The 288,358-nt window shown below is 45.9% G+C and overlaps 5 protein-coding genes and 1 long non-coding RNA gene across 11 annotated transcripts; 2 read left to right on the top strand and 4 right to left on the bottom strand.

The window, feature by feature from the left end:
- Positions 1 to 32,682: 32,682 nt before the first annotated feature.
- On the bottom strand, positions 32,683 to 82,224 carry LOC116976307 (interferon-inducible GTPase 5-like). Of its 2 annotated transcripts, none has more exons than XM_033026079.1 (2): positions 82,146 to 82,224; positions 32,683 to 35,634 (listed from the first exon to the last, which is right to left on the bottom strand). In XM_033026079.1, the coding sequence occupies exon 2, from the start codon at positions 35,626 to 35,628 to the stop codon at positions 34,411 to 34,413; it is 1,218 nt and encodes a 405-aa protein (XP_032881970.1). In that variant the 5' UTR covers positions 35,629 to 35,634; positions 82,146 to 82,224; the 3' UTR covers positions 32,683 to 34,410. The 2 variants fall into 2 exon arrangements, with proteins under 2 accessions (XP_032881970.1, XP_032881969.1); XM_033026078.1 differs by lacking the exon at positions 82,146 to 82,224 and adding an exon at positions 43,684 to 43,817.
- LOC116976510 (interferon-inducible GTPase 5-like) lies at positions 75,229 to 76,446 on the bottom strand. The gene has a single exon (XM_033026402.1). The coding sequence runs from the start codon at positions 76,444 to 76,446 to the stop codon at positions 75,229 to 75,231; it is 1,218 nt and encodes a 405-aa protein (XP_032882293.1).
- A 51,741-nt stretch (positions 82,225 to 133,965) lies between the features above and the next one.
- On the bottom strand, positions 133,966 to 147,829 carry LOC116976306 (tripartite motif-containing protein 16-like). The gene is made up of 8 exons (XM_033026076.1): positions 147,816 to 147,829; positions 147,157 to 147,163; positions 146,118 to 146,893; positions 143,989 to 144,084; positions 142,600 to 142,833; positions 138,603 to 138,774; positions 136,581 to 136,673; positions 133,966 to 134,947 (listed from the first exon to the last, which is right to left on the bottom strand). Exons 3-8 carry the CDS (start codon positions 146,691 to 146,693, stop codon positions 134,415 to 134,417), a joined length of 1,704 nt encoding a protein of 567 aa, XP_032881967.1. The 5' UTR covers positions 146,694 to 146,893; positions 147,157 to 147,163; positions 147,816 to 147,829; the 3' UTR covers positions 133,966 to 134,414.
- A 23,909-nt stretch (positions 147,830 to 171,738) lies between these two features.
- On the bottom strand, positions 171,739 to 213,281 carry LOC116976304 (butyrophilin-like protein 8). Of its 2 annotated transcripts, none has more exons than XM_033026074.1 (6): positions 213,077 to 213,281; positions 200,178 to 200,254; positions 184,909 to 185,238; positions 179,446 to 179,730; positions 176,493 to 176,597; positions 171,739 to 173,203 (listed from the first exon to the last, which is right to left on the bottom strand). In XM_033026074.1, exons 1-5 carry the CDS (start codon positions 213,082 to 213,084, stop codon positions 176,506 to 176,508), a joined length of 792 nt encoding a protein of 263 aa, XP_032881965.1. In that variant the 5' UTR covers positions 213,085 to 213,281; the 3' UTR covers positions 171,739 to 173,203; positions 176,493 to 176,505. The 2 variants fall into 2 exon arrangements, with proteins under 2 accessions (XP_032881965.1, XP_032881966.1); XM_033026075.1 differs by lacking the exon at positions 213,077 to 213,281 and adding an exon at positions 202,583 to 202,737.
- Positions 200,226 to 219,000, top strand: LOC116976305. The gene is made up of 3 exons (XR_004412924.1): positions 200,226 to 200,256; positions 207,501 to 207,505; positions 218,986 to 219,000. It is a non-coding gene; the product is annotated as an uncharacterized LOC116976305 (long non-coding RNA).
- A 2,374-nt stretch (positions 219,001 to 221,374) lies between these two features.
- Positions 221,375 to 266,151, top strand: LOC116976303 (CD276 antigen-like). Of its 4 annotated transcripts, XR_004412923.1 has the most exons (8): positions 221,387 to 221,534; positions 229,156 to 229,218; positions 246,566 to 246,627; positions 254,755 to 255,102; positions 255,331 to 255,544; positions 257,364 to 258,435; positions 258,772 to 258,892; positions 263,243 to 266,151. XR_004412923.1 is itself a non-coding variant. In XM_033026072.1 (7 exons), exons 2-6 carry the CDS (start codon positions 229,211 to 229,213, stop codon positions 258,864 to 258,866), a joined length of 795 nt encoding a protein of 264 aa, XP_032881963.1. In that variant the 5' UTR covers positions 221,375 to 221,534; positions 229,156 to 229,210; the 3' UTR covers positions 258,867 to 258,892; positions 263,243 to 266,151. The 4 variants fall into 4 exon arrangements, 2 of the variants coding, with proteins under 2 accessions (XP_032881963.1, XP_032881964.1); XM_033026072.1 differs by lacking the exon at positions 255,331 to 255,544 and having other exon boundaries at positions 221,375 to 221,534; positions 258,154 to 258,435; XR_004412922.1 differs by having other exon boundaries at positions 221,386 to 221,534; positions 255,331 to 258,435.
- The last annotated feature ends 22,207 nt before the right edge of the window (positions 266,152 to 288,358 follow it).

The following is a 288,358-nucleotide window of genomic DNA, read 5'->3' as shown; positions in this document are numbered from 1 at the left end:
TGCCTGGACACACCTTAGCAATGGTGCCAATTGCATGAGGAGTGCTGACGGTTGTTTTGAAGCCAGTCCCAGTTGTTTCAACACACCTTCTGTCTCCCTGGCTGACTCTGCAAGTCCCTCCCATCACTGAAACATGTGCTAGTTTCCTGGTTAATTCTCCAGTGGCTGGAAGAGTACAGACTATTGCCATGGAGCCTTTTGAGATCGTCTTCCCGCGTTCTAAGTTGGAGGGGAAAAGTTATTCTGGGGGAAGTTCACATAGGAGCCCCCAGGGTCAGGAACCAGGATGGCAATGGGGGATTAACCCTCCAGCACTGTTTTTCAACGATCTAGTGAGTTAGGGGATTAAAGAACTGTGCATTAAACAATGGTAGATGCCTTAAATTGCCAAGTTTAGACAGGAGAGTCCATGGAAAGCACTGGAGCTGTACAGGGGCAGATCACTAACCCCATGTCTTCATCTACTCACCAAGTCCTTTGAATATTTGCAAAGACCCTTCACCAATTTCCGCAGCTGCCACATCTACCAACAATTAGAGAGCAGTCCCGAGCTAATATCTCCCTCATTGGAGACCCTCGGGCTGCCTTTCATTGGACTTTAGTGGACTTTACCTTGCACTAAATGTTATTCCCTTTGTCATGTATCTGTACACTGTAGGTAGCTCGATTGTAATCATGTACTGTCTTTCCACTGACTGTACCATCGAGGCTTACACTGTCCTTCCCCTCCATGCTGACTTGAACAATCTGCCCAGCATGCACCTGAAGTCCCGCAAACCCTTCTGGTCTTCAATCAAATCCCTAAAAGACTTCGACTCCAAGACTGAGTGGTGCAGAGCCCTGAGCAGAGTGAGGGTACTACAGCAGAGATCCCAGAAAGAATGGCGGGGAGGGGGTTCCCAGGCCAGACAGTGGGGACTGCAGGAGAAATTCCAGCACAAAGAGAAGGATGTACACAGGAGGTCCCAAAACTGGAAGGGGGGGGGGGGGGGGGGGGGGGGGGGGAGGGGGAGCGGTTTTACAGGAGTTGTCCCAGAACAGGGAGAGGAGCTAGAGCAGGATGGAATACCTGAGAAGTCCCAGCACAGTGAGTGGAGTCTACAGGAAGGTCCCAGAACAGGGAGACTGCAAGAGGTCCTTGAATTGTGTGGGAAGGGGGTGGTAGTCCAGGAGAAATTGCAGAACAGAGAGATGTGGACGTCCCAGAACAAAGTCCCTGAAATGTGAGAAGGGACTAAAAGAGAGGTTCCAGCACCAAGAGCGGATTTACAGGAGGTCCCAGAACAGAGTGGACTACAGGGGAGGTCCCGGGAAGGAGAGAGGGAACTAGAGCAGAGGTCCCAGAACAGGAGACATCCCGGCAAACACACAGAGGGGAACAACACAAGAAGTTCCAGAACAGGGAAAAGAAACATCTCAGCATATGATAAGGTGGGGCATGCAAAATAGATCCCAGAACAGGGAGAAGGCTCCAATGGAGGGGTCCCAGCAGAGAGAGAGAGATGTGTCTATGAAGTTATTCCAGAACAAAAAAGGCAAAACCAATCTTGTAAAACATGATACACATTGAGATTTATTTGTCACTGGCAGTACAGACCAAAATAAATGCTGGATGATCCTTCGATACATATTGAAATCTGTGTAGTATACAGCTCCTCCAATATCAAAATGAAGTCAGAGCAACCACTTGATATTATTGAAACGACAAGGCTTTCCACACTGTGATACAGTGTGGAAACAGACCCTTCGGCCCAACTTGCCCTCACTGGCCGACAATGTCCCAGCTACACTAGTCACACTTGCCTGCACTTGGTCCACATTCCTCCAAACCTATCTTATCCATGTACCTGTCTAATTATATCTTAAATGATGGGATAGTCCCAGCCTCAAATACCTCCTCTGACAGCTTGTTCCATACACCAACACCTGTGTGATAATGTACCCCTCGGATTCCTATTAAATCTTTTCCTCTTCACCTTGAACCTATGTCCTCTGGTTCTCCGTTCCCCTACTCTGGACAAAAGACTGTATGCATCTACCAGATCTATTCCTCTCATGATTTTGTACACCTCTATAAGATCTCTCATCATCCTGCGCTCCATGGAATAAAGACCCAGTCTACTAAACCTCTCCCTATAGCTCACACCCTCTAGTCCTGGCAACATCCTCATAAATATTCTCTGAACCCTTTCAAGCTTGACAATATCAATATCAAGCTTGTCGTGGATGTCGTGTCGTGCGGCTCGCGTGTCCCCTGAGATTGGTACAGAGACATCTAAAGAGTGAAGTGGTCAGGAATGGACCATGTGAAGGTGTCAGCATGGTGGTCAAGAATGGACCATGTGAAGGTGTCAGCATGGTGGTCAGGAATGGACCATGTGAAGGTGTCAGCATGGTGGTCAGGAATGGACCATGTGAAGGTGTCAGCATGGTGGGCATTGGCTCCAAAGATGATGAAATTTGAGCTCTGAAAGCAGCACCAATGCATATACCTGAGATGCAGCTGGTGGAATGGGCTTGGGTAAGACAGAACCAAGAACTGTTCCACATATCCAACTAGAAAGCGTAGTTTGGAGCCATGCAAGTGTCTGTAGGCTTTACTTTAGAAATACAGTGTGCAAACAGGCTCTCTGGCCCAATGAGTCCGTGCTGACCAACGTTCACCCCGTACACTAGCACTTGTCTACATGTTAAGGACAATTTACAATTTACAGCAGCCAATTAGCAATCTATTGGTCTATTGAAACCAGAGCACCCGGAGAAAACCCACGCGGTCACAGGGAGAACGTATAGACTCCATACAGACAGCACCTGTAGTTATGATCGATCCATGGTCTATGGTGCTGTAAGGCAGCAACCTTACCGCTGCGCCACTGTGCCTGCCCCCTGATCTTCCATCTGGAGGGAATGAGTGGAATTGAAGAAATTGTTCAATACGAGGACGAGTCCAGCAGGATGAATGAGGCTGCAGATGGTTGGCTTCTGTTCGAGGATGAGGTGCAGGGCCCTTCGATCATGCTGATGTAGGATGGAGATGCAGAAGGATCATAAGTTCACCCTGAAGATGATCCAGTTACGGCTTTGGAATTGGAAACTGTTGAGTTGGCCGAGTGTCACGTATGTTTGTAGAAAGGACTGCACCAGGGAGGTAAATAGAGTTAAGACAGAAAGAATGGAATACTGTGTAGAACATACTGTAGATGAGCACAGTATGGAACAGTCCCTTGGGCCAATGATGTCTGTGGCACACATACCAGTAATGCCCATTACTTCGTTGGTCTGATAGCTTCCTACATAAATCTCAAGAATTTGCCTCTTCAGAGCCTTTTAAACTGAGAGATTATTCCCAGTTAATGTTTGGGACATTGAATTTAATTTGGTGCGACAAATATTTCTCACATGACAACCTCGTCTCCCATTTTCTCAAACACCGATGACCCAAGAACTCTAATGGGCTCTAAGAAACCACAGCTACTTTCCTCGTTCGGCTGGAGGCCACATTGGGTCACTACACAGAAATAAACGTAAGTATATCTGAGCTCGAACCAGCAGAGGGAGGCAGAGAGCGGCTGCACAGAGCATAAACAAACTGGTTTCCCGGAATACAGATGGGTTCCGAGCATCTGTCATGCAGAATAACAGGAAACGTATAAGTGAGCCAAGAGGCGAGGTGAGACGAGACGGGAAGGAGTCCTGTCCATAAAGGAGGCCCCCAGCATCGCCAGAAGCGTCCCAGCACAGAGAATCTGCAGAAAAGTCTCAAGGGGAGGGGGTGGCGGGAGGGGGGGGGGGGGGGGGGGGGGGGGGGGGGGGGGGGAGGGGGTGGAGGTTGCAGGTGAAGTTACAGCATATGAAGATAGTGTGATCTGCAAAAGAGAACCCTGAGCAGAGAGAGGGTTCTACAGCAGAGATCCCATAAAGAGTGGCGGGGAGGGGGTTCTTCAGAAGAGTTTCCAGATCAGACAGCGGGGACAGCAGGAGTCGAGTCAAGTTAAATCAAGAGAGTTTATTGTCATGTGTCCCAGGTAGAACAATTAAATTCTTGCTTGCTGCAGCACAATAGAATATTGTAAACAAAAATACAGTTCAGTTCAATATAAGCAGATAAAATGCAATAGGCTGTTACAGTTCAGAGTCTGTTTGTTGGCGAGTTTAATAGCCTGATGGCTGTTGGGAAGAACCTGGTTGTAACAGATTTCAGACTCCTGTACCTTCTGCCCGATGGTAGCAGAGAGATGAGTGCTTGGCCATGATGGTGTGGGTCCTCGATGATGTTGGCTGCCTTTTTGAGGCAGTGACTGCGATAGATCCCTTCGATGGTGGGGAGGTCAGAGCCGAAGACTGGGCAGTGGTTACAACTTTCTGCATCCTTTTCCGCTCCTGGACGCTCAAGTGGCAGAACCAAGCCACGATGCAACCAGTCAGCATGCTCTCTACTGTGCACCTGTAGAGGTTCGAGAGAGTCCTCTTTGACATACCGACTCTGTAGTCTTCTCAGGAAGTAGAGTGTTTTCTTTATAATTGCATCAGTGTGCTGGGACCAGGAAAGATCTTCGGAAATGTGCACGCCCAGGAATTTGAAGTTCTTGACCCTTTCCATCATTGTCCCATTGATATAAACGGGATTGTGGATCCCTATCCTACCCCTTCCAAAGTCCATAATCAGTTCTTTGGTTTTGCTGGTGTTGAGAGCCAGGTTATAGGGTGGGGCACACAAGAGAGATTTTTTTGATTTTTTTTTTTGATTTGATTCAATTTATTGTCATTGCACTTTTCAGTGCAACGAAATGGTTTAGCCTGCAGTCATAACATAGAATAAATAACAAACACTCAACACAGTTTAAAGTCCCAAAGTCATTATCTCTTCCCTCCTTGCTCTCCCTCTGCGCTGAGGCAATCCAAGCCTCCGATGTTGTGACCCCGCCGGGTGATGGTAGGTAAGTCCCACGGCTGAATCCGTGCTCCGCAAACGGGCCGGTTCAAACTCCGCGGCCCGGGGCGGTCGAAGCTGCCGCCCTCCAGTCCAGCGGACGCAGCTGTAGTTGCGAGAGCTCCGGAAAACAGAACCCGAGCTCCCGATGATGTCGTCCACTGGCCCGCGGCCGAACCTCCAAGGCTCCAAGGCTCCCCAGAACAGGGAGAGGGCTCCAAAGGAGAGGTCCCTCCAGAGAGAGTTGTGTCTATAAAGTTGTTCCAGAACAAAAAAGGCAACGTTCCAGCACAGAGAGGGATGAAAACAGGAGTTCCCAGAAAAGGGGGTAGGGGGTGCACTATAGGTGAGAATTCCCAGCACAGTGGTCCCAGAAGAGGGAGAGGAGGGGCTAGAACAGGGAGGGTGGAATACCTGAGAAGTCCCAGCACAGAGTGTGGGTTCTACAGGAAGGGCACAAAACAGGAAGAGGGGACTGCAAGAGGTCCCAGATGGGAGAGAGGGGCGTGAGGAAACCCTGGCATTGTGAGGGAAAACGGGATGGGAGTCCATGAGAAATTGCAGAACCGAGAGATGGGACTACAGGGGATGTCCCAGCACAAAGAAGTCCCAGAAATATTAGAAGGGGCTAAAGGAGAGGTTCCAGCACAGAGGGAATAACAGGAGAGGTCACAAAACAAAGAGGACTACAGGAGAGGTCCCAGGAAAGCGAGAGGTAACTATAGCAGAGGTCCCAGAACCGGAGACGTCCCTGCACACAGAGAGAGGAGAACTACACGAGAAACCCCAGAACAGGGAAAAGAAACATCCCAGCATATGATAGGGTGGGGCACACAAGAGAGATCCCAGAACAGGGAGAGGGCTCCAGAGGTCCCAGCAGAGGGAGATATGTCTACAAAGTTGCTCCAGAACAAAAAAGGCAAAACCAATCTTGCAAAACATGATACACATTGAGATTTATTTGTCACTGGCAGTACAGACCAAAACAAATGCTGGATGATCCTTCGATATATATTGAAATCCGTGTAGTATACGGCCCCTCGAATATCAAAATGAAGTCAGAGCAAACACTTGATACTATTGAAATGACAAGGCTACAACACCAATAGATAGTGAATATTCAGGATCTAATACCTATAGTTAGTGAATATGAAATTCAAAAAACCCTGCATAGAATCATAGAGTGATACAGTGTGGAAACAGGCCCTTTGGCCCAACTCGCCCTCATTGGCCGACAATGTCCCAGCTACACTAGTCACACTTGTGTGCGCTTAGAAACATAGAAACATAGAAATTAGGTGCAGGAGTAGGCCATTCGGCCCTTCAAGCCTGCACCGCCATTCAATATGATCATGGCTGATCATCCAACTCAGTATCCCGTACCTGCCTTCTCTCCATACCCTCTGATCCCCTTAGCCACAAGGGCCACATCTAACTCCCTCTTAAATATAGCCAATGAACTGGCCTCGAATACCCTCTGTGGCAGAGAGTTCCAGAGATTCACCACTCTCTGTGTGAAAAAAGTTCTTCTCATCTCGGTTTTAAAGGATTTCCCCCTTATCCTTAAGCTGTGACCCCTTGTCCTGGACTTCCCCAACATCGGGAGCAATCTTCCTGCATCTAGCCTGTCCAACCCCTTAAGAATTTTATAAGTTTCTATAAGATCCCCTCTCAATCTCCTAAATTCTAGAGAGTATAAACCAAGTCTATCCAGTCTTTCTTCATAAGACAGTCCTGACATCCCAGGAATCAGTCTGGTGAACCTTCTCTGCACTCCCTCTATGGCAATAATGTCCTTCCTCAGATTTGGAGACCAAAACTGTACGCAATACTCCAGGTGTGGTCTCACCAAGACCCTGTACAACTGCAGTAGAACCTCCGTGCTCCTATACTCCAATCCTTTTGCTATGAAAGCTAACATACCATTCGCTTTCTTCACTGCCTGCTGCACCTGCATGCCTACTTTCAATGACTGGTGTACCATGACACCCAGGTCTCGCTGCATCTCCCCTTTTCCTAGTCGGCCACCATTTAGATAATAGTCTGCTTTCCTGTTTTTGCCACCAAAATGGATAACCTCACATTTATCCACATTATACTGCATCTGCCAAACATTTGCCCACTCACCCAGCCTATCCAAGTCACCTTGCAGTCTCCTAGCATCCTCCTCACAGCTAACACTGCCCCCCAGCTTAGTGTCATCCGCAAACTTGGAGATATTGCCTTCAATTCCCTCATCCAGATCATTAATATATATTGTAAATAGCTGGGGTCCCAGCACTGAGCCTTGCAGTACCCCACTAGTCACTGCCTACCATTGTGAAAATGGCTTGGTCCATATCCCTCCAAACCTGTCTTATCCATGTACTTATCTAATTGTTTATTAAACGATGGGGTAGTCCCAGCCACAACTACCTCCTCTGGCAGCTTGTTCCATACACCCACCACCCTCTGTGTGAAAAGGTACCCCTCGGATTCCTATTAAATCTTTTCCTCTTCACCTTGATCCTATGTCCTCTGGTCTTCCATTCCCCTACTCTGGGCAAAAGACTGTATGCATCTACCCGATCTATTCCTCTCATGATTTTGTACATTTCTATAAGATCACATCTCATCCTCCTGCGCTCCATGGAATAAAGACCCAGTCTACTCAACATCTCCCTACAGCTCACACCCTCTAGTCCTGACAACATCCTCATAAATCTTCTCTGAACCCTTTCAAGCTTGACAATATCTTTCCTATAACATGGTGCCCAGAACTGAACACAATATTCTAAATGCGTTATCACCAACGTTTCAAACTGCAACATGACCTCTCAATTTCTATACTCAATACTCTGACTGATGAAGACCAAAGTGCCAAAAGTATTTTTGACCACCTTATCTACCTGCGACTCGACCTTCAAGGAACCATGCACCTGTACTCCTAGATTCTTCTGCTCTACAACACTACCCAGAGGCCTACCATTTACAGTGTAGGTCCCGCCCTTGTTCAACGTCCCAAAATGCTACAGCTCACACTTCTCTGTATAAAATTCCATCAACCATCATCCGTCCACCTGGCCAATCGATCCACATCCTGCTGCAATCTTTCACAACCATCTTCACTATCTGCAAAACCACTAACTTATGTATCATAGCAAACCTCCTAATCTTGCCCTGTATGTTCTTATCCAAATCATTGATGTAGATGACAAACAGTAACGGGCCCAGCATCAAACGGCGAGGCACACAACTAGTCACAGGCATCCAGTCCGAGATGCAACCTTCCACCATTACCCTCTGCTTCCTTCCATGGAGCCAATTTGCTATCCATTCAGCTATCTCTCCTTGGATGCCATGAGATCTAACCATAAAGAGCAGCCTACCATGCAGAAACTTGAAGAACGCCTTACTGAGGTACATGTACACAACATCTACAACTCTGCCCTCATCAACCTTTTTGGTCATGTCTTAAAAAAAATCAATCAGATTTGTGAGACACGACTTCCCACGACTATCCCTAATCAGCCCTGGCCTAACCAAATGCCTGTATATCCTACCCTCAGAATACTCTCCAGTAACTTACCAACCACAGATGTTAAGCTCATCGGCATATAGTTCCCAGCATTTTCCCTGCAGCCTTTCTTGAATAGAGGCACAACATTTGCCACCCTCCAGTTTTCCAGCATCTCTCCTGTATTTAAGGACGACTCATAAATTTCAACCAGGGTTCCTGCAGATGTTAAAATTCTGAAATAAAACAGTAAATTATGTTTAAAAAATGCAGGTCAGACAGAGTCCATGGAGAGACAAACAAAGTTAATGTTGGAGGTTGAAGCCTCTTTGTCAATACTGGGAAAGAGAGCAAACATGTTACAATTCAGGGGCAGAGAATATGGGGAGGAATAGGTAAAAGAAGGGAATAACTCTGATTCAGAAGGTCAGGCCATACTGATGGCAAGAGAAAATGTGACCCCAAATGACAGATGGATAAAAGGTTGAAATGTTAATTTTCGATAGTTAGAGTTCCGGACACTGCAATCAGTGGCGGACTGGCCAGGGCGTCAGCTTGCCCGATGGCAAGTGGGCCCCTGATGAAGTGGGCCCCCTATATCAAGTAGGCCCCTGATGGTGGGCCCCCTTTGTCTCCTGGCAACCAATATTTTTAGACCGAATCCAGAAAGACAGGGTGTTGTTATTTGAGCTTGCATTGAAAAATGCAGTTGTGGTCACTGTCTCCAATATGCTTCCCAAATCACACTCCCGCCACCTGACCAGCTGTATCGCTCAAAGTAAGGTCTAGTAATGCCCATTACTCCGTTGGTCTGAAGGCTTCCTACGTAAATCTCAATAATCTGCCTCCTCTGAGCCTTTTAAACTGAGGGATTAGTCCCAGTTAATGTTTGGGACATAGAAATTAATTTGGTGCGACAAATATTTCTCACATGACAACCTCTTCTCCCATTTCCTCAAACACTGATGACCCAAGAACTCTAATGGGCTCTAAGAAACCACAGCTACTTTCCTCGTTCGGCTGGAGGCCACATTGGGTCACTACACAGAAATAAACGTAAGTATATCTGAGCTCGGACCAGCAGAGGGAGGCAGAGAGCGGCTGCACGGAGCATAAACAAACTGGTTTCCCGGGGGGGGGGGGGGGGGGGGGGGGGGGGAACCGGTGATGCGTTGGGCAATTTTCACCACCCTCTGCAGTGCTTTCTGGTCGGAGACAGAGCAGTTGCCATACCATACTGTGATACAGTTGGTAAGGATGCTCTCGATGTGCAGCAGTAAAAGTTCACCAGGATCTGAGGAGACAGATGGACCTTCTTCAGTCTCCTCAGTCTCCTCAGGAAGAAGAGACGCTGGTGAGCCTTCTTGACCAGAGTTGAGGTATCGGCCCAATAGGCGGACTCATCGTTGTTGCTGATGAGGCCAATCACCGTTGTATCGTCTGCATACTTGATGATGGTGTTAGTACCATGTACAGGTGTGCAGTAGTAGGTGAAGAGGGAGTAGAGGAGGGGGCTCAGCACACAGCCCTGTGGAACCATCCCTCCATCCCTCCCCCACCCTAGTTCTCCGACTCGTTTCACTGTCCTCCTACTTAACTTTACTGAGTGTTATGCCTCGTTGTCACCTTCCCCTCCTCTAACAATGAACTATTCTACATTGCCTTGCACAAAGACTGAAGAAAGGTCTCGACCCGAAACGTCGCCCACTCCTTTTCTCCATAGATGCTGCCTCGCCCGCTAAGTTTCTCCAGCATTTTTGTCAATGGCAAAATCTATTTTTCCAGCATCTGCAGTTCCTTCTTAAACATCAAAATGTTCAATGTAGCTGTACCCCCACCATGCTGGCGGGTATGACAATGAACTCAACTCAACTTGATGTCAACCAGTCTGAAGAAAGGACTCGACCCGAAACGTCACCCATTCCTGCTCTCCAGAAATGCTGCCTGTCCCGCTGAGCTACTCCAGCTTTTTGTGTCTATCTTCAACTCAACTTGATCCAGAAGCTGAATCCAGTGGTGGAAACTGGGGCTTGTAGGTTGAATGGAAAAGGAAGAATGGGACTGATATAATGTGAACACTGTGCTGTAAAAATCGTGTGGCACCATTGTTGTTCAGACAGTATTGAGAGTGGCCACATTGTGCTCTTACCTCCCACCGTGACTCTGATGTCCTTAAAGCCTTGTCCTGAGGACGCGCTGACGTTAACCCTGTACATCCCTGCATCCAACAGACTCACGTTCCTCAACTTCAGAGACACGTTCCCATCCGCAATCTCATTCTCGAACATTTGGGTCCGGTTTCGGTAGCTGGGGTCCTGGTTTTGCCAGAGACTCTGGTTGATCTGGTAACTGTACACCACTCTCTGAGGATCAAACCTCTCCCACAGGACGGTAATAAGCCGTGCCTCGGACTGGGAATAGAAGTAACAGGATGTGATCAGATCTTCTGTCACCCTCAGTGTCATGCTTTCACTGTCACACCCCACAAGGAAGACTCCTGGAAATGAAAAAAACGCATGGGAGGTCAGGGTGAAACACAGACACCAGACAGATAATTATTACAGACCAGGCACAGAAATATTACACATCAGACACAGAGATATTACAAACCAGGCACAGAAATATTACACATCATACACAAAAATATTACACATCAGACACAGAAATATTACAAACCAGGCACAGACATATTACACATCATACACAAAAATATTACACAATAAAAATATTACACACTAAATACAGAAATATTACAAGCCAGACACTGATACAGAAAGATAACAAAGCAGGCACAGAAATATTGCACAACAGATACAGAAATGTTGCACAACAGACCCAGAAGTTCCCCGAGCCGAAATGTCACCTATCTATTTTTCCAGTCAGAAGAAGGGTTTCGACCCGAAACGGTGCCTATTTCCTTCACTCCATAGATGCTGCCTCACCCGCTGAGTTTCTCCAGCACTTTTGACAGCCTTCGATTTTGCAGCATCTGCAGTTCCTTCTTAAATATTTTTCCAGGGATGCTGTCTGACCCCACTGAATTACTCCAGCACTGTGTGCCTTTTTTTGTAAACCTGCATCTGCAGTTCCTCTTTTCTCCAGAAATATTACACACCAGGCAGCCAGATGCAGGGGCACATACAGCAGGCAAAGAAATATGGCACACCAGATGCCAGAAACAGAGGACACACACCAACAAGAAGGATTACACACCAGACACCAAACACATACTGTAACTGTTAAGGCAGGTTGGGGAGTTTACATTCTGAGAAAAAGATCTATATCGCTATTTTGCATAATACAAAGCCTAATTTTCTGCAGGTACATCAATGTGTGATTTTTTTTAAGTGTTTTAAGTTTTAAGTTTATTTTTCACACAAAATTCGTAAGAATTAACTTCTGTTTCCAGATATTATTTCCAGGATTGTTTGGTAATGATTTATAAATGCCATTAATGCCTATTCCTGTCACCCGAACCTCCACAAGGCGGGAGTCGCCTGCATTACACAACAGACACCAAAACACAGAGACACCAAACACAGACCACAGACCACAGACACCAGACGCAGAAATATTTCACACCAGATCCTAGGGTCAGGGGCACACACACCAGAAACGCCAATAGGAAAGATTTAGATGGATATGGGGCAAACGTGGATCAAGAGGACTGGCATAGATGGGGCATCCTGGATGGCATGGTGAGTTGGGCCAAATGGCCTGTTTCCATGTTGTGCAACTCTTTAACTGACAGAAAAGTATTGCACACCAGGCACCGAGAGGTCAGACAGCAGCCAATGGTGAGAGGCAGCAGTCACCAAACATGGAGACACAAAACAATGACATACTAGAAAAAGAGAACTGTAGGTTCTGGCTAATGCACAAAAGGACACAAAATGCTGGAGTAACACAGCAGGTCAGGCAGCATCTCTGGAGAACATAAGTGGGTAACGCTTTGGGTCAAGACCCTTCTTCAGATCTTCATACTGATTGTAAGGGGGGGAGGGGGGTGAAGAAGGTCGGCCGACCTACTTCATACTCAAGCTGGGAGTCTGCATGGGGAGACTTTGTCACAGATTATCAACTCCTCGCTGATGTAGATGGAGAGCTGCTAGTGACTACGGGTTTGTCTCTGTGCTCAGTGCTGCATCGAGATCTGCTCAGCCTGTTTCCACACTGTGTGACTCCTGCTACATTTTCCTCCCGGGCTACACAATCTGCAACTCTTCCTCACAACTTCTGTTCTTATCTCTGGCCTTTGTTCCAATCATTTGGCTGTAAAACACTCCTTCAGCTGTGTCTACCGATTACCTGCCATGTTCTGTCCGACCTCTCCCCTCACTCTCCCATTCTCCAAAGAAAACAATACGTATGTCCAACCTTTCCTTAAACTAGTGCATTCTAGCCCAGGCCTCACTCTGGTGAGATCCTTCAGCACCCTCACCAAAGCTCCACATCCTCCCTGTAATATTGTAACTGTGCTTTTATTGTCTAAGTGCTCCAGTGTAGAGTGGAGAGCCAGCTGGATCGCATCCTCCACTGACCTGCTGTGACTCACGTAAATTGTAATGGGTCCGAGTTCTTGTTGAGGTTTAAGTTGATATGCGCCATAACCAACCTCTCAAAGCACTTCATCACAAGGGACATTAGTGCCACCAAAGAAGCCAACATGCAATACACATTCTGATCTGTGCTGATCTGCCATCTAGTGTGTATGTTGCAAATGCAATAGGGACAGAGGAGCTGGAAGAATGGTGTGAGATTCTTATGTGAAGATGGGAGGATCCAGCACATAAACTGTTAGGACATGACGAACCTCGCTGGGGTTTGTTTGTGCAATTCAGGAGAATGGCAGGGTGTGGGAAGCAGAGCAGCAGCTCAGCACGTGGAGGGATTGGGGGGAAGATCTCTCTGTAAGGAGCGACACAAGCAGATTGAGCGGTATACATTTGCCTGCAGTGGCTGGCAGCTTTTAAGGTAAGGGGTAAATTTACAGAGACATGTTTATTGCAAAGAGAATGGTAGGTACCTGGATCACACTACTAGAGGTGGTGGTGGAAGCACATACAATAGTTATGTTTCAGACAGGCACGTGAATAGACAGGGAATGGTACAATGTGGATCATGTGAATGCAGATAGGATCAGCCTAATTTAGAATCATGGTTCCTCATTTACTCTGTGTGGTTAAGGCAGCATGACAATCTCTGTACTCACATTTGTTTACAATCACATTCTTCCATGCCCCTGTCACACCTACACACTGCATTCTCTCACCTGCTTTCGAGCTGTAACCTTGGTACACAGTGACCAAGATGGCAAGCAGACGGAAGAAGGGAATCATCCTACCGCCGGGACTTGGCTCTTGTTGGGTGAATCCCTTTCCAGAGCCGACAACGTGTAAATCATCCCACCCGTGCGATGCAGCTTGCTTTCAAAATCCATTTTGACTTCTTAGTTACACACAGGGAGCCTGTGCACGGAGCATAATAATGTGCTGATGCTGATGTCAGCAGGCAATTGTTGACAGCCGGTGATGTCAGCAACTGCAAGGTGGTGAAATTAGCATCTATCTGCTGTTGGTAATGTTGCTCAAAGATTATAGAGGAACGTTCCTCTATAATCTTTGATGTTGCTTGGCATTGCCATCTGGGAACACTTGCTAGAGAACACAGAACATAGAAAGGTACTGCACAGGAACTGGCCCTTTGGCCACACCGTCTATGCTGAACACAATCCCAAATATATACAAATCTCATCCATCTGAACATGATCCATATCTTTCCCTTCTCTGCATATCCAGGTCCATCTAAAAGCCTCTTAATCACCAATGAGGCATTATAATGTGGTTTCCACCCCGTTACTATTGTGAAGTACAGGCTGTTTGTGGTGCTCAACATTTCCCTATTTTCTGGTTATTTCATAATTTCAGATTGCCTGAAGATGTTATTCTTTTTTTAAATTTATATTACAATTGTATTGTCAATCATAGTTTCTCATTGAGAACAGTTCAGCTATCAACACATTATTCTTGTCACATAGTTATGATGAACCTGGCAGTTATGTTCCAGGATTAGTCATCCGGGGTTCTGGGCTGATCATCCAATCAAATTAAAATCCACATCCCAAGGAGAGAAGTTCAAGAATTCAAATTGTTTTGAATCTAATATTGGGAATACATTGTATTCATTTACAAGCATTGTTGTCAAGACCATCCCTACATTCCTTTGGAAAGATAGTTGAAGTTCATCTCCTTGAACCACTGCAGTCCTCCAGTGAAGGTGCTCCCACTGGTCTGTTAGTGATGGGGGGGGGGGTCCAGAATTTAGGCCCAGTGATGATGACGAGTGATTTCCAAGTCATAATGGAATGAGACTCAGAGAAAAACCTATTGTGTTTCTTAGTGGTGGAGGTCATGGGTTTGGGAGGTATGGTGGGGTAACCCAGGTGAGGTACTGTAGTGCACTTTGTAGATGGAGTAAAATGCAAGCATTGTGTGCTGGTCGCAGAAGGAGGGAGCCCTTTAGGGGTGCCAAATCAGCGGGCTATTTGCATTGGATACTGTTAAAATCCTTGAGATTTCTTGGACCTGTGCTCATCTTGAATTGTATGTTGCACATGGAACAAAGGGCCTTGGGATGTCAAGAGAATACAAGCAACTGCATTTGCTGGTTTATTTTTTTTTAAGTGTCAAAGTGCTTGAGTAAATCAGGTCGGGCAGGATAGGTTACAAATTGAGTTGGGACCCTTCTTCAGACGGATTGTAGGGACGGCAAGAAAGTTGGAAGAGAGAAGGGGCAAGGCAATGCTTGGCAGGTAAAATATTAGGTGAGGGTGCAGATCAGGTGAGGGGGCAGATGCTGGACAAAGGCCAGAGGTGAAAAGACAGAAGGTGTAAGACAAAACGATTTAAGAATTGCGAATTTTGAATCTAGAAGAAGGAATGTAAGTGGAAGAGGAGGGAGAGGGGAGAAATAGATATGTCCAGGTGAGAGAGGGGGCATAGGGGGAAAAAGTGGGATTTTGGGGTATGAAATTACAGTAAAGGGGTTGGTTAGTGTTGTCACCTATAATTGAAGAATTCAATGTTCATAACATTGGTTTTCAAGCCACCCAGGTGAAATATGATGTGTTGTTCCTCCAGTTTGCATGTAGCCTCACTCCAGCAATGGAGGAGGCCCAGGAGAGAAAGTTCAGTATAGGAATCTTAAGAGATTCCATAAGTATATTAAGAGCAAGATAGACACAAGGGGAAGAATAGTCACCTGAAGCCTCAATATTGTTGTCATTCTGTGAAGCCAGGAGATGGCTAGGTCTAAATGGACATTTCTCATTTACATTTACCTTGGAGAAGATCATGGAAGCCAGGGAATTTAGGGAAGGGAATAGTGATGTCTTGAAGGATATCCCATATTACGAAAGAGAAAGAGTTGGAGGTATTAGAGGTATTGGAGGAAGGCAGCGAGTGGTCAAAGTCAGCATGGATTTATGAAAGAGAAATCATGCTTGACCAACCTTCTGGACTTTTTTGAGGATGTTACAAGTACAATGGATAAGAGAGCCAGTGGATGTGGTGTATCTGGACTTTCAAAAAGCTTTTGACAAGGTCCCACACAAGAGATTAGTGTGCAAAATTAGAGCACATGGTATTGGTGGTGGGGTATTGACACAAGAATTAGTTGGCAGAGAGGAACCAAAGAGTAAGAATTAACAGGTCCTTTTCAGAATGGCAGGCAGTGACTAGTGGGGTGCCGCAAGGCTTGGTGCTGGGATCCCAGTTATTTACAATATATATTAATGATTTAGATGAGGGAATTAAATGTGATATCTCCAAGTTTGCGGATGACACAAAGCTGGGTGGCAGTGTGAGCTGCAATCAGAATGCTACGAGGCTGCACGGTGACGGATAGATTGGGTGAGTATGCAGATGCTTGGCAGATGCAGTATAATGTGGATAAATGTGAGGTTATCCACTTTGGTGGCAAGAACAGGAAGGCAGATTATTATCTGAATGGTGTCAGATTAGGAAGAGAGGAGGTGCAACGAGACCTGGGTGTGCTTGTACATCAGTCACTGAAAGTAAGCATGCAGGTACAGCAGGCAGTGAAGAAAGCTAATGACATGTTGGCCTTCATTGCAATAGGATTTGAGTTTAGGAGCAAGGAGGTCCTACTGCAGTTGTACAGTGCCCTGGTGAGACCACCTGGAGTATTGTGGGCAATTTTGGTGTCCTATTTTGAGGAAGGATATTATTGCTATTGAGGGAATGCAGCACAGATTCACCAGGTTAATTCCCGGGATGGCGGGACTGACATATGATGAAAGAATGGGTCGACTGGGCTTGTATTCACTGGAATTTAGAAGGATGAGGGGGCATCTAATAGAAACATACACAATTCTTAAAGGATTGGACAGGCAAGATGCAGGAAAAAATTTCCGATGTTGGGGGAAGTCCAGAACCAGGGGTCACAGTTTAAGAATAAGGGGTAGGCCATTTAGGACTGAGATGAGGAAAAACTTCTTCACCCAGAGGATTGTGAATCTGTGGAATTCTCTGCCACAGAAGGCAGTGATGGACAATTCACCGGATGGTTTCAAAAGAGAGTTTGATTTAGCTCTTAGGACTAAATGAATCAAGGGATTTGGGGGAAAAGCATCCATGCTGATTTTAGATGATCAGACATGATCAAATAGAATGGAGGTGCTGGATCAAAGGGCCAAATGGCCTGCTCCTGCATCTATTTTTCTATGTTTCTATGTTTAAAGCATAATGCAGTAGATATATCCCTAAGGCCTGATCCAGTGTATCCTAGCTAAATATATCTGGCAGCGATATTTGGACAATCATTGCCATAAAGTCATATGGTCACAAGGAATTGAAGTAGAATTAGGCCATTCAGCCCATCAATTCTACCCCGCTGGTAGACACAAGATGCTCAGCGGGACAGGCATCATCTCTGGAGAGAAGGAATAGGTGACCTTTTCGGGTTGAGTGATGTCAGGGGAGTTCTCCAGCATTTTGTGCCCACCTTCGATTTAAAGCACCACCTACACAAGTCTTTCCTACACAAGTCTACTCTGCCATTTAATCGTGGCAGATCTATCTCTCCCTCCTAACCCCATTCTCCTGCCTTCTCCCCATAACCTCTGACTCCTGTACTTTGGCTGTCACGAATGGATGAGGTGACGGAAGACTGAAGGGTACCTTAAATAAAAGGCTGCATGGACAAATGAGGGAATGACAGCTCGTTGAGCTTAACATTAGTGATGGGAACGTTACTGAAGAGGAATCTGAGACATATGTTCTACCTGCATTTGGAACGGCAATGATTGATTAGAGATACTCAACGTTACCTTGTGCAATGGAAATTGTGACTTCTTCTTCTTGCGTATGGCGTGCACAACCTAAAGTTGTAGCGCAACTTGTTCTTATTTGATCTTATATGATTGTGCACACCAGGTTGATTGCATTCGTCGAAACAGGGCAGACCACGTGAAGGTTGCAATCTCCACCCCGGAAATTGTGACTAATGAATTTGATGGAGTCCTTTGAAGAGGTGAACAAGAAGATTGATGAGGGCATGGCGGTAGACAATGTCTACATTAAATTTAGCATGGTCTTTGACAAGGTCGTGCTTGCAGGCCAGCCTGGAAGGTGAGATCACATGCAGTGCAGGGTGAGGTGATCCAATGGATATTAAATTCCCTTGCTGGTAGGAATCAGAGGGTGGTGGTCAAAGGTTGAACTTCAAATTGGAGGCCTGTGATCTGTGGTGTGTTTCAGGGATCGGTGTTGCATCCTCTGTTGTGGGTGGCACCAATGTTGTTGGGGGGTAGACAGTGAAGAAGTTTGTCTTAGCTTCTAAAAGGATCTAAAAGGTTCATTAGTGTGTGTGGGATAATGTTAGTGTGCAGGGGTTGCTGATAAAATGCGGTGTATGGTAGGGCAGGGGATATTACACCTGGGGTAACAGACGCTGATGGTTGGCATATACGAGGAACATTTGGGGTCCAGCCAACAGGCATTGGGTACAGGTATGCAAATGCGATTAGATCAGAGGGTATAGCCATCGCTAAAGCGGGTGGTGGAAAGATGGTGGGGGAAATTGGCAAATGAGGTGTTGCAGACTTTAGAATGTGGTAGATTAGAGAATGCGGTTGGACGGGATCCTGCCACTAATTGGAAGGGAAATTACTGTTGCCCCGTGAAACGCAGGAGTAGCAGGGAACAGATCAATGGGATTCCTACAGGCATTATGCACACCTTATGGAAAGAAAACGGAGGAGGAAAAAAGCAGCAGGTTAAGCCCTCGGCCCCATCGCCAGAGGAAAGGCGTCAGGGGTGATGTGGTTGAGAGGTAAAGATAGATCAACCACGATTGAATGTGTGAGTTGACGATGAGCCGAATGGCCCAATTCTGCTCCAAAGGTTTATGGAGGGAAGGACTATATCCTCAGTTCAAAGATGCGGAGAAGATGGTCAGAAGGGCCAAAGGGGATGGCGTAGTCAGATAGACGCCTCCGTCTGGTCCTTGGCGAGTATGATGATGATGATGATGATGATAATGATGATGATAAATACTTTATTGATCCCCTCAGGGAAATTCAGATGTCCAATAGCCAACACAGTCAGAACGAAAGCAGACCAAAGATACATAAAATAAAATATGGACAATACATGAAAGCAATAAATACTTAAAAAGATCCAATAAATAACTATTAGAAGTGCAAAGCATCCCCATAGAGTATTATAAAATCTAATGGCTGCAGGGGAGTATGGACATGCACTCTATCCGCGGCCAGGGACTCGAGCCCTTTGACCCGATTACCTTACGTGCAACCCCCCCCCTATTCTGGGAATAAATGTATTGTGAGGATTGACTGTTAAAACGAGTGTAGGCAAGTTTACTTTGGAGATAGGACAGTGCAGATACGGTCAGTTGACTGCGTGAACATTTGGCCTCTTTACCAATGATGATGCAAGAACAGGTTCCTGTTCCAGACCCAGGTGAATCATTTGTCAGAGCACGGTGGCGCAGCGGTAGTGTTGCTGCCTTACAGCTCCAGAGACCTGGGTTCGTTCGATCCTGCCTATGGGTGCTGTCTGTACGGAGTTTGTCCATTCTCCCACCTGTGTGTGTTTTCTCCGGGATCTCCGGTTTTCTCCCATACTCCAAATATGTACAAATTTGTAGGTTAACGTGAGCTTAGCATTAGCGGGTGGGCCGAAGGGCCTGTTTCTAAACTAGAACTAAAGGTAAGAACCCCGAGCCATCACACTCTGCCCTCCCCCCCCCCCCCCCCCCCCCCCCCTCCCCCCACTCATTCCTCGGGCTGGAGGCACACATGCACAGGGGGGAAGGGGGCGGCCAGGGTCTGGCAAGTTGATTATATAAACCCTCCTTGCAGAAACATAGAAACATAGAAAATAAGTGCAGGAGTAGGCCATTCGGCCCTTCGAGCCTGCACCGCCATTCAATATGATTATGGCTGATCATCCAACTCAGAAATGGTGGAGATGGCCATGGTGGAGACCTTAACATGCCTGTTGATGACTTGAACACGCGGATTAACACCATACATTGGAGCAACTGGGGAAAGTGACATCGGCCTACTCAGGAAACAGGAAACCTGTTGAAATAAGTGAGTTCGGTATTCCGACTTCTTCCAACTACACATGCCCAGGTCACTATGCATAAACAGTCCTGGAAAACAGTGGAGCAGTGAACCTTCATTTCTTCTTTTTTTTGCAGCTTTGATTCTTCCCCATCCCCGCCCCCTCCAGGGCGTCTCGTCACTGCTGGGGCTGCTGGTGTCGTCGGTCACAGCTAGAGCGGAGGAATGCGACACCCTGGAGGGGACGGGGATGGCCCAACAGCAACCCCCTCCCCCCCCCCCCAATATCCAAAAGTATCCCGGGAGCTAATACTGATATCTGCATTTTACCTTGAAGAAATTCGGCTCCTGAGAAACTGGCACAATAGTGGAATGGAGATGGAATCTACAGGGAGAACATAAAAGGAACCCCAGCTATACAAGATCGGGTGAGGATCGGAGAGGGCAGACAGTAACATTCTCGATTTGGGAAATATCATGCTACTTTGAAATTAGAAAACCATAGGTAGAGAAGAGAGACCAATAAGAACTCACTAACCACTTTAATGGCAATACCTTTAAGTATGGAAAACATATATATAAATTTGAATAAATGAAGTCATTCACCCTTCATTCACCCCTCTAATTTAATTCACCTCAAAATAATTTCATTCGCCCTTGGGTGAACCATTCACCTGTTTAAGAAGCACTGCTCTAAGGTAATCTGCCTTTTTATGCTGAATATTTTGTGCCGAATATTGCCAAGATTTCCCGTGTTTTGTAACAAACGTGTCACCCACGGACAACACATGTAAGCCCACTCCCAGTTCTGGGAGTCAACTATGGACCGTTTTGTTTCTGTGCTGAACACCCTGTACAAACCCTCTCTCGGGGACGGAACCTCCCCAGTAGACCTCTGGCGAGAACATTGTTGTCCGTGAGTAACTCGACAGATCTCGGGTTTGCAGCTATCGGGCAGGCTACGCACTCTGGACCGCCTCCGTGCACCGGGCCGCTTCTGGACTCACAGTTCACTGACTCATGACTTCTGGACTCACACTTCATTCACTCACGGCTTCTGGACTCACAGTTCACTGACTCACGGCTTCTGGACTCACAGTCCACTCACTCACGGCTTCTGGACTAACAGTTCACTCACTCACGGCTTCTGGACTCACAGTCCACTCACTCAGGCACGGAAATCTCTATCAAAATATGGGGGGGGGGGGTACCGGGGAACAGGGGGAACACAATTTATTGGCTGCCACGTGCGCATGCGCACACTCACACACACACACACACACACGCGAGGCTTCGGAAGCTTCAGCCATGGGCCCTGTGAACGGTAATTACAGCTCAATCCAGTGCTAAATGCAGCTCAACTCTGCCTGTCTCGCCGGGTTAACCTACAACCCTGCCTGGACTGACGGGACACCAGCCTGGAGTCGTGGAGCTAGCACTGCTTCTCTGCGCTGGCTGTATGTCTGGGCCATATTTCCTGTAAGTCCTGGCAGGGCTGTAGGTTAACCTGGCGGGACAGGCAGCGTTGAGTTGGGTTTAGCGCTGCTTCTCTGCGCTGGCTGTGGGCCTGGGGGCACAATGCCCATCTGGCTCCAAACATCTCTGGCCACCCCCGGGCGTGGTGGGGGGGGGGCACTCGGGTGGGTACGGTGGAGGTCCAGTGGCGGTTCGGCAGCGATTGCAGCGGCGGAGAGCCGGGATCGATCCTGGCTGCGGATGATGCGCAGGTCTGTGTCCAAGGCTCAGCAGTCCCAACCCCACTGTCTAGCGGAAAGCGGAGATTTCACCGGTTTTAAAATCCGGATTACAAAAAATGGGGGGGTGGGGGGGAATGTGCGTCCCCTGCCCCCCCCCCCCCCCCCCCCCCCCCCTGGGATTTTTGCCCTGCACTCACTCACGGCTTCGGGAGGGAGGGAGGGAGGGAGGGAGGGAGGGAGGGAGGGAGGGAGGGAGGGAGGGAGGGAGGGAGGGAGGGAGGGAGGCCGTTATTTCTGGTCAGTCCCTATCTTTATCCATCACGACATTGAAATATGCAGTTTTGGTCACTGTCTCCAAGATGCTCCCTCACAGACATTCCCTCCACATGACCAGCTGTATCGCTCAAAGCATGGTCTAGTAATGCCTCATTGGTCTCAACCGGGGTTCCCTGGAACACTAGGGTTCCCCGAGAGGTCGCTATGGGGGTTCGCGAGAAATAGTGATAAATAGGCTCATCATATGTAAATGTATTTTTTGAGTCATTTTTGTGTTAGCGAAATCTCATGATGTTAACAGAGCTTATGTCATCCTTTGGTAATTATAAGAGTAAGCAAGGCGCTTATCCATTCCACATACAATACATGAAACTGATTGCAGCAAAACTGCCTTGGAATTTTATATTTTTAAAATGCTCTCAGGATTAATGAGTACTGCAAAATGATTTGAGTCGTTTATCACTTGATTCCTCTGAGACAAAATTGATTTGTTAACTGCCACTATTAACGCTGGCGAATGGGAATGGGTATCGGACGGTCGAGCATGGGCTTGCTGGCATGCAGGAACAGTTCCTCATTCACCCACATTATTTAGTAATTTTTGCCCATCATTTAGGAATGTTATATGAATTTAATAAAAGTTAATCTGTTTTATTTATTTTGTTAGTTTATCAAAATTTATTTATGTATGTTTTTGTTAGTTTGTGAAAAGTTTGTTTGTGTTTTTTTCTCTCTCTGTCTCTCTCTCTCTCTCTCTCTCTCCTCCAAGGTTAGTTCTTCTGCTTGCCTTAATTTGCTTCAGTTTTTAAGTGTTATTTGCTCATATGACATATGACATATTGCCTTGGGTACACAAAATTGCTGGGGAAACTCAGCGGGTGCAGCAGCATCTATGGAGCGAAGGAAATAGGCGACGTTTCGGGCCGAAACCCTTCTTCAGGCTGATAGGGGGTGGGGAAAGAAAGAAGGACAAAGGGAGGAGGAGGAGGAGCCCGAGGGCGGGCGGATGGGAGGGTGGGAGGAGACAGCTAGAGGGTGAAGGAAGGGGAGGAGACAGCACGGGCTAGCCAAATTGGGAGAATTCAATGTTGATGCCATAGGGACGCAAGGACCCCAGACGGAATATGAGGTGCTGTTCCTCCAATTTCCGCTGTTGCTCACTCTGGCAATGGAGGAGACCCAGGACAGAGAGGTCGGATTGGGAATGGGAGGGGGAGTTGAAGTGCTGAGCCACCGGGAGGTCAGGTAGGTTATTGCGGACTGAGCGGAGGTGTTCGGCGAAACGGTCGCCCAACCTACGCTTGGTCTCACCGATGTAAATCAGCTGACATCTAGAGCAGCGGATGCAGTAGATGAGGTTGGAGGACATATTGCCTTGATTTATCTTATGCCTTTTCAACATTGTCAATAAACGATTAAGTTATTGTGGTAGTTAGTATCTGTTTTTGTCTGTTTCTTTGTGTTATTTATGATGTTGGTTATTTATGTTTATATTATGTGTTTACAGATATGGTTGTTTTTTTGTGTGAATGAAAACCTCCTTGTGAGGTCTCTTGAACAAGCAGTTTGATTTCAGTTTTTTTTGGCATTGTCAATAAACTTGAGAAAAACGTGTTATTTTTTTTACTTAAACCAATTATCAGAAAATTATATTATGTTTGCCTTATGAACTTTGTTTATGAAAGAAAGAAAGAGATCAATAAAGATAAATAATATTTTTTATGTAGAGGTTCCCTGAGACATGAGAATTATTTCAAGGGGTCCACAAGGGTCAAAAGGTTGAGAAACTGGTCTAAAAGCTTCCAACGTACATCTCAAAAATCTGCCTCATCGGAGCATTTTAAACGGAGAGATTCTCAGTTATTGTTTGGGACATTTAAATTCATCTGGTGCGACAAACATTTCTCATGTGACAACCTCTTCTCCCCTCAAACACCGATACCCCAAGAATTCCACTGGGCTCTAAGAAACCACAGCTTCCCATGTTCCGTTCGGCTGACGGCCACGTTCGGCTGGTGACCACACTGGGTCATGAGCAGGGCCGGTTTTAAGCCGATTTGACCGATTGCCCCCAATTGGGCCCCGCGCCTAATGGGGGCCCCGCACTAATGTTCCGTATTTCGTACGGAAATACGAATTCTCTTTGTTAAATAAAGATTATATTTTTTAATTCGCCATGCGGATTTTTTTTTTAAACGACCATGTATAACACGGCCATCAGACACAAACGATTTGTTAACTAGTACTCTTAGCACTTCTTAACATGAAGTTGTTAAACAAGTTGTTATATCAATCTGCATCCATCCACATTCCTCAGTAAATGTTATTGTGTTTTGAATGAGTATTAATGACGCCGTGTTCCTTTGTATAAAATTCACGCGGTGTCATAAATACTTGTTTAAAACACAATTACATTTACTGAGGAATGTAGATCGATGACACATTGAGAATTTCTTTAAACTCACCATCATGAGTGAGGGCCCCGGACCGCGAGAAGGGGCTTCTTCCTGGTGGGCAGGTTAGTCATTCACCTACCGACCCACGTTCTGTCTCCCTGTGCTTTGCTCTCTCTCTCCCTCCTTCTCTCTCTCCCGCTCACCATCTCGTCTCTCTCTAGCTCTCCCACTCCCTCTCTATCACCCTGTCTCTTCAGCATTCCCGGAATCATTGACGTTTAGCGGTAGACAAAAATGCTGGAGAAACCCAGCGGGTGAGGCAACCGCCTTGACCGCTGAGTTCCTCCAGCACTCTGTGTTTTTTGTTTGGCTCTGAAGTTGAAGGTGGCTCAGCGGGACGGGCATGGGCTCTGGGGAGAGGGTTGCGTTTCTGGTCGAGACCCGTCTTCAGACAATCACAAGTACTCTCACCGACGAGAGTTCAATTCAGTCTGAAGAAGGGTCTTCTCTCCAGAGTCGCTGCGCTGCCTGTCCTGCTGAGTTACTCCAGCTTTATGTCTATCTTCAATTTCAGAGAAATACAATTTCTCACGGGGGGCTTATAACGTCTCTAAACCCCTCTGGGACCCTCTGAACACCTCTAAACCCCGTTCTATCCCCCCCCCCCCCCCCTATTTCCCTCTACAACACTTTTGAACACTTCTAAACCTATCTGAAGCCCTCTAAACATCTCTAAACCGTTTAAACCCCTCTAAACTAGGAGGCTACAAGGTGACTTGTATAGGCTGGGTGAGTGGGCAAATGCATGGCAGATGCAGTATAATGTGGATAAATGTGAGGTTACCCACTTTGGTGGCAAAAACAGGAAAGTAGACTTTTATCTGAATGGTGGCCGATTAGGCAAAGGGGAGATGCAACGAGACCTGGGTGTCATGGTACACCAGTCATTGAAAGTAGGCATGCAGGTGCAGCAGGCAGTGAAGAAAGCGAATGGTATGTTAGCATTCATAGCAAAATGATTTGAGTATAGGAGCAAGGAGGTTCTACTGCAGTTGTACAGGGTCTTGGTGAGACCACACCAGGAGTATTGCGTAGAGTTTTGGTCTCCTAATCTGAGGAAAGACATTCTTGCCATAGAGGGAGTACAGAGAAGGTTCACCAGACTGATTCCTGGGATGTCAGGACTTTCATATGAAGAAAGACTGGATAGACTCGGCTTGCACTCGCTAAAATTTAGAAGATTGAGGGGGATCTTATAGAAACTTACAAAATTCTTAAGGAGTTGGACAGGCTAGATGCAGGAAGATTGTTCCCGATGTTGGGGAAGTCCAGAACAAGGGGTCACAGTTTAAGGATAAAGGGGAAATCTTTTAGGACTGAGATGAGAAAAACATTTTTTACACAGAGAGTGGTGAATCTCTGGAATTCTCTGGCACAGAATGTAGTTGAGGCCAGTTCGTTGGCTATATTTAAGAGGGAGTTAGATGTGGCCCTTGTGGCTAAAGGAATCAGGGGGTACGGAGAGAAGGCAGGTACAGGAAACTGAGTTGGATGATCAGGCGGTGCAGGCTCGAAGGGCCGAATGGTCTACTCCCGCACCTATTGTCTATGGTTCTATGACTGCGTCCAACTGCTGTCTGGTTCGTTGATCGGTTTGCTAGATGTGAACTATTTTGGGAGAGAAAAATGCTCACGGCAGACCAAACGTGTTAAACAGAAATTGGTCAGATATTGAGCTTTACACAGTGAGAAATCATGTGAAATAATCACTGAATTTTAAATGAATGTACCTGCATGTTATACTGTTTAGTTTGGAGATACAACCAGATAGTCTGGTTGATACAACCAGATTAGTTTGGAGATACAACCAGATAGTCTGGTTGATACAACCAGTTTAGTTTGGAGATACAACCAGATAGTCTGCTTGATACAACCAGTTTAGTTTGGAGATACAACCAGATAGTCTGCTTGATACAACCAGTTTAGTTTGGAGATACAACCAGATAGTCTGGTTGATACAACCAGATTAGTTTGGAGATACAACCAGATCCACTGAGTTCGCACCGACCCGCGATTTTTGTTACAGATTTGACAATTTTGTTTGGCGGCCAATCAATCGTTGTCTCTAAGGGGGTTGCATCCAATCACCAACCAGCTTGCTTTAAAATTCCCGTCCAATCACAAATAGATCTCTTCCCGTCCAATCAGCCGCTGTCTCCAAGGGCATTGTGTCCAATCACATAATGCAGTTTAATGGTAATTAGCTGCTACGGTAAAGGTTGGAAGCAGCGGAGCTACTGACAGTCAAACGGGAGGGAGCGGGAGAGATTCACACAGTGTAGAATCCATCACACCCTAGTGTACAATTTCATAATATATACTAAATAACTGGGCTGACACACCTTGGCTGGGAATCTGGGGTTCACCAAAATTGTTCCCAATTGGGCCCCGCACCCCCTAAGGCCGGCCCTGAGAGTAGGGGCCCCGCCATCAGTTTTCTAATTGGGCCCCGCAATTCCTAGCACCGGCCCTGGTCATGAGGAGTCACGCACTGCCAAGAAAGAAATGTAAATATATCTGAGCTCTGACCAGTAGTGGGAGGCAGAGACTGACTGCACTAAGCAAAACGAAACTGGCGTTTGGTTTCCCGGAACGCAGAGGGGTTTTGAGCAACTGTCGTGCAGAATAACAGGAAACTATAAGTGAGCTAGGAGGCGAGGTGCGACCAGAGGGGAAGGGGTCCATAAGGAGGTCCCAGCATCGTCATTGGAGTCCCAGCACAGAGAGAGAAGTTTCTGCAGAAATGTCTCAGGGGGAGGGGATGGCAGCGGGGGTGGGGTTACAGGATATAAAGCATATAAAAATAGAGGAATCAGCAAAAGAGATCCTAGAGCAGAGACAGGGTACCATAGCAGAGTTCCCAGAAAGAGTGGCGGGGAGGGGGTTCTTCAGAAGGGGTCCCAGATCAGACAGGTGTGAACTTCCGACACAAAGAGTAGGATGTACACAAAAAGTCCCAGAACAGGAAGGGGGGGGGGGGGGGGTCTCGACAGGAAAGTCTCAGAACAAGGATAGGGGCTAGACGAGATCCCAGCAAGGAGAACAGGAGTGGACCCAGAAAAGGGACGAGGCTTACATTAGGGGGTAGAACAGGGTGGGTGGAATACCTGAGAAGTCCCAGCACACAGTGTAGGGTCTACACAAAGGTCTCAGAACAGGAAGAGGGGACTGCAGGAGGTCCCAAATCAGGGAGAGGCATGTGAGATGGCCCTGGTATTGCAAGGGAATGGGGTGGAAGTCCAGGAGAAATTGCAGAACAGAGAGATGGGGAGGTCCCAAACAAAAGTGTCTCAGAACGTGAGAATGGACTAAAGGAGAGGATCCAGCACCGAGAGGGGGAGGTTCCTGAACAAGAAGAGTATACTCCAGGGAAGGTCCCAGGAAAGAGAGGTGCAACTATAGCAGAGATCCCAGAACAGGAGACGTTCCAGCACACAGAGAGAGGGGAACTACACAAGAAGCCCCAGAACAGGTAAAGGAGTCTAGAAGCAACATCCTAGCATATGATTGGGAGGGTGAGGGGGGAGGACACAAGAGAGATCCCGGAACAGAGAGAGGGCACCAAATCAGAGGTCCCAGCAGAGAGAGATGGGATCAACAGGAGAGATCCCAAGAGATGGGTCTACAAAGTTGTTCCAGAATAAAAAAAGGCAAAACAATTATTTCAAAACATGATATACATCAATATTTATTCGTCACTGGCAGTACAGACCAAAACTATTGCTAATTTAATCAAAATTAAGTCAGAGAAAACACTATATTAATAAAATGACAAGGCTACAACATCAATAGATAGGGAATATTCAGGATATAATACCTCTAGTTTGAATATGAAAATCAAAAAAACCCTGCGGATGTTAAAAATCTGAAATAAAACTGAAAATGCTGGAAACACAATGCAGATCAGGCAGAGTCCATGGAGAGATAAACAGAGTTAATGATGGAGGTTGAAGCCCCTTTCAAAACTGGCAAAGAGAATAAACCTGTTACGTTTCAAGGGGAAAGAATATGGGGAGGAATAGGTAAAACAAAGGGAATAGCTCTAATTGGGCGAGATAAAATGAGTGAATGGGGCTAGATGCGGACTGCCTGAGTCATGCAGTGTTCATAGTCATGCGGTGGGACATGCCCAGAAGATCAGGCGATGGGAATGTGACCCCAAATGACAGATGGATGAGAGGTTGAAATATTGATTTCCAAGAGAGATTTCAGGAGTCTGCAATGTTCCCAGAAGAAAGACAATGTGTTATTACTTGAGGTTGCATTGGGCCTCATAACACTGTAGGAGGCCAAGGGCAGATAGTTCAGAATGGCAGATGGATGGGGAGTTCAAACGGTTGGCAACAGGAAGCTCAGGGCCAACACCCTCCGCCAACTGAATGCAGGTACTCTGCAATGTGACCCGCCCATCTGTGCCGTGTTTCTCCAAGGTAGGGGAGGCCACACAGTGAGCATCAAATACATTGAGGAGGGGAGGAGGGGGTGTGGCACAGTGGCAGAGTTGCTGCATTACAGCGTCAGAGACCAGGGTTCGACCCTAACTATGGGTGCTGTCTGCATGGAGTTAACATAAAAAATAGGTGCAGGAGTAGGCCATTCGGCCCATCGAGCCAGCACCGCCATTCATTATGATCATGGCTGATCATCCAAAATCAGTATCCCATTCCTGCTTTTTATGCATATCCCTTGATTCCTTTAGCTCTAATAACTTCTTCTTATCGAGTGCACATTACAAGATTAGATATTGTTCAGCCACACTTCTTGAAATCTGCAATGAAATGCTGTGCGCTTCTGCTGCTTCTTGTGCGTGGTGGTGGAAACAGTGCCGCGACGTGAACGATCTTTCCTTGACCCCACCCTACGATCTAAATCTATCTCTCTCTTGAAAACATCCAGTGAATTGTTCTCCACTGCTTTCTGTAGCAGAGAATTCCACAGATTCACAACACTCTGGATTTGTAATTTCTCCCTGCGACCTCATGGATTTTCTCTGGGTGCATTGGTTTACTCCCATATTCCAAAGACATACAGATTTGTAGGCTAATTGGCTTCGGTAAAAATTTTGCTAGTGTGCAGGATACTGCCCGTGTCTGAGGATCACTGGTCGATGCAGACTCAGTGGGCCGAAGGGCCTGATTGTGCGCCTATCTCTAAGCTAAACTAAACCACATTAGATCAGAGGAAGTGCAAGTGAACCACTCTCTTTCATTGAAGATGAGTTTGGGTTGCCAGGACTAGAGGGTGTGAACTATAGGGAGAGGTTGAGTAGGCTGGGTCTCTATTCCATGGAATGCAATCAGAACAAGGAGAGGGGCTAGACGAGATCCCAGCAAGGAGAACAGGAGTGGACCCAGAAAAGGGACGAGGCTTACATTAGGGGGTAGAACAGGGTGGGTGGAATACCTGAGAAGTCCCAGCACACAGTGTAGGGTCTACACAAAGGTCTCAGAACAGGAAGAGGGGACTGCAGGAGGTCCCAGATCAGGGAGAGGCATGTGAGATGGCCCTGGTATTGCAAGGGAATGGGGTGGAAGTCCAGAAGAAATTGCAGAACAGAGAGATGGGGAGGTCCCAGAACAAAAGTGTCTCAGAACGTGAGAATGGACTAAAGGAGAGGATCCAGCACCGAGAGGGGGAGGTTCCTGAACAAGGAGAGTAGACTCCAGGGAAGGTCCCAGGAAAGAGAGGTGCAACTATAGCAGAGATCCCAGAACAGGAGACGTTCCAGCACACAGAGAGAGGGGAACTACACAAGAAGCCCCAGAACAGGTAAAGGAGTCTAGAAGCAACATCCTAGCATATGATTGGGAGGGTGAGGGGGGACGACACAAGAGAGATCCCGGAACAGAGAGAGGGCACCAAATCAGAGGTCCCAGCAGAGAGAGATGGGATCAACAGGAGAGATCCCAAGAGATGGGTCTACAAAGTTGTTCCAGAATAAAAAAAGGCAAAACAATTATTTCAAAACATGATATACATCAATATTTATTCGTCACTGGCAGTACAGACCAAAACTATTGCTAATTTAATCAAAATTAAGTCAGAGAAAACACTAAATTAATAAAATGACAAGGCTACAACATCAATAGATAGGGAATATTCAGGATATAATACCTATAGTTTGAATATGAAAATCAAAAAAACCCTGCGGATGTTAAAAATCTGAAATAAAACTGAAAATGCTGGAAACACAATGCAGATCAGGCAGAGTCCATGGAGAGATAAACAGAGTTAATGATTGAGGTTGAAGCCCCTTTCAAAACTGACAAAGAGGAAAGAATATGGGGAGGAATAGGTAAAACAAAGGGAATAGCTCTAATTGGGTGAGATAAAATGAGTGAATGGGGCTAGATGCGGACTGCCTGAGTCGTGCAGTGTTCATAGTCATGCGGTGGGACATGCCCAGAAGATCAGGCCACACTGATGGCGAGAGGAAATGTGACCCCAAATGACAGATGGATGAGAGGTTGAAATATTGATTTCCAAGAGAGATTTCAGGAGTCTGCAATGTTCCCAGAAGAAAGACAATGTGTTATTACTTGAGGTTGCATTGGTCCTCATAACACTGTAGGAGGCCAAGGGCAGATAATTCAGAATGGCAGATGGATGGGGAGTTCAAACGGTTGGCAACAGGAAGCTCAGGGCCAACACCCTCCGCAAACTGAATGCAGGTACTCTGCAATGCGACCCGCCCATCTGTGCCGTGTTTCTCCAAGGTAGGGGAGGCCACACAGTGAGCATCAAATACATTGAGGAGGGGGGGAGGGGGTGTGGCACAGTGGCAGAGTTGCTGCATTACAGCGCCAGAGACCAGGGTTTGACCCTAACTATGGGATCTGTCTGCATGGAGTTAACATAAAAAATAGGTGCAGTAGACCATTCGGCCCATGGAGCCAGCACCGCCATTCATTATGATCATGGCTGATCATCCAAAATCAGTATCCCGTTCCTGCTTTTTATGCATATCCCTTGATTCCTTTAGCTCTAAGAACCTCTTCTTATCGAGTGCACATTACAAGATTAGGTATTGTTCAGCCACACTTCTTGACATCTGCATACAATGGTGTCGTGCGCTTCTGCTTCTTGTGCGTGGTGGTGGAAAGATTGGTGGAAACAGTGCCGCGACGTGAACGATCTTTCCTTGACCCCACCCTACGAACTAAATCTATCTCTCTCTTGAAAACATCCAGTGAATTGGTCTCCACTGCTTTCTGTAGCAGAGAATTCCACAGATTCACAACACTCTGGATTTGTAATTTCTCCCTGCGACCTCATGGATTTTCTCTGGGTGCACTGGTTTCCTCCCATATTCCAAAGATATACAGGTTTGTAGGTTAATTGGCTTTGGTAAAATTTTCGCTAGTGTGCAGGATACTGCCCCTGTCTGAGGATCACTGGTCGATGCAGACTCAGTGGGCCGAAGGGCCTGATTCTGCGCCTATCTCTAAGCTAAACTAAACCACATTAGATCAGAGGAAGTGCAAGTGAACCCCTCTCTTTCCTTGAAGAAGAGTTTGGGTCGCTGGATGGTGGGAAAGGAAGAGGTGAAAGGAAAGGTGTTGCAAATCCTGTAACTGAGGATAACAGGCAGTGGTTAGTGGGGCTGCAAGGGTAGACAAGGGAGGTGGCATCCCCTTGAAATGTTGAAAGGGGATGGGACAGGAACGTGTGTCCGGTGGTGGAACATTGGAGCAGGCAGAATTGCAAAGGATATTCTAATATATGCGGATGGAAGGTGAGGTCACGAAAGATATACAAGATGATACAAAAGTTAGTGGTTTTGTGAAAAGGGAAGATGGTTGTGAAGGATTGCTGCAGGAACTGGATCGATTGGCCAGGTGGGCGGAGGGTGGTTGATAGATTTTAATACAGAGAAGTGTGAGGGGTTGCATTTTAGGACGTCGAACAAGGGCAGGACCTACACAGTAAATGGTAGGCCTCTGGATAGTGTTGTAGAGCAGAGCGATCTAGGAGTATGGGTGCATGGTTCCTTGAAGGTCGAGTCGCAGGTAGATAAGGTGGTCAAAAAGGCTTTTGGCACTTTGGCCTTCATCATTCAGAGTATTGAGTATAGAAGTTGGGAGGTCATGTTGCAGTTGTATAAAACGTTTGTGAGACCACATTGAATATTGTGTTCAGTTCTGGGCACCATGTTATAGGAAAGCTATTGTCAAGCTTGAAAGGGTTCAGAAAAGATTTTCAAGGATGTTGCAAGGACTAGAGGGTGTGAGCTATAGGGAGAGGTTGAGTAGGCTGGGTCTCTATTCCATGGAACGCAAGAGGATGAGGGAAGATCTTATATCGGTGTACAAAATCATGAGAGGAATAGATTGGGTAGATGCACAGTCTTTTGCTCAGAGTAGGTGAATCGAGGACCGGAGGACGTAGGATCAAGGTGAAGGGAAAACGATTTAATAGGAATCCGAGGGGTAACTTTTTCACACAAAGGGTGGTGGGTATATGGAACAAGATGCCAGTTGAGGATGGGACTATCCCATCGTTTAGGATACAGTTGGACAGGTACATGGATAGGACAGGTTTGGAGAGATATGGATCAAGCGCAGGCAAGCGGGACGAGGATAGCTGGGACATTGTTGGCCGGTGTGGGCGAGTTGGATCAAAGGGCCTGTTTCCACACTGTATAACTCTATGACTATGAAGATGGGGTGAGAGTAGAGGTGCAGGAAATAGATGATGCGGTCAACTGTGGTACACAGGAAGCCATGGTTCAGGAAGAACGGAGATATTGATGAGGTATCTGTGCAGTGAAAATGTGACAAAGATGGAAGAACTGGGAGGATGGCACAGAGTCCATTCGGGTGGTAAGGTGGGACGAAGTATGATCAATGTAGCTGAGAGAGACTGCTGGCTTGTATTGGATGTGTGTGGCGGCTTGCCTATCCACCGAGATAGGCACAGAAACATCTAAAGAGGGAAGTGGTCAGGAATAGAACATGTGAAGGTGTCAGCATGGCGACCATTGGCTCCAAAGTGACTCCCAGTGTACCAAGTCAGAATCTTTCACTCAGGGTGGAAATTAACTATTCTGGAGGTAATAGATGCAAGGCAGGTGGGATGTTACAAAATAAAATTTTCGGGCAAATTTGAACGGATCGCACAGAGAGGTGGTGAAAGGAAATACAATAGTGGTGTTTAAGAGGCATTTACGCCTGGCAAATTGGCGAGCAGGGAATGAAGGGATTCGGGGCATGAGCAATTCCTGAGGATAAAGAAGAAGAATTCCCGGAGATGGGCATAAGCGACAAGGTTCCGCACGGTAAGCTACTCTGGAAAATCTCGCAAAGGATCCAAGGAGAGATAGCTGAATGTATATCAAATTGGCTTCATGGAAGGAAGCAGAGGATGATGGTGGAAGGTTGTTTCTTGGACTGGATGCCTTTGACGAGTGGTGTGCCTCAGGGTTCTGTGCTGGGCCTGTTACTGTTTGTCATTAACATCAAGATTTGGATGAGAATATGCATGGCAAGATTAGCAAGTTTGCAGATGATATGAAAGTGGATGGTTTTGTACATAGCGAAAATAGTGTGAAAAATTGCAGCAGGACCTTGATAGATTGGTCAGGTGGGCTGAGGAATGGTTGATACAGAGAAATATGAGGTGTTGCATTTTGGTATGTCATCATGTGTAGGACCTACACAGTGAGTGGTCGGGCTCTGGGGAGTGTTGTAGAGCAGAGGGATCTAGTACGGGTGCACCACGAAGGTGGAATCGCAGGTAGATAAGGTGGTGAAAAAGGCTTTTGGCACATTGGCTTTCATCAGTCAGAGTATTGAAGTTGGGAGATCTTGTTACAGATATTTAAGACGTTGGAAAGACCGCATTGAGATGTTATAGGAAAGATGTTGTCAAACTGGAGAGAGTCCAGAGAAGATTCACGAGGAAGTTGCCAGGACTGGGTAACTTGCGTCGCATTGTCAAGCCCGTCAATAACCCGCGGCTCTACCATGAGTTGCCGAAGCTGCTGCCTCGGCGTTTCTCAGGACTATTTTAGCTGTTTCCACCATTTCTTCCAGTGAATTAGTCAGCATTCTGCGAGTCACCCAATACGACGTTGTCGCCCCGAAGCCAGAGCTCAGAATTGGGACAAAGTCGAGGACGAGCTCGGCGACTGTCAGCACCGCCGCCACCGTGCTTCTCTTCAGTAACAGCACCACCTGCTCCTGGTTGATCTCCCCGAACACCCAGGCGTGCTTGGTGTCTCTCCGCAGCTCATACTTACGTTTGCCCACTCTTTTGGCCAATTTCCCCAGAGACTCATTGTCCAGGCCCAGGATCTTCCGCATGGCCAGGATATTGGAGGCAATGAGCACCAGGTCACAAGCCAAAGACAAACCCGGTACGGGAATGACAGCGATTGCCGCCGAGATGGCCGCCATACATTCGATGCTCATTCGCAGAGCCTCGCGTTTCTCATTTATCGAATCTTCGCTTGTGTTGGGAAGCGACAGCAGGAATAGCTGCTTCTGTGTCTCCGATAGATCAGACACCACGGTCTTCTGTAGCTCGGGGAAGTCGTACGCATTCAAATCAAAGCTGGAATATAAGAAAACACGAGTCTTCCCTATCCCTGCTTTCTCCAGCGAGGAACAGCAATTTTTCCACACACTCTGTAACATCACGTCTTCATTGTAACCCTTCTTGCCCCTCTCTGATTTGACAATTTGGTCGATCTTGGAGCGAACCACATAGAGGCTTTTGCCTGCCTTCTTCAGCGCCTTGGCCAGTAACTGGTCATTATCCGTCCACCGCTCAATCACAATGATGCCCAGATCATACTCGGCAAATTTAGTTTTCTTCATGAACGCTTTCACTGGGAAATTGGGCGTGTTGAGCCCGGGAAAGTCATAGCAGTGGACGTTAGGAAGGCTGGGGTGGGAGTACGGTGTTATTTCGGTGGTGGTCTCGTTAAACCCGGTTGAGGCAGCCTCTTCATCATCCAAGTCGAGCAGAGCGTTGATCAAGGACGACTTGCCACTTCCAGACTCCCCCATCACCGCAATCCGAACATGCACGTTGCTCATCTGTTTGTTTTTATCATCGATGGCCAATTGAAGGCCTTGCACACCTCCACGGCGATAAGCTGCGACCACGTCCAACACATCTCTGCGGTTGTAACACAGGTTGGGTACAGCACCGGCCATCGTTCACTGAAAGAGGAAAGCGTCTTTATTGTGAGGGAGGGGGAGTTGCCGATAATGCCCCGTGTCCGGATGGCCAGATGGTGGATGGACATCGAACATTCACGGCAAACTCTCTTTTCTCTCTCTCCTTCTCTCTCTCTCTCTCTCTTCTCCACTCTTCATCTCTCTCTCTGTTTTATTTCTGTCTCTGTCTTTGTCTCTCTCTGCTTCTCTCGCATATCCCCTGGTTTCTCTTCTTCCCCCAGCCCCCCTCTTTCTCTCCAACCCCGCCTCCCCCCCCCCCCCCCCCCCCCCCCAGCACACACACTCTCTCTATCTATCTATCTCTCTCTCTCTATTTATCCATTTCTTGCTCGCTTAGCCAAAGGACAAAGCTCACTGAACTATAATTAATCATCTACCTTGGAAATATGTTAACAATGAATGCCGTGCTTTCCTAAGTTTCATCTCAGCTCTCACTCTCTCTCCCTCTCTCTCGGTGTATCTGTGTGTGCGCATGGAGTAGTAAGCTGAAATTGTGCACAGCAGTATTGAAGTTGGGAGGTCAAGTCACAGTTATATAATGCATTGGTGAGGCCACATTTAGAGTATTGTGTTCACATTTTGGTCACATGTAATAGGAAACGAATTGTCAAGCTTGAAAGAATGTTACCAGGGCTCGAGGGCCTCAGGTATGGGAAGAGGATGAGCAGGTTAGGGCTTTATTTCTTGTAGCGCAGGAGGATGAGGGGTTATCATATAGAGGTGTACTCGAGACTGCAGAGGAGGTCCTAGCACAGGGAGATGGGTGTAGGGGGGGGGGGGGGTGGGGGGAGGAGTGGTGTTGGAGGGTGTACCAGCACTGAAAGAGGGGTCTAAGCTTGAGGTCATGGTGCATGGAAGAGTTCAGCACAGGAACATGTATAATGCACGTAGCGAACAGGATGCCAATGTAAACAATATCTCCTGCCCGCACGTGATCCATAATCCCTCCATTCCGGCCTATCCAAAAACTTTATACGCCCTGCGGTATCTGTTACCACCACCAACCCTGGCAGCGAATTCCAGTTACCCATCCATGTCTATGTAAAGATCTTGCCCTACACTTTCCCATCTTTAAACTTTGCCCCATTTCATTTTAAAGCTATTAGCACCTTCTTTCATACTTCCACAACGTGATAAAATATTCTGATTTCCTGTCTATGTCTTGGGCAGGTTTATAAATGTCAATCAGGTCTTGGATTCCAAGATCCTTCTGTCCGTCGATGCTGTTAAGGGATCATCCATTAACTGTGTCTTGGCCGCTTACTTTTGACATCAAAGTGCAACGCCCCACTCTTGTTCAGATTAAACTTAATTTGCAATTTAACCATATAACCATATAACAATTACAGCACGGAAACAGGCCATCTCGGCCCTACAAGTCCGCGCCGAACAATTTTTTTTTTCCCTTAGTCCCACCTGCCTGCACTCATACCATAACCCTCCATTCCCTTCTCATCCATATGCCTATCCAATTTATTCTTAAATGATACCAACGAACCTGCCGCCACCACTTCCACTGGAAGCTCATTCCACACCGCTACCACTCTCTGAGTAAAGAAGTTCCCCTCATGTTACCCCTAAACTTCTGTCCCTTAATTCTGAAGTCATGTCCTCTGGTTTGAATCTTCCCTATTCTCAAAGGGAAAAGCTTGATCACATCAACTCTGTCTATCCCTCTCATCATTTTAAAGACCTCTATCAAGTCCCCCCTTAACCTTCTGCGCTCCAGAGAATAAAGACCTAACTTATTCAACCTATCTCTGTAACTTAGTTGTTGAAACCCAGGCAACATTCTAGTAAATCTCCTCTGTACTCTCTCTATTTTGTTGACATCCTTCCTATAATTGGGCGACCAAAATTGTACACCATACTCCAGATTTGGTCTCACCAATGCCTTGTACAATTTTAACATTACATCCCAGCTTCTATACTCAATGCTCTGATTTATAAAGGCTAGCATACCAAAAGCTTTCTTTACCACCCTATCTATATGAGATTCCACCTTCAAGGAACTATGCACGGTTATTCCCAGATCCCTCTGTTCAACTGTATTCTTCAATTCCCTACCATTTATCATGTACGTCCTATTTTGATTTGTCCTGCCAAGGTGTAACACCTCACATTTATCAGCATTAAACTCCATCTGCCATCTTTCAGCCCATTTTTCCAAATGGCCTAAATCACTCTGTAGACTTTGGAAATCCTCTTCATTATCCACAACACCCCCTATCTTGGTATCATCTGCATACTTACTAATCCAATTTACCAGCCCTTCATCCAGATCATTGATGTACATGACAAACAACAAAGGACCCAACACTGATCCCTGAGGCACCCCACTAGTCACCTGCCTCCAACCCGACAAACAGCCATCCACCATTACCCTCTGGCTTCTCCCATTCAGCCACTGCTGAATCCATCTTGCTATTCCTGCATTTATACCCAACAGTTTAACCTTCTTAACCAACCTTCCATGAGGAACCTTGTCAAAGGCCTTACTAAAGTCCATATAGACAACATCCACTGCTTTACCCTCGTCAATTTCCCTAGTAACCTCTTCAAAAAATTCAAGAAGATTAGTCAAACATGACCTTCCAGGCACAAATCCATGTTGACTGTTCCTAATCAGACCCTGATTATCCAGATGCTTATATATATTATCTTTAAGTATCTTTTCCATTAATTTGCCCACCACTGAAGTCAAACTAACAGGTCTATAATTGCTAGGTTTACTCTTAGAACCCTTTTTAAACAATGGAACAACATGCGCAGTACGCCAATCCTCGGGGACTATTCCCGTTTCTAATGACATTTGAAATATTTCTGTCATAGCCCCGGCTATTTCTACACTAACTTCCCTCAATGTCCTAGGGAATATCCTGTCAGGACCTGGAGACTTATCCACTTTTATATTTTTCAAAAGTGTCAGTACTTCTTTTACTTTGAAACTCATAGTATCCATAACTACTCTACTAGTTTCCCTTACCTCACATAATTCAATATCCTTCTCCTTGGTGAATACCGAAGAAAAGAAATTGTTCAATATCTCCCCCATCTCTTTTGGCTCTGCAGATAGCTGCCCACTCTGTTTCTCCAATGGACCAATTTTATCCCTCGTTATCCTTTTGCTATTAATATAGCTGTAGAAACCCTTTGGATTTACTTTCACCTTACTTGCCAAAGCAACCTCATATCTTCTTTTAGCTTTTCTAATTTCTTTCTTAAGATTCTTTTTACATTCCTTAGACTCCTCAAGCACCTCATTTACTTCATGCTGCCTATAATTATTGTAGATCTCCCTCTTTTTCCGAACAAGATGTCCAATTTCCCTTGAAAACCAGGGCTCTTTCCAATTTTTACTGTTTCCTTTCAACCGAACAGGAACATAAAGATTCTGTACTCTTAAAATTTCCCCTTTAAATGTCCACCATTTCTCTTCTACATCTTTCCCATAAAACAAAATGTCCCAGTCCACTCCTTTTAAATCATCTCGCATCTCATCAAAGTTAGCCTTTCTCCAATCAAAAATCTCAACCCTAGGTCCAGTTCTGACCTTCTCCATAATTATATTGAAACTAATGGTATTGTGATCACTGGACCCGAAGTGCTCCCCAACGCATACCTCCGCCACCTGTCCCAGTCTCATTTCCTAACAGGAGGTCCAGCACTGCCCCTCCTCTAGTAGGTACCTCTATGTATTGCTGCAAAAAACTATCCTGCACACATTTTACAAACTCCAAACCATCCAGCCCATTTACAGAATGTGTTTCCCAGTCTATGTGTGGAAAGTTGAAATCTCCCACAATCACTACCTTGTGCTTACTACTAATATCTGCTATCTCCTTACATATTTGCTCTTCCAATCTCGTTCCCCATTTGGCGGTCTATAATACACCCCTATAAGTGTTGCTACACCTTTCCCACTTCTCAGTTCCACCCAAATAGCCTCCCTAGATGAGCCCTCCAATCTATCCTTCCAAAGCACTGCTGTAATATCTTCCCTGACTAGCAATGCAACACCACCACCTCTTGCCCCTCCAATTCAATCACACCTGAAGCAACGAAATCCTGGAATATTTAGTTTCCAATCACAGCCCTCCTGCAACCATGTTTCACTGATCGCCACAACATCATACTTCCAGGTGTCTATCCAGACTCTAAGCTCATCCACCTTTCTTACAATGCTCCTAGCATTAAAATATGCACATTTAAGAAACCCCCCGTCTCTTCTTCTCTGTTTATTTCCTTTTTTTTCTTTCTCCTCTTGTGTCCGAGTGCTTCCCTTTTCTGCTTCCTGCCTCCCATTCGGTCTACTAGCTTTCTCTATTTGAGTCCCTCGCCCCAACCATTCTAGTTTAAAGTCTCCCCAGTGACCTTTGCAAATTTCCCCGCCAGGATGTTGGTCCCCCTCGGGTTCAAGTGCAACCCATCCTTTCTGTACAGGTCCCACCTTCCCCAAAAGAAGTCCCAATGATCCAGAAACTTGAATCCCTGCCCTCTGCACCAGTCTTTCAGCCACGCATTTATCCTCCACCTCGCTCCATTCTTACTCTCGCTGTCGCGTGGTACAGGCAGTAATCCTGAGATTGTTACCTTTTTGGTCCTTTTCCTTAACTCTCCTCCCAACACCCTAAATCCTCCCTTCAAGACCTCTTCACTTTTTTTACCTATGTCATTTGTACCAATATGTACCACGACCTCAGGCTCCTCTCCCTCTGATTTCAGGATATCTTGGATGCGTTGAGACACGTCCGAGACCTTGGCACCAGGGAGGCAGACCACCATCCTGGTCTCCCGACTGCGTCCACAGAAACGCCTATCCGACCCCCTAACAATAGAGTCCCCAATTACTATTGCCCTCTTCTTTTTTTCCCTACATTTCGGAGCAACAGGGCCGGTCTCTGTGCTGGAGGCCCAACCGCTGTTGCTACTCCCGGGTAGGCTGTCATCCTCATCCGTACTCAAACAGGAGTACTTATTTGCAAGGTGTACCGACATTGGAGTACTCCCTCGTTCCTGCCTCTGCCCCTTGCCCTTCCTTAGCGTGACCCACATGTCTCTCTCCTGTGGTTTTGGAGTGACCACCTCCCTATAACTCCCCTCTATGACCTCGTCACTCTCCCTGACCAGACAGAGGTCATTGAGCTGCTGCTCCAGGAACCTAATACGGTCCCTTAGGAGCCCCATCTCTCTGCACCTGGTGCAGATGTGGACGTCTGGAGGGCCATCCGACACCATGACCTCCCACATCTGACATCCAGAACAGTACACTGCTCTGACTGTCATTCTCTCGCCTTACCCTGGATCCGATACCAGTACAATACAATAGAAACTGCTGGGAGAAATCAGCAGGTATCTGACTCACAACAACTGCTCCCTCTTGCCCTTTATACTGCAACTTTATTATATAAACAAAAAGCACTGTACCTTTAGCTCACTGTACCTTTACTAAAGCACTGTACCTTTAACCAGAAAGCAGAAATGCTAACCTGAGGTTGCACCCAATCAGCTGCTTCCTCTAGTCTGCTTCCACCAATCAGCGGCTTCCACCAGAAACCCTCCCTATGGAGTGTGGAACGTTACGGGATTTGGTAAGCCCTGACCCTCCTCCGCTGTCTCCAACGGTCCTGGGCCTCTGTGAAAACAAGCCCCGTGCCCGATTTAAGTACTCACCGCCCTGACCCTCTCTGCCCTTATCTGTAATTGCAGCCATCTTCACTGTCTGCACCTCCTCCACTTCATCTATTGTCCACAGATGATGTACCAACCTATCTACATTCATATCCAAGTCACATAGAAACATAGAAACATAGAAATTAGGTGCAGGAGTAGACCATGCGGCCCTTCAAGCCTGCACCGCCATTCAATATGATCATGGCTGATCATCCAACTCAGTATCCCGTACCTGCCTTCTCTCCATACCCTCTGATCCCCTTAGCCACAAGGGCCACATCTAACTCCCTCTTACATATAGCCAATGAACTGGCCTCGACTACCCTCTGTGGCAGAGAATTCCAGAGATTCACCACTTTCTGTGTGAAAAAAGTTCTTCTCATCTCGGTTTTAAAGGATTTCCCCCTTATCCTTAAGCTGTGACCCCTTGTCCTGGACTTCCCCAACATCGGGAGCAATCTTCCTGCATCTAGCCTGTCCAACCCCTTAAGAATTTTGTAAGTTTCTATAAGATCCCCTCTCAATCTCCTAAATTCTAGAGAGTATAAACCAAGTCTATCCAGTCTTTCTTCATAAGACAGTCCTGACATCCCAGGAATCAGTCTGGTGAACCTTCTCTGCACTCCCTCTATGGCAATAATGTCCTTCCTCAGATTTGGAGACCAAAACTGTACGCAATACTCCAGGTGTGGTCTCACCAAGACCCTGTACAACTGCAGTAGAACCTCCCTGCTCCTATACTCAAATCCTTTTGCTATGAAAGCTAACATACCTATTCGCTTTCTTCACTGCCTGCTGCACCTGCATGCCTACTTTCAATGACTGGTGTACCATGACACCCAGGTCTCGCTGCATCTCCCCTTTTCCTAGTCGGCCACCATTTAGATAATAGTCTGCTTTCCTGTTTTTGCCACCAAAATGGATAACCTCACATTTATCCACATTATACTGCATCTGCCAAACATTTGCCCACTCACCCAGCCTATCCAAGTCACCTTGCAGTCTCCTAGCATCCTCCTCACAGCTAACACTGCCCCCCAGCTTAGTGTCATCCGCAAACTTGGAGATATTGCCTTCAATTCCCTCATCCAGATCATTAATATATATTGTAAATAGCTGGGGTCCCAGAACTGAGCCTTGTGGTACCCCACTAGTCACTGCCTGCCATTGTGAAAAGGATCCGTTTACTCCTACTCTTTGCTTCCTGTTTGCCAGCCAGTTCTCTATCCACATCAATACTGAACCCCCAATGCCGTGTGCTTTAACGTCACGGCTGATCCATGCAGAACACTACTAGTCACAGACCTTCAGCAAGAATAAAACCCTTCACCACCATGTGTAAGAGAGTTCTGAATCCAAACAATCAAGTCATCGTGAATCACCGGTCTTTTAATCTTCTGGGTCAGCCTACCATGTGGAACTTTAGCAAATGACATCCTATAATCCATAGAGAAACATACACTGCACTACCCTCATCGACCACCTTCATCGCCTCCTCAAAATATTAAATGGTTTGTAAGACATGACCTGCCCCGCTCACTTGTCAGGTTGAATGTTTTCTTAATTTCCACATTTCTTCCAAGCAGTTGCAACTCCTATCCCCGTGATCCCTCTCTAATTGCTTCCCTGCCACTGACGTGATGTTCGCCGGTTTATAATTCCCTGGATTACTTCTACTTTCCTCAAACAAAGAAACACTTTGAAAACTCCCCAGCCGGACGGGGCCTCGCTGTGACCAGGGTGGATGCAAAGATATTCAGAGAGAGAGGGGTCAATGAGGGGGTTCACAGCACAGGAATGAGGGCCTTGGAGGGAGGGCCCAGCACAGAGAGAGAGGGAGAGAAGTCTACGAGGGGGTTTCCAGGAAGAGGAGATGGGGTGATGGTCAAAGATATCTCGTCGCTTTCAAAACTCAGGCAAACCAGTTAGTGAGAATATCCAAAAGTATTCCGGGAACTAGAAAGTGTCACAATAGAGTGACGGAGATGGGATCTACAGGGAGGATCCCAGAATTGGAAGCGGCGTCCACAAACGAGCGGCTGCACCGAGTAAAGTTGAACTTGGTCATTATTTTGTTAAATCTAAAAGGAACCCCGGTTATACAAGATGCGGTGGTGACTGGGAAGAACAGTTAGTAACAAAGCCGGCAGGAGAGCTACCAGTTCTCTCCGGAGGTCCACTGGGGAGGTTCCGACACGCATAGAGGGTTTGTACAGGAAGTGCCTGCATGGAAATAAAAAGGTCTAAAGTGGATTTCCAGTACTGGGAGTGGGTCTACATGCGTAGTTCGCAGGTAACCCGTTGGATTTAATACACAGGAAAATTTGACAACATTCGGAATAACAATGCACAGCTTACCTTAGAGGATACTTAATTTCCCCGAGGGCGTCACCTCTGTTTAAAGGGCTGCTTGGAGGTGTTGCACCGTCTCTCTAAGACTGCAATGAAAACAATTCTGGGCACTCGTTGAACAAGAGTTCAATGATCCCAGGGCACGCCCCTCACTTTGATCGGGGCGGTCACTCTCAGCATGTGACTCTCCCCAAACGCCAAAGACTTGGTCCCCGACCAGATGAGCCAGGGAAGCGGCTGCACTGAGCAAAGTGAATTAAGGATATCAAGTTAAGTCAAGAGAGTTTAGTGTCATGTGTCCCAGATAGGACAAAGACATTCTTGCTTTGCTTCAGCACAACAGAATATAGTAGGCATGAATACAGAACATATCAGTGTGTCCATATCAGGCCCGTACGAAGCTTTTCAAAAAGGGGGGTGGCATGACAGGATAACAAGAAATTTAATGTGAAATAATGTGCGCGCTGCACACATCACGAGCGCGAAGCGTGAAGTCCCTTGATGTGGGGGTCCAGGGCCCTTAAACGGGCTCAGGGGTTTTAGATGTTCTCTGATGCATTCTGAGCCTTATTTTGGAGCATTATTGCGTCAAATTTATGACCAATATTTCAGAAATTAACAGGAGAGGTAGCTTTTTCACACAAAGGGTGGTGGGTGTATGGAACAAGCTGCCAGAAGAGGTAGTTAAGGCTGGGACAATCCCTCTGTTCGAGAGACATTTGGACACGTACATAGATAGGACAGATTTAAATGGATATGGGCCAAACGCGTGTGAGTGGGACTAGTTTACATGGGACATGTTGGTCGGTGTGGGCAAGTTGGGCTGAACGGCCTGTTTCCACACTGCATCATTCTATGACTAAAAAGTGAAGAAGAAAAATGCATGTAGATAAGTAGAGCAGATTTGAAAGAGGAGTGAAATGTAAAGGCAGAGAGAGGTTTATGGGTGGAAAGAAACATAGGAAACATAGAAACATAGAAACATAGAAATTAGGTGCAGGAGTAGGCCATTCGGCCCTTCGAGCCTGCACCGCCATTCAATATGATCATGGCTGATCATTCAACTCAGTATCCCGTACCTGCCTTCTCTCCATACCCTCTGATCCCCTTAGCCACAAGGGCCACATCTAACTCCCTCTTAAATATAGCCAATGAACTGGCCTCGACTACCCTCTGTGGCAGAGAATTCCAGAGATTCACCACTTTCTGTGTGAAAAAAGTTCTTCTCATCTCGGTTTTAAAGGATTTCCCCCTTATCCTTAAGCTGTGACCCCTTGTCCTGGACTTCCCCAACATCGGGAGCAATCTTCCTGCATCTAGCCTGTCCAACCCCTTATGAATTTTATAAGTTTCTATAAGATCCCCTCTCAATCTCCTAAATTCTAGAGAGTATAAACCAAGTCTATCCAGTCTTTCTTCATAAGACAGTCCTGACATCCCAGGAATCAGTCTGGTGAACCTTCTCTGCACTCCCTCTATGGCAATAATGTCCTTCCTCAGATTTGGAGACCAAAACTGTACGCAATACTCCAGGTGTGGTCTCACCAAGACCCTGTACAACTGCAGTAGAACCTCCCTGCTCCTATACTCAAACCCTTTTGCTATGAAAGCTAACATACCATTCGCTTTCTTCACTGCCTGCTGCACCTGCATGCCTACTTTCAATGACTGGTGTACCATGACACCCAGGTCTCGCTGCATCTCCCCTTTTCCTAGTCGGCCACCATTTAGATAATAGTCTGCTTTCCTGTTTTTGCCACCAAAATGGATAACCTCACATTTATCCACATTATACTGCATCTGCCAAACATTTGCCCACTCACCCAGCCTATCCAAGTCACCTTGCAGTCTCCTAGCATCCTCCTCACAGCTAACACTGCCCCCCAGCTTAGTGTCATCCGCAAACTTGGAGATATTGCCTTCAATTCCCTCATCCCGATCATTAATATATATTGTAAATAGCTGGGGTCCCAGCACTGAGCCTTGCGGTACCCCACTAGTCACTGCCTGCCATTGTGAAAAGGACCCGTTTACTCCTACTCTTTGCTTCCTGTTTGCCAGACAGTTCTCTATCCACATCAATACTGAACCCCCAATGCCGTGTGCTTTAAGTTTTTATACTAATCTCTTATGTGGGACCTTGTCGAAAGCCTTCTGGAAGTCCAGATACACCACATCCACTGGTTCTCCCCTATCCACGCTACTAGTTACATCCTCGAAAAATTCTATAAGATTCGTCAGACATGATTTACCTTTTGTAAATCCATGCTGACTTTGTCCAATGATTTCACCACTTTCCAAATGTGCTGCTATCCCATCTTTAATAACTGACTCTAGCAGTTTCCCCACTACCGATGTTAGACTAACTGGTCTGTAATTCCCCGTTTTCTCTCTCCCTCCCTTCTTAAAAAGTGGGGTTACGTTTGCTACCCGCCAATCCTCAGGAACTACTCCAGAATCTAAAGCGTTTTGAAAGATTATTACTAATGCATCCACTATTTCTGGAGCTACTTCCTTAAGTACTCTGGGATGCAGCCTATCTGGCCCTGGGGATTTATCGGCCTTTAATCCATTCAATTTACCCAACACCACTTTCCGGCTAACCTGGATTTCACTCAATTCCTCCAACTCCTTTGACCCGCGGTCCCCTGCTATTTCCGGCAGATTATTTATGTCTTCCTTAGTGAAGACGGAACCAAAGTAGTTATTCAATTGGTCCACCATATCCTTGTTCCCCATGATCAACTCACCTGTTTCTGACTGCAAGGGACCTACATTTGTTTTAACTAATCTCTTTCTTTTCACATATCTATAAAAACTTTTGCAGTCAGTTTTTATGTTCCCTGCCAGTTTTCTTTCATAATCTATTTTTCCTTTCCTAATTAAGCCCTTTGTCCTCCTCTGCTGGTCTCTGAATTTCTCCCAGTCCTCCGGTATGCTGCTTTTTCTGGCTAATTTGTACGCATCATCCTTCGCTTTGATACTATCCCTGATTTCCCTTGTTATCCACGGATGCACTACCTTCCCTGATTTATTCTTTTGCCAAACTGGGATGAACAATTTTTGTAGTTCATCCATGCAGTCTTTAAATGTCTTCCATTGCATATCCACCGTCAACCCTTTTAGAATTAATTGCCAGTCAATCTTGGCCAATTCACGTCTCATACCCTCAAAGTTACCTTTCTTTAAGTTCAGAACCATTGTTTCTGAATTAACAATGTCACTCTCCATCCTAATGAAGAACTCAACCATATTATGGTCACTCTTGCCCAAGGGGGCACGTACAACAAGACTGCTAACTAACCCTTCCTCGTTACTCGATACCCAGTCTAAAATAGCCTGCTCTCTCGTTGGTTCCTCTACATGTTGATTTAGATAACTATCCCGCATACATTCCAAGAAATCCTCTTCCTCAGCACCCCTGCCAATTTGATTCACCCAAACTATATGTAGATTGAAGTCACCCATTATAACGGTTTTGCCTTTGTCGCACGCATTTCTAATTTCCTGTTTGATACCATCTCCAACTTCACTACTACTGTTAGGTGGCCTGTACACAACACCCACCAGCGTTTTCTGCCCCTTAGTGTTTCGCAGCTCTACCCATACCGATTCCACATCCTCCAAACTAATGTCCTTCCTTTCCATTGCGTTAATCTCCTCTCTAACCAGCAACGCTACCCCACCTCCTTTTCCTTTCTCTCTATCCCTCCTGAATATTGAATATCCCTGGATGTTCAGCTCCCAGCCTTGGTCACCCTGGAGCCATGTCTCCGTGATCCCAACTATATCATAGTCATTAATAGCTATCTGCACATTCAACTCATCCACCTTATTACGAATGCTCCTTGCATTGAGACACAAAGCCTTCAGACTTGTTTTTACAACACTCTTACCCCTTATACAATTATGTTCAAAAGTGGCCCTTTTTGATTTTTGCCCTGGTTTTGTCTGCCTGCCACTTTTACTTTTCACCTTGCTACCTATTGCTTCTACCCTCATTTTACACCCCTCTGTCTCTACGCTCACACATTTAAGAAACCCTTTCCCTTTAACTCCATCCTCCACTATCCCATTCGACACCCCACCCCCCTTATTCAGTTTAGAACCACCCGTGTAGCAGTGACAAACCTGCCTGCCAGAATGCTGGTCCCACACCTGTTAAGATGCAATCCGTCCCTTTTGTACATTTCCCCCTTACCCCAAAACAGATCCCAGTGATCTAAGAATCTAAATACCTGCCCCGTGCACCAGTTCCTCAGCCACACGTTCAGGTCCCGTATCTCCCTGTTCCTGCTCTCGCCAGCACGAGGAACTGGAAGCAAACCGGAGATAACAACCCTGGAGGTCCTGCTTTTCAGCATTTTTCCGAGCTCTCTAAAGTCACGCTGCAGAATATTCATCCCCTTCTTTCCGACATCGTTTGTGCCGACATGCACTACCACTTCGGGATGTTCACCTTCGCCCTTGAGGATTTTCTGCACTCTGTCCGTGACATCTTGGATCCTGGCACCAGGAAGGCAGCACACCATCCTCGCATCCCGTCTGTTGCCGCAGAAACCCCTGTCCGTACCTCTCACAATGGAGTCTCCCACCACAATGGCGTTGCCTGCCTTAGGCCTTTTTGGTTTTGGCTCAACAGCCCTATTCGCATCACAAGCCAGTCCGCCGCCCAGTGTAAACACCTCTTCTGTCCCGACAGCTTCTAAGTGGGTGAAAGGAGGGGGGAGAGTGGGCTTCGGCAGATGGGTGAAGGGAAAATAGACACAAAGTGCTGGAGTAACTCAGTGGGTCAGGCAGCATCTGCGGAGAATATAAATAGGCGACGTTTCACAGAGTGCTGAAGTAACTCAGCGGGTCAGTCAGCATCTCTGGAGAACATGGATAGATGACGTCACAGAGTGCTGGAGTAACTCATTGGGTGCGGCAGAGCATCTCTGGAGAAAAGGTATAGATTATATTTCGGGTCAAGACCCTTCTTCAGTAATATTCATGATGTGACATGCATAGACATTCCTGAATGTTACCCAAACCATCGTGAGCTACATCGTGAGGTGCTTGCCCTCTCCTATAACATCTCTGCTGCCTTGGGTGATGCAGGACAGGACACGAGCTTTCGGACACGGTTTGAAGCTGCTACCGTCTGTCCCAGCCTGGTAAAAACGTGGATGGAGTGGATGTGGATGTTTCCTGTTGAGTACTGTTGGGGGGGACAGCCTACCTGGAGGTAGCGACAGCGTCTGGGCCTCCGGTACAGAGACCGGTCCTGTTGCTCAGAAGGGTAAGGAAAAGAAGAGGAAGGCAGTAGTAATAGGGGACTCTATAGTTAGGGGGTCAGACAGGCGATTCTGTGGACGCAGTCGGGAGACCCGATTGTAGTTTGCCTCCCTGGTGCCAGCATCTGGGATGTGTCTGAACATGTCCAAGATATCCTGAAATGGGAGGGAGAGGAGCACGAGGTCGTGGTATATATAGGTACCAATGACATAGGTAGAAAAAGGGAAGAGGTCCTGAAAGGAGAATTTAGGGAGTTAGGAAGAGAGTTAAGGAAAAGGACTGCAAAGGTAACAATCTCAGGATTACTGCCTGTGCCACGCGATAGTGAGAGTAGGAATGGAACGAGGTGGAGGATAAAGGCGTGGCTGAAGGACTGGTGCAGTGGGCAGGGATTCAAGTTTCTGGATCATTGGAACCTCTTTTGGGGAAGGTGTGACCTTAACATAAAGGACAGGTTGCATTTGAACCCGAGGGGGACCAATATCCTGGCGGGGAGATTTGCAAAGGCTACTGGGGAGACTTTAAACTAGAACGGTTGGGGGGAGGGACACAAATAGAGAAAACTAGTAGACAGTGTGTGAGGCAGGAGGCAGAGAAGGGAAGCACTCAGACCCAACATGTAGGGGGGAAAGAAGAAAAAGATAATAAACAGAAAATAAGAGGTGGTGGGTTTCTTAAATGTGTGAGCAGAGAGACAGAGGGGTGTAAAATGAGGGCAGAAGCAATAGGTAGCAAGGTGAAAAGTAAAAAGTGGCAGGCAGACAAATCCAAGGCAAAAATCAACAAGGGCCACTTTTCAACATAATTGTATAAGGGGTAAGAGTGTTGCGAAAACAAGCCTGAAGGCTTTGTGTCTCAATGCAAGGAGCATTCGTAATAAGGTGGATGAGTTGAATGCAGATAGCTATTAATGACTATGATATAGTTGGGATCACGGAGACATGGCTCCAGGGTGACCAAGGCTGGAAGCTCACAATCCAGGGATATTCAATATTCAGGAGGGATAGACAGAAAGGAAAAGGAGGTGGGGTAGCGTTGCTGGTTAGAGAGGAGATTAACTCAATAGAAAGGAAGGACATTAGCTTGGAGGATGTGTAATCGATATGGGTAGAGCTGCGAAACACTAAGGGGCAGAAAACGCTAGTGGGAGTTGTGTACGGGCCACCTAACAGTAGTAGTAGAGTTGGGGATGGCATCAAACAGGAAATTAGAAATGCGTGCAACAAAGGTAAAGCAGTTATAATGGGTGACTTCAATCTACATATAGATTGGGTGAATCAAATTGGCAAGGGTGCTGAGGAAGAGGATTTCTTGGAATGTATGCGGGATAGTTTTCTAAACCAACATGTAGAGGAACTAATGAGAGAGCAGGCTATTCTAGACTGGGTATTGAGTAATGAGGCAGGTAAGAAGGGGTTCGGCCCGAAACGTCGCCTATTTCCTTCGCTCCATAGATGCTGCTGCACCCGCTGAGTTCCTCCAGCAATTTTGTGTACCTTAGTTAGCAGTCTTGTTGTGCGTGGCCCCTTGGGCAAGAGTGACCATAATACGGTTGAGTTCTTCATTAGGATGGAGAGTGACATTATTAATTCAGAAACAAGGGTCCTGAACTTAAAGAAAGGTAACTTTGATGGTATGAGACGTGAATTGGCCAAGATAGACTGGCAATTGATTCTTAAAGGGTTGACGGTGGATATGCAATGGAAGGCATTTAAAGACTGCATGGATGAACTACAACAATTGTTCATCCCAGTTTGGCAAAAGAATAAATCAGGGGAGGTAGTGCATCCGTGGATAACAAGGGAAATCAAGGATAGTATCGAACCAAAAGATGAAGCATACAAATTAGCCAGAAAAAGCAGCATACCAGAGGACTGGGAGAAATTTAGAGTCCAGCAGAGGAGGACAAAGGGGTTTATTAGGAAAGGGAAAATAGATTATGAAAGAAAACTGGCAGGGAACATAAAAACTGACTGCAAAAGTTTTTATAGATATGTGAAGAGAAAAAGATTAGTTAAAACAAATGTAGGTCCCTTGCAGTCAGAAACAGGTGAATTGATCATGGGGAACAAGGACATGGTAGACCAATTGAATAACTACTTTGGTTCTGTCTTCATTAAGGGAGACTTAATTAATCTGCCGGAAATAGCAGGGGACCGGGGGTCAATTGAGATGGAGGAACTGAGTGAAATCCAGGTTAGCCGGGAAGTGGTGTTAGGTAAATTGAATGGATTAAAGGCCGATAAATCCTCAGGGCCAGATAGGCTGCATCCCAGACTATTTAAGGAATTAGCCCCAGAAATAGTGGATGCATTAGTGATAATATTTCAAAACTCTTTAGATTCTGGAGCAGTTCCTGAGGATTGGAGGGTAGCTAATGTAACCCCACTTTAAAAAAAAGGAGGGAGAGAGAAAATGGGGAATTACAGACCAGTTAGTCTAACATCGGTAGTGGGGAAACTGCTAGAGTCAGTTATTAAAGATGGGATAGCAGCACATTTGGAAAGTGGTGAAATCACTGGACAAAGTCAGCATGGATTTATGAATCCATGTCTGACGAATCTTATAGAATTTTTCGAGGATGTAACTAGTAGAGTGGATAAGGGAGAACCAGTGGATGTGTTATATCTGGACTTTCAGAAGGCTTTCGACAAGGTCCCACATAAGAGATTAGTATACAAACTTAAAGCACATGGTATTGGGGGTTCAGTATTGATGTGGATAGAGAACTGGCTGGCAGACAGGAAGCAAAGAGTAGGAGTTAACTGGTCCTTTTCAGAATGGCAGGCAGTGACTAGTGGGGTACCGCAAGGCTCAGTGCTGGGACCCCAGCTATTTACAATATAAAATAGTGATTTGGACGAGGGAATTGAATGCAACATCTCCCAGTTTGCGGATGACACGAAGCTGGGAGGCAGTGTTAGCTGTGAGGATGCTAGGAAGCTGCAAGATGACTTGGATAAGCTGGGTGAGTATGGTGAGTAAAGGGGAGAGGCAACGAGACCTGGGTGTTATGGTACACCAGTCATTGAAAGTAGGCATGCAGGTGCAGCAGGCAGTGAAGAAAGCGAATGGTATGTTCGCATTCATAGCAGAAGGATTTGAGTATAGGAGCAGGGAGGTTCTACTGCAGCTGTAAAGGGTCTTGGTGAGACCTCACCTGGAGTATTGCGTACAGTTTTGGTCTCCTAATCTGAGGAAGGACATTCTTGCCATAGAGGGAGTACAGAGAAGGTTCACCAGACTGATTCCTGGGATGTCAGGACTTTAATATGAAGAAAGACTGGATAGACTCGGCTTGTACTCGCTAGAATTTAGAAGATTGAGGGGGGATCTTATTGAAACTTACAAAATTCTTAAGGGGTTGGACAGGCTAGATGCAGGAAGATTGTTCCCGATGTTGGGGAAGTCCAAAACAAGGGGTCACAGTTTAAGGATAAAGGGGAAATCTTTTAGGACTGAGATGAGAAAAACATTTTTTACGCAGAGAGTTGTGAATCTCTGGAATTCTCTGCCACAGAATGAAGTTGAGGCCAGTTAATTGGCTATATTTAAGAGGGAGTTAGATGTGGCCCTTGTGGCTAAAGGGAGCAGGGGTATGGAGGGAAAGCAGGTACAGGATACTGAGTTGGATGATCAGCCATGATCATATTGAATGGCTGTGCAGTCTCGAAGGGCCGAATGACCTACTCCTGAACCTATGCTCTATGTTTCTATGTTTCCACTAGTGGGAGAGTCTAGGAACAGTGGCCACAGCCTCAGAATTAAAAGACATTCCTTTAGGAAGGAGATGAGCAGGAATTTCTTAAGTCAGAGGGTGGTGAACTGTGGAATTCATTGCCACACACAGCTGTGGAGGTCAAGTCAATGGACATTTTTGATAAATACATTTTTGATTGATACGGTTGTCAAAGGTAATGGGGAGAAGGCAGGAGAATGGGTTTGAGAGGGAAAGATAGATTGAGTCATAGAGTGATGCAGTGTGGAAACAGGCCCTTCGGCCCAGCATGTCCCATCTACACTAATCCCACCTGCCCACGTTTGATCCATATCCCTCCAAACCTGTCCTTCCATGTACCTGTCTAACTGTTTCTTAAATTTTGCGATAGTCCCCGCCTCAAGTAACCGCCCCAGGCAGCTTGTTCCATACACATACCATCCTTTGTGAAAAACATACTCCTCAGATTCCTATTAAATATTTTGCCCTTCACAAACTTATGTCCTCTGATCTTCGATTCACCTACTCTGGGTAAAAGACTCAAACATATCTATTCAAATCATGATTTTATACACCTCTATTAGATCATCCCTCATCCTCCTGTGCTTCATGAAATAGAGTCCCAGCCTACTCAAGCTCTCCCTATAGCGCTGGCCCTCCAGTCCTGGCAACATCCTCGTAAATCTTCACTGTACACCTTTCCAGTTAGATGACATCTTTCCTATAACATGGTGCCCAGAACTGAATACAATACTCTGAATGCGGCCTCACCAATGTTTTATGCAACTGCAACAGGACCTCCTATGCTGAGCGTTTGTGGGTCCGAGATATGCTTTCCCGCCTCACATGCTGCTTCCTGTCTGTCAGAAAGCTGGTGATCCACCGACAGAGGGGTTACACCGCACACCCTCCCCCCCCCCCCCCCCCCCCCCCCCCCCCTCCAACAGGCCCATAGAAATGGGTTTCTAAATCATCCCATGGGCTGGATTAGACCCCATCACAGACTCCCCCTCACAGACTCCCCCTCCTGCAACGCAATATTCCACTACTTACCTGGAGTAGACAAAGGTTCAAAAGGTTCAAAGGTTATTTATTGGTCACATACACCTAGGTGTAGTGAAATGCTTCTTGCCAATGCAGCACATAAAGAAAGAATACAGACATAACATTAATAAGAGATTTAAACATAAAGAACATCCCCCCACAATGGCTCCCACCATGAGGGAAGGCATAATGTCCAGTCCCCAACCCCAGTTCACCCATAGGCGGGCCCATTGAGGCCTCCACAGTTGCCTCTACGGAGGCCCGATGTTCCTGGCCGTTCTCGCCGGGTGATGTTGCTCCGGCGTCGGAAGAATCCTCGCAGCGGCCTGGGAACCCTGGAACGGCCGCTTCCGTACTTGAGGCCGCGGCTTCCGAAGCCAACAAGGCCGCGCCGGTTGGAGCTCCACAACTGGCAATCTCATCTAGAGATCCCAGGCTCCCGGTATACAGTTCGGCGCCGCCGCCCGCAGCTGGCCGCTCCTCAAACCCGCAGCTCCGCGATGTTTTACTCGGCGGTCTTCAGCTCACCGGAGCTCCAGCGCGGCGACCCAGGCAAGGCATCGCCCGCTCCACGATAGCGCTCCAGCGCTGTGCCGCTGCCGAAGCCGTGGTTCTGGGCAGTGCCCGACATGAAACGCTGCTCCAGGCCCGCTGGTAGGCCGCGAGGACGGGTCGAAACTGCAGCCCGGAGAAAAGCTGCCTCTCCGACACGAGGCATCGAGCTGAATGGGTGCAGTACAAATGGCAGTCTGATCCTGCCCGGGCCCACTACGCACGCGCGGAGAGACGGCATCATTTTGCAGGCGACGATGGTCACATTTTTTTCTCCCAAATCATCCAGCAGCCGGAACCAGAATTTCGGGCGATTTCCGACAAAGTGGAACGTTGATTGCGCTTTTAAAAAAAATGTATCTGGATTTTTTCTTACTCTGGGGGAAAAAGGGGGGGGGGGGGGTGCGGTCGCACCCAACGCACCCCCCCTTCGGACGGCCTTGCATATACCATTATATAAATATATACACACATCAATAAATAAGCAGATAATGTGCAAATAAACAGATAATGGTCTATTAATGTTCAGAGATTTGTTTCAGTTGTTTAATAGCCTGATGGCTGAGAGAAAGCAGCTATTTCTGAACCTGGACGTTGCAGTCTTCAGCCTCCTGTACCATCAACCTGAAGGCAGCAGGGAGATGAGTGTGTGGCCAGGATGATGTGGGTCCTTGATGATGCTGCCAGCCTTTTTGAGGCAACGACTACGATAGATCCCCTGGATGGTAGGGAGGTCAGAGCCAATGATGGACTGGGCAGTGTTTACTGCTTTTTGAAGTATTTTCCTCTCCTGGGCCCTCAAATTGCCGAACCAAGCCACGATGCAACCGGTCAGCATGCTCTCTATTGTACACCTGTAGAAGTTAGAGAGAGTCCTCCTTGACATACCAACTCTCCGTAATCTTCTTAGGAAGTAGAGTCGCTGATGTGCTTTCTTAATAAGTATCAGTGTTCTCGGACCAGGAGAGATCTTCAGAAATATGCACACCCAGGAATTGGAATACAGAGGGGAATTCCCAGAACTACGGGGAAGAAAGGAACAGGGCAGGTGTTCCAAGAACTCGGAGAGGTTCTAGAGTGGACTTCCCTGACCAGAACTGGGTGAAGGTCCAGGGGGGACGTCCCAGTAATGGGAGAGAATCTACCGTGCAAGTCGCAGTAACTCAAGAACGGTCAACAGCGTAGACCCCCTACCGCAATGGTTCTTACCTGGGGGATCATGACCCCCATGGGGGTCATTTGGGATTTCTCTGGGGGTCGTGAAAGGGTTGTAAATAACATCAATTTGTTGAGCCCATTTTTAGGAACCTAACAAAGGTACATCCCACCCACAGTATTTTGTTTGTGTATTCGCGTACGTATACACAGAGCCTTTGAGAGGGGGGTGCAGGGGGTACATCGTACCCGGGACCAGAGTCCAAAAGGGGGCCCGGGAGCCGAATGAGGGGGGTGGGGGGTGGGAATTTCCTGTATGGGTCTTTTTTGTAGGAGGAGGGGGGGGGGGGGGCACTGGGACCCAGCAGAGTCAGACCACATGCTGGTGGAGTTTGTGGGCCTAGTGCTGCGCCTGGATCTCTGCTGGAGTGACTGCTCTTGCCCGCTGGTGGCTGGTGGAGAGGCGAGGGTCGGCGGAGTCACAGGTGGAGGCCCGTGGGGGGCTGGAGTAGATACGGGATACGGGCAGCGGCATCGGTGGCCCTGGAGAGACAGTGAGGGTCGGCAACAGTGGCCGCGGTGGCCCCACCCGGTCCTGGGCCTGGGCTTGGGTGTGACGGTGTGTGTGAGTGGGTGGGTGTGAGTGGGTGTGAGTGGGTGGGTGTGAGTGGGTGGGTGTGTGTGGGTGTGAGTGGGTGTGAGTGGGTGGGTGTGTGTGGGTGAGTGTGTGTGGGTGGCGGTGTGTGGGTGGCTGTGTGTGCGTGTGTGTGGGTGCATATGTGAGTAGGTATGTGTGTGTGTGTGGGTGGGTGTGTGTGAGTGGGTGTGGGTGGGTGTGGGTAAGTAGGTGTGGGTGAGTAGGTGTGGGTGAGTAGGTGTGGGTGAGTAGGTGTGGGTGAGTGGGTGTTGGTGAGTGGGTGTTGGTGAGTGTGCATATGAGTGGGTTGGTGGGTGTGTGTGAGTGAGTGTGTGTGGGTGGGTGTGTGTGGGTGGGTGTGTGTGAGTGGGTGTGTGTGAGTGGGTGTGTGTGAGTGGGTGTGTGTGGGTGAGTGTGGGTGTTGGTGAGTGTGCATATGTGTGGGTTGGTGGGTGTGTGTGAGTGGGTGTGTGTGAGTGGGTGTGTGTGGGTGAGTGTGGGTGTTGGTGAGTGTGCATATGTGTGGGTTGGTGGGTGTGTGTGAGTGGGTGTGTGTGAGTGGGTGTGTGTGAGTGGGTGTGTGTGGGTGAGTGGGTGTGGGTGAGTGGGTGTCTGTGTGTATGTGAGTGGGTGAGTGAGTGTGTGTCTGAGTGTGTGTCTGAGTGTGTGTGTTAGTGGGAGGATGAATTTTGTAAATGCAGTTAAAACCATTCGATCTGTTGAACTTTAACAGAGTATAGATCTGGTGACCTGTTTCCAAATGTTTGTGTTAGCTTAAGAATACTATTTACAATTCCTGCAACAGTAGCTTCTGCAGAGAGGTCATTTAGCAAACTCAAGCTGATTAAGAATGATTTAAGGTCTACAATGTCTCAGGAACGTCTTGTGGATTTGGCCAGGATAAGTATTCAAAGTCAAAGTCAATTTTATTCGTCACATATACCCGAAGGTGCAGTGAAATGAATTTCCCAGCAGCGATGCACTTAAAAAGAACACACAATACACAATAAAATTTATCAAAAACATCCACCACAGCATTCTTCACTGTGGTGGAAGGCAACACGGTTCAGCCAGTCCTCTTCCTTTAAAAAGCCAGAGAAGAGCTCCTTCGTGAAGATGCGCAGCTCAAGAATAATTTAATGGAACAAGAGCTCGCCACGTTTTGGCTGAAAGTGAAGGACTGTCCTGTTCTTTTGAAGAGGGCCCTGACCTTATTGGTCCAGTCCCCCTCAAATTATCGCTTTGAGGCTGGAATGTGAGCCATGGTAACTCTAAAAACGAAGGTACGCCATAGGCTTGTTATCGACGCTGACATGAAGTGCTGCCTGTCACGCATTCGTCCTCGTTTTGATTGCCTGATGGCTGTGAAGCAATTTCAGCCATCCCATTGACTGAGCATTGGCAGACATGTTTTAATAAATCGGGCTGGGTTTTTTTCAATTCTTGTTTCGGGGGTCACGGTACTGACCAAGAATGTCTGAAGGGGTCGTGGGACCAAAAAGATTAAGAACCATTGCCCTACCGGCAGGGGCGGGAAACCCGGGGTGGCCAGAGGGGACACGTCCCCTCCATGTTTTGAGAGGTGGGGGACATCCCCCCCAAAATTTTTGTAATCCGGATTTTAAAATCCGGTGAAATCTCCGCTTTCCGCAAGACAGTGGGGGTGGGACTGAAGATCTATGGCGCCGATTGGACGAGAGAGACGTTGGTCAGCAGGTAATGGGGGCAGGATATGATGATTCAGCGCGATGATTGGAGGAGGGAGGAGTGGGGGTGGGACTGAGGATAGAGTGCGGTGTTTGGAGGAAGGAGACGTGGCACAGAGCTGCGCCTCATCCGCTGCCAGGATCGATCCCGGCCGGGTCTCCAGCGCTGTCCTGTCCCCACCCGAGTGCCCCCCCCCCCCGCGGGTGGCCAGAGAGGTCGGCAGCAGAGATCCTCCGCTATAGGATCTTTGGTCAGGAATCAGACGGGCCAGCGCTAAACCCAGCTAACTCTGCCTGTCCCGCCAGGTGTATCTACAGCCTTCCTGGACTTGCGGGAAATATGGGCAGCGCAGAGAAGCAGCGCTGGTATCCCGTCAGTCCAGGCAGGGCTGTAGTTAACCAGGTGAGACAGGCAGAGTTGAGCTGCATTTAGCGCTAGATTGAGCCTCCCACTAACTAACGCGTGTGTGAGTGTGCGCATGCGCGCGTGGCCGCCAAACATATTGTGTCCCGTCCCCTCCATGTTTTGATAGCGAGTTCCGCTCTTGCCTACCGGGAGATCGAGGATAGAGCCAGAGATGTAGACTGCACAGAAACGACCATGTCTGTGACGTCCACTAAGTATCTGCCACACGGACCCTTATTTTGAAAACTCAGCGCCTGGCCTTCTATCCATTATCATTTTAAGTCCGGATCTGAATACATATTGTTCTTCCTACTGGAAAACGAGTCTCGACAAGTGTCTGTTATGTCACTGGACGCATTTTGGGGCCATTGCCTAGCATGTTCCTGTTAGCAGGAGGGCCAGTCTGGCTGGATGAGGGAACCTGAGGAAATATCTCATGGGTCGATATTGATATTGAGCACCTGGTCAGGATAAAGGTGGAGGCATATATCTGGTGTAGGCAGCAGGGATCAAGCAATTCTCTTGAGGAGTATAATAGTTGTAGAAATACACTTAAGAAGGAAGTTAGGGTGGCAAAAACTGTACATGAGATATCGCTGATGGAAAAGCAAAATGTGTGAGGTCTTATATAAATAATTCTCATCTTTATTTATCATGGAGATGCCATGGAAGTTAGAGAGTTTGTGAAGCAGAAGAATAATGCACTCAACACATTGACATTGTAGAAGATGATGTGTTGGCGGTATTTGTGCATAAAGGTGGCTAAATCCCCACGTCATTGCAATCTGTGTCCTCAGATGTTGTGGGCATCAAGGAAGTAGATTACTGAGGCACAGGCAGAAATGTTGTACCTTAGTCCCAAGAATAATTGAAAAGCATCTAATTAAAGAGTTTAGTTTGTTAATGTCACGTGTACCAAGGTATGGCAAAACGGTTTCTGTTTGTGTGCGAGCCAGGCAAAGAAAAGAATATACATGAATACAATCAAGCCATCCACAGTGCACAGTTAAAGAATACATTTAGCCAAAGATAAAGTCCGATAAAATCCAATTAAAGATCGTTCAAAGGTCATCAATGAGGTAGATGGGACCAAGGACCACATCCAATATCGTGAGAGGACTGTTCAGTTGCCAGAAAACAGCTGGGAAGAAACTCTCCCTGAATCTGGACAAATGTGTTCTCAAACTTCCGTACCTCTTTCCCAGGGCCGGATTTAGATGAAGAGAGGCCCTAAGCACTTCCACGTGAGGCCCCTCCAAATCCCCCACCCCCACGACTAGAGGAAGATGGTCCACCAGATTGACACCGATTTGCAGCCAAGCGTGGCCAATGAGATAAGGGGCTGGAAAGCTGCGCTTTTTAAAATTTATTTATTTATTGCCAGTGCTAGTGGCGAGTTATCGGCTTAAAACACTATTATTCTGAAATGGAGGGCAAGGAAAATTACTGAAGGGTTGTTTAGAGACTACAGTGCGTTGTGACAGCATATGTAAGAAAGGCCTATGACAGTCAAAAATATTATACACCTTGCAGTGCTCTCACTTAATTTCTTTCCTCTGTTGTCAGCCGGGAAACCTTGGCAGCTTTTTAAGTTGCCAAATGACAGTTTAGGTGGTCATTTAAGGCTGCTTGCATGACACGTGCAATAATGTGCTCGGACGAAGTGTGTAGTTACCAGTCGGATTTATGCTCAATGAAACATTCACATATTATTTCTGCTTCAAATAAAGTCACAACCTAAACATATTCACCAATCAAGAGATGATATACACCACAGTGCATGCAGCAAAATTATAATAGTATCTTAACTCTTTTTACACGTTGCAATGAATGCAATTTCTATTATTTCTTTCCACTTCCAAACAAAAATGTGGTTGGATTATTCAGTGTATGATCAACCTCGGTGAGACCAAGCGCAGGCTTGGCGATCGCTTCGCACAACACCTCCACTCAGTTCGCAATAACCAACCTGATCTCCCGGTGGCTCAACACTTCAACTCACATTCCCATTCCAAATCCGTCCTTTCTGTCCTGGGCCTCCTCCATGGCCAGAGTGGGGCCCACCGCATATTGGAGGAGCAGCACCTCATATTTGCTTGAGTAGTTTACGCCCCAGCGGTATGAATGTTGGCTTCTCTAATGTCCATTCCTTCGCTCCATAGATGCTGCCTTTCCCACTGATTTTCTCCAGCTTTTTTGTCTACCAATGGGATCCCACCACTGGCCATATTTTCCCATCTCCTCCCCTGTTGGCTTTCCGCAGACACCGCTCCCTCCATAACTCCCTGGTCAATATGTCCCTTCCCACCCAAACCACCCCTTCTCCTGGCACTTTCCCTTGCAACCGCAAGAAATGCTACACTTGTCGCTTTACTTCCCCCCTTGACTCCATTCAAGGACCCAAGCAGTCTTTCCAGGTGCGCCACAAACGTTCCCCTGCACCTCCTCCAACCTCATCTATTGCATCCACTGCTCTAGGTGTCAGCTACTCTACATCGGTGAGACCAAGCGTAGGCTTGGCAATCGCTTCGCCCAACACCTCTGCTCGGTCCGCAATAACCAACCTGATCTCCCGGTGGCTCGGCACTTCAACTCCCCCTCCCATTCCGAATCCGACCTTTCTGTCCTGGGCCTCTTCCATGGTATATATATTATATACACACACATACACATATATATATTTATATAGTTATATATTCATATATAAATATACACCGTTTTGTTTTCTCATTTATAACATTGTTTACAGAGTACTATGTTTACATATTCTGTTGTGCTGCTGCAAGTAAGGATTTCATTGTTCTAACTGGGACGTGAGAGAATAAAACACTCTTAACTCTTGACTTACTCCACTAATGTGTGGGATAGAACTAGTCCATCGGTGATCAGTGGTCGGCGTGGACTCGGTGGGCCGAAGGGCCTGTTTCCACGCTGTATCTTTAAATTAAACAAAAAACACTAAAACCAGAGGGAGTCTAAAGAAGGGTCTCTACCCGAAATGTCACCCAATTTCTTCTATCCAGAGTTGCTGGCTGCTCCATGTAGTTCCCCCGCACAATGAAAGCATGGAATAGTTTTCACCCTACCATAGCTACCCAACCAGACGCAACTAAATTTAAGGTACCTCTTTTTTCCCCAAGAACCCTTTTTTGCTTAAGTCCAAGTCAAGAGTCAAGCGAGTTTTATTGTCATGTGTCCCAGATAGGACAATTAAATTCTTGCTTGCTGCAGCACAACAGAATATGTAAACGTAATACAGAACAGGAGATAAAAGTTCAGTGTGTTTATATACCATAGACCATATATATACACAATAAATAAACAGATAAAATGCAATAGGCTGTTATAGTTCAACCCTCCACCACCTCCAGTTTAAATTCAATTTAGAATATTTACGGAGGATCAGGAAACCAGAAGCAAGAGTTACTCCAGGGAGTTACTCCAGATCCAGGGTCAGGGAGTGATTCATCGTTGGTTTTCAGCTACCAGTTGCCGTGGCAGTGCGCATGCGCAGGGCGGCAGATGATGTGCTGGCCGTGGTTGTGCGCATGTGCAGGGGGGAGGATGTGCTGGCCGTAGCAGTGCGCATGTGCAAGGCGGCCTGCCGTGCCGGCGGATGAGGAGCGAGCGGAGAGCGGAGCCCGGCGGCCCGGCAGTGAGTGACAGAGAGAGAAGGAGAGATAGAGAGGGAGGCCGCCCAGAGAAGCACGGCAGGTGACCTGCCTTGGCCGGAGGCCCCCTAGATGTCAAGGCCCTAGGCTTCAGCCTATGAAGCCTAGTGGTAAATCCGGCTCTGAGAGGCCCTGCTAGATCTCAAGGCCCTAAGGTTAAGCTTGTCAAGCTTATATGTACATCCGGCCCTGCTCTTTCCTGATGGGAGAGAGGAGAAGAGGCGGTCATTGGGGTGAGACTTCCATTCTAGATGTCAAAGCTGGTCACATCACAGCTCTGGTTTGGGCACATCAAGCTGCAGTATTGGACAATGATGTTTCAGCCAGTGCCCAGAATTAAATACAAACACATCTCAACTCAGGGCTACGATGAGCAGAAGAAGGCAGAGAGTGGCTGCATGGAACAAATCAAAACCAGTTTGGAGTCGAAAGGGAACTGAAGATATGGGAATTCGCTGTAAAGAGTGAACTCAACTGATGGAGTGGCATCTGAGCAGCAAAAGGTGGTCTTCTTCTTCTTGCATATGGCGTGCACAGCCTAAGGTTGTAGGCCAACTTGTTCTATTTGATCTTAGTGGGCTGCCGCAAGGCTTGGTGCTGGGATCCCAGTTATTTACAATATATATTAATGATTTAGATGAGGGAGTTAAATGTGATATCTCCAAGTTTGCAGATGACACACAGCTGGATGGCAGTGTGAGCTGCCATCAGAATGCTATGAGGCTGCACGGTGACGGATAGATTAGGTGAGTGGGCAGATGCTTGGCAGATGCAGTATAATGTAGATAAATGTGAGGTTATCCACTTTGGTGGAAAGAACAGGAAGGCAGATTATTATCTGAATGGTGTCAGATTAAGAAGAGGAGGTGCAATGAGACCTGCGTGTGCTTGTACATCAGTCACTGAAAGTAAACATGCAGGTACAGCAGGCAGTGAAGAAAGCTAATGACATGTTGGCCTTCATTGTAATAGGATTTGAGTTTAGGAGCAAGGAGGTCCTACTGCAGTTGTACAGTGCCCTGGTGAGACTATTGTGGGCAATTTTGGTGTCCTATTTTGAGGAAGGATATTATTGCTATTGAGAGAATGCAGCACAGATTCACCAGGTTAATTCCCGGGATGGCGGGACTGACATATGATGAAAGAATGGGTCGACTGGGCTTGTATTCACTGGAATTTAGAAGGATGAGGGGGTTCTAATAGAAACATACACAATTCTTAAAGGATTGGACAGGCTAGATGTAGGAAAAATGTTCCGATGTTGGGGGAGTCCAGAACCAGGGGTCACAGTTTAAGAATAAGGGGTAGGCTATTTAGGACTGAGATGAGGAAAAACTTCTTCACCCAGCGAATTGTGAATCTGTGGAATTCCCTGCCACAGAAGGCAGTGGTGGTCAATTCACCAAATGTTTTCAAAAGAGAGTTTGATTTAGCTCTTAGGACTAAATGAATCAAGGGATATGGGGAAAAAGCATCCATGCTGATTTTAGATGATCAGACATGATCATATTGAATGTCGGTGCTGGATCAAAGGGCCGAATGGCCTGCTCCTGCATCTATTTTTCTATGTTTCTATGTTTAAAGCATATGACAGTAGATATATCCCTAAGGCCTGATCCAGTGTATCCTAGCTAAATATATCTGGCAGCGATATTTGGACAATCATTGTCATAAAGTCATATGGTCACAAGGAATTGAAGTAGAATTAGGCCATTCAGCCCATCAAGTCTATTCCGCCAGTAGACACAAAATGCTCAGCGGGACAGGCATCATCTCTGGAGAGAAGGAATAGGTGACCTTTTCGGGTTGAGTGATGCCAGGAGAGTACTCCAGCATTTTGTACCCATCTTCGATTTAAACCACCACCTGCAGTTCTTTCCTACACAAGTCTACTCTGCCATTCAATTGTGTCAGATCTATCTCTCCCTCCTAACCCCATTCTCCTGCCTTCTCCCCATAACCTCTGACTCCTGTACATTGGCTGTAACGAATGGATGAGGTGACGGAAGACTGAAGGGTACCTTAAATAAAAGGCTGCATGGACAAATGAGGGAATGACAGCTCGTTGAGCTTAACATTAGTGATGGGAACGTTACTGAAGAGGAATCTGAGACACATGTTCTACCTGCATTTGGAACGGCAATGATTGATTAGAGATAATCAACGTTACCTTGTGCAACGGAAATTGTGACTTCTTCTTCTTGCGTCTGGCGTGCACAGCCTAAAGTTGTAGGGCAACTTGTTTTATTTGATCTTATATGATTGTGCACACCAGGTTGATTGCATTCGTCGAAACAGGGCGGACGACGTGAAGGTTGCAATCTCCACCCCGGAAATTGTGACTAATGAATTTGATGGAGTCCTTTGAAGAGGTGAACAAGAAGATTGATGAGGGCATGGCGGTAGACAATGTCTACATGAAATTTAGCATGGTCTTTGACAAGGTCGTGCTTGCAGGCCAGCCTGGAAGGTGAGATCACATGCAGTGCAGGGTGAGGTGATCCAATGGATATTAAATTCCCTTGCTGGTAGGAATCGAAGGTTGTACTTGAAATTGGAGGCCTGTGATCTGTGGTGTGTTCCAGGGATCGGTGTTGAATCCTCTGTTATTTATCATGCATATTAATGATTTGGATAAGATTGCGGGTGGCACCAATGTTGTTGGGGGGTAGACAGTGAAGAAGTTTGTCTTAGCTTCTAAAAGGATCTAAAAGGTTCATTAGTGTGTGTGGGATAATGTTAGTGTGCAGGGGTTGCTGATAAAATGCGGTGTATGGTACGGCAGGGGATATAACACCTGGGGTAACAGACGCTGTTGGTTGGCATAAACGAGGAACATTTGGGGTCCAGCCAACGGGTATTGGGTACAGGTATGCAAATGTGATTAGATCAGAGGGTATAGCCATCGCTAAAGTGGGTGGTGGAAAGATGGTGGGGGAAATTGGCAAATGAGGTGTTGCAGACTTTAGAATGTGGTAGATTAGAGAATGCGGTTGGACGGGATCCTGCCACTAATTGGAAGGGAAATTACTGTTGCCCCGTGAAGCGCAGGAGTAGCAGGGAACAGATCAATGGGATTCCTACAGGCATTATGCACACCTTATGGAAAGAAAACGGAGGAGGAAAAAAGCAGCAGGTTTAGCCCTCGGCCCCATCGCCAGAGGAAAGGCGTCAGGGGTGATGTGGTTGAGAGGTAAAGATAGATCAACCACGATTAATGTGTGAGTAGACGATGAGCCGAATGGCCCAATTCTGCTCCAAAGGTTTATGGAGGGAAGGACTGTATCCTCAGTTCAAAGATGCGGAGAAGATGGTCAGAAGGGCCAAAGGGGATGGGGTAGTCAGTTAGACGCTTCCGTCTGGTCCTTGGTGAGTATGATGATGATGATGATAATGATAATGATGATGATAAATACTTTATTGATCCCCTCAGGGAAATTCAGATGTCCAATAGCCAACACAGTCAGAACGAAAGCAGACCAAAGATACATAAAATAAAATATGGACAATACATGAAAGCAATAAATACTTAAAAAGATCCAATAAATAACTATTAAAAGTGCAAAGCATCCCCACACAGCTTAGCGGTCAGTATTATAAAATCTAATGGCTACATGGGAGTATGGACATGCACTCTATCCGCGGCCAGGGACTCGAGCCCTTTGACCCGATTACCTTACGTGCAACCCCCCCCCCTATTCTGGGAATAAATGTATTGTGAGGATTGACTGTTAAAACGAGTGTAGGCAAGTTTACTTTGGAGATAGGACAGTGCAGAGAGGGTCAGTTGGCTGCGTGAACATATGGTCTCTTTACCAATGATGATGCAAGAACAGGTTCCTGTTCCAGACCCAGGTGAATCATTTGTCAGAGCACGGTGGCGCAGCGGTAGTGTTGCTGCCTTACAGCTCCAGAGACCTGGGTTTGTTCGATCCTGCCTATGGGTGCTGTCTGTACGGAGTTTGTCCGTTCTCCCACCTATGTGTGGCATTCCTCGGCTGGAGGCACACATGCACAGGGGGGGAAGGGGGAAAGAGGCGGCCAGGGGCTGGCAATTCGATTAATCAGATTACATAAACCCTACTTGCAGAAACATAGAAACATAGAAAATAAGTGCAGGAGTAGGCCATTCGGCCCTTCGAGCCTGCACCGCCTTTCAATATGATCATGGCTGATCATCCAACTCAGAAATGGTGGAGATGGCCATGATGGAGACCTTAACATGCCTGTTGATGACTTGAACACGCGGATTAACACCATACATTGGAGCAACTGGGGAAAGTGACATCGGCCTACTCAGGAAACAGGAAAAGCTGTTGAAATAAGTGAGTTCGGTATTCCGACTTCTTCCAACTGCACATGCCCAGGTCACTATGCATAAACAGTCCTGGAAAACAGTGGAGCAGTGAACCTTCATTTCTTCTGTTTTTTCCAGCTTTGATTCATCCCCATCCCCGTCCCCTCCAGGGCGTCTCGTCCCTGCTGGGGCCGCTGGTGTCATCGGTCACAGCTGGAGCTGACAGGAATGCGACACCCTGGAGGGGGCGGAGATGGCCCAACATCAACCCCCCCCCCCCCAATATCCAAAAGTATCCCAGGAACTAATACTGATATCGGCATTTTACCTTGAAGAAATTCGGCTCCTTAGAATCTGGCACAATAGAGGGATGGAGATGGGATCTACACGGAGAATATAAAAGGAACCCCAGTCATACAAGATCGGGTGAGGATCGGAGAGGGCAGACAGTAATATTCTCGATTTGGGAAATATCATGCTACTTTGAAATTAGAAAACCATAGGTAGAGAAGACCAATAAGAACTCACTAACCACTTTAATGGCAATGCCTTTAAGTATGGAAAACATATATATAAATCTGAATAAATGAAGTAATTCACCCTTCATTCACCCCTCTAATTTCATTCACCCCAAAATAATTTAATTCGCCCTTGGGTGAACCATTCACCAGTTTAAGAAGCACTGCTCTAAGGTAATCTGCCTTTTTATGCTGAATATTTTGTGCCGAATATTGCCAAGATTTCCCGTGTTTTGTAACCAACGTGTCACCCACGGACAACACATGTAAACCCACTCCCAGTTCTGGGAGTCAACTATGGACCGTTTTCTTTCTGTGCTGGAACACCCTGTACAAACCCTCTCTCGGGGGCGGAACCTCCCCAGTAGACCTCTGGCGAGAACATTGTTGTCCGTGGGTAACTCGACAGATCTCGGGTTTGCAGCTATCGGGCAGGCTACGCACTCTGGACCGCCTCTGTGCATCGGGCCGCTTCTACAATACAATACAATACTGGACTCACAGTTCACTGACTCACGACTTCTGGACTCACAGTTCACTGACTCACGGTTTCTGGACTCACGGTTCATTCACTCACGGCTTCTGGACTCACAGTTCACTGACTCACGGCTTCTGGACTCACAGGTCATTCACTCACGGCTTCTGGACTCACAGGTCATTCACTCAGGCACGGAAATCTCTATCAAAATATGGGGGGGGACCGGGGAACAGGGGGGACACAATTTATTGGCTGCCGCGCACACGCAAGGCTTCGGGAGCTTCAGCCGTGGGCCCTGTGAACGGTAATTACAGCTCAATCCAATGCTAAAAGCAGCTCAACTCTGCCTGTCTCGCCGGGTTAACCTACAGCCCTGCCTGGACTGACGGGACACCAGCCTGGAGTCGTGGAGCCAGCACTGCTTCTCTGCGCTGGCTGTAAATCTGGGCCATATTTCCTGTAAGTCCTGGCAGGGCTGTAGGTTAACCTGGCGGGAAGCGCTGCTTCTCTGCGCTGGCTGTGGGCCTGAGGGCACAGCGCCCATCTGGCTCCCAACATCTCTGGCCACCCCCGGGAGGGGGGAGGGGGGGGAGGGCACTTGGGTGGGTACGGGGAAGGTCCAGTGGCGGTTCGACAGCGATTGCAGCGCCGGAGAGCCGGGTTCGATCCTGGCTGCGGATCCAGGTCTGTGTCCAAGGCTGCTGAGAGCGTTTTGGCATGTCTCCCTCAACCAATCACCGCGCCCTATCCTCAGTCCCACCCCCCTACTTCTGCCTCTGACCGACACCTCCCTCCTCCAATGATCGCGCTGAATCATCATGTCCGCCCCCCATTGCCTGCTGAACAATGTCTCTCTCGTCCATCTGCGCCCTCGCTCAGCAGTCACACCCCCACTCACGGAAAGCGGAGATTTCACCGGGTTTTAAAATCTGGATTACAAAAAATGGGGGGGTGGGGGGGGGAATGTGTGCCCTGGGATTTTTGCCCTGCACTCACTCACGGCTTCTGGACGGCTTGCAGACGGTTTACAGACTCAGCCCGGCCTCTGGGGATTAATTCTCCTGGCCCCGTTGAGTGACAGTGAGCGCCGGAAGAGGAGTTACCGTCCCGGTGACAGACAGGAGAGAAGACCAATCTGCTGATCTTGATGCCAAATTAAACTAATCCCCTCTGCCTGCATGTGCTCTGTCCCACCATTCCCAGCATAACCATGTGCCTATCTAAAGCCTCTTCAACGCCATTATCATATCTTCAGCCAAGCCCAGCAGTGAAGGTCAATAAAAGGAGAATGTGCAGGAAAGGCTCAGCAGGTCAGGAATGCTCTATGACAGTGCATCTTAAACTGGTGAATGAAATTATTATCGGGTGAATTAAACTAGAGGGTTGAATGAAGAGAATGATGAAACCTTCATGACTTTTGTAATATTTCACCGATCGGAACAAAGCTTGGTGCACTTGGAATTGAGGGGAACGGTGAGTAAGGAAGCTAAAAAAATCGGAGGGGATGGATGGATGGATGGATAGATGGATGCCTTGATGCCTTTATTTCTGGTCAGTCCTTATCTTTATCCATGACAACATTGAAATATGTAATTTTGGTCACTGTCTCCAAGATGCTCCCTCACAGACATTCCCTCCACATGACCAGCTGTATCGCTCAAAGCATGGTCTAGTAATGCCTCATTGGTCTAAAACAGCGTTTCTCAACCAGGGTTCCCCGGAACACTAGGGTTCCCCGAGAGGTCGCTATACGGGTTCGCGAGAAATAGTGATAAATAGGCTCATCATACGTAAATGTATTTTTTGAGTCATTTTTGTGTTAGCGAAATCTCATGATGTTAACAGAGCTTATGTCATCCTTTGGTAATTATAAGTGTAAGCAAGGCGCTTATCCATTCCACAAATAATACATGAAACTGATTGCAGCAAAGCTGCCTTGGAATTTTACATCTTTAAAAAGCTCTCGGGTTTAATGAGTACTGCAAAATGATTTGAGTCGTTTATCACTTGATTCCTCTGAGACAAAATTGATTTGTTAACTGCCACTATTAACGCTGGTGGATGGGAAAGATTTAAATGGGTATCGGACGGTCATTGAGGGCCCCGCTGGTCGAGCATGGGCTTGCTGGCATGCAGGAACAGTTCCTCATTCACCCACGTTATTTAGTAATTTTTGCCCATAATTTAGGAATGTTATATGAATTTTAAAAAGTTAGTCTGTTTTGTTTATTTTGTTAGTTTATCAAAATTTATTTATGTATGTTTTTGTTAGTTTGTGAAAGTTTGTTTGTGTTTTTTTCTTTCTCTGTCTCTCTCTCCTCCAAGGTTAGTACTTCTGCTTGCCGCAATTTGCTCCAGTTTTTTAAGTGTTATTTGCTCATATGACAATTGACTTGATTTATCTCATGCCTTTTCAACATTGTCAATAAACGATTAAGTTATTGTGGTAGTTATTATCTGTTTATATGTGTTATTTATGATGTTGGTTATTTATGTTTATATTATGTGTTTACAGATATGGTTGTTTTTTTGTGTGAATGAAAACCTCCTTGTGAGGTCTCTTGAACAAGCAGTTTGATTTCAGTTTTTTTTGGCATTGTCAATAAACTTGAGAAAAACGTGTTATTTTTTTATTTAACCAGTTATCAGAAAATTATATTATGTTTGCCTTTTGAACTTTGTTTATGAAAATGAAAGAAAGAGATTAATAAAGATAAATAATATTTTTTATGTAGAGGTTCCCTGAGACATGAGAATTATTTCAAGGGGTCCACAAGGGTCAAAAGGTTGAGAAACACTGGTCTAAAAGCTTCTGACATACATCTCAAAAATCTGCCTCATCTGAGCCTTTTAAACAGAGAGATTCTCAGTTAATGTTCAAAAGTCTGAAGAAGGGTTTCGGCCCGAAACGTCGCCTATTTCCTTCGCTCCATAGATGCTGCTGCACCTGCTGAGTTTCCCCAGCAATTTTGTGTACCTTTGATTCTCAGTTAATGTTTGGGACATTTAAATGTATCTGGAGCGACAAACATTTCTCACGTGACAACCTCTTCTCCCCTCAAACACCGATACCCCAAGAATTCCACTGGGCTCTAAGAAACCACAGCTTCCCATGTTCCGTTCAGCTGACAGCCACGTTCAGCTGGTGACCACACTGGGTCATGAGGAGTCACGCACTGCCAAGAAAGAAATGTAAATATATCTGAGCTCTGACCAGTAGTGGGAGGCAGAGACTGACTGCACTAAGCAAAATGAAACTGGCTTTTGGTTTCCCGGAACGCAGAGGGGTTTCGAACAACTGTCGTGTAGAATAACAGGAAACTATAAGTGAGCTAGGAGGCGAGGTGCGACCAGAGGGGAAGGGGTCCATAAGGAGGTCCCAGCATCGTCATTGGAGTCCCAGCACAGAGAGAGAAGCTTCTGCAGAAATGTCTCAGGGGGAGGGGATGGCAGGGGGGTGGGGTTACAGGATATAAAGCATATAAAGATAGAGGAATCAGCAAAAGAGATCCTAGAGCAGAGAGAGGGTGCCATAGCGGAGTTCCCAGAAAAAGTGGCGGGGAGGGGGTTCTTCAGAAGGGGTCCCAGATCAGATAGGTGTGAACTTCCAACACAAAGAGTAGGATGTACACAAAAAGTCCCAGAACAGGAAGGGGGGGGGGGGGGCTCTACAGGAAAGTCTCAGAACAAGGAGAGGGGCTAGACGAGATCCCAACAAGGAGAACAGGAGTGGACCCAGAAAAGGGACGAGGCTTACATTAGGGGGTAGAACAGGGTGGGTGGAATACCTGAGAAGTCCCAGCACACAGTGTAGGGTCTACACAAAGGTCTCAGAACAGGAAGAGGGGACTGCAGGAGGTCCCAGATCAGGGAGAGGCATGTGAGATGGCCCTGGTATTGCAAGGGAATGGGGTGGAAGTCCAGAAGAAATTGCAGAACAGAGAGATGGGGAGGTCCCAGAACAAAAGTGTCTCAGAACGTGAGAATGGACTAAAGGAGAGGATCCAGCACCGAGAGGGGGAGGTTCCTGAACAAGGAGAGTAGACTCCAGGGAAGGTCCCAGGAAAGAGAGGTGCAACTATAGCAGAGATCCCAGAACAGGAGACGTTCCAGCACACAGAGAGAGGTCACTACACAAGAAGCCCCAGAACAGGTAAAGGAGTCTAGAAGCAACATCCTAGCATATGATTGGGAGGGTGAGGGGGGAGGACACAAGAGAGATCCCGGAACAGAGAGAGGGCACCAAATCAGAGGTCCCAGCAGAGAGAGATGGGATCAACAGGAGAGATCCCAAGAGATGGGTCTACAAAGTTGTTCCAGAATAAAAAAAGGCAAAACAATTATTTCAAAACATGATACACATCAATATTTATTCGTCACTGGCAGTACAGACCAAAACTATTGCTAATTTAATCAAAATTAAGTCAGAGAAAACACTTTATATTAATAAAATGACAAGGCTACAACATCAATAGATAGGGAATATTCAGGATATAATACCTATAGTTTGAATATGAAAATCAAAAAAACCCTGCGGATGTTAAAAATCTGAAATAAAACTGAAAATGCTGGAAACACAATGCAGATCAGGCAGAGTCCATGGAGAGATAAACAGAGTTAATGATTGAGGTTGAAGCCCCTTTCAAAACTGGCAAAGAGAACAAGCACGTTACGTTTCAAGGGGAAAGAATATGGGGAGGAATAGGTAAAACAAAGGGAATAGCTCTAATTGGGCGAGATAAAATGAGTGAATGGGGCTAGATGCGGACTGCCTGAGTCATGCAGTGTTCATAGTCATGCGGTGGGACATGCCCAGATCAGGCCATACTGATGGCGAGAGGAAATGTGACCCCAAATGACAGGTGGATGAGAGGTTGAAATATTGATTTCCAAGAGAGATTTCAGGAGTCTGCAATGTTCCCAGAAGAAAGACAATGTGTTATTACTTGAGGTTGCATTGGGCCTCATAACACTGCAGGAGGCCAAGGGCAGATAGTTCAGAATGGCAGATGGATGGGGAGTTCAAACAGTGGGCAACAGGAAGCTCAGGGCCAACACCCTCCGCAAACTGAATGCAGGTACTCTGCAATGTGACCCGCCCATCTGTGCCGTGTTTCTCCAAGGTAGGGGAGGCCACACAGTGAGCATCAAATACATTGAGGAGGGGAGGAGGGGGTGTGGCACAGTGGCAGAGTTGCTGCATTACAGCGTCAGAAACCAGGGTTTGACCCTAACTATGGGTGCTGTCTGCATGGAGTTAACATAGAAAATAGGTGCAGGAGTAGGCCATTCGGCCTATCGAGCCAGCACCGCCATTCATTATGATCATGGCTGATCATCCAAAATCAGTATCCCGTTCCTGCTTTTTATGCATATCCCTTGATTCCTTTAGCTCTAAGAACTTCTTCTTATCGAGTGCACATTACAAGATTAGATATTGTTCAGCCACACTTCTTGACATCTGCATACAATGGTGTCGTGCGCTTCTGCTGCTTCTTGTGCGTGGTGGTGGAAAGATTGGTGGAAACAGTGCCACGGCGTGAATGATATTTCCTTGACCCCACCCTACGAACTAAATCTATATCTCTCTTGAAAACATCCAGTGAATTGTTCTCCACTGCTTTCTGTAGCAGAGAATTCCACAGATTCACAACACTCTGGGTTTGTAATTTCTCCCTGTGACCTCATGGATTTTCTCTGGGTGCACTGGTTTACTCCCATATTCCAAAGACATACAGGTTTGTAGGCTAATTGGCTTCGGTAAATGTTTTGCTAGTGTGCAGGATACTGCCCGGGTCTGAGGATCACTGGTCGATGCAGACTCAGTGGGCCGAAGGGCCTGATTCTGCGCCTATCTCTAAGCTAAGCTAAACTACATTAGATCAGAGGAAGTGCAAGTGAACCACTCTCATTGAAGATGAGTTTGGGTCGCTGGATGGTGGGAAAGGAAGAGGTGTAGGGAAAGGTGTTGCAAATCCTGTAACTGAGGATGACAGGCAGTGGTTAGTGGGGCTGCAAGGGTAGACAAGGGAATTGGCATCCCCTTGAAATGTTGAAAGGGGATGGGACAGGAACGTGTGTCTGGTGGTGGAACATTGGAGCTGGCAGAATTGCAAAGGATATTCTAATAAATGCGGATGGAAGGTGAGGTCATGAAAGATGATACAAGATGATACAAAAGATAGTGGCTTTGCGAAAAGGGAAGATGGTTGTGAAGGATTGCTGCAGGATCTGGATCGATTGGCCTGGTGGGCGGAGGGTGGTTGATAGATTTTAATACAGAGAAGTGTGACGGGTTGTATTTTAGGACGTCGAACTGGGCAGGACCTACACAGTAAATGATAGGCCTCTGGATAGTGTTGTAGAGCAGAGCGATCTAGGAGTACGAGTGCATGGTTCCTCGAAGGTCGAGTCGCATGTAGATAAGGTGGTCAAAAAGGCTTTTGGCACTTTGGCCTTCATCAGTCAGAGTATTGAGTATAGAAGTTGGGACGTCATGTTGCAGTTGTATAAAACGTTTGTGAAACCGCATTGAATATTGTGTTTAGTTCTGGGCGCCATGTTATAGGAAAGATATTGTCAAGTTTGAAAGGGTTCAGAAAAGATTTTCAAGGATGTTGCAAGGACTAGAGGGTGTGAGCTATAGGGAGAGGTTGAGTAGGCTGGGTCTCTATTCCATCGAACGCAAGAGGATGAGGGAAGATCTTATATCGGTGTACAAAATCATGAGAGGAATAGATGGGGTAGGTGCACAGTCCTTTGCTCAGAGTAGGTGAATCGAGGACCGGAAGACATAGGATCAAGGTGAAGGGAAAACGATTTAATAGGAATCCGAGGGGTAACATTTTCACACAAAGGGTGGTGGGTATATGGAAGGAGATGCCAAAGGAGCTAGTTGAGGATGGGACTATCCCATCGTTTAGGATACAGTTGGACAGGTACATGGATAGGACAGGTTTGGAGAGATATGGACCAAGCGCAGGCAAGTGGGACGAGGGTAGCTGGGACATTGTTGGCCGGTGTGGGCGAGTTGGGTCAAAGGGCCTGTTTCCACACTGTATAACTCTATGACTATGAAGATGGGGTGAGAGTTGAGGTGCTGGAAATAGATGATGCGGTCAACTGTGGTACACAGGAAGCCATGGTTCAGGAAGAACGGAGATATTGATGAGGTATCTGTGCAGTGAAAATGTGACAAAGATGGAAGAACTGGGAGGATGGCACAGAGTCCACACAAGTTGTAGGGTGGGACGAAGTATGATCAAGGTAGCTGAGACTGCTGGCTTGTATTGGATGTGTGTGGCGGCTGGCCTATCCCCGGAGATAGGCACAGATACATCTAATGAGGGAAGTGGTCAGGAATAGAACATGTGAAGGTGTCAGCATGGCGACCATTGGCTCCAAAGTGACTCCCAGTGTACCAAGTCAGAATCTTTCACTCAGGGTGGAAATTAAATAATGTGGAGGTAATAGATGTAAGGCGGGTGGGATGTTACGAAATAAAAATTTCGGGCAAATCTGAACGGACCGCACCAAGAGGTGGTGAAAGGAGATACAATAGTGGTGTTTAAGAGGCATTTACGCCCGGCAAATGGGCGAGCAGGGAATGAAGGGATTCGGGGCACTAGCAATTCCTGAGGGTAAAGAAGAAGAATTCCCAGAGATGGGCATAAGCGACAAGGTTCCGCAAGTAAGCTGCTCTGCAAAATCTCGCAAAGGATCCAAGGAGAGATAGCTGAATGTATATAAAATTGGCTTCATGGAAGGAAGCAGAGGATGATGGTGGAAGGTTGTTTCTTGGACTGGATGCCTTTGACGAGTGGTGTGCCTCAGAGTTCGATGCTGGGCCTGTTACTGTTTGTCATTAACATCAATGATTTGGATGAGAATATGCATGGCAAGATTAGCAAGTTTGCAGATGATATGAAAGTGGGTGGGTTTGCACATAGTGAAGATGGTTGTGAAAAATTGAGAACTTGAAAAACCGCATTGAGATGTTATAGGAAAGATGTTGTCAAACTGGAGAGAGTCCAGAGAAGATTCACGAGGAAGTTGCCAGGACTGGGTAACTTGCGCCGCATTGTCAAGCCCGTCAATAACCCGCGGCTCTGCCAGGAGTTGCCGAAGCTGCTGCCTCGGCGTTTCTCAGGACTATTTTAGCTGTTTCCACCATTTCTTCCAGTGAATTTGTCAGCATTCTGCGAGTCACCCAATACGACGTTGTCGCCCCGAAGACAGAGCCCAGAATTGGGACAAAGTCGAGGACGACCTCGGCGACTGTCAGTGCCACCGCCACCGTGCTTCTCTGCAGTAACAGCAGCACCTGCTCCCGTTTGATCTCCCCGAACACCCAGGTGTGCTCGGTGTCTCTCCGCAGCTCATCCTTACTTTTGCCCACTCTTTTGGACAATTTCCGGAGAGACCCATCGTCCAGGCCCAGGATCTTGCGCATGGCCAGGATATTGGAGCCAATGAGCACCAGGTCACAGGCCAAAGACAAACCCGGTATGGGAACGGCACCGATTGCTGCCGAGATGGCTGCCATAAATTCAATGCTCACTCGCAGAACCTCACGTTTCTCATTTATCGAATCTTCGCTTGTGTTGGGGAGCGACAGCAGGAATAGCTGCTTCTGTGTCTCCGACAGATCAGACTCCATGGCCTTCTGTAGCTCGGGGAAGTCGTACGCTTTCAATTTGCAGCTGGAATATAAGAAAACACGAGTCTTCCCCATCCCTGCTTTCTCCAGCGAGGAACAGCAATTTTCCCTCACACTCCGTAACATCACGTCTTCATTGTAACCCTTCTTGTCGCTCTCTGATGTGACAATGTGGTCGATCTTGGAGCGAACCACATGGAAGGGTTTGCCCGCCTTCTTCAGCGCATTGGCCAGTAACTGGTCACTCTCCGTCCACTGCTGAATCACAATGATGCCCAGATCATACTCTGCAAATTTAGTTTTCTTCATGAACGCTTTCACTGGGAATTTAACCATGTTGAACCCAGGAAAGTCATAATAGCAGACGTTAGGAAGACTGAGGCGGGAGTAAGGTGCTATTTTGGTGGTGGTCTCGTTATACCCGGTTGGGGCAGCCTCATCATCATCCAAGTCGAGCAGAGCGTTGATCAGGGTCGACTTGCCACTTCCGCACTCCCCCATCACCGCAATCCGAACATGCACGTTGCTCATCTGTTTGTTTTTGTCATCGATGGCCGATTGAAGGCCTTGCTCACCTCCACGGCGAGAAGCTGCCACCATGTCCAACACATCTTGGCGGCTGTAACACAGGTTGGGTACAGCACCGGCCATCGTTCACTGAAAGAGGAAAGTGTCTTTATTGTGAGGGAGGGGAAGTTGCCGATGATGCCCGTGTCCGGATGGCCAGATGGTGGATGGACATCAAACATTCACCGCAAACTCTCTTTTCTCTCTCTCCTTCTCTCTCTCTCCCTGTCCCCCATCGTGTGCATCTTGTTTTGTTTTGCTCTCTCTCTCCCTCTCTCTCTATTCCACTCTGTTTCTCTCTGTTTTATTTCTCTCTCTTTCTGTCTCTGTATTTGTCACTCTGCTTCTCTCACACATCCCCTGATTTCTCTGTCCCTCCCACCTACCCACCCCCACCCCACCCCCTCTCTATCTATGCCTATCACCCTCTTTATCCATCTCTTGCTCGCTTAGCCAAATGACCAAGCTCACTGGCCTATAACTGTTTGATACCATCTCCAACTTCACTACTACTATAACTGGCTCTGCTCGAGTTGGATGAAACACTAAGGGGCAGAAAACGCTGGTGGGTGTTGTGTACAGGCCACCTAACAGTAGTAGTGAAGTTGGAGATGGTATCAAACAGGAAATTAGAAATGCATGCGACAAAGGCAAAACCGTTATAATGGGTGACTTCAATCTACATATAGATTGGGTGAATCAAATTGGCAGGGGTGCTGAGGAAGAGGATTTTTTGGAATGTATGCGGGATAGTTATCTAAATCAACATGTAGAGGAACCAACGAGAGAGCAGGCTATTTTAGACTGGGTATTGAGTAATGAGGAAGGGTTAGTTAGCAGTCTTGTTGTACGTGCCCCCTTGGGCAAGAGTGACCATAATATGGTTGAGTTCTTCATTAGGATGGAGAGTGACATTGTTAATTCAGAAACAATGGTTCTGAACTTAAAGAAAGGTAACTTTGAGGGTATGAGACGTGATTTGGCCAAGATTGACTGGCAATTAATTCTAAAAGGGTTGACGGTGGATATGCAATGGAAGACATTTAAAGACTGCATGGATGAACTACAAAAATTGTTCATCCCAGTTTGGCAAAAGAATAAATCAGGGAAGGTAGTGCATCCGTGGATAACAAGGGAAATCAGGGATAGTATCAAAGCGAAGGATGATGCGTACAAATTAGCCAGAAAAAGCAGCATACCGGAGGACTGGGAGAAATTCAGAGACCAGCAGAGGAGGACAAAGGGCTTAATTAGGAAAGGAAAAATAGATTATGAAAGAAAACTGGCAGGGAACATAAAAACTGACTGCAAAAGTTTTTATAGATATGTGAAAAGAAAGAGATTAGTTAAAACAAATGTAGGTCCCTTGCAGTCAGAAACAGGTGAGTTGATCATGGGGAACAAGGATATGGCGGACCAATTGAATAACTACTTTGGTTCCGTCTTCACTAAGGAAGACATAAATAATCTGCCGGAAATAGCAGGGGACCGCGGGTCAAAGGAGTTGGAGGAATTGAGTGAAATCCAGGTTAGCCGGGAAGTGGTGTTGAGTAAATTAAATGGATTAAAGGCCGATAAATCCCCAGGGCCAGATAGGCTGCATCCCAGAGTACTTAAGGAAGTAGCTCCAGAAATAGTGGATGCATTAGTAATAATCTTTCAAAACACTTTGGATTCCGGTGTAGTTCCTGAGGATTGGCAGGTAGCAAACATAACCCCACTTTTTAAGAAGGGAGGGAGAGAGAAAACGGGGAATTACAGACCAGTTAGTCTAACATCGGTAGTGGGAAAACTGCTAGAGTCAGTTATTAAAGATGGGATAGCAACACATTTGGAAAGTGGTGAAATCATTGGACAAAGTCAGCATGGATTTACAAAAAGGTAAATCATGTCTGACGAATCTTATAGACTTTTTCGAGGATGTAACTAGTAGCGTGGATAGGGGAGAACCAGTGGATGTGGTGTATCTGGACTTCCAGAAGGCTTTCGACAAGGTCCCACATAAGAGATTAGTTTACAAACTTAAAGCACACGGCATTGGGGGTTCAGTATTGATGTGGATAGAGAACTGGCTGGCAAACAGGAAGCAAAGAGTAGGAGTAAACGGGTCCTTTTCACAATGGCAGGCAGTGACTAGTGGGGTACCGCAAGGCTCAGTGCTGGGACCCCAGCTATTTACAATATATATTAATGATCTGGATGAGGGAATTGAAGGCAATATCTCCAAGTTTGCAGATGACACTAAGCTGGGGGGCAGTGTTAGCTGTGAGGAGGATGCTAGGAGACTGCAAGGTGACTTGGATAGGCTGGGTGAGTGGGCAAATGTTTGGCAGATGCAGTATAATGTGGATAAATGTGAGGTTATCCATTTTGGTGGCAAAAACAGGAAAGCAGACTATTATCTAAATGGTGGCCGACTAGGAAAAGGGGAGATGCAGCGAGACCTGGGTGTCATGGTACACCAGTCATTGAAAGTGGGCATGCAGGTGCAGCAGGCAGTGAAGAAAGCGAATGGTATGTTAGCTTTCATAGCAAAAGGATTTGAGTATAGGAGCAGGGAGGTTCTACTGCAGTTGTATAGGGTCTTGGTGAGACCACACCTGGAGTATTGCGTACAGTTATGGTCTCCAAATCTGAGGAAGGACATTATTGCCATAGAGGGAGTGCAGAGAAGGTTCACCAGACTGATTACTGGGATGTCAGGACTGTCTTATGAAGAAAGACTGGATAGACTTGGTTTATACTCTAGAATTTAGGAGATTGAGAGGGGATTTTATAGAAACTTACAAAATTCTTAAGGGGTTGGACAGGCTAGATGCAGGAAGATTGCTCCCGATGTTGGGGAAGTCCAGGACAAGGGGTCACAGCTTAAGGATAAGGGGAAAATCCTTTAAAACCGAGATGAGAAGAACGTTTTTCACACAGAGAGTGGTGAATCTCTGGAACTCCCTGCCACAGAGGGTAGTTGAGGCCAGTTCATTGGCTATATTTAAGAGGGAGTTAGATGTGGCCCTTGTGGCTAAGGGGATCAGAGGGTATGGAGAGAAGGCAGGTACGGGATACTGAGTTGGATGATCAGCCATGATCATATTGAATGGCGGTGCAGGCTCGAAGGGCCGAATGGCCTACTCCTGCACCTAATTTCTATGTTTCTATGTTTCTATAATTAATCATCTACCTTGGAAATCTGTTCACAATGAATGCCGTGTATGTGACAGTAATATAAACTTAATATAATTTGAAGTATGAGCAATGCCCACCATTTTCTGCTACTACACTTGGACTCAACTTTATGCTTTCCTAAGTTTCATCTCAGTTCTCTCTCTCTCTCTCTCTCTCTGTGTCCCTCTCCCTCTCTGTCCCCATTGTGTGCATCTTATTTTCCTCTCTATCCCCCTCTGTATCTTTCTCTTACCATGTTATTTCTCTCTCTTTGTCTCTGCTCTTCCACATCCCCTAATTTCCTTCCCACTCCCCCCCCCCCCCCTCCTTCTCTCTCCCTCTCACCCTTTCTCTCGCATCTATCTCTCATTCTCTCTATCCATCTATTGCTCGCTTACCCGAACAACAAGCTCACTTGCCAATAATTAATCATCTACCTTGGAAATCTGTTAACAATGAATGCCATGTGTGTCAAATTAATATAAATTTCTCCATCTCTGGCTTTGCAGCTTTCTGGAGAAGAAAGGGAATTAAATTGATTAAATCTAAGTTCTGAACTGAAATAATGAAATTCTTACTTGCTGCAGGCAAGGTTTAAACTCACATTAGAAGCAACAACAAAGATAAATACATGATAAATTATTAGTTATTCCAAGTAAACTGGATAATGATTGTGCACAAATAAAAGTGTGTAGTGCAATTATAATAGTGCAAAGTCGGTAATGGTTCCATGCTGATGTAGGATTGTGATTAGGATTGAACAAGGTGGTTCAAGAACTTGATGGTTGATGGGAAGAAGCTGTTCTTGAACCTGAAAGTTCAGGGTTCTTCCCGATGGCAGCAGTGAGAAGAGAGCGTGGTCAGGGTGTGTGGGTCTTTGATGATGTTAACTGCCTTCTTGAAGTTCCCTTCCTGTAGATCCCTTCGATGGCAGTGCGTGTGCGTGTGTCTGTGCGTGTGTGGTCCCAGTGCTGAAAGATCAGTATTGAAGTTGGGAGGTCATGTCATCAATATATAATGCCTTGGTGAGGCCACATTTAGAGTATTGTCTTCACATTTTGGTCACAGTGTAATGGGAAAGACATTGTCAAGCTTGAAAAGATACTTGAACCAGGATGTTACCAGGGCTCAAGGGCCTGAGGTATGGGAAGAGGTTGAGCAGGTTAGGGCTTTATTTCTTGTAGCGCAGGAGGATCAGGGGTTATCATATAGAGGTGTACTCGAGTCCGCAGAGGAGGTCCCAGTACAGGGAGATGGGTGTAGGGTGGGGGGGGGGGGAGGAGTGGTGTTGGAGGGTGTACCAGCACTAAAAGAGGGGTGTAAGCTTGAGGTCATGGAGCATGGAAGAACAGGATGCCAATGTGAACAATATCTCCGTCCCACACGTGATCCATAAGCCCTCAATTCCGGCCTATCAAAAAACTTTATACACCCTGCGATATCTGTTACCACCACCAACCCTGGCAGCGAATTCCAGTTACCCATCCATGTCTATGTAAAGATCTTGCCCTACACTTTCCCATCTTTAAACTTTGCCCCATTTCGTACTTCCACAACGTGATAGAATATCCTGATTTCCTGTCTATGTCTTCGGCAGGTTTATAAACTTCTATTAGGTCTTGGATCCCAAGATCCTTCTGTCCGTCAATGCTGTTAAAGGATCATCCATTATCTGTATCCTGGCCGCTTACATCACAAACTGCGACGCCCCACTCTTGTTCAGGTTAAACTTAATTTGCAATTTCTCAACCCTTATCTGTTGTCCACAGAATTATGTACCAACCTATCTACGTTCATGTCCAAGTCACCGCTGGTCCATTTCCAAATTAATCCAAACGCTTGTAAATCCTATCCCCGTGATCCCTCTCTAATTGCTTCCCTGCCACTGACGTGATGTTCGCCGGTTTATAATTCCCTGGGTTACTTCTACTCTCCTCAAACAAAGAAACAATTTGGAAACTCCCAGCCGTGCGGGACCTCGCTGTGGCCAGGGGTGGATGCAAAGATATTCACAGAGGGATGCGTCAATGAGGGGGTTCACAGCACACGAAGCCTTGGAGGGAGGTCCCAGCACAGAGAGAGAGAGAGAGAGAGAGAGAAGAGTCTACGAGGGGGTTTCCAGGAAGAGGTGATGGGGTGGTGGTGGTGGTCAAAGATATCTCGTCGCTTTCAAAACTCAGGCAAACCAGCCAGTGAGAATATCCAAAAGTATCCCGGGAACTAGAAAGTGTCACAATAGAGTGACGGAGATGGGGTCTACAGGGTGGATCCCAGAATTGGAAGCGGCGTCCACAAACGAGCGGCTGCACCGAGTAAACTTGAACTAGGTCATTATTTTGATAAATCTAAAAGGAACCCCGGTTATACAAGATGCGGTGGTGACTGGGGAAAACAGATGTAACAAAGCCGGCAGGAGAGCTACCAGTTCTCTCCGGAGGTCCACTGGGGAGGTTCCGACACGCATAGAGGGTTTGTACAGGAGGTGCCTGCACGGAAATAAAAAGGTCTAAAGTGGATTTCAAGTACTGTGAGTGGTTCTACATGCGTTGTTCGCAGGTAACCCGTTGGATTTAATACACGGGAAAATTTGTCAACATTCGGAATAAAAATGCACAGCTTACCTTAGAGGACACTTAATTTCCCCGAGGGCGTCACCTCTGTTTAAAGGGCCGCCTGGAGGTGTTGTATCGTCTCTCTCAGACTGCAATGAAACTAATTCTGGGCACTCGCTTCACAAGAGTACAATGATCCCAGGGCACGCCCCCCACTTTCTGCATGTGACACTCCCCAAACGCTGTCTGTTGCGCTAGTATGGGTGTAGCGGGCCGAAGGTACTGGTTTCCAGAGGGCTAGTATAGACATTGGGGGACGTATGGATGCTTGGGCAGGCATCCAACTGTTGCAACGATTTTAAAAGCCAAGCCAAGGCAAACAATTGGGCTGCAGCCACCCGACAACCAAAATTCATTTTGTGAACACAAACTTGTTAAAAAAGGCGAGGCAAACAATTGGGCTGCAGACACCCGACAACCAAAATTCATTTTGTGAACACAAACTTTAAAAAAAGAGCTGCAGCCTCTTTGCAGCCGCATCGAGGGGACTCACCGTGGAGTAGACGTGCGTTCAGTGTTATTCACAGCTCAGTCTCTGCCAGATCCTCTCGCTTCCTGTGTCTGGCAGAGATTGAGTGAGGCACGACACTTCCTGGTTTTATAGTCCCTCCCCCTGGCGCCAGCGGGGGCAGCAGAGAGAATGGGGAATTTTGTAAAAACATTAATATATCTGTCAATTTTAATCGACGGAAAAAATCCTCCACACTCATACGGCGGAGGGGGGCTCTGAGCGAGGTGGCCAAAAATGACGGCCGTCGGTGGCGGCGTTCTCTCGGAAATCGCAGCAAAGTCGGCCAAAAGTGGTCAAGATCAGAGATTTAGTAATATAGATATACACACATATCAGTGTGTCCATATACCATTATATAAATATATATACACATCAATAAATAAGCAGATCATGTGCAAATAAACAGATAATGGTCTATTAATGTTCAGAGATTTGTTTCAGTTGTTTAATAGCCTGATGGCTGTGAGGAAGCAGCTATTTCTGAACCTGGATTGTTGCAGTCTTCAGGCTCCTGTACCTTCTACCTGAAGGCAGCAGGGAGATGAGTGAGTGGCCAGGATGGTGTGGGTCCTTGATGATGCTGCCTGCCTTTTGAGGCAGCAACTACGATAGATCCCCTCAATGGTAGGGAGGTCAGAGCCGATGATGGACTGGGCAGTGTTTACTACTTTTTGTAGTCTTTTCTGCTCCTGGGCGCTCAAGTTGCCGAACCAAGCCATGATGCAACCTATCAGCATGCTCTCTACTGTGCACCTGTAGACGTTAGAGAGAGTCCTCCTTGATATACTGACTCTCCGTTCTCAGGAATCTTCTCAGGAAGTAGAGTTGCTGATGTGCTTTCTTAATAATTGCATCCGTGTTCTCGGACCAGGAGAGATCTTCATAAATATGCACGCCCAGGAATTGGAATACAAAGGGGGATTCCCAGAACTACGAAAGGATCAGGGCGGGTGTTTCAAGAACTGGGAGAGGTTCTAGAGTGGACTTCCCTGAACAGAACTGGGTGAAGGTCCACGGGGGATGTCCCAGTAATGGGAGAGGGTCTGTAATGGACCTCCCAGCAGAGGGAGATAATCTACCGTGCAAGTAACAGTGACTCAAGAACGGTCAACAGCGTAGATCCCCTACCGCAGTGGTTCTTAACCTGGGGGGTCATTTGGGATTTCTCCGGGGGTCATGAAGGGGTTGTAAACAACATCAACTTGTTGAGCCCATTTTTAGGAACCTAACAAAAGTGCATACTACACGCAGTGTTTTGTTCGTGTATTCGCGTACGTATACACACAGCCTTTGACACATGATATATACCACAATGCATGCAGCAAAATTATAATACAGTTTCTCAACTCTTTTTACACGTTGCAATGAATGCAATTTCTATTATTTCTTTCCACGTCCAAACAAAAATGTGGTTGGATTATTCAGCGTATGATCAACCTCGGTGAGACTAAGCGCAGGCTTGGCGATCGCTTCGCACAACACCTTCACTCAGTTCGCAATAACCAACCTGATCTCCCCCAGCGGTAGGAACGTTGGCTTCTCTAATTTCAGGTAGTCCTTGCTTTCTCCCTCCTTCCCCTCCCATTCCCAGCTCTCCCACAGCCCACTGTCAACGCCTCTTCCTTTCTTTTTCGTGTCCGTCCGTCCCCCCCCCCCCCCCCCGACATCAATCTGAAGAAGTGTCTCGACTCGAAAGGTCGTCTATTCCTTCGCTCCGTAGATGCTGCCTTACCCGCTGATTTTTTGGGGGGGAGAAAGGGGGGGGGGGGGGAGGGAGAGAGGGGGGGGGGGGAGAGTGGGGGGGGAGAGAGGGAGAGGGAGAGGGGAGAGAGAGAGGGGAGAGAGAGGGAGAGTTAGAGGAGAGAGAGAGAGGGGGAGAGAGAGGGAGAGAGAGAGGGGAGAGAGAGAGGGGAGAGAGAGAGGGAGAGAGAGGGGACAGGGAGGGTGGAATACCTGAGAAGTCCCAGCACAGAGTGTGGGTTCTACAGGAAGGGCACAAAACAGGAAGAGGGGACTGCAAGAGGTCCCAGATGGGAGAGAGGGGCGTGAGGAAATCCTGGCATTGTGAGGGAAAACGGGATGGGAGTCCATGAGAAATTGCAGAACCGAGAGATGGGACTACAGGGGAGGTCCCAGCACAAAGAAGTCCCAGAAATATTAGAAGGGGCTAAAGGAGAGGTTCCAGCACAGAGGGAATTACAGGAGAGGTCGCAAAACAAAGAGGACTACAGGAGAGGTCCCATGAAAGCGAGAGGTAACTATAGCAGAGGTCCCAGAACCGGAGACGTCCCTGCACACAGAGAGAGGAGAACTACACGAGAAACCCCAGAACAGGGAAAAGAAACATCCCAGCATATGATAGGGTGGGGCACACAAGAGAGATCCCAGAACAGGGAGAGGGCTCCAGAGGTCCCAGCAGAGGGAGATATGTCTACAAAGTTGCTCCAGAACAAAAAAAGGCAAAACCAATCTTGCAAAACATGATACACATTGAGATTTATTTGTCACTGGCAGTACAGACCAAAACAAATGCTGGATGATCCTTCGATATATATAGAAATCCGTGTAGTATACGGCCCCTCGAATATCAAAATGAAGTCAGAGCAAACACTTGATACTATTGAAATGACAAGGCTACAACACCAATAGATAGTGAATATTCAGGATATAATACCTATAGTTAGTGAATATGAAATTCAAAAAACCCTGCATAGAATCATAGAGTGATACAGTGTGGAAACAGGCCCTTTGGCCCAACTCGCCCTCATTGGCCGACAATGTCCCAGCTACACTAGTCACACTTGTGTGCGCTTAGAAACATAGAAACATAGAAATTAGGTGCAGGAGTAGGCCATTCGGTCCATTGAGCCTGCACCGCCATTCAATATGATCATGGCTGATCATCCAACTCTGTATCCTGTACCTGCCTTCTCTCCATACCCTCTGATCCCCTTAGCCACAAGGGCCACATCTAACTCCCTCTTAAATATAGCCAATGAACTAGCCTCGACTACCCTCTGTGGCAGAGAGTTCCAGAGATTCACCACTCTCTGTGTGAAAAAAGTTCTTCTCATCTCGGTTTTAAAGGATTTCCCCCTTATCCTTAAGCTGTGACCCCTTGTCCTGGACTTCCCCAACATCGGGAGCAATCTTCCTGCATCTAGCCTGTCCAACCCCTTAAGAATTTTATAAGTTTCTATAAGATCCCCTCTCAATCTCCTAAATTCTAGAGAGTATAAACCAAGTCTATCCAGTCTTTCTTCATAAGACAGTCCTGACATCCCAGGAATCAGTCTGGTGAACCTTCTCTGCACTCCCTCTATGGCAATAATGTCCTTCCTCAGATTTGGAGACCAAAACTGTACGCAATACTCCAGGTGTGGTCTCACCAAGACCCTGTACAACTGCAGTAGAACCTCCCTGCTCCTATACTCAAATCCTTTTGCTATGAAAGCTAACATACCATTCGCTTTCTTCACTGCCTGCTGCACCTGCATGCCCACTTTCAATGACTGGTGTACCATGACACCCAGGTCTCGCTGCATCTCCCCTTTTCCTAGTCGGCCACCATTTAGATAATAGTCTGCTTTCCTGTTTTTGCCACCAAAATGGATAACCTCACATTTATCCACATTATACTGCATCTGCCAAACATTTGCCCACTCACCCAGCCTATCCAAGTCACCTTGCAGTCTCCTAGCATCCTCCTCACAGCTAACACTGCCCCCCAGCTTAGTGTCATCCGCAAACTTGGAGATATTGCCTTCAATTCCCTCATCCAGATCATTAATATATATTGTAAATAGCTGGGGTCCCAGCACTGAGCCTTGCGGTACCCCACTAGTCACTGCCTGCCATTGTGAAAAGGACCCGTTTACTCCTACTCTTTGCTTCCTGTTTGCCAGCCAGTTCTCTATCCACATCAATACTGAACCCCCAATGCCGTGTGCTTTAAGTTTGTAAACTAATCTCTTATGTGGGACCTTGTCGAAAGCCTTCTGGAAGTCCAGATACACCACATCCACTGGTTCTCCCCTATCCACGCTACTAGTTACATCCTCGAAAAATTCTATAAGATTCGTCAGACATGATTTACCTTTTGTAAATCCATGCTGACTTTGTCCAATGATTTCACCACTTTCCAAATGTGCTGCTATCCCATCTTTAATAACTGACTCTAGCAGTTTCCCCACTACCGATGTTAGACTAACTGGTCTGTAATTCCCCGTTTTCTCTCTCCCTCCCTTCTTAAAAAGTGGGGTTACGTTTGCTACCCGCCAATCCTCAGGAACTACTCCAGAATCTAAAGAGTTTTGAAAGATTATTACTAATGCATCCACTATTTCTGGAGCTACTTCCTTAAGTACTCTGGGATGCAGCCTATCTGGCCCTGGGGATTTATCGGCCTTTAATCCATTTAATTTACCCAACACCACTTCCCGGCTAACCTGGATTTCACTCAATTCCTCCAACTCCTTTGACCCACGGTCCCCTGCTATTTCCGGCAGATTATTTATGTCTTCCTTAGTGAAGACGGAACCAAAGTAGTTATTCAATTGGTCCGCCATATCCTTGTTCCCCATGATCAACTCACCCGTTTCTGACTGCAAGGGACCTACATTTGTTTTAACTAATCTCTTTCTTTTCACATATCTATAAAAACTTTTGCAGTCAGTTTTTATGTTCCCTGCCAGTTTTCTTTCATAATCTATTTTTCCTTTCCTAATTAAGCCCTTTGTCCTCCTCTGCTGGTCTCTGAATTTCTCCCAGTCCTCCGGTATGCTGCTTTTTCTGGCTAATTTGTACGCATCATCCTTCGCTTTGATACTATCCCTGATTTCCCTTGTTATCCACGGATGCACTACCTTCCCTGATTTATTCTTTTGCCAAACTGGGATGAACAATTTTTGTAGTTCATCCATGCAGTCTTTAAATGTCTTCCATTGTATATCCACCGTCAACCCTTTTAGAATTAATTGCCAGTCAATCTTGGCCAATTCACGTCTCATACCCTCAAAGTTACCTTTCTTTAAGTTCAGAACCATTGTTTCTGAATTAACAATGTCACTCTCCATCCTAATGAAGAACTCAACCATATTATGGTCACTCTTGCCCAAGGGGGCACGTACAACAAGACTGCTAACTAACCCTTCCTCAATACTCAATACCCAGTCTAAAATAGCCTGCTCTCTCGTTGGTTCCTCTACATGTTGATTTAGATAACTATCCCGCATACATTCCAAAAAATCCTCTTCCTCAGCACCCCTGCCAATTTGATTCACCCAATCTATATGTAGATTGAAGTCACCCATTATAACGGTTTTGCCTTTGTCGCACGCATTTCTAATTTCCTGTTTGATACCATCTCCAACTTCACTACTACTGTTAGGTGGCATGTACACAACACCCACCAGCGTTTTCTGCCCCTTAGTGTTTCGCAGCTCTACCCATACCGATTCCACATCCTGCAAACTAATGTCCTTCCTTTCCATTGCGTTAATCTCCTCTCTAATCAGCAACGCTACCCCACCTCATTTTCCTTTCTCTCTATCCCTCCTGAATATTGAATATCCCTGGATGTTCAGCTCCCAGCCTTGGTCACCCTGGAGCCATGTCTCCGTGATCCCAACTATATCATAGTCATTAATAGCTATCTGCACATTCAACTCATCCACCTTATTACGAATGATCCTTGCATTGAGACACAAAGCATTCAGGCTTGTTTTTACAACACTCTTACCCCTTATACAATTATGTTGAAAAGTGGCCCTTTTTGATTTTTGCCCTGGTTTTGTCTTCCTGCCATTTTACTTTTCACCTTGCTACCTATTGCTTCTACCCTCATTTTACACCCCTCTGTCTCTACGCTCACACATTTAAGAAACCCTTTCCCTTTAACTCCATCCTCCACTATCCCATTCGACACCCCACCCCCCTTATTCGGTTTAAAACCACCCGTGTAGCAGTGGCAAACCTGCCTGCCAGAATGCTGGTCCCACACCTGTTAAGATGCAATCCGTCCCTTTTGTACAGTTCCCCGTTACCCCAAAACAGATCCCAGTGATCTAAGAATCTAAATCCCTGCCCGTGCACCAGTTCCTCAGCCACACGTGCAGGTCCCGTATCTCCCTGTTCCTGCTCTCGCCAGCACGGGGAACTGAAAGCAAACCGGTGATAACAACCCTGGAGGTCCTGCTTTTCAGCATTTTTCCGAGCTATCTAAAGTCACGCTGCAGAATATTCATCCCCTTCTTTCCGACATCATTTGTGCCGACATGCACTACCACTTCCGGATGTTCACCTTCGCCCTTGAGGATTTTCTGCACTCTGTCCGTGACATCCTGGATCCTAGCACCAGGAAGGCAGCACACCATCCTCGCATCCCGTCTGTTGCCGCAGAAACCCCTGTCCGTACCTCTCACAATGGAGTCTCCTACTACAATGGCGTTGCCTGCCTTAGGCCTTTTTGGTTTTGGCTCAACAGCCCTATTCGCATCACAAGCCAGTCCGCCGCCCAGTGTAAACACCTCTTCTGTCCCGACAGCTTCTAAGTGGGTGAACCTGTTCACAAGAGGTACAACCCCCGGGGACGTTGGCATTCCATGCTTCCCTCCCGTTCTCACTGTCTCCCACCTTCTCTCTTCCAGTACCTTAGGTGTAACAATCGTACTGTAGGACTTGTCGAGGAACGACTCAGTTTCTCGGACGAACCGGAGGTCATCCACTTGCTTCTCCAGTTCCCCAACACGGCCCTTCAGGAGCTCTACCTGGATGCACTTTTCGCATTTGTAGTAGCCAGAGGCACCAGCGGTGTCCTTGACCTCCCACATACTGCAAGCATCACACTGAATCAGCTTGCCTGACATCTCCTTCTTTCGTCTCTCCCTCTGCAGTGTTTTGCGTAGTCTCCTCTCCTCAGCCTCCTCTCCGAAGACTCTCGAGCCAAAGACTCACACTTTTCTCACAGGGCACTTCACTCACAAGGCCGCTCACTCACTGCTGCTCCCTAAGAGCAGTCTTACTTAAATTGACTGATAAATTGCCTGATTTACCAATTTACAAACCAAATTCCTCCGTTTTCAACTGTTTTCCCAGCACTGACTCACTTCTCTCCTCCCACTTGGGCTAGAGCCAATCAGTCGTATCTCTTGCTAATCTCCTCCTGCTGCTGCTGTTGTTGCTCCCAAAGATGTTGTAAAAACATTAATATCTCTGTCAATTTTCATCGACGGGAAAAATCCTCGGCACACACGCGGCGGAGGGGGGCACTGAGAGAGGTGGCCAAAAATGACGGCCGTAGGTGGCGGCGCACTCTCGGAAACCGCAGCACAGAAAGCCGAAACCGGTCAAGAACAGAGTTTTAGTAATATAAATATTCATATATAAATATACACTGTTTTGTTTTCTCGTTTATAACATTGTTTACAGAGTACTATGTTTACATATTCTGTTGTGCTGCTGCAAGTAAGGATTTCATTGTTCTAATGAATGAATGAATTAATCTCTTTTTTGTCATTGCACATGGTACAACGAAATTTGAAAGTCAATCCCATGGTGCGATTCACAAGAACAATTTTAAATATATAAGAAAAGGTAAAAATAGATACATATAAAAAAATTACAGATAAATAACAATAGCAGCTGAGGTATTCGGTGTTGTACAGTTATATACGGTTATATAGTAGTGCAAATGGTTAAGTACATTCAGGATGTTTTTAAGGTGCTTTTGAGTAAGAACCATTCAGTTGAATGTGAGTGTTATTTCTTATTTTGCATTGTTAAGTTCACATATGGCTATGGGGTAGAAGCTGTCTCTGAGTCTGTTTGTGCGAGTTTTGAAAGACCTGTACCGTCTGCCAGAGGGCAGCAGGTGGAACAGGTTGTGTCCAGGGTGGGAAGGGTCCTTCAGGATGTTGGCTGCCCTGCCAAGGCAGCGAAAGCTGAAGATGTCCTTCAGGGAGGGCAGTGGGCAGCCAGTGATTTTTTGTGCGGTGTTGATGACCCTTTGAAGGACTCTCTTTCCGCTGCAGAGCAGCTGGCATACCATGTGGTTATACAGTACGCCAGCACACTCTCGATGGAGCAGCGGTAGAAGGACACCAGCAGCTTCTCCTCCAGGTTGTTTTTCCTGATGATCCTCAGAAAGTAGAGTCGCTGCTGGGCCTTCTTACATAGAAACATAGAAATTAGGTGCAGGAGTAGGCCATTCGGCCCTTCGAGCTAACTTGACTGCTGTGGTGGTGTTTGTAGTCCAGGAGAGATCCTCCATAATTTGTGTGCCCAGGAATCTGAAGTCTGAGACCCTTTCCACACAGTCCCCATTGATGAATAGGGGTTTGGCGGCTGCACTGTTCTTACGGAAGTCTATGATAATTTCCTTTGTTTTTGTGGTGTTTAGGATGAGGTTGTTGTCTGAACACCACGCTGCCAGTCTTTGGACTTCCTCCCTGTAGGCTGTCTCATCTCCTCCTGAGATACGTCCAACCACAGTCGTGTCGTCCGCAAACTTGACGATGGTGTTGGTGGTACACAAAATTGCTGGGGAAACTCAGCGGGTGCAGCAGCATCTATGGAGCGAAGGAAATAGGCGACGTTTCGGGCCGAAACCCTTCTTCAGACTGATGGGGGGTGGGAGAAAGAAGGAAAAGGGGAGGAGGGGGAGGAGTCCGAGGGCGGGCGGATGGGAGGGTGGGAGGAGACAGCTAGAGGGTTAAGGAAGGGGAGGAGACAGCAAGGGCTAGCAAAATTGGGAGAATTACTTCATGCTCCTGCACAGTGAGGGTGTAGTTGTTGTTGTTAGGGGCTGGTGGGAGAATGGTGACGAGCTCTTCTGGTTCTGCCTCGAAGCGAGCAAAGAAGCAGTTCAGCTCCTCTGCCAGTGAGGCGTCGCCGTCGGCCATCGTGCTGTTGCTGGGCTTGTAGTTGGTGATGTGCTGGATGCCCTGCCACACCCGCCGTGGATCGTTGTTGTTAAAGTGGTCCTCTATCTTCCTCTTGTGGGCCGCTTTGGCATCCCTGATGCCTTTCTTCAGGTTGGCTCTAGCAGCGCTGTACAGGGCTCTGTCGCCAGACCTGAAGGCGGTGTTGCGGTCCTTGAGGAGAGTTTGGACCTCTTTTGTCATCCACGGCTTCTGGTTGTGGTACACCCGGATAAGTTGTCGACGGTGACGTTGTCAACACAGTTCTGGATGTAAAAGAGTACCGTGGATGTGTACTCCTCCAAGTCCTGATTTCCAAAAAATGTCCCAGTTTGTCCTTTCAAAGCAGTCCTGTAGCTGTGAGAAAGCTCCTTCAGGCCAAGTTTTAACAGTCCTGGTGGTGGGTTGAGCTTTTCTCCTGAGGGGGGTGTATGCTGGTGCTAAGTGAATGGATAGGTGATCCGACTTGCCTAAGTGTGGTAGTGGTGTGGCTCTAAACCCCTTCTTGATGTTTGAGTAGGCCTTGTCTAATGTATTTTCTACCCTGGTTGCACATTTGATGTGTTGTTCAAACTTGGGGAGAACTGATTTTAAGTCTGCGTGATTGAAATCACCAACTATGATATGGGCTGCTTTGGGGTAGGTGTTCTCTTGTTTGCTGATAGCGCTATGGAGGTAGCCTAGGGCTATGCTAGCATTAGCATCCGGTGGGATATACACAGCTGTAACTATGACCACGGTAAACTCACGTGGAAGGTAGAAAGGCCTGCATCTAACTATCAGGTACTCCAAATCAGCAGAACAGTGTCTGTCTATGATTGTGGTATTTGTGCACCAGTTGTTGTGAACGTAGATGCATAATCCCCCTCCTTTGCTCTTACTGGTCCTCCATAAATGTCTTTGTTTCTATCCCAGCGAAATGCTGTGCGGCCTGCTAGCTCAATGGCTCCGTCCGGTACAAGTGCGTGTAGCCACGTCTCTGTTATTAGCAGAATGCAACTGTCCGCGATGAATTTGTTTGCGGCGACCTGTAGTCTTAGTTCGTTCATTTTGTTGGTGATGGATCTGGCGTTGGTGAGAATGATGCTGGGTAGCGGTGGTTTATGTGGTTGTTGCCTTAGCCTAGCGAGTAGTCCGGACCGGCGACCACGCTTTTGCTTCCTGTGCCTCCTCCTTCTCCGGCGTTTGCTGGGGCCGACAACAATCCATGGAGAGCCCGGTGTCCTGGCTATCTCCTCCGGTATGTTGCGTGAATGCGGAAAAACACTCTTAACTACCTGTTTACACTGTAATCCGATAATCAGAAAATCCTGTCAGCTGAAGGTGAGATTCTCACGACAAAACGTAACATTGTCAAACAGACATACAAACAAAAACACACAAAAAAAGCACCGAAAGGGAGAGCTGCGAGCCGCTGCGAGTGTGCGCGCCGCCATGGGACGTGAGAGAATAAAACACTCTTGACTCTTGACTTACTCTGCTAATGTGTGGGATAGAATTAGTCCATCGGTGATCGGTGGTCGGCGTGGACTCGGTGGGCCGAAGGGCCTGTTTCCACGCTGTATCTTTAAATTAAATTAAAGACACTAAAACCAGTCTAAAGAAGGGTCTCGATCCAGAGTTGCTGGCTGCTCCATGGAGTTCCCCCGCACAATTAAAGCATGGAATAGTTTTCACCCTACCATAGTTACCCAACCAGACGCAACTAAATTTAAGGTACCTCTTTTTTCCCCAAGAACCCTTTTTTGCTTAAGTCCAAGTCAAGAGTCAAGAGAGTTTTATTGTCATGTGTCCCAGATAGGGCAATTAAATTCTTGCTTGCTGCAGCACAACAGAATATGTAAACATAATACAGAACAGGAGATACAAGTTCAGTGTGATTATATACTATAGACCATATATATTTATATATACACAATAAATAAACAGATAAAATGCAATTGGCTGTTATTGTTCAGCCCTCCACCACCTCCAGTTTAAATTCCATTTAGAATATTTATGGAGGACCAGGAAACCAGAAGCAAGAGTTACTCCAGGGAGTTACTCCAGATCCAGGGTCGGGGAATGATTCTGCGTTGGTTTTCAGCAGTCGCGGCGAGGCAGCGACCGGACAGCAATGGCGGCCAGATCTCCCACAATTCAAAGCATGGGAGAAAGTGCCCAGCGCCGACCAGTTGCCGTGGCAGTGCGCATGTGCAGGGTGGAGGATGATGTGCTGGCCGTGGCAGTGCGCATGTGCAGGGGGGAGGATGTGCTGGCCGTAGCTGTGCGCATGTGCAAGGCGGCCTGCCGTGCCGGCGGATGAGGAGCGAGCGGAGAGCGGAGCCCGGAGCCCAGCAGCCCGGCAGTGAGTGACAGAGAGAGAGAGAGAGAGAGAGAGAGAGAGAGAGAGTTAGTTAGAGAGTGGGCCCACCCAGAGTAGAACAGCAAGTATCCTGCCTTGGCCGGAGGCCCCCTAGTTATCGAGGCCCTAGGCTTCAGCCTATGAAGCCTAGTGGTAAATCCAGCTCTGCGAGGCCCCCCTAGATCTCAAGGCCCTAAGCTTAAGCTTGTCAAGCCGGCCCTGCTCTTTTCTGATGGGAGAGAGGAGAAGAGGGGGTCATTGGGGTGAGACTGGTCCTTAATTATGCTAGTGGCCTTGCCGAGGCACGTGAGATGTAGATGGAGTCAATGGACGGGAGGGTGGTTTATGAGCTGGTCTGGGCAACATCCACAACTCTTTCATTTCTCCCAGTCTTGGATGGAGCTTTTGCCAAACCATGCTGTGAAGCCTCCTGATAAAATTCTTTCTTCAGCGCATCTGTATAAGTTGGTGAGGGTTGTTTGTTGTGAACATACCAAACTTTCCAAGCCTTGGAGACTGGTCCCACAATAGAGGACACTGCAGGGGAGTGAGAAAAAGGTCTACAGCGGAGGTCACAGCACTGTGAGAAGGCCTATAGGAGAAGTTCCAGTGCAGGGAGTCTATAGTAGAGGTGCCAGAACAGAAAGAGAAATGGGGCTAATAGGGAAGTCATCGACAGGGATTTTGCAGAGGTGTTGTGAGTCGGATTGCAATCATGGAATGCAGACACTTCTGGGAAGCTCCACATTGCAGCCAGATGCTCCTTCTGGGCTAGATGTCAAAGCTGGTCACATCACAGCTCTGGTATGGGCACATCAGGTGGCAGTATTGGACAATGAGGTTTCAGCCAGTGCCCAGAATTAAATACAAACACATCTCAACTCAGGGCTACGATGAGCAGAAGAAGGCAGAGAGTGGCTGCATGGAAAAATGAAAACTAGTTTGGAGTCGAAAGGGAACTGAAGATATTGGAATCTGCTGCAAAGAGTGAACTCAACTGATGGAGTGGCATCTGTGCAGCAAAAGGCAGTCTTCTTCTTCTTGCGTATGGCGTGCACAGCCTAAAGTTGTAGACCAACTTGTTCTATTTGATCTTAATTGATTGTGCACGCAAGGTTGACTGCATTCATCAAAACTGGGCAGACCACATGAAGATTGCAATCTCGCACCCCAGCAAAAGATGGTTATCTCACTGATGGAGGGAGTCGCTCTAAAACATTGCCTTGCCCTTTCCATCTACAAATGCTGTCTTGCACACTGAGTTCCGTAGGCAGGTGGTTTTTCTTGCCTGAATATGAAACTAGACTAAAAAATCTCTGACCACAGAAGGATTTCCGCCCATTTTCAGACATAACAACAGGAAATGAAAACCGAGCCAGTAGACATGGTCCCACCACAGGGAGAGGGGTCCACGAGGGAGATACCAGCAGTGAGAGGGGTCTATAAGGGGTATCCCAACAGAGAATGAGAGATATATAAAGGATCCTGGCAGACAGAAGGATAACTAAGGGTCTGAGCAGAGAGAAAGGTCCATATGGAAGGTCCCAGCAGAGGGTAGGGTTCACAGAGATCCTAGCAAAGAGAAGAAAGAAGGGTCTATATGGGGTCTCAGCAGAGGGAGGTGTAAATAAGGTAGAGTAGGATCCAAGCAGAGAAGGGTCCATAGGGGTTCCATGTCCCACATCTCCTTTAAACATTCTTAATCTGATCTTAAAACTATGATCACTAGTATTTGATGTTTACATTCTGGGAGAAAAGAGTTGTGAATGTCTACCATAACTATGCCTCACATAATTTTACATAATTTTCTCAGATTACCACAGCCTTTCTTTTTATCAGAGAAAACAATTCAAGTTTGTCTGTCCGCTCTGTATAAATAATGCACTACAATGCAGGCGGCACTCCAATGCATGCAGACAGCTGTGATTGGACAAGCTTGTGTATGGTGGCATGCATTGACATTGTTCCCACAACAGTGCTGGGTAGGGGGAATGATGTAAGAAACCTGGGTAAGGTGGTTTCTGCTGTCTCCACTTCAGCCTGTTGAGATGACTGTGGAACTATATCTGCTGTTCCTAGATTTGGCATGTCTGGCCACTGAATTTCAAGGGGGAAACTATCTAGGACATGATGATTCATTGTCATAGTTGTGGACATAGCCAAGGCCATCACGCAAACCAACCTCGCTTCCATTGACTCAATCTCCATTTCACGCTGCCTTGCCAAAGCCACATCATAATCAAGGACCAGTCTCACCCCACTCACACCCACTTCTCCTCTCTCCGGCAAGAGGTACCGAAGTTTGAAAACACATACCTGTAGAATCAGACACAGTTTCTTCCCAACTGTTATCAGACATCTGATCCACACTCTAGCCAGCAAGAGTAATCAGATACCATTGCTTCTTCAGGCCACATCCTGTCAGTTTCATTAGATGAGAACTTTGAAATTGACAAACAATCTCTTCTACTGATACTAGTAAAATGATACTCTAATAAGCAATTAAACTTCATTGAACTGGAACTAATAAGCAATTCAATCAATCAATCAGATTTATTCATCACATACACAATAAAGTGCAGTGAAATGAACTTGCCAGCAGCGGTACAATCAAAAAGAACACACAATACACAATAAAAAATGAACACAAACATCCACCACAGCATTCTTCACTGTTGTGGAAGGCACAAAGTGCAGTCAGTCCTCCTCCATTGTTCCCCCATGGTCGGGACCATAACCTCCGCAGTCGCCGCTGCGGGCGGCCAAATGTACAGGCCCTCTCGTCTCGAAGGTAAGTCCCGAATCGGTGCTTCCCTACCGGAGACCGCAGCTTCAAGATGACGTAGGCCGCAGGCCGGCGGTCAGATCTCTTCTTCAGGGATCCCCGGCGGGGGAACCCGTTCCGGATGGTAAGTAAGTCTCCACCACATCTGCAGCTAGAAGCTCCACAACCTGCGGCTTCAGAATGTTATCGGCCGCGGGCCGACGGTCGGAGCTCTTCTCCAGGGATCCCCGGCAAGGGATCCCGCTCCGGAAGGTAAGTAAACTTAATTTAACGTAATGAACCAGATTTGTTGTGTAATGAACCGGTTTTGATGTGTAATGAACCGGATTTGATAAGGGAACGAGGTTAAGGAGCCATTAGGAGGTAGTAACCATCTATATAATTAAAAGTCTCATATTGACCACTTCCTGTTTGCACTGCATACTGATTTTAGAAAAAAAACACTACCACTTACGGCTGTGATTTATGGCCATGTTACTCAGAGTCTCCCTCCGCTGTGCAGGACAAGAGGGTTTTTCCCATCGAGGAAATATAAAAGAGTTATTAGTGCTTAAAAAATGTTGAGATTCTCTCTCCTGATAATCACCGCCATGAAGGCCACTTCTGGTGGGAGGGGGAGGGAATATAAAACCCGGAAGTGTGGGCGTGGCTCAGTCTCTGCAAGATGGGGGAGGGAGAGGTCACCTTGCACCCTGCTTCAAATGGTAGGAAACTGCTTTTGAATTTGGTGGCCTTGCACCCTGCTTGAAATGGTAGGAAACTGCATTTGAATGTGGTGGCCTTGCTCCTTGCTTGAAATGGTAGGAAACTGCATTTGAATTTGGTGGCCTTGCTCCTTGCTTGAAATGGTAGGAAACTTCATTTGAATTTGGGGGCCTGCACTCTGCTTGAAATGGAATTTCAAGGAATAGCCGTGAGTCAACTGCCAGCCCAGCAGCCGTGAGTGAGTTAGTTGCCAGTACACCAGGCTTGAGTGACTGAGCTGCCACCCCAAGAATCCATTCAGCCCACAATGTCCATACTAGCCCTCTGGAAACCAGTCCTTTCAGCCCACAACATCGATACTAGCGCTCCAGAAAGCTCCCCCCCCCTCCCCCTCCACAATGACCACCAATATTGGAGTTGGTGGAGAGGTGGAGTATTGTGTTGGGGGACCAGCACTCCCGTGTGATCATGGGACCCAACGGGTCCCACTTTGTCTAGTAATATGATAGGTTTTAATCTATAATTTGAGAGGGAGAAGGGTAAATCGGAGGTGTCAGTATTACTGTTGAACAAATGGGACTATGGAGCCATGAGGGAAGAGCTGGCCAAAGTTGACTTGAAAGATACCCAAGCAGGGATGACAGTGGAACAACAATGGCAGGTATTTCTGGGAATAATACAGAAGGTGCAGGATCAGTTCATTCCAAAGATGAAGAAACATTCCAACGGGAGTAAGGGGCAACCGTGGCTGACAAGGGACGTCAGGGACAGTAGAAAAATAAAAGAGAAGAAATACAACGTAGCAAAGATGAGCGGGAAGCCAGAGGATTGGGTAACATTTAAAGAGCAACAAAAGATAACTTAAAAGGCAATATGGGGAGAAAAGATGAGGTACAAAGGTAAGCTAGCCAAGAATATAAAGGAGGATAGTAAAAGCTTCTTTAGTTATGTGAAGAGGAAAACATTAGTTAACCCCGAAGTTGGATCCATAGGTACTTTGGATCCGTCTTTACTAAGGAGGACACAAACAATCTTCCTGATATAGTAGTGGCCAGAGGACCTCGGGTGATGGACAAACTGAATGTGTCACCAAACTTCTGAATTCTCTGGGGTGGAACCCACTCCAAGACAGACGTGAAGCTCACCGTTTGACCTGTTTTTACAAAATGTTAAATGGTCAGCTCGACATAGACTACAAGACCTACACCAAACCCAAACCAATTAGGAGCAGACGAGGGCATTCGATCCAATTTGTGATCCCAGCTACAAAGACAGATGTGTACAGCAATTCATTCTTCCCACGCACAATTAAAGCATGGAATAATCTCCACCCATCTATAGTTACCCAACCAGATGCAACTAAATTTAAAGTAGCTCTTTCTTCCCAATAACCCTTTCTGGCTTAAGCCCTCCCTTCACCACCTCCAATTTAAATTCCATTTGGAATATTTTGGAGGACCAAGAAACCAAGAACCAAGAAGAAATCCACATTAGACAGGGAATGGTATTGGGTAGACTGATGGGACTGAAGGCTGATAAATCCCCACGGCCTGATGGTCTGTATCCCAGGGTACTTAAGGAAGTGGCTCTAGAAATCATGGATGCATTGGTGATAATTTTCCAATGTTCTATAGATTCAGGATCAGTTCCTGTGGATTGGAGGGTAGCTAATGTTATCCCACTTTTTATGAAAGGCAGGAGAGAGAAAACAGGGAATTATAGACCAGTTAGCCTGACGTCGGTGGTGGGGAAGATGCTGGCGTCAATCATAAAAGATGAAATAGCTGCACATTTGGATAGCAGTAACAGGATCTGTCTGAGTCAGCATGGATTTACGAAGGAGAAATCATGCTTGACTAATCTTCTGGAATTTTTTGAGGATGTAACTAGGAAAATGGACAAGGGGGAGCCAGTGGATGTAGTGTACCTGGACTTTCAGAAAGCATTTGATAAGGTCCCACATAGGAGATTAGTGGACAAAATTAGGGCATGTGGTATTGGGGGTAGAGTGCTGACATGGATAGAAAATTGGTTGGCAGACAGGAAACAAAGAGTAGGCATTAACGGGTCCCTTTCAGAATGGCAGGCAGTGACTAGTGGGGTACCGCAAGGCTCGGTGCTGGGACCGCAGCTATTTGTAATGTACATCAATGATTTAGATGAAGGGATTCAAAGTAACATTAGCAAATTTGCAGATTACACAAAGGTGGGTGGCAGTGTGAACTGTGAGGAGGATGCTATGATAAGGCAGGGTGACTTGGACAGGTTGGGTGAGTGGGCAGATGCATGGCAGGTGCAGTTTAATGTGGATAGATGTGAGGTTATCCACTTTAGTAGCAAAAACAGGAAGACAGATTATTATCTAAATGGTGTTAAGTTGGGAAAATGGGAAGTACAACGGGATCTGGAGGGTCCTTGATCATCAGTCTATGAAAGTAAGTGTGCAGGTATGGCAGGCAGTGAAGAAAGCAAATGGCATGTTAGCCTTTATAACAAGAGGAGTTGAGTATAGGAGCAAAAAGATCCTTCTGCATTTGTACAGTGCCCTAGTGAGACCATACATGGAGTATTGTGTGCAGTTTTGCTCTCCAAATTTGAGGAAGGATATTCTTGCTATTGAGGGAGTGCAGCATAGGTTCACAAGGTTAATTCCCAGGATGGCGGGACTGTCATATGCTGAGAGACTGGAGTGGCTGGGCTTGTATACTCTGGTATTTAGAAGGATGAGAGGCAATCTTATTGAAACATATAAAATTATTAAGGATTTGGACATGCTAGAAGCAAGAAACGTGTTCCTGATGTTGGGGGAGTCCAGAACCAGGGGCCACAGTTTAAAAATAAGGGGTAAGCCATTTAGAACAGAGTTGAGGAAATGCTTTTTCCCACAGAGAGTTGTGAGTGTGGAACTCTCTGCCTCAGAGGGTTGTGCAAGCCGGTTCTCTGGAAACTTTCAAGAGAGAGCTAGATAGGGGTCTTGAACATTGCGGAGTCAGGGAATACGGGGAGAAGGCAGGAACGGGGTACTGATTGGGGATGATCAGCCATGATCACATTGAATGGCGGTGCTGGCTCGAAGAGCCGAATGGCCTACTCCTGCAGCTATTGTCTATTGCGGTAAAAATAATGTGTTGCTATTAAAACAACCTCAAAAGAGTGCAGCTAGAGAGGGCCCTTGTTCACTATGGACACCTGCCTGGACACACCTTAGCAATGGTGCCAATTGCATGAGGAGGCCTCCTCCTATGCTGACGGTTGTTTTGAAGCCAGTCCCAGTTGTTTCAACACACCTTCTGTCTCCCTGGCTGATTCTCCAAATCCCTCCCATCACTGAAACATGTGCTAGTTTCCTGATTCACTCTCCAGTGGCTGGAAGAGTACAGACTTTTGCCATGGAGCCTTTTGAGATCGTCTTCCTGAGTTCCAAGCTGGAGGGGAAAAGTTATTCTGGGGGAAGTTCACATAGGAGCCCCCAGGGTCAGGGACCAGGATGGCAATGGGGGATTAACCTTCCAGCATTGTTTTTCAACTTGATCTAGTGAGTTAGGGGATTAAAGAACTGTGCATTAAACAATGTTAGATATCTTAAATTGCCAAGTTTAGACAGGAGAGTCCATGGAAAGCACTGGAGCTGTACAGGGGCAGATCACTAACCCCATGTCTTCATCTACTCACCAAGTCCTTTGAATATTTGTGAAGATCATTCACCAATTTCCGCAGCTGCCACATCTACCAACAACCAAAGAGCAGTCCCGAGCTAATATCTCCCTCATTGGAGACCCTCGGGCTGCCTTTGATTGGACTTCAGTGGACTTTACCTTGCACTAAACGCTATTCACGTTATTCCCTTTGTCGTGTATCTGTACAGTGTAGATAGCTTGATTGTAATCATGTACTGTCTTTCCACTGACTGTACCATCGAGGCTTACACTGTCCATCCCCTCCATGCTGACTTGAATAATCTGCCCAACATGCGCCTGAAGTCCCGCAAACCCTTCTGGTCTTCAGTCAAATCCCCGGAAGACATCGACTCCAAGACTGAGTGGTGCAGAGCCTGGATAGATGCCAACACCAACAACGGAGAGGTCATCACAGACCCCTACAGTGAACCATAGAAACATAGAAATTAGGTGCAGGAGAAGGCCATTCGGCCCTTCGAGCCTGCACCGCCATTCAATATGATCATGGCTGATCATCCAACTCAGTATCCCGTACCTGCCTTCTCTCCATACCCTCTGATCACTTTAGCCACAAGGGCCACATCTAACTCCCTCTTAAATATAGCCAATGAACTGGCCTCAACTACCCTCTGTGGCAGAGAGTTCCAGAGATTCACCACTCTCTGTGTGAAAAAAGTTTTTCTCATCTCGGTTTTAAAGGATTACCCCCTCATCCTTAAGCTGTGACCCCTTGTCCTGGACTTCCCCAACATCGGGAACAATGTTCTGGGATTTGATCTCCATCGCAAGCAATGGCTAACCCTGAACAGAATCTGCACCCTCCATGCAAGAACAGCCCATCACTTGCACGTGGGGATGACAAACAGCCCTGCTTGCGACTGCGGACATCCAGACCAGACCAGACCATCCCCCACATCGTGAATGACTGCTCACTGAGGCTTCTCCCTGGTGGCATGAAAGCCATCCACCCACAAACTGATGCTGTCCTGGCCTGGATATCTACCCTTAACCTACAACTTTAGGCTGTGCACGCCATACGCAAGAAGAGGAAGACTGACAGGTTAGCATGCAACAAAATCTTTTCACTGTGCCTCGGTACACATGACGATAAACTAAACTCAAATTCAAACTCAGTCCACACATATTAATTCACTGCTTTTCACACAGTGGCCATGTGTCTGGGGAAGGAGCTATCTCTGCATGGCCCTCTGTGGGTGGACCAAACTAGCTAAGAACCCACTGCTGCAGCAAACACATTGCTACTATCTCCACAATGTGGTGAGTGGCTGGGCAGCAGATCTTGCATGATAAGGGGCCCTACACCTTGTCCATCACTGAGCAATTTCATTCACATCCACTCAGATCATTGGCACTTCACCTGGAGCTCCTGGAAATAGTCATAGAGTATTACAGCATGTAACCATGCCATTTGGCCCACATATCCATGCTAACCAATGGACAATCTTTTCTATATTCATCTTACCACTCAGCACTTCAGCCTTTTGTGTTTATGTGTTGGCCTGCATAATGTAAATAGTGTTCCCCAATTCATTTTTCACATTTTATCCAATTGATGTTGTGGAACCACATGTTAGAAACAAAAAAATAGGTGCAAGGACATTTGGCCCTTTGAGCCAGCACTGCTATTCGATATGATCAGGACTGATCATCTAAAATTAGTACCCCATTCCAGCTTTGTCCCCATTTTCCATGAATCCCTTAGCCCTAAGAGCTTGTAGAAGAAAAAATAAAATCTCCAGATACTTAATTATGGTTGGAATTAAATAAGGTAACAAAAGGGTGTGCAGATGTGGCAATTGGCATCTCTTGTCGACCAGCTGTAGAGATCATGACAATCGTGTGAAACAATTTCTCCAAGAATTGACCTCGTACCTGTTTTTTCTGTCTTGGTCTACGTAGCATTGGTAAACAAAACACAACACAACAGAAATAGTTGGGTAGACCACCCACTCCCCCAGCCGCTAGTAGCCCAGAAGCGTTGCATACAATTGGGGCTTATGATTGGCTTGGAGAAGGGGTAATGACACGGTCTGCTTGAAAGATGGGATAGAATAATGTCAAGATGCCCTTGTATTCACCATCCGTTGTCGAATAAGGTAAACATAAACAAAAAGTAAATCATGAATAATTAAATAATTAATACCCAAGTAGTAGATAGGAATAACAGGAAAACATAGCCAAGGACGAAGTATATTTTTGTATCATTGTATCTAACAGAGAAAAAAGTTGTTTACTGCACTGCATAATTGTCGGCTAATTCTGCTGCAAAGACAGAGAGAGACCTGGTGAGGAGTTAACTGCCCCCATCTCTCCATCTTGGTCCATCGGGTGGTGCCACGAGCCGGCAGCCTCGTCAGCAGCTGTTCGTCCTTTCAACTTTTTTTTTGCTTTTAGTATGCCTAAAAGTGTTTTTAGTGTGTTTTAGTGTAGGGGGGTGGTGGCGGGGAATAGGGGGGAAATGTTTTTCAGTCACTTACCTCGGTGGAATGCGACTTTTCTAGTCGCATTGTCACCTTCCCTCATGGCCTAACAGCTTGGATTGGTGCGGCCTCTCCCGGAGTCGGGCCCAGAGCTTCAGCAAAGTAAGCGTGGAATTTCCATCATGGAGCCGGGTGATCCCTTGCTGGGGATCGCCAGAAGAAGTGCTCCGATCGCTGTCTCGCGGACTATAACAGCTTGAAGCCGCGGTCTGCGGAGCTTCTAACCGTGGGCACGGAGTGGAGCTTCTATCGCGGAATCTGGGATCGTTGTGTGTGTGGGAGAGCCACTAAGAGTGTATTGTGGGGAGATGCCACTAAGGTGGTTGTGGGGAGATGAGTGTGCTTTTTGAATGAGACTGCCGCTTTGGTCTGAACCAGCCTAATTACAATACAATACAATACAATACAAAAAACGAAATTTGGTATCTGCAGTCATACACACAAGAAAAAGAACCAAGACACAACACAATTACACAAACAGTCAGTCTTATCTCTCCCCTGCACTCCTCCCGATGTCAGAGTCAAAGTCCCCGGCGGGTGATGGTAAGTGTCCCGCGGCCATTAAAGCCGCGCCGGGCGATGCAAGGCCGCGCTCCGGGTCTTGGTGTTGGAGCCACCGGCGGGTGATGGTAAGTGTCCCACGGCCGTTAAAGCCGCACCGGGCGATGTAAGGCCCTGTCCAGGTAATCTTCAACCCCGCAACTCGGGCGGGAAAGTCGCCGTTGCGGAAGCCCCAAAAAGTGGTCTCCCACCAGGGACCCGCGGGCTCCCAGTGTTACCGTCCACCAGACCTGCGGTTGGAGCCTCCGAATCTCCGGGTCGGGCTGCAGCAGCGCGCCACCACCGCTCCTCCCGCTCCGAACTCGGCCAACTCCGCGATGGTAAGTAAGTCCGCAGGCTCCGCGACTGGAGCCCCAGGTCGTTCCGGTTGGAGGCCGCCCACGGTGCTAGTCCCCAACGACAACGGAGACCCGACAGAGAAAAGGTTGGGTTCTCCGTGCAGGGGAAAGATTTAAAAGTATCCCCCACCCTCCGCCCCCCACACACATACTCAGTTAAAAAAAACCCCACTATAACCCCCCATTAGAAACGGGAATAGTCCCCGAGGATTGGCGTACTGCGCATGTTGTTCCATTGTTTAAAAAGGGTTCTAAGAGTAAACCTAGCAATTATAGACCTGTTAGTTTGACTTCAGTGGTGGGCAAATTAATGGAAAAGATACTTAAAGATAATATATATAAGCATCTGGATAATCAGGGTCTGATTAGGAACAATCAACATGGATTTGTGCCTGGAAGGTCATGTTTGACTAATCTTCTTGAATTTTTTGAAGAGGTTACTAGGGAAATTGACGAGGGTAAAGCAGTGGATGTTGTCTATATGGACTTTAGTAAGGCCTTTGACAAGGTTCCTCATGGAAGGTTGGTTAAGAAGGTTAAACTGTTGGGTATAAATGCAGGAATAGCAAGATGGATTCAGCAGTGGCTGAATGGGAGAAGCCAGAGGGTAATGGTGGATGGCTGTTTGTCGGGTTGGAGGCAGGTGACTAGTGGGGTGCCTCAGGGATCTGTGTTGGGTCCTTTGTTGTTTGTCATGTACATCAATGATCTGGATGAAGGGGTGGTAAATTGGATTAGTAAGTATGCAGATGATACCAAGATAGGGGGTGTTGTGGATAATGAAGATGATTTCCAAAGTCTACAGAGTGATTTAGGCCATTTGGAAAAATGGGCTGAAAGATGGCAGATGGAGTTTAATGCTGATAAATGTGAGGTGTTACACCTTGGCAGGACAAATCAAAATAGGACGTACATGATAAATGGTAGGGAATTGAAGAATACAGTTGAACAGAGGGATCTGGGAATAACCGTGCATAGTTCCTTGAAGGTGGAATCTCATATAGATAGGGTGGTAAAGAAAGCTTTTGGTATGCTAGCCTTTATAAATCAGAGCATTGAGTATAGAAGCTGGGATGTAATGTTAAAATTGTACAAGGCATTGGTGAGACCAAATCTGGAGTATGGTGTACAATTTTGGTCGCCCAATTATAGGAAGGATGTCTATGAAAGTAAGTGTGCAGGTATGGCAGGCAGTGAAGAAAGCAAATGGCATGTTAGCCTTTATAACAAGAGGAGTTGAGTATAGGAGCAAAAAGATCCTTCTGCATTTGTACAGTGCCCTAGTGAGACCATACATGGAGTATTGTGTGCAGTTTTGCTCTCCAAATTTGAGGAAGGATATTCTTGCTATTGAGGGAGTGCAGCATAGGTTCACAAGGTTAATCCCCAGGATGGCGGGACTGTCATATGCTGAGAGACTGGAGTGGCTGGGCTTGTATACTCTGGTATTTAGAAGGATGAGAGGCAATCTTATTGAAACATATAAAATTATTAAGGATTTGGACATGCTAGAGGCAAGAAACATGTTCCTGATGTTGGGGGAGTCCAGAACCAGGGGCCACAGTTTAAAAATAAGGGGTAAGCCATTTAGAACAGAGTTGAGGAAATGCTTTTTCCCACAGAGAGTTGTGAGTGTGGAACTCTCTGCCTCAGAGGGTTGTGCAAGCCGGTTCTCTGGAAACTTTCAAGAGAGAGCTAGATAGGGGTCTTGAAGATTGCGGAGTCAGGGAATACGGGGAGAAGGCAGGAATGGGGTACTGATTGGGAATGATCAGCCATGATCACATTGAATGGCGGTGCTGGCTCGAAGAGCCGAATGGCCTACTCCTGCAGCTATTGTCTATTGCGGTAAAAATAATGTGTTGCTATTAAAACAACCTCAAAAGAGTGCAGCTAGAGAGGGCCCTTGTTCACTATGGACACCTGCCTGGACACACCTTAGCAATGGTGCCAATTGCATGAGGAGGCCTCCTCCTATGCTGACGGTTGTTTTGAAGCCAGTCCCAGTTGTTTCAACACACCTTCTGTCTCCCTGGCTGATTCTCCAAATCCCTCCCATCACTGAAACATGTGCTAGTTTGCTGATTCACTCTCCAGTGGCTGGAAGAGTACAGACTTTTGCCATGGAGCCTTTTGAGATCGTCTTCCTGAGTTCCAAGCTGGAGGGGAAAAGTTATTCTGGGGGAAGTTCACATAGGAGCCCCCAAGGTCAGGGACCAGGATGGCAAAGGGGGATTAACCTTCCAGCATTGTTTTTCAACTTGATCTAGTGAGTTAGGGGATTAAAGAACTGTGCATTAAACAATGTTAGATATCTTAAATTGCCAAGTTTAGACAGGAGAATCCATGGAAAGCACTGGAGCTGTACAGGGGCAGATCACTAACCCCATGTCTTCATCTACTCACCAAGTCCTTTGAATATTTGTGAAGATCATTCACCAATTTCCGCAGCTGCCACGTCTACCAACAACCAGAGAACAGTCCCGAGCTAATATCTCCCTCATTGGAGACCCTCGGGCTGACTTTGATTGGACTTCAGTGGACCTTACCTTGCACTAAACGCTATTCACATTATTCCCTTTGTCGTGTATCTGTACAGTGTAGATAGCTTGATTGTAATCATGTACTGTCTTTCCACTGACTGTACCATCGAGGCTTACACTGTCCATCCCCTCCATGCTGACTTGAATAATCTGCCCAACATGCGCCTGAAGTCCCACAAACCCTTCTGGCCTTCAGTCAAATCCCCGGAAGATATCGACTCCAAGACTGAGTGGTGCAGAGCCTGGATAGATGCCAACACCAACAACGGAGAAGTCATCACAGACCCCCACAGTGAACCATAGAAACATAGAAATTAGGTGCAGGAGTAGGCCATTCAGCCATTCGAGCCTGTGCCGCCATTCAATATGATCATGGCTGATCATCCAACTCAGTATCCCGTACCTGCCTTCTCTCCATACCCTCTGATCCCTTTAGCCACAAGGGCCACATCTAACTCCCTCTTAAATATAGCCAATGAACTGGCTTCAACTACCCTCTGTGGCAGAGAGTTCCAGAGATTCACCACTCTCTGTGTGAAAAAAGTTTTTCTCATCTCGGTTTTAAAGGATTTCCCCCTTATCCTTAATCTGTGACCCCTTGTCCTGGACTTCCCCAACATCGGGAACAATGTTCTGGGATTTGATCTCCATCGCAAGCAATGGCTAACCCTGAACAGAATCTGCACCGTCCATGCAAGAACAGCCCATCACTTGCATGTGGGGATGACAAACAGCCCTGCTTGCGACTGCGGACATCCAGACCAGACCAGACCATCCCCCACATCGTGAATGACTGCTCACTGAGGCTTCTCCCTGGTGGCATGAAAGCCATCCACCCACAAACTGATGCTGTCCTGGCCTGGATATCTACCCTTGACCTACAACTTTAGGCTGTGCACGCCATACGCAAGAAGAGGAAGACTGACAGGTTAGCAAGCAACAAAATCTTTTCACTGTGCCTCGGTACACATGACGATAAACTAAACTCAAATTCAAACTCAGTCCACACATATTCATTCACTGCTTTTCACACAGTGGCCATGTGTCTGGGGAAGGAGCTATCTCTGCATGGCCCTCTGTGGGTGGACCAAACTAGCTAAGAACCCACTGCTGCAGCAAACACATTGCTACTATCTCCACAATGTGGTGAGTGGCTGGGCAGCAGATCTTGCATGATAAGGGGCCATACACCTTGTCCATCACTGAGCAACTTCATTCACATCCACTCAGATCATTGGCACTTCACCTGGAGCTCCTGGAAATAGTCATAGAGTATTACAGCATGTAACCATGCCATTTGGCCCACATATCCATGCTAACCAATGGACAATCTTTTCTATATTCATCTTACCACTCAGCACTTCAGCCTTTTGTGTTTATGTGTTGGCCTGCATAATGTAAATAGTGTTCCCCAATTCATTATTCACATTTTAACCAATTGATGTTGTGGAACCACATATTAGAAACAGAAAAATAGGTGCAAGGACATTTGGCCCTTTGAGCCAGCACTGCTATTCGATATGATCAGGACTGATCATCTAAAAATAGTACCCCATTCCAGCTTTGTCCCCATTTTCCTTGAATCCCTTAGCCCTAAGAGCTTGTAGAAGAAAAAATAAAATCTCCAGATACTTAATTATGGTTGGAATTAAATAAGGTAACAAAAGGGTGTGCAGATGTGGCAATTGGCATCTCTTGTCGACCAGCTGTAGAGATCATGACAATCGTGTGAAACAATTTCTCCAAGAATTGACCTCGTACCTGTTTTTTCTGTCTTGGTCTACGTAGCATTGGTAAACAAAACACAACACAACAGAAATAGTTGGGTAGACCACCCACTCCCCCAGTCGCTAGTAGCCCAGAAGCGTTGCATACAATTGGGGCTTATGATTGGCTTGGAGAAGGGGTAATGACACGGTCTGCTTGAAAGATGGGATAGAATAATGTCAAGATGCCCTTGTATTCACCATCCGTTGTCGAATAAGGTAAACATAAACAAAAAGTAAATCATGAATAATTAAATAATTAATACCCAAGTAGTAGATAGGAATAACAGGAAAACATAGCCAAGGACGAAGTATATTTTTGTATCATTGTATCTAACAGAGAAAAAAGTTGTTTACTGCACTGCATAATTGTCGGCTAATTCTGCTGCAAAGACAGAGAGAGACCTGGTGAGGAGTTAACTGCCCCCATCTCTCCATCTTGGTCCATCGGGTGGTGCCACGAGCCGGCAGCCTCGTCAGCAGCTGTTCGTCCTTTCAACTTTTTTTTTGCTTTTAGTATGCCTAAAAGTGTTTTTAGTGTGTTTTAGTGTAGGGTGGTGGTGGCGGGGAATAGGGGGGAAATGTTTTTCAGTCACTTACCTCGGTGGAATGCGACTTTTCTAGTCGCATTGTCACCTTCCCTCATGGCCTAACAGCTTGGATTGGTGCGGCCTCTCCCGGAGTCGGGCCCAGTGCTTCAGCAAAGGGCGCAGCGTGGAATTTCCATCATGGAGCCGGGTGATCCCTTGCTATGGGATCGCCAGAAGAAGTGCTCCGATCGCTGGCTCGCGGACTATAACATCTTGAAGCCGCGGTCTGCGGAGCTTCTAGCCGTGGGCACGGAGTGGAGCTTCTATCGCGGAATCTGGGATCCATCGCCGTAGAAGAGCTCCAACCGCTGACCTGCGAACTATAACTTCGTGAAGCAGCGGTCTCCGGTAGGAAGCGGCCAATTTGGGATCTCCAAGTGTCCCTCCGTCCCGATGTCGGAGTTTCGTACATCCCGCAAGAGGGCCTGTACATCGGGCCGTCCGTAGTGGCGACTGCAGAGGTTTCATGGCCCCGACCACGGATAAACAAAGTAGGTCATAGACAAAGAAACAGACATAGCGGGTGGTGAAAATTGCCCAACGCATCACCGGTTCCTCGCTCCCTCCATTGAGTCTGTCCAAAGCAAGCGTTGTCTGCGGAGGGCGCTCAGCATCGCCAAGGACTGCTCTCACCCCAACCATGGACTGTTTACCCTCCTACCATCCGGGAGGCGCTACAGGTCTCTCCGTTGCCGAACCAGCAGGTCCAGGAACAGCTTCTTCCCGGCGGCTGTCACTCTACTCAACAACGTACCTCGGTGACTGCCAATCACCCCCCCCCACCCCCTGGACACTTACTATCACTTATTATTATTTATTCAAATAATTTGCTATGTCGCTCTTCCAGGGAGATGCTAAATGCATTTCGTTGTCTCTGTACTGTACACTGACAATGACAATTAAAATTGAACCTGAATCTGAATCTGAATCTGACATAGAAACATAGAAAATAAGTGCAGGAGTAGGCCATTCGGCCTTTCGAGCCTGCACCACCATTTGATGTGATCATGGCTGATCATCCAACTCAGTATCCTGTACCCGCCTTCTCTCCATACCCCCTGATCCCTTTAGCCACAAGGGCCACATCTAACTCCCTCTTAAATATAGCCAATGAACTGGCCTCAACTACCTTCTGTGACAGAGAATTCCACAGATTCACCACTCTCTGTGTAAAAAATGATTTCCTCATCTCGGTCCTAAAAGTCTTCCCTCTTATCCTTAAACTGTGACCCCTAGTTCTGGACTTCCCCAACATCGGGAATAATCTTCCTGCATCTAGCCTGTCCAACCCCTTAAGAATTTTGTAAGTTTCTATAAGAGGATGACTGACTTAACGTTATTACCTTCCACCACAGTGAAGAATGTTGATTCCGCTGTGGTGGATGTTCATGTTGTACTCTATTGTGTATTATGCTCTTTTTCATTGTGGCTGCATGGTAAATCAAATTCCACTGTGTGTGTGTCTGTGTGTGTGGGAGAGCCACTAAGAGTGTATTGTGGGGAGAATCCACTAAGGTGGTTGTGGGGAGATGAGTGTGCTTTTTGAATGAGACTGCCGCTTTGGTCTGAACCAGCCTAATTACAATACAATACAATTTATTTGTTATCATTTGAACCTCTTGAGGTTCAAACGAAATTTGGTATCTGCAGTCATACACACAAGAAAAAAGAACCAAGACACAACACAATTTACACAAACATCCATCACAGTGAATCTCCTCCTCACTGTGATGGAAGGCAAAGTCTTATCTCTCCCCTGCACTCCTCCCGATGTCAGAGTCAAAGTCCCCGGCGGGTGATGGTAAGTGTCCCGCGGCCATTAAAGCCGCGCCGGGCGATGCAAGGCCGCGCTCCGGGTCTTGGTGTTGGAGCCCCCGGCGGGTGATGGTAAGTGTCCCACGGCCGTTAAAGCCACGCCGGGCGATGTAAGGCCCTGTCCAGGTACTCTTCAACCCCGCAACTCGGGCGGGAAAGTCGCCGTTGCGGAAGCCCCAAAAAGTGGTCTCCCCACCCTCCGCCCCCCCACACACATACTCAGTTAAAACCCCCCCACTATAACTACATTTAAACGAGACAAAAAAAAAAGACAGGTGGACTGCAGAGGCCGCTGCGACGTGAGTCGCGCCGCCCACCCACGTTAATGGGTGAGGGCAGTTCCTGTGGGTTATATGTGATTACAGTCATATATATATAGATATGGTATAATAATATATGGTTAAAATAGACTGCCACAGGGAAATAGGCTCCCCATGATGTAATATGGGCATTGTACGCTAGATGGCGCTTACATTTTGATCTCATTTTCTAATTAGTTTAATTAATTAATGTGCAACTTTTGCACTGACAAGTTATGACTTCCGTCTCAATAATATTTTATCTAAATCTGTGCAAAATTTAATGTAGTTCTGAGACATGGGTTACGAAAGTTGATTTCTGGACACATTTTTGATGCTCGGCACACAGCCTATATGCAGTTGTGGTCACTGTCTCCAAATGCTCCCCCACTGACACTCTCTCCACCTGACCAATTGTATTACTCAAATCAAGGTCTAGGAATGCCTCTTATCTGAAAGCTTCAGACGTACATCTCAAAAATCTGCCTCAGCGGAACCGTTTAAACTGAGGGATTCCCAGTTAATGTTTGGGACATTGAAATTCCTCTGGTGCAACAAACGTTTCTCACATGACAACCTCTTTTCCCAAACACGGATGCCCCAAGAACTCTTCTGGGCTATCGGAAATTACAGCCACTGGGCCATGAGCAATCACGCACTGCTCAGAAACAAATGTAAATATATCCGGCCTCTGACCAGCAGAGGGAGGCAGAAAGACTGGCTGCACGAAGCAAAACCAAACTGGTTACCCGGAATACAGAGGGATTCCGAGCATCTGTCGTGCAGAATAACAGGAAAAGTGAGCCAGGAGGAGAGATGCGACGAGAGGGGAAGGGGCCCCATAATGGAGGTCCACGCCAAAGATGCTAGCAGAGGAGACCCAGCATAGAGAGGGAAGGGTCTGCAGAAATGTCTCATGGGGAGGAGGCAGTGGGGGTTACACATGAGGTTGCAGCATATGAAGATAGTGGAATCTGCAAAAGAGACCCCTGAGCAGAGTGAGGGTATTACAGCAGGGATCCCAGAAAGAATGGCGGGGAGGGGGTTCCCAGGCCAGACAGAGGGGACTGCAGGAGAAATTCCAGCACAAAGAGAAGGATGTACACAGGAGGTCCCAAAACTGGAGGGGGGGGGGAGAAGGAAAGGTTTTACAGGAGTTGTCCCAGAACAGGGAGAGGAGCTAGAGCAGGGTGGAATACCTGAGAAGTCCCAGCACAGTGAGTGGAGTCTACAGGAATGTCCCAGAACAGGGAGACTGCAAGAGGTCCTTGAATTGTGTGGGAAGGGGGTGGTAGTCCAGGAGAAATGGCAGAACAGAGAGGTGGGGACGTCCCAGAACAAAGTCCCTGAAATGTGAGAAGGGACTAAAAGAGAGGTTCCAGCACCAAGAGTGGAATTACAGAAGTCCCAGAACAGAGTGGACTACAGGGGAGGTCCCGGGAAGGAGAGAGGGAACTAGAGCAGAGGTCCCAGAACAGGAGACATCCCGGCAAACACACAGAGGGGAACAACACAAGAAGTTCCAGAACAGGGAAAAGAAACATCTCAGCATATGATAAGGTGGGGCACGCAAAATAGATCCCAGAACAGGGAGAAGGCTCCAATGGAGGGGTCCCAGCAGAGAGAGATGTGTCTATGAAGTTATTCCAGAACAAAAAAGGCAAAACCAATCTTGTAAAACATGATACACATTGAGATTTATTTGTCACTGGCAGTACAGCCCAAAATAAATGCTGGATGATCCTTCGATACATATTGAAATCTGTGTAATATACGGCTCCTCCAATATCAAAATGAAGTCAGAGCAAACACGTGATATTATTGAAATGACAAGGCTTTCCACACTGTGATACAGTGTTTAAACAGGCCCTTCGGCCCAACTCGCCCTCACTGGCCAACAATGTCCCAGCTACACTAGTCACACTTGCCTGCGTATGGTCCACATTCCTCCAAACCTGTCTTATCCATGTACCTGTCTAATTGTATCTTAAATGATGGGATAGTCCCAGCCTCAAATACCTCCTCTGACAGCTTGTTCCATACACCACCACCCTCTGTGTGATAAGGTACCCCTCGGATTCCTATTAAATCTTTTCCTCTTCACCTTGAAGCTATGTTGTTCTCCGTTCCCCTACTCTGGACAAAAGACTGTATGCATCTACCAGATCTATTCCTCTCATGATTTTGTTTACCTCTATAAGATCTCCTCTCATCATCTGTAGCTTTGGGAGCAACAACAGCAGCAGCAGGAGGAGATTAGCAAGAGATACGACTGATTGGCTCTAGCCCAAGTGGGAGGAGAGAAGTGAAAACAGTTTAAGTACAGGTCAAGGACAGGCAGACTTGACTCAGAACTGCTGTAGCTTTGGGAGCAACAACAGCAGCAGCAGTAGGAGATTAGCAAGAGATACGACTGATTGGCTCTAGCCCAAGTGGGAGGAGAGAAGTGAAAACAGTTTAAGTACAGGTCAAGGACAGGCAGACTTGACTCAGAACTGCTGTAGCTTTGGGAGCAACAACAGCAGCAGCAGTAGGAGATAAGCAAGAGATACGACTGATTGGCTCTAGCCCAAGTGGGAGGAGAGAAGTGAGTCAGTGCTGGGAAAACAGTTGAAAACTGAGGAATTTGGTTTGTAAATTGGTAAATCAGGCAATTTATCAGTCAATTTAAGCAAGACTGCTCTTAGCGAGCGGCAGTGAGTGAAGTGCCCTGTGAGTAAAGTGTGAGTCTTTGGCTCGAGAGTCTTCGGAGAGGAGGCTGAGGAGAGGAGACTACGCAAAACACTGCAGAGGGAGAGACGAAAGAAGGAGATGTCAGGCAAGCTGATTCAGTGTGATGCTTGCAGTATGTGGGAGGTCAAGGACACCGCTGGTGCCTCTGGCTGCTACAAATGCGAAAAGTGCACCCAGGTAGAGCTCCTGAAGGGCCGTGTTGGGGAACTGGAGAAGCAAGTGGATGACCTCCGGTTCGTCCGAGAAACGGAGTCGTTCCTCGACAAGTCTTACAGTACGATTGTTACACCTAAGGTACTGGAAGAGAGAAGGTGGGAGACAGTGAGAACGGGAGGGAAGCATGGAATGCCAACGTCCCCGGGGGTTGTACCTCTTGTGAACAGGTTCACCCACTTAGAAGCTGTCGGGACAGAAGAGGTGTTTACACTGGGCGGCGGACTGGCTTGTGATGCGAATAGGGCTGTTGAGCCAAAACCAAAAAGGCCTAAGGCAGGCAACGCCATTGTAGTAGGAGACTCCATTGTGAGAGGTACGGACAGGGGTTTCTGCGACAACAGACGGGATGCGAGGATGGTGTGCTGCCTTCCTGGTGCCAGGATCCAGGATGTCACGGACAGAGTGCAGAAAATCCTCAAGGGCGAAGGTGAACATCCGGAAGTGGTAGTGCATGTCGGCACAAACGATGTCGGAAAGAAGGGGATGAATATTCTGCAGCGTGACTTTAGAGAGCTCGGAAAAATGCTGAAAAGCAGGACCTCCAGGGTTGTTATCTCCGGTTTGCTTCCAGTTCCTCGTGCTGGCGAGAGCAGGAACAGGGAGATACGGGACCTGAACGTGTGGCTGAGGAACTGGTGCACGGGGCAGGGATTTAGATTCTTAGATCACTGGGATCTGTTTTGGGGTAAGGGGGAACTGTACAAAAGGGACGGATTGCATCTTAACAGGTGTGGGACCAGCATTCTGGCAGGCAGGTTTGCCACTGCTACACGGGTGGTTTTAAACTGAATAAGGGGGGTGGGGTGTCGAATGGGCTAGTGGAGGATGGAGTTAAAGGGAAAGGGTTTCTTAAATGTGTGAGCGTAGAGACAGAGGGGTGTAAAATGAGGGTAGAAGCAATAGGTAGCAAGGTGAAAAGTAAAAGTGGCAGGCCGGAAAATCCAGGGCAAAAATCAAAAAGGGCCACTTTTCAACAAAATTGTATTAGGATGTAAGAGTGTTGTAAAAACAAGCCTGAAGGCTTTGTGTCTCAATGCAAGGAGCATTCGTAATAAGGTGGATGAGTTGAATGTGCAGATAGCTATTAATGATTATGATATAGTTGGGATCACGGAGACATGGCTCCAGGGTGACCAAGGCTGGGAGCTGAACATCCAGGGATATTCAATATTCAGGAGGGATAGAGAGAAAGGAAAAGGAGGTGGGGTAGCGTTGCTGATTAGAGAGGAGATTAACGCAATGGAAAGGAAGGACATTAGTTTGCAGGATGTGGAATCGGTATGGGTAGAGCTGCGAAACACTAAGGGGCAGAAAACGCTGGTGGGTGTTGTGTACAGGCCACCTAACAGTAGTAGTGAAGTTGGAGATGGTATCAAACAGGAAATTAGAAATGCGTGCGACAAAGGCAAAACCGTTATAATGGGTGACTTCAATCTACATATAGATTGGGTGAATCAAATTGGCAGGGGTGCTGAGGAAGAGGATTTCTTGGAATGTATGCGGGATAGTTATCTAAATCAACATGTAGAGGAACCAACGAGAGAGCAGGCTATTTTAGACTGGGTATTGAGTAATGAGGAAGGGTTAGTTAGCAGTCTTGTTGTACGTGCCCCCTTGGGCAAGAGTGACCATAATATGGTTGAGTTCTTCATTAGGATGGAGAGTGACATTGTTAATTCAGAAACAATGGTTCTGAACTTAAAGAAAGGTAACTTTGAGGGTATGAGACGTGAATTGCCCAAGATTGACTGGCAATTAATTCTAAAAGGGTTGACGGTGGATATGCAATGGAAGACATTTAAAGACTGCATGGATGAACTACAAAAATTGTTCATCCCAGTTTGGCAAAAGAATAAATCAGGGAAGGTAGTGCATCCGTGGATAACAAGGGAAATCAGTGATAGTATCAAAGCGAAGGATGATGCGTACAAATTAGCCAGAAAAAGCAGCATACCGGAGGACTGGGAGAAATTCAGAGACCAGCAGAGGAGGACAAAGGGCTTAATTAGGAAAGGAAAAATAGATTATGAAAGAAAACTGGCAGGGAACATAAAAACTGACTGCAAAAGTTTTTATAGATATGTGAAAAGAAAGAGATTAGTTAAAACAAATGTAGGTCCCTTGCAGTCAGAAACGGGTGAGTTGATCATGGGGAACAAGGATATGGCGGACCAATTGAATAACTACTTTGGTTCCGTCTTCACTAAGGAAGACATAAATAATCTGCCGGAAATAGCAGGGGACCGCGGGTCAAAGGAGTTGGAGGAATTGAGTGAAATCCAGGTTAGCCGGGAAGTGGTGTTGGGTAAATTAAATGGATTAAAGGCCGATAAATCCCCAGGGCCAGATAGGCTGCATCCCAGAGTATTTAAGGAAGTAGCTCCAGAAATAGTGGATGCATTAGTAATAATCTTTCAAAACTCTTTAGATTCTGGAGTAGTTCCTGAGGATTGGCGGGTAGCAAACGTAACCCCACTTTTTAGGAAGGGAGGGAGAGAGAAAACGGGGAATTACAGACCAGTTAGTCTAACATCGGTAGTGGGGAAACTGCTAGAGTCAGTTATTAAAGATGAGATAGCAGCACATTTGGAAAGTGGTGAAATCATTGGACAAAGTCAGCATGGATTTACAAAAGGTAAATCATGTCTGACGAATCTTATAGAATTTTTCGAGGATGTAACTAGTAGCGTGGATAGGGGAGAACCAGTGGATGTGGTGTATCTGGACTTCCAGAAGGCTTTCGACAAGGTCCCACATAAGAGATTAGTTTACAAACTTAAAGCACACGGCATTGGGGGTTCAGTATTGATGTGGATAGAGAACTGGCTGGCAAACAGGAAGCAAAGAGTAGGAGTAAACGGGTCCTTTTCACAATGGCAGGCAGTGACTAGTGGGGTACCGCAAGGCTCAGTGCTGGGACCCCAGCTATTTACAATATATATTAATGATCTGGATGAGGGAATTGAAGGCAATATCTCCAAGTTTGCGGATGACACTAAGCTGGGGGGCAGTGTTAGCTGTGAGGAGGATGCTAGGAGACTGCAAGGTGACTTGGATAGGCTGGGTGAGTGGGCAAATGTTTGGCAGATGCAGTATAATGTGGATAAATGTGAGGTTATCCATTTTGGTGGCAAAAACAGGAAAGCAGACTATTATCTAAATGGTGGCCGACTAGGAAAAGGGGAGATGCAGCGAGACCTGGGTGTCATGGTACACCAGTCATTGAAAGTGGGCATGCAGGTGCAGCAGGCAGTGAAGAAAGCGAATGGTATGTTAGCTTTCATAGCAAAAGGATTTGAGTATAGGAGCAGGGAGGTTCTACTACAGTTGTACAGGGTCTTGGTGAGACCACACCTGGAGTATTGCGTACAGTTTTGGTCTCCAAATCTGAGGAAGGACATTATTGCCATAGAGGGAGTGCAGAGAAGGTTCACCAGACTGATTCCTGGGATGTTAGGACTGTCTTATGAAGAAAGACTGGATAGACTTGGTTTATACTCTCTAGAATTTAGGAGATTGAGAGGGGATCTTATAGAAACTTACAAAATTCTTAAGGGGTTGGACAGGCTAGATGCAGGAAGATTGCTCCCGATGTTGGGGAAGTCCAGGACAAGGGGTCACAGCTTAAGGATAAGGGGGAAATCCTTTAAAACCGAGATGAGAAGAACTTTTTTCACACAGAGAGTGGTGAATCTCTGGAACTCCCTGCCACAGAGGGTAGTCGAGGCCAGTTCATTGGCTATATTTAAGAGGGAGTTAGATGTGGCCCTTGTGGCTAAGGGGATCAGAGGGTATGGAGAGAAGGCAGGTACGGGATACTGAGTTGGATGATCAGCCATGATCATATTGAATGGCGGTGCAGGCTCGAAGGGCCGAATGGCCTACTCCTGCACCTAATTTCTATGTTTCTATGTTTCTATCCTGCGCTCCATGGAATAAAGACCCAGTCTACTAAACCTCTCCGTATAGCTCACACCCTCTAGTCCTGGCAACATCCTCATAAATATTCTCTGAACCCTTTCAAGCTTGACAATATCTTTCCTATAACATGGTGCCCGGAACTGAACACAATATTCTAAATGCGGTATCACCAACGTCTTATACAACTGCAATATGACCTCCCAACTTCTATACTCAATACTCTGGCTGATGAAGGCCAAAGTGCCAAAAGTTTTTGACCACCTTATCTACCTGCAACTCGACCTTCAAGGAACCATGCACCTGTACTCCTACATCCCTCTGCTCTACAACACTACCCAGAGGCCTACGATTTACAATGTAGGTCCTGCCCTTGTTCAACGTCCCAAAATGCAACACCTCACACTTCTCTGTATAAAATTCCATCAACCATCCTCCGCCCACCTGGCCAGTCGATCCAGATCCTGCTGCAATGGTTCACAACCATCATCACTATCTGCAAAACCACTAACTTTTGTATCATCAGCAAACTTGCTAATCTTGACCTGTATATTCTCATCCAAATCATTGATGTAGATGATAAAAGTAACATGCCCAGCACTGAACTCTGAGGCACACCACTAGTCACAGGCATCCAGTCCGAGATGCAACCTTCCACCATTACCCTCTGCTTCCTTCCATGGAGCCAATTTGCTATCCATTCAGCTATGTCTCCTTGGATTCCATGAGATTTAACCATCCAGAGCAGCCTACCATGCGGAACATTGTCTAACGCCTTACTGAAGTCCATGTACACATCATCTACAGCTCTGCCCTCATTGACCTTTTTGCTCACGTCTTCAAAATAATCAATCAGATTTGTGAGGCAGGATCTCCCATGTACAAAACCATGATGACTATCCCTAATCAGCACTTGCCCATCCAAATGCCTGTACAACCTATCCCTCAGAATACACTCCAGTAACTTTCCAACTACAGATGTTAAGCTCATCGGCCTATAGTTCCCAGCATTTTCCCTGCAGCCCTTCTTGAAAAGAGGCACAACATTTGCCACCCTCCAGTTTCCCGGCACCTCTCCTGTATTTAAGGACCACTCGTAAATTTCAACCAGGGTTCCTGCAGATGTTAAAATTCTGAAATAGAACAGAAAATGATAGAAACACAATGCAGGTCAGGCAGAGTCCGTGGAGAGAGAAACAAAGTTAAGGTTTGAGGTTGAAGCCCCTTTGTCAAAATTTGGAAAGAGAGCAAACACATTACAATTTAGGGGCAAACAAGGGAATAATTCAGAAGGCCAGGCCACACTGATGGCGAGAGAAAATGGAACCCCAAATGACAAATGGATGAGAGGTTGAAATGTTAATTTCCGATAGAGAGGCTTAGAGTTCAGGAGACTGCAATGTTCCCAGAAGAAAGACATGGCGTTATTACTTGAGCTTGCATTGGGCCTCGTAACACTGTAGGAGGCCAAGAACAGATAGTTCAGATTGGGGAAGGGAAGGGGAATTCAAATGAGAGGCAACAGTAAGCTCAGGGCCAACACCCTCCCAGGCTGAATGCACGGTGGCACAGTGGTAGTTGCTGCATTACAGCGACAGAGACCAGGGTACTATCCTGATTATGGTTGCTGTCTGTACGGAGTTAACATGGAAAATAGGTGCAGGAGTAGGCCATTCGGACATTCGAGCCAGCACCGGCATTCAATATGATCATGGCTGATCATCCAAAATCAATATCACGATCCTGCTTTTTCCCCATATCCCTAGATTCCTTTGGCAGAGAATTCGATAGATTCAAAACTCTCCAGGTTTGTATGTTCTCCCTGTGACCTCATGGTGCTGCAAATCCTGTAACAGTAGATGACAGGCAGTGGTTAGAAGGGCTGGAAAAGTAGACAAGGGAGCTGGCATCCCCTTAAAATGCTAAAAGGGAAGGGAACAGGAACATGTGTCCAGTGGCGGAACATTGGAGCTGGCAGAATTGCAAAGGATATTCCAATGTATGGGGGTGGAAGGCGAGATCACGGAAGATGGGGTGAGAGTTGAGGTGCAGGACATAGATGATGCGGTCATGGACTCTGTCCACGGTGGTAAAGGGGAAGCCACGGTTCAGGAAGAAGGGAGATATTTTGGAGGTATCTGTGCAGAGAATATGCGCCAAAGACAGAAGAACTGGGATTATGGCATGGAAGCCACATGGGCAGTGTGGGAGGAAGTATGATCAAGGTAGCTGAGAGAGACTTCTGGCTTGTCGTGGATGTCGTGGATGTCGTGTCGTGTGGCTCGCGTGTCCCCTGAGATTGGTACAGAGACATCTAAAGAGTGAAGTGGTCAGGAATGGACCATGTGAAGGTGTCAGCATGGTGGTCAGGAGTGGACCATGTGAAGATGTCAGCATGGTGGTCAGGAATGGACCATGTGAAGGTGTCAGCATGGTGGGCATTGGCTCCAAAGATGATGAAATTTGAGCTCTGAAAGCAGCACCAATGCATATACCTGAGGTGCAGCTGGTGGAGTGGGCTTGGGTAAGACAGAACCAAGAACTGTTCCACATATCCAACTAGAAAGCGTAGTTTGGAGCCATGCAAGTGTCTGTAGGCTTTACTTTAGAAATACAGTGTGTAAACAGGCCCTCTGGCCCAATGAGTCCGTGCTGACCAGCGTTCACCCCGTACACTAGCACTTGTCTACATGTTAAGGACAATTTACAATTTACAGCAGCCAATTAGCAATCTATTGGTCTATTGAAACCAGAGCACCCGGAGAAAACCCACGCGGTCACAGGGAGAACGTATAGACTCCATACAGACAGCACCTGTAGTTATGATCGATCCATGGTCTATGGTGCTGTAAGGCAGCAACCTTACCGCTGCGCCACTGTGCCTGCCCCCTGATCTTCCATCTGGAGGGAATGAGTGGAATTGAAGAAATTGTTCAATACGAGGACGAGTCCAGCAGGATGAATGAGGCTGCAGATGGTTGGCTTCTGTTCGAGGATGAGGTGCAGGGCCCTTCGATCATGCTGATGTAGGATGGAGATGCAGAAGGATCGTAAGTTCACCCTGAAGATGATCCAGTTACGGCTCTGGAATTGGAAACTGTTGATTTGGCAGAGTGTCACGTATGTTTGTAGAAAGGACTGCACCAGGGAGTTAAATAGAGTTAAGATAGAAAGAATGGAATACTGTGTAGAACATACTGTAGATGAGCACAGTATGGAACAGTCCCTTGGGCCAATGATGTCTGTGGCACACATATTAGTAATGCCCATTACTTCGTTGGTCTGATAGCTTCCTACATAAATCTCAAGAATTTGCCTCTTCAGAGCCTTTTAAACTGAGGGATTATTCCCAGTTAATGTTTGGGACATTGAATTTAATTTGGTGCGACAAATATTTCTCACATGACAACCTCTTCTCCCATTTTCTCAAACACCGATGACCCAAGAACTCTAATGGGGTCTAAGTAACCACAGCTACTTTCCTCGTTCGGCTGGAGGCCACATTGGGTCACTACACAGAAATAAACATAAGTATATCTGAGCTCGAACCAGCAGAGGGAGGCAGAGAGCGGCTGCACAGAACAAAACCAAACTGGTTTCCCGGAATACAGATGGGTTCCGAGCATCTGTCATGCAGAATAACAGGAAACGTATAAGTGAGCCAAGAGGCGAGGTGAGACGAGACGGGAAGGAGTCCTGTCCATAAAGGAGGCCCCCAGCATCGCCAGAAGCGTCCCAGCACAGAGAATCTGCAGAAAAGTCTCAAGGGGAGGGGGGTGGCGGGAGGGGGAGGGGGAGGGGGAGGGGGGGGGGGAGGGGGGGGGGGAGGGGGTGGAGGTTGCAGGTGAAGTTACAGCATATGAAGATAGTGTGATCTGCAAAAGAGAACCCTGAGCAGAGAGAGGGTTCTACAGCAGAGATCCCATAAAGAGTGGCGGGGAGGGGGTTCTTCAGAAGAGTTTCCAGATCAGACAGCGGGGACAGCAGGAGTCGAGTCAAGTTAAATCAAGAGAGTTTATTGTCATGTGTCCCAGGTAGGACAATTAAATTCTTGCTTGCTGCAGCACAATAGAATATTGTAAACAAAAATACAGTTCAGTTCAATATAAGCAGATAAAGTGCAATAGGCTGTTACAGTTCAGAGTCTGTTTGTTGGCGAGTTTAATAGCCTGATGGCTGTTGGGAAGAACCTGGTTGTAACAGATTTCAGACTCCTGTACCTTCTGCCCGATGGTAGCAGAGAGATGAGTGCTTGGCCATGATGGTGTGGGTCCTTGATGATGTTGGCTGCCTTTTTGAGGCAGTGACTGCGATAGATCCCTTCGATGGTGGGGAGGTCAGAGCCGAAGACTGGGCAGTGGTTACAACTTTCTGCATCCTTTTCCGCTCCTGGATGCTCAAGTGGCAGAACCAAGCCACGATGCAACCAGTCAGCATGCTCTCTACTGTGCACCTGTAGAGGTTCGAGAGAGTCCTCTTTGACATACCGACTCTGTAGTCTTCTCAGGAAGTAGAGTGCTTTCTTTATAATTGCATCAGTGTGCTGGGACCAGGAAAGATCTTCGGAAATGTGCACGCCCAGGAATTTGAAGTTCTTGACCCTTTCCATCATTGTCCCATTGATATAAACGGGATTGTGGATCCCTATCCTACCCCTTCCAAAGTCCATAATCAGTTCTTTGGTTTTGCTGGTGTTGAGAGCCAGGTTATAGGGTGGGGCACACAAGAGAGATTTTTTTGATTTTTTTTTTGATTTGATTCAATTTATTGTCATTGCACTTTTCAGTGCAACGAAATGGTTTAGCCTGCAGTCATAACATAAAATAAATAACAAACACTCAACACAGTTTAAAGTCCCAAAGTCATTATCTCTTCCCTCCTTGCTCTCCCTCTGCGCTGAGGCAATCCAAGCCTCCGATGTTGTGACCCCGCCGGGTGATGGTAGGTAAGTCCCGCGGCTGAATCCGTGCTCCGCAAACGGGCCGGTTCAAACTCCGCGGCCCGGGGCGGTCGAAGCTGCCGCCCTCCAGTCCAGCGGACGCAGCTGTAGTTGCGAGAGCTCCGGAAAACAGAACCCGAGCTCCCGATGATGTCGTCCACTGGCCCGCGGTCGAACCTCCAAGGCTCCAAAGGAGAGGTCCCTCCAGAGAGAGATGTGTCTATATAGTTGTTCCAGAACAAAAAAGGCAACGTTCCAGCACAGAGAGGGATGAAAACAGGAGTTCCCAGAAAAGGGGGTAGCGGGTACACTATAGGTGAGAATTCCCAGCACAGTGGTCCCAGAAGAGGGAGAGGAGGGGCTAGAACAGGGAGGGTGGAATACCTGAGAAGTCCCAGCACAGAGTGTGGGTTCTACAGGAAGGGCACAAAACAGGAAGAGGGGACTGCAAGAGGTCCCAGATGGGAGAGAGGGGCGTGAGGAAACCCTGGCATTGTGAGGGAAAACGGGATGGGAGTCCATGAGAAATTGCAGAACCGAGAGATGGGACTACAGGGGATGTCCCAGCACAATGAAGTCCCAGAAATATTAGAAGGGGCTAAAGGAGAGGTTCCAGCACAGAGGGAATTACAGGAGAGGTCACAAAACAAAGAGGACTACAGGAGAGGTCCCAGGAAAGCGAGAGGTAACTATAGCAGAGGTCCCAGAACCGGAGACGTCCCTGCACACAGAGAGAGGAGAACTACACGAGAAACCCCAGAACAGGGAAAAGAAACATCCCAGCATATGATAGGGTGGGGCACACAAGAGAGATCCCAGAACAGGGAGAGGGCTCCAGAGGTCCCAGCAGAGGGAGATATGTCTACAAAGTTGCTCCAGAACAAAAAAGGCAAAACCAATCTTGCAAAACATGATACACATTGAGATTTATTTGTCACTGGCAGTACAGACCAAAACAAATGCTGGATGATCCTTCGATATATATTGAAATCCGTGTAGTATACGGCCCCTCGAATATCAAAATGAAGTCAGAGCAAACACTTGATACTATTGAAATGACAAGGCTACAACACCAATAGATAGTGAATATTCAGGATCTAATACCTATAGTTAGTGAATATGAAATTCAAAAAACCCTGCATAGAATCATAGAGTGATACAGTGTGGAAACAGGCCCTTTGGCCCAACTCGCCCTCTTTGGCCGACAATGTCCCAGCTACACTAGTCACACTTGTGTGTGCTTAGAAACATAGAAACATAGAAATTAGGTGCAGGAGTAGGCCATTCGGCCCTTCAAGCCTGCACCGCCATTCAATATGATCATGGCTGATCATCCAACTCAGTATCCCGTACCTGCCTTCTCTCCATACCCTCTGATCCCCTTAGCCACAAGGGCCACATCTAACTCCCTCTTAAATATAGCCAATGAACTGGCCTCGAATACCCTCTGTGGCAGAGAGTTCCAGAGATTCACCACTCTCTGTGTGAAAAAAGTTCTTCTCATCTCGGTTTTAAAGGATTTCCCCCTTATCCTTAAGCTGTGACCCCTTGTCCTGGACTTCCCCAACATCGGGAGCAATCTTCCTGCATCTAGCCTGTCCAACCCCTTAAGAATTTTATAAGTTTCTATAAGATCCCCTCTCAATCTCCTAAATTCTAGAGAGTATAAACCAAGTCTATCCAGTCTTTCTTCATAAGACAGTCCTGACATCCCAGGAATCAGTCTGGTGAACCTTCTCTGCACTCCCTCTATGGCAATAATGTCCTTCCTCAGATTTGGAGACCAAAACTGTACGCAATACTCCAGGTGTGGTCTCACCAAGACCCTGTACAACTGCAGTAGAACCTCCGTGCTCCTATACTCCAATCCTTTTGCTATGAAAGCTAACATACCATTCGCTTTCTTCACTGCCTGCTGCACCTGCATGCCTACTTTCAATGACTGGTGTACCATGACACCCAGGTCTCGCTGCATCTCCCCTTTTCCTAGTCGGCCACCATTTAGATAATAGTCTGCTTTCCTGTTTTTGCCACCAAAATGGATAACCTCACATTTATCCACATTATACTGCATCTGCCAAACATTTGCCCACTCACCCAGCCTATCCAAGTCACCTTGCAGTCTCCTAGCATCCTCCTCACAGCTAACACTGCCCCCCAGCTTAGTGTCATCCGCAAACTTGGAGATATTGCCTTCAATTCCCTCATCCAGATCATTAATATATATTGTAAATAGCTGGGGTCCCAGCACTGAGCCTTGCAGTACCCCACTAGTCACTGCCTGCCATTGTGAAAATGGCTTGGTCCATATCCCTCCAAACCTGTCTTATCCATGTACTTGTCTAATTGTTTATTAAACGATGGGGTAGTCCCAGCCACAACTACCTCCTCTGGCAGCTTGTTCCATACACCCACCACCCTCTGTGTGAAAAGGTACCCCTCGGATTCCTATTAAATCTTTTCCTCTTCACCTTGATCCTATGTCCTCTGGTCTTCCATTCCCCTACTCTGGGCAAAAGACTGTATGCATCTACCCGATCTATTCCTCTCATGATTTTGTACATTTCTATAAGATCACGTCTCATCCTCCTGCGCTCCATGGAATAAAGACCCAGTCTACTCAACATCTCCCTACAGCTCACACCCTCTAGTCCTGACAACATCCTCGTAAATCTTCTCTGAACCCTTTCAAGCTTGACAATATCTTTCCTATAACATGGTGCCCAGAACTGAACACAATATTCTAAATGCGTTATCACCAACGTTTCAAACTGCAACATGACCTCTCAATTTCTATACTCAATACTCTGACTGATGAAGACCAAAGTGCCAAAAGTATTTTTGACCACCTTATCTACCTGCGACTCGACCTTCAAGGAACCATGCACCTGTACTCCTAGATTCTTCTGCTCTACAACACTACCCAGAGGCCTACCATTTACAGTGTAGGTCCCGCCCTTGTTCAACGTCCCAAAATGCTACAGCTCACACTTCTCTGTATAAAATTCCATCAACCATCATCCGTCCACCTGGCCAATCGATCCACATCCTGCTGCAATCTTTCACAACCATCTTCACTATCTGCAAAACCACTAACTTATGTATCATAGCAAACCTCCTAATCTTGCTCTGTATGTTCTTATCCAAATCATTGATGTAGATAACAAACAGTAACGGGCCCAGCATCAAACCCCGAGGAACACAACTAGTCACAGGCATCCAGTCCGAGACGCAACCTTCCACCATTACCCTCTGCTTCCTTCCATGGAGCCAATTTGCTATCCATTCAGCTATCTCTCCTTGGATGCCATGAGATCTAACCATAAAGAGCAGCCTACCATGCAGAAACTTGAAGAACGCCTTACTGAGGTACATGTACACAACATCTACAACTCTGCCCTCATCAACCTTTTTGGTCATGTCTTAAAAAAAATCAATCAGATTTGTGAGACACGACTTCCCACGACTATCCCTAATCAGCCCTGGCCTAACCAAATGCCTGTATATCCTACCCTCAGAATACTCTCCAGTAACTTACCAACCACAGATGTTAAGCTCATCGGCCTATAGTTCCCAGCATTTTCCCTGCAGCCTTTCTTGAATAGAGGCACAACATTTGCCACCCTCCAGTTTTCCAGCATCTCTCCTGTATTTAAGGACGACTCATAAATTTCAACCAGGGTTCCTGCAGATGTTAAAATTCTGAAATAAAACAGTAAATTATGTTTAAAAAATGCAGGTCAGACAGAGTCCATGGAGAGACAAACAAAGTTAATGTTGGAGGTTGAAGCCTCTTTGTCAATACTGGGAAAGAGAGCACATTACAATTCAGGGGCAGAGAATATGGGGAGGAATAGGTAAAAGCAGGGAATAACTCTGATTCAGAAGGTCAGGCCATACTGATGGCAAGAGAAAATGTGACCCCAAATGACAGATGGATAAAAGGTTGAAATGTTAATTTTCGATAGTTAGAGTTCCGGACACTGCAATCAGTGGCGGACTGGCCAGGGCGTCAGCTTGCCCGATGGCAAGTGGGCCCCTGATGAAGTGGGCCTCCTATATCAAGTGGGCCCCTGAAGATGTGCCCCCTTTGTCTCCTGGCAACCAATATTTTTAGACCGAATCCAGAAAGACAGGGTGTTATTATTGCATTGCATTGAAAAATGCAGTTGTGGTCACTGTCTCCAATATGCTTCCCAAATCACACTCCCTCCACCTGACCAGCTGTATCGCTCAAAGCAAGGTCTAGTAATGCCCATTACTCCATTGGTCTGAAGGCTTCCTACGTAAATCTCAATAATCTGCCTCCTCTGAGCCTTTTAAACTGAGGGATTATTCCCAGTTAATGTTTGGGACATAGAAATTAATTTGGTGCGACAAATATTTCTCACATGACAACCTCTTCTCCCATTTCCTCAAACACCGATGACCCAAGAACTCTAATGGGCTCTAAGAAACCACAGCTGCTTTCCTCGTTCGGCTGGAGGCCACATTGGGTCACTGCACAGAAATAAACATAAGTATATCTGAGCTCGGACCAGCAGAGGGAGGCAGAGAGCGGCTGCACAGAGCATAAACAAACTGGTTTCCCGGAATACAGATGGGTTCCGAGCATCTATTGTGCAGAATAACAGGAAACGTATAAGTGAGCCAAGAGGCGAGGTGAGAAGAGGGGGGAAGGGGTCCATAAAGGAGGTCCCAGCAGCATGAGAGGAGCCTACAATAGAGGTCCTAGCACAGAGAGAGAACGATCTGCAGAAAAGACTCAGGGGGCTGGGACGGCAGGGGATACAGGAGAGGTTGCAGCATATAAAGATAGAGGGACTGGTAAAAGAGATCCCTGAGCAGAGAGACAGTACTACAGCAGAGATTCCAGAAAGAGTGCTAGGGAGGGGGTTCTTCAGAAGAGTTTCCAGATCAGACAGAGGGGACTGCAGTAGAAGTTCCAGCACAGAGAAGGATGAAAACAGGAGGTCCCAGAACAAGGGGGGGGGGGGGGGGTGGAGGGGGGACTACAGGTGAGAGGTCCCAGCACAGAGAATGTGGTTTACAGGAAGGTGGCATGAGAGAAGCTAGAGGAGGTCCCAGCAAAGGGAGAGGAGAAAATAGGAGTGGCCCCAGAAGAGGGAGAGGGGCTAAAGCAGGGACTAGAACAGGGAAGGTAAAATACCTGAGAAGTCCCAGCACACAGAGTGGGGTCTACAGGAAGGGCTCAGAAGGGAAGAGGGGATTGCAGGAGGTCCCAGAGAGAGGGGCGTGAGAAAGCTCTGGCATTTTATAGTCCTTCGTTTTACGGTTTTTAATGGTCTTTAATTGTTTGTAATAGCTTTTTGTTCATGAGTTCTCATGTACAGCACTTTGTGGCAACTGTAGTTGTTTAAAGTGCTTTATAAATAAAGTTATTATTATTATTATTATTATTATGAGGGAACGGGATGGGAGTCCATGAGAAATTGCAGAACAGAGAGATGGGACTACAGGGGAGGTCCTAGCACAAAGAGGTCCCAGAAATGTTAGAAGGGAGTAAAGGAAGGTACAGGAGCCTGAAGACTGCAACGTCCAGGTTCAGGAATAGCTACTTCCCCACAGCCATCAGGCTATTAAACTCAACTCAAACAAAACTCTGAACATTAAAAGCCCATTATCTGTTTATTTGCACTTTATTTGTTTATTTATTCATGGGTGTATATATTTATATAATGGTATATGGACACACTGATCTGTTCTGTATTCATGCCTACCATATTCTGTTGTGCTGAAGCAAAGCAAGAATTTCATTGTCCTATCTGGGACACATGACACTAAACTCTCTTGAATCTTGAATCTTGAGGAGAGGTTCCAGCCCTGAGAGGGTAAGTACAGGAGAGGTCCCAGAACAGAGAGGACTCCAAGGGAGGTCCCAGGAAAGAGAGAGGGAACTATAGCAGAAGTCCCAGAACCGTAGGCATCCCAGCACACATATAGAGGGGAACTTTATAAGAAGCCCCAGAACAGGGAAAAAAGTCTAGAGGAAATATCCCAGCGGATGGGGGCACACAAGAGAGATCCCAGAACAGAGAGAGGGCTCCAAATGAAAGGTCCTAGCAGAGAGAGATGGGATCAACAGTTGAGATCTCGGCAGAAAGAGATGGTTCGATAAAGTTATTCCAGAACAAAAAAGGCAAAACAATTCTTGCAAAACATGATACACATTGAGGTTTATTCGTCACTGGCAGTACAGACCAAAACAAATGCTGGACAGTCCTTCAATACATATTGAAATCTGTGTAGTATACGGCTCCTCGAATATGTAAAATTAAATCAGAGCAAACACTTGATATTATTGAAATGACATGGCTACAACACCAATAGATAGTGAATATTCAGGATAAAATACCGATAGTTAGTGAATATGAAATTCAAAAAATCCTGCAGATGTGTGCAGTTCTGGTCCCCTAATTTGAGGAAGGACATTCTTGCTATTGAGGGAGTGCAGCATAGATTTACAAGGTTAATTCCTGGGATGGCTGGACAGTCATATGCTGAGAGAATGGAGCGGCTGGGCTTGTAAACTCTGGAATTTAGAAGGATGAGACGGGATCTTATTGAAACATGTAAGATTATTAAGGGTTTGGACACGCTGGAGGCAGGAAACATGTACCCGATGTTGGGGGAGTCCAGAACCAGGGGCCACAGTTTAAGAATAAGGGGTAAGCCATTTAGAACGGAGATGAGGAAACACTTTTTCACACAGAGAGTTGTGAGTCTGTGGAATTATCTGCCTCAGAGGGCAGTGGAGGCCAGTTCTCTGGATACTTTCAAGAGAGAGTTAGATAGGGCTCTTAAACATAGCGGAGTCAGGGGATACGGGGAGAAGGCAGAATTGGGGTACTGATTGTGGATGATCAGCCATGAACGGTGTTGGCTCGAAGGGCCGAATGGCCTACTCCTGCACCTATTGTCTTTAAAAATCTGAAATAAAACTGAAAATTCTGGAAACACAATGCAGTTCAGGCAGAGTCCATGGAGAGAGAAACAAAGTTAATGTCTGAGGTTGAAGTCCCTTTGTCAAAAGTGGGAAAGAGAGCAAATACGTTACATTTCAGGGGCAGAGAGTATGGGGAGGAATAGGTAAAATATAGGGAATAGCTCTGATGAGGTGAGACTAATGAGTTCATGGGGAAGTTATAGAGGCACACTGCCTGTATTGTGCATGGTTGATAGTCAGGCTGTGGTAAATGCCGAGAAGGCCACACCGATGGCGAGAGAAAATGTGACCTCAAATGACAGATGGATGAGAGGTTGAAATGTTAATTTCCGAAAGAGAGGGTTAGAGTTCAGGAGACTGCAATGTTCCCAGTAGAAAGACAAGGTGTTATTACTTGAGATTGCATTGGGCGCCGTGACACTGTAGGAGGCCGAGAACAGATAGTTCAGAATGGAAGAGGGAATGGGAGTTCAAATGGTGGGCAACAGCAAGCTCAGGGCCTCCAGGCTGAATGCAGGTACTCTATGAAGCGACCCGCCTATCTGTGCCGTGTTTCTCCAAGATAGGGAATGCCACACAGGGAGGGAGGGGGGGGGGGCACGGTGGCGCAGTGGTAGAGTTGCTGCGTTACAGCGCGAGACCAGGGTTCGATCCTGATTATGGGTGCTGTCTGTACGGAGTTAACATGGAAAATAGGTGCAGGAGTAGGCCATTCGGCCCTTCCAGCCAGCACCACCTTTCAATATGATCATGGCTGATCATCCAAAACCAATACGCCGATACTGCTCTTTCCCCATATCTCTTGATTCCTTTAACCCTAAGAGCTAAATCTAACTCTCTCTTGAAAACATCCAGTGAATTGGCATCCACTGCCTTCTGTGGCAGAAAATTCCACAGATTCAAAACTCTCCGGGTTTGTACATTCTCCCTGTGACCTCATGGATTTACTCTGGGTGCACTGGTTTCCTCCCACATTCCAAAGACATACAGGTGGGTAGGTTAATTGGCTTCGTTAAAATTGTCGCTAATGTGCAGGATGCTGCTAGTGTATGAGAATCTATGGTCAATGTGGACTCAGTGGGCCAAAGTGCCTGTTTCTGCGCCTATCTCGAAACTGAACTAAACTAAACTACATTAGATCAGGGGAAGTGCAAGTGAACCACTCTCTTTCCTGGAAAGTTTGGGTCGCTGGATGGTGGGAAAGGTTAGGAGGCCCGGGAAAGTAGACAAGGCAATTGGAATCCCCTTGAAATGTTGAAAGGGGACGGACAGGGACGTGTGTCCAGTGGCGGAACATTGGAGCTGGCAGAATTGCAAAGGATATTCCAATGTATGGGGGTGGAAGGTGAGATCACGGAAGATGGGGTGAGAGTAGAGGTGCAGGACATAGATGATGCGGTCAAGGACTCTGTCCACGGTGTTAGAGAGGAAGCCATGGTTCAGGAAGAAGGGAGATATTTCGGAGGTATCTGTGCAGAGAAAATGCGACAAAGACGGAAGAACTGGGATGATGGGACGGAATCCACACATGGGCAGGTTGGGAGGAAGTAAGATCAAAGTAGCTGAGAGAGACTGCTGGCTTGTCGTGGATGTGTGCGGCCAGCCTATCCCCCGAGATAGGTACAGAGACATCTAAAGAGGGAAGTGGTCAGGAAAGGGCTACGTGAAGGTGTCAGCATGGTAGGCCTTGGCTCCAAAGATGATGAAAGTTGAGTTCAGGAAGCATCACGAATGGATATACCTGAGATGCAGTTGGTGGAGTGGGCCTGGGTAGGACAGAACCAAGGGTTATTGCACATATCCCACTGGAAAACGTAGTTTGGAGCCATGTGAGTGCCTGTAGGCTTTAAACTTTAGAGATACAGTGTATAAACAGGCCCTTTAGCCCGCCGAGTCCGTGCTAACCAACGTTCACCCGGTACATTAGCACTTGTCGATACGCTAAGGACAATTTATGATTTACAGAAGCCAATTAACAATCTATATGTCTATTGATTGTGAGAGGAAACCAGAGCACCCGGAGAAAACCCACCCTGTCACGGAGAACGTACAAACTCCGTACAAAGAGCACACATATTCAGGATCGATTCGGAGTCTCTGGTGCTGTAAGGCAGCAACCTTACCACTGGTCCACTGTACCTGCCCTCAGCTATATTTTCCATCTGGAGGGCATGAGTGGAGTTGAAGGAGAAGTTGTTCAATACGAGGACAAGTTCAGCGTGATGAGTTTGCAGATGGTTGGCTCCTGTTCCAGGAAGAGGCAGAGGGCCATCACATCATGCTGATGTAGGATGGAGATGCAGAGAGATCGTATGTCCACCCTGAAGATGATCCGGTTAGGGTTTTGGAATTATAAACTGTAGATTTGGCAGAGGGCAGGCAAAGTGTCACGTATGTTTGTGGAAATGGACTGTACCAGGGAGAAAAGAGAGAGTTAAGATAGAAAGAATTATGTTTGTACAGAAGAACATAAACGAGCATAGTATGGAACAGTCCCTCAGGCCAAAGATGTCTGTGCCACATATAACGTCAAGTCAATGACCTCTGCTTGCACGTGTTACATACGCTTCTATCCCCTGCATATACGAGTACCAACATAAAACCCTCTTAAACACCACTATCGTATCTGCTTCCACCACCATCCCTGGCAGTGCATTCCAGAAACTCACCACCATCTGGTAAAACATCTTGCCTCACACATCTTCTTTCAACTTTGCTCCCCTCATCTGAAAGCAATGCCTTCTAGTTTTTGTAATTTTCACCCACGAAAAACTACCTGACTACTCTGTTTATACTGCTCATGATTTTACTTCTATCAGGCCTTCCCTCAGCCTCCGACACTTCAAATAATACAATTCAACGTTGTCCAATCTCTCCTTATAGCTAATGCCCTCTAATCCAGGCAGCAGCAGGCAAACTTCTTCTGCACGCTCTATAAAACCTCCACATCCATCTCATAATGAGGTGGTTAGAAATGCACACAGTACTCCAAATGCAGCCATACCAAACATTTATACAGTTGCTACGTGACTTTGTGATTCCTGATGGGGCAAGAGCAGGCTGAAACAATGGGTCTGTCCTGATAGTTCTGCTTGCTAGCATTGAAGATGCAGGAGCACTCCCTTGCAACAATTATGTGGTGTGTGTGAATGGACCCCAATTAGGAAAATCCTGCATTTTCTATAGCTATCTCTGCAATCTCCAGATTTTAATGTCAGATAATTGTGCTCTTGCATCCCAGGAAACCTCCGTCTCGTCAATGCCCCAGTAACAGAATGAAGCACTTAGCCAATATTCACAGGCAGCCTCATGTACTGTCGCAACAAAGCCCAACACAACACCCAATTGTAGATTAACCCTTATTAATTCATGCCATTTATAACCTTCACCACACATATGTGCATGCCACCCGTTACATGGTAATATGATACACATTAGTTAGTGAAGCCAGACGCAAGCAGCTGGCTGTTGAAATGTTCCTGTGTATTTAACGGAATAAAGTTGGATTTCACCATGAGTGTGTTTTTCTTATTGGGCAGCCGATGAACACCTCTCCCCTCTCTGGTCTCACCACAGCCTACAAGGATACCATATCCAATTGTCCAACTTTAGGGAACTCACTATCTCTGTCTGTATGAGAACTGTGCCTTTCCACATATCATCTAGTTGTAATTCTGCCTGTTTTCCTCTCCACTACAGTTTGACCAGTTGGGCATGTCCACTGTTGTGCAACCAGCAACTCATAACATACAGACAAAGCAGCATAATCTGCTTCTAGTCACCACATCAACCCATTTGGTCTCATTCTACCACAGATATTCTCTTTGTCATATCCATCTAAACAATCCCCCCTGCAACTCAACTCTCTGTCTCTCCGCACGGATGCTGCCTGACCTGCTGAGCATTTCCAGTACTGTCTGTATTTATTCTCAGGGCAGTCCAGAGGGAATCCCCCGCTGCTGGAGGTGGCATTTCTCAGAGGAATACCTGCCTTCCACCTCAAGTAGGCCCAGGAGAAGTCCTTCCTGGTATTTGGGCCAGTTTTTATATCTCGACAAAGATGGCAGAAAAAAAATAGATGATCATCTCCTAGGTTCTTTATGAACACACTAAAAGTAAGTGCTTGATTGACTGTGTAGCCCCTGGCAGATACTAAGGGCACTGGCAGATGCCAAGTGTGGTGTCGCAGTAGACCCAGAAGGCTGGGTGCATGGGTTTGTTGAAAGTGGCATGAAACTGGTGGATGATGACCACCTGCTCCGTGACTCCATAGAAGGTCAGCGTGCCGGCTGGGCAGTTCAGGCACACTCCGATACGGCCGTATCTGCCCACCTGCAGCCTGGTCTCCTCGTTGTTGTGCCAAGCCGACACGTTGTTGTACCAGAACTCCACACACCAAGAGAACAGGTTGCGGCCCAGGATGCAGCAGCTGTCCGAGCCTTTCCTGCGGATCTGCCCGTGGGTGATGCCGATCATGGCGTCGCCATCGTTCAGCTCCACCTCCCAGTAAAACTGCCCGCCGCCCAGCGGCTCCCGGCACAGCACCTGGGAGCACAGGTCGAATCTCTCGGGGCCGTGCTCATAATCCTCCGACCTCGGGTAGATGTTGGTCACTCGCTGGTTTCCATCACTCAGGTACAGCTCCTTCTGTACCGTGCTGGGATCCAACGTAAGCTGGCAGCGATCTGTAACACACACAACTGCTCAGGCGCAAGAAACAACTCAGACAAAGAGAGTCAAAGAGGCATGCAGCACCACGACAGGCCCTTCAGCCCAACTAGTCCAAACTGAGCTCGAAAGAGGGAGCACATTACGCCAATTTTGGCCTCCCTTCACTGGCTCCCAGTGCACTTTCGAGTTCATTTCAAAATTCTTTTATTTGTTTTTAAATCGTTGAATGGGCTCGCCCCGCCTTACCTCTCTGAGCTGCTCCACCTATATGCTCCTGCCCGGTGCCTCAGGTCAGCTGATCAGCTGCTCCTTGAGGTACCAAGGTCTAAGCGGAAGCTCAGAGGGGATAGATCCTTTTCTGTTACTGCTCCGGCACTCTGGAACACCTTGCTGCTGCACATCAGACAGGCCCCCTCACTGTCCATCTTCAAATCCTCCCTAAAAACACATTTTTATTCTTTGGCTTTCGACACTGGCTGAGGCATTGCTCCTGTTTTTAGTGCTTTTAATGTCTTTTAATTTTTTGTGTGTTTTTTATAGTCCTTCGTTTTACGGTTTTTAATGGTTTTTAATTGTTTGTAATAGCTTTTTGTTCATGAGTTCTCATGTACAGCACTTTGTGGCAACTGCAGTTGTTTAAAGTGCTTTATAAATAAAGTTATTATTATTATTATTATTGCTCTCATTGAAACAGAAGTAGCAGGCAAGCACTAGTGACGGTCAGGAGCTCGATACCATCCAAGACAGAGCAGGAGAAGGCCACCTGACCCCTCAAACATGCTCCACCATTCAATCATAGCTGACCTGCCCCAGACCTCATCTGTGCCATTGTCCCATCATCATCAATTATCCAAACTAACACAACGTTTGCCTGCTCCTCTTTAAATACCATGGTTGACCTCATCGGAGACAGAGAATCCCAGAAATTCACCGCCTAGAAATTGCGATCGAGAGACTTTTGTATTACAGGGTGGGGATTCACTGGGACTGGGCAAGGAAATGGAGCTGATGACAAAATCGATCACCGTAGCCAGATGATCCACTCTCTTCCTGTTCCTTGAGTGCTTGCTCTGTGCATCTCTCTCAATGGTGACAAGATCCGAACTGTCCCCTCTGGGGCGAGAACCTCACTCCAGTGCAGGGTTGGGTGGGCATACTGCACGATGGACCGTTTTAATTCCCTCTTCTCCCTTCCTATTAATATAAGTGGTTGCACGTCTAACCCTCACATCTGGGAAAGAGTGGTGAGGAATCTGCCTGGTAATGGCTTCAGCTGCATTATTTATCTGAGTGTTCGCTACTCACTAAAGGCAAATTAATGGTGGCATCAGAGATCATGACTCTCCCATTATGCCTCTCCAGCTCTCCAACATCCCACCCGCTCTCCCCACCCACTCTTACAAACTGCCCTCATGTTGACTTCAAGCCCCATTTCACCCCTTTCCAATGGCCCCCACTACAACCCCCACTCCCCTGCTCCAACATCTGACTTCTCCCAGGTCAACCTCTCCCATCCCTCCAAACACACCCTGCCCATTGCCACCCATTTGTCAATGTACTGTCACATCGTCCTGGGAACCCCTCCAAATTCTACTCCTTAACCCTAATCTAGTGGCGAGGCAGAACAGGATTGGAAGTGTTACTCACATTGCAAGAGGTCCTCCCTTCTCTGTGCTTCAGGGAGCAGTGGATCCTCATGGGAGATGCTGGCCGAAGGGCTCAGAATAGGTTCTTCATCATCTATGGCAGAAGATAAACAGATAAACATGTAAAAGGATTTTGATTACTGATCTTCCCCAGGTTACGACAGCATTCAGCTTCAGTTCGCAAATGGGAAATATGTCCAGCTCGCAATATAAACACGAAGTGCTGTGGTAACTCAGCGGGTCAAGCAGCATCTCTGGAGAAAAAGGATTGGTGACGTCTCGGATTGGGACCCTTCTTCAGACTCCAACCTGAAGAGGGGTCCGGACTCAAAACGTCACCCATCCTTTTTCTCTAGAGATTCTGCTTGACCCGCTGAGTTATCCCAGCACTTTGTGTCTATCTTCAGTAAGTACCAACATCCGCACTTCCTTTTTACACACCTTGTAATATATTGAAGTAAAAATATTGGGCAACATGTATTGAAACCAGGGCGTTTAACCATTCAGACTCCTCTGCCAGATGCAATAATAGTGCACAAACCAAAGAAGCTTGCAGCTCGCAGCAGCCAGCAAATCCTTCCTTGCAGGTCGCACATACGTTTAGTGAATGCTCATAACTTTGGGTGGAACTGCAATTTACACCCCGAGGACAGAGACAGCACGGATCAGACACAGAGTAATGATCTCTCTACTCAGGGTCACTCTTGTCTGAGCGATTCAAGTCCAAATTTGATTCACTGAGAAATACTGAAGGGAAAAAATCGATAACAAGCAATGTTGAAGTCTGGATATGCCCTTAATTCAAAGTGGAATCATTAAACCCAGACCGAAATGCAGAGAGAGTCAACTTTCCCAGATTCAGAAGAAAAAGTGCAGAAATTTAACTGATCAACCAAAAAAAAATCATAGCTAGAGGAAATCAGTGGGTCAGGCAGCATCTGTGGAGGGAAATGCGCAGACGACATCTAGGGTCATGATCCTTTTCAGATTGATGTCGGAGAGAGAACTTCCTTAACGTGGGCATATATTGAGGAGATTTCGTAGTGGGCAGTAAAATGGAGACACAATAGACTGTAGATGCTGGTATCTTGAGCACAAATCAATGTTGGAGGAACTCAGTGGGCCAAACAGCATCCGTGAAGGGAAATGGATAGTCAATGTTTCAGATTGGGACCTCTCTTCAAACTGAGCAAATAAATAAGTGGAGAAAGTGTCAGTTCCTCCAAAACTTTTTTTCTTATGATTCCAACATCTGTTCCCTCTTGTGTCCCTATTTTTCTACTCCGCTGTGAAATCTCCTCACAGTACCTTGCCATCACCGAATAGAAAATCACTGAACAAAACAAACTTTTAAAAGTTTTAAGGCAACTTCACTACCTATCTAGAAACCAGGGTTAAGCTGGAATAATTTCCTGCAGGTATTGGTTTATCATTGGCACATGTACCAAGATAGAGTGAAAAACCTTGTTTGCGTGTTATCCAGGCATGCACGAGTACAGGTTGGTTGCTGCCTTATACTGATGAATGCCCAAGCAGCCAGTACTCCTGAACCAGCCTCAAACATCAAAAGAGATTGGGGAATTGGTGAGGAAGCCTCTTTTGAATCCTTTCCCCAAACTCAGACCGAAGAAGTGAGAAAGGGAAGATGCACACCACCTCCCAGCATGGAACTGATGGCCAGATTCCTGTGATGATGGTCTCCTAATTGGTACACTCCTCCTATCCAGTGGGATTGCTACCAGTTCTGATGAAGGATTGCTGATCTGAAATATTAACTGTTTCTCCTTCCATAGGTGATCTTTGACTAGCTGAGCTTTTCCAGCATTTTGGAATTGTTGACGTCTCCTCTAGTTGGTGCCCCGAGGTTGAAGAGCAGTCAATGACTGATAGAGCTCCCAGTATAAGATCCAATGTACAATCAGCAGTTTAGGACATATGGGACATGCTCAGTTTTCACCTTACCCTCATCAATGTGGTCGACATACCTTGTTCAAGATCTCAATGGGTGCTTTGGTTTACTGACCTGCTGAGCCAATGTTCTCCAGGTTCTTAGTCCAGGCAGTTTGCACATGGTCTTTAATCAGAGTGGAGAGTCCAGAGACAGCTCTCTCCACCTTGCCAAGTTTAGCTTCCAGGCCAGTTGTTAAAGGGGGTGAGGCAGGATTCTCCGCAATGTCGTTAAAATCCAGATACTCCTGAGAATGATAAATGGACAGGAAATGGTAACATAAAACCAAACTGTTCCCTCGATAGTCCGATTACTTGCAGAAAATGCAGATAACAAACTCTGTGTGTCAAGATTGTGCTGAACTTAATTGTACCACAAACTGCTGCAATTACCACAGCCAATTGCCACAACAAAATCAAAAAACGCTCAGCAGTTGAGTAATGAGGGAAATTAGAGAGAGAGAGAGAGAAACAAATCAAAGGGGCGACAAAAAGTTGTCAAGTGCAGGTCAGAGCTGAAGAAAATGCAGAGCAGGTGAGAGCATTTTCTACGCCATTAGGGAGCGGAGAAAGTAAAACAGTTGAAAGTACAGGGACAGGTGAATAACATACAGCAGAATGGGTTAGCTGCCTGAAGTTACCGAATTGCATATCAAATCCAATATGCTGCAATATGCTCAGCTGGATGACAATGTGCTGTTCCACATTCTGGGGCAAAGACATTAGTCAAAAGAAATGAGCATGGCAACATCTTTCCAAGACACTGCATGACCGGCTGTGTGTTTTAAGCAGTTTCAGTCCTTCCAGGCCCCAATTATTTACAATATATATTAATGATTTAGACGAGGGAATGGAATGTGACATCTCCAAGTTTGCGGATGATGCAAAGCTGGATGACAGTGTGAGCTGCGATGAGGATGCTATGAGGCTGCAGGGTGACTTGGATAGGTTGTGTGAGTGAGCAGATGCCTGGCAGATGCAGTATAATGTGGATAGATGTGAGGTTATCCACTTTGGTGGCAAGAACAGGAAGGCAAATTATTATCTGAATGGTGTCAGATTAGGAAGAGAGGAGGTGCAACGAGACCTGGGTGTGCATGTACATCAGTCACTAAAAGTAAACATGCAGGTACAGCAGGCAGTGAAGAAAGCTAATGACAATGGCCTTCAATACGAGTGCATTTGAGTTTAGGAGCAAGGAGGTCCTACTGCAGTTGTACAGGGCCCTGGTGAGACCACACCTGGAGTATTATGTGCAATTTTGCTCTCCTAATTTGAGGAAGGACATTATTGCTATTGAGCGAGTGCAGCGTAGGTTCACCAGGTTAATTCCTGGGATGGCGGGACTGACATATGATGAAAGAATGGGTCGACTGGGCTTGTATTCTTTGGAATTTAGAAGAGTGAGAGAGGATCTTATAGAAACATATAACATTCTTAAAGGATTGGATAGGCTAGATGCAGGAAAAATGTTTCCATGTTGGGGGAGTCCAGAACCAGGGGTCACAGTTTAAGAATAATGGGTAGGCCATTTAGGACTGAGATGAGGAAATACTTCTTCACGCAGAGAGTTGTGAATCTGTGGAATTCTCACAAAAGGCAGTGTAGGGTCAATTCACTGGATGTTTTCAAGAGAGAGTTAGATTTAGTTCATCGGGCTAAAGGAATCAAGGGATATGCAGAAAAGGCAGGAACGGGGTACTGATTTTAGATGATCAGCCATGATCATATTGAATGGCGGTGCTGGCTCGAAGGACCGAATTGCCTACTCCTGCAACTATTTTTCTGTTTCTATATTACTTCCGATTTCCAGTATCTGCATATTTTTGATTGTCATGTAACGTACTAGAGTTGTCATTGGTGGGTCTGCACTGTAGTGAGGGATCGACACACACTCATTGGCCCAATGAGTCAGATGAAGGATCCTGACCTGAAATATCGCCTGTCCATTCCCTCCACTGATGTTGCCTGACATTGAGTTCTTCCAGCACTTTGTGTTTTGCTCAAGATTCCAGCATCTCAGTTTCTTGTGTCTCCCTGTAGCTCATTATTGTACATGTGTGGAATAGATTCCTGCGTGCCCCTGTCTGAGGGTCTGCATGCAAGAGAGACTGCAACTGAGCATACATGCACTCTGGTTACAATAACATTTTTCCTGACACGATCTGGCTTTGCAAAATCCTCTAAACCTTCCTCGAAGGTAAATGCCCCTGTCCCACTTAGGAAACCTGAACGGAAACCTCTGGAGACTTTGCGCCCCACCGAAGGTTTCCGTGCGGTTCCCGGAGGTTGCAGGTAGTGGAAGCAGGTAGGGAGACTGTCAAAAACCTCCGGGAACCGCACGGAAACCTTGGGTGGGGCGCAAAGTCTCCAGAGGTTTCCGTTCAGGTTTCCTAAGTGGGACAGGGGCATAAAGGGCAGGGCACTACACTCTAGGTCTCCCAGACAGTGGTGAAAATTGCTCTCCTACCCACATCCAAGAACTAGACTGCCTACAGCTGGCACCTCAAGCCAATGGAAAAATCTCAGGAACAGTCTTTGCAAAAATCCTCCAAATTCACCAGAAAAAGAAGCGAACTGATGTCTGTGTCCTTTGTCCATCAATGCTGAGGCTGTAATTATGCTCAATCAGTCATTGTGGACAATCCATTCATTCAAATGTCCAAGTTCAGACTCCTGGAGCAGACTCCCTAGAGTTGTCAGCTTGGAAAATATTCCCAGGCGAACAGAGAAAAAGGTTCAAGGATGCGGTGGATGTCTCTTTGTAGGGTGGCACGGTGGCACAGCCGAACACCACCAAAGACCTGGGTTCGATCCTGACTACTGATTGTATGGCATTTGTACGTTCTCCCCGTGACCTGCATGAGTTTTCTCCGGGTGCTCTGGTTTCCTCCCACTCTCCAAAGACGTACAGGTTTGTAGGTTAATTGGCTGGGTAAAATATTTAATTGTCCCTAGCGTGTAGGATATCGTTAGTGTGCGGGGATCGCTGGTGGGTTGAAGGGCCTGTTTCTGCGCCGTATCTCCAAACAAAACTAAACTAAATTGAAATGCAACTTCCCAACTAATTCCTGGGATTCCCTGTCCCACAACAGTTAAAGTGGAGGAGGAGGTTTGGCAATGGAATCTGCACCGTTAAGTATGCAAACGCAAGCACTTCGTTAAATCTCTCGGTATGCACATATTTGAGTGTGCCTGTGTTTTGAGCGTGTGCCTAGGCATGTGTGTGGGTGCATTCATTTGAGTGTGTACAGTCTACCCTCGATATTATGGACCTCTTTGCAATAGTTTTCGGATATATTGGGTGGAGCATCCCCACAGTAATCAGACACTTCTTTCTCTTTAAGAACACAGGCTGTTAGTTACATGGTGGGAGATCATTGAAATTGACATGCAATTGCCTTGATCAACATTTAGCTTAATTTAAGAAGATAGACACAAAGTGCTGGAGTACCTTAGCAAATCAGGCAGCATCTCTGAAGAAAAAGCATGGGTGACGATTCGGGTTGGGAGCCTTCTTCACTTTAGATCCGCGTGGAAACAGGCCATTCGGCCCACAAAATCCACACCGACTAATGAACACTTGTACACTAGTTTTAATCTACACACTAGGGACAATTTACAGAGGCCAATTAACCTACAAAACTGCACGTCTTTGGAATGTGGGAGAAACCCAAGCAGTCACAATGTGAACATACAAACTCCATACAGAAAGCATCCGTGGTCAGGGTCGAACCCAGATTACTAGCGCTGTAAGGCAGCAAATACACTGCTGCGCCACAACACTGCCCCACAGTGGCACAGTGCATAAAGATATTATTAAACCATGTAATAAATTGTATTAATATTTTATATTCATAGTTTTATATTAATATTAATATTTTTAACTTGCAGTAACAAAAATACATTTTAGCTGTTAAAAAGACCATTGCATTTGAAAGCAACTCGTTGTTTTATGGAGTGACTACTAGGTGCTTGGAGCGAATCCCTCACTCGGTTATAGTGGACAATTGGCAATAACAAACACCATTCTCCTCCCCCCCCCCCCCCCCAATCAGCCCTGGCGCTCTAACCTGCGAGATGGCGATGCTGTCTTCAATCTGGGACAGGGCCTCCAGCCGCACCTTCTCCTGCCTCAGCTCTGACCACCTCTGCTCCAGCTCCTTCCTGACCCGCTCGGCCCGGTTCAGCTCCGTCTGCCGCTCCCGCTCAATGAACCCCAGCACCTCTCTCTGTGCCACCTGCACGGCACCGATCAGCTCGCTGAACTTGGCCAAGGCATCGCCCTTCACCCGCTGGGTGGACTCCTGCAGGAAACGGCAGAGTTATCGTCCAATGTCGAGAGCTGGCCCGGGTTTGGCACTGGGTCAGGCACTTTAGTTTAGTTTAGACATACAGCGCGGAAACAGGCCCTTCGGCCCACCGAGTCCGTGCCGACCAGCGATCCCCGCACATTAACACTACTCTATACACACTACAGACACTTATACCAAGCCAATTAACCAACAAATCTCTACGTCTTTGGAGTGTTGGAGCAAACCGAAGATCTCTGAGAAAACCCAACGAGAACATACAAACTCTGTACAGACAAGCACCCGTAGTCAGTATCGAACCCGGGCCTCTGGCGCTGTAAGGCAGTAGCTCTACCGCTAGGCCACTGTGCCGCAATGAAGATAAGTTTGTGCCCACTGGTTTTCAGGCTATGGCCTCTCCCTGGCCATGAGACGCAAGTTGCCGGGGGAGAGGGTCTATGACTTGGCCTTTCCCATGGTCTCTCCTCCACACACCCCCAGGTGTGAGCAACATCTGTGAGAGCGAAATGAATTGTCCATGTTGCGGGTCAAGTTCTCATCTCACTGCCACCATCAGGAGGAAGATGCAGAGCCTGAGAACCATTATCTCCAGATGCAAGAACAGCTTCTTTCCATTAATCATCCAGCTTTTGAACCAGCCTGCACAACCCAAACCACAACCCCACCTCAGAACAGAACTATGAGTTCAGAACTCTTTAATCAGTGGGTGGTGATCTTCGGTCAGAGGGTGGTGAATCTGTGGAATTCTTTGCCACAGAAGGCTGTGGAGGCCGTCAGTGGATATTTTTAAGGCAGAGATAGATAGATTCTTGATTAATACAAGTGGCAGAGGTTATGGGGAAATGGCAGGAGAATAGAGTTCGGAGGGAAAGATAGATCAGTCATGGTTGAATGGTGGAGCAGACTTGATGGGCTGAATAGCCTAATTCTACTCCCATCGCGTATGACATTAAACTTTGTATGTCACACTATGTCCTTCAGCTTGCACTATTACTGTTTTATTACCTTGTATAACTGATAATTGAGTGTATATATATTTGTTGTGTTAATGTGCCTGTAAAGCCTGCAGCAAGTGAGAATGTCATTGTTCTATTCCTGGTGCATATGACTTGACTTGAGTTATTTACATTCACTGTAATGGACACTCACCTTGATACAATCAATGTTTTGAATCCACTTTCCAATCTCATTGGCTGTGATCTGTAAATGTTCCTCTAATTCCTTCTTCCGTTCCATGATCAGCTTCTGCACAGAATTAAAATTAAACATTGTCTGTAAACAAACTAACCACCCTCTCCCCTCCATTCAATGGTGACCCACCCATCAAAACCACCACACCACACCACAGATAAATCTCCCCCCTCCCACTTAGGGAAAGAAACTTGGCTTCTTCCCACAGCCATTCAAGCCATTCTGTACCAGTGAAACCCAAGTCTCACATGTGTTTGAAATGATCGCTGGGAGATATTACAAGGCCACCAGCATAATCGAAAACGAGTCACACCCTGGCTGCTCCCTCTTCTCCCCTCAGGCAAAAGGCAAAGAAGTGTGAAAACGAACACCTCCAGATTTAGGCACAGTTTCTTCCCAGCTGTTGTCAGGCAACGGAACCATCCTACCAACAACTAGAGAGCCGTCCTGAAGTACTATCTACCTCATTGGAGACCCTCAGACTTTCTTTAATCAGACTTTATTGGACTTTATCTATCACTAAACGTTATTCATGTTATTCCTTTATCATGTATCTGTACACTGCGGATGGCTTGATTGTAATCATGTATTGTCTTCCTGCTGACTGGTTGGCACGTAATGAAAGCTTTTCACTGTACCTCTGTACACGTGACAATAAACTAAACACTCAATCGAGCCAAAATATCAGGTGTGTCTAGGTGAATGTGCGAAAGGTTTACTGATGGAATGTTTGTTGGAGAAATCAAACTCGTTGCACCAGTCCTGGGCTTTAGTGACAGAGAGGGTTCCATGGATGTAAGGTGGTTCTAACTATCGGCTGGCTGGTTTGCATTTCTACCTCCAGGCTACCTACTCACCTCTAACTTCCATGTGAGTCCGACTACTGCACAGACATAAGTGTGACATAAGAAATCCCACTGTGCTGTTGCTGCAGAAGTGGACAAACTAAATCTTCACAAACCATCCCTCCCAGAGTTGAGGCTGATAACCGATCAAACCAGAATTCACTTTCTTGCAAAAAATAGTTGCTATTAAGGTTTCAATAAATCTTACATCCATCCCTGACCTTTGATCCTGACCCAAATCTACACTCCAATACTGTCTCGCAAGCAAACTGACCCCACCTACATCTTGCCATTCAATGGTGTCCACCCATCAAAACCAAAGTTAGTCCACATCATGCTATTTGCCTTCCAGTGTCCAGCCCAGTTCTCTCTCCACTTTCAGGTCCAGCCATATCTATACTCTCCCAAACAACAGCCCACCTACTAACTCCCCACCCTACTCCACTCCAACCTTGCTGCCCAAGATTGGACCCACATCTCCAGTCTCCGACTCCGAGCCCCATGTCTGTTTACCTGATTCCTTGGCACAATTCCCGGCTTCCTTCATCTCTCTCCGCTCAACCTTGTCCATCCCGCCCCCAATTCCGACTTCCTCCCACCCCCCCACCCTCATCCCCATCATCCCGCCCACATTCCCTCCCACTCTCCGCCCCATCCCTATCTCCACCAAAGACGATAGAGCTTTCATTATGCGCTAACCAGTCAGCAGGGAGACAATACATGATTACAATCAAGCCGTCCAGTGTCCGCCTCCTCCTCCTCGGTGCGACACGATAAAGGAATAACATGAATAACGTTTAGTGAAAGATAGTCCAGTAAAGTCCGATCATCTTTGATCTCCACGTCCTCCGACCCACCCCTATCTATCCCCATCTCCAGATCCTCCCAGGTACACAAAAATGCTGGAGAAACTCAGCGGGTGCAACAGCATCTATGGAGCGAAGGAGATAGGCAACGTTTCGGCCCGAAACGTTGCATATCTCCTTCGCTCCATAGATGCTGCTGCACCCGCTGAGCTTCTCCAGCATTTTTGTGTACCTTAATTTTCCAGCATCTGCAGTTCCTTCTTAAACTCCAGATCCTCCCAACCGCCCAATCCCCATCCCCTCCCACTCCGCCCCATCCCTATGGCCAACAACTCCCACCTTCACCCCCATTCTCAGATCCTCCCACCCTCCAGATATGTCCACATCCCCACCTCCAGATCCTCCATCTCCCTCCGCCCCCAACCCCGGGCCGTACCTGCCTGCGTGCCGCCTCCTCCTCCACGGTGCTGACCTGGTGGTCGCGGTGTTCCCGCAGGGCACAGACCCAGCACACGCAGCGGCGCTCGGTGCGGCAGTAGCTCTCCAGCGGCTTGCCGTGCAACGGGCAGCGGCGCAGCCCCAGGTCGCGGAGCGGCGGCGCCAGGCGGTGGTGGCGGAAGGCCGGGCTCTGTCGGTGCGGCTGCAGGTGCGCCTGGCAGTACGAGGCCAGGCACTGCAGACAGGAGCGCTCGGCCTTCAGCGGCTGCTGGCGGGGGCATGAGTCGCAGGTCACATCGCCGGGCCCGGCGGCTGCCGGCGGCGGCGTACCCTGAGCCAGACCGCACACGATCTGGGCCAGCAGCGTGCTGGTGCCGAGCCACGGCCGCGGCTCGAAGCTACGCCGGCAGCTCGGGCAGCTGCAACCGCTGCTCTGCTGCATCTCCCAGTGGCGGCCGATGCAGCCCCGGCAGAAACTGTGGCCGCACGGCAGTGTCACCGGCTCGTTCAGCAGGTCCAGGCAGATGGGGCAGGCCAGACTGTCCCGGCTCAGGGACACGGTGGCGGTGGCCATCGCTCGGTGCACGGCCGCAGCCCCCAGCTCGGCAGCCGACGCCGACGCGCAGCGGTTGCAGGCGAAAGTGAAAACGGATCGGGACGCGGGCCAGGCGGCTCGCAGCGGCTCATCCCCTCCTCTCACAGCTACCTTCCTGACATCCGCTCCCTCCCCTTATTCCCCTCGCTCCAGCACACTTCATTCTCCATTTGCCCTCTCTTTGCCCACCCTGTCCGACACCCGTCCACCACTTCCTACTCTCCTGCCCAGCCTACCTACCCACCCCCACCTCACCACCCATTCCACACCCTCCTGCCACCCCATCCTACTCCAGCGCAGCCCACCTTTCCTTCCCACCCCACCCTACTGCCCAACCCCCACCTGCCCATCTATACCACTCTCTCCTGCCCACCTCATCCCATCTATACCACTCTCTCCTGCCCACCTCATCCCATCTATACCACTTTCCTGCCCACCTCACCCTACCCCTGCCCTCTACTGCCCACCCCAGCCTCCACCTCCCCCTCTCTCACCCCTTCCCTCACTCTCACCACAATTATATTCCAACACGCCCCCACTCTCACCATTGTCCTCACACCCACTCTCACACCCCTCCCTACCTGCCCCCATCTCCCTCCCATCCATCCACCCCTCACATCCATCACCCCCAAACATCCATCCCTCCCATCCTCCCTCCCCATCCTCACATCCATCCACACCTCCCCTCCCACCATCTCATTCACAGCGTCCTCATGACGATAGGTGTAATTTAAGTTGTTTTGTCTATGTGCCTGTGATGCCGCAGCAAGCAATATTTCCATTGTACCTGTACCTCACTGTACTTTTGGGGGCTTTGTGTGTGAAGGGAGGGAGGGAAAACATGAAAATAAACTCAACAGAGTTGACTTGATAGCATCTGCACCCCACCCCTCACAGCGTTCCATCTCGCCCTCAAACCAAACCCTCTCCTTCATCCCTATCCACACCCGAACTTCTACAACAAAGCATCGCCCACCGCCAAGCCCCCATCCACTCAGCAGTCACCCACAGCATCCTTCCCCTCACAGGCACTGGCTTCACTCCCCACACTGCTTTTTCCCCTTCCACCCTCACTCGCTATACACTCGCCCCACCACCCACACCCATGCCATCCTATCAATCACAGCACCCATCAATACCAGCCTCACCCATTGATCCTCACCCGCAGCTTCCAACCACTGCACCCCCTCACATTCAATGCACCCAATGGCCCTAATCCATCACATTGCTCGCCTCCATCCCATGGAACCCATCTTAGCACTCACCCATCCCTTCTCTGCTCTCCCTCCCATACCCATGAGTATAGAAGTTGGGAGATGATGTTACAGTTGTATAAGACATTAGTGAGGCCACATTTAGAGTGTTGTGTTCAGTTTTGCTCACTATCATAGGAAAGATGTTGTCAAGCTGGAAATGCTACAGGGAATATTTACGAGGATGTTGCCAGGTCTTGAGGGCCTGAGTGTCGGGAGAGGTTGAGCAAGCTAGAACTTTATTCATTGGAGAGCAGGATGTTGAGGGGAGATCTTATGAAGCTATACAAGATCATGAGAGGAATAGATAGGATATATGCACATTCTTTTGCCCATAGTAGGGGAATCGAGAACCAGAGGACAGGTTTAGGTGAAGAGGGAAAGATTTAATAGGAACCTGAGGGGCAACCTTTTTACACAAAGGGTAGTGGAAGTATGGGACGAGCTGCTGGAGGAGGTAGTTGAGGCAGGTATTATCATAATGTTATCATAGGAGACATTTAGATAGGTACATGGAGAGGAAATGTTTACTAGTCTTACCTAGATCAGGGGCGGTCCAGGATTCACAACATGTGGATTGAACTTTGCACTTTGGACTGTTTTTTGGGGGGTTTTTTGCTTCTCTTTTTTTAAATAGCAGCAAAATTATGACGATTGAATTTGTGGTTGTGCAAAATAATTTCACTGTGCAGTGTATAAAAAAACATTAAAGGGATATGGGCCAAGCTCGGGTAGGTGAGACTAGTGTAGATGGGGCATGTTGGTCGGCGTAGGCAAGTCGGGCTGAAGGGCTGTTTCCACTTTGTATAACTCTATGGCCGCCCTCCATCCCGCCCATGCATCTCCACACACTGCACCCACAAACAACCCCTTGCTCCCTACCCCAGCCCTCCGAGACACTCCACTATTATCACCCATCCACTCTCCAACTACATCCATCCTCAGCCCCCTCCCCAGTTGATAGCCCTCCATCCCCTGCACCCTACCCACTCACACCCTGCCTTGTTCCATCCCCGCCTCCTACAACACCCCTAACATTCACCCTTACCCCTTACCCCCAGCACAGCCCTCCCTGTGATCTGAGACAATGACATGTCTATGTAGCTGTAGAAACACACGGTGTATTGGCCAGACCATTCAACGTGCATCCCCTCAGGTATTACAGCCGGTTTAGAATCATAGAGTGGCCCTTCGGCCCAACTTGTCCACACCGACCAACATGTCCCATCTACACTACTCCCACCTCTCTGCGTTTGGCCCATATCCCTCTAAATTTGTCCTGACCATGTCATTGGACGAGCCAGGGACCGCCGTGATGTGAACATCACAAGGGCCATGACTGATGCAGTTGACTGCTGGACAGATCATCGCCTCATCCACTCCATGATGTCCATCAAACTCAAGAGGAAGAGGAGGATTCAAAAGAAGCAGGTCCGGCCAAGGCTGAACCTTGAAAGCCTGAAGGAAACTGCCACCCAGCAGCGATTTCAGGCTTCTCTTGGGGAAAGCCTCCAACAGGAATATCCTGATGATATTGAAGGGCATTGGAGCCGGCTCAAATCCACCATCCTTCACACCTGTAAAACATACTTGGGTGCAAGTCCCGAAAACACCAGGAATGGTTTGACGAGAATGACACAGAGATAGAACAGCTCATCTCCAAGAAAAGGAAAGCCTTTTGTGCTTGGCAAAATGATGTAACCTGCAAGGCTAAAAGAGCGGCTCACTCCAGAGCCAAGGCGGACGTCCAGAGCCGGGTGAGGGAGCTTAGGAACTCTTGGTGGACAGATAAGGCTCTGGAAATCCAGAGACTGGCAGACTCGGGTGACACCAGAGACTTCTTCAGCGCTACTAAGGCCATCTATGGTCCAAGCTACTGCGGCTTAATCCCCCTGCGCTCAAAAGACGGACAAGAACTGCTGATGGACAATGAATCCATTAACGCCCGATGGAAAGAGCACCTCCAGAAACTCCTCAACCGTGACAGCACATCTGAACCAGACATTACCCACCGCATCCCCCAGAGTCCCATCAGAGAAGACATGGAAGAACCTTCCACTATGACAGAGGTTTGAGATGCCATCAAGAGCCTTAAGAGCAACAAGGCCACTGGTCCAGATGGGATCCCAGCTGATATCTTAAAGGAAGGTGGACCGGAGCTCCTGTACCACATCCACGCCCTACTCCTCAAGGTCTGGGAAAAAGAAGAACTTCCCTGAGAACTCAGGGATGCTCTAATAGTGACCATTTTCAAGAAGGGGGACCAGGCTGAATGTGGAAACTACAGGGGCATCTCGCTCCTGTCAACAACAGGCAAAGTCCTTGCTCATGTCCTCGCAAACCGACTTCTACCGGAGGTACTCCAAGAATCACAGTGTGGCTTCCGCCCATCCAGAGGTACAGTAGACATGATATTCACAGCACGCCAACTCCAGGAAAAATGCCATGAACAAAGGCAGCCTTTGTACATGGCCTTCATAGACCTGACAAAGGGTTTTGACTCGGTAGACCACCAGGCTCTTTGGAGCATACTATCAAGGAACGGTTGCCATGACAAGTACATCAGAATATTGAGGCTTCTACATGATGGCACGTCGGTCACAGTGCTCAGCAACTGCGGCTCTGAGTCCGAGCCCTTCACTGTAGAAACAAGGGTCAAACAGGGTTGCATCATCGCACCCACCCTGTTTGTCGTCTTCATTGCTGCCATACTTCACCTCATTGGTGAAGAGCTGCCACAGGGGATCCCAATCCTCTACAGAACTGACGGTGGGCTCTTCAACCATAATAGCAAGAGCAAAGTCAGTAGCACCGCCATCATGGAGCTTCAGTATGCGGACGACTGCGCCATTGCAGCACACTCTGGAGAAGGCCTCCAGGGCATCCTGGATTGAAATTGAATTGAAATAATTTAATTGCCACACAACCAAGGTCGGTGGTATTTGGGTTGCCAGCAGCGGTACAATAATAAAGAACACAACCACAATAAAAATGTTACACAAACATCCACCACAGCATTCATCACTGTGGTGGAAGGCACAGAGCTTGGCCAGTCCTCCTCCATTTTCCCCCGTGGTCGGGACCACCACCCTCCACAGCCGTTGCTGCGGGCGTCCAGATGGTAAGGGACAAAGTCAAATTCAAGGTGAGTCCAGGATCGGCTCTTACCAACCAGAGACCGCGGCTTCAGGCTGGTGTAGGCCGCAGGCCGGCGGTCAAAGTTTTAAAGTACCTGTCGTGCCGCAGCCGGAAGCACCGCAGTCTGCAGGGCCGGCGGTCGAAGCTCCCCTCCAGGGGAGATGATAAGTCCATGCCGCACCCGCGGTAGAAGACGGCCACGGGCCGGCGGTGGAAGCTTCTTCTTCCCCCCGGGTCCTCCACGAGGGATCCCGGGCTGTGGACGCCGCACCAGCTGGAGTTCTGCAGACTGCGGCTTCAGGCTGCCGGCTGCCGCGGGCCAGCGAAACGGAGCGCTCCCCTCCAGCGAGGTCTCACCCGCTCCGCGCCGAGAGTCCACGCTGTGCCCGCCGCTGAAGCTCCGGGCGCGTCTCCGGGAAAGGCCGCGCCGATCCATGCTGTTAGGCCACGGGGGAGGCGGCCTGAAAAAATCGCCTCTCCATGGAAGAGGCGGCCGAAACGGTTTCCCCCACCACCCCCCACACATAACACACAAAGAAACATTAAAAACACACTTTTAAACATACTAAAAAAAAAAAAAAAGTTGAAAAAAGACAGACCCACTGCCGACAGGCTGCTGCCAGTGCAGCGCCCCCTACCGAAATCCCAAGACATACAGAGCCATAGGCCTAGCTTTAAATATCAAGAAGACTCAGGTCCTGCATCAACCTCCACCCAACCAGCTGTCTACCCAGCCCACTATAAAAGTGGACGACACCACACTTGAAAATGTTGACCACTTCAATTGGCAGCTGCCACCTTGGCAGCATTCTTTCCTCAAAAGCTGACCGACTCTGAGGTCGATCCAGTGGAGTCTACGCCAGACTCAGGAAAAGAGTCTTTAAAGACCGAGACCTGAAGGCCCAAACAAAACTGCTGGTCTACAGAGCCATTGTCCTCTCCACCCAGTTGCATGGAGCCGAGTCATGGACCACCTACAGCAGGCACCAGAGAGCCCTGGAACAATACCATCAAAGATCCTTAAGAAAGATTCTGAGGATCAGCTGGGAGGACAAATGCACCAACATCGGAGTTTCGGACGATGCCAACATGACCAGCACAATAATGCAGCACCAACTTCGATGGATTGGCCATGTCATCCACATGTCCAACACACGTCTCCCTAAACAAATCCTATACTCTCAATTGAAGGAAGGTCGGCAAGCCCCTGGCAGGCCAAAGAAACGTTTCAAGGACAACATCAAGAACAGTTTAAAGAAATTCCACATCACAACAAACAACTGGGAGCACATTGCACTGGACAGGTGCTCCTGGAGGAAATCCGTGCAGGAAGAAGCTGCACTTCACGAACTGGAACTACGCCGTGATGCAGAGACAAAGCGATAGCACCGTAAGGAGAGAGAGAAGGGTGTTCGATGACTACCAACCATCGCCACTGCCCACGTTGCACCAGGGGCGGAAATCGCTATCAAAACATGGGGACACCATTTCTTGGTGGCCACATGCGCACACAGGCGAAGCTTCGGAGGCTTCAGCCCTGGGCCCTGTGGACGATAACATCGGGAACTGACCTGGTTGGTGACCGACTCCGAACTTCAGCAACAGCAGCTTCGTCCGCCCCGAATGGTGGGGCTGCAATCGGCCCGTTCGCGGGGCCTTTCATCGCCTGGCACGGCTTAAAACTGGCTGCGGGATCTTTCATCGCCCGGTGGGGGCTTCAACATCGGGAGCCTCGATCGCCTCGACGCAACAATTGGACCGCGGGGTGATGGAAGATCCTGTGGCCGATTTAAGCCGCACCGGGCCGGGCGATGAAAGGCCCCGCGAACAGGCCGATTCAAGCTCCGCTCTATGATCTTAGCTCCACCAGGACGTCTCCCTCCTCCCAATCCTCTGTCCCACCCCCTACTTCCGCCTCTGACCGACAACTACCTCATCTAGCAGCTCGTTCCGTACACCTTTTCCCACCACCCTTTGTGTGAAAAGGTTACCCCTCAGATTCCGACTACATCTTTCCCCCGCCCCTAGCCGGTCTAGTGTAACCAAGACTTTACCTGACGGTGCCATTTTCACTGATGGTCAATATTTGTGTGTGTGTGAGAGAGATTTCAGATCACTAATGTGTTGGTGTTTGAACCCGGCGTCTCTTCATGGAGAGAGAAAGTCTACCACCTCACTACCACCGTGGTTGCAGTACGAGCACCGCCGTGGCATAGTTAGATCGCTTTACCCACAGACGAAATGATGTGGATGGTGGTGTGTATATCAAAGGATTTGTTTCACTTTACCGGTTGAAGTGGGCGAGCGCCGAGCTGACCGTTCTTCCTCTAGCTGCGATGTCCGAGACGCGCCGGCAGTCTCGGCCCGTTTCGCAGAACTTGGAAAAGCTGATCTCGCACCAAAATGAGCTGAATGTGCAAAATCAAGTGGGCTGCTCAGCGAACAGCGCCGAGTAATTCTCACACAGCCTCCCTCGACACACGCAGAGCTCCATTAGCAATGTAGAAACTCCAGTGCGTCTTGTCACACACAGTGTGTTTCAGGATTGTGCTTCCGTCAACACTTAAAGCAAGTCGATCGCAGACAAACAAAACAAAAAAAAGGGTGGGCCATTGTGGCATAACGTTATCGCGACAGGAGCCGAGGTGACAAATGAACGAGTTGTGAGATGCATTTTGAGAGGGTTAACGATGCAACAACGACACGAGGAACTGCAGGTGCCGGTATCTTGAGCAAAACACATTGTGATGGAGGAACTCAGCGAGCTAGACCAACGATCATAGAGCGGAGTAAGATGGTCCACCAAGCGAAAAAGCCGTAGTAGGTCATGGGAAAAATTTAGCGCCATCTTCGGAACCGGCTTCGCGATTACTGTCATGCTCTAGTGCAGAGTGCGCAGCGCCCGTTAGAAATGCCAGCGCCGCACATTAATGTTATTGTATTAAGGCACATTAATGGGGGGCCGCTCGTGGTGAAGGAAGCTGCCTCTAGGGACAAGTCCGCTCTATGATCTATGCGCTAGACAGCGTCTGTGGATGGAATGGACCGGCAACGTTTTAGATCGGGACCCTTCTTTAGACTGATTCATTCGATCTGCAGAGTCTCAACCCGAAACGTGCCTCCAAAGATGTACAATCTGCGTGTTGATGTATCGGACCTGTTGACTACCCACACACCGTTACCAGCTCTCACTGTTTTCCAAGACAATTGAGGGTGCATTTGAGGACAAGGTAACGAGGAACAGAATCATCCACGTCCATGAGTTTGTGGTAACGACTCAATTCACCCCTGCGAAAGTCAATTCTCAAGTCATGCCTCTAACGCGTCCCGATAACCTGTTGGCGAGGGTATCGAGATGATTCGATGTAAGACTGGTTTGGGACAAACGCGTTTCGCACTCGTGGGGTTTGGAAGCGAGATTTACAATTAATTCCAAGAGCTTTCACTTCCAATTTCTCTCCTGTCAAGCGCACAAAGAAATGAAAAAACCGCAGACCGACACATTCTGTCTACAGAAACCGAAAGAGGGCGAACTCAAATATGCTAGCGAAACGAGAGACTGCAAATGCTGGAATTTTGAGCAAAATACAATAAAAGTGTTGGAGGAAGTTAGCGGACCAGACTGCGGAAGCTGGAAGCGTCCCAACGCAAAGCGTCATCTTTCCATTTCCCAAATGCTGATTAGCCCACCGAGTTCATAGTCATACAGAATTAGGCCATTCGGCACATCAGGACTACTACGCCATTCAATCATGGCTGATCAATCTTTCCCTCTTAACCTCATTCTCCTGCCTTATCCCCATAACCCCTGACACCCGTACTAATCAAGAATCTACCCATCTCTACCTTAAACATATCCATTGACGGCCTCCACATCCTTCTGTTGCAATGAATTCCACAGATTCAGACACCCTCGGATTAAAGAAATTCCTCCTCGTCTCATTCCTAAAGGAACATCCTTTAATTCTATGATCTCTGATTCTAGACATTCCTACTAGTGGGAGCATCCTATCACATACTACCAACATGCAAGTTCTGCCAGCGTTTTCAAATAAACTACAACCGTCTAATCCCAGATCCCAGTGTGACCAAGGTAAAAAAGTCCACGTTAACACTGCTCGTCCATGTTCTTACACCCCCCCCACCACTCACCTCTCTACAGCCCCTAACACCTCTTCACCCCCAAATTTTGGCAGCCCCACTTTAAACCACCTCACCAATTGTCACCAAGGCCCTTCGATTTGAAATGTCCTCTCTGAACTTCAATTCTCACTTAAAACATGATCAAATGGTTGAAGTTATGTCCATTTCTGTTTATTGCTGCTGAACCATAGAACCTTTATTGAATAAAATGCCATTTGGCCTATGGTTAAAAAAAGACTTTCCACCCCGATCCAACTTTCCAGCATTAGGTCAGAGATCATTAAGGTCAAGACCGCAAGAGCAGAGGTCACAGCCTTTAGTACACAACCAGGCACTTAACTGTAGATAGACAAAGTGCGGGAGTAACTCAGCTGGTCAGACAGTATCCTTGGAGAAAAAGGATGGGTGACACTTCGGGTTGGGACCCTTTCAACACTTAACCATGTTGAGTGTTTCTTTTTTATTTTTTTATTTATTTATTAGAAGTAGACATATTATAAAATGTAGTTACATATTATAGTAAAAAAAACTTTTCATATACATCAGTCATACATTATTAAAATTTTCCATTATCAATTACTTCTGCTTCTAGTGTTTTTATTTTTTATAGAAAGAGAGAAAAAGAGAGGGTAGAAAGTTACAAATAAAAAAGAAAGCAAAAAAAAACACAACAGAAAAACAAGGGAGGTGGAATGGGTTACCTGTAATACATCAATGGAGATAGGTTAGTAGGTTATAAAGTATAGTTTTTCATCTATTTCTGAGTTCAAGTTTCAGCTGGGTCCTCGTGCTGTGCCAATCTATCCCTTCAGAGAGTTAATGAATGGAGCCCAAATTTTATGGAAAAGATCTTGTTTGTCCATTAAGACAAGTCTAATTCTTTCTAAGTATAGGGTCTCCGACATTTCCGTAATCCACATTTTAATTGTGGGGGTTGTAGGGCCTTTCCAAAATTTTAATATTAATTTTTTTCCGGTTATTATACTGTAATTGAGGAAGTTTCTTTGGTTTGTTGTGAGTGTTAAGCTTTGTTCTGATATTCCAAGTATTATTAATTTTGTGTCTGGGTCCAGTTTTGTATTAATAACTTCTGAAGTTATTGTTGAGTGTTTCTGCTCCAGCATATTTTCATGCAGAGAAAGTACATGGGAGATGGTGGGATTCAGACCTTCATCATGAAATAAAAGCACAACGTGTATTCAGCAGGTCAGGTTGTGTCTGGGGAAAGGAAACACAACTGATTTTCAGGTTGAGGACGCTGCATCAGAACAATATAAGTTGATAACTCCAACAAAGGCACTTCAACATCTTTATCTGTTTTATATTATTTCAGATTATAATTTTGGTCAGGTGCAGGTTAAAACTTGAGAGCTGCCTCCCCAAAAAAAAGATATAATTATAATGCAACTAAAATTAATCTACAACATTCTACACAAGCACAATCCAAAACGCTTCTCTTGAGGCTAGGACCAAGATTCATTCACAACATTGCTTCATGTACATAATCAGATACATAAATATTTTTTTCACTTCTGTGCCTTTTTTTCTGATTAGTGTTGAAATATTGAATTAATACATATATACATTACAATTTATATTAATAACAAGGGTCTAAAGCAGCTTTGTCCCAAAAGTCAAATACAAATAGAAAATGTGGAAAGAGATGCAGATTCAATGTTTCAGGATGGAACAGAACTCAACTCTACACTCAGTAGGTTGTTTCAAGGCATTACAGGTTATTATTGCAGATAGCTAAGTGCAGGACTCTGGTAAAACCAGCTGCTATGGCAGATATAGTTTAATAATAATAATAATGGATGGGATTTATATAGCGCCTTTCTAATACTCAAGGCACTTTACATCGCATTATTCATTCACTCCTCAGTCACACTCGGTGGTGGTAAGCTACTTCTGTAGCCACAGCTGCCCTGGGGCAGACTGACGGAAGCGTGGCTGCCAATCTGCGCCTACGGCCCCTCCGACCACCACCAATCACTCACACACATTCACACACAGGCAAAGGTGGGTGAAGTGTCTTGCCCAAGGACACAACGACAGTATGCACTCCAAGCGGGATTAGAACCGGCTACCTTCCGGTTGCCAGCCGAACACTTAGCCCATTGTGCCATCTGTCTTGTGTCAAATTCTCCAACAACAGCAAGCCATCTTCACAGGGCATATGACACTAAGACTGGTGGGGTATTCCAAAGGAAGCATGGTGCTGTTGGAAAGACTGCAGGCCAGCGAAGACCACTGGTGATTATCATAATCAACATGTTTACTGGCATGAACTAGTCACCAGTGGGCTTTTGGTGAAAAACACCAGATCGTGATGGCAGTACAGTATTTTGAGCTCTTTGAAGGTAGCAGTCCCCATGCCTGTAACCTGGCATCTTGTTCATTCAGTGCATCAACAACATTACAAGAGGCAAGTCTCCAGAACTGACATATAACATGTCAAAGTGGACCACTGAGTTGGATTACCACTGGAAATTGAAAAAGAGCTGGCCTGTAACATTAACTGCTTTATTGCTCATTCAATATGGTTCAGTCGAGGCCAGTAATACGTAACAATATAACTTGTACTTTTGATTAATGAGGAAATGACATATAATTCAGTAATTTTACCCAACTGGCTAGAATACCAGCACAATAACCGGCGAGGATATAGGGCAAACTCTAGGTGTGACAGCATTCATTACACTTTGGCAATCCAACAGCACTCTTCAGGAAAAAAGACTTTTGAATTTGGTCCTTAACAATTATAGTATTATTACTTAGCATATGGCAATTTTCCCCAAGACTTGGAACAAATGCAGTGTTAGATTGGGCAGGAATTACAATCCTTGCAAAGCTACAAGGCAGGAATTAAACTACTCACGAAATAACAGGATTGTTTAATAATAATAATAATAATTTTATTTATAGAGCACTTTAAAAACAAACATAGTTGCAACAAAGTGCTGTACATCACTAATCATTGACAAAAAAGTTAATACACACCGGTAATAACAGTTAAAAGATGGAGTAAGTAAAGATATTCAAAATAAAGAAATATTAAAAACACTACAAGCAGGAGCAAAGTCGCATGCATGGTCAAAAGCCAGGGAGTATAAATGTGTTTTAATACTGGATTTGAAGATGGACAGTGAGGGGGCCTGTCTGACGTGCAACGGCAGAGCGTTCCAGAGTGCCGGAGCAGCAACAGAGAAGGCTCTATCCCCTCTGAGCTTCCGCTTAGACCTCGGTACCTCCAGGAGCAGCTCGAGATGAACTCGAGAGAGCACCGGGAGCCAGTGGAGGGAGGCCAGAACTGGTGTTATGTGCTCCCTCTTTCGAGTTCCAGTTAAAAGGCGAGCAGCAGCATTCTGAACCAAGCTTTGTTTGGGCTTGAAAGAACAAAGAAAACATTTTCTTTAAGAGATTTGGTGCAATGAATTGAAAATAATTATTGGTTGTTTCCTTACTTTTCATAACAAATTCGTTATAATGGATAATGACTGAATGCAAGATTTTAAGGATTAACGTGGAACTACACCTCCTGAACATAAGCAAAAAACAGTCACTTGCAGTTGCAGTTCCAGCATTTCGCCATTACATTGTGGCCAAGCTTGGACATTTGTAGCGCTGAACCAGAATCCTGTGTGTGAGTAGGATGTGGACACAAGCTGAGGCTGTTCCATTGTAGAAGCAGCCAACCACTTCCAAAACGTCATCTGCATGGGGTCACAGTCAATTCAGTAAAAAACTCAATATTCCAGGCAGGGGAAATCAAAAAATAAAATAAAAACGCAGAACAAAGCAGACAGCATCTAAAGCTGAGTTAATGGTTCAGGCCAATGGCAGTATGATGAAAGGTCAGACCTGAACAGTCAACAACATTTGGGAAGCAAGGTGTGACGCAGTGGTAGAGTTAGTACCTTACAGTGCCAGAGATCCGGGTTCGATCTTGGCTCCAGGTGCTGTCTGCATGGAGTTTGTACGTTCTCTCTGTGACCTGTGAGGGTTTTCTCCGGGTGCTCTGGTTTCCTCCCATACTCCAAAGCCGTACAGGTTTGTAGGTTAAATGGCTTGGTAAAATCGTAAATTGTCCTTAGTGTGTACGGTCGTGTTAAAGTGTAGATATCACTGATCGATGAAGACTCGTTGGGCTGAAGGACCTTTTTCTGCGCTGCATCTCTTAACTGAGCTAAACTAATTTCTGACGAAGATGCTGTCTGACCTATTTCCAAGATTTTCCGCTTCAGAGATCCTATAGATCATTTGACACGTAGACAGGGTGGTGAAGAGGGTGTATGGCACGCTGGCCTTCATCAGTAAGGACATTGAGTATAGAAGGTGGGACATGATATTCTAATTGTAGCATACATTAATGAAGCTGAACATGGAGTATCATGTACAGTTTTAGACATCCTGCTATAGGAAAGTTGCCATTAAGCTGAGAAGAGTGCAGGAAAGATTTATAAGAATGGTGCCAGGGTTCAAGGGACCGGATTATAGGGAGAGGTCTAGTACTTTAACCCTTGGTGCGTAAGAGACTGAGGGATGACTTTTTGGGGGCATATAAAGTAATACAGCATGGGCTATTTTACAGAGAGATGGTACCTGGGACGCGCTGGTGGTTGAAACAGATGCGTTAGTGGCATTTAAAAGACTTTTGGATAGATATATGGACATGCAGGGAATGGAGGGATATGAATTATGTGCAGGGAGATAAGTGATGGTCTTGGTTTCATTCGTCGGAATGTGAAATGTATTGCCATTGACTGTGTTGGAGGCTAAGTTATTGAGTAATTTTAAAGCGGTGATTGATAGAACTTGATTAATGAGGGGCATCAGAGGTTATGAGAAGAAGCCAGGAGAACGGGATTGAGAGGGAAAATAGATCAGGTCAGATTGAATGGCAAAGACTTGATGGACCGAATGGCTCATTCCTGCTGCTATGTCTTATGATCTTTATGATCACTTTCACCAAAGACATTGTGGACTGAAGGGCCTGTTATGGTGCTGTACTGTTCTATGTTCTCTTAGGGCATTTATCTATGAATCCACACAGACTTTTTGCCAGTTAGGGGACTTAAAATCTCAGGGCAAAGGTAATAAGAGCAGGATTTAAAAGGGACCTGCAGAGCAACTATTTGCACGCAGAATAATGCATGCATGGAATGAGCTGCTGGAGAAAGTGGCTGAGGCAAGTACAATAACATTTAAAATATTTTTAGACAAGTGTACCGAGAGGAAAGGTTTAGTGGGAAATGGCCTAACAGGAGCAAATGCGACTAGCTTAAATGGGGCATCTTGATTGACATGGATGAGTTGGACCAAAAGGCCAATTTGTGTGCTGTATTACTCTAACTATTTTGCTTGGTCTGTAAATAATCTCAACACAGTGCTGAAGCATGCTTGGGCCAATTGGAAGATGCATGTTTGTGATGCATGGTACTTCCTGCGGAACCAGTGTGGTACGTGGCAGTCCCATCATGACTCTGGAACTGAAATTTGTGAGTCTAACATGGGAAGGTTGAATTCAATACGTTGTGACAAGATTAGAGACAATAGTAGGAGGGAGGAGGTGAATGACTCCACTGTATAGGATATTAAACTCTGCGGCATTCAAACTGTGTGAAGCTCAGGAAGCTCTATGCACCTGAGGAGCCGTTCATTCACCCCACTAATATCCCCCCTGCACTAATACACTAAGTCACCAGGCAAGCAGTAGTATACAGCAAGGACCCGCTGAAGATCTGATCCGAGAATTCCTATTTAACTATCTTAAATGGGGCATCTTGATTGACATGGATAAGATGCAAAGAAAAACAGAACACCAGAGGGAGTTGCAAAGCCGGGCTTCCAGACTCGGCAGCAAGCATCACCCCTGCTCCTCCTACTCAGGGATGTGGATGTGGTGAAGGAGAAACACACCAGTAGAGGGGAATCTTTGTTTCTCTGTGAGGAAGCATAGCAGTGGAAGGTGAGACTTTAATAGATGGGGAATACACACCTAACACGTCTGTATAGCAGCAGAAAGAGAGAGTATGAAGGAATGTTCAGAAAGTGTCCAAAACCAGCAGCAGATCCTAGATGGGCAAAACCAACTGGATATTGGGATGGAGCAAAAAATACAAGCAATCGTAAGGAGCAGTGTTTTTATTCATCTAGAACACAATATTAAGAAGGGGTTGCACTGGAGATCAGGCAAAGTCTGACTGCTGTGAAGACACAAGACTCTGCAGATGCTGAAAAGTATTGTAGGCAATTGTGAAATCCTGATCCAGGTTCTTGACCCAAAACATCAACTAGTAATCCCTCTACCCCTCTCCCCCCCCCCCCCCCCCCCACACCCCCTCAAAGATGCTGCTCAATCCAATGATTTCCTGCAGTAGTTTGTTTATTGCTTCAAATTTCAACATCTGCAGTATCTCCTGAATCTACTGTGAAATCTTCTACCATTAAATCTTTCAGAGTTATCCTCTCAATTTTCCAGGATGGGTGCAGCATTATCAACACTCAAAGTGTGACATCATCATGGTGGGAGCATTTGTCTGATTAGCATTCCATCCACCATCCAGTGTATTCCATCTATAACATGTCCTCACCAAATCTCCCCACATCCCAAAATGTGGCCTCCACCACAGAGGAACAACAGGAACAAAAGATATTCAGATACAAAAGAAGACAAAGTGCTGGAGTTACTCAGCAGGTCAGGCAGCAGCTATGGAGAACATGGATAGGTGATGTTTTGAGTTGAGACCCTTCTTCAACCCCGTCCTGACCTAAAATGTCACCTATCCATGTCTCCACAGATGTTGCCTGACCTGCTGTTACTCCAGCATTTTGTGTCCCTTTGTGTATTAACCAGCATCTGCAGTTCTTTGTTTCTAACACTACTCAGATAATTTCATCCTGACCAGAATCATAGAGCGGAGCAAGATGGTCCACTCCTGCAAAATCCAATGGACTAACGTGTACATAGAACAAAGAAATTAGGTGCAGGAGGAGGCCATTCGGCCCTTCGAGCCAGCACCGCCATTCATTGCGATCATGGCTGATCGTCCCCAATCAATAACCCGTCCGTGCCTGCCTTCTCCCCATATCCCTTGATTCCACTAGCCCCAAGAGCTCTATTTAACTCTCTCTTAAATCCATCCAGTGATTTGGCCTCCACTGCCCTCTGTGGCAAGGAATTCCACAAATTCACAGCTCTCTGGGTGAAAAAGTTTTTTCTCACCTCAGTCTTAAATGGCCTTAACAACCAGTGCCATTTATCTTTCTCAAGTGGCATCAAGTGGCATATATTCTAATACTGTGGCCCCTGGTTCTGGACTCGCCCAACATTGGAAACATTTTTCCTGCATCTAGCTTGTCCAGTCCTTTTATAATTTTATATATGTTTTTATAAGATCCCCCTCATCCTTCTAAACTCCAGTGAATACAAGCCTAGTCTTTTCAATCATTCCTCATATGACAGTCCCAGGGATCAATCCCAGGGATCAATCTCGTGAACCTACGCTGCACTGCCTCAATCACAAGGATGTCCTTCCTCAAATTAGGAGACCAAAACTGTACACAATACTCCAGATGTGGTCTTACCAGAGCCCTATACAACTACAGAAGAACCTCTCTACTCCTATACTGAAATCTTCTTGTTATGAAGGCCAACATTCCATTAGCTTTCTTCACTGCCTGCTGTACCTGCACGCCAACTTTCAATGACCAGTGTACAAGGACACCCAGGTCTCGCTTTACCTCCCCCTCACCTAACCTAACCCCATTGAGATAATAATCTGCCCCCTTGTTTTTGCAGCTGCAGTGGATAACCTCACATTTATCTATATTATACTGCATCTGCCACGCATCTGCCCACTCACTCAACCTGTCCAGGTCACCCTAGCATCCTCTTCACAGTTCACACTGCCACCCAGCTTTGTGTCATCTACAAACTTGCTAGTGTTGTTCCTAATTCCCTCTTCCAAATCATTAATATATATGGTAAACAGTTGAGGCCCCAACACCGAGCCTTGCAGCACTCCACTCGCCACTGCCTGCCATTCTGAAAAGGACCCGTTCACTCCTACTCTTTGCTTCCTGTCTGCCAACCAATTTTCTATCCACGTCAACACCCTACCACCAATACCATGTGCTCTAATTTTAGTCACCAGTCTCCCATACGGGACCTTATCAAAGGCTTTCTAAAAGTCTAGATACACTACATCCACTGGCTCCCCTTCAACCATTTTACTTGTCACATCCTCAAAAAAATCCAGAAATTAGTCAAGCATGATTTTCCTTTCAAAAACCCATGCTGACTTGGACTAATCCTTTTACTGCTATCCAAATGCCCCATTATTACCGCTTTAATAATTGACACCAGCATCTTTGCCATCACTGAAGTCAGGCTAACTGGTCTGTAATTCCCCGTTTTCTCTCTCGCTCCTTTCTTGAAAAATGGGATAACATTAGCTATCCTCCAATCCACAGGAACTGATCCTGAATCTACTGAACATTGGAAAATAATCACCAATGCGTCCACTATTTCTAGAGCCACCTCCCTGATAATAATTTCACCCGTGTGTCTTCAAGGGACCCACAGTTGACTTTGCTACTCTTTTTCCCTTAACATATTTAAAACAACTTTTACTGTCCTTCTTTATATTCCTGGCCAGCCTCCCTTCGTACTTCATCTTTTCAGCCCGTATTGCCCGTTTTGTTTCCTTCTATTGTCCTATGAAAGTTTCCCAATCCTCTGGTTTCTGGCTACGCTTTGCTGTGTTATACATCATTTCTTTTAGTTTTATTCTATTCCTAACTTCTCTTGTCAGCCACGGTTGTCTCCTACTCCCCTTAGAATCTTTCTTCCTTTTTGCCTTCCGGATTATGCCCAGAAATTCCTGCCATTGCTGTTCCACCGTCATTCCTGCTAGTAACCCTTTCCAGTCTACCTTGGCCAGCTCCTCTCTCATGCCTTCATAATCCCCTTTGTTCAGCTGCATCATTGCCACTTCCGATCTAACCTTCTCCTTCTCAAATTGCAGATTAAATCTAATCATATTATGATCACTACCTCCAAGCAGCTCCTTTACCTCGCGTCCTCTTATCAAATTTGGTTCATTGGACAACACTAAATCCAGAATTGCCTTTTCTCTGGTCGGCTCCATTACAAGCTGCTCTAAGAATCCATCTCGGAGGCATTCTACAAACTCTTTCTTGGGGTCCTGAACCAACCTGATTTTTCCAGTCTACCTGCATATTGAAATCCCCCATCACCACAGTGGCATTACCTTTGTTACATGCCAGTTTTAACTCCTGCTGCAACTTACACCCTACATCCGGTCTGCTATTTGGGGGTCTGTAGATAACACCAATTAGTGTCTTCTTGCCTCTGCAATGCCTCAACTCAATCTGCAGTGACTCTACCTTGTCAGTCCCTATGTCTTCCCTCACAAGGGACTGAATTGCATTCCTCACCAGAAGAGCTACCCCCCCCCTCCTCTGCCCACCTGCCTGTCCTTTCTATAGGATGTATAACCCTGAATATTAAGTTCCCAAACCTGATCCTCCTGCAACCACGTCTCGGTAATCCCCACAATGTCATATCTACCAACCTCTATCTGAGCTTCAAGCCCATGTATTTTACTTCTTATACTTCAAACATTCAAATACAGTACTTTTAATTCCTTATGCATCTCACCCTTCACATCGATCCCTACACTTGGCCATACTCTCATATCCCTTTGTGAGCTTTCTTTCTCGTTAATTCTGGGGTCATTAACTATCCCTTTACTGCCTTTCCCTTTAACTCCGTCCTTGACTATCCCATTTGACAGCCGCCCCCCCCCTTATTTAGTTTAAAACCACCTGTGTCGCAGTGGCAAACCTGCCTGCCAGAATGCCGGTCCCCCACCTGTTAAGGTGCAATCCGTCCCTTTTGTACAGTTCCCCCTTACTCCAAAACAGATCCCAGTGGTCTAAGAATCTAAATCCCTGCCCCCTGCACCAGTCCCCCAGCCACACATTCAGGTCCTGTATCTCCCTGTTCCTGCTCTCACCAGCACGAGGAACTGGAAGCAAACCGGAGATAACCACCTGCTTTTCAGCACTTTTCCGAGCTCTCTAAAGTCACGCTTCAGAATATTAATCCCCTTCTTTCCGACATCGTAAGTGCCAACATGCACTACAACTTCCGGCTGTTCACCTTCGCCCTTGAGGATTTTCTGCACTCTGTCCTTGACATCCTGGATCTTGGCACCCGGGAGGCAGCAAATCATCCTCGAATCCCGTCTGTTGCCGCAGAAACCACTGACCGTACCTCTCACAATGGAGTCTCCAACCACCACTGTGTTGCCTGATGCCGGCCTCCTTGGTTTTGGCTCAACAGCACTTTTGCATTGCAAGCCATTGCGCCGCTCAGTGCGTCAACGTCTTCTGTCCTTACAGTACTGACCCGAGAGTACGGAACAGGGCAGGACGTCCGCCATTTTAGCAAACCTGACCCGTCTTCCGTGGAATGTGTAATCAGCAAAGATCATAGAGCGGAGTCGGGTCGGGTTGGTTTCTATGTTTGAAGATAGAAATGAGGAAAACTATCAAGGGAATGATTTGGTATGGTAATTGACATTTTTCTGAAATACTAACTTAGAATGGGATCGGAGCATGCAACCAGTCTTTTTTGAGGGGAACGGATGAGAGCTTTGGCTTACAGCCCAGGATGGAATTAATTTTAGCAAATGTTTGCTTGCTGTCAGAGTAATATTTCAATGGCCTGCATTTCAAACATTAAAAATGGCATGAAGGAGAGGGCAATGCTTAGGAAGGAACTGCAGATGCTGGAAAGTCCCTTTCCCGTGACTTTCAGTCTGAAGAAGGGTCTCGACCCGAAACATCACCCATTCCTTCTCTCCAGAGATGCTGCCTGTCCTGCTGAGTTACTCCAGCACTTTGTGCCTATCTTCGGTTCAAACCAGCATCTGCAGTTCCTTGCTACACACACATCAGTCTGTCCAGTCGAGGGTACAATTGGCGATCGAAATACACAGCGAGTGTTCAAGGATGATTAATGCACCTGGCTCCAGTTAATGTACTTAACTTCATCCCGTATTGAAACTGATCCCAGTGTGTATTAATCACCAGTAAATAGACGCTTCATTCCCCTATTTTCATTACTTGTATGACAGTTTCTAAAATCGGCACACACAATGCTTTGAGGCCCATTAGAATGGGTGAAAAATACAGTGATTCTGAATCTCGCTGCATTTAGCCCAGTCGAGTTATTTTCCTTATTAGTTTCAATGCGCGGAAAAGCAAATGACAATACAACATGAAGATTCTTGCCACAAACAACCAAAAAAGCTTGTAATGGTTAGCATTTTATTAACATTTCGCCTTTTCATTTTGGATCAAATAAATAAAAGTGATAGACGTTTACACGGATTTACAAATACATTTTGTTACTTCACCAAAATGGTGAAAGTAACCTTGGCTTTCAGAAATATAAGGTGCACAGAACCATTCAAGTTTAAGATGGATGGAGTGGTGAATATACTGAGGCAGATTTCCGTGCACCAGTTGGAAGATCTGCAGGCTTTACAGATTTTAATTTAAAAAAAGTACTGGAAAAACTTAATGAGTTAGGCAGCGTGGATCTCAGCGTGGAATGGGGGTAATGGACAGACATTTCTGGTTGGGATCCTTTACCTGGACTGAAGTAGAGGTGAGAGGGGATGTGGAGGTGCAAGAGCTATAGGTGGATCCAGGAGACGAGGTATGATCTATATATTGCATGTAATTATCCCAAATGCATCAGCCAGCCAGTAGTAATATCAGTGATACAGAGGGGAAACAGGCCCTTCGGCCCAACACCTACACCGGCCAACATCTCCCAGCTACATTAGTCCCACCTTCCAGCATCTGGTCCATATTCCTCCAAACCTGTCTTATCCATGTACCTGTCTAACTGCTTCTTAAATTTTGGGATAGTTCCTGCACTCAACTACCTCCTCTGGCAGCTTGTTACATACATCCACCACCCTTTGTGTGAAAATGTTACCCCTCAGATTCCTATCAAATCTTTTCCCCTTCACCATAAACCTGTGTCTTCTGGAACTTGATTCACCTACTCTGGGCAAGAGTCTCTGTGCATCTACCTGATCAATTCTTCTCAATATCTTATACACCTCTATAAGATCACACTCATCCTCCTGCGCTCAAAGGAATAGGGTCCCAGCCTACTCAACCTCTGCCTATAACTCAGACCCTCTAGCCCTGGCAACATCCTCGTAAATCTTCTCTGTACCCTTTCCAGCTTGACATATTTCTATAACGGTGCCCAGAACTGAACACAATACTCTAAATGTGGCCTCACCAACGTCTTAGCCAACTGCAGCAAGACCTCCCAACTTCTATACTCCGGCTGATGAAGGCCAATGTGCCAAAAGCCTTTTGACTACACGATTTAACTGCAATTCTACCTTCAGGGAGCTATGCACCTGTACTCCTAGATCCTTCTGCTCCACAACACTACCCAGAGCCCAATGTGTTCATCCGGCTCAAAACCTAATTTGCCATTTCCCTCCACAGATGCTGCCTGACCTGGTGAGTTTTTCCAGCACTTTGCTTTTTTGCTCAAGATACCAGCAACTGTAGTCTTTTATGACTCCAGGTTTTAATTACTTGCTCTGGCAACACAATACTGCCTGCACTCTAATGATTCCCATTACAGAATAAAGTCCAGTGCCAGAGAAATTACTGTAATAGCAAACTTTTATATAGCCAGGTACTATAGAAACATAGAAACATAGAAATTAGGTGCAGGAGTAGGCCATTCGGCCCTTCGAGCCTGCACCGCCATTCAATATGATCATGGCTGATCATCCAACTCAGTATCCCGTACCTGCCTTCTCTCCATACCCTCTGATCCCCTTAGCCACAAGGGCCACATCTAACTCCCTCTTAAATATAGCCAATGAACTGGCCTCGACTACCCTCTGTGGCAGGGAGTTCCAGAGATTCACCACTCTCTGTGTGAAAAAAGTTCTTCTCATCTCGGTTTTAAAGGATTTCCCCCTTATCCTTAAGCTGTGACCCCTTGTCCTGGACTTCCCCAACATCGGGAGCAATCTTCCTGCATCTAGCCTGTCCAACCCCTTAAGAATTTTGTAAGTTTCTATAAAAAGGAATTGTGAAATTGAAATACAAATAGCAAAGAAAACACAGGTTAAGAATGTTTTTAATTTATCCAGTAGGTCACCCCAGATATGTACCTCAAGAGAAATAACAAGATTGAGACTGACATTGAAAATACAGGTTAAATGACTCTGAAGGTAATCTCAACAGATAAAGAAAGATGGTAATCAGGAATGAAAATGACATAAATCATGAACACTATTTAATGTAGCACATGCACTATGCACATAGCTCAATTAATTGTGAAATATATTGATATACAGCGGTATGGTCATGGGAAAGGTCCCATAATCACTAATGCACTACACAATACATAACCAATCAATTTGGCTTCAATAATGATGAACAAATATTGTCCAGGCCTCTGGAGAGAATTCCCTGCTTGTCACTGAACTAGGGCAATGGGGTGATTATTTTAAATCACCCACTCCACAAGGCATGAAATAAGGCATCTTTGGCACTGATATTTCAACTTTTATCAAATTTTAAACAAGGACAAAATATTTTTTTCAATGGTAATGAATGGAAAGATGCTTATGTTCAGAGGGACGTGTGTCCTTATACACAAATCACTGGGAGTTAACATGGAGATATAGCAAGCAATGACAAAGGCTAATTGCGTGTTGACCTTCATTGCAAGAGAATTGTTGAACCATAATGGACGGGTCTTAATACAATGATACAGAGCCATCTGAGAACATGTTTGAAATACTGTGCACAGAACTAGGAGCTTTACCCAAGGAAGGACATACTTGAGAAAGAGGAAGTGCTATTGACGTTTGCTAGATTGATTTGTGAGATGGAGGGTTTGTCCTGAGAAGAAATTAAGCAGATTGGATCACTATTTGAGCTCAGATGAGAAGTGATCTCAATAAAATACACAGATTTCTTAAATTCCTCAAGATAAGGGATAGCTCATTCAGGTCAGAGATGAGAAGAATTTTCTTTATCTGGAGACAGGTTGATCTGTTGAATCCTCTTCCCAAGAGGGCTGGTCTGTTCAAGGGAGAAGATTTATATAGTGATTTTGCTGTAAAAGGGAATCAAGAGGCATGAAGATGGAGTAGAAAAGTGGAGTAAAGGTCAAAGATCAGCCGTCATCTCATTGAAAGTACGGCCTCTATTACTTGTGTTTCTTTATGGTCTGTAGTCATCACCTCTCTTCCCCCAGTTTACTTTACCTATACTCAGATGGCCATCCTTGTATCACAGGGTTAAACTGTCAGTACCTTTTTCTAAATTAACCCCAAGGACTTTAAATTAGACTAAGTCTGTACTGTATTCGGTTCCAGGTGAGATCTCACTAATGCCCTCCTCAACTGTAACAGAACAAGGACAATGTTTGATTTCCTTCTTAATTACCATTAAATACAGTCCATGATGTTCCAGGCATTTACTAATGGGTCTGGCATCGAGGCTAAGAGGAAACGTACTGATGTATAAGTTACACCAGAGTAAGTCTTCCAAAACCAAGTCATACATTACTACAGATATCACTGGATGGTTTTAGTATTTTACAATACATTTTAAATAATCCTGTTTTAGGGGTTAATTTGAATGTAGTTATAGTGGCAAGTGTTTTGGATTCTTGTTCTAGTGAAGTGGTTTTAAATCAAGATGACCATGTAGGCTAATCCCACCATCAGTGGTAATTTAGATAAAATTAGTGGGATTAATCATATTGCTGTTATTTGTCCAAGTAAGGATGTTATTTCTGCAATGAAGATTGTGTTAGCTTTAATTCATTAATGGAAAAAAAATTGGGAAGAAACTTAAATGCTTAAATAAAATGTAATGTGGGGCAGGTGCTATAGAATGGCTCATTATCAAGCATAAAACTGCCAGTGAAACTCAGTGGGTCAGGCAGCATAAATGGACAGTCGAGGTTTCATGCCCAGATACTTTACCTGGATTGAAAGAGCAGAGGAGCAATTGGCAGTTTAAAGGGATGAGTGGCAGTGGAGAGGTAAGAGCTGGCCAGCAATAAATGGTTCTAGTGCGGAGGTATTATCAATCGATTGCATGCCATTATCTCAACTGCATTGGCCAGCCAATAACAGTACACTCATAGAGGACAACACGATCGGCTTAGGGCAGTTTCTTCCAGTGTCCAGAATGGCAATGGGTCGTTCTCCACAAGGATCAGTTTGGGTCAGCACAAGAACCACAGGCACCCAAGTTATTACAAACTTTAAAAAAGAGCAGCTTTGAAAAATCTGGATTTTCAATGCAGGTAATGGCAAGGAGGGAAGAAATCTGAAACTCTGTTTGTCCATTCCCTTCACAGATGCTGCTTGACCCACTGAATTGGCCGTTCCTTGAATGCATCAATTAGAGCTGCCTGGAATTCAATCTTACAGTTATTTTTTAAGTACCATTTTAAGGAGATTGCATAAATCATATTTTCAAAGGGAAATGGTTGAATTGTTGTACGTGGATAATTCTGAGAGTTTGATCTATAAAGAAGTGAAATGTTAAACAGAAAATGAGAATATATAGTTTGCAAATCAAGATGAAACAGCTCGACTAAAAAAAAATCATTCATATAACTTCCACAAAAAGCTGCCTTGCTGTTGAAGTTTGTCTGAACAAGGAGAGCATTATTGCATACTTTGCTGGGTGTCTTTGAACTGGTCAGAAATTCACCTCCTCTTTCATCGGCAGTATTTATGTTCTTTCCAACTTAAAACTATGTCAATAGTAATGGAAACATCAAAATAAATCTGCAGCAGGATTTTCAAGCTGCTAGTCTGAAAAATAACTGTTCTTATTTACTCACAGAATAACCAGACATTACCGATCGTTTCCCTCAAAGCCGTTGATTAAATTGGCAAAGCTGAGCTTGTTTGATCCCAGGTATGTTTTTGCATAGATAGATAGATAGATAGAATTAGATAGATAGAATTTAATTGCCACACAACCAAGGTCGGAATCACCCTTCCCCATCTTCCTACCATCACTCTCTCCACACACCCCAGCTACCATCACAGCAGCATCCACTCATTCAGCAGCAGAAGCTGGAAGATTTGTTTGCATTGTGGTACACTGGAACCAATGATTGCACCTGCTGTAGCACCACCGAGAAGTGCGAGAACTGGCAGCAGAAGAATATAACCATGGTGAATTCAACAACTGCTTTCTACCTGGGATCACACAGGTCTCAGTGTCTGACAAGTGGTGGTTTAAAGACTAATAAAAACAGTCTGGTGCAATTTTCTCAGCTTATTGTGCGACCGGGGTAAGAAAACATAGCTACAGCTTCCAACCCATTGAGATAAAACGATTACAAAATATTCTGGATGAACTGGAAATGAAATTGAACCTCTGGTTGAGGAGTCGTTTATTGAATTGGCTACACGTAAAGGAGCGAGGTAAGAGGGATCAACATCTTCGTTGGCACAGGGCGGCACAGTGGTGCAGTGGTTGAGTTGTTGGCTTACAGCGCCAGAGACCCGGGTTCGATCCTTACTAAGGTCGCAGTCTGTACAGAGTTGTACGTTCTCTCTGTGACCGCGTGGGTTTTCTCCGGGTGCTTTGGTTTTCTCCCACACTCCAAAGGTGTACGTGTTTGTAGGTTAATTGGCTTCTGTAAATTGTCCCTAGTGTGTAGGGTAGTGCTAGTGTACGGGATGATCGCTGGTCGGCGTGGACTCGGTAGGCCGAGGGGCCCTTTTCTACGCTGTATCTCGTCTAAATCTTTGTGCAGAGTTGCTGCAATGATTCATATGCAGGAACAGCTTCTTCTCTGTTGTTATCATAAGCCAGGGTGTAGTTCCCAATCTTCCAACCTACTTCATTGCACTTTTTCTCTGCACCTGTAAATCTCTAGAGTATAATACTATATTCTGCACTCTCGAATTTTTCCCTTTGCACCACCTATAGTGTGTGGCTTGATTGTACTAGTGTATAGTATGATTTGACACAAAATGTTTTCACTCTATCTTGTACAGGTGACAATAATAAACTAATACTAATGTGTCATGTTTTACTGGGGTATCGCTTGGAGATTATTACACGTTCTTGGGCGATATCTGTAGAAATGTTTGAACCAGGGGATTTAGGATTAGTTGAGTATATCGTTGCCCCTTTTGGTGCAAAAACCTTATGGATTACATTCCCACAATACAAAAATAATGAAATTGATCTAATACTTAGAGTGTAAAATATCCTGGAGCAATGGAACAATGATCAAACTATGGGCCTCAATCTGAGAGGCTGACAGAATAAACAGGTTTGAAGAGAATTTCCTGTTATTTCATAGCATTAAAACTCTCCTCGCCTCCCATGAGATTAAATAAATCGGACAGAGATAACAATGTGCAAACTGTGTCAATTCTCCAAATAGAAGTTTCTCTGAACATTAACAATTGCTAAGGCATCCAGTCCCTAAAGAGCATGCTAGTTCCAAAGAAGAATTTCTACAGTCGACACAAATCACAACGTGAGCTGCAGAACATCCTGATTAGACAGTGAATTTGGTCTGACATTCCACCGTTGGGCAAGTTCAGAGCTCTTTGACAAAGCTGAGGCCACACTGCAATGTGCTAAACAAAGAATTCATTAAATAAATAGTAATGGATCCTGTGTGGAGCAGCTCTTGGGAAGGCCAGGGACTCCATCACAGATGGCTCCGGTGTCATAGAGGGGGAAGGAGAATGTCCTTTCTGTGTTCAGATGAAACCAAGTCCTTTCCACTCACTTTCAGATCGTCCTGCGTCTGCAACGGAGGCATCCTTTAAACCAGAGTCTTCAGTGACACAGTCACACAGGGGAAATCTGTGAATAAGAGCAGATATAGTGGGGTTTGAGCGGCTTTTGGATGGGCATGTTGCATGCAGGAAATGGAGGGACATGCTGGCAGAGGAGATTAGTTTAACAGCATCATGTTCAGCACAGACATTGTGGGCAGAAGGGTCAGCCCTGTGCTGTACTGTTCTATGTTCTATGTAAGAGCAGTGGTTTAATACTCACTTGCTTCATTAATCTGCAACACTGGGAGCGGACAGTCTTGTGGAAATTAGAATGGTAATGTATGGACAGCTTATTCAAACCCCCTCATGAGAGATTTGATGTACAGAACGTGATTCCCTTTGGTAATCTATATAATTAAAAGTCTCAAATTGACCATTTCCTGTCTGCGCTGTATATTGATTTTAGAAAAAATGCTACCATATATTGTTATGATTTTTGGCCCTCTTACTCACAGTCCTCTTCCGCTGATCAGGTCTCGAGGATTTTTCCCATCGATGAAAAATAAAAGAGTTATGACGTTGAGATTCTCTCGCCTGTCAATCACCACGATGAAGGTAATGCCCCTTCCGGGGGGGTGGGGGGGATGGGCAGGACTATAAAACCCCGGATGCCTAGACGTGACTCAGTCACTCTGCAAGATCGCGAGGGAGAGGTCACGACTCATTCTAAACTGGGAATCTACTGAACTGTGAGTCTGCAATGTACTTGAATAAATGATTTGTTGGCCCTTAATGAAAATGAAATGAGTTGTTTGACCTGCTGCCCTGCCTGTACTTGAAACTGCAATGCTTAATTAGGTCCGACTGTGTCTGATTCAAAAGTCCCGCTCATTTTGTGACTTCCGCTTAGTGGACAGGTTGCGTAATTTCCGGTGAGTGCAGAGGTCGCACAGATTGCGGATGTGCCGCTGACTGCGGAGGCCCCAAAGTAGAGAGCCGCACTGAGCCGTGTGGGTAAATTCAAGAGAGTTTACTGCCATATATATGGTGTGTGAGTCAATTAGTGTGAGTGTAAGTGTTTGTGTGTTCGTGAGTGTATGTGTGTTTGTGAGTGTCTCTGTCTGTGAGTGTATGTGTGTGTGTGTGTGTGTGTGTGTGTGTGTCTGTGTGTGCGTGTGTGTGCCTGTCTGTGTGTGTATGTGTGTGTCTGTGTGCGTGTGTGTTTGTGAGTGTGTGTTTGTGAGTGTGTGTGTGTGTGTACTCTGTGTGTATGTTTGTGAGTGTGTGTGTGAGTGTATGTGTGTGTGAGTGTGTATGAGTCTGTGTGTGTGTGAATGCATATGTGTGTGAGTGTATGTGTGTGAGTGAGTATGTATGTGAGTGTGTGTGAGTGAGTGTGTGTGAGTGTGTATGAGTGTGTGTTTGTGAGTGTGCGCGTGTGTGTGTGTGTGTGCGCGAGTGTGTGTATGTGTGTGTGTGCGAGTGTGTGTGTGTGTACTCTGTGTGTGTGTGTGTGTGTGTGTTTGTGAGTGTGTGTGTGAGTGTATGTGTGTATGCATGTGAGTGTGTGCGAGTGCGTGTGTGAATGTATGCATGTGAGTGTTTGTGTGAGTGTAAGTGTGTGGGTGTGTGTAAGTGTATATGTGTGTGTGTGTGTGTGTGAGAGAGTGTGTGTGAATGTGTATGTGAGTGTGTACATGTGTGTGAGTGTGTGTGTGTGTGTGCGCGTGTGTGTGTGTGTGTGTGTGTGTGTGTGTGTGTGTGTGTGTGTGTGTGTGTGTGTGTGTGTGTGTGTGTGTGTACCTAATAGGCAGGAATGGCTGCGCAATCGGATAGCCACTAAGAGTGCACGGGGGGGAGGTTGAGGGGAGATGGACTGAATGCGTGGGGGGAGGGAATGACAAGGAGCAGAGTGGGGGGGGGTGAAGGGAGGAGGGGTGACTGAGTGAACTGCCACCACACCAGCCGTGAGTGACTGGACTGCAAGTCCAAGAATCCATTCAGTCCACAATGTCCATACTAGTCCTCTGGAAACCAGTCCCTTCAGTCCACAACACCCATACTAGCGCCCCAGAGATCCATGCAAGGATAGACTTTCCTCCTTCATTGCTGTGATCGAAAAAAAGATGAAAATGTCTAAAATTGATTGTCCACCCTCTCCCCCTTCTCTCTCATAGTCTGTCACCTGTTTTCAGCAGAATTTCTGGCAGATTCTGAGCTGCCAGCCTGCCAGGCCTAAGTTTTTGAGCTGCCAGCCTGCCAGGCCTGAGTGACTGAGCTGCCAGGCCTGAGTGACTGAGCTGCCAGGCCAAGAATCCATTCTGCCCACAATGTCCATACTAGCCCTCTGGAAACCAGTCCCTTCAGCCGACAACACCCATGCTAGCGCTCCAGAAAGCCCCTCCCCCACTGGCCAGCAATATTGGAATTGGTGGAGAGGTGGAATATTGTGTTGGGGGACCAACCCTCCCGTGTGAAGCTGGGACCCAACGGGTCCCACTTAGTCTATAATCCAATAAAAAACAGCCAAGAGTAGTAAAATTAGGAATGAAAATAAAGCATAAACCAACAGAATGGACTCAATCCCACACTCACACTCCAGAGCAGCGAGTGAGTAATCATCAGCATTGGAAGTCAAACTCATGCACTTTGGGGAATTAGATACAAAATGCTGGAGTAACTCAGCGGGACAGGCAGCAACTCTGGATAGAGGGAATGGGTGATGTTTTGGGTCCAGACCCTTCTTGAGTCGGAAGGGTTCCGACCCGAAACGTCACCCATTCCTTCCATCCAGAGATGCTGCCTGTCCGGCTGAGTTACTGCAGCATTTTGTGTCTATCTTTGGTGTAAACCGGCATCTGCAGTTCCTTCCTGCACCCTTTGGTGAATTATTGCATTCAGTTCTGGCCAACTCAGTAATGATATATTAAGATTGGAGACATTGCTGGCCAATATGCACTGCACTAACACAGGGTTTAGTGTTACAAGGAGAGGCTACACAGTCTCTATATTCCCTCCATTTAGCTAAATTGTAGCGTTTGAAAGTATTAAAGGTCTTCAAAGATTAAACGGTGGAAAAAAAATTCCTCTGAGCTCGAGGGCATGACCTTGGAGTCAGGTGGCTCAGGGTTGTCAGAAATCGTAAAAAGGGCAATGGGAAGCTTTCCCCTCAAGCTAAAGCCTGGGGGTCAAATGGAGTGTTCAAGAAATCAACAGATTTGAAGGCATGGCTCATGTGGAAAATGGAACGCAGACATGCATGAGAAACAGATTAGTCATCATCTAAACAAATGACGGAATGGAGCTGAGGCATAAATGGCCTCCTCCGTCACAATGAGCAACAGTGAAGACTTTGATCTTGACTGCATACATACCTTTACAAAATTGTTACCAACTCCAGTAAATTGCAACGGTCAAGATCACAGAGCAGACAATAGTCCCTGCTGCACCAGCTGCGATATGCCAAGGTGACCCTGGAACTGGGAGGGGTGGGCAGAGAATTTAAATATAAATATTACATGACTATGAAGCACAGAAACTGTTCAGTACACCAGCATTTTTTAAACCACATAAATAACTTACACTTAAATTAAAATCAGGCCACAGAGATATCTTGGCCAGAGTCACCCTCCTGGGTTGGCTCCCACTGTTTCCCAGAGAACTGGTTGAGGCTCTTCAATTGGTGGCACCGTACCAGAGGAATGCTCTTGACGTTAGCCAAGAGAGAGGCCAGTCATTGTCAAATCGCAACTCAGTCAAGTACATTGTGGCTGAGCATAAGGTTGGCTTGGCAACACAGAGTCTCCCGAATTCTCAACCATCAACATCCTGCAGGGTGCCACTGGAAGAAGCCCAATTGGATCAGCCACATATATACTGCGGTCACAAGAGGAAGTCAGAGGCTGGTGTCTTGTGAGAGTAACTCACTCCTGAAACAAGTCTTTTCAGCCGCCATAAGGCACAGGAATATGCTGGAATACTCGCACTAGTCATTGATGAATGCAACTCGAACTCTTGAGAAATTCAACACTACAGAGGACAAAATAATAATGTAATAAAAATGAACTGGAGATGCTGGTTTATACCAAAGATAGACCCAAAACGCTGGAGTAACTCAGCAGGTCTGGCAGCATCTCTGGAGAAACTGGACAGGAGGCTTTTTGTTTGACGTCATCTATCCGTTTTCTCTGGAGATGCTGCCTGACCCGCAGAGTTTCTCCAGCATTTTGTGTCTATCGCAGGACAGAATAGTCCGCTCAGTCGTCCCCCTATTACCCAACCCAAACATTCTCATTACCAGTGCAACATGGCTGCAGTATGCATCATCTATAGAGTGCACTGCAGGTATTATCACAGGCATCTCCTGCAGCAACTCCCACATCTACTACCAAGAAGGACAAGATGCAGCAGATGTATGTTCTCCTTCCAGTTGCATTCCATCCTGACTTGTTACGACATCACCATTACTTAATCAGGTCTAAGCCCTGGATTCCCCCCCCCAACAGTGAGAGCTCCTTCACCAGAAAAACCCCAGTGATTCAAGAAGGCAGCTCGCCCCCACCTTCTGGTCAATAAGAAATAGGCAATAAATGCTGGCCTTAGCAGCATTATGCAGATCCTACAAATGAATTTGTTTTTTTTTAAAGTAATCGCAGCTAGAAAGATCAGTTTCAAAATAAGCATCTCCTTTTATTCATTTTTCTAAAACGGAAGTATTTGACACGTGCAACAGCCTCCCTGCTATATTCTGAGGCAAAGGTGTTATTATTCATTCTATGAAAGCAGATCTTGCATATTTCCCTCTGCCACACTTTCACTGCATTTCAGTGGATACTGGCTTGTGCTGTGATGTGGAAATGCAGTGGGCGAAGCTGCCTCCTCCTTGCTTATGTTAACTGATGTTTTTTTCGCAATCCGCAGCTGTTTTTAAATCTCTGATACTTGTTATTTTAAAACATTTATAATTTGCTCTAAACCTAGACTTAGGGTGGCACGGTGGAGCAATGGGAGACTTGCAGCCTTACACCGCCGAAGACCCGGGTTTAATCCTGACTACGGGTGCTGTCTGTACAGAGATTGTACGTTTTCCACATGACCACGTGGGTTTTCCCAGGGTGCTCCGGTTTCCTCCCACATTCCATAGACGCACCAGTTTGTAGGTTATTTGGCTTCGGTAAAAATTGTAAATTGTCCCTAATGTGTAGGGTGGTGCTAATGTATGGGGATCGCTGGTCGACGCAGGCTCGGTGGGCCGAAAGGTCTGTATCTTTAAACTAAACTAAACCTCTCCATTAATCGGTTCTGTGCTCTCCCTGCCCCATCTTCCTGACTCAACAGTTCCTCCTTCCATTTTGCCCATTGAACATCAAACAAAACAAACTATGTAACAAATTGCAGGACTGAGAGAGAGAGAAGGGTGAACCGCTGTAGTCCTTCTGGTGAAGGTGCTTCCGCCGAGGGAGTTCTGGGATTTGCAGTGATGGTTATATATAAGAGCTATATATTTACATCAGGGTAATGTGACTTGGAGAGCATGAGATGGGAGGAAAATAAATATTACCCCTCTCAAACGGTTAAAAACAGCCAGGCCCTGTCTAATAAGAGAGCATTCAGCCCCATGAGCTTGTTCTGCCCCTTTGGGATCACAGCTAATCCTTCATCTCAACTGATTCAGAATCTTTCTGACACTTGATCACTCAATCCCAAGTACATACCTCAGACTTCCCTGCAGGGAACTCACCAAACCACTTGACCCCTCACAAATTTCCTGCTCTCCCACGGCCAGTCCGTGCACCCAACTATTACCATTTGCAATGACTGCAGCAGCAGACGGAATACACCAGCTCTCCTCCTCCTCCCAGGTTTGTGTACATTGAGCAGCAAACAAAAACATTCCTTTTTCACCCAAAGCGACACCACCTTGATGCAGCCTGCACTTCACTAGTTGAAATGCTGAAGAATGCGCGGCAGAGAAAGAGGACTTGACCATTTCAGCGCCATTCAGGGCGGCACAGCGGTAGAGTTGCAGCCCTGCAGCGCCAGAGACCCGATTCTATCCTGACTACGGGTGACTGTCTGTACAGTTTCTAAGTTCTCCCTGTGACCTGCGTGGGTTTTCTCCGGTATCCTCCCACACTCCAAAGACATACAGGTTTGTAGGTTAATTTGCTTTGTATAATTGTAAATTATCCCTAGTGTGTGTAGGATAGTTTAAGTGTGTGGGGATCGCTGGTCAGCACACAGAAGGGCCTGTTTCCGCACAGGTATCTCTAAACTAAAATTAAACTAAATTTCAGGCACTGTTAAAGAACTTGCTTCCATACTCACACAGAACCACAAACACGAAGGACACTGTCTCGTTCAGGTGGCGATCCCTCATGGTGCAGGTGTAGTTGTTAATGGGCCCATGACCCAGGCTCAGCACGCTCCTCATTCGGATGCTGCCATCTGTACTGTTCAGGTTCTCTGTGTGGGCGTGCTCGGTCAGCTGTATTCCCAGCCCGTTCTCCCAGGTCACCGACGGCTCTGGGAACCACCCAGAAGATTCACACACCAGCACAGAGAGGCCCTGGTCGGTCACGTGGGAATGAATGACTGGCGGTTCACCAATGGCTGAAGTGGAAGAACAAACATCTGTAACACTCACACCCTGTTCATCCTCGCTCTCCCCCCATCCCATCACGCAGAAGATACAAAAGCTTGAAAACACATGCCACCACACTTTAACTCCCCTTCCTGTTCCCACACTGACCTTTCTGTCTTGGCCACCTTCATTGTCAGAGTGAGGTCAAATGCAAATTGGAGGAGCAGCATCTCATATTTTGTTTGGGCAGCTTACAACCCAGCGGTATGAATATCGATTAATCTAACTTCAAGTAATCCTTGCATCTCTCTCCGTCCCTCCCCCACCCTAGTCATCGTACTAGTTTCACTGTTGTCCTGCATTGAAACTCATCAGGACAACAGTGAAACTAGTACGATGACTTGGGTGGGGGAGGGATTAATGCTCCAATTTGCGGCCTAACACCATGGATTGGTGCGGCCTTTCCTGGAGTCGGGCCCAGAGTTTCAGTAGCGGGCGCAACGTGGACATTTCATCGCCGAGGATCCCCGGAGAAGCTCCGACTGCCGGCCTACAACATCCTGAAGCCGCGGTCTCCGGTAGGGAAGCACCGATCCAGGACTTACCGTGTCGACGAGAGGGCCTGTACATCTGGCCGCCCGCAGCGGCGACTATAAATCATAGATTTGGAACAAAAGATACAAGGGCAATGGGACATGAATTATTTTTATACGGAGAAGGGTAATGAGCTGGAACATTCGCCCTGTCAAACAAAGGAGGCAGAGGGTGGGGGTGAGAAGCAAGGTCAATCAGGGATTGTGGAAGGGAACTGGATGGCATGAAGGAAATACCTTGCAAGGTTGCAGTGAAAGACCAGCGGAATGGGTGTGACAGGATTACACTTCAAGGGCCAGCAGGGACTTGGTTGGTGAGCGGCCTCTCATGCTGTAGCAATTTGTCGAGATCATAAACCCTCATATGACTGTATCATGCCAGAGAATGAGCTACTAGAGGTCTGTGGTTAGGTATCTATTAGATGTATCCAGTAACAACATGACTGAGACAGGAGACTGCTGCTAACCATTCCCATGCTCCTGGAATCCTCTTCATTTCAACGTGACTCAGTATTAAACGATGTACGTCTCTGCTTGCCTGGCAGATGGCTCAGGTTGGAAGTACATTCCAACCTGTATGTAGATTCTGCTACAGTCAAAATCTGGACAGTAGAGTTTTTCACTGTAATTCAGTACAGTTAACAACAATAAACCAATACCAAAACCAAGATGACAGCATGCAAAATTAACCAAGAAATTGAGTATAGGAATAGGAAGGTTATGCTGGAACTGTATACAACACTGGTGAGACCGCAGCCTGAGTACTGCCTACATTTCTGATCATATTAAAGATAAGATATGATTGCACTGGAGCAGGTGCACAGAGTCATGAGTCTGTTACGAGGAGTAGGAAATAGTAGCTGTGAGGAATAGCGGATAGGTTGTTGTTTGGCAGAGAAGATAGTTGAGCTATATACAGTCACAACGCATTTAGACAGACTAAACAAGACCTGCTGCTAAAAACCTGGGAGGAAAGAGTAAATGTAATTTGTAGAAGGATAAAAAGCCAGGTGAAACAGTTCTTCTCACCCAGAAGGTGGCTGGCACCTGAAATTCAATGCCTGAAACAATGGAGGAGGCTGAAAGACATCACAGTTAAACAGGTCTAAAGTGTTTTTGAAATGACGTATCCTGCACGGTGACACCCAAGAGCTTGAAGGTGGTATAACATTACCACCAGCGGCCACTGCTCTAATTCAGGAATCACAACGTTCAAGTAGCAGTGTGATAATGACTTTTATTTTTAAAGGTATTTATTGAAGGATCAGTACTGGGACCTTAGGGGTCACTGCCGGTTTGTCTGCTGCTTGTATATATATATATATATCATCTATCTATATAATATTAAAACTGTGTGTGTGTCTGGCAGTGTGGCTGTGTGTGTTTCTGACTTGTGGCTGCCAGCCTTTGATTCGTTGCCACGACAACACCCGACCCACAAACGCCCTGATTTTTTCCATTTCGGTAGAGATTTCACTTTTCATTACAAGTATCCACTCCTCATTAAATTTTGTCGTGTTTATGTACACATTTTTAATAAAATCCTTCTTCCCCCCCCCCCCCCCCCCCACTCACTCATTTTGTCGCCTCCTGCTGGCCAGCGACCATAACGGCTGCTGGCGCCCGCATCTCGCCTCAAAGACGCCATTTAAAAACAGCCGCACTGCTGATTCCTGAGCTGCTTTAGTTGGAGGACCACGTCTCCCGTGGGGGCTACGGGTAGGGAACGGCTGCGTTGGAGGAGCAGTCCCAACGGGTCTGCACTTGGTCAAGTATCTATTAAAACTGTGGGTGCGTGCGTGCGTGTGTAATCATACTGCTTGAAAAACGACGCTCTTACAGTAACATTTTTACATATTCCTGTGGAGTTTTATCCCGTGAAGTCAAAAATCGGCTTACCCAAAAATTTCCAGCTTTATATCTTGAGTTATTTATGAAAATGTTTAAAATCTGAAATATCTTTGAAAATAAACGAGCTGATGACGTTACATTGGGTCTGCTCGCGCCGCCCACTGCATTGTTTTCCACGCACTGCGAGTTACGTCACCCCCCCCCACCCGACTCGCAATCATTTGGCCGCCGCCCGCCCGCCGGGGCCCCGCCCACTCGCAGTCGACTCGCACTCGGTAGGCCGTTCGCCCCGACCGTAGCCCAGCCACCCTTCCCCCGGGCTCTGGATTGAAGCCGCTGAACACGCATATATATAAGGGGATGGTTTGTGTGTGTGTGTGTGTGTGTGTGTGTGTGTGTGGGTGTGTGTGTGTGTGTGTGTGTGTGAGTGAATGTGTGATTGTGAGTGTATGTGTGTTTGTGTGTGTTTGTGAGTGAATGTGTGTGCCTGAATGTATGCGTGTTGAGTGTGTGTGTGAGTGTTTGTGAGTGTGTGTGTGTGTGTGTGAGCTTGTGTGTGAATGTATGCGTGTGAGTATGAGTGTTTGTGTGTGAGTGTTTTTGTGTGAGTGTGTGTGAGTGTGCGAGTGCGAGTGTGTGTGAGTGTATATGTGTGTATGTGTGAGTGTATGTGTGTGTGTGTGTGTGTGTGTGTGTGTGTGTGTGTGTGTGTGTGTGTGTGTGTGTGTGTGTGTGTGTGTGTGTGTGTGTGTGTGTGTGTGTGTGCCTGTGCGTGAGGTGGTTAGTGTGTGTGACGCCGTAGGCCGCCCCATCCCGTCCCCCCCGCAACAGCGCGTTGATGGGACGGGACCCAGCGGGTCCCCCTTGGTCCAGTATACATACAAAAATGAAAATTAAGACTGGTTAGTAAGTTTTCCGATGACACATAAATTGGTGGAGTTGGGACAGTGAAAATGGCAGTAAAAAAATACAGGATATAAGTGTAGCTTAATGTGAGCAAGTGTGAGTTGTTGCACTCAGGAGATTAAATGCAAGGACCCTTAACAGCTTTGATGTATTAAGACTTTCGGAGTTCAAGTTCACAGCTCCCTAAAATTAGCAACAGAACGAGATGAAATGGTAAAGAAGATGTATGGTGAGCAGAAAATTGAGCGCACGAGTCAGGAAGTTGTGTTGCAGTGTTATATATTTTCGGTTAAGTTGCATTTGGATTTCAGTAAACCCTCGCTATAATGGACCACAGGGGGGAAATGGTATCCATTATTGCCGATTGTCCAAGATAACCGAGTAATGGATTATCATTGTATAAATAGTAGAAACAAGGAATTGCAGGAATTCCTCAAAAACAAGGAAATGCTGGTTATTACTCAAAAGGACACAACTTTTTGGAGTAACTAAGCAGGTCAGGCAGCATCTCTGGAGAACATGAATAGGTGACGTTTCAGGTCGGATCCTTCATCACACTCGGTCTGGAACTGGGCCAGGAATCCATGTGAGTTGATGGCCCTAGCCTGTTGCCAGCTGGGGGAGAGGCCAGGATTGGCAGAGTTATTGGTCGCAACCCATGGGTGGATGGAATGCAGAAAACTGGCATTGGTGGTGGCAGCAGTGCAGACACAGCCTGGAAGCAGCCAGGAAAGCTGTGTGGGTCAGCGGTGGTGTCACACGGTGGTGTTCACCTGGTGATAAAGGTCACCACCGCGGCCTTGAGGCAGCCGTGGTGGTGGTGCAGGCCAGGGGTGGCAGCGGCAGACTGGCCTGGCATTGAAGATCGGTACGTCCGTCCGCTATAACCAAAATCCCAAAAGTGGTCTGTAATAACGAAGGCTTACGGCATTGTGTGCATTTCTGGTTGCCTCATTACAGGAAGGTTGTGAAGGCTTTGGAGAAGGTGCAGTCTAGATTAAAGGATATTAGCTATATGGAGAGGATGGACAAATTAGAATTGTTTTCTCTGGAGCTTGAAGGCTGAAAAGAGACCTGATAGAAGTTTATAAAAGTGTGCAAGGCATTGGTAGGGTAGTCTGTCAGTCTTTATCTCAGTATGCAAATGTCAAATACTAGAGGGCATAGCTTTAAGGTTAAAGGCTGAAAGTTTAGTTTAGCTTTGTTTAGTTTATTGACACGTGTACCAAGGTGAAGTGAAAGGTTTTTTTGTTGCATGCTATCCAGTCAGCAGATAGACTACACATGATTACAATCAAATAGTCCACAGTGCACAAATAAAGATAAAGGGTAGAACATTGAGTGTAAAATAAAGTCTGATTAATGATAGTTCAAAGGTGTCCAATAAGGTAAATGGGAGATCAGGGCGGCACTCAAAATGATGAGAGGACCGTTCAGTTGCCTGATAACAGCGAAGGGCACTGTCTCTGAATATAAAGGAGATGCGCGGAGCAAGCTTCTTTGCACGTAGGTTCCTGAAACATGCTACCAGCAGTGGTGATGGAAGTAGATAAAAGCATTTAAGAGGTTTTTAGGCAGGCACATGGATCTGCAGGGAAGGATATGGATCACTTGTAGCTAGAAAGGATTAATTTAATTGGCATCATGTTTGGCACAGAGATCGCAGACTGAATGGCCTTTTTCCTATGCTGCACTGTTCCACAAAGATCAAAAAAGATTAATATCAATTCCAGGGCATCAGGAAAAGACTAGTTGAAGTGCACAGTGCTGGTTATTGGACTGCGATTATGTTACCATCTAATTAAATATTTATATCAACATACAACAGAAACACAAGGAGAGATTTGTTGCTCTTACCTCTTACTCCTAACATAATGTGGGTCTCATTACTTTGGGTTCGACTGGAAACGCGAAGTCCATAGAATCCAGAGTCCAGAAGAGTCACGTTTCTCAGTCTCAGGAATATGTTCCCTTCACTGCCAAAAACCTCAGCTCGGTCTTTGGAGCTGGGATCTTGCTCTGTCTGGCTGATTGAATAGTTATAGATTATCGTCATGGTATCCAACTTTGTCCAACTGAGAGTAGTGTCGTTCGCTTCATCAGGGGAAGAATAATGGCACCGGGCAAGAAAATCTTCTCCAACCTTCACAGTTAGGTGGTCCTCCACACACTTCACCCCCACGTGACCTGCAACAAATGATATAGATGGTCATCGAATCCATCCAAGCCATTATTAAATCCTAGCCAGTACTCTTACACTAACCGGTGGAGGGAGCAGGATTAACATCAGTACAGATGCTGTCAATGACATGGCACTCGGGGAACAAGGGATACCTTGATAGTAGAGTGCTCTTGTAGACAAAGACAGGAGAATATATAATGGAGATGAGGAAAAGACTGTGGCATTAAACACAATTTTACGTCCCTCTTCACTGTAGGAGATGCACAGATATATCCAGAAACAGAGTGGGACTAAAGCACAAAAATATGCTATGAGAGATACAGTGCATTCAGAAAGTATTCAGTCCCTTCACTTTTTCCACATTTGTTTCGTTACAGTCATATTTTAAAATGGATTACGTTCTTTTTTTTTAATGATCAATCTACACACAATACCCCAGAATGAAGGTGAAAACAGGTGTTGGGAAATGTTTGCAAAGTAATTAAAAAGAAATAACTGAAATATCACATTTACATAATTGTTCAGACCCTTTGCTATGACACTCAAAATTGAGCTTAGGTTCAACCTATTTCCATTGATTATCCTTCAGATGTTTCTACAACTTGATTGGAGTCCACCAGTGGTAAATTAAATTGATTGGACATGATTTGGAAAGGCACACACCTGTCTATATAAGGTCACACAGTTGACAGCGCATGTCAGAGCAAAAACCAAGCCATGAAGACGAAGGAAATGTCCATAGACCTCCGAGACAGGATTGTGTCGAGACATAGATCTGGGGAAGGGTATAAGATTATTTCTGCAACATTGCAGATCCAGAAGAGCACAGTGGCCTCCGTCATTCTTAAATGGAAGAAACTTTGGAACCACCAGGACTCTTCATGGAGCTGGCCGCCCGGCCAAACTGAGCAATCAGGGGAGAAGGGCCTTGGTCAGGGAGGTGACCAAGAACCCGATGGTCACTCTGGCAGAGCTCTAGAATTCCTCTGTGAAGATGGGAGAACCTTCCAGAACGACAACTATATCGGCAGCACTCCACCAATCAGGCCTTTATGGTAGAGTGGCCAGACGGAAGCCACTCCTCAGTAAAAGGCACATGACAGCCAGCTTGGAGTTTGCCAAAAGGCATGAGAAACAAGATTCTCTGGTCTGAAGAAACCAAGATTGAACTCTTTGGCCTGAATGCCAAGTGTCACGTCTGGAGGAAACCAGGCACCGCTCATCACCTGGCCAATACCATACCTACGATGAAGCATGGTGGTGGCAGCATCATGCTGTGGGGATATTTTCCAGCGGCAGGAACTGGGAGACTAGTCAGGATCGAGGGAAAGATTAACGGAGGAAAGTACAGAGAGATCCTTGATGAAAACCTGCTGCAGAGCGTTCTGGACCTCAGACAGGGGCAGAGGTTCACCTTCCAACAGGACAACAACCCTAAGCACACAGCCAAGACAATGCAGGAGGGGCTTTGTGACAAGTCTGTGATTGTCCTTGAGTGGCACAGCCAGAGCCCGGACTTGAACCCGATCGAACATCACTGGAGGGATCTGAAAATAGCTGTGCATCGACGCTCCCCATCCAATCTGACCAGAGCTTGAGAGGATCTGCAGAGAAGAATGGGAGAAATTACCCAAATACAGGTGTGCCAAGCTTGTAGCGTCATACCCAAGAAGACTTGAGGCTGTAATCGCTGCCAATACACAATACACAACACAATACAATTTATTTGTCACTTGAACCTCATAGAGGCTCAAATGAAATGTTGTTTCTGCAGTCATACACACATGAAAAAAAAGACCCAAGACACAACATAACTTATCTCTCCCCTGCACTCCCCATTCCCCTCCCGATGTCAGAGTCAAAGCCCCCGGCGGGCGATGGCAATTGTCCCGCGGCCATTAAAGCCACGCCGGGCGATGGAAGGCCGCGCTCCGGGTCTTGTTGTTGGAGCCCCCGGCGGGCGCTAGCAAAGTCCCGCAGCCGTTGAAGCCACGCCGGGCGATGATGTAAGGCCCCGCTCCAGGTCATCCTCAACCCCGCTACTCGGGCGGGAGAAGTCGCCATTGCGGAAGCCTCGAAAAGCGGTCTCCCATCAGGGACCCGCGGGCTCCCGATATTACTGTCTGCCAGACCTGCGGTAAGCCTCCGAATCTCCGGGGGTCGGGTCACAGCAGCGCGCCACCACAGCTCCACCCTCTCCAGACTTGGCCAGCTCCATGATGGTGAGTAGCTCCGTAGCTCCGTGACTGGAGCCCCAGGACGTTCCTGCTGGAGGCCGCTCCACGTTGCAGCCCCAACGACAATGGAGACCCGACAGGGAAAAGGTCGGGTTCTCTGTGCAGGGGAAATATTTTAAAAGTTTCCCCCCGCCCCCCCACACACACACATACCCCATCAAAAAAATAATAAAAACTACATTAAAACGGAACAAAAAATAACAAAAAGACAAACGGACTGCAGAGGCCGCTGCGATGTGAGTCGCGCCGCCCACTGGATCAACCCACCTTGATCCATCAAGGTGCCTCAACAAAGTACTGAGTAAAGGGTCTGAATACTTATATAAATGTGATATTTCAGTTATTTCTTTTTAATTACTGTAAAAATTTCTAAACACCGGTTTTTGCTTTTTTATTATGTGGTATTGCGTGTAGATTGATGGAAAAAAAAGAATTTAATCCATTTTAGAATATATAGGCTGCAACGTAACAAAATGTGGAAAAACTGAAGGGGTCTGAATACTTTCTGAATGCACTGTAAATATCACGAGATCAAAGAACAGGAAGACTTTGGGCAAAACCAGATTAAAAACAGCAAATGACGATTTAAATTTACTGTGTTTGTATGCAAATTCAATGAACATATAAATAAGGCTGCTAAGCTAAGTGGGAAATTAACCATGTCTGATTACAAGTGGTTGGAACTGAGAAAGACGCAATGTGCTGCAGTAACTTATGGGCCTGTCCCACATAGGTGATTTTTCAACGGACTGTCGGCGACTGTCAAGTTGCCGGCAGTCGCCAGAAAAACTAGCAACTGGAACAGTGACTGTCAGAGTGGAACACACACACACACACAAACATATTGCTTCCTTCACCAGCCCGTTATGCAGGCGGAAGACAGGGTAAGCGGGGGGGGGGGGAGCGCTGTTTAAAAAATTCACACGGTGCAAAGCCAAGGTGAAACAGACACACACCGCGATGTAAAAAGACAGCTAACGCAAGTCCTTTAAAAGATGGGGGGAGAAGGAGTGGAGACAACCTTTAATAGGCCAGAGATACACGGCTGTGAAGCTTGGCGAACATTTAACATTTTACCGGTCGGTTATCCTTGGTTCTGAAAACTACCTTTTTTCCCCCAATGAGCCAATGAAATTCACCGGTCAGCACTGACTACAACCTACGAGAACCTCCGATCTCCTGGTAACCCACTCGGACCTCCTGGCGACCCACCAATGGCACGAGAATTCTCTCTACTCTCCATGGCGGCTTCATTCTAGTCGCTGCTAATTTTTCAACATGTTGCAGGAACTCCTCAAAGAAACATAGACATAGAACATAACTGCAGGAGGCCATTCGGCCCATCGAGCCAGCACCGGCATTCATTGTGATCATGGCTGATCGTCCACAATCAATAACCCGTGCCTGCCTTCTCCCCATAACCCTTGATTCCACTAGCCCCTAGAGCTCTATCTAACTCTCTCTTAAATCCATGCAGTGATTTGCCCTCCACTGCCCTCTGTGGCAGGGAATTCCACAAATTCACAACTCTCTGGGTGAAAAAGTTTTTTCTCATCTCAGTCTTAAATGGCCTCCCCTTTATTCTAAGACTGTGGCCCCTGGTTCTGGACTCGCCCAACATTGGTAACATTTTTCCTGCATCTAGCTTGTCCAGTCCTTTTATAATTTTATGTTTCTATAAGATCCACCCTCATCCTTCTAAATTCCAGTGAATACAAGTCTAGTCTTTTTAATCTTTCCTCATATGACAGTCTCGTCAATCCCAGGGATCAATCTCGTGAATCTACACTGCACTGCCTCAATTGCAAGGATGTCCTTCCTTAAATTAGGAAACCAAAACTGTACACAATGCTCCAGATGTCTTACCAGAGCCCTATACAACTGCAGAAGAACCTCTTTACTGCTGTACTGAAATCCTCTTGTTATGAAGGTCAACATTCCATTAGCTTGCTTCACTGCCTGTTGTACCTGCACGCCAACTTTCAGTGTCTGGTGTACAAAGACACCCAGGTCTCGCTGCACCTCCCCCTTACCTAACCTAACCCCATTGAGATAATAATCTGCCCCCCATCGGCCCACTCACTCAACCTTCTAACATCCTCTTCACAGTTCACACTGCCACCCAGCTTTGTGTCATCCGCAAACTTGCTAGTGTTGCTCCTAATTCCCTCTTCCAAATCATTAATTAATATGGTAAACAGTTGCGGCCCCAACACCAAGCCTTGCGGCACTCCACTCGCCATTGCCTGCCATTCTGAAAAGGACCCGTTTACTCCTACTCTTTGCTTCCTGTCTGCCAACCAATTTTCTATCCATGTCAACACCCAGACCATAACACCCCCACCACCGTGTTTCACAGATGAGGTGGTATGCTTTGGATCTTGGGCAGTTCCTTCTCGCCTCCATACTTATATCACTCTGATATAAGTTAATCTTCCTCTCATCTGTCCACAAGACCTTTTTCCAGAACTGTAGTTGCTCTTTTAAGTACTTCTTAGCAAACTGTAATCCGGCCATCCTACTTTTGCGGCTAACCAGTGGTTTGCATCTTGCAGTGTAGTTTCTGTATTTCTGTTCATGAAGTCTTTTGCGGACAGTGATCATTGACAAATCCACACCTGACTCTTCAATAGGGTTTCTGATCTGTCGGACAGGTATTTGGGATTTTCCTTTATTATAGAGAGAATTCTTCTGTCATCAGCTGTGGGGGTCTTCCTTGGCCTGCCAGTCCCTTTGCAAATAGTAAGCTCGCCAGTGCTCTCTTTCTTCTTAATGATGTTCCAAACAGTTGATTTTGGTAAGCCTAAGGCTTGACTGATGTCTCTAACAGTTTTATTCTTGTTTCTCAGTCTCATAATGGCTTCTTTGACTGTCATTGGCACAGCCTTGAACCTCATGTAATAAAAGTTTCTACAGGTGATGGAAAGACTGGAGAAAAGAGCTCTTATACCTGCATTAAGGAGCCAATTAAACACACCTGAGCAATTACAAACACCTGTGAAGCCATGTGTCCCAAACATTTTGGTGCCCTGAAATGGGGGAACTACGTATAAACACAGCTGTAATTTCGGTGAAACCAAAATGTATAAAACTGACCTTTAATAAAATCTGACAATGTGCACTTTAACCACACGTGATCTTTTCTATTACAAATCTCAAATTGTGGAGTACAGAGGCAAATAAATAAATGATGGGTCATTGTCCCAAACATTATGGAGGGCACTGTAGACCAGGTTGAGAAAGCATGCAGGATTGTTGGCTTTATATAGGAACATAGAAAATAGGTGCAGGAGGAGGTCATTTGACCCTTTGAGCCTGCACCGGCATTCATTGTGATCATGGCTGATCATCCACAATCAGTGACCCTTGCCTGCCTTCTCCCCATATCCCTTGATTCCGCTAGCCCCTAGAGCTCTATCTAATTCTCTTTTAAATTCATCCAGTGAATTGGCCTCTACTGCCTTCTGTGGCAGAGAATTCCATAAATTCACAACTCTCTGGGTGAAAAAGTTTTTTCTCATCTCAGTTTTAAATGGCCTCCCCTTTATTCTTAGACCGTGGCCTCTGGTTCTGGACTCTCCCATCATTAGGAACATTTTTCCTGCATCTAGCTTGGCCAGTCCTTTTATAATTTTATACGTTTCTATAAGATACCCCCTCATCCTTCTAAATTCCTGTGAATACAAGCCCAGTCTTTGCAATCTTTCCTCATATGACAGTCCCGCCATCCCGGGGATTAACCTCATGAACCTACGCGGCACTGCCTCAATAGCAAGGATGTCCTTCCTCAAATTAGGAGACCAAAACTGCACACAATACTCCAGATGTGGTCTCCCCAGGGCCCTGTACAACTGCAGAAGGATCTCTTGACTGCCCGCTGTACCTGTATGTTTACTTTCAGTGATTGGTGTACAAGAATACCCAGGTTTTGTTGTACTTCTCTTTTTCCTAATCTGACACCATTGAGATAATAATCTGCCTCCTTGTTCTTGCCGCCAAAGTGGATAACCTCACATTTATCTACATTATACTGCATCTGCCATGCATCTGCCTATTCACAATGTTAATATTGGCCAAAATAGAGATATATATAAAAAATGGAGGATAATTGCATCTGCAGAACCTGTTGGGTCAATTTCTGTGTAAAGCTGAAAGCTGCAAATAGGTCCTAGATTAAACTATCAGATAAAGTGAGGTCAAGATATCCTCTCTATTGTTAAAATGTAAGTACTTTGCAGAGAAACCCAAAGGTGTTGCAGATGCATTAGCACGATTGGCCCGCTGCAGAAGGGTTGTAAATACTGTTAATAATGTTGCAAGGTGTTTGTGTTACTGTTTGATGATTGGCTGAAGTGTGAAGCCTTGTTTGAATTGTTTATACTCCCCAGGAGAATGTTGGGTCAACTGACTTCTTTCCAGAAGCTTCTGTAGAAACATTGTAATGGGGTGCTTTGTAATTGTGTTGGGGAATTGTCAATAACACTTTAATGTAATCGATATCTGTGATTGGTTTGTAGGGATACCACCCCCATGTAGATCTGCCCCACAGGGTTTGACGACCGATAAAAGGTAACCCCCCATGAGGTTCGTTGTCGATCTTCTGGCGGAGCACTTGGGACTTGGGATTTTTGGAGGTATCTACTTGCACGAGGCTGAAGGGCTTGGATAAGCAGAAACAAGGATCTATCCCGCGGTGTGGTTAGGTATCGTATACGGGATTGGTTATTGTTTCATAAAATAAAGATTAGTGGTCCAGTGCTTGACTCGGTGTTTTACTGAACTAGACTAAGTGGGTTAACTCTAGGAGCATAATTACATTGGGGGCTCGTCCGGGATCACAACGGGCCCCAGACACAAGTTTGCGATTGAGGGTGTTGAACTGTTCCCAATTGTGACGGGAGAAATCGGCGCCAGGGTGCGGTTTTCACATCGGTTTTCCCACTTCGCTAGTCGGAGCGGATTGGTCATTCACGAACTTCGTTGGGGTTCTCAACGAGATCGTAGAACAGTAGTCCAGCAAGCACTGAGGGCATTCCTGCCTTTTTGGGGTTTGAGGCCTTTCCCTTCCCAGGGGTTCAAGATCCCCTAAAAACTAAGTCGACAGCGCTGTTGCAAAATCCAACCATTAGGCATCATTGAGTTGGCCTGACATCAAAAATAAGTGAGTGGTTTGAGGCTCTGCCCAGACTTGGATATCCGATTGGCTGGATATTTGAAAACAGGACTGGGTCTAAACAGTACTAAGAGGAGAAGTACTGCATCATTGCTGGGGGTGCAAATTGGAAAGGCACACTAAAGATCAGCATGAAGCGATGACACCCAGTACCAAGCAGATGGAAAGGAAGAAGCCTGAAAGGGTGAGCCTATGTGGGTTCGAGTCCCCGCCTGTGTGGGAATATCTGGATCTCTAAAAAGACGGGGGAGGAGTCCCGTAAAGGTACTGGGAACTCAGTGGTTAAAGTATAAATTGGCCGAAAATACTTTTAACCAATTCTGAGAATTTCATAATCCAGGAATTTGAACTAGCGTGCTAAAAAAAATAATCGGACAAAGAATAAAAGAGCTGAAAATTTTTCGATTCAAATTTACCTAAATTCAGGATCTCATATTGAGGTGCTGGTTAATTCAAAGTGTATATATTTTCTTCCAAGCTAACTTGTGTATAATAAATACTTTGTTTAAATTGTTGATAGTTAAGATTTGTGAAGCTACATTTAAAGTGTGTTTAAGACTTGTTGATTGTTTCATTGTATTTACGGTGTATTGTTTTTGATTTAAATTTTGAATGTTGGATACACTGTTGTAATAGTGGTTCGAATCGGCTGTATAAGAACATAGTTTGATTGCGACTGCTATTTTGGAGTCCGACTTGTGGCTATTCAGCCACGAATCCTTCCGATCGCTGTATCAAGGGAATTGTTCCATTGGTTGAAAACACCACGAGGAGGGATTAAAATATATTGTGATTTGTTTTTGAAATTGTGTAGTTAACAAATGCTTGTAATTTATATTGGAGTGTTTTTTTGTATGATAGTAATAAGTGGTATAGTTTCTTGTATAAGTACGATTTTGCTTGCATGGTTTGAATTTATTTGTTTGTGTTAGAATAAAGTGTTTTGAGTGTGAGAGATTGCTGTTGAATGGTGTATTCGATTGTTCACTGAAGCACCTTAATTTGGTCGACCAAAGATTGTTTTGGAATTGTTTGCAGGTTGAAAGTGTATGATTTGAGTGCGAATTTTGGGAGATTGTTAAGGAATTTGGGTACCCGATTGAAAAGATTGATAGTGCGATTGTGTTGAGAAAAGTGCGAGACTTGACGCGCTACGGAGCTTTTGGCCATTGTTCCGGAGCGAGTTTGATAGCCTCGGAAATTGTGAGGGAAGTGCGAATTGTTCAGGTGGAGTGAATTGTTTGGAAATTTATTTCCATTGTCTGCAAGCTTGGGAAATTACGTGGAGCGAGATATGACTGACGAATCTGAAAGCCCATTGCAATTAATATGTAATGAATTTCCACAGAAAGCTGAGAGGTTGAGAATTTTTTCTGAGGCATTGAACAAGGAATTAGGGGACGAATTTTGGCTGAAGGGTGGCTTTAAAACATTGAAGGGAATAAGGTATATTGAATGAATTATTTGACAATTTACCAAAGGAATTAATAGGATTGTGGAGAACATACTATACAATGCGAAAGGCAAATAGAGAAGTTGTAAGAATGACAAATTGGAAGAGAGAAACCTCGCGGCTTGGCATAGAGCTACAAGATACTGGAGTCTATCAACCTCTAGGTACCTTGAGAAAGGAGCAGGAGTGTATTAGGGAGCAGGAAAAGGGGAGAGGGAAATCTTCCAGAGTGAAACTGGCCCCCACAGTTCTTGAATTTAAGGACCCGATGGTTGGCATTGACCTTAAAGGTGAGGAAGGCGATTATTTAAAGAGGTGGGAAGGCATTCAAATTAGAGATTCCCTTTATCCTTCTCACATTCCCAGTTCAGATATACCTTGTGAACACGGCACACATTTGAATTCGGCAGCGCCCTTAACTCCACCTACTAAATTCATATCAAAGCTTGTTTCACCAGCAGTGGTGACACCAGCAATGGATTATTTGGTCCCAGTTGCTTCACTGGCAATAGATAGTTCAGTAGCTCACAAAACTAGGAGGAAAATTAGAATGGAGCCAGTGTTCAGAGATAAGAGCTTTACAGGAATAGTAAAGTCCCCGAAGTGCCTTTGTGAGCCTGTGCCTGGACGAATCAGACCGGCAGCAGGAGATCATAAGGAATCATTTGAAAAATAGCGTGATTCCCTTAGTGAAGAGAGGAGTGAGACAATGGCTGGAGATACTAAAACTAATTCCGATATAGCATATATCATGAGAGCAGAGCGAATAACCCGTAGGCAGCTTCCAGTTAGGAAAGTGCCTGCCCCTACTTTTGGTTTGGTTAGTGCAGTGGGTGCAAATAATCCCCGTTCCACAGATGTCCGCACCTCATGGAAGCCTAATGAGACGACGACAGTACTGGGTAAAATTCCTGATAAAAAGAAATTCCCGGCTTCCTTCAAAGAATACGTAAAAATTACAAAGCGTGGGCATTTTACAATTTCGTTGTACATGGTTCATGTTACAATGACAATAAAGAAACTATTCTATTCTATTCATTGTGCAGACTCCCGAGACCTATGGGTGGTGGTGCAACAGTCAGTTAGTCCTACAGAAAACATCAGATTTCTAGCAGCCATATGCCCCTGTCACACTTAGGAAACCTGAACGGAAACCTCTGGAGGATTTGCGCCCCACCCAAGGTTTCCGTGCGGTTCCCGGAGGTTGCAGGTGGTTGCCGGAGGTTGCTGGTAGTGGAAGCAGGTAGGGAGACTGACAAAAACCTCCGGGAACCTCTGGGAACCGCACGGAAACCTTGGGTGGGGCGCAAAGTCTCCAGAGGTTTCCGTTCAGGTTTCCTAAGTGGGACAGGGGCATTAGGATATCCAACATATGAGGATGGAATGGCAGAGGATAGTGCAAGAGAAGAGGCAGGCCCTTGCAAATACCTTTCAAAGACCAGTTGATCCAGCTAGAAGTGTGGAAATAAAACCTAAGAAAGGGCAGGAGGATCAGCCTGCAGACAAAACAACGACAGAGTGCATGGCTAAAAAATACTCCAAAATTAGACTTAGGACGGGGAAATCCAAAAGTAATGACAGATTGTGAATTTGAAATCTTGGAAAAACAATTCCCACCAGATTACCTCAATGACATACCTGCCTCGGAGCCGATTTCCCCTAAACTGCATTGGAGAAGGAATGGAGTGGTAGCAGCAGATCAGTGCTGTGTTTGTGGTGAAACAGGGCATTGGAACAGATCATGTCCAATGAAAGAACGGACAGGAGGAAGGGGTCAAAGAAGTGGGTCACGAGGTTTGAGGAACCTTTGGGACCCTAGAGGTTACAGGAACACTCGAGATCCTAGGGAATATAGAAGACCTATAAATCCTAGGGATCGGGAAGAGCAGAGAGTGAGCTGGCCAGAGGGTCAGGGATCAAGAAAAGAGACATCCTTCTCACAAACTAACCCATTTTCACAGTCCTGATCTGCCAGCCAGTCCAGAATTACGGACAAAATAACCTGACCCCTGCCTCAAGACCTATTAGAAGAATCTAAGGGAGTTGAGTACACCCTCCTCATAGCACTGAGAATGGTACAGGGAAGACAAGTAAGGGAGAATAACCCCGAGAAAAAAACTGCACAAAGCCCCACATACACCTGGAGCCAGGACTCTAAAGAAAAGTAGCAGCCTCGGGAATCTGCATCAATTGTAGCCAATTAGATCACTAGAGCAAGGAAGGCCCAACAGAGAGACAAAGTAGAACAAAGTATGTGAAGAAATTAGAGGCAATAAAGAAACTAAGAAGAGAGACAAAGTAACTGTGGTGAGATGAAGGAACTCGATGGGAATAAGATTTGGCACTAGTTGAAAGAAGAGGAGGGAACTGTAGGATACACTGAGGTACTAGTAAGAACCAGCAGAGGCAAGAGACCGAGGAGCAATAGTGGAGAGAAACAATCATTATGACAGACCCGAACAATTAGAGCAAATCTGTCTAACTGAAATGTTGTTGAGTTTTATCAGGCCTCCAGGACAGTGTTACCTATCTACGTCATTATCTGGGGAGTGAGGTATACAAGCATGTGAGCCCTCTAGAACGGGCAGAAGACACAGCTCAGGTAAGATGTGTGGGCATCAATCCCATCCAAGTAGCTCCCCAGAAAGTCGTAATACTTTTCCAAGAAGATCATAGGCCACCAGCAACACTGATAAATTGATTCGGGAAATGCCAGAATAAAACTAAAATAAAACCTAGAACTATAAGAATTGCTCCTCACAGTAACATCCTTACTGTTGCAGCTCTGAAACTGAAAGAAGAAAATCAATATAAACTGATACGAAATTTAACAGCAATTAACTCAGTTGAAAAGCTGCTCCATACATATACTAGTGCCAAACCCTGCTAACATCTTAATTAACCGAACACTCTGTTCCAGCAAGGAAGACGAATCGAGTCATAGTAATTTAAAAAGGTACAGGATGCCTCCAGAGAGATCATCACGGCAGGCTCCAACTTTGGAAAGATCATTGTACACCCTTCTAGCTCTACTTTGTCTGAACGGGCTATCTCAAGTCTAAAAATATAGGAATAGACATTGATCTGTAACCAGGGGCACCCACTCTGCACCCAAATTTAACTACCCTCTATCAGGAAATTATTGAAATGACTTTAAAATCTAACACTTAACAATGGCCTATCAGGATCTATTTCAGAGATAATTTAATATTTTGATTTTGGCACATTATATAAATTAACATAGTATGTTTTCTTATCTCATCCCCAGAAGAGCAGTCAGAAGCGGGACAGGACTATTCAGTGGGCATCAAGGAGAGAACAGTCCCTAGCAGATGTCAGGAATTGTGGCACTAATCTGACAGTAAAAATACCCTGGGAACGTGAGATAATAGTACAACAGTAATAAGAGAGATTAAAAGTGAGTAACAAGTCTCCCTCCAAGAGGTCAATGCTAACCACCTAGGGAGAAAGAACTATTATTGTCTATAAGTCTATTTAAAACATTAAAGAAGGATTCCATCAAATAAGAAAAGGAGCCAGGGTTGTAGGTATTTGTTGTCAAAGACGATGCTTGCGGCCAGTGGATCAAAACTTGTCCAACCCTTAATAATAATAAAGCAGCTACTGTTATCAAGGAGTTGAAGAAAAATTATCCCGAGATTTGGCATCCTTATTCGACTGAGTTTAAATAATGATCCACGTCATATTGGAACAAATTAATAAAAATTATGCGAACAGCTGGGAATCCAGCAGCAATTGTATTGTGAATATCGACCACAAGCAGCTGGATTTGTTGAAAGGTCAGGTGAAACCCTTAAAACTAAAATTAGCTAAATTAAAGGCAAGACTGAAATTGGTTTATTTGTTTGATTAAAATTACTTCCCATAGTTTGCTTCAAATAGGAGTCATACCTGTCGGGGAATCTGGACTGAACCCAGCTGAAATCATTATGATAGACCCTCAAGAATACCATACCATAGAATCAAAATGTAACACAAATGATCAATCTCCATCATGTGACTACGGAGATGACCGACCACGTTCTAGCCTTGACTTTAGTGTTGAGAGAATTATGTAGTAGAGTAGGAGCAGTGTATAGGGAGAGGCCTTTTGTTGAAGATAGAATGAAAGAATGCATGGGTACATCTCCACCACTGTAAGAGTATCAGTGGAAATAGGGACTGCTATTACTTTATTCCAAGTTCTCTTCGAAACTTCATACTCTACTATGGATCAATCACAGATGAATTATCAAGATGGATGGAGGGGATTTGTGCCCACGAAAACTCGGGAGGTGAAGACTCATCAGACGGAAATCATGAAGATGTGCCCATGAAAACTCGGGAAGCTTGATGAAATTCTGGGAAAATACATCAGCATCTTTTTGTTAAGATATCTGTTAGAATGAAGCAAGCATTGTTGTACTTTGGTTATCATTAATGATTGGTTATCATATGATAGAAGGGAGGAATGTTAATATTGGCCAAAATAGAGATATATAAAATGGAGGGTCATTGCATCTGCAGAACCAGTTTGGTCAATTTATGTGCAAAGCTGAAAGCTGCAAATTGATGCCAGGAAGTCTAGGTCCTAGATTGAACTATGAGATAAGGCGAAGTCCAGATGTCCTCTCTATTGTTAAAATGTATGAGTACTTTGCAGAGAAACCTAAAGGTGTTGCAGATGCATTAGCAGGGTTGGCCCGCTGCAGAAAGATTGTAAATACTGTTAATAATGTTGCAAGGTGTTTGTGTTACTGTTTAATGATTGGCTGAGGTGTGAAGCCTTGTTTGAATTGTTTATACTCCCTGGGAGAATGTTGCATTACTTGGGTCAACTGACTTATTTCCAGAAGCTTCTGTAGAAACATTGTAATGGGGTGCTTTGTAATTGTGTTGGGGAATTGTCAATAACACTTTAATGTAATCGATATCTGTGGTTTGCAGGGATACCACCCCAATGTTGATCTGCCCCACAGGGTTTGATGACCTATAAAAAGTAACCACCACGAGGTTCACAGTCGATCTTCTGGAGGAGCACTTGGGACTGCGTAACCTTTTGGAGGTATCTGCTTACATGAGGCTGAAGAGCTTGGACAAGAAGAGACAAGGATCAATCCCGCGGTGTGGTTAGGTATCGTATAAGGGATTTGTTAATGTTTCTTAAAATAAAGATTAGTGGTCCAGTGCTTGACTCGGTGTTTTACTGAACTGGACTAAGGGGGGTTAGCTCTAGGAGCATAATTACAACTCAACCTGTCCAAGTCACCCGGCAACCTCCTGGCATCCTCCATAGTTCACACTGCCTCTCAGTTTTATGTCACCTGCTAATTTACTAATGTTACTTTTAATCCCATCATCTAAATCATTAATATTGTAAATAGTTGTGGCCCCTGAGTAATAATCAAGAGGAATTGAGCAACAAGGATGTGACAAGATCTTATTGAGGTATTTGAAATCATTAGACATTCAAGAGAAACTGTATCCATTATGGGAGGGGTCTAGAACAAAGAGTTAAGGAGATTGGTACAATAGTCAAAAGTAACTTGAAGAACATTTTTTGCTTACACACGGTGAATGGTTGACTCTAAATAATTAAATAGGCTTGAGAGGCTGTGAGAAATGCAAGGGGCAGCTTGGATTATGTTGATAACCAGAGAAGCATAGTATTACTTAGGCACTGGGGGAGAGACTTTATTGAATAAAGGTGGCAGAATGGTAGCACAGCATTATAGTTGCTGCCTTACAGCAACAGGGACCCGGTTTTGATCCTGACTATGGGTGCCGTCTATATAGTTTGTACGTTCCCCCCGTGACCACGTTGTTTTTCTTCGGGTGAACCGGTCTCCTCCCATATTCCAAAGGCGTACAGGTTTGTAGGGAGTTCTGGTTTGTAGATTAATTGGCTTTGGTAAATTTGTAAAATTGTCTCTCGTGTGTAGGATAATGCTAGCGTATGGGGATTGCTGATCGGCTTGGACTCAGTTGGTCGAAGGGCCTGTTTCCATGCTGTAACTCCAAATTAAACTAAAGGTGTGAAGGTGTTGATAAATGCACGGCCCTGCACACAGAATTACGCACCTGTACCATCTGTGATACACTGTGTCGCGGCCAGTAACGTGATGAAGGGAACGAGTGAAATGTGGAGACGAGACATTCTGTTGAAAGAGATGTAAAGTTAGTGAAATAGAAAATGTTGGCTCAGAGTTAGCACGACCTGTGTTCTAAACTGTGTTCAGGTATCTCCAGTAAATGAGAGAACGCTCAGTTCACCAAAAAAAATTAATTAGCTTGTCTCGGTAATGGTAACAGTAGAACTATTGGATTGTCACAAGACCCCATCTGTCTCTGTTCTTCAGGTCACTCTCATCCATCTGTCCTTGTTTAACTCTCCAATGTGGCTGACACTCCTGAACCTGAGGAGGCAGTTAGGGATGGAGAATAAATGTACGTATCGCCAATGACAACCACACGTCATAAACAAATGAACTACAACCTCTCGAAAACAAATGAAATAAGATCTCCATCTGTGACCAGTGCTGGACCTAAAACTACATCTGGAGACAGGATGTTTTTGTAAAGCTGCAGGAAGTTAGAATTTCAGTGCCAGTCCTCGTGCATAAGACAAATAAACAATCTTGACTTGCTATATTGAAGTTCATCGGTAGATGCTGGCCTAAACTGAGACAATTGGGTGAGCAACATTATGTGTTTATTACAAATAGACCTTTGCTCCTGAGTAATAATCAGCAGTTATTGACAAACAGAACTGCAGAGGGCAGCTCTGATAAGGAGTGACATTGTTTTACATGCAAGCTGTGAAATAGATGGTAAGCAAGGCAGCAAGGAGCATGGGAGAGAGTGGGAAGAGGGGCAATAAGAGAGAGCAATGAGAGAGGCAGAGAAAAGGGGAAGAACAGAGAACAAGGGGAAAAAAGAAAGGAGAAAAAAGACACCCACAAACAAACACTTTGATTTACCATTTTGGATACATTGAGAGACATTTGAAGAATGCTGCACAGAGCATTCCAAATTTTTTAAACTGAATCACAGACTCATGGAGGCCACCTGTCATTTATTTGGCCTGGGCAAGTCACTATTCCCCGAACACATGAAACGCAGCCTGTCTTTGAGTTTCTCAAGGGGTTGCTCTGCAGGTTCTGGCTGCCCTTCAGTGCTACCATCAAGATATTGGGGCAGAGGACTGGGGCTGGGAGGCATGAGTTGCTCGCCGTCTTCCTCTCCAGTTTGCTCCCAGGCCTGGTGAACATATCCATGCACAAGTCCAAACAGTGGCCCATCGAGGAGTCTGTCTGACCGCCCCTCTTCCAGGCTATGTCCGTGTCCAGGCATTGGCAGCGCACAGATGCCCCTGGCCCATACCTCAGAGGTGGGCATCATCAGAGTGCTCAAGAAGGAACTGCAGATGCTGGAAAATCGAAGGTACACAAAAATGCTGGAGAAACTCAGCGGGTGCAGCAGCATCTGTGGAGCAAAGGAAAAGGCAACGTTTTGGGCCGGAACCCTTCTTCAGACTGATAGGGGGTGGTGGGGAGAAGGAAGGAAAAAGGAGGAGGAGCCCGGGGGCTGAGGGATTTCACTTAGTCTCACCGATGTAGATCAGCTGACATCTACTGCATCCGCTACTCTAGATGTCAGCTGATCTACATCAGTGAGACTAAGCGGAGGTTGGGCGATCGTTTCGCCGAACACCTCTGCTCGGTCCGCAAGAACCTACCTGACCTCCCGGTGGCTCAGCACTTCAACTCCCCCTCCCACTCCCCGTCCGACCTCTCTGTCCTGGGTCTCCTCCATGGCCAGAGTGAGCAACACCGGAAATTGAAGGAACAGCACCTCATATTCCGCTTGGGGAGTCTGCATCCGGAGGGCATGAACATTGAATTCTCCCAATTTTGTTAGCACTTGCTGTCTCCTCCCCTTCCTCAGCCCTCGGGCTGTCTCCTCCCATCCCTCAGCCCCCGGGCTCCACCTCCTCCTTTTTCCTTCCATCTCCCCACCACCCCCTATCAGTCTCAAGAAGGGTTTCGGCGCGAAACATTGCCTATTTCCTTCGCTCCATAGACGCTGAGTTTCTCCAGCAGTTTTGTGTATCATCAGAGTGCTACCTGGTCTCAGTACAACTTCCAGTGGTACGTCTGATTGAAATAACCTTTCTTTGAACAATGAAAGAGAACAAAAACACAAAACAGTGGCCTGAGGATAAAGATAAAAAACTCTTCAGCCTTTGAATGGGTGATCATGAATTGCGTAAATAATTCGAAACAGAAATGCTTTTGCAGCACTCTTTCACTGTGAAGAAAATAGAAACCACACTGCTTAACTACAGCTTTAATGCTGTCCCTAGAGACATTGTTCATTAAATTAGATTGTTACTCCATCTCTATTCATTTGTCTGCCTTTGTTGTCTTAATACCCTCATCAAAGTCAGCAAAAATCTAGTTAGCACAGTTTTGCAATTTTCAAACCTTTATACTGATGGCTTTTCAGCTTGGGAGCGCCTTGCAGCCTTCTGTTAGCCTTTGCGTGAGAAAGAGCTTTTAACATTAATCTTCTAGAGGCACATTTCAAGGTTACGTCCCCCTTGAAAATCTAAAACAACAACAGAAACGGTGTTGCAGTGAAAAGCAAGCTCCACAAGTCTGTATGAGCTCTTGGTAAACATGCTACGGTTGGCAGACACAGCAAGAGCTTTTTGGCAATGTCAACTCCAGCAAAAAAGCTGCCTGGGAACTCGATCGACAAATACGGACTCAGCACAACACTCCGGTTCTGTTTACAAAGTTCACACCCTGATGGCATACAACTGATATCTATCACCCTCAGAGGTCAAAACGTAACAAAATGCCCTGAGCATTAAATAATGATTACATTAGGTTTTTCCACGACTTTATTAACATAAACGAGTATTCAGACATTAACATCCCACACCCATGCAACTGGACAGGTAATCCATTTAATCGGCTGATCATCATCTCACGAGCCTGCCCCGAGGTGAGGATGACTTGCTTCCACTTCGTTCTGATGGCTTTTGAAGAACACACTTTTGAAGGACACGCTCAGACTGCCGGAGAAGGAGCTGGAGTTGTTTAATTGGGGGGCTCATGGGTGGTTGTTTGGGAGTTGATCTGCTCCTAGTTTTCAGCACGGAGTAACTACATGCAGACAGCTGACAAATGCTCTGTGCAAACAACCCGTGGTGAGCGTTAAGTGGCGTTGGGAACATGTAAGCAGACGGTAAGAAAAGGCCAGAACAAATCAGGGCTAGCAACAGATAACTAATGAAGAGTGGAGCCTATAATGGCTCTGGGGGAGAGGTGATAACGAAGGGATACAGGGATGGAAACAGTGGAACTAGTAGAATGACGAGATAGACACAAAAAGCTTGAGTAGTATAATGACTAGTTTGAAGAAGGATCTCAACCCAAAACATCACCCATTCCTTCTCCCCGGAGTTGCTGCCTGTCCTGCTGAGTTACTCCAGCATTTTGTGTCTAACTAGTAGAATGACATGGGGGGGGGGGGTGTAAATGCTCTTGTGGGTTGTAATAGCCCTGTCCCACGAGTTCATTCCAAGAGCTCTCCCGAGTTTAAAAAAAATCAAACTCGTGGTCAGCACGTAGAATGAACATAGCGGGTACGTCGGAGCTTGGGGACCTCTCTTAGCGGCTCGTAACGCTAACAGCAGGTACTCGGGAAGACTCGCTAACGGCAGGTAAGCACAGGAAGACGCGTGAAGAAAATGTCCACGAGAGCCCCGAGTACCGACAAGTGGCCATTAACGTAAATCTCCGAGTTCGAACTTGGAAGAGCTCTTGGAATGAACTCGTACCGGGGGAGGGGGGGGGAGAGAGAGAGGGGAGAGGGGGGGGGGAGAGAGTGGAGAGAGAGGGGGAGGGAGTGGAGAGAGGAGAGGGGGAGGGAGTGGAGAGAGAGGGGGAGGGAGTGGAGAGAGGAGAGGGGGAGGGAGTGGAGAGAGGAGAGGGGTAAAGAGAGGGGGGGTAAAGAGAGGGGGGGTAAAGAGAGGGGGGGGTAAAGAGAGGGGGGGAAGAGAGAGGGAGAGAGGGGGGAGGGAGAGGGAGGGGGGGAGGGAGAGGGAGGGGGGAGAGAGAGGGAGGGGGGAGGGGGGAGAGAGAGAGGGAGGGGGAGGGAGAGGGGGAGGGAGAGGGAGGGGGGAGAGAGAGGGAGGGGGGGAGGGAGAGGGAGGGAGAGGGAGAGGGAGGGGGAGGGAGAGGGAGGGAGAGGGAGGGGGGAGGGAGAGGGAGGGGGAGAGGGAGGGGGGGAGAGAGAGGGAGGGGGAGGGAGAGGGAGAGAGAGGGAGTGAGGGAGAGAGAGGGAGAGGGAGAGGGAGGGAGGGAGAGGGAGGGGGAGGGAGGGGGGGGGGGGGGGGGGGGGGGGGGGGGGGAGAGGGAGGGGGGGGGGGGGAGAGAGGGGGAGAGAGGGAGGGAGAGGGAGGGAGGGAGAGAGAGGGGGGGGGCGGGGGAGAGAGATGGAGGGAGGGAGAGGGAGGGGGGGAGGGAGAGGGGGAGGGGGAGAGAGGGAGGGGGGGAGAGAGGGAGGGGGGAGAGAGGGGGGAAGAGAGGGGGGAAGAGAGGGGGGAAGAGAGAGAGGGAGAGAGGGGGGGAGGGGGAGGGGGAGAGGGTGGAGAGGGAGGGGGAGAGGGAAGGGAGGGGAGGGAGGGAGGGGGGGAGGGGAAGTGGGAGGGGGGAGAGGAGAAGGATGGGGAGAGGGACTCGACCCGAGAGCTCATTCTTCGCTCGTGACGCATGGAACACAGCGTGCAGATCCATTGTGACATCATCAGCGAAAGACAATGTTTTTTTCAATGTTTTTTCAGATTTGTAAACATTTTCATTAATAATTCGAGAAATAAAGCATGATTTTTTCAGATAAGACGATTTCAGAATCCACAGGATAAATCTCTATCGGAATATGTAAAAATCTTACCATTAGTGCATTGTTGTTTCGAGAAGATGTGATTATGTACAAACAAATAAATACACACACACACATCCAGGATCAGAGTTCTATAATTATAGAGATTGTTCAGGCCTCAGCTGGAATACTATATTCACTTATAATAACTACATGATAGGAAGGATATGATTCTGCTGGAGGGGATGCAGCGAGAAATGCATGGGATGGAACATTTCAATTGTTAGGAGAGACTGGAGAGGTTAGATCTCTTTTGCCTGAAGTGGAGAAGGTTAAGAGGGAAAATGATTGAGGTAAATAAAATGATGATGGATGTGAATTGCAGGAAATGTTACCCCTTTATCAGGGTTAGAAAAAAACTAGAAGACATTGGTTTAGTGTAAGGGGTAAAACATTTATAGAGGATCTGAGGGGGACCTTTTCACCCAGAGTGGTCAGTACCTGCAATGCACTACCGCAGAGAGGAAGCAGACTCCCGAACAGCATTTAAGAGATGTCCAGATGTGTAGTTGAATCACTTAGCCAGAGATTTAAGAGTCAAGAATATTTAATCGTCATATGTACTATCAGCGAAACAATGAAATACTTAATTGCAAAAGCTTAACGGGCCCGCAAATGTAATAATGCAAAGATAATGTATAATAACTAAAATACGATAAATTAATATCCTTACTGTCGGTAACCATAATCATGTAAAAACTAAAGTCCGTCGAGCAACAAAGGACAAAGGGCACGTACACCAATTGGTGCAGTGAAATTTGAGTTACCATGCAGCACATACATAAGATAAACACAACACTTTAGAATTTAACATAAAACATCCCCCCACAGCGGAATCAACGTTTCCCACTGTGATGGAAGGCACCAAAGTTCAGCCCTCTTCCTCAGTTCACCCGTGGTCGGAGCCTATTGAGGCCTCCGCAGTCATCGTTACGGGACCGATGTTTCAGGCCCTCGAACACTCTCAGCGGCCCGGAGCTTCTCAATCAGCCGCTTCCAACCGGAGACCGCGGCCTCCTAAGTCCACAGGCCGAGCTGGGCTGAGATTCAACGTTGGCGACCTCGGTAAGAGATCCCAGGGCTCCGCGATGTTAAAGTCAGCGTCAGCGCAGCACGCAGCTGGAAAGACAGTGCCGCCAGCGGCTGGAAGCTCCACAGACCACAGCTTCATGATGTCAAAGCCGGCAGTCCCAGCACTCCGGAACTTCAACACGGTGATGCCGGTAAGGCATCGCTCGCTCCACAATGGAATCCTGTGCTGCGCCGCCGCTGCTGAATCTGAGGCTCTGGCAGCAAAGGCCGCGCCAATCCAGGTGGTAGGCCGCGAGGAGGGGGGGTGAAGATGTGGCTCGGAGAATAGTCGCATCCTCGACCAGGAAGTGACCAAGAAAACAGTTTCCCCTCCCCCCCTCCTCCCACATAAAAAAGATTAAAAGATCTCCAGAAACAAACTTTAAAACAGACTAAAGATAACAAAAAGACTGTAAGGACAGACAGCTGCAGGCTAGGCAGCCACGCTCTATAGAACCTCAAACAAAAGACACAGTCTATAGAACCTCACAGTTTATGAGGTTAGTGTTGTGTAGTGTTCAAGAGCTTGAACTTGATGGTCACGGTTTTCAGGCTCCTGTACCTTCTTCCCGATGGTAGCAGCGAAAAGAGAACATTGTCAGGGTGGTGTGGGCCTCTGATGATATTGGCTGCCTTTTTGAGTCAGCATCTCCTACAGATCCCTTCAATAATGGGGAGGTTAATACCCATGATTGACTGGGCAGTGTCTACCTCTGTCTGGGGTCTCCTTTCTTCCTGGCATTTTAATTTAGCTTAGTTTAGTGTACTATTGTCACATATACCAGGGTATAGTGTAAAGCTTTTGGTTGCTTGCTATAGTCAAAGACTATACATGATTATAATCATTTTGTTCTCAGTGCTCTGAAAAAGAATAAAGGGTACAACATTTAGGGCACGATAAAGTCTGATAAAGTCCAATTAAAGGATAAAGTCTGATGAAGTCCAATTTCAAAGGTCTCCAATTACGTAGATGGGAGGTCAGGACCACACTCTAGCTGATGAGGGGACCATCAGTTGTCTGATAACAGCTGGGAAGAAACTGTCTCTGAAACTGGAGGCACGTTTCAAACGTCTGTACCTCTTGACTGATGAGAGAGGGGAGAAAAGGGAGTGACTAGAGCGAGACTGGTCCTTGATTATGCAGGTGGCCTTGCCGAGGCAGCGTGGTGTAGACTGAGTCAATGGAAGGGAGGTTGGTTTGCATGATAGTCTGGGCTATGTCCACAACTCTCTGCAATTTCTTGTGGTCTTGGATGGAGCTGCTCCAAAACCAGGCTGTGATGCTTTCTACGTTAAAATGCTTTTACGGCACATCTGTAGAAGTTGGTGAGGGTTATTGGAAACTTGCCAACCCTTCTAAACCTTCCAAAGGATGTAGAGACGTGGTGCGCTTTCTTGGCCATAGCTCTGATTTGGCTGGTCCAGGACAAATGGCCAGTAATATTTATTCCTGGGAACTTGAGGCGTTCAACCATCTGTACTTTGGTACCTTAAATGTATACAGGGTGTGTGTACTGCTTCGCTCCTGGAGTAATTCACAATCTCCTTTAAACAACCAGTACAACTGTAGCGGTTCAATAGAGTATTCATCACCAAGCTGAATCTCCTCAATCTTCTAAGGAAGTAGCAGCATTGATGAGCTTTCTTTGCAATTGCATCGATATGCTGGGCCCAGGACAGATCTTCAGCAATGTGCACGCTCAGGACCCTGAAGCTGTTGACTTTCACCACTGCCGCTCCGTCACTAGTCTTTTCTTGACTTTTTCCTCCCGACATCAATAACTGTTTCTTGATCTTGCTAACATTGAGAGCAAGATTATTATTCCGGTGCAATTCAATCACATTTTCCATCTCCCTCCTATACTCTGACTAATTGTTACCTTTACTTATCCAACTATGGTGGTATCATTAGTGAATTTAAAGAGTTGTGTCTGGTTACAAAGTCAAGGTGATAGGCAAAGCCGAGCAGGGGGGGCGATCACACAGCCTTGAGATGCTCTCATGTTGTTGGTTACTGAAAAGGAAGTGTTATTGCCAATTCTTACTGAGAAAGTTGAGGATCCAATTACATAGGGAAGTACAGAGACCCACTTCTCCTAGTCTGATGATACATTTGGAAGGAATGTTGAGCCTTAGTTGATGAACGATAGCATGACATACGAGTCTGTATTGTTAAACTGTCCCAGGCCAGAATAAAGAGCCACTGAAATAGCATCCCCTATTGAGCTATTGTGGCGATATGTAAATTGTAGTGGGTCCAGGTCCTTACTAAGGCAGGAGTTGATGTACGTCATAACCAAACACTTTATCGCCATGGATGTTAGTGCAAACGGTCGGTAGTCATTGCCGCATGTCACCTGACTCTTTTTAGACACCAGTGTTATTGAAATCTGTTTAGGTGGGACTCTCAGACCTTAGTAACAAGAGGTTGAAGATGTCCACGAAAATTCCAACTGATAGTGGTCTTCTTAAAACAGGTGTAAACCACAGATTTGTGTTGGGAAAGGTTAAAGCTTAAAGAGAGGTTTGTGAACACTCTGCATTCTTGCCAGCAATATTGCTCAACTTTGCTTTGTAGCCCATGGTGGTGTGTTAACCTTGCTAGGCTCGGTGTGATCCGAGGACGATCAAAGCAGCATAGGGCCGGCCGATCGTGGCTTCTGCGAGGGGAAGCCCACCCACCCGTGTGAAAAATGATGGGGCGTGGGAGACAGAGAGAAGGTCATCCCCTGTGACGGCCAGAGATCGCCAGCTGGGATCGGGATCACCAGCGAGAGGAATTACATGTCTCCATCAATGGTCTCTCCATTGGCCGCCACGGCCACCTTCCCATTGCGCTGCCCCGCGGTCGCGTGTCGATAACGGCTGCCGCCGCCATGTTCAAGAACTTCAAGGAGCCCAGCGGAGTGCGCAGCATGGCCTGAACAGCAGTTTAAAAACGCTAAGTGACAAATTTAAAGAAGTGAACGTTAAGAAGCCAAGAAGTACAGAAGACAGAACAGGGGTGACGTCACTCGCAGTGTGAGCAGCGGCAGGCAGTCAGATCCATTGTGACGTCATCAGCGAGACCAATTCATTTTTTGAAATTTTTGAACATTTTTATAAATAACTTGGGAAATAAATCATAAAGTTTTCAGATAAGGCGATTTTTGACATCATGGCATAAATCTCTATCGGAATATGTAAAAAGTTCACCGTTCAGAGAGTCGCGGTTTCAAGGAGATGTGAAACGCACACGAACATCACACAAATAAATACACATCCAAGATCAGAGTTTTATAAGTATAGAGAATGGTCAGACTTCATACGGAGTACTCTGTTTGGTTCTGGTAACCATGCTATTGGAAGAATATGATAGTGCCAGAGGGTGCAGAAGAGATTCAACAGGATGGTGCATTTCAGTTATGAGAAGCCACAGAAGAATGGAGCAGAGAAGTTTGAGAGGATGAATAAAACTATAATGCAGACTGCAGTAAACTCCCCCCTGTTATCAGAGGTGAATAAAACCTGGGTAAGGGGTAAACATTTTAATGGATCTGAGGGGAATCTTTTTTACCCAGAATGGCGAGAACCTGTAAATGAACAGCCGGGGAGAGTGGTGGGGGAAGACTCCCTAACAGCATAAAGAGGTGGCCACATGAATTACTTTCACATGGAGTCAAGTGTGTTTAATTGTCACATGTACAGACAATGGAACAATTAAATTCTTATTGCTGCAGCTTTACGGGCCTGGCGATGCTATAACTCGGGGATAATATATAGAATGATCAAAAATACAAGAAATTCATATCCTTATTTTAGGTAACTAGAACAGTACACAAACCAAAGTCTGTAGAATATCATAGTTGTTTTGGTTAGTGTTGAGTAGTGTCAAAGGACTTGATGGTTGCTGAAAGAAAGCAGTTCTTGAACCTGGTGGTCACAGCTTTTAGTCTCCTGTACCTTCCTGATGTGTCGCTCGGCCAGTAGGCTTCCCAATGTGCCGCGGCTGTGGACTGGGTATACGGCTGGAGGCCTTTATAGAGGTACCACGGATCGCCACATAAAATCCCGGGTCCGGGCCTCGCGGGTAGAAGCCCGGGTCTGGCGAAGCGGGCGACGGAGCCCGTGGATATAGCCTGGGTCGGCACCATGGGGGCGTGGAGTGGGGCTGTGGTGAAGCCTCGTGGCAACGGTGATGCCTCGCGGGAGGACCCACGATCGACAAAGCACCGAGGACCACCGTGAGGGGGGAGGAGAAGAATAATGGAGGACCCGGCATGGGGGGATCGCCGTGAGGGAGGAGGGGGAGACGACAAAGGACAATGGGGACTGACATGGGGGATCTGTTGAAGGAGGGGGGGGGGGCGACAAAAGGGGGAGCCGGCCTGCTTTGTAACTTTGTCAGTGTGACAATTTGTCAGTGGCTGCTATTTGTATACATTTGGGTATGCAAGCAAAGAATCTCACTGTGCCTAGTCACATGTGACAACAGAGCATTCCTATTCCTATTCCTCCTACTTCCCAATGGTAGAATTGAAATAAGAGCATGGCCCGGGTAGCAAGGGCCTCTAATGATATTGGCAGACTTTATGAGGCAGTGCCTCCTACAGCTCCTTTCCTACTGTCACCAGTCCCTTCGTAATCTAAGGCTTCCCAATCTCCCAAATCACCTCGTTGTGATCTTTGCACTTTTACTGTATCTGACTCACTCATGAACATATTTCGTGATTCAGACACATCTTTCTTCTGTGGTAAAGAATTTCATAGGTTCACCGTACACTGGGAGAAAATATATTTCCTCATCTCAGATCTAAATGGCTTACACCCATAACATTAGTTTGTGGCCCCAGATTCTTTCATTGGCAACATCATTCCAGAGTCTAATCTATCTAGACACATCAGGATTTTATACATAGGGTTTCCTCACATTCTTCTAAACCCTTAGGAATAAAAGCACAATCATCACCTCTCTTCAGACGTCAACCTAGAAGGATGAGAGGGCATCTTAAGAAACATATAAAATTCTCAAAGGATTGGACAGGCTAGATGTAGGAAAAATGTCAACTGTTTCTAAATATCACAGGTCAATTTCAGAAACAGTGGAAAAAGCCCCTGATAATGTGAGCCAATGTCACAAGCTGCTCCTTTGATCAGGATCTGGATTTCAGTTTGCAGACAATATCAAGTTTGTCACATTTATTATCACATGCTCCAATTGGTACAGTGAGATTTGAATTACCATACAGCAATACAAATAAAAAGAACACAATACATGATAGAGTTTAACATAAAGATCCCCACACAGCAGAATCAACGTTTCCCACTGTGAGGGAAGGCAATAAAGTTCAGTCATCTTCCTCGTTGTTCACCCATGGTCGGGGCCTTTGAGCCTTCTGCAGTCGCCGCTACGGACGGCCCGATGTTTCAGGCCCTCTTGCCGGGATGATTGGAGCTCCGGCATCGGAACGGAGAACACTCTCAGCGGCTTGGAGTTTCCGAAACGCCCATTACTTACCGGAGACCGCGGCTCCCGAAGTCCACAGGCAGAGCTGGACGGAGATCCAATACTGGAAACCCATGGCAACATATCCCAGGACTCCGCGATGTTAAAGTCAGTGCCGCCCGCGGCTGGAAGCTCAGCGAACCACAGCTTCACAGTGTTAAGCAGCAGTCCCAACACTCCGGAGTTCCAGCGATCCCCGATGAGGCATCGTCACGCTCCACGATGGAATCCACTGCAGCGCCGCTGCTGGAGCTCTGGCCAGTCTCTGGCAGGAAAGGCCGCGCCAATCCAGATGGTAGGCTGCAGTGAGGCGAAGATGTGACACGGAGAAAAGATGCATCCTCGACCAGGAAGTGACTGAGAAGCGGTTTCCCCACAATCAGGGACTGAGCGGAGGTGCCAGCAGCCCAGGGAACAACTGAGGCCTTGAGAGCAGGAGATAAATATTGCAGTTCAGACAGGTCTGCATATGTAGAATGAGAAAGACGGCAGGTCTGCAATAAATATGGGAAATAAGAAAGCACAACAGTGTGTGGAATGGTAATACTCAGATCTGAAAAATGCATCAAAGCAGTGCCATGAACATGATGGGACAGCTACTAATCACAAAATTATACAGGCTGATGATCAAAAAGTCAGTCATAGAAACATAGAAAATAGGTGCAGGAGTAGGCCATTCGGCCCTTCGAGCCTGCACCGCCATTCAATATGATCATCCAACTCAGTATCCCGTACCTGCCTTCTCTCCATACCCCCTGATCCCTTTAGCCACAAGGGCCACATCTAACTCCCTCTTAAATATAGCCAATGAACTGGCCTCAACTACCTTCTGTGGCAGAGAGTTCCAGAGATTCACCACTCTCTGTGTGTCATACACCACCAAAACAAGTCCTTCGGCCCACGATGTTCATGCCGTCTACTGCATTAACCCAGTTTAACCTTATTAGGTCCGCAACCATACATGGATTATATGGAGTATTGAACGTAGAACATATAATGCAACAAGCAGCAAAATATCCTCACCCAGTGAAATACTTGTCGACATTCTGCCCAAATAAGCAAACTTGGATAATGACAAGTAATTAAATCACTAGTCACTGCACAATCATTGCTAAGTTTTAATTATAGATGGACTGCTTAACACTGATCAAACAAAGCAACCCATTGAGAACACAGTGCAAGGAGTAAGTCACACATGCAGTGTGAAGAGATTATCTTACAAATCTTTTAATACTCAATTGAATATGTCAGCATTTTTTTCAAAAGCAAACACATTCCTTCAAATTCCATGATAAGGTAAGGAATTAATTCAATGGATCATCTCACAAACCCGATGGTCTGAATGTTCCTCTGTGATAACCGCTTTGCTTCAAGTTCTGCACATGCCACCGATCTCCAGTATCAAGCCATGCCTGGCACAGACTATACTTACTTGCACAAAACTGAGTGCAAAAAAAGACTAACAGCCTACCTAGACATGTCCAACGTGGCAACAGTCTGTCAACGATGTAGTCAAAAGAAACATTATCCTTCCAACTGTAATCACATGCAACACCATATTCGTGTTGCTGATCTTTGATCCTTATGCAAAATGCAGTCTTGCACAATATTTCTCCTTTTCAACATCAGGCAAATAATATGACTGGCTGAATGCCTACCATTTAGTGTCTTTTTCTGAACCTATTTTGTTTGTTCTTTACAGATATAATTGAATGCTCCAAATATAATGTTACTTTTATGCTACTAAGAATCTCATTTGGACACTGGAACTAAATGCAATCAGCAATTGCATACAAAAAATTGAATAACAAGGGGTTGCTGACCACGGTCCTCCAGGACAGAAACACAGCGAGGAGGGCCGTCGGGAACGAGAAGAGCCTCCGAGAATGAAGGGAGAACCCTGTGGTGGGATGGTGGGGGGGAAATGGATTGGGTGGGTGGCGTGCAGCGGTAGGTAGAAGATAGGACTGCTCAGTGAAAATTTGTAACTTTCTTGATACCAGAAACTACGCTTGGGTACTACATAGGTGAGGTCTGCTATCTGATTTTACTGCGTTGTATGCAAAAACTATTTCATTTTACCTAGGTATATGTGATATTTTGGGCAGAAATCATCCAGTTTCTATGTTCAGGCTGATAATTCTGGGGTCCAACAGAACTTGATCTGACCTCATGTTTGGTAAACTCTGCATGAAATGGGTATCTTTGTTTAAATGAACTACTTTCTTTGTTTAAATGTATGGTTAATCCAGGAATATATTTACTCTAATTTAGACGAAGCATTTGAATAATTAAAAATAGGACACATTTCAAAGCATTGTATTTTCCTTTCATAGAATATCATAGCCAGCTTGCCCTGTCTGTTAGGTTTCTCTTTTCAACTCAGCCAGTTGAACCTGCCTTTCTGAATCTGCCCACTATGTCATAGCATCATAGAGTGATGCAGTGTGGAAACAGACCTTTCGGCCGAACCTGCCCACACTGGCCAATATGTCCAGCTACACTAGTTCCACATGCCTGCGTTTGGTCCATATCCGTCTAAACCGGTCCTATCCATGTATCTGTCTAACTGGCCCTTACCCCTAACTAGTCTGAAAAAGGGTCTCAACCCAAAACATCACCCATTCCTTCTCTCCAGTGATGCTGCCTGTCCCACTGAGTTACTCAGGCCTTTTGTGTCTATCTGTCTGTTTCTTAAATGTTGGGATAGTACCTGCCTCAATTTCCTCCTCTGGCATACACCCACCACCCTTTGTGTGAAAACATACATCCACCATCCTTTGTGAATATTAAGTTATTGCGCCAGAACATTAATCATGTTCTTGCACACTCCCTACTTGGAATTTAAATCTCACAACAAAGGTCAACTCCACCCAAGGTTTAATTCACTTCCCTATTACTCATGACACATCAAGCTTTAAAAAGCTGAATCATCAACAGTTCTTGCATAAGAAATCACTTTTAAAAAGGAATGGCTGCGAGTCATTGTGGCTGAGAAATAGGATGAAACTCCTACATTCTGAGTTGTGCTGCTTTACCAGTGCTAATCCCATCGAAAGGTAATCAGGAACATTAGTGTGGACCTATTCCTACATGCCCATACTATACGAGTAATTCTGTTTCTAAAACAATAATGCGCCATATACTGTGAATTAATATTCGAGACAGTTCAGAAAGAAATGGGTATAATATCCAGCCTACAGGGCCACTGCCCCTCACTCACATGACCAGGTAAAATGGAGTTAGATCCCAAAACAGATGGGGGTAATAATGGCGTTCTGTTGACAGATACAAAGTTATCGACGTTTATACCTATTTGCATATATGAAATATTATACATATTTCATGACATCTTAATTTCCCAATGTACTCCCAGCTCATGCCATTTGGTGAGTGGGAAAGAAATCACCTGGAATTGTACTCATCTCAGCCGAGTTCTTCTCCACAATTCCATTCTACAATTCATTTCCCCGATTCATTCGCGGGATTTCAATAAGAGTCCACTGGTGTAGCGTTTCTTCCATTAACAGAGTCTGAAACTTGGGTGTGTGGAACTCATGCTCCCTGCACTCCATCACTGCCAACTGAAAATGTGTGGTCATATAGAATAAAAATCGATACTCAAGATAGATATAAAATGCTGGAGTAATTCAGCAGGACAGGCAGCCTCTCTGGAGAGAAGGAATGGGTGACATTTCATTCGTGACCCTTCTTAAGTCTCGACCCGAAACGTCACCCATTCCTTCTCTCCAGAGATGCTGCCTGTCCTGCTGAGTAACTCTAGCATTTTGTATCTATCATCGGTTTGAACCAGCATCTGCCGTTCCTTCCTAACAATTAATGCTCAATACCTTTATGTAACATACCAAGTTCTAACCATTTGGAAGCAGTGTTAAATATTATGTAATTGTGCAATGTGTGCAGCCATTACAATGGTTACATTTTTACATACACAATTAATTTGTCTTACTGCATTTTCTGTTTTAATTTGAGTTCCATGAATCTAATTATGCCATTGCATGTTAGCATTTGTAATTAATTTTATTAATACATAGTTCATCTATTTCTATCTTGACTATTTATATGCCTTATCATTCCTCCTTTAAAGACAATCCTCTCCACTCTACTTTGCAATCTCATGAACTAATTTGCTGATCAGATCTTGTCAGAATATCTTCCAAAGAAGTAATGCTAAAAACAATACATACACTTCCTTTCAGTGTCCCTTCAGACATAAATGAAACTCACTAATTATATCAACTGTTGCAAGCATAATCCAGATACTTCCAAGTTTATAAAATGGCTTCCTAGCCTCTATTGCAGACAGGCCAACCTTTTGTTAAACAATTGGCTGCCATAATCACAAAGACAATTGGACGCTCTCCCACTCTCTCCATACTTCTAGCTTTTCTGAATCAAATCAGCAGTGTTTATTGGACTGGCTCCTGAAAGTACAGCACGCAATTTTCAAATCATCCTATCTTACCACCCCAATCCAATGATTACATGCAATCAAAAATACTAAGCACTGGAGTAACTCAACAGGTCAGGCAGCATCTCTGAAGGACATGGATAAGTGACGTTTTTGGTCAGGGCCCTCCTTCATTGCATGCCATTACTTCGCTCAGTGATTTCGCTCAGGGAAGTCAATCTTTGGAGAAATCTAATATGTTAACTGTTCATGCATTAACATGCATTTCACTGTACCTTAAATGGTACACGTGACAAAGGACTATTGAACTACTTAGTTTTCTGAGATTTCCTCAAACATAGCTAACTCCATAATTAGCAAATTGAGTCCACAGCAACCACTCAACCTCTCTGTCTGTCACGTTCTATCCAACAGTCCCATCAACCAGATCGCTCTCTGGATGCTGGGGTAAAACAGACTGTTGACCAACTGCTATCTTAACTGTATTTCCTAGAACAGTCACCCATTGGAGAACACACAACTTACAGAGCTGTATAAAATCAAGAGGGGCATTTTTTTTTCAAGGTTTGGGGAGTGAAGAATTAGAGGGCATAGGTTTAAGGTGGGAGGGGAAAGATTTAGTTGGAACCCGAGGGCCAACTTTTATACACGGAGGGTGGTGTGCATATTAAAGGGGCTGCCAGAGCAATTGGTTGCAGTGGATACCATAACAACATTTAAAAGACACAAATGTTGGAGTAACTCAGCTGGTCGGGAATCATTTCTGAAGAACATGGATAGGTGATGCTTTGGGTCAATGTAGTTTAGTATAGTTTATTTTCACTGGTACCACGGTAAAATGAAAAGCTTTTGTTGCGTGCTAACCAATCAGCAAAAAGACAATACATGATTACAATTGAGCCATCCACAATGTAGATATAAAGGGAATTACGTTTAGTGCAAAATAAAGTCCGATCTAAGATAGTCCAAGGGTCTCCAATGAGGTAGAGAGTAGCTCAGGACTGCACTTGGTGTTTATAGGATGGTACAGTTGTCTAATAACAGCTGGGAAGAAACTGTCCCAGAATCTGGAGGTATGCCTTTTCACATTTCTGTACCTCTTGCCTGATGGGAGAAGAGGGAGTGACCACGGTGAGACTCGTCCATGATAATGCTGGTGGCCTTGGCCTACGTGAAGTGTAAATGGAGTCAATGGGAATCAATGGAAGGGAAGTTGGTTTATGTGATAATCCGGGCTGCATCTGCAATTCTTTGCAGTCTTGGATGGAGCTGTTCCCAAAACCATGCTGTGATGCATCCGGATAGAATGCTTTCTATGACTCATCTGTAGAAATTAGTGAGAGGTATATGTCGAACTTCCTAAGACTAAATGTCAGGACGCTTATTCAGACTGATTGTTGTGGAGTGGAGGGAAAGAAATCTGGAAGAGAGAAGGGCAGGACAAAGCCTGGTAAGTGATACAGATGAAGGGAGGCTTTGATAACAGGTAGACAAAGGCCAGAGATGAAAAGACTAAAGGTTTGAGATATTGATTGAAAAGTTGCTTTTCAATATTTAGAAGATATTTGGATATGTACATTGATAGTAAAGGTTTAGAGAGATATGGGTCAAATGTGCTAATGGGACAATCACTTGGTCGGCAAAGACAAGTTGGGCTGAACATCCATACTGTATGACACTAAAGCATCTGGTATGCTGCGAGGTGCCATTGTAGGTGCAGCGTGGATATGGACTGTTACGGGCAGTGGCGCAGATCTGACTGCTGTTGGGCTGGGATTAAGTGCATCTTGTGACATCCTCACCAACAAGCTCGACAGGTACATGGTGCAGCTGAATTACGACTACCCCCGCCATAACTGTCAGTATGGTCACACGGATCCTGTTTGGACGATCCAAGTCAGCCCTTTAAACTAATGAGAATCAACTTTTCAAAACCCTATGTTCACAACCTTGAACCCAATGGGTTTGCACATCAAACCCTAGCATTTCCCGCCAGCAATCAACAATGTGCTTCATCTCCCACAGCCTGGAGCCAAGACACTTGGTGAGGAGAAGGAGTATATCAGAACACACGCAACCTCTCATCTCATCACAAGAATCATCAACAGGCTAGGCCAACCCAACATCACCGCCGCCAGACAATTGGGGTTTAAGGCCTAGATAAGCCTTGATAATTTTAAGCTACAAAAGGGTGCTGGAAACAAGGTACTCTGTGCACTTCCTCAGAATAAATCTTTTACTTACATAGAAACATAGAAAATAAGTGCAGGAGTAGGCCATTCGGCCCTTCGAGCCTGCACCGCCATTCGATATGATCATGGCTGATCATCCAACTCAGTATCCCATCCTTGCCTTCTCTCCATGCCCCCTGATCCCTTTAGCCACAAGGGCCACATCTAACTCCCTCTTAAATATAGCCAATGAACTGGCCTCAACTTCCTTCTGTGGCAGAGAATGATTGCGTTTATGTATACCACAATTTTACCATATTTTTGCCTGCAAAACAATGCATTTCACTGTAACTAGGTATATGTCACAAAAAAGTAAATACTACGAACACATTTAAAAAAAGCCCCGCGGCAGGTATTTACGTTAAACAGCAGACACAAACCTGTTTGGACTATACAAAGCTGACTGTACAGAACAAGGGACTTTAGTGCCAATTGTAGGTGCTCGCACGGGGGCAGAAACTAAATATTTAAACAACATTCTCTGTTAATTCCCCATACTCCAGTTCAGGAAACAACATCCACTAATTTAAAAATTAAGAGTTAGCCATTCAATCCACTCCTCTGTTCAGTAAGATAACAGCCAAATCTGATTGGAACCTCCACTCCACATTCCTGCTCACCCTCAGAAACCTTTCACCTCCTCACTTATCAAGAGTCCATCTCCCTCTCCCTCCAGCTCAAAAATATTCAAAGACTCTGTTTCCACCAACCTTTGAGTGAAGAGTTCCAAAGACTCACAACCTGCTGAGAAAAAAAATATATTTGTTTAAACATTGACCCCCTGTTCCATATTCTCCATCAGAACCAACCTCTCCGCTTCTCCTTATCTGGATCAAAGTACAGGAGGGAGGTCAAAGATCTGGTTAAGTGTTGCCACAACAACAATCTTGCTCCCGACTTTATCATTGACTTTATTGTTGACTTACAAGAATCGCTGCCTCAAGTAGGCAGCTGATATCATCACATGCTTTCTGCTCACTGATATTATCATGAACCAGAGAACTGTTAATTCTAGATTCAGGAAAATTTTATTTCCCTAAACCATTACAAGATACAAGATGCATTTAATTGTCACATGTGCCAGATGGCACAGTGAAATGAAATTCCCATACAGCCATACAATAAAAATAAAGAACACAACACACTATAGAATTTGACATAAAACATCCCCACACAGCAGAATCAAAGTTTCCCACTGTGTGGGAAGGCACCAAAGTCAGGTTCCTGCACAATCCTAATCACGAACCCGCTCAGCACTCAACCACTATGGATGTTGTATTCCTGTGTTTGTTCTGCGTACTTGATTTTGAGACTATTATAGTCTGATTTACAGAATAACTGATAATTTATTGTGTATTTCTTGCTGTTGGCATTGCATTTATTATGCACGTAAAGCTGCATGAAGTAAATATTTTATTGATCTGGTTCATATCTGAAACATATGACAAATAAACACAAATTCTTGATCAAGACCCTTCAGGATCGATGTAGCAAATGTAAAATATAGCAAAATATCACAGTTCCTCTCAGGAATAACATCAGACAAAACATCACCAGATTGCAATAGCTTTATATTGCAGGCAATTCGAAAATTGGTTTTGAGGAATCTTAAAATTGGAAATGGAGGTGGAGATAAAATTTCATGAAGGAATTTTGACGTTTAGGTCGCAGAGAGATAAAAACCGGTCACCAATGGACAAGCAAATAAAGTGTTTAAAATTACATCAACCCCATATCTGAGAGGGTTGCAGATTAAAGAGACAGAGAGACCAACAATGAGAGTCACAAGAGACTGCAGTTGAAGTTCAGGCACTCATAGAATAGTACAGCACAGGAATAGGGCCACCTGCCCACAATGTCTGCACCAGACCTGATGCCAAATCTACTCCCTCTGCCTGTATGTGATCTATATTGTTTCATTCCTTGCATGTCCATGTGCCTACCTGCAAACTTCTTAAATGCCACCTCTGCATCTACCACCCCCGGCAGACCGAGGCACCGGCCACTCTCGATATAGAGAACTATGGCCTCTAGAATTTAACAATTCCATTCTGGCAAAAAGGTTCTTGACCAAAAGAACAAACTGCTAGAAGAACTCAGCGGGTCAGTGACAGGCGACATTACAGGTCCATTCGCCTTCAACAGATGCTGCCTGACCCGCCGCCAATTTGTCTTTAGACCGATGAGTGTATCCGAAAACCAGAGAACTTTAAAATGAGCACGTGTTTAACAGGTTTAACCAGTGATGACAGGTGGATCGTACCGAGTATGAAGTGGGACAGATCCACAATAGACGACAGATGCTGGAATCTTGAACAAATAAACCTCAAATTGCTGGGGAGGGGGATAGGGGGCATTTGGGGTCGGGACCCTTCGTCAGGCTGAGAGGAAGGAACCATCAGACTGAGGAAGGGTCTCTATGCGAAACGTCGTCTGTCCATTTCCCTCCACAGATGTTGCCTGAACCGCTTGAGTTCCTCCACCACGTTGTCCTTTGCTCGTTGGGAAAGACTTTGGCTGAATTGGCGCTACGGGTCAGAAGTTCAATGCCTTTCACTGACAATCTGCAGGAACTGAACCGTAAAAGTCAAGCCGCCTCTCCACTAGCCGCCTGCACACCTTCTGCTGCGGTCCTAACAAGGGACCCGGAGACCGACTTCACTCCTACCAGCCCGCAGAGAGTGTGCTACCCCCTACCCTTACTATGGGAACAGGAGCTGTGTGTCCCGTTATCCCGACGACAGGAAGACATGTCGTGCAACGGTTCAAATGTAACAAAAAAACGCAGCGTGGGCTTGAAAGGGGATGGTGCCCAATGGCGCCGGGCAGAGAGCGAGCACTTAGAGGGAAGGTGCAATGCGTTAACTTGAGGAGAGACGCTCCACACACATTCACATTCACATTCACACTCACACTCATACTCACTCACCCGGCCCGGCGCGGCGCGCGCCCCGCTCGCCTCGTGCCCGCGCGCATCGCATCGCATGGCCCCGCCCCGCCCCGCCCCCGCGGCCAATCAGCCGGCGCCGTGCTCACGATTTGCATATCACGCCTTTCCGTCGCCCACCCAACGCCGCTGTCCCATTGGCGGCGCGGGCTGTCAATCACGGGCAGCCCGAGCACTCGCGACTCGTCAACCAGTCAGCGGTCCCGCCCATCCTTCACGCGAAGCTCTGAGACCGGTGCGGCGGCGGCGGCGGTTGTTGTATCTGCGGCTGCTGCTGTTCCCTGTCCTCTCTCGTCAGCGTCAACGTCAACATCTTCAGGTAAATGGTGCCCCGTCGAATGTGTGTCGTTCAGTATTGGTGAAGGAGCGATGGCGTGGTGGCATCGACCTCACGCAGTCTGCGAAATGGCGTCCCGTGTGTTTGTATGGAGGCCAACCGGTTCCAGCCTGTTCTGGCCGGCTCTGGGCGAGCAAGCTGCCGCCATCCACTGACCGAGGCTCCTGGCACCCCCTTCCCCCCTCCCCCCCCCCCCCGGCACCCTCTCCCCCCCGCCCCGGCACCCCCTCCCCAACACTTCTGTCCGGGACGCGGCCGTCCACCGCCCCGCAACCCCATGGCCGGGATGAATGGTCGCCCCCTTTCCCAAGCCCTGGCCGGGATGAATAGTCGCCCCCAACTCCGATGGGGTTGAACGTATGGGTTCCCCCCACCACTTACGAGGATGAATATCCGACTGCCGCCCCTTCCCCAAACCTGCAGATGACGAGAGGCAGCCACCCCCACCCCCCACTCTGCGTTGACTTTGCGGCAGTAACTGGTGCCTTCGTCCATTTTCTTTCTGTCCTTTGGTTTACACACGACCATCTCTCGACCGTGTGCTTGCAGCCCGTGGGAGTGCTTCTTGAGTCTGTCTCGGTAAAACGTTAGCAGATACTCGGTCTGCGCCAAGCGTCACCAAAAAAACAATTCTGTGTGATTAGAGACATGGCAGATATGCGGGCGCTGGGATCCGAAGGCAAAAACAGACTGCTGGACGCAGTCAACGGGTCGAGCAGCATTGGTGGCGTGAGATGGACAGAATGTTGCGGGTCTTCATCGGACTGAAGGAGGGTCCAACTCAAAACGTCGTCTGTCTATTTTTCTTCCACAGATGTCTTTCTATTTCCTACTACTGAGTTCCTTCAGTAGTTTTTGTTATTGAAACAGATCGAGCAGCATCTGTAGAGGCAGAAGAATAGATGGTAGAACAGTACAGATTTTGAACGGTCTGTTTGACCAACAACGTCCCGCCATGATGCCGGTTTGAATTGCACATCGGCATCCACTTGATCCAAATTCCTCCATTCTCTTCCTGTCCATGTCTGACCAGATGCTTCTTAAACGTTGCTATCGTTTCTAGTCGATTTGTTTTGCAATGCATGGTTTTGATCCCCAACTGTGGAACATGCGTTTGCCTCTGCAGATACATATAGAATATGTGCAGGAATAGGCCATTCGGCCCTTCATGGGTGATCTGTCTGAAAATGTTTTTCCTCATCTTAGTTCTAAATGGCCTACCCCTTATTTTTAAATGGTGGCCCCTGGTTCTGGTCTCTCCCAACATTGGGAACATGTTTCTTGCATCTAGCGTGTCCATTCCCTTAATAATTTTACATGTTTCTATAAGATCCCCTCTCATCTTTCTAAATTCCAGTAAATACAAGCCCTGTCACTCCATTCTTTCATCATATGACGGTCCCACCATCCTGGGAATTAACCTCGTGAACTTACGCTGTACTCCCTCAATAGCTAGAATGTCCTTCCTCAAATTAGGAGACCAAAACTGCGCACATTACTCCAGGTGTGGTTTCACCAGGGCCCTGCACAACTGCAGAAGGATCTCTTTGCTCCTATACTCAACTCTTCCCGTTATGGAGGCCAAAATGCCATTAGCTTTCTTCACTGACCGTTTAACCTGCATGCTTACTTTCAGTGACTGATGTACAAGGGCACCCAGGTCTCACACCAATCAGATAATAATATGCCTTCCCGTTCTTGCCACCAAAGTGGATAACCTCACATTTATCCACATTCTACTGCATCTGCCCACACACCCAACATGTCGAAGTCACCCTGCACCCTCCTAGCATCCTCTTCACAGTTTACATTGCCACCCAGCTTTGTGTCATCTGCAAATTTGTGAATGTTACTTTTAATTCCTTCATCCTAAATCATTAATGTATATTGCAAATTGCTGCGGTCCCAGCACCGAGCCTTGCGGCACCCCACTAGGCACTGCCTGCTATTCTGAAAGGGGCCCGTTAATATAACCATATAACAATCACAGCTCGGAAACAGGTCATCTCGACCCTTCTAGTCCGTGCCGAACACGTATTCTCCCCTAGTCCCATATACCTGCGCTCAGACCATAACCCTCCATTCCTTTCCCGTCCATATAACTATCCAATTTATTTTTAAATGATAAAAATGAACCTGCCTCCACCACCTTCACTGGAAGCTCATTCCACACAGCCACCACTCTCTGAGTAAAGAAGTTCCCCCTCGTGTTACCCCTAAACTTCTGTCCCTTAATTCTCAAGTCATGTCCCCTTGTTTGAATCTTCCCTACTCTCAGTGGGAAAAGCTTATCCACGTCAACTCTGTATCTCTCTCATCATTTTAAAGACCTCTATCAAGTCCCCCCTTAACCTTCTGCGCTCCAAAGAATAAAGCCCTAACTTGTTCAATCTTTCTCTGTTACTTAGTTGCTGAAACCCAGGCAACATTCCAGTAAATCTCCTCTGTACTCTCTATTTTGTTGACATCCTTCCTATAATTAGGCGACCAAAATTGTACACCATACTCCAGAATTGGCCTCACCAATGCCTTGTACAATTTTAACATTACATCCCAACTTCTATACTCAATGCTCTGATTTATAATCCCTCTTCTTTGTTTCCTGTCTGCCAGCCAATTTTCTATCCACGTCAATACCCTACCCCCATACATGTGCTCTAATTTTGCCCACTAATCTCCTGTGTGGGACCTTATCAAAGGTAAATGGTAGCGAATTAAGGAATGCAGTGGAACAGAGGAATCTAGGAATAACTGCATAATGCCCTGAAGGTGGAATCTCATGTAGATAGGGTGGTAAAGAAAGCTTTTGGTGTGCTGGCCTTTATAAATCAGAGCATTGAGTATAGAAGTTGGGATGTAATGTTAAAATTGTACAAGGCATTGGTGAGGCCAATTCTGGAGTATGGTTTACATTTTTGGTCGCCAAATTATAGGAAAGATGTCAACAAAATAGAGAGAGTACAGAGGAGATTTACTAGAATGTTGCCTGGGTTTCAGCACCTAAGTTACAGAGAAAGGTTGAACAAGTTAGGTCTTTATTCTTTGGAGCGCAGAAGGTTAAGGGGGGACTTGATGGAGATCTTTAAAATGATGAGAGGGATAGACAGAGTTGACGTGGATAAGCTTTTTCCATTGAGAGTAGGGAAGATACAAACAAGAGGACATGATGAGAATTAAGGGACAGAAGTTTAGGGGGAACTTCTTTACTCAGAGTGGTAGCTGTGTGGAATGAACTTCCAGTGGAAGTGGTGGAGGCAGGTTCGATTTTATCATTTAAAAATAAATTGGATAGATATATGGACGGGAAAGGAATGGAGGGTTATGGTCTGAGTGGAGGTAGATGGAACTAGGTGAGAGTAAGTGTTCGGCACGGACTAGAAGGGCCTGTTTCCGTGCTGTCATTGTTATGTGTTTTTATGGCTTTCTGAAAGTCCAAGTACACTACATCCGATGCTGTCTGATCCATTGAATTATGCCAGCAGTTGAATGTTATTTTTCCATCATATGTAATATTGATTATGGCTGAGAGATTGACATTGGATGGGGCACGAAAATTGTTCTTAAAATAATCCTATGTGATAATAAAAGCAGGGATTGATACATTTTAACATATTAAATATGAGTGATTTGAGGTTCAGACAGAAAACCATAATTGAGTAAACGGTTAATGTGACCTTTATTGAATGGCAGAGCAGGGTGGAGAGCTGAATTGGCCTACTTGTTTCTAAATTTTTAACATCTCCAGTAACAACATTGTTATTTAAATAGCTGTAGTACTTGTCAGACCGGATAAGGAGGCTTTTGGTGACACAAGGAAACTGCAGATGCTGGTTTACCAAAAATGACACGGGGTGCTGGAGTAACTCAGTGGGTCAGACAACATCTCTGGGGAACACGATGGGTGTAGTTTTGTGTTGGGACCCCCCCCCTCTCTCTCTCTCTCTCCCCCCCTCTCTCTCTCTCTCTCTCCCCCCCTCTCTCTCTCTCTCTCTCTCTCTCTCTCTCTCCCCCCCTCTCTCTCTCTCTCTCCCCCTCCCTCTATCCCTTCCCCCTCTCCCTCTCTCTGCATCGCTCCTCCGGCCCGTCTCTCTCTCCTCTCCTTCCCCGCCTCTCTTCTCTCTCTCGTCTCTCCTCGCCCTCTCTCCTCTCTCTCAATCTAAACAGTTCTACCTACTCCACTGCTCCAACTCTCCTCGCTCTCTCTCTCTGGCGTCCTCCCCTCTCCTCTCTCTCTCCATCAGTCTACTCCCCCTGCTCTCTCTCCCCCCCCTCCTCATCTTCCACCCCTCTCTCGTCTCTCTCTCCCCCTACTCTCGTCTCTCTCTCCCCCTCCTCTCTCTCTCCTCCCCCCCCTCTCTCTCTCTCCCCCCCCCCCTCTCTCTCTCCCCCCCCTCTCTCTCTCTCCCCCCCCTCTTCTCTCTCTCCCCCCCTCTCTCTCTCTCCCCCCCCCTTCTCTCCTCTCCCCCCCCTCTCTCTCTCTTCGCCCCCCTCTCTCTCTCTCTCTCTCTCTCTCTCACCCCCCTCTCTCTCTCTCTCTCTCACCTCCCCCTCTCTCTCTCTCTCTCGCCACCCCCTCTCTCTCTCTCTCTCTCCTCCCCCCTCTCTCTCTCTCTCTCTCCTCCCCCCTCTCTCTCTCTCTCTCCTCCCCCCTCTCTCTCTCTCTCTCTCCTCCCCCCTCTCTCTCTCTCTCTCTTCTCCCCCCTCTCTCTCTCTCTCTCTTCTCCCGTCTCCCCTCTCTCTCTCCCCTCGCTCTCTCCCGCATCTCTCTGCTCTCTCACTTGCGCCACCTCCTCTTCTCTCTCTCTCTCTCCTCATCTTCTTCTCTCTCTCTCCTCACTCTCTCTCCTACTCACTCTCTCTCTCCTCTCTCTCTCTCTCTCGTCCCTCTCTCGCCCCCTCTCGCCCCCTCATCTCCCCCCTCCTCTTCTCTCCCGCCCTCTCTCTCTCTCTCCCCCTCTCTCTCCGCGCCCCCTCTCCTCTCTCCCGCTCCCCCTCTCTCTCTCCCCCGCCTCTCTCTCTCTCCCCCCCTCTCTCTCTCTCCCGCCCTCTCTCTCTCTCCCCCCCTCTCTCTCTCTCCCCCCCCGCTCTCTCTCGTCTCCCGCCCCTCTCCTCTCCTCTCTCCCCGCCCCTCTCTCTCCTCTCCCCCCCCTCTCTCTCTCTCCCCCCCACCTCCTCTCTCTCTCCCCCCTCTCTCGCTCTCCCCCCTCTCTCTCTCTGCCCCCTCTCTCTCTCCCTCTTTCTCCCCCTCCTCTCTCTCCCCCCCCCTCTCTCTCCCTCTCCCCCCCCTTCTCTCTCTCTCTCTCTTCCCTCTCTCTCTCTCCCCCCACAATGACATGCAGCAAAATTATAATACAGTATCTCAACTCTTTTTACACATTGCAATTAATGCAATTTCTATTATTTCTTTCCACTTCCAAACAAAAATGTGGTTGGATTATTCAGCATATGATCAACCTGTGTCAATAAATCCTGGACCATGGTAACATATATGCTTAACCATGCACACTATAGATTGATGCAAGCATGTTTTCTGTGAAGGACTGAAAATGACCATGACATGGCAATAGCATGGGTCGTTATTGCTAATGGCACAGAAACACTCTCGCTTCCCACATAATTTATCCACAACAAAATACACAGGCTGCATTGAAATTTCTAAAGGCATTTTATGGTAATAGCAGGTACACAAAAATGCTGGAGAAACTCAGCGGGTGCAGCAGCACCTATGGAACGAAGGAAATGGGCAACGTTTCGGGCCGAAACCTTCTTCAGACTGATTGGGGAGGGCCGGGAGAAGAAAGGAAAAAGGAGGAGGAGGAGCCCGAAGGCTGAGGGATGGGAGGAGAGGCTGAGGAAGGGGAGGAGCAAGGGCTAACAACATTGGGAGAATTCAATGTTCATGCCCCCAGGATGCAGACTCCCCAAGCAGAATATGAGGTGCTGTTCCTCCAATTTCCGGTGTTGCTTGCTCTGGCCGTGGAGGAGACCCAGGACAGAGAGGTCAGATACGGAATGGGAGGGGGAGTTGAAGTGCTGAGCCACCGGGAGGTCAGGTTGGTTATTGCGGACCGAGCGGAGGTGTTCGGCGAAACGATCGCCAAGCCTCCGCTTGGTCTCACCGATGTAGATCAGCTGACATCTAGAGCAGCGGATGCAATAGATGAGGTTGGAGGAGATGCAGGTGAACCTCTGTCGCACCTGGAACGACTGCTTGGGTTCTTTAATGGAGTCGAGGGGGGAGGTAACGGGACAAGTGTTGCATCTCTTGCGATTGCAAGGGAAAGTGCCCGGGGAGAGGGTGGTACGGGAGGGAAGGGAAGAATTGACAACTTGGTGCTTGGGTTCTGATTGCCTTGTCACCTATGGCTTGTGTGGGGAAAATGACCCCCACCCTCCCGCCGGTGGAGACGGAGGAGAGAGAGAAGGTGAAGAGGGAGGAGAGGCACCAAGTTGTAAGCGGCCAAAGGTGCACACCCCCCACTCTTCCACGGCCTCCCTCTGCAGGCTGCGGGTCGGGTGGAGTTGAGTTGTGGGACAATGTTCATCCCTCCACAGTGAAGTGATGGACGCGGGGGTCTGGACCAATCGCTGACAAGTCCCGCCCCCGGCAACGTCATGTCTGTTATTTGACTTTTCTGTTGAACGGCATTCGGTCGGTTGGCTTATGGGCGACGTCGCCTTTCGGGTCGGTGGCGTTTCGGCAGAGCAGCCATTCGGTGAATTTGCTTTTAGGCGACGCAGCCTTTCGGTTAGTTGGCTTTAAGGTGACCTTCCCTTTCGGTTAGTTTGCATTTAGGCGTCCCACCCTTTCGGTTCGCTGACCTCTAGGACCCCTGGCCAATACTTCCTACTTTTTTTCTGGAGTTGAATATCATGCCTGCTTTGTGCTGGGTATGATTCCAACCAGTGGAAGACTTCTGCCATGCAATTAGTCCTGTCTTAGGGCTTCATGTTGGATCTTCATTCTGAGGCATGCCAGGTGCTGCTCCTGGCATTCCCTCCTGCACTCTTCATTGAACCAGTTATCCCTGGTTTGATTGTGGAAAGAGAGCAAAATGTTGGCTGGGCTGTGATGTTGAAGATTATGGAGAATACATTTCTGCTGCTGTAAATCTGCTGATTTCATATAGTAGTGAGTTACTTACTCCAGATACCCGCATCTGTACTCTGTTATGCATTCAAGTTTTGGATATGCTGTGGGAGTAGCCAGAATGAGCAACTGTTGTACATTTTGTATATACTGAGATGCACTGAAGAAGGATTTAATGCTTAAAATGGTGAATGGGGTACTAGTAAAGCATACTGTGGTTTGATGAGCAGGAAAGAACTGCAAATGCTGGTTTAAATTGAAGGTAGACACAAAATGCTGGAGTAACTCAGCGGGACAGGCAGCATCTCTGGAGAGAAGAAATAGGTGACATTTCGGGTCGAGAACCTTCTTCAGACTGAGTGTCGACCTGTGGTTTGATGAAATGGCTTGAATTCTATTCAAGGCTTTGAATGTAAGTCACCACCTACCTGCCACATAATGGTGACCAAACTTATTAGGGCATTGTTTCCTGGAAGTCATATTCTTAATTTCATTAAAACCTCTTTACTTCAGAGCCTACTGTCGTGTTGTCATCCAATCTACAAACTGGTTGTACATCCTTCCCAAGATGAACAGGTAGGACTGTTCTGACAGATCCATTGTTTCTGTATATTTTTGCCCTCAACTTATTTCATACTTCTCCTTATCCTGTATCTTGTCTACACCCCCTCTGCTCATTGCTTGTAAGGAATTCATTCCATCCTCCCCCTTTCTATGCTCTGCCAAATCAACTCTTTTTAATCAGGGCTTCTTTACGATGGTTAATGGAACTCGTGACAACTTCTGCACTACTGTGCTTGTCTGTCTTCCTAGCCAGAGCAAGGATAGGGTTTTCCTTATCTTTGCTTTCCATTCCCCCAGCCTTGGCAACCATTCTGTTATTTCTGCCAGCTTCATTGAGATGCTGTCATCAGATGGATCTTCCCCACCCATCTCTGTCCTCTACAACTCCCCAGTCTGCTCTTCCATTTCCACCAATCACTCCCTTTCTGGAGCAGCTTGCCATGCAACTATTGGAGGTGAAGCACTGACTTATTCAGGATCCCATTTAGTAAGTGCAAGACATTATATCATCAACAATGGTGAAATAAAATGCAGTTTGGGTGACCACTTCACAGATACCTCCAATTCTCTGTAATGCTTTTCCTGCATTTTCAATTGCTTCGTTCCACTTCCACTCAGAACGTTAAGCATTGACTTTAACTGTTTCAGATGTTTGTCGGAGCGAACTAATCCTGAGTTAAAATAATCCGCTTTGACATGAATTGGTTTTTTTTCCACTCTATGGTTGCTAACTAATCTAGTGTGTATTTCCATCATGTTTAAAAATGTCAAACCTTGAGCAATAAAAGTTCCTCCAGGTCTTAGTTTTTAGCTTAAAATTCCAGCATCTGCAGTCTCGTTTCCATTTTACTGCTGTGTTTCAGTAAATTTATCTCTCTTGTTTAGTAACAATTACACGTGATATGAGGAATATCTTGGTCGCTGCACAAACACAGTTTCTCATTCGCTCCACATCTTCCTTCAAAACTCTCAGACCGTTTTCCTACTTTTCCATTTCTGATGAATCAACTGGAAATATTAAATCCATAGATGCTGTCTGAACTGCTGTCTAACATATCACTCGTGCTGTGTAGGACTATTTTGAGTTGAATACTTTCCGTATTGACTTTCCCTTCACAAATTGATGGGTGACATGGGTATTGTGTTGAAGACACAGTCTTCAAATAAAAATTTCAGGGCTGTTAACGATAAATAATGGTTCCTATCTACTAAAAAGATTGAATTTTTTGAGTAGTTATTATGTTGCTGTTACTGGCCGGCTGAGGTTTATCAGTGCAAGCTTTTTCAGAACGAAGCTATTCACTGAAATAACTGCATGTCTTTCAGTTGATCTCCCACTGGTTGAGATTGTAATCAAATTCTGATGCTTTTGGATTTTGCTCATTATTGTAGACTTTAGGATTGCTTAAAGAGGTCGAAACAAACCTTGAGATTTGTTAAAAATCGAGTACAGGTTATTGTGATGTATTTCAAGACTTCCAATCCATTAGTACATGAAGTACTCTTGATAGGTGATCTCACAATTCCTGTCTCAATGCTCTAATGTGAAATATTTCCATATCACTATTTCATTATTTTGAAAATATTGTCACGGTACCTTATTGTTGAATATTTTGAATTCGGTGAGTTGCTTATCTAGTACACAAATAGCAATATCTCCCAAACAAAACAGTTGACCATCTTCTGCAAAAATTTAGGAGAAAAGTTCTTTGGATCTGCAGCTTGTCTTGTGGCTCAATTCAAAAAGAGGCACATTTAGCTATGTACCAGCTGTGAAGTATCAGACAGAGCTTAAAAGTTTTTTACCCATCTCACACTGAAGAGTTCTACCAAATTAGCTAGAATTGACTAGAAATGTAGGCAGAACCTTTTATTCTGTTTGCCTACATTTCTTCATGCATTTATCTACGGTGACAGAGCCCACTCTTGGATGCAGCTCTAATCTCTATCACTGCCGAAGAGGCGGGGGAGGCCAATCCCCAGCATCATTGATAACAGCTGGGTCCAATTAGCTGGCTTCTGATTTGGCCACCTAAACCTCGACAGCCGACTCCCAGAAGTTCAAGCCAGAGGAGAGAATGGAGAGGAGAGAAGAACCAGATTAGAAAGAGGAGGGAGGAAGGGAAAGAAAGTGGGCTTCTCCCTGCTAGCTGTGCTCCCCTGTCACACGTTTGAGGAAGACTGAGCTACTGAGCTAAACCTGAGACCACCGGTGCCAATGCGTAGTTGAGTCTGGGCTTTTGGGAACAGGCCTCTGACACCAGTGGCTCTACTGAGGGTAAGACCGATTGTCCGGGGCAAGCCTGAGACGCCGTGCCTCTTCCTGCCCATGTTGAATATGAGGTGCTGTTCATCCAGTTTGCATGTTGCCTAGATCTAGCAGTGGAGCCATTTCAAATAGGCAGTGCCAAATATTCACTATCCTCAAGAGTGAATTTTAGATGTGCAGTGAATCCACAACAACTTGGAAACCGCACAAGCGCAGTTGGGTCTCTCGTCTGTTATCAAGTAATTTGTCTTCAATAGGTCCTATCTCTTAATAAAGTATTTTAAAACATATAGTTTAAAGAAATTTACTTGTGCAGTGCGCAGCGCAGCAGTCCACGGTGTAAAGGCAGAATTTGAGCTGTCTTTATGGACCGTTGCCACTGATGGCTTGAAGCAGCGTCGACAGCTCGTGAGTACCACATACTTCTGCGTTTTAGATGTATTGTGGATGAAAGGCACGGGTGAATTATGCCTCCCTAAGAGTTCGATCTCTTAGGGAAGCATAATTCTCCCGTGCCGTTACTATTTATGACCATTTTATATATGTTTTGTTTATATGATATTTTTTTACCATTTTATAATTTTAGTCGGGGTAGGCCTTGCCGACTTGCCTACCCTGACAGCACGTGCCTACTATTTATATATGGTTAAATGGTGGAGCGGGTGCAGGAAGCCAAATGGGCTTTCCCTACATTTTGCTGTTCTTTCTCTGCCATTGACCACCCTTGTCCTTCTTTCCCTATGAGTTTCTGCTCCCTAATGCTTGGCCTCGTGTTAATGCTTGGCCTCGTGTTCCTTCACCAAATTGTTACTAATTGCCTCTTAGGGAAGAAAATCTGTTTATATTTTGTCTTAATTTTAGCTTAAGCTATTAAAAAAAGTATGGCTGTGGCCTCAAGGCTGTCAATTGTATCAAAAGCTGTTTCGAATGATTCACTAGCTTTTTAGAACAACCCTGGGATGGGCAATAAAATGTCTTACTCGTGCATACTTGTTTGCAATTAATTCTAATAATAAAATGCCAGCAGCATGATCAACATTAGTCACCTCATATGAACTTTCTGCTGCTGTGGTCATATCTGCTTTAGGCAATAGGATGAACCTTGACTTTTGGAGCTGTTGTATTTGTTCTTTTACTAGTTTGTGACATGACATGCTACTTGTTTTTTAAATTTGATTGGTGATTCTGAACTCTAGAAATTAGCTGGTCCATCTTCCGGTGTTTGCTCTGGCAAGATAGCATTTCTCTCTTCTCTTCTTGATACCCCTTCTAGTGTGTGGACATCCACAAATTGTTGAAAAGGTTCAGCTTATGCTCTGGCATTCCAGAACCAGGAGGTTTTCACAGTAGGAAAGTCACAGTAGGAAAGGCTGATTGCTATTTAAGAGGAAGGATAGTCTCAAAGAGGCCTTTGAAATTAGAAAAATATTTGGTTATCGTTGATCAGTATTTCTGTTGTTCCAAAATGGGAAATAATCATACATCTGCAACAGTGATAGATATCCGACAAATATTTAAAATCTTGGGCTGAGAAATTCTAAAATTTAAGGCAACAAATTGAAACATAAAATCTTGGGAGGTGGGGGCGATGTTCTGAGCATCCCTTTGGAATAGTGTAGGAAACAATGTTGTTGAAAGGGAGATAGAGTTAAAGGCACAGGGACAAACAAGTAATTAAGAAAGATAATAGCGTGGCCTTTGTAATGGGGGAGATTTGAGTACACAAGTGAAAATGTCCTGCTGCAATTATATAGTACCCACCGGGAAGCATTGTAATACTCTTTCCATGTTGGCCTTCATAACAAGAGGAGTTGAGTATAGGCAGGGCTCTCACTTTTTCCCCCCTGTTGCCAGCCGGGCAACCTAGGCAGCTTTTTAGGTTGCCAGATGATAGTTTAGGTGGTCATTTAAGACTGCTTGCATGACGCGTGCAATAATGTACTCGGACGAAGTGCGTAGTTTCCAGTCGGAATTATGCTCAATGAAGCATTCACATATTATTTCTGCTTCAAATAAAGTCACAAACTAAACATATTCACCAATCAAAACATGATATATACCACAATGACATGCAGCAAAATTATAATAGAGTATCTCAACTCCTTTTACACATTGCAATTAATGCAATTTCTATTATTTCTTTCCACTTCCAAACAAAAATGTGGTTGGATTATTCAGCGTTTGATCAACCTATGTCAATAAATCCTGGACAAGAGATCGCCAAAGGACATAACTGCAGCAAATGTTCTTTTGGTAATATGTTTAAAGGTGTCAAAACGTCACATTACCGGACATTCTGATTAGATGTATGTGTTGTGAACAGCAATGAAGATACCCAATTTGTACGCACCGGATTTAAAAAAAAATTTGTTTCCATCATTCCCACTTCAGAATTAATGTTAAAATTTCAACTGAAATATCTCCTGACCAAATTTGTGATGTATATGACCAACTGTAGAAGTAAAACCTGGATAAATCCAACCTATAGTTGTGAATGTTGCTCATTAAATAACTACAGTACTGATACTCCATATTAAGAACATTGATTTGCCATTAAAATGAATTCTGTAATAACGTGTCAACGATAGCAGTGACAATCGAACTGCGGTTTTAATGTTTCACGTGTTCACAATTTAATTAATCCATCTTTATGGATTAAAAAAAATAATAACATTGAGAATTAAAACACATTTGATTGCATTCCATTATCAAACACAGTCAATGTTCGCTCTGAAGACATTTCCAGCACAATAAGGCCGGTGGGTGGGGTTTGAATCCTTGCGGGTGGGATGGGGGCGGGGGGGGGGGGGTGATGAAAAGGTAATCGGTTCGAAATGGATGGATTGAGGCAGGGGATTTAGTGCGTGTTGGAGTAGGTAAAATTGTGAGGGGAGAACACGGGGGATGTCAGTGGGGTTGAATGGGGGGGGATCTGTGCAGGTTGGATGGGAGGATCAGTACAGGGTGAATGGGGGGCATCAGTACAGGATGAATGGGGGGCATCAGTACAGGATGAATGGGGGGAAACAAAAATGCTGGAGAAACTCAGCGGGTGAGGCAGCATCTATGCAGTGAAGTAAATAGGCAACGTTTCGGGTCGAGACCCTTCTTCAGACTGATCCCCCCCCCCCAATCTTCTTGAATGGGATGATCAGTACAGGATGGATGGGGTGGGGATCAGCACAGGATGAATGGGTGGATCAGTACAGGATGGGTGGGGGTCAGTACAGTGTGGATTGGAGGGTCTGTGCAGGATGAATTGGGGGAGGGAGAGGGGGGGGGATCACTACAGGATGAATGGGTGGGGGGGGGGATCAGTACAGGATGATGGAGGGGATCAGTACAGGATGATGGAGGGGATCAGTACAGGATGAATGGGGGGGGGGGGGTCAGTAAAAGATGAATGGGGAGATCACTACAGGGTGGATGGGAAGGGGGATCAGTACAGGATGAATTGGGGAAACCAATGTAGGATGGATGGGGAGTGGGAGGAGAATCAATGCGAGGTGGATAGGGTGATCAGTGCAGGATGAATAGATGGGGAGGGGAGCACAGGCGATGTCAGTGAAGACGGAATAGAGGTGGGAATGGGGATTAGTGTGGGATGGAGAGGAGGGGTCTCAGGATAAGGGGGGTGGAGGGGGGGTGTACGAAAGAGAGAGAGGGGAGATGGGGAGGAAGGAAGGTCAGCGCTCCTCGGACAACACCGGCATCATCGCCCCGCTGCCTTGGCCGTCCCTGTCCACCGCCAAGTGGATAGGGACAGACGGGGTGCGGAAGGAGGAGAAGGTGGAGCCGCTGCGGCTGCTCCTGTGCGGGGCCCGTCATTCGCTCCGACCCTCTGTCACCCCGCACCTAGTATCTTTGTCCCGCACTACAGCTGTTGCTGCTGCCGACACGAAACGTCACATTCCTTTTCTCCAGAGATGCTACCTGACCCGCTGAGTTACTCCAGTTTTTTGTGTCTATCTTCGGTATAAACCAGTATCTGCAGTACCAAGCCGGGCAAAATGACTCGGCATTTAGGTTGCCCGGAGGCACCTTGGGTGGCCATTGGGACCCGGGCAACCGCTAATTTTGAGCCCTGATAGGAGCAAAGAGGTCCTTCTGCAGTTGTACATAGCCCTAATGAGACCACACCTGGAGTATTGTGTGCAGTTTTGGTCCCCAAATTTGAATAAGGGCATTCTTAATATTGAGGGAGTGCAGCGCAGGGTCACAAGGTTAATTTCCGGGATGGCACGACTGTGATATTTTGATAGAATGGAGCGTCTAGGCTTGTAAACTCTGGAATTTGGAAGGATGTCATTGCCTTTCACCTCGGCAATCGGCTCACTAATGCAAAGCTCTGATTGTCTCTTTGTGGTAAGCCGGTGAAAAATGAAGAATTCCCCAAGTACCTCGGAGTCACCCTGGATCGCATCCTCGCCTACCGTGAACACCTGAAGAGCAAGGGTCAATATCATCAGGAAATCTGCAGGCATCAGCTGGGGATCCAATGCACACACCCTCTGCAAGCTTAGCCCTACTCAGCTGAGTTTTACTCAACATCTTGGGCTAATAGCTGCCACACCAAATGAGTTGACACTGTCTTTAACTCTGCAATGCGGGTCATCACAGGGTTCCCTGTCCTCTCTCATATCGCCCCTCCCAGCATACGTAGAACGGAGTGGATGTTGAAAGATTGGTGCACCATCGAGGCTAACCCTGACCTTTCCATCCATGCTGACTTGAACAATCTGCCCAACATGCGTCTGAAGTCCCGCAAACCCTTCTAGTCTTCCATTAAATTCCTGGGAGACTTTGACTCTGACTGAGTGGCGCAGAGCCTGGAAAGGTCAACACCATCAACCCCACAGACCCCACAGACCCCACAGACCCCACAGTGAAACCACCGGGTTTGGACTTCCATCGCAAGCAATGGCTAATCCTGAACAGAATCCGCACCCTCCATGCAAGAACAGCCCATCACGTGCATAAGTGGGGGATGACAGACAGCCCTGCTTGCGACTGCGAACATCCAGAATGACTGCTCACTGAGGCTTTTCCCTGGTGGCATCAAAGCCATCCGCCCAGTAACTGATGCTGTCCTGGTCTAGATGTCTACCCTTGATCTACAACTTTAGGCTGTGCATGCAATATGCAAGAATTAATTAAGGGATTGGACACTAGAGGCAGGAAACATGTTCCCGATGTTAGGGGGGTCTAGAACCAGGGGCCACATTTTAAGAATAAGGGGTAGGCCTTTTAAAACGGAGATGAGGAAACACTTTTTCACCCAGAGCGTTGTGAATCTGTGGAATTCACTGCCTCAGAAGGCAGTGGAGGCCAATTCTCTGGATGCTTTCAAGAGAGATTAGAGCTCTTAAAGATAGGGGAATCAGGGGATATGGCGAGAATGCAGGAACGGGGTACTGATTGTGGATGATCAACCATGATCAAATTGAATGGCGGTGCTGGCTCAAAGGGCCGAAAGGTCTACTCCTGCATCTATTGTCTATTTCCTGGATTTCAAGAAAAAACAAAATGCTAGAAATGCCAGCAGGTCGGATAACATGTGGAGAGAGTAATTCAATTTCACGTCCATGAAATTCAACACTGAATTCCAGAATTTAAGATTATGTGCTATTTCAGTTTGTGTCAGAAATGACCAGTTCTGATCGGTCATTGACCTGTAAAGTTAATTAAGTTTTTCTCTCTCCATTGGTGCTCTTTGACATGAGTATTTCCATAATTGGCTTTGATTTATTCCTAGCTGCTGTTGCATTTTGTGTCTTAGGTACAGTAATGTTTTCTCCACCACTGTTCTCATTTGCTTCCTGTTTATCTCCACTTGTATATCAGCAATAATTGAACAAGTTGTCTTTATCCACACTCAGCCAGCATCACGTGCCATACACTTTATTCTTATCTCTGTACATCTCAAACATTTGCTATATCCTCTCCACTCCCCCCCCCACCCCATTCTGCAACTTAATGCATGCTTCTATTTCTAATGTTTTCAGTTCTGGTGAAAGGTCATTGACCTGAAGCATTAACTCTCACCAAAGATTCTACCTAATCTCAGTATTTCCAGCATTTCTGTTTTTTGTTAATATCTAGAGGGCAAAGGTTTGAGGTAAGGATAAAATACATACAGCAGCATAATAGATCTGTAAATACAATCCACGTAGATACAATAAACAAAAATATTCAATAAATTAAAAAAACACCTTCAAATCTACCTCTTGGTCCAATTCTTGTATGTGCTTCTGCAGCACTGTATAATGTTTAATGTAGCAACGTTTTTTTTAAAAATGTCTTTACTTCAAAACTTCTGTGAATAAGTTGTTCTTCATTGGCTTGGGAATTTATAATAACCCTGTCACCACTTTTACCTAGAGCGACACAGAAGTTGAAAACCTGTCTGGCCTTTGATCACAGAAGGTCAAAGAGTAAATGTCAAACCATATTGAAGACGTTGATGCAGCAGGATGTAAACTAAATGTAGCACTGTCTGTGCAGATTGAGTTTGCTGTGAGAATGTATTAATAAATAAATGCTCTTTCGTCTCCTGGTTCAATCAGTCAGTTACGCAGGAAACCAGTAAACAAGATTAGAAAATAGCTCATCACAACCACAGCTGGTTTCTGAGTAAGCAATAGCTCCACTGTTGCATTTAAAGTGACCAGACATTCAAAATGCAAGACAGACTGAATGCAATTCTAGCAATTGATTATACTAATTCACAATGTGCACAGAGATTGGCAACAGATGTGTACAAAGTTCTAGAAAGGTAGAAATGATTTATGTACTTTTCTGTTAAGGGGAAAAGGTTATTTGTGCACAAATACATGCAATGCATAGAACAGAACAGCACAGCTTAGGAACAGGCCCTTCGGTCCACAATATCTATGCCGGACATGAAGCCAAGTTAATCTCTGAAAGTGGTCCATATCCCTCTTTCCTTGCATATCCACATGCCTAAAAGCCTCAAATGCTACTTTTATATCTGTTTCTAAGCTGACCCTTGGTAGTGGATTCCAGTCACCCACCACACCTTAAAGTTATACCTTCTAGTAGAAGATTCTGACACTCTCACCTATCTATGCCGTATAATTTTATACTTCCACATCCTCCTTGTAATGGGGTTGTACACCAGAATTGTGTGTAATACTAAATAAGGCCTAACCAAAGTCCTATAGAGTTGGATCATGACTTCCAGACTTCTACAAATGTGCCGACCTCAAAGCAAGCGTGCCACTTCCTCTACTTGAATGGAATTATGGCCTTGGACCCCAAGATCTCTCTCTCTACATTAATTCTGTTTAGGATCAAGCCATTAATTGTGTATTCTATCCTTGCATTTGACCTTCCAGTTCAACACCTCGCACTTGCTTGGATTTAACCTCATCTGCAATTTCAACGCCATTTCTGTAGCTGGTCTATTTTCTGCTGTATGGCTTGACATACTTCATCACAGTCCACGTCGCCAGCCATTTTAAGGGGCTGTCCCACTGCGGCGACCTGATCCGCAAGTTCAGGAGAGTTTGAAAAACTGTCATGTAGAAGACCTCCTTCGACTATGTTGATGACTAGCTTCGGGAAAATTGGACTGAATAGCGGAGAGTGAAGATGACCTCCTTCGACCTACCTTCGACTATGTTGAAGACTATCTACGATTACCTTCGACTACCCTCGATTGCCTACGAATAACATGCCGTCCTACTACGACCTACTTTGTGTTTATAGTTTGTTTGGTTGTTTGTTTGTCTTTTTGCACAAAAGTCAGCGAGCATTGTCACTTTTCATTTCACTGCACATCTCGTATGTGTATGTGACGAATAAACTTGACTTGACTTTGACTAAACCTACGAATAAAACAAAATATTGATTTTTTTCCTTGGTGACCCTTTTGAGGGCATTTTTCAGCATGTTGAAAAATACGCCGTAAACTAATAATTCTGTCCTCCATCAGTTTGCCAGTTCTGAATCCATACGACCAAGTCACTGTTAATCCCATGCACCATAATCTTTTGGATTAGCCTACTGTGGGGGACTTTATCAAATGCCTTACAAAGAGCCATGCAGACACCATCCACTGCCCTATCCTCATCTTTGTCATCTCATTAAAAACTCAATCAAGTTATTAAGACACGAACTGTTGAACACAAAGCCATGCTAACTACTCCAATTTAACTTTGCCTTACTCCAATTTTGCCTTTCCACCTTCTCCCTGTTCAAAAGAATCTTAAAATTTATGGAGTTCTGATCACTATCCTGAAACAAGTCACCTGGCCAGGATCATTTCCAGACACAAGGACTTCGCTTCTCGACTTGGACTATCCACAAACAATTTCAAGAAACCCTCAGATGCACCTCTCAAATTCTGCCCCATCTAAGTTTTGGCACTAAGTCGCAGTCAGTATTGACTTTTGTTACTCTGTCTACATATCTGTTCCTCTATTGCTATTGGGCAGTTTATAGTGCATTTCCATTAGGGTACATGCACCTTCCTTATTTCCAAGCTCTACCCATATTACCTCAGTGGAAGAACACTTCAGTATTTCTGAATGCCCACTGTCTGCCTGATTGATATTTAAACTCTTCTTTTCCTTCCATCTCAATCACATCTGAAACATTGAATCCCTGGAACATTGCTCTGCCAGTTGTGTGCTCTTTGCAACAACATCATAGTCTCGAGGATCAATCTAGGTTCCAGGTTCATATGCTTTCTCCACAACACATTGAAATAAACACATTTCAGGCCATCAGTGTCGCCATATTCTTTCACCCCTTCCAGCCTGTCCTACCTTTGCGTCTTGCTGATTCTAACCTCTACCATCCCCTCGCGTCTTCCAATTTTTGACTTGCTACTATGGTTCCCACTTCCATGCTTCTCTAGTTTAAACCCTTCCCAGCAGTGCTAGTGAACCTCCCTGCAAAGATATTGGTTCTCAATTCCTTGAACAATGTATGTAAGCACACTATTTAGAAAACTATCCCGCATACATTCCAAGAAATCCTCTTCCTCAGCACCCTTGCCAATTTGATTCACCCAATCTATATGTAGATTGAAGTCACCCATTATAACGGGTTTACCTTTGTTGCATGCATTTCTAATTTCCTGTTTGATGCCATCCCCAACTCCACCACTACTGTTAGGTGGCCTGTACACAACTCCCACTAGCGTTTTTCTGCCCCTTAGTGTTTCGCAGCTCTACCCATATCGATTCCACATCCTCAAAGCTAATGTCCTTCCTTTCTATTGCGTTAATCTGCTCTCTAACCAGCAACGCTACCCCACCTCCTTTCCCTTTCTGTCTATCCCTCCTGAATATTGAATATCCATGGATGTTCAGCTCCCAGCCTTGGTCACCCTGGAGCCATGTCTCCGTGATCCCAACTATATCATAGTCATTAATAGCTATCTGCACATTCAACTCATCCACCTTATTACGAATGCTCCTTGCATTGAGACACAAAGCCTTCAGGCTTGTTTTTACAACACTCTTACCCCTTATACTATTATGCTGAAAAGTGTCCCTTTTTGATTTTTGCCCCGGATTTGCCGGCCTGCCACTTTTATTTTTCACCTTGCTACCTATTGCTTCACACATTTAAGAAACCCTTTCCCTTTAACTCCATTCGACACCCCACCCCCCTTATTCAGTTTAAAACCACCCGTGTAGCAGTGGCAAACCTGCCTGCCAGAATGCTGGATAGAAGGATATAGATCAGATGCAGGCTGAGATTAGTTTAATTTGTGATAAGTTCGGCAATACATTGTGGGCGGAGTTGAAGTGCCTGTTCCTGTGCTGTTTGGTGTTCCAAACTGTAAAAAGTTTAAGTGAATTGCTACTTCACCTGGAGACAGATTTAGTCTTCCAGATAGTGAGGCAGAGAAAGATAAATGTCAGGTGTTATATCGTTAATGTTTTATTTTGCAAGGGAGAGTGAAAGAGTGGAGGTGGAAGATTAATCCATGGATTTTCAGAAAGAACAGTCATTTAGGAATGGTGAAGGGTGGATGTGCAAGGTGATGGCATCTCATTGATATTGGACAACACAGCCGTTGAATTTTAAGTGTAGTGCTGGAAGGCGAGATGGGAAATCCATCTTTGTACTGCTTTGGAGTAGTAACTAGACCAGAATTATAGGAAATACAACAGTGACCTGTGTCTTTCATATCCTGGCCATGTCGCCAAGCATAGTTATGGAGACCATCAAATGTAGTATATTCTCCTTTATACCTGTTGTCCATTGTTTCATTTACCTTTAATGTCAGACATTTGGCACCTGCGTTTGAGGGTGGTTTTATGGCTCTGGATAATGATTGATTGAAAAGGCTGATTTATGATGCAGTACTTTGATCTAAACGGTCCGAAAATACCTTGGTTCTCTGGGGCAGTCTATGACAACTGCTCGCTCGTGCACATGGACACACTTTGGCGAGTTATTTAAAGATGTTGGTAGCAATGTTGCTGTCGACAAATATAATAATAAGTAAACACCAACCGTACTGTCATGCAGCCAGCAAAACAAGTGCTGATTTAATGTGATGTGGTGTGGTGTAACAGTTTTAAAACATTCAGTAAATGCCACATTACCTATTCTGTCAAATCCACTGTTCACTTAGCTTGCAGTTTTTTTAAACCCTTTTTAACCAAATAAATTGTGCAGAGGGTTGCAGCAAGTCCTGTCTCCGTTTGGTGGGTGGAGGTTGAGACATCTAGGATTACGATTAAGGTCTACGGCAGGCACGTGCCGTCAGGGTAGGCAAGGTAGGCACTGCCTACCCTAACTAAAATTATGAAATGGCAATTATTAAATATAAATAGTAAAGGCATTTTGAGAATTATCGATCGATCTGCCTGAGATCAATCTCTTAGGTAGGCATAATTCTCTGTGCCTTTCAACCGCAGCACTTGCAACACGCGAAGGTCTGTGCAGCCCACGTGCTGTCGATTCTGCTTCAAGCCGTCAATGACAAGCAGGGCTGAAGGCAGCTGAAATTCTGCCTTTGCTGTACTGCGCATGCGCAGCAGCCTACTGCACATGCGCAGCTTGAGTTTCTTGGCGGGTTTTTCAAATATGGTTTGTCATTATATTAAGAGTATCTTAGGAAACAAAGAGTGAAGAATGGAGTTCGAGTACCAATAACGTGGTAAGTACATTCCTTGGTGCTTTATGTTTTCAAATTTTTAGATTAGATTAGATTTCCTTTATTGTCATTCAGACCTTTCGGTCTGAATGAAATGCTGTTGCCTGCAGCCATACATGTAATAATAACAACACACAATAAACACAAATTAACATCCACCACAGTGAGTTCACCAAACACCTCCTCACTGTGATGGAGGCAAAAGTCTTAGGGTTACTGTCTCTTCCCTCCTCTTCGCCCTCTGCGCCGAGGCGATACCCCACCGGGCGATGGTATCAGTCCCGCGGTTCAAGCTCCGCGGCCCTGGGGTGGTCGAAGCTGCCGCCCTCCAGTCCAGCGGACGCAACTGTTGCAACGGGAGCTCCGGAAAACAGGCATCAACTTGTGACCCGCGAGCTCCCGACATTGTCATCCACTGGCCCGCGGCCGAGCCCCGGATCCAGGTCGCCGCCTCAGCCGCCGGAGCACCGTCTCCGCCCCGCACCGGGCCGCCCACACGGCAGCGTCTCAGCCCCGCACCGGGCTGCCCCCACGGGAGCGCCTTCCAGCCGGGAGCCGGTCCGCCCTCACCGGAGCGCCTTCCAGCCGGTAGCCGGGCCGCCCACACGGGAGTGTCAGCCCCGCGCCATCCGCCCTCACCGGAGCGCCGAGTCGTGCCGCTGCCCGGACGTCGCCGCAGCTCGAAGACGGCCAGCCTCGCGTTGGTGAGTCCTGGCTGGCTCTACCTCCGGACCCTCGAGGTCGGTCGCAGGTTGGAGGCCGCCAGCTCCGCCATTAGGCCTCAGCGCAGACGGGGGAAGAGAAGACAAAAAAGTCGCATTCCCCCGAAGGGAGAGACAGAAAGCCCTGTTTCACCCCCCCCCCTCACACACATAACACCACCTAATAACCAAAACATTTACTAAACTGGACAAAAAAAACAACACAAAAAAGTAAAAACAGACAGACTGCAGGCGAGCCGCAGCCGTATCACAGCGCCGCCACTTCCGGAGAAGTAGAAAATACCGTATTTCCAGGGGTGTGGGAGCTCCTTTCAGTGTTTGGGGAGCCTGGCCCGGGGTAAAGTTGCGGGGAAGGCAGGAGCGTTGTGAAGGAGGGGGTCGGGGCCAGTAACCCACTTGCCGCGACGCTCCGGGCACGGAGCCAACGCATTGTGGCCGGGGAGTGAATTAGCTTGCGTGGCTGCGAGTGGCCGCCGGGACTGGACAGCCCCTTCTGCGGGCCTGCTCACCTCTGGCAGTGCTCTCCGTCTGAAAACCTCTCTCCTGCCGCTCGCCGGCCTCACTCATGTCAGCCGCTTCCCGCAAATCCTTAAATTCCGACAGCGCACTCAAGGGACCAATTGAGGTTTCTCGGCTGTGGGAATTTAAGGATTTGCGGGAAGTGGCTGACATGAGCGAAGCCGGCGAGCGGCAGGTGAGAGGTGTTCAGACGGAGCGCACTGCCACAGGTGAGCGTGCCGGCCGGCGGAAGGTGCTGAAGTGGGGGCCACTCGCAGCCACCCGAGCTGCTTCCTTCCCCGGAAGTTGCGGCCAGTTCTGCTGTCCGTGCCCTGAGCGCTGCGGCAGCGGTGAGTGAGTCTGACATGATCTCCGACCCACTCCTTCTCAACACTCCTGGCCTCCCCGCATCTTTAACCCCTGGCATAGACTCTCCACACGCTGTGAAAGGAACTCTCCCTCCAATTGGTCCCTTGAATTAGTATTGTCATTCAATAAGATGACAACTGAGACAACTGTTCCCGTTTTTCCCACCATCTCCACATGCCTTCATCCTCCATCCCCCAGCCATTCAGTGATTAAAAACTGAAGGAGATTTAGAAGCCTTGGGGAAATTGAATTGTTAACTTTTTTTTTTTTTTAACGGAGAGCACAAACTGCGCATGCGCGGTTTAAGAATTTTTTTTTTTTAAGCCGACTGACTGCCTACCTTGAGTAATTATTGACGGCACGTGCCTGGTCTACGGATGGTTACTGCGGCGCGCCAATTTGTGAAAAGTGCACGTTCGTAAATTGCCTTCGAGCCTCGGATTGGTAGCACTCCTCGAAGAACGGATGCAGTGTCATCAGGAGGGACTGTAGCCTTTCCGTTAAGTATAATTGTTGCTTGAGAGCTGACGCACGATAATCGAGTGGGGCCGCAATTGCTGGGTAGTGTAATGGTTTTCAGGGAACGGATACATTAACCGGGAGGAACCGTAACCGTCACAGTGCATTCGGTGTCGGGAGCGGACACAATATAATCTGGAGGAGCTGTGGTTGCTAGTGTGCTCGGTGCTGTGGAGCCAGATACCCTGTAACCGGAAGAGTCCTGGTTGTTACTGTATAGTCGGCGTCGGGGAATTGATTTTTTGTAATCGGAAGTGTGGTAGCCGCCCAGTTTAATCGGTACTGCCTACTGCAGCGGCGTGTTCCAGGGACACCATCGACCGGCTTTGTTGATGAGTTTACTCGTGTTCTGGCTTCTGATTTGTGTTCAAGCTGCATTCTCCGGCTCTTGCGTGGTTGGTTGATCTGATGATCTCACTTTCCCCCACTCACCCCTGCCGCACCAATAAATAACAGCAACTGGTTTTCTGATTATTTTTAAATGTTTCGTGTGATGTCTTGTCAGTTGGTGCCTCGCGTTTAAAATTACGTTGACCGCTACTCGTCCCAACCAAGTTTAGATCCCCTCATCTACGCTCCGTCTTCAGGTATCTGGCAGGATTTTATGGGTAAATAAACCAATACCCGGACCGAGGCATTCCAGGGCACGATGAATCATTTTCAACAATTCAAGCAAAATAGAAATTGGAACTTCTATCCATCGATTAAGGGATGCTAGGAATCAATTAGGCTTTAAGGCACTGATTGATTGGTGTTTGTTCCGAGTCCGCACTGACCACCAACGAACCATTTACGTTCTTCCTATAATCTTATCAATTCTCCCTATATTCTTATCAATGTCCGATTCTACCACTCATCTCCTCATATGCAAAGTAGATGCTATTTTACAGTGGCCAATTAACCGATCATCCTGCACAACCTTTAGCTGTAGAAGGAAACCGGAACACAGAGAGGAAACCCATTCGTTCACTCGGACAATATGTAAACCCCATGCAGACAGTCTCCAAGATTAGGGTGAACACTGAACTCTGCTGCTGTGAGGCAGACCTCGACTGACAGGAAAAGGATTAAGCAGGGCAAGTTAAGGTGTAGGTATGCTCTTGGAAGTAAGGGATTTTTTTAACTATTCATTTCCCGGGCATAGATGAGTAAACCATTGTCCATGGAACCAATTGGATGCTTGGTGTTTCCACAGGACCAACTGGTTCCTCCTCTGGCCCTGACAGTCTCGTGGATTGGGGGGTCTTATCTGTAGAAACAGACCCACAAACATTTGCATGGTGCGTTGAGGGTAAATACACCAGGGAGAATTACTTTCCATCCTTTCTAAGTGTTTAAAACCATTCGAAGACAACACGAGTATAAAAATAAGAATATGTGTCTAAGATATGGGAAGATCTTAGGGGTGCACAATGGTGCAGCGGTAGAGCTCCGGTCGCCTTCCGCACTCTAAAGATGAGCAGGTTTGTAGGTTAGTTGGCTTCTGTACATTGTAAATTGTCCCTAATATGTAGGATAGTGCTGCTATATAGGGTAATTCCTGGTCATTGCAGACTTGGTGAACCTGTTTCCACTTTGTATCTCTAAGGTTTCCACTTGTAGAATCTTGCATGTAGGATTAGTTAAAATTGCAGATGAGAGATTGAATTGAAGTATGAGGAAAGCCGTTGAATCTTCGATGGGCACAGGAGTGCAAGGTTGCTTAATGGTTGGAGTGATCAACTCCCCTCTTGTAGAGAAGAGTTGTATGTCATGAAGGGAGACAAACGCAGCTGGTTTATTATTTGTAATTGAAGAAAATTCAATGCAATAACTTTGCTATTTTACTTCTTTCTTTAGAATGAACTGCCTGCTCAACTTGCTCGTTTGCCTGTTTGCTGCTGTTGAAATTACCATAGCCGGTAAATAATTTTAACATTATCTCAAAAAATTTACCTCCCTGTATCTCATCCAGTATGGTGCATTCATGCTCATTAGACACTTCCAGTTATTTATCTGGACAAAATAAATATATTCTGACCTATTTAACCTTTTTTTTTTTTGCTCTCCTGTGATAATATAAACAGCTTTGAAAAATTGGGGGGTGGGGGAGGGAAATCTTATTTAATTTTTTTTTGCTCTCCGGTGATAATATAAACAGCTTTGTAAAATTGGGCGGTGGGGGAGGGAAATACTGACCATCCCGCCTTATAGACAATGGGTGCAGGAGTGGGCCATTCGGCCCTTTGAGCCCACACCGCCATGAATGTGATCAGGCTGATCATCCACAATCAGTACCCCGTTCTTGCCTTCTCCCCATATCCCTTAACTTTGCTATCCCTAAGAGCTCTATCTATCGCTCTTGAAATCATCCAGAGAACCAGCCCCCACCGCCCTGAGGTAGAGAATTCCACACACTCACAACTCTGTGTGGAAAAAGTTTTTCCTCATCTCCGTTCTAAATGGCTTGCCACTTATTCTTTGGCCAATATGCCAAACATCATCTTCACCTCCCCGTCTACCTGGATCACCACTTTCTGTGCAAAATCGACGTATACAATCTATTTGGTCATTCCTTCAAAAAATAAATTCAGTCATCAGTGAAACATAATTTTCCCACACAAATCAATGCTGATTATCCCAAATGAGTCCTCGACTTGGCAAATGTCTAGTTTTAGTTTTAGAGATACAGCATGGAGTCAGGCCCTACGGCACACCAAATCCACACCGAGCATCGCTCCCCACTCGCACTACTTCTGTATTATCCGACTTTTCCACTCTGGAATGTTGGTAGATCCGGTTCCTCAGAATCCCCTCCAATAATATTTCCATCACTGATGTTAGGCTCACCAGCCTATAAGTTCCCTGGCTTGGCCATGTAGCCTTAAGTAAAGCCACCACATTAGCCATCCTCCCATCTTCTGCTTCCTTGCTCTGAAACTGCATTGTCAAAGTTGTTACAGGTTGTGTCTGACCTGCAGATTTTTGTACCAATACTTGTCCATTTTGTTCTTTATATTTTCTTGATTCTACTATTTCCATTGCATTTGTCGAACAAATTGGATTTAAGATTTTTTTTCCTCCTTTGTGATGATTACTGGGAAGACTTTAAACTAGAACGGTTGGGGGGAGGGACTCAAATAGAGAAAGCGAGTAGACAGTGTGTGAGGCAGGAGGCAGAGAAGGGAAGCACTCAGACCCAACATGTAGGGGAGAAAGAAGAAAAATATAATAAACAGAATAAGAGGTGGTGGGTTTCTTAAATGTGTGAGCAGAGAGACAGAGGGGTGTAAAATGAGGGTAGAAGCAATAGGTAGCAACGTGAAAAGTAAAAGTGGCAGGCAGACAACTCCAAGGCAAAAATCAAAAAGGGCCACTTTTCAACATAAATGTATAAGGGGTAAGAGTGTTGTAAAAACAAGCCTGAAGGCTTTGTGTCTCAATGCAAGGAGCATTTGTAATAAGGTGGATGAGTTGAATGTGCAGATAGTTATTAATGAATATGATATAGTTGGGATCACGGAGACATGGCTCCAGGGTGACCAAGGCTGGGAGCTGAACATCCAGGGATATTCAATATTCAGGAGGGATAGACAGAAAGGAAAAGGAGGTGGGGTAGCGTTGCTGGTTAGAGAGGAGATTAACGCAATAGAAAAGAAGGACATTAGCTTAGAGGATGTGGAATCGATATGGGTAGGGCTGCGAAACACTAAGGGGCAGAAAACGCTATTGGGAGTTGTGTACAGGCCACCTAACAGTAGTAGTGGAGTTGGGGATGGCATCAAACAGGAAATTAGAAATGCGTGCAACAAAGGTAAAACAGTTATAATGGGTGACTTCAATCTACATATAGATTGGGTGAATCAAATTGGCAAGGGTGCTGAGGAAGAGGATTTCTTGGAATGTATGCGGGATAGTTTTCTAAACCAACATGTAGAGGAACCAACGAGAGAGCAGGCTATTCTAGACTGGGTATTGAGTAATGAGGAAGGGTTAGTTAGCAGTCTTGTTGTGCGTGGCCCCTTGGGCAAGAGTGACCATAATATGGTTGAGTTCTTCATTAGGATGGAGAGTGACATAATTAATTAAGAAACAAGGGTTCTGAATTTAAAGAAAGGTAACTTTGAGGGTATGAGACATGAATTGGCCAAGATAGACTGGCAATTGATTCTTAAAGGGTTGACAGTGGATAGGCAATGGAAGGCATTTAAAGACTGCATGGATAAACTACAAAATTGTTCATCCCAGTTTGGCAAAAGAATAAATCAGGGAAGGTAGTACATCCGTGGATAACAAGAGAAATCAGGGATAGTAACAAAACAAAAGATGAAGCATACAAATTAGACAGAAAAAGCAGCCTACTAGAGGACTGGGAGAAATTCTGAGTCCAGCAGAGGAGGACAAAGGGATTAATTAGGAAAGGGAAAATAGATTATGAAAAAAAACTGGCAGGGAACATAAAAACTGACTGCAAACGTTTTTATAGATATGTGAAAAGAAAAAGATTAGTTAAAACAAATGTAGGTCCCTAGCAGTCAGAAACAGGTGAATTGATCATGGGGAACAAGGACATGGCAGACCAATTGAATAACTACTTTGGTTCTGTCTTCACTAAGGAAGACATAAATAATCTGCTGAAAATAGCAGGGGACCGGGGGGTCAAATGAGATGGAACTGAGTGAAATCCAGGTTAGCCGGGAAGTGGTGGTAGGTAAATTGAATGGATTAAAGGCCGATAAATCCCCAGGGCCAGATAGGCTGCATCCCAGAGTACTTAAGGAATTAACCCCAGAAATAGTGGATGCATTAGTGATAATTTTTCAAAACTCTTTAGATTCTGGAGTAGTTCCTGAGGATTGGAGGGTAGCTAATGTAACCCCACTTTTTAAAAAGGGAGGGAGAGAGAAAGCGGGGAATTACAGACCAGTTAGTTTAACATCGATAGTGGGGAAACTGCTAGAGTCAGTTATTAAAGATGGGATAGCAGCACATTTGGAAAGTGGTGAGATCATTGGACAAAGTCAGCATGGATTTATGAAAGGTAAATCATGTCTGACGAATCTTATAGAATTTTTCGAGGATGTAACTAGTAGAGTGCATAAGGGATAACCAGTGGATGTGTTATATCTGGACTTTCAGAAGGCTTTCGACAAGGTCCCACATAAGAGATTAGTATGCAAACTTAAAGCACACGGTAATGGGGGTTCAGTATTGATGTAGATAGAAAACTGGCTGGCAGACAGGAAGCAAAGAGTAGGAGTAAACGGGTCCTTTTCAGAATGGCAGGCAGTGACTAGTGGGGTACCGCAAGGCTCAGTGCTGGAACCTCAGCTATTTACAATATGTATTAATGATTTGGACGAGGGAATTGAATGCAACATCTCCAAGTTTGCGGATGACACGAAGTTGGGGGGCAGTGTTAACTGTGAGGAGGATGCTAGGAGGCTGCAAGGTGACTTGGATAGGTTGGGTGAGTGGGCAAATGCATGGCAGATGCAGTATAATGTGGATAAATGTGAGGTTATCCACTTTGGTGGCAAAAACGGGGAAGTAGACATTTGAATGGTGGCCGATTAGGAAAAGGGGAGATGCAACGAGACCTGGGTGTCATGGTATACCAGTCATTGAAAGTGGGCATGCAGGTGCAGCATGCAGTGAAGAAAGCGAATGTTATGTTAGCATTTATAGCCAAAGGATATGAGTATAGGAGCAGGGAGGTTCTACTGCAGTTGTACAGGGTCTTGGTGAGACCAAACCTGGAGTATTGCGTACAATTTTGGTCTCCTAATCTGAGGAAAGACATTCTTGCCATAGAGGGAGTATAGAGAAGGTTCACCAGGCTGATTCCTGGGATGTCAGGACTTTCATATGAAGAAAGACTGAATAGACTCGGCTTGTACTCGCTAGAATTTAGAAGATTGTGGGGGGATCTTATAGAAACTTACAAAGTTCTTAAGGGGTTGGACAGGCTAGATGCAGGAAGATTGTTCCCGATGTTGGGGAAGTCCAGAACAAGTTGTCACAGTTTAAGGATAAGGGGGAAGTCTTTTAGGACTGAGATGAGAAAATCATTTTTTACACAGAGAGTGGTGAATCTGTGGAATTCTCTGAAGGTAGTTGAGGCCAGTTCATTGGCTATATTTAAGAGGGAGTTAGATGTGGCCCTTGTGGCTAAAGGGATCAGGGGGTATGGAGAGAAGGCAGGTACAGGATACTGAGTTGGATGATCAGCCATGATCATATTGAATGGCAGTGCAGGCTCGAAGGGCCGAATGGCTTACTCCTGCACCTATTTTCTATGTTTCTATTACTGTCCCATTCTCTGCCGCTGCACCTTGCTGTCATAGTTTTGGTTACCTATCTGAAAATGACCTCTTGTTCATGCCACCTGCCCTTCATTTATCAACCAGCTGATTTGAAGTCATAGTCCAGAGTTAATAAAGCTTGATAAATAACATGCTCTGTACTAGTTCGTACCAGGCTAATCTGTCTGAATACGAGGGAAGCATAAAAATATAATGACACTGGTAGGTCAAATAGCTGATATCTTTCCTTCGCTAATTAAATGTTTTTAGTGTAGACTTAAATCTGTAAACCGATTTGTAAATAACAATGGAAGGATAAACATCAATTCCACAAAGTCAAGATTCCACCATGCCAAGATTATTTCATATGCAGCATAATGACAGAACTCCCTGATGATCTCCTTAATACAAAAAGATGTAATGTGCCCTAACATATAATTCAAAGCAGAAACACTTTGATATTTGTGGCAGGACACTGATTGCTGATGTAATTGAAAATTGAATCCTCTCATTCCAACTTATCTGGGAATGCTGATTTACTTGTGTTTTTTTTCTTAACATCTGGTTTGTCTTTTAATTTTGTGTTTGATGTTTGGAATAGTTCTGAAAGATGTATCATCTTTGGGAAGTGGGGGAGTTTTTTAATTTGGATTTGCTGGGATCATGTGAGATATGTTCGACACGAACATTGTGGGTTGCCGAAGGGTCCGTTCCTGTGTTGTACTGTTCTTTGTTTTATGTTCTACTAGAACAAGTGGGACCCGTTGGGTCCCGTCCCCTCAACCCGTGTTTTCGGTGGGGGGGGGGGGGGGGGTGCGGCCTGCCGTGTCACACACACTAACTACCCCACACACACGCGCACTAACCTCGACGCTTGATAATATTATTATTATTCATTTGCTCCTTTTACCCCGTCCTCCGCCCTATCCACTCACGCATAGCCCCCAACTGTACAGGCGCGGCTGGAGAGGGGAGGTAGAGAGGTCAGAGAGAGAGAAAGGGCAGAGACAGGGAGAGAGGGCAGAGAGAGTGAGAGACAGGGAGAGGGGGGCTTAATGCCTTTTGGAGCTGGTGTTTCTGGCTGTCCGTTGTCTTTTGGAGCTGCGGTTTCTGATTTTCGGTGTCTTTTTGAGATGGGGAGAGGGCAGAGACAGAGAGAGGGGAGCTACCTCCCCACCATGCGCCGGCCCGAGGACCCCTGAGCAAGCGGGCAGCTGGGTGACGTCACCCGCAGTGCGTGAACACAGCGTGCAGCCATTGTGATGTCATCAGCCAAAGTCAAGTGGTTTTATTTTCTAAGTTCTTTCAGATGTTTAAACATTTTGATTAATAACTCGAGAAATAATGCATGGAATTTTCAGAAATGCTATTTTTGACATCACGACGTAAATCTCTATCAGAATATGTAAATATTTCACCGTTAGCGCGTCGTGTTTTCGAGGAGAAAACGTACATGAACATTGCACAAATGCACACACATCCAAGATCAGAGATTTATAAATATAGAGATATGGATATGGATGAAGAGGTTCAGAAGGCACCTGGGAACAGCATGCTCCACTCCATGTTTTTGGAATGTTCTGCAAACTTGCTGTGTATGTTCTCATCCAAATCATTGATATAGATGACAAGCAGTAACGGACCCCAGCAACAAACCCTGAGCCTGAAATTCATGCAGATAGTACATAGAGTCATAGAGTTTTAGAGTGATACCAAGGGGGATCCGTCGGGTCCCGTCCCCTCAACGTGCGGATGTGGGGGTGGGGGGCGGCCTGCGGCGTCCAACTCTATATTCAACTCTTGCCTGTATGGCTAGGTGACTATTCTGTATGATTGGCCAGAGGACTGGGCCTGCTGATTGGCCAGTCAGTGTGGGTTTGTACGTGGGAGGTCGTGTCTCACAAATTTAGTTGTTTTTTTTTTTAAGACATGTCCAAAAAGGTCGCTGAGGGCAGAGCTGTAGATGTTGTAGAAATGGACTTCAGCAAAGTGTTCGACCACGTTCCGCATGGTAGGCTACTCTGGAAGGTTAGATTTCTGGGGATCCAAGGAGAGATAGCTGAATGGATAGAAAATTGGTTTCATGGAAGGAGGCAGAAGGTTGCTTCTCGGATTGGAGGCCTGTGACTAGTGATGCGGCTCAGGGTTTGTTGCTGGGGTCCGTTACTGCTTGTCATCTATATCAATGATTTGGATGAGAACATACACAGCAAGTTTGCAGATGATACAAAAGTAGGTGGTTTTGCAGATAGTGAAGATGGCTGTGAAAAATTGCAGCAGGATCTTGATTGATTGACCAGGTGGGCTGAGGAATGGTTGATGGAATTTTATACAGAGAAATATGTGGTGTTACATTTTGGGAAGTCTAACATTGGTAGGACCTACACAATGAATGGTAGGGCTCTGGAACATGTTGCAGAGCAGAGGGATCTAGGAGTGTAGGTGCATGGTCACAGGTAGATAATGTGGTCAAAATGGCATTTGGCACATTGGCCTTTATCAGTTAGAGTATTGAGTATAGAAGTTGGGAGGTTATGCTGCAGTTGTATAAGACCTTGGTGAGCCTGCATTTATAGTATTGCATTCAGTTCTGGGTACCATGTTATAGAAAAAATGTTGTCAATCTGGAAAGGGCAGACAAAACTGCACATAATTGAGGCTGGAGCATTGTAACTGATCTGGCTGGAAAGATGTAAATAGAGAACTGAATGAAGACCTAAGAAGGGAAAGAAAAATAGCTGCAGGAGTAGGCCATTCAGTCTGAAGAAGGGTCTCGACCCGAAATGTCACCAATTCCTTCTCTCAAGTTGCTGCTTCACCCGCTGAGTTACTCCAGCATTTTGTGTCCACCCGCATTTTACCCGCATCTGCAGTTCTTTCTTAAACAGTACTAGAAATGTGTATGAACAGTTGCCTTCCATTTCTTCACATTTCACCAACTCATGACCCAAACACAGCTTTCGGGTGAAGCAGCAATTCACTTGTACAAGTTTGGAATTTAACTCCTTTACATTAAGAGAAACAAAAAAATGAGTATAGTTGGGTGATTTGCTGAACATTTTTATTCAGCTACAGAGGTAACCCTAAGCTTCCACTTCCCTGTCACTTTATTTCTCCAGCAAAAAACATAGTGCTGAGGAATTCAACAGGTCGGTAAGTGTCTGGCGGGAATAGACAGACATTTTGGGTTGAGACCCTTCTTCAGACCTTTAATTCTCAATCTCATTCCCATTCTAGCTTTTCTGGTTTTGATATTCTGCAGTCTTCTGACTGCTGCATATTTGAGTGTTTCTTTTATTTTAAACTTGCAGGAACTGTGTTATTTAGTATCCCCCATTCCCAAAATATACTTGCGTCTCCTATTTTCATGAATGACTCTTCTCTTAGCTGATGCTGCCACCATTTGTCTTATTTAGTTTCTCGGTCACCAGCAGATCACAAGCATTCTCTTTGTTCTCTTGCACCCTTCCTCTATTGGAACTTAAGACCACTGCTGCCTAGCATTCCCCGGTTCAAATGAATGATCCTACCCTCGATCCAAGTTGTGTTCCAGTTGGATCCAAAAGTTTGAAAGGACACCTCATCCAGTTTTGCATGTAACTGTTAAGATGGTAGAGTAGTTCAAGAGTAAATGGCTTTCTGAGGATCATGATATGGACTGGTGCATTAGCATGAAGTACTGTATGAAGCTTTCTATTTCTGATGGTGATCAGCTTAATCTACTCTTGGTTATCACATTTATAGGTCGCCTCAAGGTGCAGTGCAGCGAAGACAGAGTCACAGCCAAAGCTGGAGATGATGATGTTATCCAGTGTCGATTTAAGACTGGGAATAAGATTGGCAGTGTGGCGTTTGTTTGGAAGAAGGCAGATACAATGGGAATTGTCTACATTTACCCAAGGAACCAAAGCAACCAGACGGAGCAAGATCCAAGTTTTCGCAACCGCACTGAAGTCTTTCCCAACGAGATTCCCAATGGGAACTTGTCCCTGAGACTGAGGAACATGTCTCTGTTAGACAGTGGAATCTATAAACTCCACGTCTCCAGCCGATCACAAGACTCCGATGCACAAGTCTTCCTCAGTATCCGAGGTAAGGATGAGTGATACTTGTTTCACTGGTTCAAAGATAATGAATTAATTGCTTCTTTCTAAAACTCTTGTACAGGTATCAGTCTGATCATGATTGGAGCAAAGCTGTGTTTAAACTTGGATACTAAACTGAAAGCTTTTTTTTAGATATATCTATATGTGTATATAAAATCAAAATTAAATCCTCTCCTGGGCTTTGTTTGTGTTCCTTCCCTCAATCTGCGCCCAGTATCTTTCCACAGTGGCCCAGCAAGTCCAGAAAATCGTGTGTGGGATTGGGATCATGGCCTGAGACTCTTTGCTATTACTTGTGGTCGTATGTCAGAGCCCTAACACAATGTGCCACATTGCTGACTTCTTATTCTTCAGTGCTTTATAAAAGCAGAAGGGATCTGGAGATGAGTACTTTCAACTGGAAGTACTGCTTCTCCCATCTGGACAAGGTAATTTAAAACCTATGCCATGCCTTGTGCCTCGGAATGCGTTGTGTCTGTCGTCTGGTTGAGCTGATTAAAAGTAAAGTATAATCGGTACCCTCTTATTGATTATCGTAAGATACAGGTTTGATCAATGAGAAATATAATGGTCCTTCTTTAACACCAGGAATGAGAGCATGGTTGCTCTCTGAGTAAAACGGTTTGTATTAATGCCTCTGTTCCTGGGAATTGGTTATCGTTGGCAGGCAAGCATCCAAGTCCATTACTCTGGTCGCCCAGAGATGGGGTGATGACTGGGATGTTTCGGAGGCAGAAAGAAATGGATGATGTTGGAGAGAGTCTGGGGGTCAAGTATTAGTCCATAATAAAAAAACAGAATTTTCAATATAGTGGGCATTTTCAATATGGTTGGGATTTTATAGAAATCTGGTACTTTTGTAGCCACTTTCTGCTAGCGCAAGCTTTTTGTCTTTAAATTTCTGAATATGTTCATTTGTTCATCAGAGGTAAGGGAAATAAAATGATATTACAGAGCTGAAGTAAGTGATCTTGGTTGAGGTTCAGCTCGAGGTTGAAGCTGTGCAGACTTTTAAATGTTTTGTTGAACAGTGCAGAAAGCAATTGGGTTCACCTCTTTTTCCTGTGACAATGTTTCAAACTTCCACTGTTGGGGTGTAGAAAGAACCTGCTGCTGAGTGATATGAGGCTTCAAGTCAGGGCTGTAGCCTGTATAGCAGACATTACTAGGCAGCCTTTGTATTTTCCCGGTAGCAGGCAGGAAGGGATGTGCAGTTGAGATGCATGCTAGTTTTGGTGAAAGTCAGCAAAGAAGCTGTATTTCCCAGCGAGAGAGGGTATTTGAAGTTTTTGTGGGATCTTGTCAAAGGAATTTGTACAGCATCAAACTGAACAACCAATACTGGTTAAGGGAATTCAGGGAATTAAAATTTACTCTTTACGAGATTTGTGCAAAAAGTAAACTATCTTTTCAATTCATTTCTTGACACATACGCAGATGACCCAGTTTCGCATGATGAAAAATTGTGTTGTGGAACATTTTCTGGGAACTTAACTGCCCCAATAATCCCAACGTCACTTGTAATGTAGTTTTAAAATGTTGTAATGGAGGTGACCCAGCTAATTTTCACACAAGATTCCACAAAAGGGACTACTTTACCAACATGGTCATTTGTTCTGGTGAATTGGAATTTGGGATTGGTGTAAGACAGGTGAGAATTCAGAACCGTTTGAAAATAATTATCTTTTCAAACCTTCCCTGAATGAGAGTTTAAAAATAAGATGGCACATCAGATGTTGCAACAGATCTTTGGTACTGCGCTGAGGTGTTGACCTCGATTTTGTGTGCAAGTACCTGGATTGGGGGCTTGGAGCGGGCTACCCTCCGAGCCATGCTGAATCATTCCATCCATTATCTGTGATTTTCACACATTTTCTGTCATACATAAGGGAGTAGAAGGGAAGGGATAATGTTGAGAGTTAGTGCATGTTGAGAGTTTGATTTCAGGAAAATGGGGAACATGGCATGGTGTCAGCAAGGAATTGCTGAATGGAAGGAGGAGTGACTGCTCTGTTCAGATGTGAAGAGGGTGGGGATAGGTGCTGGTTGTTGGTAGTCCAGCTACTCCTCTTGGCAATGTAAGCAGGATTAGTGCACAAGCTAGAAATAACCAGGATGTAGCTGAAAGATTTGGTTTCCCATTCATTTGTAAATGTGTGACAGATCAATGACTTGAATGAATTGAAAGTAGTTGTATGTCCTTCATATTGTGGAGTGCAAGGGTACTGAGTTTCTTTTCTGTGCCAGCTCCTGTCCTACAGTGGCTCTGGGGCAAGGGTTGGTCCCCAGCCAAGGCTGATATACCGAACGATGTACACAGGAGGCTGGGAGCGCAAGAGAGCAGGATTGAGCAAGGAACGGAAGTCTGAATACATAACAAGATTCTTTTGCCAGGGCAATGATGGAAGAACCAGCAGGCTAATCTCTTGGTTAGCCTTCGATCTGCTGCTTCAGCTGCCGTGCTTTAACATCTCTTGGAATTTAACCTGACCAGAAAACATGATGCTTTACCAGAACAAAGAAAGAAACGACTTGCTGAAGAATATTCAATTTGAATTAACTTGTTTATCAGTGCCACTTCCCTTTAGGTCTCATCATTTAATAAAATTGATAGGCAGAGCAGACCTCCATTTATCCCATGTCCCAATTAAATCATCCCTTGTCTTTCTATATTGCAAGAATAATTTTCCCTTCTTCCCAATTTCTCTGTATAACTTAGTCCTTTGAACAGTAGTCTCCATATCTTTTCCCATGCCTTTACCCTCTTCCTGGAGCCCAAAGATAGACTAAGTCATACCATTTGACTTTTTATTTTGCTATCCAGCACCTGTTTGCAAAGTCCTTTCATGAATCCATTTAAACTCAAGATCTCCATCACTTTTTTTGTCCCTCACTACTCTCTCCTCACAACAAGTCTAAAATTGATCAACGATTCACAAGCTGAGCCCAGATGGACAACATTGCCAAGGCGATCCAGTGAGGTAAGATTCCTTGTGCTTTGTTGGCATAGTTTAAACTGTTTACTTTTGCCTTGCAGCTCTCGGCACCCAACCAGTCATTCATTCGTCTGGTGATGATCTGGGCCTGTTGGTGCTGGTCTGCGAGTCCTCCGGGTGGTACCCAGCTCCCAGCGTCACCTGGGAAAATGGATTGGGGGAGAATCTGACCAGGCACTCGCACACAGAGCTTTTTAACTGCACAAGTGGCAGTGTCTGTGTGAAGAGCACGCTGGAACTGGTGAACTGGCCCACCGGCAACTACACGTGCACAATGTGGGACCAGCAGTTGGACGAAGGATTATCGTCAACTTTTTCCTTAAGTGAGTATGGTATGCATTGTGTGGAATAGAACATTAACTGCATTGGCCAACGATGTCTAACCACATCAAATCTGGCCTTTATGTTAGACGGAGTTCTATATTTCTGTTTAAACTGTGGTTCAGACATCACTCGCTGCAAAGTTCATGTTTATGAAATAAAATAGACAGATGAAACAAATTGTTGCAATCTGAAATGCACTCCCGTAAAGGGCAATGGCAGAAGATGCAATAATTTGTTTCAAGAGGAAACGGGTAAAACACGCTGATCTAGAGGGTCTTGTACTGAAGGTTGATAATGATGAGTATTCTGGTAAGCCATGTGTGAATGTTTTGCAGTTCACAGGATTCCGTTGGGAACGGTAATTGGTGCGACTGGTGCCAGCGTCTGCGCGCTTGTTCTGATTATAGCTGTTTGTTGGAGTTGGTGGTAACTGGACAATGTGATTGGGGTCCTGTGGTGAGTATCGAATTATCTGGGAATTCTATCTAAGCAGATCGTGGTTTCATTCACACACCCAGGTGTGCTACTATACCATGAGAAAGAGGAACCCATCAGTGCCTCTTGCCAGTTCTGCCATTCAGTGAAGTCATCTCTGACCTCTGTCACTTCCGTACATGAACCCCACATCCTTTGATTTGCTGAATATTAATAAATGTATATTGACCATCCTTGAATGTGCTCCAACACTGCACTTTAAAGCCTGCACAGCTGACTGGATGTAATTTCAAAGATACTCTGGGGGGGAGGGGGGAGTGAGAGTGAGAGATTCTTCTTGCCTCAGTCTTAAATGGCTCGGCTCTTATTTTGCGCCTGACACCTACAGTGCCCTCCATAATGTGTGGGACAAAGACCCATAATTTATTTATTTGCCTCTGTACTCCACAAATTGAGATTTATAATAGAAAAAAATTACATGTGGTTAAAGTGCACATTGTCAGATTTTAATAAAGGTAATTTTTTTTTGCATTTTGGTTTCGCCATGTAGAAATTACAGCAGTGTTTATACATAGTCCCCCCCCATTTCAGGGCACCATAATGTTTAGGACACAGCAATGTCATGCAAATGAAAGTAGTCATGTTTAGTATTTTGTTGCATATCCTTTGCATGCCAATGACTGCTTGAAGTCTGCGATTCATGGACATCACCAGTTGCTGGGTGTCTTCTCTGGTGAAGCTCTGCCAGACCTGTATTGCAGCCATCTTTAGCTTATGCTTGTTTTAGGGGCTAGTCCCCTTCAGTTTTCTCTTCAGCATATAAAACGCATGCTCAATTGCATTCAGATCGGGTGATTGATATGGCCACTCAAGAATTGACCATTCCATTTAGCTTTGAAAAATTCCTTTGTTGCTTTAATAGTATGTTTGGGATCATTGTCTTACTGTAGAATGAACTGCCGGCCAATGAGTTTTGAGGCATTTGTTTGAACTTGAGTAGATACGATGTGTCTATACACTTCAGAATTCATTATGCTGCTACTATCAGCAGGTGTATCATCAATGAAGAAAAGTGAGTCAGTATCTTCAGCAGCCATACATGTCCAGGCCATAAAACCCAGATGAGGTGGTATGCTTTGGATCTTGAGCAGTTTCTTCTTTCCTCCATACTATGCTCTTGCTTTTAACTATAAGATAATCTTCGTCTCATCTGTCCACAAGACCTTTTTCCAGAACTGTGGTTCCTCATTTTAATATTTCTTGGAAAACTGTAATCCGGTCTTCCTATTTTTGCGGCAAACCAGTTGTTTGCATCTTGCAGTGAAGCCTCTGGAATTCTGTTCATGAAGTTTTCTGCGGATAGTGGTCATTGACAAATCCACACCCAACTCCTGAATAGTGTTTCCGATCCGTTTGACAGGTGCATGAGGTTTTTCATTTATTATAGAGATATTCTACTGTCGTCAGCTGTGGAGGTCTTCCTTGGCCTGCCAGTCCCTTTGCGATTAGTAAGCTTACCAGTGCTCTCATTCTTCTTAACGATGTTTCAAACAGTTGATTTTGGCAAGCCTAAGGTTTGGCTGATGTCTCTAAAAAATGTATTCTTATTTCTCAGTCTCATAATGGCTTATTTGACTTTGGCACAGCTTTGGTCCTCATGTTGATAAACAGCAATAAAAGTTTCCAAAGGTGATGGAAAGACTGGAGGAAAGACTAGGTGCTGAGAGCTCTTATACCTGCATTAAGGAGGCAAATGAACACACCTGAGCAATTACAAACACCTGTGAAGCCATGTGTCTAAAAGATTATGGTGCCTTGAAATGAGGGGGTCTATGTATAAACACAGCTGTAATTTCTACATGGTGATACCTAAATGTATAATAATATCTGACAATATGCACTTTAACCACATGTGATTATTTTTAATTACAAATCTCGAATTGTGGAGTACAGAGGCAAATAAATAAATGATGTCCCAAACATTATGGAGGGCACTGCAGTTCTAGCTGATCCTGTCAGGAGAAACTCAAAGCCTGCAATTGGCATTTCAAACCAGAGATCATCTTAGCTTGAGAAGATTAGCTCCGTTTACTGATATCAACCTGGTAATCCTTTGCTGCCCCCTCTATTGGAATTCTCTTTCTCAGTGGAAGTTGAGCCATTGATTATTTTTCAGGCAGTGGTAGAATTCTGGATAAGCCTAGTGGTGAATGGTTACCAGTGGGATTGCAGTTACAGTGGGATTGGCCTTAATTTTATAGAATGGTGGGTGGGCTCAAGGGGGAGGGAGAGAATGGAGAGGGGAGGGAGAAGGAGGGATGGAATATGAGGGTGAGGGAGAAAAAGGAGAAGGAAAGGGGGAGAGGGGAAGGAAGGAGGGAGAGAGAGTGAGGGAGGGAAAAACATCTCGAGGTTAATCAATGGAAGCAGGATGAACCCAGGCGCAATTTTGAGTGTTATGGCAAAGGGCCTGAATACTTGTGTAAATGTGATATTTCACATTTCTTTTTAATTACTTTGCAAAAATTTCTAAACGCCTGTTTTTGCTGCTTTATTCTGGGGTATTGATGATTTTTTTAAAAGAATCAATTTTAAAATAAGACTAACGTAACAAAATGTGGAAAAAGTGAAGTCTGAATACTTTCCGAATGCACTGTATCTTGAGCTTTCGTCAGCACAATTTTGTGATTTGTCTACAACAATAAAAAGTCTCTCTGAAATAGATCATGAAAAGCTGAGCTGAGGCACCAATCCCTGCAGCACCTCACTGGTCACAGCTTCCCAGAAAATTACTGACTTATTCTTTATTTCTCTGGTCCTTAACGATCTTCAGCATAAATTAATACCCAATAATGGGAACTCTTAAGATAGACACAAAAAGATAGAATAACTCAGCAGGTCAGGCAGCATCTCTGGAGAAAAGGTGTAAACACTGCCCAGTCGATCATCGGCTCTGACCTCCCATCGACGGGATCTATCGCAGTCGCTGCCATAAAAAGGCTGGCAATATCATCAAGGACCCACATCATCCTGGCCAAACACTCATCTCCCTGCTGCCTTCAGGTAGAAGGTACAGGAGCCTGAAGACTGCAATGACCAGGTTCAGGAATAGCTACTTCCCCATAGCCATCAGGCTATTAAACTTGGCTGGGACAAAACTCTGAACATTAATAGCCCATTATCTGCTATTTGCACTTCATCAGTTTATTTAGTCATGTGTGTATTTACGTATATAATGGTATATGGACACACTGATCTGTTTTGTAGTCAATGCCTACTATGTTCTGTTGTGCTGAAGCAAAGCAAGAATGTCATTGTCCTGTCAGGGACACATGACAATAAACTCTCTTGACTTGAGATTACATTTCGGGTCGAGGCCCTTCTTCAGACGGACAGTTGGGAAATGGAAATAGGAGATGTGGAAGGTACATGGGACATATGATTGAAAGATATGCAATGTTTGTGAAAAATGCCTCCACAGTTTTTCTATTTGTTTATCAATATAATTTTCCCTGTCTGCAAAGCACCCGCACTAGCAATAACTCGCTAATGTTTATTTTTTGCATCCCTGTAAAGCTTTTACAGCCTGCTTTTGTTCCTAGGAAAGTACAAAATCTAGCCATTCTTTATCAATGTCTTTGAATTCTGAAATTTCCAAATCCCACGGATATATTCCTTTATAACATTGTAAGCCTTTTCCTTTGGTGGACAATTAGGCAGATGAGGGCAACACAGTCCCAGTTTGATCTACCAAGGCACTTGTGTTGGCCAGCAGAGATCCTTGCACTGCAACAAAAACCTACAATTCAACTAATGTTTTCACGGATGTTACCAGAACTGTGAGGTTATGGCTATCAGGAAATGAGGAACACTCTGGGGAGGGAATACTGAAGGTGCTGAACCTCTGAAATGGCCTGATGGATGAAAATAATATATTATGCTTTGTCTTGAAATCTCCAATTTAATATACATAACCATCTAAATCCATGCCCTCCTGGTGATGGGTGGGGGTTTGAGGATTTCAGATCCTATCCCACTTTATACATATGATCTTGGAAGAGCCAGGTTATAACTTTTCTTTATTGTGAGTGATGGCACCTGTTTTCCACCGTCCTCCCTTCACACCACCCCAATCAGACAAGAGGTGGAAAGCATCATCGCCATTACATCCTTGTGCTGGACTCTCCTACCTAAAATGAAGTGCAGAATTAGACAGTCACTCCAGCTGTGTCTGACTAAGTATATACATTGGGTTGGAATCTTTATATTCCAGCTCCTTGAAATGAAGTCAGAGTATTTATATTACTAAACAAATGTCTCTAACCTCTATACCTGCAGGAAGTCAGCATTAACTTATGCTCTTGTTGACAGGTTCCTCCTGTGTGACTGTCTGTATCACTGAAGACTCTGTTGGTTTAAAGGATGCCTCTGGTGCGGATGCAGGACAAACTTGAAAGGGGGTGAAAAGGACTTGGCTCCACTTTGTAGACAACAAGGACTCATTCTCCTTCCCCTTTGTGCCATCAGAGCCAACTGGGTTCCAGCATTCATCCCTCCTGAGAGCAGCAATTCCTGCATTAAACTCTGCACAGGCAATGATGCTGTCGGAAAAGATACAAAAACATAAAAGACTGGTGCTATGTTAATAGGTTTGTTTTTGCACTTTACAGTGTTGTCCGAGCACTGTGTGTGTCAAGTGTTCCAATGATAAACCTGTGTTTCACTTAAGCAACTGACCTTTGTAATCGGGGACATTGCAAATCAATTTCTGGCAACTTTCGAATTTTCACTTTATAATGATTCTATAGCTTTAGCAGTGAAACAACAATTATAGATTTACCATTGAGTTGCCCACTTCAATGAGCCATACATGGCTTGTCTTAAATTAGGACAACTTGCCACATAGAGGGAGGAAGGTTGATCTGGTATTGTCACGATTCTTAAGAAAATTACAGGAATGCTCCTTAAGATGTTGCTGTGATGGTAGATAATCTGTATTGTTGGGGTTGATTGATCCCAGAAGTATTGTAATTGAGAAGGTGTTTATCTCTGCACAATTATCACACTGTCCTTTGTAACCAAGTCCTGTCTGTGGTTTGGGAGTAATGTTTCTAAACAATCCAGTGTTCCAGCTAATCTCTCTACCTCTCATTTCTATCACTTTCTGAGAATTCTTGAGAGTTTTTCTGTACCAGGTGGCCTCTATTTCCCGGCCCTCATATGACACAAATCGCCACATCGGTCAAACTGTGACTAATAAGTTAAAATCCTGGGAACTGCAGAGATTTTGAACATACCAGCAGCCCAATAACCCCGGTCCACCCAGTGACTCATTTCACAGCATGGTTAGAACTCATCTTACTGCTCTTCTCTCTCCACTTAGTTCTGTGTGTACTGCTTCTCTAACTGGTTTACAAAGTGCCGAACTCGATCTGGAAGTAAAGCTTTCTTTTCATTAGCTGCTAACTTTTGTTGTAGCTGATCGAGGATGGTCTAATTATTTAAGAAGATTTCACTTGACTCTCAATGCTTTAAAACACTTTTTCTGAAGCCTCCTCATGGCATGCAGTGCTCCAGAAAAAGCAGGACCAGAACAGGGCATGGTTTTCTATCCCAATCTGTCAGTGAGTTCATGGCCAATGTAACCACCAATTAATGCCCCAGATCATTGATACCTCGTGTGAACATGTAAATATTTTGATATTTATAATGTCTGGAGGCTGTCACTATCTGTGGCTTCACATCATTCTGGTAAATCTACACTGGTGACTCTATCCCACTATAAAGTTTGCCATTGGTCAAGCTGTGGTCTATGCTTTGTACAAGTTTATCATTGATGTAAAATAAATTATTCGTTTTTCAGGATGTAGCTCTTGTAATGTATGTCTCAGGATGTAAGATCACTTTTTTTTGCACATTGGGAGGTGTGCTACTACTTATGTTCTTCACTGCAGCAGAGAGATTAGTTGGGCAATCAGCAGGTCAAATACATGGGATGTTAGACACTTACAGGCCCAAAGTAGAAGACATCGGGTCTCCTTCTCTGAAGGCCTCAAGTGAGCTGGTGGGGTTTCCAAGTCAATTTGAAGATAAATTACTGAAGGCAGGTATTTTTGCTTAAAATGAAGATAAAATCAGCAATTTTCTCTGCCTGTGGTGACACTTGAAGTTCTTTGGGTTGTTGGTCCTGTACCATAATATCTACACACCACCCTTTGTCTCCATTGCAATCTCAATTTTTTTCTCTCTCTTCTGCACCATTACACTGTCAGGAGTTTCTGGTTTTGATCTGAGCTCTATAAGTTCTAGGTAGAAGGGTCTCGACCCGAAACGTCGCCTATTCCTTCTCTCCATAGATGCTGCCTCACCCGCATAGTTTCCCCATCCTTTTTTTGTCTACCTTCGATTTTTCCAGTATCTGCATTTCTTTCTTAAGTATAAGTTGATTAGACTGATTTGAATGACAAGCATTGACCTTACCCCACTGCGTTACTGCTTCAAGAAATTATCCAGTATGAGAATTGATTACTTCTGTTCACAACCTCATTGGTGCAGACATGAATCCAATTCATTCAGTTCAAAGACTACATTCTTTCCTAACCAACTTCTGCATGTTAGTTTTGTGTTAACAGCATAGGTTTAGATATTATTTCATTGTTCATATCCACATTAAACCAAGATTGGGTTAGTTTTAGTCACTGATGCCTTGAGTTGAGCAAAATGAGGCAATTGGCAATAATTACGTTTTAAGATCTGGGTTGTTGAGTTTCTGCTCAGATGAAACTAACAAGGAATGTGCACAATCAACTTTCACTTTCATACCGATACCTTCAAATTTACCAACGTCCTGAAGCTTTGTAATTGGTACCACTGGCATAGGTGGTACGGTTGCCAATTCTGGTCATGCATATACCAGGAAGCCAACACGGATGCTGGGCCATTGAATGGATCTGTGCCAGCCATAGGGTCAAACACAGGAAGCAAACTGAGTGGCTGACTGTAAAGACTGTTCAGAGCTTGTTTTTCAGTCCGTTTACAGATTGGACTGCCTGACACAGAGGAGCAAGAGTTGAGATCGACCTTTTGTGCCTAATCTGTCACACAATTACGTTGAATGTATTTTTACTTTATTGATTGCTCTTAGTTCTGTAACCTTTAATACCCTTGCCAAACAAAGCTCTTATCACGAGGAGCTTGTTAATCTTGTTTGTCTTTTGATGTTTTTTGTTCCCTTTTGATTCAGGCGTTTTGAAATTGAATTACATGCATTATTTAATGTCTGCATCTGTTTCATAATTTCTTGCCATGCAATGATTCTTCCAGCTCCATTGCAGTTGATCAAAGGAATTCTCATTGAATGCCCTAAATCTGTTGCAGTATTTAAATTGAATAATTGTTGGTTTATTCCTCATGCACATTCTACCTTCACCAAACCCCTTGGTGCTGCAATGTAATACAATGTTGTGGTCAATGCAATTTACCTGGGCACAGGCTTAACATTAGTTTCCAGCTGGATAAGATCATGCTCAATTTATATATTCCTATCCATCTGCTCTCAGTTGGAAACTCACCAGTAGTGGTTTCTTTTGCCACTGTTTTATGTCACAATCTGCCAGGTCCTTTATTTCCAAACCTCAGCAGGGGAGGGGAGGGGGGGGGGGGGGGGGGGAGGAGGAGGAGGAGAGAGAGGTGGAGAGAAACCTGCATCAGGACTAAATGGAAAAGAGAAACCGGTATAAAGGAGCAACATGATGAACAAATCTGAGGTCGTGTTGACAAGAGGTGCAGAAGTAAGCCATTTGGCCCTTTGAGCCAGCACCGCCATTCAATGTAATCATGGTTGATCATCCACAATCAGTACCTCGTTCGTGCCTTCTCCCCATAACCCCTGACTCTGCTATCTTTATGAGCCCTATCATGACGCTCTCTCTGGAAAGTATCCAGAGAACCGGCCTCCACTGCCCTCTGAGGCAGAATTCCACAGACAACTCTGTGTGAAAAAGTATTTCCTCATCTCCATTCTAAATGCCTTGCCCCTTATTCTTAAACTGGCTGCTGGTTCTGGATTCCCCCAACATCGGGAATATATATCCTGCCTCTAGTGTGTCCAAACCCTTAATAATATTATCTTTCAATAAGATAGCCTCTCATCCTTCTAAATTCCAGAGTATACATGCCCAGCCGCACCATTCTCTCAGCATGTGACAGTCCCGCCATTCCGGGAATTAACCTTGTGAACCTATGCTGCACTCTCTCAATAGCAAGAATGTCCTTCCTCAAATTAGGCGACCAAAACTGTATACAATACTCCACGTGTGGTCTCACTTGGGCCCCATACAACTGCAGAAGGACCTCTTTGCTCCTGTACTCAACTTGTCTTGCTATAAAGTCCAGCATGCCATTCACTTTCTTAACTGCCTGCTGTACCTGCATGCTTACTTTCATTAACTGATGAACAAGGACCCCCAGATCCCGTTGTACTTCCCCTTTTCCCAACTTAACCCCATTTAGATAATTTGCCGCCTTGTTTTTGCTACCAAAGTGGATAACCTCGCATTCATCCACATTAAACTGCATCTGCCCACACACCCAACCATCCGAGTCGCCCTTCATTCTCATAGCATCCTCCTCACAGTTCACACTGCAACCCAGCTTTGTGTCGTCTGCAAATTTGTTTGCAGATGTTACTTTTAATCCTTTCATCTAAATCATTGACATATATTGTAAATAGCTGCGGCCCCAGCACAGAGCCTTGCGATACTCCACCAGTCACTGCCTGCCAATCTGAAAGGGACCCGTTAATCCCTACTCTTCGTTTGCTGTCTGCCAACCAATTTTCTATCCATGTCAGCACTATCCCCAATACCACGTGCCCTAATTTTGCCCACTAATCTATGTGGGACCTTATCAAATGCTTTCTGAAAGTCCAGGAACTCTACATCCACTGGCTCCCCCTTGTCCATTTTCCTAGTTACATCTTCAAAAAATTCCAGAAGATTAGTCAAGCATGATTTCCCCTTCGTAAATCCATGCTGACTTGGACCGATCCTGTAACTGCTATCCAAATGTTCGGCTATCTCATCTTTTATAATTGTCTCCAGCATTTGCCCCACCACTGATGTCAGGCTAACTGGTCTATAATTCCCTGTTTTCTCCCACCTTTCTTAAAAAGTCCTTTCTGTGATGTGTATACACAACTTGGAATTACTTGAAAGTTCATGGTGGTGTTGAGAACAAGTAAGCTTGACTGAGTGTAGACACAAAATGCTGGAGTAACTCAGTGGGACAGGCAGCATCTCTGGAGAGAAGGAATGGGTGGCGTTTCGGGTCGAGACCCTTCTTCAGTACTCCAGTATTTTGTGTCTACCTTCCATTTAAACCATCTGCAGTTCTTTCCTACACAGCTTGTCTGAGGGTATGGCCGGATACAGATTAGACGAAGGTGGGCGCAGTATTGATGGTTGAAGTTTTATCATGACAAGTGCAGGTGAAGCATTCTTAAAATTCAAATCAACGTGGAACTAGTACAGTAAGGAATGTTGCTAAATGGAGGTTCAAATCCATAGTTCTCTAAAGGTGGCAACAGAGGTTGATAGGGGTGGTGAGAAAAGCATATGACGTGCATGACCTCACAAGTTATAGCACAAAAAGTAAAAGATGGAAACTTATGTTGCAAATGTTATTAAATACAGGTTAGAGTGTACTTGAAGTAATGTGTGTGGTCTGGTCACCACGCTACAGGGAGGATGTGGTTGTGTTGGGGAGGGGTTTCACCACAAATTGCTGCCAGATTTGGAGGACTTCAACAATGGGGATGACTCGGATCGGTCTGGCTTGTTTTCCTTGGATTGAAGGAAGCCAAGAAATGACCTGATAGAAAATTACAAGAGCCGTCGATGGGATAGCGAGAATCTTCTATCCATAGGAGGGATATCAAAAATAAACGGAATCGGATGTTGGCGAGATACTAAACTAGTACTTTGCATCTATTTTCACCAAGGAGAAGGACAATTAGGACAGTGAGATTAATGTGGAGAATATTAATATGCAGTGCAGTTTGAGATTAAGGAGGTGGTGGTATTGGGGTAATTGAAGAGTATTCAAGTAGATATGACGATGGATCCAAAGACGATGGGATCTATCCCTGGTTATTGAGAGAATTAAGAAAAGAGATAGCGGGAGGTATAGGAGTAAAGAAGTTCTTCTGAGGGCTCCACGTGTGGTCTCACTTGGGTCCCATACAACTGCAGAAGGACCTCTGCTCCTGTACTCAACTTCTGAGACCATATCTGGAGTATTGTGCACAGTTTTGGTCTCCTAATTTGAGGAAGGACATCCTTGTGATTGAGGCAGTGCAGCATAGGTTCACGAGATTGATCCCTGGGATGGCGGGACTGTCATATGAGGAAAGATTGAAAAGACTAGGCTTGTATTCACTGGAGTTTAGAAGGATGAGGGGAGATCTTATAGAAACATATAAAATTATAAAAGGACCGGACAAGCTAGATGCGGGAAAAATGTGCCCAATGTTGGGCGAGTCCAGAACCAGGGGCCACAGTCTTAGAATAAAGGGGAGGTCATTTAAGACTGAGGTGAGAAATAACTTTTTCACCCAGAGAGTTGTGAATTTATGGAATTCCCTTCCAGCGGGCAGTGGAGGCCAAATCACTGGATGGATTTAAGCGAGAGTTAAATAGTTCTCTAGGGGCTAGTGGAGTCGAGGGATATGGGGAGAAGGCAGGCACGGGTTATTGATTGGGGACGATCAGCCATGATCACAATGAATGGCGGTGCTGGCTCGAATGGCCTCCTCCTGCACCTATTTTCTATGAGTCTCGATGAAGATCTTTGCATCTTCTCTTGCTACAGATGACGTCCCGGAGGACTGGAGAGTAGCTAACGTTGCTCCTTTGTTTAAGAACAGAAGTAGAGAGAATCCAAGGTTTCCAAAGAAAACAAACCAGGCTTATCCAATTCATCCCCATAGTTGAAGTCCCCCAAATCAGGTTGGTGAGCTCATGTTAGCAGTAGTGAAGCTATAGTAAAGGATTCTTCGGAATAAGATTTACTCCTATTCGGAAGAGAAGTGGTTAATTAGGGACAGCCAGCATGGCTTTGTACCCAGCGTGTCTTACTAACTTGATTGAGTTTTTGAGGGAGATATGAATGTGATTGATGAAGTGTTGCACTTTGGAAGTTTGAATGGAAGGAGAAAATATATAGTTAATGGCAAAAAGTTTAACAGCATTGAAGTGCAGAATGACCTTAGAGTTCAAATTCATAGCTCAATGAAGGTGGTAGATGCTTGCCTCCATTGCTAGGCACATTGAATATAAGAGTCATGATGCAGCTTTGGTTATGCCACATTTGGAATATGGTGTGCAGTTCTGGTCGCTCCATTACAGGAAAGGGTGAGTCTTTGTAGAGGGTGGAGAGGAGTTTCACCAGAATTCTGCCTGGATTAGAGGGGTTCAGCCACAGGAGAGGTTGGATAGAGTTGAATTGTTTTCTCTGGAACATCAGAGGTTGATGGGAGACTTGATAGATGGGAGGTATAGATAATGTAGACAGTCAGGATTTTTTTTTAGGGTGGAAACGTCCAACACTCGAGGGCATTGTTGTAATGTGAGAGTGGGAACGTTTCATGGAGATGCGCGGAACAAGTCTTTTACACACTGTAGTGGGTAACTGGAATGCATTGCTGGGGTAACAGTGGAGGCGGATACAATAGTGGCATTTAAGGGACTTTTAGATAGGCACATAGAAGTGCAAGGAATAGAAGAATAGAATGGAATAGAATAGAATGCCTTTTATTGTCATTCAAACAGCTTGGTTTGAACGAAATTGCATTTTCTACAGTTTTACATTTTTTTTTTAAAACCCAAGACCCACACTTAACACAGTTTACATAAACATCCATCACAGTGAATCTCCAGCACCTCCTCACTGTGATGGAAGGCAAAGTCTTATCTCTTCCCTTTGTTCTTCTCCCGCGGTCCAGCAGTCCAACTGCAGCGTCGAGGCGAACTGGGGCTCCCGATGTTAATGCCCCCGGCGGACGATGATAAGTCCTGTGGCCATTTAAGCCACGCGGGGCGATATTAGGCCCAGCTCCGAGTCCTTTAAACCCCGCGATTCCAGCGGGAGAAGTTGCCATTGCGGGAGCTCCGAAAAGCGGTCTCCCACCAGGGACCTGCTAGCTCCCGATGTTCCTGTCCACCGGCCCTGCGGCCGGAGCCTCCGAAGCTCCGAAGTCGGGTCGCAGCCGCGCACCATCACAGCTCTTCCCACTCCGGTCAGCCAGCTCCGCGATGTCAGGTCCGCAGGCTCCGCGACTGGAGCCCTCAGGTTAGTCCCGGCCGGAGGCTGCCGCCGGCTCCTCGATGTTAGGCCCATCGACATCGGAGACCCGACAGGGAAAAGTCATGTCCCCGTACAGGGAAGAGACTAACGGTTTCCCCCAACCCCCACAGATACACAGCTAAAGAAAAATAATAAAAACTAGACTCAAGACACATTTAACGAGACAAAAATTTATAAAAGACAAGACGGAATGTAGGAGAATAGAAGGATATGGATCACGTAGAGGCAGATGAGATCATTTAACTTAGCATCATGTTCGGCACAGACATTGTGGGCTGAAGGGCCCATTCCTCTGCTATACTGTTCTGTATAATGAAGGCAGAGCTCAGTCAATAGACATGAGCATGATGTAGATGTCCAGATTTATTCAGATTTCCAGTGATTATTGCAGGGACGGGGGCTGGTATGTGCCATGGACCTGTTGCAACTGTATTTTAGTTTAGTTTAGAAATACAGCGTGGGAACAGGCCCTTCGGCCCACTAAATCCATGCTGACCAGTGATCCCCGCACATTAACACCACACACACTATGGACAATTTTACATTTATACCAAGCCAATTAACCTACAAACCTGTACGTCTTTGGAGTGTAGGAGGAAACCGAAGATCTTGGAGAAGACCCATGCGGTCAGAGGGAGAACGGTTGCTGTACATACGTACATGGCGTCCATAGTTGGCATCGAACCTCGGTCTCTGGCGTAAGGCAGTAGTTCTACCACCGTGCCGCCCTATCAATAGGCTAATAGCAGTGGACCTCGGCTGCTTTGGAGGCTGAAGTTAACGCGCCTCTCAAACTACTTCATTATGATGTATGTTGGAGCCACTGGGCAGTAGTCATTATGGCACTTTGGCATTGGTCTGATAATGAACTCAAAGTAGGTGGGAATCTTCAACTGAAGCAGGCGGAGGTTAAAGATGTCCATGAATACTCCTGCTTAGATCTTTATATTGCACTAAATGATATTTTTGTTGTTCCCTTTATCATGTATCTCTATACTGTGGAAGGCTCAATTGTAATCATGTATTGTCTTTCTGTTGACAGGTTCCACACTACAAAAGCCTTTCACTGACAATAAACAACACTCCATACCTTCTGTGCTTTCCATGGGATCACTCTCAGGAGGGGGATTCCAGAACAAGGGGTCACAGTTTAAGGATAAGATGGAAATCTTTTAGGACCGAGATGAGAAAAACATTTTTCACGCAGAGAGTGGTGAATCTCTGGAATTCTCTGCCACAGAAGGTAGTTGAGGCCAGTTCATTGGCTATATTTAAAAGGGAGTTAGATGTGGCCCTTGTGGCTAAAGGGATCAGGGGGTATGGAGAGAAGGCAGGTACAGGATACTGAGTTGGATGATCAGCCATGATCATATTGAATGGCGGTGCAGGCACGAAGGGCCAAATGGCCTACTCCTGCACCTTTTTCTATGTTTCTATGATCTGATGTCTGACCATGCATACAGGTTCTCCTGAGGCTGTAGGTGCAATTGACATAATTTGACCGACCCTGTATTCAATACTAACATAAAATGCATAGTGGCAAATGATTCTGCCTGCATTCACTTTGTGGCCTGATATAACGTGCAAGCTTTGCCACAATTCAGTGCATATGTGAGGTTAGTTTGGGACGTATGCTTGGCCAGGAATTTTCCATTGCTGTCCATGAGGCTTTATGAAGGTCATACTTAGATTTCCTGTAAAGGTCTAAGCCTCAGACATGGACTTCAGTAAGGAATGGAACTCTTGGTTTATTTGTGGTTTCAGGCTGGGGAACACTCATATTGTATTGTAATGTCACCAATCCATGTCCTCCAAAGATCCAGCACAATGTGTTGTATGCATGATTCCAGCATCCGCAGTTTGTTGTGTCTGCTTGTGTTATCATTTCGGCATGCAGTTCTCGATACACTTACTGATAAAGTCTGTGACATCTGTGGTCTATTAATCCAGGTGGGCCATCGGTTCTTTAAATGTGAATCAGTCTACCGACTCAAAGCAGTCAAGTACGACCTCGTCTGTTTCCTCAGGCCAGTACTATACAGCTTTCTGTGCTCAATCCTCATGCTTCAGTTTCAACTTATAAGCAGGAAGAAGGAACAGAGTCTGATGGTCCAACTTTCCAATGTGTGGGTAGTGGGTAGAGGAATAGGCTTCTTTGATGGTTTTGTAGCTATAGTCAAGGACTTTTGGATCTCTGGTGAGACGGGAGACGTTTTGATAGTAATATTAATAGCTATAAGGAGAGGTTGGGCAAACGGATTATTTTTATTTTGGAGCGTTGAAGGCTGAGCAACGATTTGATGGAAGGATGTAGAATTATGATAGGCACAGATTGGGTAGATAGTCAGCATTATCTCAGGGCGAAAGTTAAATCCTAGAGAGTATAATTTTAAGGTGAGAGTGGGTAAGTTTGAGGGAGATGTGTGGGGCAAGTTTTAAACACAAAGGTGCCTGGAATGCACGGCCAGAGTGGTGGAGGAAGCAGATGGTGTTTAAGGGGCTTTTATTCGGGCACATGAATGTGCAGGAATTGGAGGGATATGGATCACATAAAGACTGAAGGGCAGTAATTTGACATGTTCGGTACAGACATGGGCTGAAGGGCTTGTTACTGTGCTCCACTGTTCTGTGTTTTATACTATGCTAGTCACCTCCCCTGAGAGGGTATCACCCAGACTAGCATTTTAAATTTAAATATGGGCAGTTTTGGGAGCATAAAAGCAGAGCTAGCTAATGTGAGCTGGCAAATTAGGTTAACAGATTGGCAAATTGAGATGCAGGGGCAGACATGGAAGGGATCTCCAACTAGAGAGAATAATACATTTCAACAAGAAAAATATTCAAGGGGTGGACCACTTATTGTGGATATTACCAAATGGTGGAAAAAGAACAAACAATGACTAACATCCTACCGACTGGAGTGCCAGATATGGCTCCCCGGAAATGTAAAATCTCAGAGTAAAACGTTCCAACAAAGTGAACATTGGAAGTATATAAAAAAGTGAATCTGGGGAATTGATAATGGAAAACAAGGAGATAACAGATGAATTAAGTGAATATTTTTCAGCAGTCCAAACGTTAGAGGAAAGAAGTGTTATAAAATCCCCGAATAAGTGATCAGTCAAAATTGGATGTAAGGGAACTTGAGAAAATTACAATCACTAGCGATACAGAGCGATTGTGATCTGACACCAAAAGTTCTTCCCAAGATTCTGGCAACTTTAAATTAGAATAGCAAATAGCAATGTAATCCCTTTATTCTAAAAAGACAGACAAAAAGCAGAAAATGACAGGCCAATTTGCACAACATCTGAGACAGGGGAAATGTTAGAATCTATCAATGAAGACACCAGCGGGTGAGACAGAGAACAGGAATGTGGAATACATAAATGCATGCCTAAACAGAAAATGACAAGCCAATGTACAAAAGAGACTGATTTGCGCATGAACAGGAAGACCACATGTCCTGGAGAGGAGATTTGCTGTGAGAGGGTTTAAACTAATCTGGCGGGGGGGGGGGGGGGGGGGGGGGGTCTGACCCATAGCATTCACGTGGGAGATGGGGAAATGAAGCCTGATATAAATGTCAATGTATATCAGTAGAGAGGATGGACAGGGCAATTCATGGAGTGAGGAAGGTCTGATAGATTAACCATTTAATTTAATGCCAGAAGCCTGACGAGTAAGGCAGATTAATTCTGGGTATAGATGGTTACTTGGCCTGGGGATATTATAGCCATAACATGTCTGGGAGAAGGGCAGGTCCTGCAGCTCTGGGGAACAGAGGTTGCGTTGCCTGATGTCGCTGAATTTTGAGAAGGACTGAGGGCCATTCAGATGCTTGGATATGATCTGTTGCACGATTACATCACACCCATATATTAATTTCATTGACCCACCTTGGTTCTGTAGTAGGTCTGTAACTCTTGGGGAGAGAAATCAATTTTTAACTTGTGTGGGAAGGAACTGCAGATGCTGATTTAAACTGAAGATAGACACAAATAGCTAGTGTAACTCAGCGGGACAGGCAGCATCTCTGGAGAAAAGGAATGGTGCCCAGTTCATCCAGTTTTTTGTGTCTATCTTCCATATTTAACTTTGTATATAAAGTGCTTCCTGCTTCACTTTTGAATGACCATGTTAAGGCTATGCCCAGCTTAAATCGGGGAAGGTAGTGCATCCATGGATAACAAGGGAAATCAGGGATAGTATCAAAACAAAAGATGAAGCATACAAATTAGCCCAAAAAAAGCAGCCTACCAGAGGACTGGGAGAAATTCAGTCCAGCAGAGGAGGACAAAGGGCTTAATTAGGAAAGAGAAAATAGATTATGAAAGAAAACTGGCAGGGAACATAAAAACTGACTGCAAAAGTTTTTCTAGATGTGAAGAGAAAAAGATTAGTTAAAGCAAATGTAGGTACCTTGCAGTCAGTAACAGTAACAGGAAAACGGGGAATTACAGACCAGTTAGTCTAACATCGGTAGTGGGGAAACTGCTAGAGTCAGTTATTAAAGATGGGATAGCAGCACATTTGGAAAGTGGTGAAATCATAGGGCAAAGTCAGCATGGATTTATGAAAGGTAAATCATGTTTGACGAATCTTATAGACATTTTCGAGGATGTAACTAGTAGAGTGGATAAGGGAGTACCAGTGGATGTGTTAAATCTGGACTTTCAGAAGGCTTTCGACAAGGTCCCACATTAGAGATTAGTATACAAACTTAAAGCACACGGTATTGGGGGTTCAGTATTGATGTGGATAGAGAACTGGCTGGCAGACAGGAAGCAAAGAGTAGGAGTAAACGGGTCCTTTTCACAATGGCAGGCAGTGACTAGTGGGGTACCACAAGGCTCAGTGCTGGGACCCCAGCTATTTACAATATATATTAATGATTTGGACGAGGGCATTGAATGCAACATCTCCAAGTTTGCGGATGACACGAAGCTGGGGGGCAACGTTAGCTGTGAGGAGGATGCTAGGAGGCTGCAAGGAGACTTGGATAGGCTGGGTGAGTGGGCAAATGCATGGCAAATGCAGTATAATGTGAATAAATGTGAGGTTATCCACTTTGGTGGCTAAAACAGGAAAGTAGACTATTATCTGAATGGTGGCCGATTAGGAAAAGGGGAGATGCAACGAGACCCGGGTGTCATGGTACACCAGTCATTGAAAGTAGGCAGGTGCACAAAAATGCTGGAGAAACTCAGCGGGTGCAGCAGCATCTATGGAGCGAAGGAAATAGGCGACTTTTCGGGCCGAAACCCTTCTTCAGACTGATGGGGGGTGGGGGGGAGAAGGAAGGAAAATGGAGGAGGAGGAGCCTGAGGGCGGGGGGATGGGAGGAGACAGCTCGAGGGTTAAGGAAGGGGAGGAGACAGCAAGGGCTAGCAAAATTGGGAGAATTCAACGTTCATGCCATCCGGACGCAAGCAACCCAGGCGGAATATGAGGTGCTGTTCCTCCAATTTCCGGTGTTGCTCACTCTGGCAATGGAGGAGACCCAGGACAGAGAGGTCGGATTGGGAATGGGAGGGGGAGTTGAAGTGCTGAGCCACAGGGAGTTCAGGTAGGTTACTGCGGACTGAGCAGAGGTGTTCGGCGAAACGATCGCCCAACCTCCGCTTAGTCTCCTCGATGTAAATCAGCTGACATCTAGAGCAGCGGATGCAGTAGATGAGGTTGGAGGAGATACAGGTGAACCTTTGTCGCACCTTGAACGACTGCTTGGGTCCTTGAATGGAGTCGAGGGGGGAGGTGAAGGGACAGGTGTTGCATTTCTTGCGGTTGCAGCGGAAAGTGCCTGGGGAGGAGGTGGTACGGGAGGGAAGGGAAGAATTGACAAGGGAGTTGCGGAGGGAGCGGTCTTTGCGGAAGGCAGACATAGGGGGAGATGGGAAGATGTGGCGAGTGGTGGGGTCACGTTGGAGGTGGCGGAAATGGCGGAGGATTATGTGTTGTATTTGCCGGCTGGTGGGGTGGAAGGTGAGGACTAGGGGGACTCTGCCCTTGTTGCGAGTGTGGGGATGGGGAGAGAGAGCAGTGTTGCGGGGTATGGATGAGACCCTGGTGCGAGCCTCATCTATGGCGGCGGAGGGGAATCCCCGTTCCCTGAAGAACGAGGACATTTCCGATGCCCTGGTGTGGAACGTCTCATCCTGGGAACAGATGCGGCGTAGACGGAGGAATTGGGAGTTGGGGATGGAGTCTTTACAGGGGGCAGGGTGGGAAGACGTGTAGTCCAGATAGCCATGTGAATCAGTTGGTTTGTAGTGTATGTCGGTCAGAAGTCTGTCCCCTGCGATGGAGATGGTGAGGTCAAGGAATGAGGAAGTAGGCATGCAGGTGCAGCAGGCAGTGAAGAAAGCGAATGGTATGTTAGCATTCATAGCAAAAGGATTTGAGTATAGGAGCAGGGATGTTCTACCGCAGTTCTACAGGGTCTTGGTGAGACCACTCCTGGAGTATTGCGTTCAATTTTGGTCTCCTAATCTGAGATAAGACATTCTTGCCATAGAGGGAGTACAGAGAAGGTTCACCAGACTGATTCCTGGGATGTCAGGACTTTCATATGAAGAAAGACTGGATAGACTCGGCTTGTACTCGCTAGAATTTAGAAGACTGAGGGGGGATCTTATAGAAACTTACAAAATTCTTAAGGGGTTGGACAGGCTAGATGCAGGAAGATTGTTCCCGATGTTGGGGAAGTCCAGTACAAGGGGTCACAGTTTAAGGATAAGGGGGAAATCTTTTAGGACCGAGATGAGAAAAACATTTTTCACACAGAGAGTGGTGAATCACTGGAATTCTCTGCCACAGAAGGTAGTTGAGGCCAGTTCATTGGCTATATTTAAGAGGGAGTTAGATGTGGCCCTTGTGGCTAAAGGGATCAGGGTATGGAGAGAAGGCAGGTACAGGATACTGAGTTGGATGATCAGCCATGATCATATTGAATGGCGGTGCAGGCTCGAAGGGCCGAATGGCCTACTCCTGCACCTAATTTCTATGTTTCTAAACCTCAGCTTCACTGTCCAGCTGGGTAGGATCATTCTTCCCTCCATCTATTCTGATCCATCTGCTCACAGCTGGAGACTGGGCAGCAATGGTTTCCTTGCCACACATCATTTTATCTTTCAGAAACTGGCCTTGACCTTTGCTTATGACCCTCGGCAATTTCACCCAGAAAATACCGAATCACTTTCTTTCAGTTTTGTGTCAACACCCAGGTCTCTCAATCCCCTGCTGTCCCTGAATCGTAAAATTGCATCTCATATAAAGTACAGGGTAAGTGAGAATTTCGAGGATTGAATCCAGTGTTTTTGGTCCCTGCTATCAGCTTTACAATCAGCCACTGATTCCAACCTCTCTGCCTGTTACTTCCCCAATTCTGAGTTTGTTTGTCGCTGTCAACATGACTGATCTCTAGACTTGGTTGTTCCACCACACCAACAGATTGCCTTTCTTGTTTAGTTCTGTGTACACAGGATGTAGATCAACAATCTGCTGCCATGTTCTAACTCTCACCACTGTCAGTCCCCTCTCTGTTTTTATTAGTTTAAGTATGTTATAAAAGTATGTTTTAATGTTTCTTAGTCTGTTTTATGTGGGGGGTGGGGGGGGAGAATTAGGGGAAACTTTTTTCAATCAGTTACCTCGACGGAGAAGCGATTTTTTTCCGTATCGCATCTCCGTCCCCTCTGCGGCCTAACAACGTGGAGTGGTGCGGCCTTCCCTGAAGACCGGCCCAGAGCTGCAAGCCACCCGTGCGGTGCGGTTTTACCGTCGCGGAGCGTGTGGTCCTCCGCAGAGGATCACCAGTAGAAGACCTCCAACCACGGGGCCTGTGGACTTTAACACCGCGAACCTCGCGGTCTCTGGTAAGAAGAGGCCGACTCTGGAGGTCCACGGTGTTCCGATCCGTCCCGACGCCGGAGTTTCCACCATCCCGACGCGAGGGCTTCGGACATTGGACCGTCGGCAGCGGCGACTGCGGAGGGTTCAACGACCGACCACGGGTGAATACAGGAGGAAGATGATTGAACTTTATTACCTTCCATCACAGTGAGGTATGTGGATTCCGCTGTGGTGAATGTTTATGTTAAGTTTTATTTTATGTGGCTGTGTGTATTGTTGCTTTTCACTTAGTATAGTTGTATGGTAACTCAAATATCACTGTACCTTAATTGGTACATGTGACAATAAATTCAAACTTGAACTTGAACTTGTCTCACCACTGTTAGTTCCTTTATCATGTATCAGTATACTGTGTACGGCAAGGTTGGAATCATGTATAGTATTTCTGCTGGTACACAAAATTGCTGGGGAAACTCAGCGGGTGCAGCAGCATCTATGGAGCGAAGGAAATAGGCGACGTTTCGGGCCGAAACCCTTCTTCAGACTGTATTTCTGCTGACTGGTTAGCACACAAAAGCTTTTCACTACCTTGGTACATGTGACAATAAACTAAACTAACTGGGGAATTATGTAGGTCAGCAAGCACAAACATTTAATCATGAGATTTTGTGCTCTTCCTAGCTCTGTAATCCCAGTCTCTGGAATCCGCTTCCATTCTGGAATCTTGCAAGATTACTGCTCTCCTCCAATTCTGGCACCCTGTTCATGCCCTATTTTTAAGCATGGGTAGATGCCAAGTCCCCAAGCTCAGGAATAACCTCGACCCACTTTCCCCCGTTAAGATGTTCCTTGGAACCTGCTGCTTTGACAGAGCACACGGGCAGCTGCTGCAATACTCCTTTGTGGCTCAGTCTCAATTTTAGTATGACAGTGTTGTGAGGTAAATGAAACTTTCACTATTCGTAATTTACTTAACTTTATTTAAGCTTTAAGCAACATTTCTTTAATACATAAACTCAGAAACGTCTGGCAAACATGGCTGATTCCGCAAGCTTTTCACGCCCGAAAAACTTTGCACATGCGCACACTCCGGAAAAGTCCTGCACATGCGCACACTCTAGAAGAGCTCCGCACATGCGCCCACTTCATTCTCCCCTCCTATTTATGTTGAGACGGTCAGGAGGTTTAATACTTCTTGATGACCGTCGCAGCACTGGAGTTTCAGGAGATAATGGTGTTTCAATAGCTGGGGATAGATATATTGCTTGGTCATCAACTTCACTCATTGTTATTTAGATTTTCAATTTTAGAATTTCTTGTAGAAGTTTCCATAGAGGATGCTGGAAGTGTTGGAGGAAGTTCCCGATTAGTGTTATCAAGAAGTGACGGAGCTGACGGAGGAAGTTCTCGATTAGTGTTATCAAGACGTGACGGAGCTGATGGAGAAGACGGACATGGTGCAAGGTCACGAAGTGAGACAGTTGACCGACGTCCATCCCGATACTTGATAGTTGCATAAGAAGGGTTAAGATCAGTCAGTTCAACTTCATCAACAAAGGGCTCATTCTTATTTAATCGGACATAACGATGAAGCAACACAGGCCCAGGGCTAGTCAACCATGATGGCAGAGAAGTACCACTAGAAGAACGCCATTTGAAGTTAAAGAACCGCTCGTGTGGAGTAGTATTGGTAGCAGTTGACAGTAGAGATCTGATGGGGTGTAATGCATCTGGTAGAACACATTCCCACTGCTGATCTAGTATGTCATTTGACTTTAAAGCCAGTTTCACTGCTTTCCAAATGATTCCATTATACCTCTCAACCTGACCATTTCCAATAGGATGATATGATGTTGTTTTACTTGTTGCAATTCCTCTCTTAGAAAGGTAGTCCTTTAAATCTTTTGACATGAATGAGGTGCCCCTATCAGAATGTATGTAACTTGGAAATCCACAGAATGAAAACAGTTGATCTAAACATTTGATAACCGTAGCAGCTGACATATTTGGACAAGGAAAGGCAAATGGAAACCTCGAATATTCGTCAACTAAGGTAAGTATATAAACATTTTGAGAGGAGGATGGTAAAGGCCCTTTGAAGTCAATACTCAAACGTTCCATAGGTTGAGTAGCTTTGATCAATCTTCCTTCTTCAGGACGGAAGAACCTTGGTTTTAATTCAGCACAGATTCTACATGAAGCACACGTCATCTTCACATCTTCTGTAGAGAAAGGTAAGTTTTTGGAACGAACATAGTGTAACATATGAGTGACGCCAGGATGACACAGCCCATTGTGAAGATCAGTGAGTGCAGAAGAATGAACAGAGGCACAAAATGCTCGAGTTAATGTATCCGGAGCTACATTATCCTTACCAGGGCGGTACTCAATTGAATAACTATATGCAGATAATTCAATCCTCCATTCATGAATTTTACTATTTTTTATCTTCGTTCGTTTCCGATTATCCAGCATAAAAGCTACTGAACGCTGATCTGTTATCAAAGTGAAGTGCTGGCGAGCAAGGAAATGACTCAATTTCCTCACTGCTTCAATAATTGCTGGAGCTTCCTTTTCGACGGGTGGGTAGTGCAATTCACTACCTTGGAAAGTACGAGACATGAAAGCCACTGGTCGTCCTCCTTGATTTAATGTTGCTGATACTGTTAAATCAGAGGCATCACATTCAACAACAAAGGGGAGATCCTCATCGATGGCCTGTAATGTCGCAGATTCCAATTGTTTCTTTAAAGAAGTAAAGGCACCAATTGCTGTAGAGTCAAGGGGGAAAGATTTTGCTCTCATCAAAGGATAAATGTTGTCTGAAAAATTTGGTATCCATTTAGCATAATATGCAAACATCCCAAGAACCCTTCGTAGAGAGTTTAATGTAGCTGGAACAGGTATCTCTTGGAGTGGGCGGAGTCTTTCTGGATCAGGCTTGATTATATCATTTCCAACCCACTAACCAAGAATATTAATTGATGACACTGATGTTATTGACTTAGCCTCATTTAATGTTAGATTTTTAGAATGTACAACTTCTAAAAACCGTTGTACATTTTCATCATGTTCAGCTTGGTCTTTTCCTGCAATAGTTATATTATCAAGATAAGGGAAAGTATTTTTAAGGTTTTCCTGTTCAACAAGTTTGTCCATCTCTCTCTGAAAAACAGCCACACCATTAGTTACCCCAAAAGGAACTCTGTAGTAGTGATATAATTTCCCATTTGCTTCAAACGCAGTGTATTTCTTCTCTGATTCCTTCAAAGGAATTTGGTAGTAAGCACTTTTTAGGTCAAAAGTAGAGAATATCTTATACTTAGATAATGTTTTGATAATCTCTTCTATTTGAGGTATTGGATATGCATCAAGCTCCGTGAATTGGTTTATAGTTTGAGAGTAATCAATGCAGAGTCTCTTTCTATGTCTCTCCAAGGGATCCTTAACCACGACAACTTGTGCCCTCCAAGGGGAAGAACTAGGTTCTATAATCCCTTCTTGTAAAAGATTAGTTACTTCTGTGTTGATAAAATTCCTATCATCTTTACTAAAATGTCTTGATTTTGTAGCAATTGGCTTGCACTTAGAGGATAAATTAGTGAATAATGAAGGACATTCAACAGATGCAGCAGAAAAACCACACAGTACCGATGGCTTTGACAATACAAGATCAAGCATAGTTCCTTCATATATTATTTGAAGTGATCTGTGCAGTTTCTGGAAATCCTGATCTAGAATTATATCGCTACACAAATTTTTCAAAATACCAAGACATACAGATTTATAGCTAGTTTTGTTCAGAATAAAGTCTACAATACAAGGTCCTATAATTTGAGTATTGAGAGTTGTCAGAGCCATCGAGATTTCTCTATTTGAAGGAATTATAGTTAGATTTAGTCGGGACACAACTTGTTTACTTATAAAACTTTCTGAACTGCCAGAATCAAGTAGTACATTGAGTGTATGGCCATTAATGGATACCGTTGCAGCTGCTTGAGACAAGCTCTGAGGAAATGCAGCTGTAATTGCACACCGCAAGAACAGGAGTACGGAGGATGCCATCTCAACGGCACTTCACTCCGCCCTCTCCCACCTCGACAACAGAGACACTTACGTAAGAATGCTGTTCATCGATTACAGCTCAGCATTCAACACCATTATACCATCAAAACTGATCACCAAACTCGGTAACCTGGGCATCGACCCCTCCCTCTGCAACTGGATACTGGACTTTCTAACCAACAGACCCCAGTCTGTTAGGTTAGACAAGCACACCTCTTCAACCCTCACCCTGAACACCGGCGTTCCACAGGGCTGTGTGCTGAGCCCCCTCCTCTACTCCCTCTTCACCTATGACTGCACACCTGTACATGGTACTAACACCATCATCAAGTATGCAGATGATACAACGGTGATTGGCCTCATCAGCAACAACGATGAGTCGGCCTACAGGGAGGAGGTCCAGCACTTAGCAGCATGGTGCGCTGACAACAACCTGGCCCTTAACTCCAAGAAGACCAAGGAGCTCATTGTAGACTTCAGGAAGTCCAGGGGCGGCACGCACACCCCCATCCACATTAACGGGACGGAGGGTGGAACGTGTTTCTAGCTTCAGGTTCCTGGGAGTCAACATCTCCGATGACCTCTCTTGGACCCACAATACCTCAACTCTGATCAAGAAGGCTCACCAGCGTCTCTTCTTCCTGAGGAGACTGAAGAAGGTCCATCTGTCTCCTCAGATCCTGGTGAACTTCTACCGCTGCACCATCGAGAGCATCCTTACCAACTGCATCACAGTATGGTATGGCAACTGCTCTGTCTCCGACCGGAAGGCATTGCAGAGGGTGGTGAAAATTGCCCAACGCATCACCGGTTCCTCGCTCCCCTCCATTGAGTCTGTCCAAAGCAAGCGTTATCTGCGGAGGGCGCTCAGCATCGCCAAGGACTGCTCTCACCCCAACCATGGACTGTTTACCCTCCTACCATCCGGGAGGCGCTACAGGTCTCTCCGTTGCCGAACCAGCAGGTCCAGGAACAGCTTCTTCCCGGCGGCTGTCACTCTACTCAACAACGTACCTCGGTGACTGCCAATCACCCCCCCACCCCCCGGACACTTATTATCACTTATTATTATTTATTTAAATCATTTGCTATGTCGCTCTTCCAGGGAGATGCTAAATGCATTTCGTTGTCTCTGTACTGTACACTGACAATGACAATTAAAATTGAATCTGAATAAAGACTGCGTACACATGGCAACAGTCACACTTTTAGTAGTTGCTTTGGACTTGCATACTCTAGATTAATGTCCCTTCTTGCCACAACTATTACAAGTTGCCTCTCGAGCAGGACATGTCTCTCTCTTATGAATATTATCCCCTCAAAAGAAACAGTTCTGTTTTGAATAAGTATATGCTGCAGCAAGGGCACCTTTATCAGTAGAAATTGTTTCAGTTTGCTCCATATTCGTACGTGGGTGAAATTCTTTTGTAGTAGTTGCAGCAGAATACACATTAGATGAGCCATAAGCATCTGAATTTTTCTGAGCCAAGTCTAAAGAGTAAGCTTGATTGTAAGCTGACTGTAAATCCAAGGTTTTGTGTTCTAATAGTCTCTGTCGTATTAAAGGCGATACCAAACCATTGATAAAAGAGTCTCGAATAACTTCCTGTCGATATTGATCAGCCGTAACTGCTTTGCAGGCACAGTCTTTACTAAGTCTTTGAAGTTCTTGTAAAAATTAATCAAGTGACTCATCAGGTTTTTGTTTCCGAGTGGCAAGGAGGTGTCGAGCGAATATCACGTTGGGTGTCTTAACGAAGAGTTTGCTTAGTACATCAATAGCAAAATCATAAGTTGTACATTCCTCTATGTAATCATATACATCAGAAGAGACAAAGCTTATTAATGTCTTGAGTCTGTCTGGTGCATCATTGCCACATTCATCAAAGATGTTATTTAGTATACGAAGCCAGTGCTTCCAATTCTTTGCAGCAGTAGGTGAGTTGGGATCCAGATCCAAGCGTTGTGGTTTCAATAATTTCTCCATCCCTAGTCGGACTGTTTGACTTCTAAAATAAGTTGCTTAAATTGTTGTGAGGTAAATGAAACTTTCACTACTCGTAATTTACTTAACTTTTTTAAGCTTTAAGCAACTTATTTCTTTAATACATAAACTCAGAAACGTCTGGCAAACATGGCTGATTCCGCAGGCTTTTCCCGCCCGAAAAACTTCGCACATGCGCACACTCCGGAAAAGTCCTGCACATGCGCACACTCTAGAAGAGCTCCGCACATGCGCACATGCGCCCACTTTAGACAGCTTATCCGATTCAACTTTAATTGTCATTGTCAGAGTACAGTACAGAGACAACGAAATGCAGTTAGCATCTCCCTGGAAGAGCGACATAGAATATGACAATAAATACATCTATTTACATGCATACAGTCATAGTGTTTTTCCTGTGGGAGGAGTGTCAGGGGGGGGGTGATTGGCAGTCACCGAGGTACATTGTTGAGTAGTGTGACAGCCGCAGGGAAGAAGCTATTCCTGGACCTGCTGGTCCGGCAACGGAGAGACCTGTAGCGCCTCCCGGATGGTAGGAGGGTAAACAGTCCATGGTTGGGGTGTGAGCAGTCCTTGGCGATGCTGAGCGCCCTTCGCAGCCAACGCTTGCTTTGGACAGACTCAATGGAGGGTGCGAGGAACCGGTGATGCGTTGGGCAATTTTCACCACCCTCTGCAGTGCTTTCCGGTCGGAGACAGAGCAGTTGCCATACCATACTGTGATACAGTTGGTAAGGATACTCTCGATGGTGCAGCGGTAGAAGTTCACCAGAATCTGAGGAGACAGATGGACCTTCTTCAGTCTCCTCAGGAAGAAGAGACGCTGGTGAGCCTTCTTGACCAGAGTTGAGGTATTGTGGGTCCAAGAGAGGTCATCGGAGATGTTAATAATAATAATAATACATTTTATTTAATGGGCGCCTTTCAGACATCTCAAGGACACCTTACATAGTAATCGGAATAAAAACATATAAGCGGAATATAACAAGTAATAAAGACATCACAGAGACACAAATTAAAAACAGAATTCAATCCAAAAACAGAAAATCAAAAACACAGTGTGAATGTGAACACAGATGTTGACCCCCAGGAACCTGTGAAATCTATCAATGTTTCACTGTCTCAAGTGTTGGTGACTGAATTTGACTCATGAACCATCTTATATCAGCCGAATTGTCTCCACTGCACAATTCCACGCTGAATGAATGAATGGGATCTTACTCTCTAAATCAGTAATGAAGTCCAACAGCAAATCATGTAATTAATCATATTTAATAATGCATAACAATACATTAATCATTTAAATCACCATACAAACATTTCAGTATAATGAATACATTAAATGGGTTGATATGATTTAGTCACGGCCAGCTAGAAACTTAACAAGGCCGCACAGACTGTGCCATGTATCTGACTCAGTTCACTATGCACGACATGTGCCTTAGACCAGTGCCTGAAACCATTATAAATTGTGGGAATAATTTAGAAATATCTGGACCATGTTCCTCAATATCAAAGTTTAAATTCAACTAGCCTGTTAAATATATTTGGGTAGTATTTTTATGCTGGTATTAACCTAAATATTTATTTGTGTTGTTGGAAATATATATATCCAATGTGCCAGAGACCCAGGTTGTGTAGGTAAGTAAGTGGGAGAATCAAGGGGGAAGTTGATGGGTGTTACAGCACCCTCTCCTTTGGATTTCGCTCTGGTCCCTTTAATTAACAGACATGCCAGGAGAAGCCAATTCCCAGCACTATTGCTATTGCTTGGCCACATGAGCCCTGTCAGTCAGTCTGTCTGTCTGTCTGTCTGTCTGTCTGTCTGTCTGTCTGTCTGTCTGTCTGTCTGTCTGTCTGTCTGTCTGTCTGTCTATCTATCTATCTATCATATCATATCATATCATATATCATATAATATATAAAACTCTCGCCCCAGATTCCAAAACGGAACTCCGTCCGTCCGGCACCCTGTCCCACTCCCTTTGCTGGCGCGCTCCCTGTGATTCTCCGCAACTCAGAAACCGAACGCAGGACCGCCCGCGTCTTTTCGAATTCGGAAGAGATTTCGCTTTTCTTTCTAAGTATGCGCTTCTCATTCCATTCCGTCGTGTTTAAGCGCACGTTTTAAATCAAAACCTTACCCACCCCCCCCCCCCCCCCCCCCCCCCCAAAAATCTCAAAACTAAACTGGCTTCTCACCCACACAAGCCTCACCAGCACCAGCCCCTGCTGAACATTCCATCGTGTGATGTCACAATGCCCAATGCTCACAGATGCCCAATCGGAATGGAGCCATTTACATATGCCAAAGCAGGATCCCCAGCCAATGGTGAACGTTCCATCGTGTGATGTCACAATGCCCAGTGCTCATAGACATCGTTGCCATAGTGACAGTACAGAGAGTCAGATGAGGGCCGAGGAGCCTTCAAAACAACATGAGATGTTCCCATATTGTGTGTGTGAAAATATTTTCACCCCTGAACCTCTATAAGAACACCACCTGCACATCTTAATTAAATTAGAGAAAAACGGAAAAGAGGTCGGGCATTTACACTTTTAAGGCACTGTGTGTGTCGAATCTTCGTGTGTGTGATGCCGCACCGCAAACCCCCCCACCACCCCCCCCACGCGTTGCCGAGACGGACCCGACTTCGACAACTTCAAGATACACTATTTAAGACGGAAGGGACCAGACTTCAACGACCAAATCTCCCCTGGGGGCTACAGGTAGGGAACGGTCTTTATGCACTTTTCCAAATCTGTGTGTGGGGGTGGTTAGTGTGTGTGAGGCCCCCCCCCCCCCCCCCCATTGGGGGCTATTGGGGGGCCGCAGGACCCGCCCACGGTCTTTTCCACTTCGTCAGAGATTTCGCTTTTCTTTCTAAGTATGCGCTTCTCATTTCATTCGTCGTGGTTAAGCGCACGTTTTTAATGGATAACATACCCCCCCCCCCCCCCAATACTTCAAAACTAAACTGGCTTATCACCCACACAAGCCCCGATGCTCAAAGACATCGTTGCCATAGTTACCGTACAGAGAATAGCCTGTGAGCCGAGGAGCTTTCAAAACAACATGATATGTTCACATATTGTGTAAAAAAATTAACGTGTTTCAAACCCCTAAAACTCGATATGAACAACACATGCACAACTTAATTAAATTAGAGAATAACAAACAATATGTCGAGATTTTAATA

This window comes from Amblyraja radiata, chromosome 8 (genome assembly GCF_010909765.2).
Source record: "Amblyraja radiata isolate CabotCenter1 chromosome 8, sAmbRad1.1.pri, whole genome shotgun sequence".
Lineage (NCBI taxonomy): Eukaryota > Metazoa > Chordata > Chondrichthyes > Rajiformes > Rajidae > Amblyraja > Amblyraja radiata.
Note: the sequence above shows the minus strand (reverse complement) of the source record. Positions and strands in the feature narration are given on the sequence as shown.

Bases quoted from the DNA above. Each gene is read 5' to 3' on its own strand.
- LOC116976307 (XM_033026079.1), bottom strand. From the start codon at position 35,628: ATGGCCGGTGCTGTACCCAACCTGTGTTACAACCGCAGAGATGTGTTG.
- LOC116976510 (XM_033026402.1), bottom strand. From the start codon at position 76,446: ATGGCCGGTGCTGTACCCAACCTGTGTTACAGCCGCCAAGATGTGTTG.
- LOC116976306 (XM_033026076.1), bottom strand. From the start codon at position 146,693: ATGGCCACCGCCACCGTGTCCCTGAGCCGGGACAGTCTGGCCTGCCCC. The intron at 138,775-142,599 runs GTTAGAGCGCCA...TATCATTCTCAG, and splicing joins ACAGCATCGCCATCTCGCAG to GAGTATCTGGATTTTAACGA. The intron at 136,674-138,602 runs GTCAGTAAACCA...CTTCTGCCATAG, and splicing joins GGAGAACATTGGCTCAGCAG to ATGATGAAGAACCTATTCTG.
- LOC116976304 (XM_033026074.1), bottom strand. The intron at 179,731-184,908 runs GTAAGAGCAACA...CTTCCACTTCAG, and splicing joins CATTATGTTAGGAGTAAGAG to CCATTGGTGAACCGCCAGTC. The intron at 176,598-179,445 runs GTGAGTATGGAA...CACCCCTCCCAG, and splicing joins CTTCGTGTTTGTGGTTCTGT to TTCCAGGGTCACCTTGGCAT.
- LOC116976303 (XM_033026072.1), top strand. The intron at 255,103-258,153 runs GTAAGGATGAGT...TTTGCCTTGCAG, and splicing joins AGTCTTCCTCAGTATCCGAG to CTCTCGGCACCCAACCAGTC. The intron at 258,436-258,771 runs GTGAGTATGGTA...AATGTTTTGCAG, and splicing joins ATCGTCAACTTTTTCCTTAA to TTCACAGGATTCCGTTGGGA.